General features: G+C 45.6%; 3 protein-coding genes, 11 non-coding genes and 1 pseudogene across 22 annotated transcripts; 1 reads left to right on the forward strand and 14 right to left on the reverse strand.

The window, feature by feature from the left end:
* Window positions 1-1,061: 1,061 nt before the first annotated feature.
* Window positions 1,062-29,920, reverse strand: SEPTIN4 (septin 4). Of its 5 annotated transcripts, XM_047757811.1 has the most exons (14): window positions 28,312-29,920; window positions 27,627-27,671; window positions 26,453-26,460; window positions 8,087-8,380; window positions 7,599-7,692; window positions 7,043-7,129; window positions 6,422-6,545; window positions 2,787-2,921; window positions 2,556-2,673; window positions 2,365-2,466; window positions 2,070-2,166; window positions 1,816-1,978; window positions 1,553-1,652; window positions 1,062-1,282 (listed from the first exon to the last, which is right to left on the reverse strand). In XM_047757811.1, the coding sequence occupies exons 1-14, from the start codon at window positions 29,903-29,905 to the stop codon at window positions 1,223-1,225; spliced, it is 3,021 nt and encodes a 1,006-aa protein (XP_047613767.1). In that variant the 5' UTR covers window positions 29,906-29,920; the 3' UTR covers window positions 1,062-1,222. The 5 variants fall into 5 exon arrangements, with proteins under 5 accessions (XP_047613767.1, XP_047613769.1, XP_047613768.1 ...); XM_047757813.1 differs by lacking the exons at window positions 26,453-26,460; window positions 27,627-27,671; window positions 28,312-29,920 and adding an exon at window positions 13,393-13,518; XM_047757812.1 differs by lacking the exons at window positions 26,453-26,460; window positions 27,627-27,671; window positions 28,312-29,920 and adding an exon at window positions 10,547-11,336.
* A 13,348-nt stretch (window positions 29,921-43,268) lies between these two features.
* Window positions 43,269-128,787, reverse strand: TEX14 (testis expressed 14, intercellular bridge forming factor). 4 transcript variants are annotated; one of them, XM_047757980.1, is made up of 32 exons: window positions 128,652-128,787; window positions 111,931-112,045; window positions 107,729-107,894; window positions 106,501-106,637; window positions 104,167-104,248; window positions 102,573-102,703; window positions 101,457-101,570; window positions 100,178-100,301; window positions 98,728-98,906; window positions 93,062-93,213; window positions 91,626-91,816; window positions 90,814-90,964; window positions 88,271-89,193; window positions 84,115-84,221; window positions 80,089-80,205; window positions 79,800-79,888; window positions 77,810-78,091; window positions 76,417-76,517; window positions 73,914-74,033; window positions 71,148-71,214; window positions 67,929-68,010; window positions 64,623-64,685; window positions 63,635-63,762; window positions 62,595-62,800; window positions 61,006-61,102; window positions 58,910-58,984; window positions 55,070-55,147; window positions 54,211-54,310; window positions 48,969-49,061; window positions 46,341-46,450; window positions 44,493-44,544; window positions 43,269-43,648 (listed from the first exon to the last, which is right to left on the reverse strand). In XM_047757980.1, exons 1-32 carry the CDS (start codon window positions 128,785-128,787, stop codon window positions 43,612-43,614), a joined length of 4,605 nt encoding a protein of 1,534 aa, XP_047613936.1. In that variant the 3' UTR covers window positions 43,269-43,611. The 4 variants fall into 4 exon arrangements, with proteins under 4 accessions (XP_047613936.1, XP_047613933.1, XP_047613935.1 ...); XM_047757977.1 differs by lacking the exons at window positions 111,931-112,045; window positions 128,652-128,787 and having other exon boundaries at window positions 44,493-44,541; window positions 107,729-107,847; XM_047757979.1 differs by lacking the exons at window positions 77,810-78,091; window positions 111,931-112,045; window positions 128,652-128,787 and having other exon boundaries at window positions 107,729-107,847.
* On the reverse strand, window positions 113,649-113,865 carry LOC125115369 (small nucleolar RNA U3). The gene has a single exon (XR_007132077.1). It is a non-coding gene; the product is annotated as a small nucleolar RNA U3 (small nucleolar RNA).
* On the reverse strand, window positions 116,122-116,336 carry LOC125115371 (small nucleolar RNA U3). The gene has a single exon (XR_007132079.1). It is a non-coding gene; the product is annotated as a small nucleolar RNA U3 (small nucleolar RNA).
* Window positions 118,288-118,502, reverse strand: LOC125115372 (small nucleolar RNA U3). Its single transcript, XR_007132080.1, has one exon. It is a non-coding gene; the product is annotated as a small nucleolar RNA U3 (small nucleolar RNA).
* Window positions 121,573-121,787, reverse strand: LOC125115370 (small nucleolar RNA U3). Its single transcript, XR_007132078.1, has one exon. It is a non-coding gene; the product is annotated as a small nucleolar RNA U3 (small nucleolar RNA).
* Window positions 128,788-131,933: 3,146 nt separating the features above from the next.
* Window positions 131,934-133,030, reverse strand: LOC125113862 (charged multivesicular body protein 5-like; annotated as a pseudogene).
* LOC125115322 (U1 spliceosomal RNA) lies at window positions 132,892-133,055 on the reverse strand. Its single transcript, XR_007132034.1, has one exon. It is a non-coding gene; the product is annotated as a U1 spliceosomal RNA (small nuclear RNA).
* A 2,998-nt stretch (window positions 133,056-136,053) lies between these two features.
* LOC125115333 (U1 spliceosomal RNA) lies at window positions 136,054-136,217 on the reverse strand. The gene has a single exon (XR_007132044.1). It is a non-coding gene; the product is annotated as a U1 spliceosomal RNA (small nuclear RNA).
* Window positions 136,218-137,088: 871 nt separating this feature from the next.
* On the reverse strand, window positions 137,089-137,252 carry LOC125115343 (U1 spliceosomal RNA). The gene has a single exon (XR_007132054.1). It is a non-coding gene; the product is annotated as a U1 spliceosomal RNA (small nuclear RNA).
* A 7,934-nt stretch (window positions 137,253-145,186) lies between these two features.
* Window positions 145,187-145,350, reverse strand: LOC125115359 (U1 spliceosomal RNA). Its single transcript, XR_007132070.1, has one exon. It is a non-coding gene; the product is annotated as a U1 spliceosomal RNA (small nuclear RNA).
* A 4,371-nt stretch (window positions 145,351-149,721) lies between these two features.
* Window positions 149,722-149,885, reverse strand: LOC125115360 (U1 spliceosomal RNA). Its single transcript, XR_007132071.1, has one exon. It is a non-coding gene; the product is annotated as a U1 spliceosomal RNA (small nuclear RNA).
* Window positions 149,886-153,079: 3,194 nt separating this feature from the next.
* On the reverse strand, window positions 153,080-153,243 carry LOC125115354 (U1 spliceosomal RNA). The gene has a single exon (XR_007132065.1). It is a non-coding gene; the product is annotated as a U1 spliceosomal RNA (small nuclear RNA).
* An 868-nt stretch (window positions 153,244-154,111) lies between these two features.
* On the reverse strand, window positions 154,112-154,275 carry LOC125115358 (U1 spliceosomal RNA). The gene has a single exon (XR_007132069.1). It is a non-coding gene; the product is annotated as a U1 spliceosomal RNA (small nuclear RNA).
* A 6,270-nt stretch (window positions 154,276-160,545) lies between these two features.
* On the forward strand, window positions 160,546-202,572 carry RAD51C (RAD51 paralog C). Of its 2 annotated transcripts, none has more exons than XM_047758451.1 (9): window positions 160,546-160,770; window positions 163,911-164,169; window positions 165,464-165,630; window positions 168,101-168,234; window positions 184,138-184,269; window positions 192,663-192,729; window positions 194,086-194,146; window positions 200,668-200,731; window positions 202,278-202,572. In XM_047758451.1, the coding sequence occupies exons 1-9, from the start codon at window positions 160,653-160,655 to the stop codon at window positions 202,392-202,394; spliced, it is 1,119 nt and encodes a 372-aa protein (XP_047614407.1). In that variant the 5' UTR covers window positions 160,546-160,652; the 3' UTR covers window positions 202,395-202,572. The 2 variants fall into 2 exon arrangements, with proteins under 2 accessions (XP_047614407.1, XP_047614408.1); XM_047758452.1 differs by having other exon boundaries at window positions 200,671-200,731.
* Window positions 202,573-216,252: the final 13,680 nt, after the last annotated feature.

Here is a 216,252-nt window from a genome sequence, read left to right on the forward strand (position 1 = left end):
CTTTCTCGGTCTTCGACTGGCTGGGGGAGGTTTTCCCTTCTTCCGGACACCTTGACGTGTTCCTCCAGGACCTCACTTTTCATCCGCGAACCGACCCTGGTGTCCGTGACCTGAATCACATGCCATCAGTTTTGAGTAAAAATCTCTCACTTGAGAGATGAGAATGAGACTGCCACTAGCTTAGCTGCGACCTTCTGGTCTGAAAAGGCTGTGGAGAATAGTTGGCTCCTCTCTCGCTTTTCTCTGGCTCCTCCCCTTGCTCTGGGAGACCCCGGGGAACCAGAACAGGCAGCAGGGCAGAGGGTGGCCGCTGGAGGTCGCCGTGTCCCAGCGATACTACCAACCCGACAGAAATGGTGAACAGTTGACTCAGATTCTCAACTAATAGCTTCAGTTCGGAAATGGGCCTGAATGCTTTAATACCAGGCCCTGGGGCCAAAATGTCTTCACGTGTCTTTTCATAGGACATTGGGACATTTACTACATTTAGTAACTTCCAGGAAAACTGGAACCTTGTGTGTGTTCACTGCTTTAACTCGAAGATTTAAAACAGTATCTGCAACCTAGCAGATAGATGCTTAATAAATATTTGGTAAATAAATACTGAATTATTCCAGGACAATGATTGTATTTTATCCATTCCTGGCACTTACTATAGTGTTTGGTGATTACAGGGGTTCCAACATTTTTCAATGTGCTGGCCTAGGCTTCCTAGAGTGCAGAGCTCAATTCTGAATATCCCATTCCCCAAATCAGGAAATACAAAGCTGGGAGGCTGTTAATACTGTGTTTTCTCAAGGTATCAAATCCAAAACTTCTGTGGAAGTACTGTATGTGGGAAAGATGAGCGGGGCCCCAGATAATAGATGCATGATAGATATGATCAGGAAGATGGTGGTGACTAAACCCTGTCTCTGGAGGGGAAGGTTCTCCCCACCCTCCCTTGGCTAGTAAAGGCCAAAACCAGCACCCTCCTCTGGCAGCCTTTCAAAACGGGTCCTAGGATCTTCTTGGCCTCCAGGAGATGGAAAGATATCGACAGAAACACCAGAAGCCACCTATAGATTTGTTAAACTTTATTTCTTCTGAGTCTCTGGGGAGGCAGCAGGGATGTAAGGTCAAGTGGCAGTAGCTGCAGAGGCCTGAGTAGAGCTGGTGCTGGGAGGGGCCGGCATAGCAGGAGGAAGAGGCGGTGATTTAAATATTCAAGGCTGAAAGCCAGCTAATGGGTCTCCTTCATCTGTCTTTGGATTTTGTGCAGCATCTCCTGCATCCGCCGCAGCTGGAACAGGCACATGCATCAAAATGGAACCTTTCAGAGAGTCCTATCATGTTAGGAAAGTGCCTGAAACCTCTGCTCCCTTGAGCCAGGGCCTTGGTGGCCCTGAGTATAATGAAGTCCCAGGGTGGAACCACTAATCCACCAATCCAGGATCCAGATATATACCAGGGCCAGGGATCATCCTGTTCCCAAACCAAGAGACACTGAGGTTTATGCTTAAGCAGGGGTCCTCTCGAGCTGGCCAGCCCTACCACCTCATACTACTCTCACCTCCTCATCTTTCTCTCGGATCAGCCTCTCCGTTTCTGGATCTGTCCCTGGTGGAACAGCAGGGATGGGGAAGTCGGTACCACTCTCTCGGGTCAGTTTGCTGAGGGAAAGGGAAAATGGGGGGTTGGTAAGGCGAGGGGGACCCCAGCACCTGTTTGAATTGCGCCCAGAGCTTATAGAAGAACAAAGGAAGGGCTTGGTCTCACCCAAGGCTGCCCTGGGGACCCCACCCTTGCCAACTCTGTCCTGGCCTCTGGCCATACTTGCGATTCCGTTCTTTCACCACCAGGCGGGTCATGCTCTGGATGCACTGTGCCCGGTAGTTCTCGTAATGTGTCTCCCGTGTCACATCCTTCAGGTCCTGCATGTGAGTACGCACCAGCATTGTCCTCAGCTTCACAAAGTCGCAGTGCCCTGGATTTTCCACTGTATAGCAAGGCTAGGGGTCAGCCAGGGGCATGGGTGGGGTGAACCACTGAGGGCAAGGAGACACCTGGTCACAAGCTCAGTGCTTTACCTTCCACGATGCCCCAGGGGTAGAGCCGGCCTCGAACTCGCCGCCCTCTGGCCTCTACCACGGTGTTGCTGCCAATGACGGCAAATGGGATGCTTTCCTGGAAGAAGTTAGTGGTGCCTGTCAACACCTCCCATTCTCACCCGTTCTCTTCCACCTGTATCTTCATCGTCTCTGCTTCATTCTAGGAAGCCAGGATCCGCTTCCACCCCAATAGCCTACCCTTTAGAGAATTCTACTTCCCTCTTCTGCCCAGAAGAAACAAGCTGGGAAAGGGATGGCCTGGGGGTGGCCCCACCTTTAGGGCTTGGTCCTGTAATTTGAAGTCCTCATCCTCATCAGAGTCACAGTCTGGGAACTGGTAGACCTTGATTCCAAAGTGCTCAATCTCCTCCCGGATCTGGCAAACACATGAGGGGGCCCACAGTTCTGGGGACCCCGTCCGTTCCAGAAGCCCACCTGCTCCCCTCCCCCACCAGCTTCCCTCACTTTGCGTTTCTTGTGCTCCACTTCAGGAGGTGTCAGTGTGTCCGCCTTTGCCAAGATAGGCACGATGTTGACCCGCTGATGCAGGGCCTTCATAAATTCAACATCCAGTGGCCGGAGCCTGGGGAACAGGAATCTGTGACCACCTGCTAGTGGCAGCCCTGCCCCTGGTGCTCTTGGCCTGTTCCCTTGGCAGCACCCGGTGGTGTCAGGAGCCTCAGGCTCGGACCATACCCGTGGCCGAAGGGCGAGATGAAGTACAGGCAGCAGTGCACCCTGTTGTCTTGGATGTTCTTGCGGTTCAGGCCACTTTCATCTCGGAAATACTGCTCAAACTGCTGGTCGATGTATTCTGCCACAGGCTTCCAGCTGGGGCAGGGACAGACAAGCAGAAAAACTGTGGGAGTGGGGGCTGCCTAGTGAGCTCTAGGATTGCAGAGGAGCCCACACCCTGAGCAGTCTTTTCGAGCCTTGGCTATTCCCGGACTTGCTTTACTACATCTTCAGGGAGGTACCTGGCTGGGACATGCATCCTCATAGAAAATCAGACTGAGCACACAGGCAGGGGGTCATCAAATACTAGTCTGATGAGAGGGAGAGAACCCAGGTGACCAAACAAAGCATTGAGACCAGCCAGGTGCCAGCAGGTAAACACCAACGGGAGGCCAGGGCAGGTTCAAAGTTCAGCCTCAGAGCCTTTGTTTGGGTGGTTCCATCCTCTCCTCCACCTCTCCCAACCCACTCCATCCTTCAGAGCCATATCCAAGAACCATCTCTTCCACAATGGCTCCTGTGACCACTCCAGTGGACACTGCTCCCCCTTCCCTTCACCACACACAGAGTTTATACACACACAATATAGGAGTTCCCTTTGTGGCTCAGTGGTAATAAACCCGATTAGTATCCACAAGGACACGGGTTTAATCCCTGACCTCGCCCAGTGGGTTAAGGATCCAGCGTTGCCATGAGCTGTGGTGTAGGTCTCAGACACGGCTCGAATCCCAAGCTGCTGTGGCTGTGGTGTAGGCCAGCAGCTGCAGCTCCAATTCAAGCCCTAGCCTGGGAACTTCCATATGCTGCCGGTGCAGCCCTAAAAAGCAAAAAATAATAACAATAATAATAGTAAGTTCCTGCTGGTTGACTAAATGAGTACATGTGGAGGTGCACTGCAAACCGTGAGGTGCCAGGCAAGTGAAAGCATTACTATTACAGGAGGTAAGAGCAGGTAAGTAGATTGATTCAAGGAGGGCATGATACTTGCTAAAGCAGGAACCAGGGGCTGGTCAGGGCTCAAGTTTCAGGGCAAGCCCAGCTTGCTGAGACATAGTCCTAGATCAGGAAAGGGGATGATGACACGGAGGCCACCTCAATCCAGCAGGAATATTTATGGAGACCATAATACTAGTACAGGACTGTGGCAAGAATGTAAGAAACGGATCTCCCCTCAAGGGTTTAGATCATGCAGTTGAAGATGAAGCAGTGTGCTGAGCCACAAGTCACACGTTGTAATGGTAAAGCATGTTAGGGGCGTGCAGAGCACAGAAAGGTCTGTAAGGGTATGACCAGTCTGTGAGGCCATCGTCCAGTACAGCGCGTGGGACCCGTGAAGTCACACAGGGGCCCCACTCTCAGAAGGGCCCACACCCGGTTTATTCTCTGCTGTGACCATCTTGAAATTCTTAATCATTTTGAACAAGGGTCCCACACTTTTATTTTGCACTCGTCTTGCAAATATCATCTTAAAGTTCATGAGTGTAGGAGTTCCCATTGCGACTCAGCGGTCATGAACCTTACTAGTATCCATAAGGACGCAGGTTTGATCCCTGGCCTGGCTCAGTGGGTTAAGGATCCGCCATTGCCGTGAGCTGCGGTGTAGGTCACAGATACGGCTCAGATCCTACGTTGCTGTGGCTGTGGTGTAGGCCAGCAGCTGCAGCTCTGATTTGACCCCTAGCCTGGGAACTTCCGTATGCCATGAGTGTGGCCCTAAAAAAGCAAAAAAAAAAAAAATTCATGGGTGTAATGTATGCAGCCCTTTACAGTTTCAGGAGGTTTTTTTTTTGTTTTTTGTTTTTTGTTTTTTTTGGCCACGTCTACAGCATATGGAAATTCCTAGGCCAGGGATCAAACCTGCACTACAGCAGCCACCTGAGCCACTGCAGTGACAATTCTGGATCCTTAACCAGCTACAACACAAGAGAGTTCTGCCTTTTACAGTTTTTTTGGTTTTTTGTTTTTGTTTTTTTTTTGTTTGTTTGTTTGTTTTTGGCTTTTTAAGGCCATGACCACGGCATGTGGAGATTCCCAGGCTAGGGGTTGAACTGGAGCTGCAGCTGCCAGCCTACGCCACAGCCACAGCCACACCAGATCCTTTAACCCACTGAGCCAGGCCAGAACCTGCATCCTCATGGATACTGGTCGGATTCTTAACCTGCTGAGCCACAATGGGAATCCCACTTTACAGTTTTCAGCGCACATTCACATGCATCTTTCTGGGTTGATTTTCAGATCAACTGGGTGAGGTGGTAAGGCCAGAATTTTTCAGTTGAAGAAATGGGACCGAGGTGATTTGCTCAAGATCAGGGGGTTACTAAATACCGAACCAAGATCTGAACTCTCAGTCTAGGACCCTTAGCACCACCCTGCCTAACTTCCTCATCAAAGGCACCACCTTTTCTCTAGTCTTTACATCCATTTGTGTCTTCATCTACTCACTCAGGTCTGACCACCATCTAAGCATCCTTCTGATTCCCGAAAAAAAGGGATGCTTGGGCAGCAGGTGGCAAAGCTACCTTTTCTATGAGCAGGTTGCTTCCAGGATGCCTGGAACAAACAAACTTCCATCTGTGCTTTCCCTTTGCCTCTTCTGCCCTTCACCACCCCCCATGCATTCTCACTCCTTTAATAACTTGCAATAGCACTTAAAATATTGCTGGTGAAAGGAACGAAGGAAGGAGGGTGACAATTATTGAGCACTTACTAAACATCATGCCCCGTGCTATATATTTTTTGGTTGTTTTTTGGTTTTGTTTTGTTTTTTGTTTTTTTTGTCTTTTTGCTATTTCTTTGGGCCGCTCCCGCGGCATATGGAGGTTCCCAGGATAGGGGTCAAATTGGAGCTGTAGCCGCCAGCCTACACCAGAGCCACAGCAACGCAGGATCCAAGCCGCGTCTGCAACCTACACCACAGCTCACGGCAACGCCGGATCGTCAACCCACTGAGCAAGGGCAGGGACCGAACCCGCAACCTCATGGTTCCTAGTCGGATTCATTAACCACTGTGCCACGACAGGAACTCCATATATGTTTTCACATATATTTGCTGTCCTTTTCTTTTTTCTTTTTCTTTTTTTTTTTTTTGCTTTTTGCTTTTTAGGGCTGCACCCAGGGCATACGGAAGTTCCCAGGCTAGGCTAGGTGTCACATTGGCACTACAGCTGCCAGCCTACGCCACAGCCACAGCAACGCCAGATCCAAGCCGCGTCTGCGACCTATACCACAGCTCTCGGCAACACTGGATCCTTAACCCAGTGAGTGAGACCAGGGATCAAACCCTCATCCTCATGGATCCTAGTGGGGTTCATTACCACTGAGCCACAACAGGAACGCCTGTGTTTACTTTTGTGAGGCTTCTCCTTCCTATCTGTGTCCCCATCCCCCTTCTGGAATTATAGGTTAAAGGAACATTAGAGAGCATCTCTTCCAATCCTCTCCCTCTCCCTTTACAGAGGAGCAGCTGTCCATAAGCGGCAGTGGCACGTTCAAGGTTGCAAACCCCTTCTTCCTGACAGTGGATGTGTCCGTGCCCCTGTGTGCATCTACGGGATGGGTGGGGGGTAGGGACAGGGGCTGGGCTTGGTCAGACATACCACTCTGTGTTGTTAACGGCATCCCCAAAACCTGGTGTGTCCACAATGGTGAGCCGCAGCTTCACGCCCTTCTCCTCTATGTCCACTGCATGCTTAGTGATCTCCACCGTTTGCATGATCCGCTCTGGAGAAGAACAAAACTGAGGCCAGGGAAGGGGCAAGGACCTGCCCAGCCAGGACACACCGCCCACTGCAGCCAGCTCTGCTACCCGGACTGTCTCACCCACACTGCCCCCTCCCCGCCCCCAGGCTGCCTGGGGGCCTGTTCTCTGGGAACCAACGAGGAGCACATTTCCCAACACAGGAAATGCCGGTGGCTGTTGGCTCTGGCCCCAGCCTCTTCTCTGCTCCCAGCTCTTTTCTTGGATTCCTGGAATCCTTTGGGGGTCAGAGACTCACTCAGAAAGCAGGATTCTGGTCCCTGCCCTGCTTCGGCACCCAAATCTTTAGGGAGCTGCCTGGTGGGCTGCCAGGCTAGGCAGGCCTACGGAGAGATGCTGTCAGTCTCCCTAGGAAGCCATGGTTTCCCGCATGCTGGGGAAGGCTCCAGCCCCCAGACTCTGGAGTGAGTTCCCAAGTCAGCTCTGCTTGCCTGTCTTCATGCTCCTCTCTTTTCCTCACCTTCAGCACTCAGGAGTTTCCGGTCCCGGTATAGATCAGTGAGGAAGAGGCTGTTGATGAGAGTGGATTTCCCCAGGCCAGACTCTCCTGACAGGAGAGAGAGGACAGAGGCACCAAATCAGATCTATAACCAAGAGGCAATCCCCCTGGACCAAGGTGTGCATGGCGGGGGCGGGGGGGGGGGGGGAGGGCTAGTTGCTTACATAATTGGGAAGAGAATAACCAAACCACAACAGAGCTGGGAGAAAACAGAGAGAAGAGCTTGTCCAGCCTTCTCATTTGAATGAGGCCCAGAGAGGATAAGAGACTGCCCAGGGTCACACAGAAAAAGGCAATACTAGAAAATACTAGAAAACTGACAAGTGTTCTTTACCCCGTCACCACCCCCTCCCTGCCAACGTTATACATACTTTTGGTCACCTGTGGCTCCAGGCGGTTTTGCAAAAAAGCACAGCCACCTGCTGCTCTCTCCTTCCCTGCCCACAAGCCCTCCCCACATGGAAACAATCCCTGCCTGAAACACCTGCTGCCCAGCCCTGCCCTGCCACTGCTCTACCTGCCACCATGAGGGTAAAGTCAAAGCCTTTCTTCACGGATTTTCGGTGGACTTGATTGGGGAGGGTCGCAAAGCCCACATACTCCTTGTCATCCTGGTGGACGGGAAGGCAGAACAACATCAGGGTAGAGGCAGGAATTAGCCCAGGACCCAACACCAGCCTTCCCCCCGCCTCTTGCCTCCCAGGTCTTTGCCCAGCCCTAAAGGAGCAGTGCCAGACTCCTTTGAGGCCCCCTCTGGGGCCACCAGCTGGGCTCCTGTCCCTGCTGATACCACCAGTTTCCAGTGCACCTAGGGGCCGACAGCACGGGGGAGGGGGGGCGCCAACCGCACAGAGAGAGGCTCCAACTCAGCATGCACACATGTGAGCACATGCATACACACACGTGCAGACACACACTCGAGCTCTCTCTGCTCCCTCCCTGGGTCTTCCTGCACCAGCCCGGTGAAAGGCAAAGGCAGGGCGGGGCGGAGTGGGGGGGCTCTACCTCAGAGGAGTCATAGGGATCGAGCTTTCCCCACGGGCTGCGGGGCCGGGCTGAGGGGCTGAGGGGGGCTGAGGCAGAGAAGAACTGCTGGCTGTCAGAGGGCTGGGGCCATGAAGGGGGTCTGAACTCCAGGTCATCCTGGCAGAGGTCCGAGGCCTGGGGCCTTGGCTCCAGGATTTGGGGCCTGGACACCCAGGTCTTGGCCTCTGGTTGGTGGTAGCTCTCGCTTCCTGGGAAATCCTTCACGAACTTGTTCAGTTCTGGGTTATCCGAGTCCTCCAGAAAGCGCTTGATCTGAGGGGTGGGGGATGGGTGATGAAGTGGGGCAGGTTGGCCGGAGAAGAGGAGGAGAAGGAAGGCAGGAGAAGGCGAGAGGGAGAGAGAGGAAAGCACCTGTGGTTAGAAGGCAACGAGACCAGCAGCCAAGCCAGGAGAAGCGCCCACCATTTTCTCCCCCGCATGCCACCCCATCCCAGGGTCCAAGACACCAGGAAAGGCCCCAGTGGGCCAAGAGCGGCCCAGGGCAGCCCCCAGCGCCCTAGCAACTGCTCTTGGGAACTGAGCAGCTCCAGTCCCAGTGCACCCTCTCAAGTGGTGCTTGTTGAGGCTGCCCTTCCAAGCCAGAACTGGGGGTGACCCCAAAAGCCAGGAAGTCAGGCTGAGGGGGTGCAGAGAGAAGCAGCAGAGCTGTGAAGAGACTGGCTCAGGACTCGAGGAGAGTGCAGAGTGACAGAATGGGGCAGAGGAAGGAAGGAAGGAGCGGGGGAGAAGGCAGCTGCCAGCCCCAGGTAAATCAAGGGCCAGCAGGGGGCTCCCCGCCTCCTGTCACTGTGGGTCACTGAGCTCTGGGAGGTGGTGCAGATTCTACCGGATGTGCTCGCCTCCCAGGGCTCACTGCCCAGAGCCCAGTAGAGCTGACCTGACCCCCCTCACCTTATTCCAGACCCTAAAGACACACCCCAGGCTGAACCGTGATGAGAAGGGTAAAACTGCCGGTGGGTGCTGAGTGGGGGGTGAAGAAGAGCTGGGAGGGACCAGGCGAGTGAGGAGGGGAGGACACTGCTGAGAGCCCCCAACTGTGAGGGGTGTACAGGAGAAGCACCCCCACCCCCCACCCCTGGCTGCCCCTTGCCCCCCTGTGCCTAGAGCTAGGCTTTATCAGGCAGCACAGGAGGGGGTCTGGCCTGAACTGTGAACCACACGGGTGATAGGCAGGGAGTGGCTTGCTCCTCTGGGGAGACCTGTTCCACCTCATCTCCAGCAAGGGAGGCCATGTCCCCCTCCTCTGGCCCCTCAGCTCTAAGCCCTAAAGCTTCCTCTCTCTCTCTCTCCTTTGGAGGCCAGCCCCCGTTTGTGGAGTGCCTGGTGGTGCTGGGCTCAGCTCTGCCTCACAATACCCACGTGCCACCCCAAGACAATGGACAAGGGCTGGCTTCACAGGCTGACTCACCCCCTGGAGACTGGCCCAGCCAGTGGGGGCTCCCCCAGACCCGAGTGGAGTCCCAGCCAGGGTGAGGGGAGATAAGATGGCCACAGACTTTCTGCAGGTCCTTCTCTGACAGAGGGAAGAGCTGAGGGATGAAGGCATGCGCCCTGCCTGGTGGAGGCTGAGGGCAAGGACTGAGATGGGCGGGCTGGAGGGAAGACCCACTTAAGAGCTACTTCCAGGCTGTCGTGCCTTTCGAGTCCCCACACCTGCTCATAGCCATAGTCTCCGAGGCTTGCCTGGACAGGAAAAGGGGCCCTTTAGCCTGAAGCTGGAACCAGGATATAGGGGCCAAGTGGCCAGAAGAGATGGCCCTGAAACAGGCTTTTCTCATCCCTGATATCTGTGGGGTCCAGTGGGGTGACCATACATCCCAGTTTATGTCTGTTGTCCCAGCAAAATTGCCCCCTTTTCGCTGTCAAAAGTGTCCCAGCTTGGATGATTAATTATATGGCAATAGGGAAGAGACAGGGCTGGGGGTGGGGAGTGGGGTGGGCGGCAGTTCTTGTTTTCTGGCAGCTAAAGAGTCTGGGGAATTCCAGGAAATCCCGCCCCTCTGCACAACTCCACAGTGACCCAGCAGTTGTCTGGGGGTCAGGCTGAGGGTGGGAGAGAGAGGACTGGGCTCCGCCTGGTTTCCCCAGGGCTACTGGGCAGAGGGGCAGTAGAAGGCACTGATGGAGACCCCCAGGGCTACTGGGCAGGGGAAGGCACCGATGGAGACCCCCAGTCCCCACCATCTTCCAGCAGAGCCGCCAGGAACGCAGCACCACTCTGCCTGCCAGCCAGATGGAGGGGCCCACAGGGGCTCTAGACAAGGAGTCGGGACACCAGGTCCTCACCTCTTGTCTGTCCTTCCCTGCCCCTCCCAGCTCCGCCAGTGACCAAATCATTTTCTGACTTTGAGCCCCAATCCCAGCCAATGCAGTGCGAAGACAGGGCAGGGCCACCCACCTCCCAGAGGAGCACCTTACCCCAGCTTCAGTCCTGTCCTCGGGGACAGAACTGCCTTGCCATCCCAGTGAACGGTCCATGTCCCACGCTTCAGACTCCCTGTCAGCAAGCTTTAGTCTAATTTTATCTCTTAGGCAAAGTTCCTTACACACAGAAACAGCCTGGTCTGGATGCTCTTGTAATCCGGCGTCCTGACTTGCTCTGTTCCCTTTCGTGTTGACCCCCCTCCTGTCTCTGTCAGGGGCCAAAAAAGCCTGTGGAATGTCCTTCCCCACCCCTTCCTCCCCCTTTCCCTTGGCTCCCACCCTCCAAGGACAGCTCAGCTGCAGCGGGAGCACTGGTTTTCTCCGCAGTCCCCTCCTCCTCTGATTGGCTGCCCCATGACGCCTGCCCGCGGCTACCCCAGTGGGCAAAGCACCAGCCTCCCAAGTCTATCTACAGCACAGGCTCTCAACCCGCTTGGCCTCTCCTGTTAACCCCCAAGGACACCAAGGCCTTGTCAGAGGGTTGAGACCTTGTCCCCAAGGTGACTGGTCCATCACTACATGGGCCAGCCACCGGGGAGACACCATTCCCAAAGGATCCCCATCTCTCCCTTTCACCTTAATTCAAGCAGTGTTAAAGCAAGGTGGGGTGTCCTATCATCCCCTGGGTATATGTTCTCACAGCAATAGCCCCACTTTTCTCCCCAGTGTCACTTTGTGTTCTCCCAGCACAGAACCCCACTGCCTTCCGAAATTTGCCCCTAGATTTCCCTGCAGAGAGCCCCAGCCACAGAGAGGCCTTTGCTACAACGACTCCTCCCATCCTCAGACACTTGACCTCTGACTCATGGGAACCTGTATCACTTCCAGAGGGTCAACAGGGGAGCTGCTAACACTTGGTCTCTAAGGATATAAGTTCAGGTCAATGAGAGGCTGGCATCCCAGAGACTTCAAAGTTGCCAATTAGGCAAGAGTCAAATGGAGGGACTTGACTGGCAGTGTGCAGATAACAGCACTTGACTAGGAGTCAGGAGGCCAGTGTTTCTGGTTTGGCTAGAAACACCCTTGGTGATTTTGGACAGTATCTTAATTCCAGGGCCTTAATATTCAATTGTGAATGGCCCTTCCTTGCCTCCCAGGAAGGCTGGGGAAAAAAGTGCTCCCGGATGACAAAAATCTAAGCTGCTTTGAACCTGGGGAAAGAAGGTACATTTCAAGTCACAGGATGGTTATTAACATGGGCCCGTCTTCCTTTTGCATGCCAATTAGAATCCCCTGGGGCTCCTGGACTGGGGAGATCTCCCCACTGATCTCTGAAGTGGCTGGGTCCCTGATCCCCTTTCATATAGAGGAGTCTGCATGAGCCAGTTAGCCTAAGGACTGGGCTGCCTTCAGCCTAAGTACTGGGCTGGCTTCAGGACAGGGGCCCGAGACTGAGGACTCTGGTGGTGAGAGGGTGTCTTTTATTACAAAGGAACAGGGTGGCCTCAGCCAAGCCGAGAGCACCAAGACCTCAGCTGAACCGAACTTAGTGTGTGGCAGAAAAAGCCCCTCTTGGCCCCTGTACCAAGGACACTTGGCACTAGGAATAATCAGGGCTCCCCCAGGCTTCCATCCCTGGGACAATCAGTCCGTCCATCCTCAGTGGGGAGAAGGATGGGGAAAGGGATAAAGGCAGGCACCACTTGGCCTCTCCCAGGAACCCCCCTTTGGGAATGGTCACAGTGTCACCAAGACTTCCTGGCCAAGACTTGGGCCTCAGCCTGGACACAGCTTGAGAGAGAAGAGCCCAGAAGGTTGGTCTATGCAAAACTGGAAGCTTCTGATTCCACAGGGCCCATGGAGTTCCCTTCTGGGGGCTGCCCACAGCCAAGATCCTGCCCCACAGGCTAGTCATGGGTCTGCTCCTGCTGTAAGCAGCCTATGTCTCCCAGTACAGAGGGCAAAGGCCAGGGGGGCTTCCAGACTGGGAGGAGAAACTGGCATAGGACCCGGAGGCCCTGACACCCAGCATAATGTGTTTGTGGCAGGCTCTGGCAATGATGGCAGGAAAAGAGCTGGCACCCTCACAGCCAAACATTGAAACTTCCTACCTGGGGGTCTCCAGGGAGGTTGGCTGGGGTTATTGTTTCTCCTCCCATCACAGGCAGGTGGCAGGAATGAGTTCCCTCCACCCTCCGTCACTGCAGAGGGACCTGGTTTTGGGGGAGGGGGGTGTAGGATGCAGCAGGAAGATTCCCCATGGTTCTTGCCTCAGAGGCAGAGGGAGATAGTTGATCCCATCGGGTAGTTTGGTGGCTGGGCTTCCCTCTGTCAGAGGTCCCTGGGCAGAGGGTGCTGTGGGAAGGGCCTAGGAGTGGCCCCTGGCCAGGCTATGGAAAGGTGGGCCCAAGCATCTCATCATTCTTCTTGGGGAGACAAGCAGTTGTTTGTGGGCCTCCTGTGTATGTTTTCCAAAGGAAGTTGGCGCTGGTCCCTAAGCCCAGGGTAGGTGGGTGAGGAAGGGTCATTCAGGTAACAGCTGGCCCTGGCAAGGGCGGGGACCCTCACCTCTTCTCCTGCCTGACGCGTCCTCCCCAGCCCAACCTGCGCGCATCTCGGCCGGCGCCTCCTCCCCACCCAGCATGGACCCACCCCTTCATCCAAGAACGCGGGCAGCACCCGGGGAGCGGGAGCCCACTCTGGGTCCGCTCAGATCAGAAGCAGAAACTTGGAAGCAGCGACGCAGCGCCGACCGCCAGCAGCGACAGCCTGTGCTTGCGGCGGGCGACAGCGCCTCCCGCCCCGCACAGCCAGGGCTGCGGCGCCGCGGGTCTCGGCGAAGCCGCCCGGGAACTGCGGGCCCCGCGCGCCCGGCTCAGCCCCGCGCCCGCCCGCCTTACCATGGCTGCAGCCCGGGCCGGGCCGGCTCCGCCTGGACAGCGCCCGAGCGACCCGCTGCGGGACCTGCGTACAGACCTCGCCACACCGCCTGCCCCCGCCCGCCGCCGGGAGAGCGGACCGGCCGGGGGCGGGGCCCGGCGGCAGGGGCGGGGCGGGGCGGGGCGGGGCCTGCATCTCCGCGGAGCTGGGCACAGGCTCAGGCCAAGCAGGGGTCGGCCGGCCTGAAGGTGGGCCTTGTGGCTCTCCACCCCCCGCGGCACGGTGCCGAGAGGCGCTCGGGACGGGGCTGCGTCCGTCACTTGGCTCTTCCCTACTCGAACCCTAAAGAGTGGCCTGAACCGGCAGCTCAGCACCTTGGGGGCTTGAGTCAGTCCCCCCCACCCCCTAAAAAAGAAGGGCCCACCTGGCAACCCCAGGAGAAGCCTTTGGAAGGAGAGGAGATTTTGCCCCACGGGTTGAAGTTGCCAGGGAGAGTCTACAAGGTTTGCAGGAACTGAACCCCGCTGATGTCCAAGTTACCGATTGTCTATTCACCTCCTAAAATGGAACGACAATCTCCACCTCCACCCAGGTGGTGAAGAACCGAGAGAGGAAGCTCCCTTCCTGCAGGACCCTAGATGGAAGAGGAACGAGGATTTGCTGCATAAATTATCCTGGGATCATCTGCTGGAAGAATGGAAAGGGAGAGGCTGAATGGCCTTTCCCGTGCAGTGGAGCCTGGCCTGGGACTGTGGAAGGTGGAAGGGCCTCAGGAGAGGCCATGCTGGGCAAGCAGGTGAGATGCTGTAGAGACAGATGCTCCAGCGGCTTTAGAGGCATTAGTGGCTCATAAAGGTCAGCAGCAGCTCGAAGGAAGTACGTACTTAGCGGGTGGGGATTTCCTGAGCTAATACAGGTCTGAGCTGGTCAAGCTTCAGTGGAAATTTCCAGAAGCATACTCCACATTGACTTCCAAGAGTCTTCTCCCAGCCCAGACTGACTGGCTTGAATATGCTTTGGACAAAACCGAGGCAACAGGCATGCCCCCTCTGTTGGTAGAAGTGCCAGAGGCCTGCCTATGTATTTCAGTCTGATCTAATGACCCAATAGTCTTGGTTGGGACCCATCAAAACTCAGCAGAAGGAGGGGGCCTGGGTCCAGCAGGTGAGATAAGGCTCAGAAAATATGGGGCTGCTATTGGCGATGTCATTGAATATCTGGCACTGATGGGCTAGAGGACAGAAGAATATCACTGCTTAAAGAAATCAGGGGCATTCATGAGCTTACAAGATGAGGAAAACATTCTAGCTGGGTGTCCTCACTTCACCTCTCTGGGCCTGCTTCCATACCTGAAAATGAGGGATTAAACTGTGCTAGGGATCAGCAGCTTGATTCCTATGAGAAGCGACCCCTGAAGATATAGGAGTTTCTTAAAAAAGGCCCAGGTTAGATCAGGAGATCTGACACAATATTCAGGAAAACAAAGACATAAAGGAGTTTCTTTAGAGAGAAACCAGTGGCTATTGGGAGTCTGCACAAACAGCAGGACTTGCTGCCATCAGACCCAAATGTCAGAAGGCTACAACAAAGCCCTACTGTTGGGAATTAGCTGCAGGCCACTTGTATCCATGTACACACACATAAGAATACCTCTGGGGTTCTTCTATCATCAGTCTGTGAGGCCTGGCCTGGGGGTGCTAGGCCCAGGGGAGAAAGTCTACAGCAAGGAAGACAGGCCCCATCACAAAGCCTTGTTTTCCACAGTCATAACATCCCTCCTCGGGGTTCCCCTCGTGGCGCAGTGGTTAACGAATCCGACTAGAAACCATGAGGTTGCAGGTTCGATCCCTGGCCTCGTTCAGTGGGTTAAGGATCTGGCGTTGCTGTGAGCTATGGTGTAGGTTGCAGACGCGGCTCGGATCCCATGTTGCTGTGGCTGTGGTGTAGGCCGGCGGCTACAGCTCTAATTAGACCCCTAGCCTGGGAACTTACATATGCCATGGGAAGTGGCCCTAGAAAAGGCAAAAAGACGAAACAAACAAACAAACAAAAATCCCTCTTCCTCCACTTCAGGCTGATGTCCAAGTGTGGACATAGATGCCTCTCAGCTAGCTCATCCTCAGCTGCACTTGCAGTCACAGCTCTGCTGTGGCACCTGCTGCCCAGGCTCCAGAGAGCACTGTGTTTCCTAAGACATGTTGGTGCCATCTTTGAAGCAAGTGAGGCCCCAAGAGAGGCTAAGGACCGTGGAACTCATCTCTAAGCCAAATATCTTAGGGTCTTGATGGTCTCAGGCCCAACACGAGGCATGAGCATGCTGGGCAAAATACAAGACACGTTGGGCCACTCTTTCTACACAACGCCACATGCTAATCCTACAGGAATTCAGGGGTCTCCAAAAGAACTTGGCCTGGGAATAAGCTCCCATGCCAGCTTTGGCAATTATCTCACTGCCTGAAAGTCTCTTCCTCTCCCTGTGTTTCTGTCTGCTCCCCACCCCACCCCAGTGAAAGAGGGGACCATTCTACCCTCAACTCCAGCTCTCGGTAGAGTCTGACACTTGGTCAGAAGCAGGGCTGAGACAGAGCAGCCCTCGGGTGAGTCACTGACCACTGAGCACTATCTCCACCTCCAGCCAGCAGGTGGCCTGGCCAATCTTGCCTCAGTGCCCCTCAGTACTTGAAGCTCTCTAGAAATTCAACATCCCACCAGGCACTGGGGTCCTTGACTAGAGTCCAATTTCCGGGGCACTGCTGAAGTGGGGTGTTCAAACCAAGTGTCTGGAGCATTGACACTTGGCTTGCACAGAGGGTGACTCTTCTGGAAACTCTTCTCAGCAGCCACAGCCCCAGCCTGCTGTCCTGGGTTCTCTCACAGGCCAACATGGTCTGTATGGAAAGCCTCCTGGCCCCCTCCACTGGATCTTCTCTGCCTACCCATAGGTGAAGGGTGTGCGGCACGGAGATGTCAAACAAGGATGATGCACTTGGGCCAAGCCAGGACTCAGGTTCAGAGTCAAGAATAAAGGGTGATTACCACAGGAAATCAGTATTTCAGATCTGCCTGACTAGCATGGCCACTTCTGCCTCTCGGTAGCAGACTTCCTTAAGTGGGACAAGAGCTAATAATACCCCCACCGGAGAGGTGATGAGTCAGTGATGATATAGTCAGAGAGCCCTGGTGGAGCCAAAGGGCTATCACTGGGTTGTGTCTTTCAAGGAAACCTTAGACAGTCTGTCCAGCAAGGTCTGTGCGGAGGCAAGAAACCTAAATACCCGAAGCCCCACTCCTTCCCTTATTGTTCTCCAGTGTCCCATGTTCCTGGGGCAGGCATGAGATGTGGGTGGCAAGGTCAGGGAACATGGTGTTTCCTGGCACCTGCTGAATGACTGCAGCAAGGGACAGTTCCAGAGCAGGCAGGGTGATAGAAGCCAGCCAGAGGGCCTGTCCAACATCTTTTCTGCATCAGGGCATGGCACAGGAGGCTCAGGGATGGAAGGGCTTACACATCACCTAATACCACTACTCTTGGCGTGTCTGACTCCCTACAGATCCCCTCCCTTGAATATCTCCTGTGGCCAAAAACTCACTGACCCTAACGCATGCCCTTCAGTCTTTGGGTGGTGAGTTACCAAGGTGTTCATCATGCTGAGTCAAAATTCTCCCCTTGGCCTTTACCCTCCGAGTGCCTCCATGCTAGAAGTTTTGCTGACTCATTGCACTGCACTTTGTTTGTCCTTTCAAGTGACCCATCTGTATACTTTGCTCTCCAAATTAACCACAAGCCCCTCAAGGACAGGGAGTATGTTTTCTATTTTAACCTCTACTCACTGCAGCTCAGCTCACATGTCATGTGATGTCTGCCTGGGTGACCTGGCCTCTGCCCCTAGGAGATGTCTGATCAATCTGAATTGACCGAAAGGGTTCATTGATCAGCTTCCACTCTGATTCTGGAGTACAGACAAGCCTTGAGGCTCTAGGCTTTGCTGACCCATAAAATGACCTTCATTCTGACCATTTACCAGCTCACACCTACCTCCCAGTCTCTTAGTTCAAATGCACACACACTGATGTTACCCACCACTAAAACCTTTCCTCTCACAATTCCTTTTCTTTTTTTTTCCTGTCTTTTTTAGGGCCACACCCATGGCATATGGAGGTTCCCAGGCTGGGGGTCGAACAGGAGCTCTAGCTGCTGACCTACACCACAGCCACAGCAACACCAGATCCAAACTACATCTGTGACCTACACTACAGTTCACAGCAATGCCAGATCCTTAACCCACTGAGTGAGGTGAGGGATCAAGCCTGTGTCTTCACAGATGCTAGTCAGATTCGTTTCTGCTGAGCCGTGACGGGAACTCCTCCTCTCACAATTCTTGATATCTAAAGGTGCTGATGAAATATTATGAAGCTATCTTCCAGGAATGTGTGACTACAGAAAAAAGATTTATATACCACATATGAACACCGGGGCAAGATGCTTCCAAAATGCTCCTAGCTTTGATGAGCAAGCTCTGGGCCTCAGTGTTTTCATCTGTGAAGTAGGAAGAAATCTATGAAGATTCACTAAGGCAACACACTTGGCATTGGTACAATCACTAAAATGAATGGTAGTTATTATCTCAGCTAATACCAAAACTGTCAACACCAAACCAGCAACTGTCAGCTGTGACTATGTCACATGCCTTCCCTCCAAAGAATAAGGCATATGTAATGGGTGTAGAGGGATAGGAGAAAAGCCTTAAAGTGACATTGGAAAGACTATTATAAGAGACAAAGGCAGATACTACATAATGATCAATCCAAGAAGAAGATATAAAAATTGTAAATATAGGAGTTCCTGCTGTGATACAGTAGGTTAAGAATTTGACTGCGGTAGCTTGGGTTGCTGTGGCAACACAGTTTCAATCAGCAACCCAGCACAGTAAGTTAAGGATCCAGCATTGCTGCAGCTGTGGTGTAGGCTGCAACTGTGGCTTGGATTTGATCCCTGCCCTGGGAACTTCCACATACTGTGGATGCAGGGGAAAAAAGTAAAGATATAAACACTCAATATAGAAGGCAAATGTTAACAGAAATAAAAGGAGAAATTGACAGTAACACAATAATAGTGGGGGACTTTAACACCCCACTCACATCAATGAAAAAATCATCCAGACAGAAAACCAATAAGGAAGCATAGGCCATACATGACACATTAGACCAAATGGACTTAACTGATACTTATAAAGTTTTCTATACAAAGCCACAGAATACACATTCTTTTCAAGTACACATGGAACATTCTCCAGGATAGATCACATCCTGGGCCACAAAGCAAGCCTTAGTAAATTTAAGAAAATTGAAATCACATCAAACATCTTTCCAACCACAACACTATAAGACTAGAAATAAACTACAAGAAAAAAACCCTGCAAAATCCACAAACATGTGGAGGCTAAAAAAAAATATGCTACTAAACAACCACTGGATGAATGGATCACTGAAGAAACCAAAGAGGAAATAAAAAAAAAAAAAGACAAATGAAAATGAAAGCATGTTGGTCCAAAGCCTATGGGACACAGCAAAAGCAGTTCTAGGCGTTCCCTGGTGGCTCAGTGGAATAAAGATCCAGGATTGTCACTGCTGTGGCTCGGGCTGCTGTGTGGTGCAGGTTCAGTCCCTGGCTCTGGAATGTCTATATGCCCTGAGTGTAGCCAAAAAAAAAAAAGTTCTAAAAGGGAAGTTTATAGCAACCTAAGTTTACCTTAGGAGGAGTTCCCGTGGTGGCACAATGGTAATGAACCCAGCTAGTATACATGAGGACATGGGTTCGATCTCTGGCCTTGCTCAGTGGGTTAAGGATCCAGCATTGCTGTGAGCTGTGGTATAGGCTGAAGACACGGTTCAGCTCTGGCACTGCTGTAGCTGTGGCGTAGGCCAGAAGCTACAACTCCAACTCGACCCCTAGCCTGCAAATTTCCATATGCCACAGGTGTGTCCCTAAAAAAAGATGAAATAATAACAATAATAATAATTACCTTGGGAAATAATCTCAAATAAACAACCTAATCTTACACCTAAAGCAACTAGGGAAAGAATAAACAAAACCCAAAGTTGGGAGAAGAAATCATAAAGATCAAAGCAGAAATAAATGAAATAGAGACTAAGAAAACAATAGGAAAGATCAAGTAAACTAAAACCTGGTTCTTTGAAAAGATAAACCTTTAGCCAGGAGTTCCTATTGTGGATCAGCAGTTAATGAACCTGACTAGCATCCATGAGGATGTGGGTTCAATTCCCAGCCTCACTCAGTGGGTTACGGATCCAGTGTTGCTGTCAGCTGTGGTGTAGGTCACAGACATGGCTTGAATTTAGCACTGCTGTGGCTGTGGTGTAGGCTGGCAGCTACAGCTCAGATTCGATGCTTAGCCTGCAAACTTCTATATGCCGAGGGTGTGACCCTAAAAAATAAATAAATAAATAAATAAATAAAAATTTACCCACACTCAAAAAAGTGGGGGAGGGGAGAGGACCCAAATCAGTAAAATTAGAAATGAAAAAGAAGTTACAGGAGTTCCCTTCATGGCTCAGTGGTTAGCAAACTCGACTAGCATCCATGAGGACACAGGTTCGATCCCTGGCCTTGCTCAGTGGGTTAAGGATCCGGCGTTGCTGTGAGCTGTGGTATAGGTTGCAGGTGCGGCTCAGATCTGATGTTGCTGTGGCTGTGGTGCAGGCTGGTGGTTACAGCTCCAAATCCACACCTAGCCTGGGAACCTCCATATGCTACAAGTGCGGCCCTAAAAAGCAAAAAAAGAAAATACAGTCTATTCAATAAACGGTTCTGGGAAAACTGAACGTGTAAAAGAATGAACATGTAAAAGAATGAAATTAGAACATTCTCTCACACCATACACAAAAATAAACTCAAAAATGGATTAAAGATCTAAATGTAAAACCTAAAACTCTAAGAGAAAAACAGGCAGAACACTTTTAGACATAAATCTCAGCAATATCTTTTTGGATCCATCTCCTAGAGCAATGGACATAAAAATAAAAATGAACAAATGGGACATAATTAAGCTTAAAAGGTTCTTGCATAGCAAAGGAAACCATAAACAAAATGAAAACCTATAGAATGGGAGAAAATATTTGCAAATGATGTGACCAACAAGGGTTTAATTTCCAAAATATACAAACAGCTCATATAGCTCAATATAAAAAAAAAAACCCAACTTAATAAAAAAAAAAGAAAACCTAAATAGACATTTCTTCACAGAAGATATATGGATGGCTAACAAGCACGTGGAAAATGCTAAACATTGCTAATAATTAGGGAAAGGCAATTCAAACCACAATGAAGTGACACCTCACATGTACCAGAAGAGCCATCATCAAAGTCTGCAAATAATAAATGCTGGAGAGATGGAGAAAAAGGAATCCTCCTACACTGTTTGTGGGAATGTAAAGTGTTACAGCCACTATGGAGAACAGTATGGAAATATACCTTAAAAAACTAAAAACAGAGTTACTATATGATCCAACAATCCCACTCCTGGGCATACATCCAGACAAAATCGTAATTTGAAAAGGTACATGCACCTCAATGTTGATTGCAGCATCAGTTGCAACAGCTACAATATGGAAGAAACCTAAATGTCACTGAGAGATGAATAGATAAAGACGTGGTGTGTGTGTCTACAGACATATATAATGGAATTATTACTCAGCCATGAAAAAGAATGAAATAATGCCATTTACAGCAACATGCATGGACCTAGAGATTATAATACTAGGTAAAGTCAGACAAAGACAAACATATCACTTACATGTGCAATCTAAAAAAAAAGGAGACAAATGAACTTATTTACAAAACAGAAATAGACACATAGACATAGAAAACAAACTTATGGTTACCGAGGTGGAAAGGGGGTGAGGGATAAATTAGGATGTTAGAATGAACATGTACACAGCACTGTATATAAAATAGATAGCCAACAAAGACCTACTGTGTAGCATATGGAACTCTACTCAATATTTTGTAACAACCTGTAAGGGGAAAGAATGTGAAAAAGAATATATATATATAACTGAATATGACATACGTATATGTGTGTAACTGAATCACTGTGCTGTATAACAAACTAACATGACATTATAAATCAACTATAGGTCAGGGACTTCCCATTGTGGCTCAGTGGGTTACAAACCTGACTAGTATCCATGAGGATGCAGTTTCGATCCCTGGCCTCACTCAGTGGGTTAAGTAAGGATTTGGCGTTGCTGTGAGCTGGCATAGGTCACAGACATGGCTCGGATCCCGCACTGCTGTGGCTGCAGCTCCAATTCGACCCCTAGCCTAGCCTGGGAACTTCCATATGCCACAAGTACGGCCCTAAAAGGAAAAAAATATCAACTATGCTTCAGTAAAAATTAATAGATAAGGATCTCCCATCCTGGCTCAGCAGTAACAAACCCGACTAGTACCCATGAGGATGCGGCTTCAATCCCTGGCCCCGGAGTTCCCGTCGTGGCGCAGTGGTTAACGAATCCGACTGGGAACCATGAGGTTGCGGGTTCAGTCCCTGCCCTTGCTCAGTGGGTTAATGATCCGGCGGTTGCCGTGAGCTGTGGTGTAGGTTGCAGACGCGGCTCGGATCCCGCGTTGCTGTGGCTCTGGTGTAGGCTAGTGGCTACAGCTTCGATTCGACCCCTAGCCTGGGAACCTCCACATGCCGAGGGAGCGGCCCAAGAAATAGCAAAAAGACAAAAAAAAATTAAAAAATATAATCCCTGGCCCCGCTCGGTGGGTTAAGGATCTGGCACTGGTGTGAGCCGTGGTGTAGGTTGCAGATGGCTCGCATCCCTCTTTGCGGTGTAGGCGAGATTCGAGCTGTGGCATAGACTACAGCTCCAACTCGACTCCTAGCCTGGGACTTCCCTATGCCGTGGGTGCAGCCCTTAAAAAAAAAAAAAAAAAAAAAAAAAAAAAAAAAAAAAAAAAGACAGAAAAATAAGTAAATAGACAGACAGACGGACAGAGTGACAGTGGAATGACCATGCTGCCACCAACTGTGCAGTCAGCTTCTCTAGCTAGACACCATTCTACCTCTACAGGTCTTGGTTTCAAACTTACTGAACCCAATTCCCCAAAATGGCCACTGCTGAGACCCCTGGAGCTGGATGACTCTGCCTGTGGTGATGCGCCAAGGAACTGACAGGCTGACCCAGTCCTCCCACCTCCAGGGTCAGAGTCTGCGCTTCCTTCAGGAACTGCCTCGCATTCTGTTCCCCTGCCAGGCTTTCTTCAGCCCCCAAGGTGCAGCTGTCTTCGCTTCTCCCCTCACAGCTGCCAGGCCAAAGGCAGCTGAGCAGAGGAGGGTGAAGGGACACGGTCATTTCTGTCACTCGGGACAGCCTCTCTCTGGCTGAACAGCTGTCAGGATGGCTTCTACATTACAGATTTGCTTCCTCATCCAAGTATACATCCTGCCCTCTGAAGCCAAGGCTCGCCAGTCCACTCCGGCCCGTCTCTCTTCTTACTTGAAAAACCCACCATTTCAAACACCACCAAATTACTCCGACAGAAATATGCAATGCTGGAGATGGTTTCAGGAAAGGAAACAAGTAGCTTCTGGAAATACCCTAGACAGTCCAAAATGGATGTGGCACATTCTTCCCTATTTGGGCAGAACAAAAAAAAACAACAACAACAACAAAGGGAATCTGGTCTCAGATCTGCCATTACGCCCAGAAGGAAGGCATCACCTTTTCCTGCCCTCATTTTATAGGCAGAAGGAGGAATCAGCTCAGGTCTCCTGGTGGAGGTAGGACATTGCCCCCCTGCCTTGTTCGTCCAGAGGCTCTAGTGGAGACACACCACACCACCTGGCCTACAGTGACCACCTGTCCCCGTTTGCTCAGGACTCAGGGAGTTCCCAGGACACAGGACCTCCAATTCTAAAGTCAGGAATGTCCTGGGCAAACCCTGATGAGTTGGTCAACCTAGCCTGTCTCCAAAATAGCAAGTCTGGGCCAGAGCTCATCTGCCTCCCATCCTGCTCTGGACTTGGCTGCCTAAGGTACCATCTGACAGGAAAAGCAGCGAGGTAGCTGCTATGAAAAACCTCCCAAGGTGCCCTGCCCTATTTTTAACAGCTCTGCTCCATCCTTTCAACAACCCCCTTTCCTCTCAACTATGAGACACTGTACAAAGCAAGAGAAAAGGAGGGGATGAAAAGATGGTTCTGGGGTTCCTTCCAGACAGCCCCTATCTTAGGGTTCGATTAACATCCCCAGGAATGCAGAGCATCCCTGCGCTGCTCTTCGGCTCTGGGTTCCTCTTTACTGAGTTAGTCCACCTGACAAAGCTTCCCTGTGGCTCAGGAGCCAACGCGGGTGGGGGGGCGCTGACTGTTCCACCCCCAGGGCCAAACAACATGTCGCCCTAAAGCTACTCAAGTCTGACTTAGGTATCACTGACACAGCCTCCTCTGGTTCCTGGCCTATTTTCCAGAGTTGGTTTCTTGCATAATTGATAGACAGAGCAGGGGGTAAACCACCTTGTCCCTTGACGACCTGAGGCATCAGAGCCATGGGCCAGTGGGTTGGGTGCCTTGAGGACACAGGATCTTGGAGGCAGGGCAGCCCCGCCTAACAAGAGCTGCTTTATTCCAGGGAATTCTCCAGGGCTGTGTGAGAAGCCAGCCCCCGCTGACCCCACAGGGCACCCGCAGGACCTTCCTGTTGAGCTTCTGCTAGTTCTGACACACACACACACACACACACACACACACACACACACCCCATCAGGAATGTTCCCTCAGTCCAGCTTAACCTCCTCCGGGAAGACTCTAGCCCCGAATGTCCCAATCCTAGGATGAGAAGCATCTTTCCATCCTGCTCCTTAGACAAAGGGTCTTGAGCGTCTGCCTGGGAGGAGACGAACACTCAGAGATGGTCTCAGTCACGCTCTGTCCCCACCTGTGGACCCAAAAGGGCCTGTGAAGCTCAACAACAAACATGCTGCCATCCACAAGCCAGGCGCCGTGGCTGGGCCACCAGAGAATTTCTGTTGGGAATGGAATCTGGAGCAGACTCCGCAGTCAACCATTCCTAGATGAAAGGAGCCAGAGGCCCTGGACACCAAGCACCACAGCGTCTCCACCCTGGGACCGCCTGTGCGCCGTGTAGCCTAGGGGACGGTCTGAGGAAGGCCTGGCTCTTGCACGCTCGGCGAGGACAGCACCAGGCCACCTCCATACCTCCATGCCACCTGCTTCCAGAGATCCAGAGAAGACCAGCAGGCCCCACTGCCTGGGAGTCTTCTCTTCCCCACTTCTAGGGAGCAGCTCTGCTGCTGAACAGCGCTGGAGAGCTGCAATTATCGAGACAGCATAAGAGCTATTTTGGGAAGGAACCGTCCCGCTGCCAAGGCTTTTGACTTCCTAGACTAAAACAAGATGCAAAAGGAAAGGGCATGAGGGTGGAGAAGAACAGGGAGGAAATTTCTCTGGCAAGAGCATCATCTCCTGAAAGAGAGGAAATACTAGCCCCTTCGCAAAGATATAGATTTGCATTAAAGGGTGAGCAAGAGGCTGGCTGTTAGGATGTCCCTGGCTTTGGGAAGGAGCGGGTGGCCTGACCACCTCCTCCCAGTCCCCTGCTGACTCTCTCTCTCTTAAGATCCTCCAAGAGCACTTCTTCAGTCTACTGTAGTTATTCGGACATTTGAGCACCGACTACTTCATATTGTTGTTTCAATGTTTCCTGTCCCTGTGTTATCTCCCCATCCAGATGGTAAGTTTCTCAAAGCCAAAGCATGTGTGTGGCTTCAGTGTTTCCTCCAACAGCGCCTCTCAGGGCGCTAAGCATCTGAACAGAAACTGTTTATGGAAGGAAGGGAGAAAAGGAGGAAGGACGGAAGGAAGAAGGAAAGGCAGGAGGGAGAGAAGGATTTACTGTCTCTCACCGAGATCATCTCTAAAAGTAGCTGCTCACACCCACAGCTGAGCTCAGGGCCCAGAACTAGATAAGCAGCCATGGCAGAGGGAGTGGCAGCTGCATTTCTGGCGCCTCCCCTGCAGCTGTCCCGTTATCCAAGCTCAGGCTGTTCTCCTCACACACAATGCCCCCCCCCACCCCCGCCACCTCATCTGTTTACCATCTGTAGTCAACTGTCCATCCAGAGCTCGTCTATGCATGGGACCCATCAGAGGCCATGCTGGAGAGATACGGCAAGAGAAATGATGAAGGCAGAAGAGCTTGGACTTTTATTTTTGTCTTTTGTCTTTTTAGGGCCGCACCCGAGGCATATGGAGGCTCCCAGGCCAGGGGTCAAATCGGAACTGAAGCTACCAGCCTACACCACAGCCACAGTAACCCTGGATCCGAGCCATGTCTGAGACCTATACCACAGCTCACAGCAACACTGGATCCTCAACCGAGTGAGGCCAGGGATCCAACCTATGTCCTCATGGATACTAGTCGGGTTTGTTAACCACTGAGCTACGACGGGAACTCCAAGCTTGGACTATCTTTAACAAACATAGGCCAAGAAGAATGAGAGTACTTATGGGAACAACGCATGGTGAAATCAGGACGCTCTTGGCCAAATTCAGGACACAGGGCTGCCGAGAGCAGGGTTCACCTTGTGCCTTTCCAAGCTGAGGACTCAAATAGTGTGTAACCCAGAAAAGCGTCCCCTTTCTGGAGTTCCTGAGGCTGGAGAGGGGCGAGCCAAGTGGGGATGGAGCCTACGGATCCCAGACCGCCTCCGACAGTGCACCTGGTAGGATTTGTTCGCCAAACATTTCTCTCCAGTGTTGCAACTAGCTCTCATACTTTTGTGCAAATGCCCCTCTAGGGAGATGCAGCCCCATAGGTGCACAGCTTGGCAAGTGGAACACAGGCTAGATTTCTATCCCTGCTTGCCCTCTCTGCCAGGTGCACTTGTGCAGTGAACCACCTGCCGAACCATGGGGAGCAGCTCCGTTCTGTCTCCTTTCACGTCTGCTTCCATTAAAGGGTAAGAGAGGGACTTGGATAAGGGGGAGCATAGGAAGACTGGAAGTAACTTCCCAGGGGCGTTCTTACCTCCTCATCTGTCATAATGGAGAAAGTAGAAGCCAGGCATTCCCAGGGGCGGCAAATGGAATTCAGAGAGTGCCAACAGGAGAGGAAAAAGAGAATTTTACTGAAGCTGTCCAGCGGTCTTGGGCATAACCTGGTCCAAATTCCTTCCTAATGCAAGTGGCCCAAATAACAACAGCTAGCATTTACGGAGTGCTCACTGTTGCCAGGCACCATGCTAAGAGCTTTACATGCAGTAGCTTGCTGAGTCCTCACCAGAACCTTAAGAGGAAGCCATTAACAGATGGGGAAACTAATGACTGGAGAGGTCAAATAGCTTACCCAAGGTCACAGTCAGAGAATAGCAGGCACAGGGCTCAAACCCAGTAATATAACTCCAGAGTCTATACTCTAAAAACCTCCTTTATGGAGCTTTGCTCCCCCTGAGGGGCAAGGCTGCTGGCAGGGATTGGATGGCATTCCCGGGGCTCTCTCCTCTCTAGAAACATCCTCTTCCCGAGCCCTGACCTCCCTTGTGCTCACAAGGTTGGAGCATGTTTGGACCCACAACACTTGAAGCAGGAATTCCTTGCTGCTAAGATGCTCTGTATTAGGACTGGTCCCCACCTTCCCTCCCAGTGGAGAGGTCAAGAGTACAAAGTGAGTAGAGGGGGTTACCAGGCTCTGGGGATTCTAGAGTTGGCTGCAGGACCCACTGATGTCCTCGAGGCATGTGCCTAGATATCCCTGGAGATCCTACTTGGGCAGCAGCCAGTAAGTACCTCCCAGGTCCTGGGATGGGGGCTGGAGGAGAGTTCTGAGGAAGCAGAGAAATACACAGGGAGATCTCTCAACCTGAATTAGTTCGGAGTCAGCCCTGAGTAGCACTGTGAAGCAGGTGGTTTGTTTTGGTGGGGCTTTTGTTTGCTTTTTATCACATGGTAGACAAGACCAGCTAATCGGAAAGGTCACGGGCTTAAATTGATCTCTATTCCAAAAGTGACTATTTCCCATTAAAAGGAGACTCTGGAGTATGAAAAAAAAAAAGGGCTCCGGGTCCCAAAGGAACAACTCTAATGACAGAATTTTAGACAAAACCCCAGCATGTACCATCCTGAAAGATGCAGAGGCTACCCTCCCGCTTGACCCCCTGCCTCCCGACCCCAGACCATGGACCCACAGGAGGGAAAACACAGACCTTTTAGCCACCAGATGACACGATTGTACATTTCCTCAGAGACATCTGAAAGTAACAGAGATTGTTGCTTTTTTTTGCCCCCGCTCTGTGGGATGCACCCCACCCCCCACCCCCACCACTTAACGTCTCCCGTTCTGGCTCCACATTTCTCCACCCAGAGGTGCCCTCAGCCCTTGAGGCTCTCCAAGAAGCGCCTCCAGCCGAGAGCTAAAGGTCACCTTCCCACTCTCCCTCTTGGCCCGCCCTGCCTTCGTACCACTGCTGATGCCTCTCCCTTCTTGGCGTCTAAGGCACAGGACACTTAGGTCCCACCTTCTTCACTTCGTTGCCGGAGTATTTACAGGCGGACTTTATTCGCTTTACTAGCCCTCACCAGCCTTCACCTCAGCTCAGTTCTTCATCTCCACTCTCCCACCCTGCGAACCACTCTCTACTACCTTCCACTGAAAGGTTAAGCAGCGTTGCCTGGAAGAGTCAGTGCCTGACGCTGGCCCAAGCATCGTCATCGATGTCACTAGCTCGGAGCTCAGAGAAGCTGGTGGGGAAGGAATGGGGCAATGGGCTCCAGGATGCGTCTAACTTTGGCACTGCAGGAGGGCAGCTCTGAGGGTGTCTTTCTTGCCCACCCCAATGCCCCACCTCACTAAATCAGGGCCGCACCTGGGCAGTCTGCTTCTTCACATACCCAAGAAGAAAGCACTAAACCTTTGAATGGGCTGTTTGGAGGCGTGCTTGGAGGCCTGTGGCACATCCCTTGATGGTGCCCGGCTTGGAGACTCCTTTGGCAGAGGCGGCGGTGGTGGTGGTGGTGATGGTGATGCTGCCGGTGCTGGTGGCGGTGATGGACTTGCCTTCCCTCTCTGGAACATCAGATCCTCACAGAAAGGGCTTGAGTCCATTTCAAAAAAGGGCAGTGAAGGGTCTAGGGGAGAAGGGGACTTAGGCTCGAAATCAGGTGTTGTTGACCAGCTTTGAGGCATTTCAATTTCAGGGTTGAGTAAGGCCCACCATGAACAGTCAGGCCCATACCTAGGTAAGGACCGAGGGGGTAAGGGCCGAGGGGTCAGTTCCAGTTCTGCATGGACAGAGGGCTTTCCGGAGGGCTCTGAACACCTGGATGTGGATCCTGGGGACCTAAAGACATTTCCTGAGGATTTTTTGGTGTGCTGCTTATAGGTGGGCTCCGGAGTGGCAGACACAGACGATCTGTGGGGGCTCTCAGACACTGCTCGAGACGTCACATGGGAAGGCAACTGCACTGTCTGTCTCCCAGAGGAAATGGTGACCTTGCGGCCAACCTCAGTGTCTCCTCGGATTGAGGACTTCATGTTGGCCTCCAGTTTTGATGACATTAAGACCTTTGGGGAGGGTTTGGTTTTGGGGTAGGCAGAATGCCTGTGGATAGACTCAGGCTCCGGGCGCGTAGAAACTCTGAACCCGGCATCGAAATCTTTAAGGACGGAGAGTGTGAGGGAGGATTCCAAGTTCCTATTTCTATGCAAGGCCTTGGGTTCTGTATAAATGGAGTTTTGACGGCTCATTTCCGACTCTTGGCAAGGGAATCTTCTCTGGGTTGTTCGATAGTCTGTACGGCCGCGGCTGCTGCTGTATTCTGGACTGGGGGGTCTCCTTGGATTTCTGGTACCAGCAGCAGTGGAACTCTTTTGAATGGGCTCGGTTTGGACTGCAGCATCCTTCGGGTAAACCAAACCCCTACGGGGACCTCTAACTCCTTGGGGACACTGGACCTTGGAGGGTGGGTCATCTTCTAAAATTGTCAAGTTATCCTTCTGGTCTACAAAACTCAACCGGCGAGACGATTTGGCATCTGAAAATACGGAGTAGCGATTGCTGGCATCACGCCCTGGCTTGCTCTCACCCCTTCTCCTAGTCGATTCCTCTCTGGATGGACTAACGTTCCGCGGCACCTGGACATCAAAGGGAGCTGACCCCTGGGCTTGCTGCATCTTTTGAGGAAGAGGGATGTGGTGGTATGCTTCAGATTTTGACCGGGTCTCCATCCGAGAGCTGGGTGCTCCAGAGAGGCCAGGCCCAGTTTGGGTAGAGCTAGATCGTGGGTGGTCTGGTGTTGAATAGAAGATGGTGGGATGCCCAGCTTCTGATCTTCGAGGGGGTGAAGTCTTGATGGAGGCTGCGCCACTCCGCGGGCTGGAGGGAGGAACATACCCGTGTCCCTGATGAGGGGTTTCGTTCGTAGTCTCAGCCCCTTTCTGTGCTGAAACTGCGACCTTGGACCCAACTTTATTTGTCTTGACCATATGATAGATGGTGCCTCTGTGGGTAGATCCCATATTTTACCGGCTGGCTTGTATTGAGGGTCCCAACGGAGCCTGAACATTTACCCTCGGTTTTAAAAGCTGCTGTTCTTGCATTCCCACAAAAGCAGCTGTTGTTCTCCAAGTGTCTCAAATAGTCCCCTTAGCTACCTGCCTGGTGATGTCACAAAGGAAGGAGCCTCCTGTCTAAAACCCTAGCCTACCGCCACAACTCATCAGAGAACCTCAAGCAGTAACTGCATGGAGGCTGTGGATTTGTCTTTGGGCACTGCCAAAGCTTTGACGGAGTTCTTAGCAAACCCAGGATTTCCCTGGTGTATAAGGAAGGCTCTAGATCCTCCCTTCCTCTCCCCAGATTCTAGGAATTCCCAGAGACACAACCAGAGAGAAGGAATCGGCCTGAATATCCTGCCAAGGCAAGGCTACTCAATCACACTGTGTGAGCCCCCCTTTTTAATAAGGTGTAAAGTTGTCCCAATTTGGTTTAGAACTGCCCTGTACACAAGCCAAAAGATAGAGCTCCAAAAGAAAAAAATATATAGAACTCTGGCTTTTTACAGGTTTCACACAGGGCTTGGTTGACCCTGGGGTGAAAATCTAGGTTGCTCAAAGCATAAATGCTCACATTCTTGGCCCAGGAGTGAGTGTAGGGTTACAGAAGAGATTTGGAGTTAGTCGTTGGTTTCAATCACAAATGGCTGTGTACTTTGGACAGTTTTCTTGACTTGCCTGAGACTTGGTTTCTTCACCTGGAAACCACTGCCTGGTAGGTGCATGTCCCACAGTAAATACTTGTGTTGTTTTTCACGATCCCTCCCCCTAGTTCTCCTCAACAGCTAGACTCCAGTTCTTTCTCGGTTTGAAGAGTGACTTTCCCACTTGGATTACCATTTTGGCTGAGAGAGAGACAAGGTCATCTTTCTCTCCCTTTCATGTGCTGGTTCTCTCTCCCACTGTCTGACACAGACCCTACCACATCCAAGATTCCACTGTTGACCCTGAAGGGTCATGGCAGTTAGAGGATGGTCAGATTCATTGTTTCTGAATCTTTATATTCAGCCTTATGGGCATGAAATTAAATTTTTTTAAAAACCGGAGTTCCCGTCGTGGCAAAGTGGAAATGAATCCGACTAGGAACCGTAGGTTTCGGGTTCAATCCCTGGCCTTGCTCAGTGGGTTAAGGATCCGGCATTGCTGTGAGCTGTGGTGTAGGCTGCAGATGCAGCTCAGATCTGGCGTGGCTGTGGCTGTGGTGTAGGCTGGCAGCTAGAGCTCCGATTTGACCCCTAGCTTGGGAACTTCCACATGCCATAGGTGAGGCTCTAAAAAGACCAAAAAAAAAAAAAAAAAGAATATAAAATACTGGCCCTTGGGCCTACCAGCCCCCTAGCAGAGGGGCCCCAAGGACCCGGTTAGCCTTCTCTTGCTCCCTGGGTGTCTTGGTGGGAACCAGCCCTTCTGCACCCTGCTCTCCCCCTACACCCTAGACTGGGGAAGGAGCTTCGAGGGGGCTTCTGGGCCACCAGCCGGTTCCCTGCTTCCACGGTTGAAGTGATGCCACCAAGCAGAAATGAAAAATGCAAACTTCCCATTTCACTTCAGAAGACAAGGTTGTTTATAATGGGGAAGGAAAACAGTAGGTGCTGAGCAAGATGATTGGCTCTGGAGGATTTGGCTTGATATATTTAGCTTTCCCCACAAATAAACCAGATATGAGACGTGAAATAAAAGTAGAGTATCAAGAAAATGTCTCATTTTCAGAGGTTAAATTTTATCAAAGAGCTGCACAAAAGAAAAAACTATTGAAAAGTAGGATAGAACTCAAACTACCTAATTATTTACAAATTCCTCTGAGAGTCCCCGTTGTGGTGCAGGGGAAACAAATCTGACTAGGAACCAAGAGGTTGCAGGTTTGATCCCTGGCCTCGCTCAGTGTTTGTTAAGGATCCGGCATTGCCATGAGCTGTGATGTAAGTCACAGACGCGGCTCGGATCCAGGGTTGCTGTGGCTGTGGCGTAGGCCAGCAGCTGTAGCTCCCATTAAACCCCTAGTGTAGTAGTAATAGCAAAAGTAAAAGAATGGGAGTTCCGAAGTTCCCGTCGTGGCTCAGTGGTTAACGAATCCGACTAGGAACCATGAGATTGCGGGTTCGATCCCTGGCCTTGCTCAGTGGGTTAATGATCCGGTGTTGCCGTGAGCTGTGGTGTAGGTTGCAGACGCGGCTCGGATCCTGCATTGCTGTGGCTCTGGCGTAGGCCAGTGGCTCCAACTCCGATTGGACCCCTAGCCTGGGAACCTCCACATGCCACGGGAGCGGCCCAAGAAATGGCAAAAAAACAAAAAACAAAAAAAAAGTAAAAGAAAGATGAAACCATAATAATTCACATCTGCCTTTGTCTCTTTTAATAAAAGAGTAAAGAGACAAAGGATGCTGCACCACAACAGGAACTCAAATAAAATCCTTTGATTAAAAAAAAATATATATATATATAGCATTTGGCTAACCATTATATCTTGTCTTATAGAAAAGGATAAAAGTGGAAGAGTAGTTACAGGTCAGCTATCTGGAGGACACTGAAGGCAAGCCAGGTTGAAGTGAAGATGGTTTATTGATTTATACTTATTCAATATCTTGTCATCATAAAATTGAGACTGGCTGATTTGAACAAAGCTTTCTTGTGAGACTGTACTTTAAATATGATGGTTTACTTAATTTGGTTGCCTAGGAGGTTCTATTTCTCTTTATAATTTGAAACATGTAACATTAAATATGCTCTCACTCTTCTGATCTTATTAAAATCAGCTCCATTGTTTGAACAATTTTTTTGTATCTTTTTTTTCCTTCATTTTAGGGCCATGCCTGCAGCATATGGAATTTACCGGGCTAGGGGTCGAACTGGAGCTGTAGCTTCGGGCCTACACCACAGCCATAGCAACATAGGATCCAAGGCACGTCTGCGACCTACACCACAGCTCATGGCAATGCTGGATCCTTTAATCCACTGAGCAAGGCCAGGAATTGAACCCTCATCCTCATGGATACTAGTCAGTTCTTAATCCCCTGAGCCACGACCAGAATGCCCTAATTTCTTAAATTTTCTTAATGTTGGAGAAATAAACATTTTCCTTTCAGTGTCTGACTTCAGTACACGTAAACATAAAGGGTGATTTTAGCAAAAATGTTGCAAAACACAACACAGAATCTGGACATTCTCCTCGTCATGAATAGTTTAACTCTGTTAGTCTGAGACACAGGTGGATTCTTGGAGGGTGACCCTCACTTTTCTTGCTCTCTCTGCTGGCAGGATTGTGCTGAAGATAAAAGGTGAAGACAGGAGATCCCCTCACGGCTCAGCAGAAACAAATCTGACTAGGATCCATGAAGATGCAGGTTCAATCCCTGTCCTCCCTCAGTGGGTTAAAGATCCAGCGTGGCTGTGAGCTGTGGTGTAGGTCGTGGACACAACTCCGATCTCATGTTGCTGTGGCTGTGGCGTAGTCTGGCAGCTGCAGCTCCAGTTTGACCCCTAGCCTGGGAACCTCCATATCCGTTGAGTGCAGCCCTTAAAAACAAACAAACCAAAAAAAAGTGATGACAAACATAAAAGCTATAGCATACTTTTATTTTGACTGAAAGGCATGTAGTGAGGTCAGGGATGGCCACTTGGTTTGTGGGCTCTGGAGCAGCCAGACTCCAAGAGGTCCCCAATGAGCCTCACTTTCTAGTATTCATGCTTTTATGTAGCCCCCTTCCTTCTGAATCAGAGCTTTCCCCATGTGACCAATAGAATGTAGCAGAAATGACGGTATGTGATTGCTGAGACTAGATCATCATGCCACTGTAACTTTTGCCTTGGTATCTTGGATTGCTCACTCTGGGGGAAACCAGCTGCCCTATGGTGAGGACACTCAATGGGAGACCCATGTGGAAAGGGGCTGAGATCCCTAGTCAACGGCCAGGACGAATTTGCTAGTCATGCGAGTGAACCAACATGAAATGCACCCTACTGCAACCTTGTGAGAGACCCTTAGCCACAGCTGCCTAGCTGAGCCAATTCCAAATTCCTGACACACAGAAACTGTTGGAGAGAATAAATGGCTATTGTTGTTTTAAGCTTTGTAGGTGATTTCTTATGCATCAAAAGATTATGTAGAAGCCATTTCTCTAGCATCGCATTTCTCATCAACCCAGCACAGAGCCCAATATGTAATAAGTCAGAATAGCAACTTACTATTGCAACGTACAAAGCATACTCTGAGATTCCCAACTGTTGAGCTGATTGGAAAGCCAGGTCATTCTCTCCCTACAGATCAACTTCAAGATGAACAAAAGTTGCTTGGTGAACACGGAATTGGATTAAGCAGTTATTTAGTATGATGATCCACAAAGGGCAACACCCACCACAGCGCACTGGGTGTACCTGCCAGGCAATTACCCACAATGCTTTAGGTGGGCATCCCCAGTGTCTAGCTCCTAAAACTTCATTATGCTTCCTTTCTGTTAAACAGTTTTTCTTCGAGTTACAATGAAATTAATTTAATGGTTAATTATAATGATATTCTGGTCTTCTTCCCATTGATTTTCTTTTTTTCTTTTTAGGGCCGCTCCTGCAACACACCTAAGTGCCTGGGCTAGCAGCTGAATCAGAGCTGCAGCTGCTGGCTTAGGCCACTGCCATAGCAACACGGGATCTGAGCCGCATCGTGACCTACACCGCAGTTTGCAGCAACACTGGATCCTTAGCCCACTGAGCAAGACCAGGGATCTAACCTGCATCTTTGCTCTAATCATTTTTTTATGGCCACACCCATGACATGGAAGTTCACAAGCCAGGGACTGAATCTTAGCTACAGCTGTGACCCAAGCTACAGGTGTGGCAATGTTGGATCCTTTAACCCACTGTCTCAGGCTGAAGATTGAACACGTGCTTCTGCAGCAACCTGAACTGCTGCAGTCAGATTTTTAACCCACTGCACCATGGTGGTAACTCCTCTTTAATCTTTATTATTTCCTTCCTTCTGCTATCGTTGGATTTAGTTTGTTCTTTTTCTAGTTCCATAAGTTATAAAGTTAGGTAGTTAACTTGAAGCTTTTTTTTCTTTTTATGGCCATACCTGTGGCACATGGAAGTTCCCGGGCTAGGGCTGAATCAGAGCTGCAGCTGTAGCCTATGCCACAGCCACACCAGATCCAAGCCACATCTGCAAACGACACCACAGCTTGTAGCGACGCTGTGGCAACCCTTAACCCACTGAGCAAGGCCGGGGTTCCAACCCGCATTATCAGAGACACTATGTCTGGTTTTTAACCCACTGAGCCACTATGGGACCTCCCTCTTTTTAAAATAGAAACATTCATAGCTATAAACTTCCCATTTAGCACAGTTTTTGCTGTGTCCCATAAGTTTTGGTATGTTGTGTTTTTGTTTTAATTCATCTCGTGATGTTTTCCAATGTCCCCTGTGATTGCATCTTTGGTCCATTGGTTGTTTAAAAGTGTGTTGCTGGGGAGTTCCTGTCATGGCTCAGTGGAAATCAATCTGGGTGGCATTCATGAGGATACAGGCTCGAAATCTGGCCTTACTTAGTGGACTAAGGATCCAGTGTTGCTGTAAGCTGTGGTACATCCCAGATGCAGTTCGGATCCTGCGTTGCTGTGGCTTTGGTGTAGGCCAGCAGCTATGGCTCCGATTCAGCCTCCATATCCCAAAGGTACAGCCCTAAGAAGACAAAATAAATAAATACATAAATAAACAAACACATAAAAGTGTGTTGTTTAAAAAGACAACATATGTAAAGGGAGAAAATAGTTTCAAACAATGCAATCAACAAAGGCTTAATCTCCAAAATATACAAACAACTCAGACAATTCAACAGCAAAAAAAAAAAAAAAAACCCAATTGAAAAAAAAAAAAAAACCTGAATAGACATTTCTCCAAAGGAGACGCATAGATGGCCAATAAGCACATGAAAAAATGTTCAACATCACTAATTATTAGAGAAATGCAAGTCAGAACTACAACAAGGTGCCACTTCACACCTGTCAGAATGGCCATCATTAATAAGTCAACAAATAACAAATGCTGGAAAGGGTGTGGAGAAAAGGGAACACTCCTGCACTGTTGGTAGGAATGGAAACTGGTACAACCACTATGGAAAACAGTATGAAGGTACCTCAGAAAACTAAATATACCATATGATCCAGCAATCCCACTCCTGGGCATATATCTGGACAAAATGTTCACTGAAAAAGATACATGCATCCCTATGCTCATTGCAGCACTATTCACAATAGCCAAGACATGGAAACAACCTAAATGTCTATTGACAGATGAATGGGTTAAGAAGATGTGATACATATACACAATGGAATACTATTCAGCCATTAAAAAGAACAAAATAATGCCATTTGCAGCAACATGGATGGAACTAAAAACTCTCATACTAAGTGAAGTAAGTCAGAGAGAGAAAGACAAATACCATACGATATCACTTATATCTGGAATCTAATATATGACACAAATGTACCTATCCATAGAAAAGAAACAAACTCATGGACATGGAAAAAAGACTTTTGGTTGCCAAGAGGGAAGGGGAGGTAGTGGGATGGACCCGGAGTTTGGGGTTCGTAGATGCAAACTATTGCATTTGGAGTGGATAAGCAATGAGATCCTGCTGTATAGCACAGGGACCTATATCTAATCACTTGTGATAGAACATGATGGAGAATGAGAAAAAGAATGTATACATAGGCATGACTGGGTCACTGTGCTATACAGCAGAAATTGACAGTACTTCGCAAATCAACTATAATTAAAAGAAGTGTTGTTTAATTTCCGTAATTTTGTGAATTTTCCAGTTTCCCTTTTGTTATTGATTTCTAACTCCATCCTGATGTGGTCAAAGAAGATACTTCGTATAATATCTATCTTTTAAAATCTATTTAGACTTAATTTGTTGCCTAACATAAGATCTACCCCATGTACACTTAAAAAGACTATATATTCTGGAGTTTCCATCGTGGTGCAGTGGAAAGGAATCCGACTGGGAACCATGGGGTTGCGGGTTTGATCCCTGGCCCTGCTCAGTGGCTTAAGGATCCATCGTTGCTATGAGCTGTGGTGTAGGCTGCAAACATGGTTGGCTCGGATCCCGTGTTGCTGTGGCTGTGGCGTAGGCCAGTGGTGACAGCTCCGATTAGACTATGTACTCTGTTGTTGTTGTTTTGGGTAGAGTGTTTTGTATATGTCTATGAAATCTAGTTGGCTCATTTAAGTCCTCTATTTTCTTACTAGTCTTCTTTCTGGTTTTTCTATCCACTGTTGTGAGCGGGTTTTTGAATCCAATTATTATTATAGAATTATCTACTTCTCCCTACAATTCTGTCAGTTTGTGCTTTATACATTTTGATAGTTGGTCATTGTTTATCATTGTTATATCTTCTTTCTGTATTGAATCTTTTACTAATATGTAATGTCCTTCATTGTCTCAAAGTCTGATACAAAGTCTACTTTGTCTGATGTTAGTATAGTGACCCCTGCTCTCTTTTGGTGACTATTTGCATGCAATATCATTTTCCACCCTTTCACTTTCAACCTGTATGTGTCTTTGTTCCTCAAATGAGTCTCTTGCAGATGACATACACTTGGATCATGTGTTAACCATTCTGTCACTCTCTTTTGATTGGAGAGTTTGATTTGTTTACATTTGAAACAATTACTGATAAGAAGGGTCTTCTATTGTTAAGCTGTTTTCTATAAACCTGACAGGTTTTTTTTTTTTGTCCCAAATTTCTTGCATTATACTGTCTTCTTTTGTGTCTAGTGGATTTTCTGTAGTGAAATGTTTAAATTTCTTTCTCATTCCCTTTTGTGTATTTTCTATAGCTTATTTTCTTTGTGGTAACCATGGGGATTACATTTAGCATCCCAAAGGTATATCACTCTAATGTGAATTTATACCACCTTAACTTCAGTAACATACAAAAACTCTGCTTCTTTGTAGCTCCATCACCACTCCTTTCAGTTGTTGATACCACAAAATTGTATCTCTATACATTGTGAGCCAAAAAACCCCCTAATAATTCTTTTAAAAGCATTAATCCCTAAAATTATGCAGAGATGTGGAATTACAAACCAAAGTTATAGTAATACTAGCATTTACACTAGTAACTGCTCTTTTTTTCCTTTAAACATTAGTCTCTTAAATCATGTAGAAAACAAAAAGTGGAGTTCCTGTCTTGGCGCGGTGGAAATGAATCCGACTAGGAACCATAAGGTTGCAGGTTCAATCCCTGGCCTCGCTCAGTGGGTTAAGGATCTGGCGTTGCCTTGAGCTGCGGTGTAGGTCCCAGACGTGGCTCAGATCTGGCGTTGCTGTGGCTGTGGTGTAGGCTGGCAGCTACAGCTCTGATTAGACCTCTAGTCAGGGAACCTACATATGCCGCAGGTGAGGCCCTAAAAAGACAAAAGACCAAAAAAAAAAAAAAAAGTCCATTCACAAACCATTGTAACAATAATTATAAATAACTGTAAAATTTCCTGGACGTTTACCCTCATTGAGATCTTTATCTCTCCATATAGCTTTGAGTTACTGTCCAGTATCCTTTCATTTCACCTCGAAGGACTCCCTTAAGCATTTCTTATAGGGCAGGTCTGGTGGTTACAAACTCTCTCAGCTTTTGTTTATCTGGGAATGTATTAATTTCTACCTCACTTTTGGAGGACGGTTTTGCTAGATACATAACTCCTGGTTGACAGTTTTACTCTTCCAGCACTTTTTTGTTCCCTTTTTTTTGACCACACCTGTGGCATATGGAATTCCCCGTCCAAGGATCAAATCTGAGCCACATCTGCAAGCTACACTACAGCTGCAGCAATGCCAGATCCTTAATCCACTGCACCGGTCACAGGATCAAACCAGCAACACCACAGAGATAGCCTGGATCATTAACCCACCACACCACAGTGGGAAAATCCTCTTCTAGCATGTTGAATATATGTATCATCCCACTGCCTTCTAAGCTGAACCTGTGGCATACGGAAGTTCCTAGGCTAGGGGTCAAAATGGAACTGCAGCTGCTGGCCTGGGCCACAGCCACAGCAACGCCAGACCCAAGCTGCATCTGCGACCTACAACACAAATCATGGCAATGCTGGATCCTTAATCCACTGAGCAAGGCCAGGGATCAAACCCGAATCCCCATGGATACTAGTGGGATTCTTAACCCACTGAGCCACAATGGGAACTCCTGAAACAAGTGTTAATGATTGATATTTTGATGCAAGGAGTAAAGGAATGGGAGGAGTCAAAGACGACTGACTGGAGTTTCCGTCGTGGCGCAGTGGTTAACGAATCCGACTAGGAACCATGAGGTTGCGGGTTCGGTCCCTGCCCTTGCTCAGTGGGTTAAGAATCCGTGAGCTGTGGTGTAGGTTGCAGACGAGGCTCGAATCCCGCGTTGCTGTGGCTCTGGCGTAGGCCGGTGGCTACAGCTCCGATTCAACCCCTAGCCTGGGAACCTCCATATGTCGAGGGAGCGGCCCAAGAAATAGCAACAACAACAAAAAGACAAAAAGACAAAAAAAAAAAGACGACTGACTGACTGAAATGACTGAGTCATGACTGAGTGGCTGAGTGAACATCATTAGTTGGAAGGGGAATGCTTGAGGATGAAGGAGGTATGTGATTAAGGAGTTCCCGTCGTGGCTCAGTGGTTAATGAATCTGACTAGGAACCATGACGTTGGGGGTTTGATCCCTGGCCTTGCTCAGTGGGTTAAGGATCCGGCGTTGCTGTGAGCTGTGGTGTGGGTCGCAGACGCAGCTCAGATCCCGAGTTGCTGTGGCTCTGGTGTAGGCTGGCGGCTACAGCTCTGATTAGACCCCTAGCCTGGGAACTTCCATATGCTGTGGGAGCAGCCCTAGAAAAGGCAAAAAGACAGAAAAAAAAAAAAGGAGATATGTGATTAAGACCATGGGTTTAGTTTTGGGTATTACCTATAAGACACCTAAAGGAAACCTAAATGAAGGCACTGAATATACAGGTAGATACATGAGCTCAGAGGAGAGGTTTGGTCCTAGACTTGCAATACAAATCTGGAAGCTGTAAGCACACAGAGGCTAAGTGAAGCAATGGGAGTGAGTAAAGTCTCTTAGGAGGAAAACTTGGAGTAAGAAAAAGTAGAGGTGGACCCCAAAGGAAGCTGACATGGAGTAGCCAAAAAGACAGAAGGAAAACCAAATTGTAACACCCGGGAGCCCAGGGAATAGTCTGAGAGAGCAAACTGGACAATGAGGCCAAAGAGTGGCCCTGGGATTTAGGAATGTGGGCGTCACTGGTCATCTTGGGACTGCTAGAGAAGGGAATGAGTAGAATTCAGATTATAGCAGGGAGTTCCTAGAGTTCCTATAATAGCTCAGTGGTAACGAACCTAAATAGTATCCATGAAGACGAGGGTTCAATCCATGGCCTCTCTCAGTGGGTTAAGGAACTGCTATTGCTGCGGCTGTGGTGTAGCCCAGAAGCTACAGCTCTAATTCAACCCCTAGCCTAGGAACTTCCATATGATGTGGGTGTGGCCTTACAAAGACAAAAAATAAAATACAATAAAATATAGTGGGGAGTTCCCGTTGTGGCTCAGTGGGTTAAGAACCCGACTAGTATCCACAAGGATGTGGGTTTGATCCCTGGCCTCCATCAGTGGGTTAAGGATCTGGTGTTGCCAAGAGTTGTGGTGTAGGTTGCTGATGTGCCTCTGATCCCATATTGCTGTGGCTGTGGTGCAGGCTGGCAGCTGCAGCTCTGACTTGACCCCTAACCTGAGAACTTCCATACGCCGTGGGTACGCCCTAAAAAGAAAAAAAAAAAAAAACTATAGTGGGTTGAAGAGTTGAGTGGGAGGTAAGGCATTAAGGACTGCAGGTGTAGACAATTCTTGTAAGAACTCTAACTGCAGTGGGAGGAAAGAAATGGGGAAGGGGCTGGAAAGTGACGTGGGGTCCAGGAAATGCTTTTAAGGGGTGGGAAAAATCCAAGTGTGTCAAGTGACAAAAAGAAGCTAACAAAGAAGGGGTTGAAGCTATTGAGAAGGGAGATGATAACCTGAAAAGGTACCTCAGCAGAAAGAAGACACTGGCCTTGAGAGACACCTCCTTCAGTGTAACTGGGAGGAAAGTAGAAAGAATACATTGAGAACAGGTCCACCTCTAATTTAGGGTAGACTGCTTTACCCACAATCATTCTAGTCACAGAGAGAGATGCAGTCTTGTTAGCAGTTTTGGTGGTGGGAAGTTAGCTCTCATCGGATGGCTTCTAATTTCTCTGTAAAGTTGGAGGTTAAGTCATCTGTTGCAGGAAGCGAAGAATAAAAGTTTGAAGTAGTAGCTGCTGAGAGGAGGAAAAGAAGCATACTAAAGAAATACAGTGACTGCCACGTGCATGAAAAGTACCTAGTATATACAGTATCTGGGACATAATAGGTGCTCCAGAACCAGTAAACAATATCTACCAATGTTATTATTGTTAATATTGGCCAATATTACATGGTCACTGGCCAGACAGAAGAGTTCTACTCTGTAAACAAAAACATTACAGGGAGTTCCCATCGTGGTTCAGCAGAAACAAACCCGATTAGTATCCATGAGGATGTGGGTTCACTCCTTGGCCTCACTCAGTGGGTTAAGAATCCAGTGTTGCAGTGAGCTGCGGTGTAGGTTGCAGATGTGGCTCGGATCCTGCATTGCTGTGGCTGTGGTGTAGGCCAGCAGCTGCAGCTCCAGTTTGACCCCTAGCCTGGGAACTTCATATGCCATGGGTGCAGCCCTAAAAAGCAAAAAATAAATAAATAAATAAATTATTACAAACCAGGAGCTCCCATTTTGGCTCAGCAGTAATGAACCTGCCTAGCATCCATGACGATGCAGGTTCAACCCCTGCCCTAGTTCAGTGGGTTAAGGATCCAGTGTTGCCATGAGCTGTGGTGTATGTAGGTCACAGATGAGGCTTGGACCTGGCATTGCTGTGGCTGTGGCATAGGCTGGCAGCTACAGCTCCAATTTGACCCCTAGCCTGGGATCCATATGCCTTGGGTGTGGCCCTAAAAAAAAAAATTACCAGTGCCAATTTGTGTAGGACTTGTAGCCTTTATGAATACCAATAGATAACACTGTAATATCATAACTTACAATTTATCATATGTCTATTAGTTCTTACATTTTTATGTATGTTTGTTTTGTCTCACCAAATAGAGTTGGGGTTTTTTTTTTTTGTTTTGGCCACATCCACAGCATGCAAAAGTTCCCAAGCCACGGCAGTGACAATGCTGGATCCTTAACCCACTGAGCCATCAGAGAACTCCCCAAATAAGAGTTTTTTGAGGAAGGTCCACGTGTTACTAGTCTCTGTATTCTTCAAAGTTTCTTACACATAGTATTATTTATAAAGTAATTTGTTGCAGTTTCCCTCTGGTTACAATGGCAAGCCCCTGCTTCCTTGCTTTAAAAGGGTCAAATAAACCTGTACCTTCCTGTTTTATTTGCGCAGGGTAAAATCTGAGGGAGCTGAGAACCGTATGAATATGATTATCTGCAACAGGAACTATTCCATTTCCACAAGCAAAAGACCTACTACTTACTTACAGATAAAATGTTAGCTGGCTGGCAGTGCGCAAGAAGCTACATTGGAGAAAATGCTGTGATCTTTCTTTTCGGACCAGTTTCATTCTTCTAAGACACTAAGGATATGAGGTGTACAAACTGAATATACTGAGATGTCTGTTCACCTTAAAGAGTTCAAAATATCTTGGTCTTTTATCCCTACCTGTACTTTCATCATGTACATCAGGTGTAGCGGGAATGGGAATATGGCAATCCTGGCAAAATAGGAGAGAAATATTTGTTTTTCTTTTTTTGGCCACCCCATGACATGGAGTTCCCCTGCCAGGGATCAGATCCAAGCTGCAACTGCAACCCAAGCCACAGCTGCAGCAATGCCAGATCCCTAACCCGCTGTGCCAGGCCTGGGATCGAACCTGTCCCCCAGCGTTACCAAGACACTGCCGATCCAGTTGCTGAACTCCCAGGAAGGCAATATTTCTGTTAAAAAACATGGTTCCCTGGTGGCCTAGGGTTAAGGATCTGACAGAGTCACCGGCCCATCAAGTTCTGCATGCCACAGGCACAGCTCAAAAAAAAGGCACAGGTGACTGGCATCAGCTGGTGTTGGGTGGTAGAAATAGCTGATTACTTGTCAAACCTTGTAACAGAAATTGAAACCTCTTGGTGGCGGCTGGTTCCTCTTCCAATAACTAAAACACCAAAATATATCTTACAGCTGAAACCTAACTGGTATTAAAAGGAAACGTTTTATTATATAACAGGAGTTAAAGCTTTTGAAAATCTTTATCGAAAAAAAAAGAAAGAAAACACCACCACCACCACCATTCTGGGCACAATGAGAAAGCTTTACAATCAAAAGTACCTTTTACTTTTCAGAAATCTGACTGGAAACAAATGGTTAAATGTGCTGCCAACAGCCGTTTCTGTCTATTGTGGCAGCTAAACAAAGTGTGAACCATGGAGCCTCCGCCCTAGGGTGACTGGATCAGATGAGGGAAGAAGGGAGTTCACGAGTTCACGACAGGGATGCTGGAACGCAGGCCAGGAGTCCATCTGTGGTCCACTCCCCATCAGTCCGACAAGTCACTCTGATCCAGCACGATTATCCTGAACAAAAAAGGGAGTTTTGAGTTGCTGTGTATGATTTTTGGGGGAGGGGGGGCAGTATCTGCGGCATATGGAAGTTCCCAGCCTAGGGGTTGAATCAGAGCTGGAGCTGCTAGCCTACACCACAGCCACAGCCACAGCCACTCGGGATCTGAGCCGTGTCCGTGACCTACACCACAGCTCACGGCAATATCGGATCCTTAACCCACTGAGCAAGACCAGGGATTGAACCTGCATCCTCATGGATACTAGTCAGGTTCATTACCACTGAGCATCACCTTATATTTAATTAACTATAATCATTAGCATTTTGGAATTCCTTAATGGGCTCAGCAGGTTAATGATCTGGTGTTTTCACTGCTCTGGCTCTGGTTATAGCTGTGGTGGGTTCAAACCTTGGCCTGGGCAGCAAAAACAAATAAAAACAACAAAAACATTAGCATTTTAAAAACTGAGCAACTCTGAATTCAAGTCTTTGTCATTGGTGTGTATTTAGATACTGGTAACTGTATAAAGTCTGCTTGTGTTGTCTATAAACAGTGGCCTGTCGGAGTTCCTGTTGTGGAGCAGTGGTTAACGAGGAACCATGAGGTTGTGGGTTTGATCCCTGGCCTTGCTCAGTGGGTTAAGCATCCGGCATTGCCGTGAGCTGTGGTGTAGGTCGAAGACGCGGCTCGGATCTCAAGTTGCTGTGGCTCTGGCGTAGGCCGGCGGCTACAGCTCTGATTAGACCCCTAGCCTGGGAACCTCCATATGCCGAGGAGCGGCCCTAGAAAAGGCAAAAAAAGACCAAAAAAAACCCAAACAGTGGCCTATGACTTACAAACATCTGATATCTCCTTACCTGGATGGTTCAGACCAACCCAGTCTCTTCCAAAAACAGGGTTTTAGTTCTTCTTGATGAAATATAGGAGGAAGAAAACAACTTGATTACTTTCTGGGTCAAAGGGGTGCCAGGATTCAGGAGTCACATTAGAACTTCTCTAGCTTAGGGCGGGCTGACTATTTTACCTCCATCAGTTGTTTTCCTCTGCAGAGACAGAATCTGAAAACACAGGTACTCGTAGTTCCCACTGTGGCTCAGCGGTAAGGAAACCAACTAGTATTCATGAGGATGCAGGTTCAATCCCTGGCCTCGCTCAGTGGCTTAAGGATCTGGCCTTCCCGCAAGCTGCAGTATAGGTCACAGATGCAGCTCAGATCTGTATTGTGGCTGTGGCGCAGGCCGGCAGCTGCAGCTCCAATTCAACCCCCAGCCCGGGAACTCCCATATGCCACAGGTGCGGCCCTAAAAAAGAAAGAAAATATATAAAACTAAAAACTAAAAACACAAGTATACTCCTAACACTCTGCAGCTCTCTGCCACAACAATGGACACTACTGATGCTGATTTCACAAAGCCCCTGTACTATGTTCTCAGTAAATTCAATACTAGCTAAATGCTACCAGTCAGGGTCTTGGAGGAAACAGAATGCACCCCCAGGCCCTTTAATGAAGTGACTACTTACAGAAGTGTGGTCAGAGCTAAGGGAGCAAAGGAGGGATGGCAAGGCATCCAGGGACTAGCAGCAGTGGGAAGCCATTATCACTCGTAAATCTGAAGGGGCTGGGGGGACAGAGGTGCAGCAGGACAGTTACTGGAGCCCAGTAAGAGCTAGAACTGGGAAGGACAGGCTGCCTGGTAGAGAGCCACCACTTCTACATAGAGACGAGATGCTGAGGTAGACAGTCACAGCAAGTAATACCCCAGCTGCTCCCCAGCACTCTGATCTTTTGCTGGGACCTCCCACTGGCCGAGAGGAAGCCAGCTGGCCAGGAAGCCCAGCAGATGCAGTTCACAAGGGTCACCAGCCTGGGCCACAAAGCAGGACACAGGGAAAAAGGAGGAAAATGAGAATGGACTGCGGAAGGGATGAAAGGGATCCCAGCTGATCCGAAAGAGTTAGTGTGTCTAACCTCCTGAGTAGGAGGAACTTACACACGGGAGGCCATCATTTGTGAATTGCTCCTTAAAGCTCTATCAGAGGAGTTCTGAGATTATGGTTAATTTATACCTTCCACATTACTTGTAAATTCCATTTAAATTCCACAATTTATGATGTCTTTGTGGATTCTGCAGCCTCTCTGTAAGCTAAATTTAGAACTCTCTTGAAGACACATTAGAAGCAAAACATCTCTCCAGACAATGTACAAAATAAGGATGATGAGACTACTGAAGGCCTACTTTAGAAACAGAATTGGATGTTGTTACTGTTTTCTGTGATGAAGACATAATTGGCAATTAACAGAAGCCTGGGCTGAACTACAGGGGAAAGTGTAGGAGGATTACGTATAGCATCTGGGAAACATTTCTAAACAAACTGTGATACAGAGTTCCCGCTGTGGCGGCTCAGTGGAAACGAACCTGCTTGGCATCCATGGGGACTCAGATTTGATCCCTGGCCTTGCTCAGTGGGTTACTGATTCGGTGTTGCCATAAGCTGTGGTGTAGGTCACAGATGCGGCTCAGACCTGGCGTGGCTGCGGCTGCGGCGTAGGCTGGTGGTTGCAGCTTCAATTCAACCCCGAGCCTGGGAACTTCCATATACCACAGGTGCAGCCGTTAATAATAATAATAATAATAATAATAATAATAACTGTGATGCTCGTCAAAGCCCCTCAGGCAACATTATAAACAATCATTCATTCATACCTTCTTCAGAAGTCCCTAAAAAGCTCCCGGATTTCCTTCTCTCTGGCTTGATGCCTTCTTCCCCTTTTTTCTTCTTTTCACCAACTTCTTGATCTTTGGTATTTGTCTCCCTTCAATGACAAGTATTTTGGTCATTAAACCACGTGCACAAGGGCAGAGGAACAGGACAGTACTCCCAAGGAAGTAAAATAATAGCTAGTAGCATTATTGGAGTGTCTGCTATGGAACAGGTCAAGTGCTGTAAAGTATCTTAACTCATTTAATTCTCACTACAACTATATAAGGTCGTTACCACTATCAACCCCATTAAGCGATGAGAAAACTGAGGCACAAAAAAGTTAAATTACATGCCTGGTAAGTCCTAGAGCTGGGATCGACCCAGGCCATCTGCTTTCAACCACTAGGCTATACTGTCCCAAAAGTAAAGAGCATTTCACTTATGTTGTAATTGATGTCCTTTCTACAATCATCTATTGATTTTTCCCTTTATCCTCATTTCTGTGAAGTGAAATATCTAAATTGAAGTATCCAGAGTTCCCGTCGTGGCACAGTGGAAACGAATCCGACTAGGAACCATGAGGTTTTGGGTTTGATCCCTGGCCTCACTGCTCAGTGGGTTAAGGATCCAGCATTGCCGTGAGCCGTGGTGTAGGTCACAGACACGGCTCGGATCCTGAGTTGCTGTGGCTCTGGCGTAGGCCGGTGGCTACAGCTCCGATTGGACCCCTAGCCTAGGAACCTCCATATGCTGCAGGGGCGGCCCTAAAAAAAACAAATGACAAAAAATAATACTAATAAAAAAATAAATTTAAGTATCCAACCATCTAAGACCACATTGGTCAAACTAATAAGCAAAAACCACCTCCCCCACTCAACCAGCAGCTCCTTAAGGACAGAGACACCCCTTCTGCCTGCTCCACTAGCCCCTAGCACAGTGCTCAGTTCACTGACGGTGCTCAGATGATGGCTGAACAAAGCTGACATGGTTTAGGGATTTTCCTTCTGTTTTCATTTGGTGGATATAGAAAACAATACGTAAAGTGAGAGAGAAAATAAAGCCAGCGCGGGTGGGAGGGATATCTTCCTCCTAACCTCTAATAGAATCACAGGCTCTAGAGTGGAAGGATGTTATTTCCCACCATCCAACTGCCTTGGACCAGGGAGTCGTCCAGCCTGAGCTTGGGTGGGAGGAGCTGTGGTTAAAGTAAGCGTAAAGGCAGCTGTTTTCTTTATCAGACTGCTGTGGCTATTAGAAAGCTTGTGAATAAAAATCTCTTACTCTGCAGTTCCTCGTCAGCAGCTCTGTCCTTTGGGGCAGAAGAGAGTAAGCTGACTCTCTTCACTTTACAGTATTTCAGGTATTTGGAGGCAGCTATCAAATTCTCTCCTCCATCTGCTCTTCTCAGACTGAGCCTCCCCAGTGCCTTCAGCTGTTCTCAGATGACAAGCTTTCCAGACTTCTGTCCTCCTAACTCTTCTCTTTGTGACTGTCCCTTTCAAAATGGGATGCCCCAGAAGGAGCCCCACAGTGAGTGCTAGGAGTCCTCTAACCAGCCTGAGGCATCACCTTGATCTGGACAGTACATTTCTGTCTGTTCAGCATTAGTGCTGCATTGAGCATTTTAGAAACTGCAACAAACTGAGCTCGCATGGAGGCGCTGTCCACGCCTTCTTGAAGCATTTCTTGGCGTTCCTGCTGCGGTGCAATGGGATTGCTGGCCGCATCTCTGAAGCACCAGAATGGGGGTTCAATTCCCCTATCCGACATGGTGGGTTAAAGGATTTGGCACTGCCACAGCTATGGCATAGGTTATAACTGCATCTGGGATCTGATCCCTGGGAACTCCATGTGCTGCAGGGAAGCCAAAGGGGAAAAAAAAAATTGCTGAATTCTTACCATCTCTCAAAATGCATGCTAAATCCTGGGTGTGTAAAAATAAGACATACATAGGGAGTTCCTTGATGGCTTAGGATTAAGGATTTGTTGTCACTGCTGTGGCTAGAGTTTGATCACCAGGCTGGGAACTTCTGCATGCTGAGGGTGTGGCCAAAAATAAATAAATAAATAAATAAATAAAAATAAGACATACTTTCCATCTTCAATTAAATTACAATGAGTAGGAGTTTCTGATCAAAACATTTTCCATTAGGTCAGATCTCTCACATTCTATGCTTGTGGATCTAACTGCTCACCTCTGTCATTTAGAGAAATCTAACATTTCCATTTCCACCTGTCAAGACCATTCTGCACCCACAGTCTATCACTCATCACAGTAGCATTCATCCCTAGATTTGTGTTATCTCAAAATTTGATAAGCATGCCTTTTCTGATTTAATTCAAATGAAGGATGAAAATATGGAAGGTGACAGGGCCGAGATGCAGCGATCTCTGGAGCCTCTCTCTGTCCTGATAGCAATCTGCCCGTCAGTATTATGAGCACTGTGGGTGGCTGGAGGAGGAGGGACAGACAGGAGTCAGGGCTGGCTTGTCTACAGCAATGTAATGCCATCACCAGGCGTTCCCCAAGGAGTGGATGCACTTTCTAAAAGACTGAAAGCTATTTTTAAAAAAACTAAACTAAACTAAAATCTAGTAAAGAAAATGATCCCCTGATGGAGAAGAAGAACCTTGCCGAGCCCTCGGGGAGATCCTGTGGCTCCGTGCCGTCCTCGGGTGGCTGCAGCCATCTTTCCAGGTCCTCATCAAGGGTAGAGTGGGCTCTGTCCAAGGGCAAAAGTGAAGACGGTGAGACAGCAGTCATGTCCCTTCCCCCTGACGAGGAGGCACAGCACCCTACACTGGCAAAGGGCCTTCAAACTGTGCTTTTATTGCACAGATGAGAGAACGAGCGCCCAGTGAGACTGTACCTGGAGATGTAGAGGTCACTGAGCTCCAATTTAAATGTGCACCAAGGAGTTCCTGTCGTGGCGCAGTGGTTAATGAATCTGACTAGGAACCATGAGGTTGCGGGTTCGATCCCTGGCCTTGCTCAGCGGGTTAAGGATCCAGCGTTGCCATGAGCTGTGACATAGGTCGCAGACGCAGCTCAGATGTGGCGTTCCTTAGCTCTGGCGTAGACCTGTGGCTACAGCTCCGATTAGACCCCTAGCTTGGGAACCTCCATATGCCGCAGGAGTGGCCCTAGAAAAGGCAAAGAGACCAAAAAAAAAAAAAAAAGAAAGAAAAAGAAAAAGAAAAAGAAATGTGCACCAAAACCCTCCTCTGGCCTCTTGACAAACAGCCTCAGCACCAATGATATCACCACCTCCCAAAGTGCGATGCGAGGCTCTGTCTCAACTCTCGGTTATTACATCAGTTTCCACCTGAGGCTAGAAATGCACACTCATTCTCACAAGTTTTTCAGATTAAGAACTGCCTCTGAGGCTATGGGATGCAGAAAATGTGTTTTTAGAAGGCCTGAAAAGTCCCAGCCATCTGAAAAACCATCTTCCGCTCTGGCTCGATGCTAAGAACTGAGACGACTGAGACTCTGTGGGCATCTATCTGTGTCCAGCACTGCCAGCCCTTTTGGAAAAGGAAGAGACAGTAACAGAGGCTAAACTTTTTTTTTTTTTTTTTTGGTTTTTAGGGCACGCCGGATGTGAGCCATGTCTGTGACCTACACCATAGCTCATGGCAACGGCAGATCCTTAACCCGTTGAGCAGGGCCAGGGATCAAACCTGCATCCTCACAGATACTATGTCAGGTTCTTAACCCCCTGAGCACCACAGGAAGTCCTAATTCGGCTTTCTTGAGCTACTCTTTTTTTTTTTTTTTTTCCCCTTGAAGGCCACACTCATGACATATGGAAGTTCCCAGGCTAAGGGTCCAATCGGAGCTACAGCTGCCTGCCTACACCACGGACACAGCAACATCAGATCCAAGCCTCATCTGCAACCTACACCACAGCTCATGCCAACGCCAGATCCTTGACCCACTGAGCGAGGCCAGGAATTGAACCTTTGTCCTCACAGATGCTAGTCAGACTTGTTTCTGCTGCATTACGATGGAACTCCTGAGCTACTCTTCTTTTGCCTTAAATAATGGCATAGATTTTTAACGAAGGTGTTTGGGGGAGATAGAATGAATGGAGTTACATCATACATTATAGACAAAAGGTTTCTAAAACTTTGAAAAGTTCATCTTCCTCTTCCTTTGCCTCTTTGTCTTTTCTTCTCCAACCTCCAAGAAAAAAAAAAAAAAAACTTCTTCCCGCTTCCTCTCAGGCACCAGAGCCCTAGTCTCCTCACTTCCTGGACCTTCCCTTCCAGGTCTCGCTCTCTTCTTTCCTTGTGGAGAACAGCTTGGCCCTTGAAGAATGTGATGACAGAAACTGGATTCACTACCTAAAGTCATTCATGACGCTGTCCCCCCTTACCTGTCTCTTCTCTATAGCAGCTGAAAGCTGAAAATTCCATTTCCAGTCTCCCTGGCAACCGAGGGTGGCCATACATCCCATCTGGCCAATGAGTTGTGTAAGCAGGCATCTGCTGAGAAGGGCTTCAAGGAAAGTTTTTGCTTTCCAGCTAAAAAGGCCCAGAGTCGGCTAGACTGCTGCTTTGCCCCCCCCCTTATTTCTGCTTAGTGTGTGGAGGAGGAGACAAGCCTCAAAACAAAGGCCACCATGCTATGGCTGGCAGAGCAGGAAGATCAAAAGCGCCTAAGCCCCTGGTGGCATCACTGAGCTGCTATAACAGCCAAGCCCTGCCAACCTGTGGGTTTCTTTTTTTGTCTTTTTAGGACAGCACCCGAGGCACATGGAGGTTCCCAGGCTAGGGGTCTAATCAGAGCCATAGCTGCTGGCCTACACCACAGCCACAGCAACTCAGGATCTGAGCTGTGTCTGCGACCTACACCACAGCTCAAGGCAACGCCGGATCCTTAACCCACTGATCGAGGCCAGGGATCGAACCCGCAACCTCATGGTTCCTAGTTAGGGTCGTTAACCACTGAGCCATGATGGGAACTCCCTCTGGGTTTCTTATTGTGAGGCAAACTCATTTAAACACAATAGTGGGCTTTTCTAACATTTGCAGCTGAAAATATTCTGCAGGGCTTCCCTAAGGATCTGCTGGGCCAGGATCAGGATGAGGCAGATGGTCCAAGTGCAGATTCAGACCCTCTCCTTCTTTAAATGTTTTTTTTTTTTTTTTTGGTCTTTTTAGGGCCACACCCACAACATAGTTTCCCAGGCTAAGAGCACAATTGGAGCTATAGCCGCTGGCCTATGCCACAGCCACAGCATCTTTCTTTAAAATTTAAATATTATGTTCATCATTAATTTTTTTTTGCATTAGTATTGATTTTTTTAAAATATTGCATCAAGGAAGTTTCCTGGTGGCCTAGTGGTTAAAGGAGCCACTGTTGTCACTGCTGTGGCGTAAGTTCAATCCCTGGCCCTGCAATTTCCACATGCCACAGGTAGAGCCAAAAATATATGTACCGCCATCAGAATAGTACTTATGACTTGACTTCTGAGTTTTTTTATTTCTCTCTCAATTTTGTGCCCAAGTAGTGTGTCTCCCTCACCTCCCCCCAGTCCTGGCCCTGAGTGACAGTTAGGACAAAGTAAGAGGAGTTAGGAGGTGAGCCAAGGTGGTCTACACCTTACAACACAGGTCAAAGGAGAATTCCACGGCAAGAACAGAATTAGGTTTCTTGAGGCAAACTTGTGTCGTTAAGACTGTTGTAAACTGAATTGTCTGGATGATTGTCCCCGTTTTCTCTTATTTGGCTGGAAACATCTAAAAATTCTCTTCCACGGCCTGTAACTAAAATGTTTTGAAAGAAACTGAAACCAGAGTTCCCGTTGTGGCTCAGCGGTTAACAAACCTGACCAGCATCCATGAGGATGTGGGTTTGATCCCTGGCCTCACTCGGTGGGTTAAGGACCCAGCACTGCCGTGAGCTGTGGTGTAGATCGCAGACTCAGCTCGGATCCCATGTTGCTGTGGCTGCGGTGTAAGCCGCAGCTATAGCTCCAATTAGACCCCTAGCCTGAGAACCGCCACACGCCACAGGTGCGGCCCTAAAAAGACAAAAAGACAAAAAAAAAAAAGAAAAGAAAGAAACTGAAACCTATGTCTGCCTCACAAAATTTGGTTTTGTAAAAACACACAAAAAAACAGCGACCTGATAAGAAAAAAAAACAAATAATCTTATTAAAAAAAATGGGCAGAGGACTTGGATATTTCTCTAAAGAAGATATACGACTGGCCATCAAGCTTATGAAAAGGAATAAACTACAATTAAAAAAAATTTTTTTAAGTTTATGAAAAGATGCTCAATATCACTAATCATTAGGGAAATGCAAATCAAAACCATAATGAGAAATCACCACACCTATTATGATAGCTACCATCAAAAAAAAAAAACCCAGAAAATAACAATTACTGGCAAGGATGTGGAGGAAATGGAACCCTTGGGCACTGTCCGTGGGAATGTAAAATGGTGCAGCTGCTGTGGAAAACGGGACGGTATTTTTCCCCCAAAATAAAAATAGATTTACCATATGATCAGCAATGCTACTTCTGGGTATAGATCCAAAAGAATTAAAAGCAGGGTGTCTTGAAGAGATATCTGTACACTCACATTCATGCAGCATTACTGACAAAAACCAAAAGGTAGAAGCAAGCTAGTGTCCACCAACAGAAGAATGGATAAACAAAACATCACACACACACACACAACATGGAATTCAGCTTTAAGACAAAAGGAAATTCTGACACATGCTATATGGATGAAGCTTGATGACATTATGCTAAGTGAAATGAGTCAGTGACAAAACAACAAACATGGCATGATTTCACTTACATGAGGTATCAAGAGTAGTCAGACTCAGAGTTCCCGCTGTGGCTCAGTGGTAACGAATCTGACTAGTATTCATGAGGACGTGGGTTCACTCCCTGGCCTCACTCAGCGGGTTAAGTATCCAGCGTTGCCGTGAGCTGAGGTGTAGGTTGCAGACGCGGCTTGGATCCTGAGTTGCTGTGGCTCTGGCGTAGGCCGGACGCTGCAGCTCCAATTCGACAGCTAGCCTGGGAACTTCCATATGCCTCAAGTGTGGCCCTAAAAAGCAAAAGCAAAAAAAAAAAAAACCAAACAGTTAAACTCAAAGAAACAGAGTAGAACTGTGGTTCCTGGGGACTGAGGGGAGGGGGATGTAGGGAGTTGTTTAATGGGCATATAGTTTCAGTCTTGCAAGATGAAAAAGTTCTGGAGATCAATTGTACAATAACGTGAATATACTTCACACTACTAAAGTGTACACTTAAAAAGTCTGTTATGTATATTTTATCACAATTAAAAGGTTTTTAAGGCATTCCCATTGTGGCTCAGTGGTAATGAACCCAACTAGTATCCACGAAAACTCGGGTTCAATCCTTGGCCCCACTCAGTGGGTTAAGGATCCGGCCTTTGCCATCAGCTGCGGTGTGGGTCACGGACTTGGCTCTAGGATATGGTATTGCTGTGGCTGTGGCTTGGGCCAGCAGCTGCAGCTTAGATTCGACCCCTAGCCTTGGAACTTTCATGTGTGCCATGGGTGTGGCCCTAAAAAAAAATTTTTTTTAATTCTTTTAGGGGAGTTCCTTGTGGCATAGCAGGGTAAGATTTCAGCATTGTCACTGGAGCAGCTCAGGTCACTGCTGTGGTGGCACAGGTTTGTTCCCTGGCCTGAGAACTTCCACATGCCATGAGTTCAGCCAAAAAAAAAACAAAAACAAAAAACCTTTTAGGAGTGAGGCTATAAGGACAGTATGAAAAAAGAACCATTTTTCCATCTTATTTGTCAATATCAGAAGAAAAACTAATACAAACTAATATAACAATTTTTTAAACTCTTTTTAAAAATCAGCTTTTTCTTTTACCTCTCTGTGTCCTCTTCTAGATGCTGAGTTTCTTTGGTCCAAAGCATACTGCTATCTTCTTTTTTACTGTTAGTTTCTTGTTCTTCTAGATGCCTTTGATCTAAAAACAGTTGAAAGACTTAACTTTATTAGAACACAACAACAAAAACTGAGAAAACCTGCCTTAAAATGGAGTGTAAAAATTAAGGTTCATCAGCGGAGCCGGAAGTCTGCAATGCAAGAGCTCCCCTTTTCCCAGAAGAGCAGGGCACCAGGTGGCAGCCTGCGGGGTGCCTGTATGCACAGCAGCTGCTTCTGGGGTCTCAGGAGCTCTCTGCCAGGCGAAGCTGCAGGAAACCTCGCCTGGGCCAAGGCTCAAGAGAGACAGAAGAAGCAGAGGGAAGAAAAGGCACATAAAAGAGGAAGAGGCAAGAGACCCTGAAAACAAATGGTTCAGATTTATTTTGGGTGAACCACCCTGTTCCCACTTGTTAAATGATTCCAGATTGGAGCCAGAGGAGGAATTCGGGTGGGGAAGGGTAGTACCCTTCAATGGATGCCAGGCATTTTACATTTGCTATCTCATTTCATCCTGCCAGCAGTCCTATGAATGGAAGGAGACTAACATTTGTTAAGTATGTTACAAGGTACCAGGCACTGTGCATGAACATTGTTAGCTAGAAGCTATCATCCCCAATTTCCAGATGAGGATAACTGAGGCTCAGGGACATTAAAGTGTGTCATGCCAAAGTAAGAAGTGGAGTCACAACTGAGGTAGAATGCGCCTGACCTCAAGGTCCTAACTCCCCCAGATGTAGCACTGTGCTGCCATGGGCCGTTCCAGCAAAACTGGATGAAAAAATCTAGGGATGTGGCTTACCATTTGCCATGATGCCTGGATGATGTGCTGTGCTCTCATCCATCACTGTGGATGAGGCCTGCTGCTGCTTCAAGAGCTCTGTCACAACATAAGCAGAAGGCAATTTATTTCTTCCCTCGCATGTCACATCATTCTCTAGGGCAGTGGTCAGACCAGCAGCCTGAGCATAACCTGAGAACTTGCCAGATGGGCAAACTCTCAGGCCTCATCTCAGACTTACTGAGTCTGAACCTCTGAGGGTGGGGACATGCTAACAAGCCCTCCAGGTGATTCTGATGCCTTAGACAGTTTGAGAACCAAGGCTTTAGGCATCCAATCCCATTTAACACTAAAAACAAAAATGATGATGATGATAGGTGACACTTGCAGAGCCCTAAGTGGCAGGTACTATTTCTAGTTTGCAAACTCAAGATTGACATGCAGAAGTTACTTTCACAACAATCCCATGAGATCTATCACATTATTGTCATTCCTGTCTCACGGAAGAGGAAATTACTTTAAAGAAAGTTAAGGAACTTGCCTAGGACCACACAGACAGTAAAAGGTGGAACTGGGATTTGAATTCGGGCAGTCTAGCTCTGAGGTTTTTTGCTCTTAATCTCTATTCTAGACAGTTTCTCTACAAGTTGGTAAATTCAGAACAGTCCAGATTTTTCTCTATCTCTTTGGGCCTAAATTTTACATTTTTTACCTGGTCTATGGGAAGACAGTAGGCAAAGAATATAATTTTCATTTCCTAGAGAACTGATCACCAAACCAAGATAAGGACCTGTTAAACTCAATACACTGCTTCATACATGTTAGGTGCTCAGTTTCCTCAAAATGCTCCCAGAGCAGAGCAGAGCAGACAGCTGGAAGGCAGCATAGATGGGAACCCCAGGCTGGCTGGCATGGCCCTATTGTCTGCAGGACAGGTTTCTCCCTTCTAGCAGGTCGGGAAGCAAGCCCTACCTGGTAGAGCCTGGCCATCAAGGGGCCCCATAGGATCATTTAATGTCACATGAAATTTAAAAATCCAATTTTTTGGAGATCCTGTTGTGGCTCATCACTAGCAAACACAACTAATAGCCATGAGGTTGCAGGTTTGATCCCTGGACCAGCTCAGTGGGTTAAGGATCCGGCATTGCCATGAGATTCAGTGTAGGTTGCAGATGCAGCTCGGATCTTGCGTTGCTATGGCTGTGGCTGGGCCAGCAGCTGAAGTTCCGATTCTACCCCTAGTCTGGAAACTTCCATATGCTGCCCTAAAACAAAACAAAATCCATTTTTATCCTTGTTAAAAGTAGTCTCTTGTTGATCTCAAAAGATGCTAAAGGACCCTCCCCTTTAGGCCCCTGGTCAGAAGCTTAAAGCTTTGGATGTGTGCCCTTCAAAAGAGCAGGTGTCAGCTACAGGTCACTCCTCAAAGCAGCCCTGAGAGGAGGTGGAGTGATGATGCACGATAATCGGGTGGGCGCATCCATTATTAGAAGAGACGACTCGGGTGCCCTCTGTCCTTTGTCTTTCTGGAAAATTACTGACCCATCTCAAAGTACAAGACATCACCTAGAAACCTGGCCCAGATAATTCCCACAGAGGGAGGGTTTCTGCAGAGCACACTGGAGTGAGCAGAGCCAAGAGGCCGGTGCCCAGGTAGAAGCCTGATGGCGACTGCTGAGACGGGGGAGTCCCGGTCAGGACAGCAGAGAGGAGGGTAGGATCCAGAGGAAAAGTATCACTACGGTCAAACTGCAAAGGAGCCCGTCAGCGCTGTCCATAAGCCGTGACCAAGAACCAAATGGCACTTAGAATCTACCTGAGCAGGACCCGTGGGGGTGACCTCTACTCTCAAAGGCAGCAGTTCTATCACCGTACTAAGGAGGGCAACTGGAGAGGCGGGATCTGCAAGGACTCCCTGGAGGTTCCGGAGGAGGAAAGCTGTTGTAGGGGTGGGAGCCCTGAGAGCCTGACCCAACAACCCTGCGACTCACACAACCCTGGGACTTCGGGGGAGGGGTATGGTCAGGCAAGAAGGGCCTATGACTACAGAAAAAGAATCCAAGGAAGGTTCTGGTAGCTCCGACTGGCTCCACTCAAGTCCGAAAGGCCAACAGCCAAGGGCTGGGGTTGGGTAGCCTAGCCTGCATCTGTCCGATGAGTCAGACCAGGTAAGGCCTCATTCACGTCCCTCTTCCTGGTAAGACAAAAAACCTCAGAGACCTTGAAAACCAAGATGTGCCCCTCAGGAAACTCCCTCGTGGCCCCATACCAAGAACTGGACCATCAGAGGTCTGAGGAGATGCGCCCTCTGAGAGGGAGGGGCTGGCCAGCCAAGGCTGTCGAGTTGAGAGCAGTCGGTCCTCCCTGGGGGAGCAAAGCACCTGCCCCAGAAGTTTCGACATCAGGCACCACTGACATCCCGCATCAGCTCAGCTGGGTGGGGCCAGCTGATCAGCTGCAACTAAAACTGGGTGGGTATCTCTCGGTCTCTGCGTGAAATGGAAAATTCTGCGCTCATTAGGTCCCGTGCCACGGACTTCCCGCCCTCAGGAAAGGGATTCGCCCATAATGTCAATACCTTTAAAAAGTCCTGCTAAGGGCAAAACAGAAAGCACAGGGTGTTTTGGCCCAAGTTGCCAGACTTCGGTGTGGCTCAAGTATGGCTACTTTGATTCAAAAAGGAGATCTGCACGGACAGAGAACAGATTTGGGGTTCTCAGGGGGAGAGGGAGTGGGTGGGGAAGCGGGACTGGGAGTTTGGGGTTAGTAGATGCAGACAGTTACATATGGAAGAGATAAACAAGGGCCTGTGGTAGAGCACAGGGAGCGAGCGTCGATATCCTGAGATAAATCATAATGGAAAAGAATATAAAAAGGATGTATAGGAGTTCCCATCGTGGCTCAGTGGATTAAGAACCTGACACGGTGTCCACGAGGATGTGGCCCCAGCCTCGCTCAGTGGGTTAAGGATCGAGCATTGCCACAAGCTGCGCTGGAGGTCACAGATGTGGCTTGGATCTGGAGTTGCTATGGCTGTGATGCAGGCTGGTAGTGGCAGCTCCAATTCGACCCCTAGCCCAGGAACTTCCATATGCCATGGGTGCGACCATAAAATAAAAGAAAAATAATAAATAATAACTTTAATAAAAAGTTTAAAAATAAAGAATAAAAAGGACAGATATATAACTCGATCACTTTGCTGTACAGCCGAAATTAACACAACATTATAAACCAACTATGCATCAATTAAAAAATAACTCTCGGAGTTCCCACTGTGGCTCAGCCATTAATGAACCCGACTGGTATCCATGAGGACCCAGGTTCGATCCCTGGCCTTGCTCAGTGGGTTAAGGATCCAGTGTTGCCATGAGCTGTGCTGTAGGTCACAGATGTGGCTCGGATCTGCTGTTCCTGTGGCTGTGGTATAGGCCGGCAGCTGTAGCTCCGGTTCAACCCCTAGCCTGAGAACCTCCATATGCTGCGGGTGCAGCCCTCATAACACCAAACAAACAAACAAAAGACAAAAACAAAAACAAAAAAACCCTCTCAAAAAAAGGATAAGAATTCCTTTAAGAAAAGAAATTCATCATAATAAACCACCTGAATGCTGTTATTTCCTCTTAGAATCATTACTGTAGACCCTGTAAGTAACAAAATAACAACAGACACAGGCTAATTATCCTGGCCATGCTTCAGTCGTAATCTGAGGCCCATTCACTGGAACCCTGAATTCTGTACATTTAATCAGACCTTCACGGGGCCTTGTGTACAAGTGATCACAGCTGAGACAAAGAACCCCAGGTGGTCAGAGACTGTGACCAGCAGGGCCATGGAGTATCTTCTGTGTTGAGCATCCCTTACCAATTTCATCCAGCAGCTCCTGAGACGGTGGTGGTAGCTCATCAATGTGATGCTGCGAGATGGCTTCTACGAGTTCTTAAAAAAGATAAAGGCAAAGTGACTTAACACCTTCCTGGACCTGAGCTAACGTGCTAGGCTGCCACATGGACTTGACTCAGGATTTCTCAATGATGAAACAAGCTAAGACAGGGAGAGAGCCTCGTACATCAACCGTGCTGAGACCTCATATGTGAATAGCGTTACTCTCCCCTTTACTCCGGACGCTTTCCTCCATCACACGTCACCCCAGTACTACGGGATCTGTGCCCCTCCCCAAGGATACCCTGGTGAGGTACAAATTCTTACTAAGATGCTGGGGGGTCCAATTTTGACCAAGGCTGCGGGAGGGACATGGAAGCACTAGACCCATCAAACAAAACCCGAAGTGGGAGGTCTTTCTCTAGAGATTATCAGTCCAGGGGATAGAGGGGAGAGACCATACTTTGGGCCTTCACCTAAGGGCTCAATTACAACATTAACCAAAACCCCTCAGCATGGTTCACAAAATCCCTACCTCCCCCAAGGGAAATTCTAAGAGCTGTACCAGACACAAGACAGTAAGACTAATGGAGCAAAGGCAATTATGCCTCAAGAGCTGTTAATACTCTCATACCCTTTTGATTTGGAAACTGTGTTTGGTTTTTTTTTTGTCTTTTTGCCTTTTCTAGGGCCGATTCCTGCAGCTTATGGAGGTTCCCAGGCTGTGGCCTACGCCACAGCCACAGCAACGCCAGATCCTTAACCCGCTGAGCAAGGCCAGGGATCGAACCCGCAACCTCGTGGTTCCTAGTCGGATTCATTAACCACTGCACCATGATAGGAACTCCTGGAAACTGTCTTCTAAGACTCTTTCCTAAGGAAAAAATAAGTGGTTCAGATAAAAAATTTTTGGACAAGGAGCAAAAACTGGAAAACAACATAAATCTTCAATGTAAGGGCAGGGTTAAGCAACATATGTAGAATGGACTATTATGCAGCCATCACTTTATTTACAAATAATTTTTACTGACAAGTGGAAATCCTGAAATATATCATCAAAGGAAAAAAGCAGGCTGGAGCTAATATACTATATGATCTCAACTATGTTTAAAAAACACATATTTTTTGGAGTTCCTGTCGTGGCGAAGCGGAAACGAATCTGACTGGGAACCATGAGGTTGAGGGTTCGATCCCTGGCCTCACTCAGTGGGTTAAAGATCTGGCATGGCTGTGAGCTGTGGTGTAGGTCGCAGATGCACTCAGGTCTGGTATTGCTGTGGCTGAGGCGCAGGCCGGCAGCTATAGCTCCGATTAGACCCCTAGCCTGGGAACCTCCATATGCCTCAGGTGTGGCCCTCAAAAAGACAAAAGACAAAAAAAAAACAAAAACAAAAACATATTTTTGGTGTATTTTTAGAAATATAAAAAAGATACGCACTGAAATACTATGAGAGCTGAAAGAATGGTGGTGGTTTCTTTTTTAAGCTCTTCTTTACTCTCCAAGTTTTCTATAATGAGTATGTTTCACTTCTACAGTCAGAGGGGAAATAGCATTTTTGTTTGAATCCACTATATCATCAAAGACGGGAAGTCTCCCTTAAACTGGCTTACCATTAGGAACTTGTATTTTTTTTTTTTTTGTCTTTTTGCCATTTCTTGGGCCGCTCCCACGGCATATGGAGATTCCCAGGCTAGGGGTCCAATCGGAGCCATAGCCACCAGCCTACACCAGAGCCACAGCAACGCAGGATCAGAGCCGAGTCTGCAACCTGCACCACAGCTCATGGCAACGTCAGATCGTTAACCCACTGAGCAAGGCCAATGATCGAACCCGCAACCTCATGGTTCCTAGTCGGATTTGTTAACACTGTGCCACTATGGGAACTCCAGGAACTTGTATTTTAAACTCAGGGTATCTTTCTGGAGTTCTCCTGTGGCTCAGCGGGTTAAGGATCTAGTGCTGTCACTGCACCAGTTCGAGTCACTGCTGTGATGCAAGCTAAATCCCTGGCCGGGGAAATTTGCACATGCCTCAGGTGTGGCCAAAAAACAAAACAAAACAAAACAACACGGGGTACCTTTTGGCAGGCTCCTTCTCTGGGTGGCATGAGATGATGTGTCAGGCTCCTTGGCAATGCTGGAGGAACCAGCCCAAGTAAATGCAGGCAATCTTTTCTACAAGGAAGACATAAACATGGTCACGGACACGTCCTGTTCTACAAAGGCCGTCCAGCTCCATCATTTCCAAGTCAGAGCTTGGGTGTCACTGATGGTGGAACCCATCTGGTTTGCTGATTGAGTCAAATTCATTCAAATGTTACCTCCTCTTGGAAGCCCTCCCCCTGCCTTTGCCTTCGAAGCACTCATTTCCTTTTCTGTGTTACATCCTGCCAGTCTTACTCACTAGGCGGTGAGCTCCTTCAGGGTAGGGACTTTCTTACTCATATTTGGACGCCTAGAAGAGGGCCTGGCATAGTGCCCAGCACTTAGAACCTGCCCCACTAACAGTGCGTTGAATAAGAGCATAACGATCTTTATTTCCCTACTTCAGAGGGAGACCTCTTGAGTGAAATGCCTGAAGAAGATGACAGGCAATTTTTCACTGAGGGGACAAAGCAAATAATCAATCTGCCTATAGAATGGTCAGGTTTTTAATGAATAATACCAACGAACTTTTTTTTTCTTTTGTTTTTTAGCTGTTGTTGTTGTTGTTGTTTTATGGCAGCACCTGTGGCACATGGAGGTTCCCAGGCTAGGGGTCCAATTGGAGCGATAGCTGCTGGCCTACACCACAGCCACAGCAACGCCAGATCTGAGCCACGTCTGTGACCTACACCACAGCTCACAGCCACTCTGGATTCTTAACCCACTGAGCGAGGCCAGGGATCGAACCTTCGTCCTCATGGTTACTAGTCAGATTCGTTTCCACTGAGCCATGACGAGAACTCCAGAACATGTTTTCTTGAAGAGACTACACGTATGAAATATGAGGGCATGAGAAGGAAAAAACAAACAAATAGCAGGAGTAGGGGAAGGAGGCAAGAAGATACATTAAAAGTTTTTACTGGCAGGTCCTGTTGTGGCGCAGCAGAAATGAATCCGACTAGTATCCATGAGGATGCGGGTTCAATCCCTAGCCTCGCTCAGTGGGTTAAGGATCTGGTGTTGCTGCAAGCTGTGGCGTAGGTCACAGACGCGACTCAGATCCCGTGTTGCTGCGACTGTGGCATAGGCTGGCAGCTGTAGCTCTGATTCAACCCCTAGCCAGGGAACCTCCATATGCCATGGGTGCGGCCCTAAAAAGTAAATGAAAGAAAGAAAGAGAGAGAGAGAAAGAGGAGAGGAAGGGAGGGAGGGAGGGAAAGAAGGAAGGAAGAAAGAAAGAGAGGAAGAGAACAATGAAGAAGAAAGTAGCATCATAAGCTATGGCAAAGGCCATTTCTCTCTGGCTGAAGTGAAACAGCCAAAAATGATCTTGGAGGAAAAAGCGGCACCGGGATACATTCTCCCATACAGACTCAGAGAGGAGTCCCAGGGAAGTCTGGAGCGGACCCAGCTGACTCCCTGCTTTCTTTGTAAAACGGATCTGGAGAAACCCTGGGCTTTTGGATCCCTTAGGCCTTTGGACCCACTCTGTGAGTGTGCAATGCAGAGTCGGTATACTCACGAGATTAGTCTGTCTTGACAGGAGAGCTTCAGGGGAAGTAAGAAGGGAATCTAGGCTCTTGGCTTTCTCTTGGACAGTTGTGAATTTATCAGGCAAAGTTTCAATAGATTCTTGACTGTTCCAGCACGAGGTAGACCCTGTTTTAACCTGAAATGTGATACTTTCAAGACAGTCCTTATACTGACTAGCAGCCGAAGAAATTGACCCTGTTGTGGTAAAGAGGGCAGTTAGTTTCTGAATCCTTTCTATCATTTATAAACAATAATAACCCTGCCAAAAAACTCTATACCTGTAGCAGGGATTCACCAAATTATCAGTAACTGAAATAACCACTGATCTGAGACACAGCCCCTCAAAAATGATAGTCCCTCAACTTGGCCATCAAAATAATGGGTGATTATTTGAACTACAAATATACTGGCAAGAGGGCACAAGAGAGGATTTTTTTTTTTTTGTCTTTTTAGTGCTGCACCCAAGGCATATGGAGGTTGCCAGGCTAGGGGTCAAATCGGAGCTGTAGCCGCTGGCCTACACCACAGCCACAGCAACTCAGGATCCGAGCCGGGTCTTCAACCTACACCACAGCTCATGGCAACAATGCCGGATCCTTAACCCACAGATTGAGGCCAGGGATCGAACCTCCATCCTCATGGATGCTAGTCAGATTCATTTCCGCTGAGCCATGATGGGAATTCTGAGAGAGAATATTTGATGCTGGCTGTATGCAGCTGTAGGACTCAGAACCATGTATGCTTAAGTACAAGGTACTGTTTTAAGTTACAAACGCTAGAGAATCCAATGCATCTGCACTAAAGTCAGTGGTGCTCGGAGTACAATGTAGACTCTGTATTTGTGTGTCTCCACTGCTAAAGTAAAAAATCTCCCAGAGCTGCTTCATCCCCACCACCACCGCTACGTGGCCCCTTCAGCTCCGGCCCTAAAGAAAGCCCTCTGCACCGGCAGAAAACACCCACGAGTCTGCTCCTGAAGCCTGGCTTCCCCTCGTCCTCTCACAGAACGTCCTCCCCGCAAGAGATTACCTGGGCTGAGCGGGGTGCTGACACTAGTGGGTGCGTGGTTTGTTTTGGGTGTTTTGCACGTGGCTTCCTTAAAAGAACCGTCTTGTTCACAGGAGATACTAGACAGGTCCTGAATGTCTGTCAATGATCTGAAGGATGAAAAGCACAGAGCAATTGGAAGGTGTTTAGGGAATTCAAACACTATTTTCCTAAGAGGTAGTTTTAAAGGATACCCCTGACAAAAATCTTGATTTGGCAAGAGGCCAAAATCAAAGACTATCTTAGAATATCCCTAAGATATCTATAATATATTTAAGATATCTTAAAGAGAATATTAGAGGATAGCTTTAAGAAAAGATACCAACTTTAAACATATCTTGGCAGCTAAAAATAAATTTCATAGCTGAAAAGTATATTCATGTAGGAAAACAGATTTATTCTACCTCAAGAATAAACTCATATATATATATTTTTCATTTTTGGTCGCTCCACAGCACATGGAGCTTGATCCATGGGCCAGGGATCAGATCTGAGCTGCAGTCTCAACCTAAGCTGAAGCTGCAGCAACACTGGATCCTCAACCCACTGTGCCCGGCCGGGGATCAAACCGGCATCCTAGTGCTCACATGACACCACCAATCCCGCTGTGCCATAGCGGGAACTCCTAAACCTGTATTATTGTTATCACTGTATTTCCTTGATTGTAACATGCTATTTATTTATTTATTTTATTGGCTGCGCCTGAAGCATGCAGAATTTCCCGGGGCCAGAGATCAAACCCACGCCACAGGAGTGAAAATGCCAGATCGTTAACTTGCTGAGCCACCAGGGAACTCCCAGATGCTGTTAATTTAGATCACATCATCACGACAGCCAACAGAAGAAACAGGCTCACATTAAATGTGCATGCAAAAATGGGAAAAACAGAGTCTCTTACAAACAAGGAAACCTTATTCCCCTAAAATTAAGACTTTGAACAGAACTCTTAGACAGTCTTTGGTGGCCATACATGTCTTTCTCTTTCATTTCCTTTGGTGACTCCTTTAATGTCTCCTCTTGTTTATCTTCAGTACTGCAAGAGAGAAAGTGAGAAACTTACATAAATCCCCCATCATCAGGGCGCAGTAACGTGATACAAGGGGCCAGGTATTGGCCCAGTGTGAGAAGCAGTGGGAAGGGTGCTAATAAGCTCAGAAGTGAAAAGTGAGGGTTCTGATCCTAGCTCTGCTACTGACTAGCAACATATTCTCAGGCGTGTCTGGGCCTCCGTTTCCTCTCCAGAGACTGAATACATACTCTCCAAGGTCACCCAATCTGAAATCAGCCAGTGATGCTACTGGCTGAGCAGGCTCCTGAGGAAATCAACAGAGCTCAGGAACTTTGCTGGGGATGGAGGCTGGAGCACCGGCACAGCCACGGGGCCTAACCAACCGTGAGATAGTTTCCTGGGATTGAGTATCAGGAGAGGTCAGGAGAGGCTTGTGCCAAAGAAATGTCCAGAAATGAACTCTGAAGATGGAGAGGAGCAGGGCAGCAGGACTGCCCTCAGCTGCTGGCCCAAAGGAGGCCCTGCTGGTCCTTGGTCCTTCCTGGAATCCTTCATCTGGACCCTCACTATCGTGTGTGCCTCCCTGGCCGTGGTCCTCTCCTTCCCCGCTGGCTCCACTGACGACCACTGGATCCTGGACGAGGACCTCCTTTTGGGCTGTGGCACGTCTGCACCGCATCCCGCCAGACTGGGCCCTACTGCCTCAGACACCTGAGTCAGGCCCACACGCCTGGGCTGGCCTGGGGCATGGCGCTGGCCTGCAGCATGGTCACCCTGGCTCTGGTGGTCGCTGTCCTGGCTTGGAGCTCCTCGTGGCGTCCCAGCTGTGTCCCTCCACTCATGGCACAAGTGGGCCACAGGCTGTGTCCTCTTCCTCATCTCTTTCATTCTCTCCTCCGGGTGCTCCTAAGCTTCACAGTCACGCTCACTGGCCTCGCCGTGATGCTCTGGAGCGTGTTCATTCCCCCTCCTGCTTCTGCCTGAACACCATCAGTGCCCCCACGTCAACAGCATCACCCACCCCTGGGGCCAGGCTATGAAGTTTCAGGCCCCCTTCCAAGGACACTGAATTCTACCAGAAAGTGTGGTCAAGATGGGACTCTTCCAACATGTAACCTTGAAACCAACACCTCTTAGCCTTTGAGTAAAAGGCTGAGTGGCGGGGGCCCAGGGGCCTTTGCACCAGGTGGGTGTCTCAGTGCCACCAGCTATATCAGCTTAGCTAAGTTATTAGGATACTGATTTTACAAGAAGAAATATATTTTTTAAAAAGGAGTTCCCACTCTGGTGTGGTAGGTTAAGGATCTCACTGTAGCAGCTCAGGTCACTGTGGAGGCGGGGGTTTGATTCCTGGTCTGGAGCTGTGGGTTAAGGATTCGGTGTTGCCACAACTGTGGCACAGGTCATAGTTGTGGCTCACATTCAAACCCAGGCCCAGGAACTTCCATATGTTGAGGGTGTGGACGAAAAGAAAAAGAATTCTGAAGACAAACTTGACCTGCTTCTAATTTAACCAATATTTAAAATTGAATATTGAGGAGTTCCTGTGGCTCAGCAGAACCAAATCTGACTAGCATCCATGAGGGCACAAGTTCAATCCCTGGCCTTGCTCAGTGGGTTAAAGATCTGGTGTTGCTGCGAGCTGTGGTGTTGGTCACAGACACGCCTCAGATGCTGAGTTGCTACGGCTGTGGTGCAGACCAGCGGCTACAGCTGTGATTCGACCTCTAGCCTGGGAACCTCCATATGCCGTGGATTCAGCCCTAAAAAGCAAAAAAAAAAAAAAAAATCAAAGGACTTCTCTTGTGGCACATTGGCTTATGGATCCATTGTTGACATTGGGGCAGCTTGGGTCACTGCTGTGGCATGGGTTCAAGCCCTGGCCCGGGAACTTCCATATACTGTGGTTGCAGCAAGGCAAACAAAACGAAACAAAGTTAAAAATCTGAAATTAAAAAGTAAATTAAAAAGGAAAGGAGGCACAAAGATGTAGTCTCCCTCAGCCTGGATTTCTGATAGACGGTTATAGCACAGAACATTCCTGACCAACACATGATGGACATGGAACATGAGTACAAGATAAATTTTTGTTGTTTTAAGTCACTAAAACCTGGGAGTTGTTTGTTACGTAGCATAATCTAGCCTATTGTGACTGGTATAAGTACTGTGCAACCTTAGGAAAAAATACTTTAACTTTACAAACTTTGCTTTTCATATTTGCATAATTAGAGAATTGTTATATAAATTATATCTGACAAAACAGAGTACCTGGCATATGGTAGCTACTTAGGAAAACTAGCTATAATTACTACAGAAAGGAAATTGAGGCCCAGAAAGGGGAAAGGAAAGTCAATGTTACTGTGCACCAGGCCCTCAGCATCTATTATTAGTTTTTTAATTAAACTTTTCATCTTGAGATAACTATGTATATTCAACATGCAGAGAGAGTGTGTGTATATGGGGGGGGGCAGGTGTTGGGTTGTACTCGGGGCATACAGAAGTTCCTAGGCCAGGGATTGAACCCTTGTCATGGCAGTGACAATGCCAGATCCTTAACCCACTGAGCCACCAGGGAATTCCAACATGCAATTTTAAGAAATACACTTTACCCAGTTTCCCTTGATGGTAACATCTTGCAAATCTATAGAACAATATCACAGCCAAGATATCGATATTGAAATGATCAAGATACAGAACATTTCCAACACAAGGACCCCTCACGTTGCCTTTTTTTTTTTTTTTTTTGCTTTCTAGGGCCACACCCGTGGCATGGAAGTTCCTAGGCTAGGAGTCAAATCAGAGCTACAGCTGCCAGCCTATGTCACAGCCACAGCAACTCAGGATCTCAGCCGATTCTGAGATATACACCACAGCCCATGGCAACGCCAGACTCCGACCCACTGAGCGAGGCCAGGGATTGAACCCTCGTCCTCAGGGATACTAGTCAGATTTGTTTCCGCTGCACCACTACAGGAACTCCTCTTATCGCTATTCTTTAATTGGGGAGCTAGAGGAGAAGGGTTGAGAAATCTGACCAAGGTCATGCAATTAGAAAAGCAGAGTCAGGATCTGAATACAGATAATGACTCCTTTTCACAACTCCTCATGCTTCTGCTGAACAAGTCCTGACAAAGCGAAGCTGCTCAAAGTTTATTGTTATAACATGGTGGCCATTATATACGAAGACGACAAACAAATACAGGGCATTATCACCATTTAACAATACTTCCAGGAATCCAAAACTGTGAATAAAATAATAGCATATACCTTTGTATAGGTTGGAATTGAGACCTGGTCAAAATTTCAGCATTCTTTCCAAGGCTTCTTCTCATTTGGAACATTTCTTCATCTAAAAGAACAAGGTAAATGCATTTTTAGTGACTTTTTGCCAACTCAGATTATAATTTTCATTCCCTAGAATTTTCCTTGGTCTGGTCCAGAATGAGAAATAATCTTCTGGACCAAACAAAGTGCTTCCTAACTGGGTTTGGATAGAGTACTGCGGAAGAGATTTCTGCTCTGAAAGTTTATTTTCCTTGCTCAGAGGGGAGAACTATATTCTGACACTCCGAATACAATCAAGCCATTTACTGGCCTTTCTGTTATAACTGCACGGTTATTTCTGGAGACAAATGTTGTTTTGTCTTTTCAGGAAGGCGAACTGACCTGGTTCCTGTCAACAGACACCAGGGGGCGTTGAAACCAAGAACCGTTTGTTCACGAAAGATTCCAAACAGAAAAGACCATTAGCTGGGCATTCCCCGAGTGCTAACTGTGTCTCTTGGCCACCAAACCCTCCTTCAACAGTGGGGGTGGGGTCGCGAGTGCTAAGGAGCGAATTCAACTGTCTCTGCTCTCGCTGGCATCAAGCATGGGCAATTCCTCCTCCCCTCTTCTCGGGAAGACACTTTCGCAGACTTCTGGCCACACAGGGCCGGTATCCCTTTTCTTTCCCACTGTTAAACTGCTCTGGTTTATAAAGAAGGAGGCAGAGACACCAGCCTGCCCTGTTGGCAAATGCCCATGATCCCCCTGCCACTCTTTAGGTCCAGAAGGGAGTCTGGTAGGCAGTGGGAGGCCCACCATGACAGTGCCGTCTTAAGCAGAAGCCAAGACACTTTGAACCCCCACTGGTGCAGAAGCAGTGAGGTTCTTCTTGCCATCCTCTTACAAAGGGCAAGGCCTTAGAAAGCATAAACAAATCCCCCCCCCTTTTTTTTTTTTGGTCTTTTTAGGGTTGCGCCCACAGCATATGGAAGTTCCCAGGCCAGGGGTTGAATCAGAGCTGTAGTCACTGGCCTATGCCCCAGCCACAGCAATGCCAGATCCGAGCCACATCTTCGACCTACACCATAGCTCATGGCAACACTGGATCCTTAGCCCACTGAGCAAGGCCAGGGATCGAACCTGTGTCCTCATGGATGCTAGTCAGATTCGTTTCCACTGAGTTACAACAGGAACTCCACAAATTCCTAACAAGATCAATTTAGAGCTGGAGGGGAACTTAGAGATTTTTAGAGTCTGTCCTTCTGCTTTATTTTATATGAGGGGAAAGTGGGGCACTGAGGGGAAGTGACCTGCCGCGGTCATGCAGGAAAAAAAAAGTGGCAGAACTGGGCTTGGAACCCAGCATGTATCCCCGTTACCGCTGTTGCACGGCCTGGTGTGGAGAGAGAGGATATATATCAGAACCCTAGTGGAAAAGGGGGAAGAAGGGCTGAAGGAGGAGACAAGCAGAAATCAGGTTTCTATATGTACTTCCGACGTCTGTATCCAACGAGCCCTGTTTTCCGACTTTCCTGCCCCATAACTGCTCTATCCTAGGCAACCCCCTTCCAGACACAAGTGAAGTGGTCATGCACAGGCCAGGCTCACACACAAAGTGATCATGGTTCAGGATCCACAGAGAGAATCAGCTGCCAGAGACCCAGGTCTGGAAACTTTAAATACATACTGTCCTGAGAATTTAAGTCTTCATATAAAAGCTTACAGCTTAAAATGCTTGCGACTATGGAGTTCCCATCGTGGCGCAACAGAAAACAAATCCGACTAGGAATCATGAGGTTGGGGGTTCGACCCCTGGCCTCGCTCAGTGGGTTAAGGATCCGGGGTTGCCATGAGCTGTGGTGTGTGTAACAGATGTGGCTCCGATCTGGCACTGCTGTGGCGTAGGCTGGCAGCTGTGGCTCCAATTCAACTCCCAGTCTGGGAACCTCCATATGCACTGCAGGTACAGCCCTAAAAAGGCAAACACACACACACACACACACACACACACACACACACACACACACACACACACACAATGCTTCTGAATGGAAGCTGGAGTGTGCAGCAGCAGGAAGCAGGGAGTAAGTTCAGAACCCAATCCTGCCCTGCCTGGGTTCAGACTGAGGCAAGACCATGGACCAAGCCACTTGCCTCAGCAGGTGTCTAACCCTGGTTTTAAAATAGGTGGTTATAGGAGTTCCAATTGTGGCTCAGTGGTTAAGGAATCCGACTAGGAACCATGAGGTTGCGGGTTTGATCCCTGGCCTCGCTCAGTGGGTTAAGGATCCGGTGTTGCCGTGAGCTGTGGTGTAGGTTGCAGACGCAGCTTGGATCCTGTGTTGCTGTGGCTCTGGAGTAGGCTGGTGGCTACAGCTCCGATTCGACCCCTAGCCTGGGAACCTCCGTATGCCGCGGGAAGCGGCCCTAGAAATGGCAAAAAGACAAAAATAAATAAAATAAAATAAAATAAAATAAAATAAAATAAAATAAAATAAAATAAAATAAAATAAAATAAAATAAAATAAAATAAAATAGGTGGTTGTATATTTTAAAAGACCAGAAGAGTACAATTTTGTAAATGTCTGTATCAGAACCCTGGGTACCCTTAGATCTTGTGCCACACACCGGCTACTGATCCAAGGTTAACTTCCCACGTAACAGGAAGCAGCTGCTAAGTCATATGGACCCCAAGGCCTCCCAAGGGAAGGATGTGTTGGCTATACTGTTGGTAATTATTAACTCTTTGCCAAGATGTCAAGCAGGCAAAGGAAAATGATAGTGAAACTGCCTTTTGGGAGGGGAGAAGGACATGGACTCTTAGTTCTGGTTGTCACTGTGTCAAATAACTAGCTGTGTGATTTGGGTAAATCTCTCAGGTCAGCTCAGCAAAGGTAACTGAACACCCGCTATATACCAAAAAAGAGGTTGGAATCTAGCAAGGACTACAAGGGGAAAAAAAGAAGCAACTACAATAACAAATGCTGTGAGAATGCAAGAGGAGGTATTAAGTAACAGGATGTGTGGATGTCATGAGGCTAGTGAGCGGCAGGCGATTCCTTCCAAGGAGGAGAAATCACTGAGCCTAGATTTTCTTACCTATAAACTGTAAGGCCTGGAAGGGTATCTCTAAGGACCTTTCCAGCTCTAAACAGGTGTAATCTGACAGAAAGTGAAGACAAGTGATTCTCAAAGGAATCTGCCCTGAGGGCTTATTACCAGAGGCTGGAGGTTGGGCACGAATGTCTTGAACTCCTTCCAAGTCGTCATCGATGGGACTTGAGGTCTGCAAGAGAATGAAAGAGCAGAGAAAAGAGGGTCTCTGAAGGCAGACATATCATCAAAGGGTTGAGAGAGGATTTCTGGAGGTCCTTACACCTTGAAAATCTTGGCGTTCCTGTCATGGCTCAGCAAAACCATGAAGTTGCGGGTTCGATCCCTGGCCTTGTTCAGTGGGTTAAGGATCCAGCGTTGCCATGAGCTGTGGCATAGGGTGAAGATGTGGCTTGGATTCCGTGTTGCTGTGGCTGTGGTGTAGGCCGGTACTACAGCTCCAAATCGACCCCTAGCCTGGAAAGCTCCATATGCTGTGGGCGTGGCCTTAGGCAAAAAAAAAAAAAAAAAAGGTGAAAATATTCATAAGGTTCCTGCACCTTTTGTAGAAAAAGAACAAACTTTCACAGACACTAAGAGCTTGTGTGCACTATATGCTCCTCCTCAATGACAAGCCCTTCCCCACCTCCCATTGCCAGGAGGAATGGGGTGACTTAGCCCTTCTTTCTATCACTATACCCGCTTCACCCTAACCTTCCGACAAAGACGTTTGGATTCCTGGAGCTTTATCAGAACAGCCAAAGAAGGATGGAAAAACGGCCTCGACTGCAAAGCTACTCTGTGGAGTGAAGAGTCAGAACACTGCTTCCTGTGAGGGGTGGCAGTGAGTGGGAGGGGGCACAGGAGGGCTTTTGGGGGATTAGGAACGTCCTGTTTCTTGATCTGGGTGCTGCTACATGAGCGAGTGCAGCATGTGCAAGTTCACAAGCTGTACATTAAACATGTGTCTACTTTATTCTGTGTTATACTTTTTATATACATGTACATATGACATGTATGGACACATATGTATGTGTACTCGATTTTTTTTTTTCTTTTTAGGGCCACAACTGCACTATCCATAAGTTCCAAGGCTAGGGGTTGAATCTGAGCTGCAGCTGCTGGCCTACACCACAGCCACAGCAACGCAGGATCTGAGCTGCATCTGCAACCTACACCACAACTCACGGCAACACCAAATCCTTAACCCACTGAGCAAGGCCAGGGATCGAACCCACATCCTCATAGATACTAGTTGGGTTCATTACCACTGAGCCACAATGGGAACTCCCTATTTGATATATTTTCATTTAATATTTTCTTTATGTCCCAATCCATGGTAAAATCAAGAATGTTGAAAGGATTAAGAATGGAAAATGGCTCTAATTGGAGTTCCCATCATGGGTCAGCGGTAATGAATCTGACTAGTATCCATGAGGACGCAAGTTCAGTACCTGGCCTCACTCAGTGGGTTAAGGATCCGACATTGCCATGAGCTGTGGTGTAGGTCAGAGCCAAGGCTCAGATCTCAAGTTGCTGTGGCCGTGGTGTAGGCCAGCAGCTGCAGCTCCCATTCTGCCCCTAGCCTGGGAACCTCCATATGCCACCCTAAAGATGCAGCCCTAAAAAGCCAAAAAAATTAAAAATTAAAACTAAAAAAAGAAAATGACTGTAATTGAGTTTTCAGAAGTGCAGACAAGGGAATGGTATGCTTTTTGATACATCACGAATTCTCCTTGTCAGTCAAATGTCGTGACTGACATGGACAATCCTCCCTTTCCTCCACCCCGCCTTCCGCCTTCCGTGTTAGTAAAAGCGCCCCCAAAGGGGCCCGGTTAGGGGAGAAGTTAGGTACATGTTATACAAGTAAGAGAATCCAATGAGTTTCATTTTATAAATGAAGATACTCTGTACAAATAGGTTCTTGCAAAAGCTAGGCAGATCCCAGAGAAAGCCCCGTGCCCTGGACAGCCTCATGTTCACTGCTGAGCCTGTGCCCCTATTCCTGGCTCTCCCACCACTGAAGCTTGGCGGCCAGGGCCAGTTCCCTACATCTGTGATCGCCAGTCCTTCACACAGAGGAATAACAGCAGGCGGCCTTCTCATCCGCCCAGGAAGGATGTGTGAATTAGGTAATGTGAAAGAAAGTGTTTTGAAAAAAAGCATGGGGACTTCCCACTGTGACTCAGTGGTAATGAACCTGACTAGTATCCATAAGGATGCAGGTTCGATCCCTGGCCTCGCTCAATGGGTTAAGGCTCTGGTGTTGCCATGAGCTGTGGTGTAGGTCACAGATGCAGCTCGGATCCCATGTTGCTGGTTGTGGCGTAGGCTGGCAGCTGCAGCTCCGATTGAGCCCTTAGCCTGGGAACTTCCACATGCCATGGCTGCAGCCCTAAAAAGCAAAAAGAAAAAGAGTACAAAGTGCTATATAAACGTAGCAATCACAATTTTAGGAAAAATTGCTTATGACCTTCATTACCAAAAACCTTATTTTCACATTTTTTTTTTTTTAGGGACACACTTGCAGCATATGGAGGTTCCCATGTTAGGGGTTCAATCGGAGCTATAGCCACTGGCCTACGCCACAGCAACACAGGATGCGAGAGGTATCTGTGACCCACACCACAGCCCACAGAAATGCCAGATCCCCAACCCACTGAGTGAGGCCAGGGATTGAACTCGCATCCTCATGGATCCTAGTCAGGTTTTGTTAACCACGGAGCTACGACAGGAACTCCCATGTGTGTTTTTTCACACACGTGAAAACAATAATAAATTGATATTATGTACTTCTATGTGTAAATATTTTTCTTAATAGAAATAATTGTAAAGGAATAAGGCAATGGAGAAAGCTGAAAATGTACTCTACTCTGAACTGTAAGTTTTTACCTCCAAGGTCAAGAGTTCTTGAGCAGTTGGGGAGTAAAAATATTCGTGGTCCGGAGTTAAAAATTCATCTGTTATCTCCTCAGAAGACTCTGATGAACAAGTTGATTGCACAGAGTGATCCTATAAATAATGCAGAAAATCACTTTTAAGTTGGTGTTCATTGTAAACAAATCCCTTTTTAGTTGGATGCAGAGCTAACTTCGGGGCATCTAAAATTACCCTGCAGTCAGGGTGACACTTTCTGAGCCCTCCCTGCCTGCTTGCACCTCTGCCTCTGTCCTTCTTCCCCACAGTGAGGCGTGTGTGACAAATGACAGTCCTAAATCTCAACATCTTCATCTGCACAATGACAGTGGGAGGGAGGCTGGGTGACGTTTTTGCTCTCAAATTCTCAGTAAGGGGAAAGGCCCTAGACAGCTCAAGCTGGGGACTGAATTTCAACACCCTGATCCTCATGGGCAGAGACAGAGTCCGTGTGTCAGCGGCGTCCTCCAGGCTGAGGCTGCTCAGAACTGGGACTCCCTCAGGTACTCCAGTTTATTGGCAAGAGAAGGAGTATAATGTTTATTTTTATTTATTTATTTATTTATTTAGTCTTTTTGCCTTTTCTGGGGCTGCTCCCTCAGCAAATGGAGGTTCCCAGGCTAGGGGTCCAATCAGAGCTACAGCTGCCGGCCTACACCACAGCCACAGCCACGCCAGATCTGAGCCACATCTTCGACCTACACCACAGCTCACAGCAACGCCGGATCCTTAACCCACTGAGCGATGCCAGGGATGGAACCCGAAACCTCATAGTTCCTGGTCGGATTCGTTAACCACTGAGCCACGATGGGAACTCCCAGAAGTATGATTTTTAAAACAGCAATGCAGTCTCAATAATAAAAATAAAATAGGTTCCCACGGTGGCTCAGCAGAAACAAATCCAACTAGTAACCATGAGGTCGTGGGTTCAATCCCTGTCCTCGCTCAGTGGGTTAAGAATCCAGAGTAGCCATGAGCTGTGGTGTAGGTTGCAGAAGCAGCTCAGATCTGGCGTTGCTGTGGCTGTGGTGTAGGCCGGCAGCTGTAGCTCTGATTAGATCCCTACCCTGGGAACGTCCATATGCCACAGATGTGGCCCTAAAAAGCAAAAAATAAGAATAAAAATTTAAAAAAATAAATCAAAACAAAATAAAGTCAGTGGTTTCTTCAGCATCTCCGCTCTACCCCTTCCTTTTCTGCTATTTCTCTGCATTCGGGCCCTCTCAGCACATGGCCAGACAACTGTTCCTTTCCTCACCCTCACACATCCCTTTGCAGAGGTTTTGTGGTTTAATCCTTGGACACTGCTTTCATCACTCTTCCTCTTTTGTGCACTTCACAGCTGCTTTCCTTTACCTCTCACATCAAATTGAAATTTCTCAGACAAGGCTGGCCTCTCCTACCTTCCCCATTTCCCCAACAGACCTGCTTCTCCAGCCAAGCCAGTAGGCCTACTGCAGCATGGCCTTCCAGCCCTCAAGTGAGAGAGAGAATGAATCATTCTGTGAGAGGTTTGCCTGCTATGATTAAATACAATAGTATATTCTTCGAAAGACCTCAACTGTTATCCACAACTGTATTTTTACATTGTCTCATTCTCAATTGCTGTTTATATTCCATGTCAGTGATGATTTAAAAAATTCTGGTTCCTTTGTCTTGCTGGACTATGGCCCAACTGCCTGCCTGAAGACCGCATTAAATCCCTGAAGCAAGGCTATAACCCCAGTGCAAATGCTAGGAAGTGACTGAATCCCAGAGATCGTGCTGAGACATAGTTTCCAGGCACGAACACATTCCTTGCACTGAGTTGAAAGGTGAATTTGGGTCTGAGATGAAATTCCAGGTGAAGGTGCTCTCATCACAACCCTTGCTTTTCCTCTCTTTTTTTAGGGCTGCACCCTTGGCATATGGAGGTTCCCAGGCTAGGGGTCGAATCAGAGCTACAGCTGCCGGCCTGCACCACAGCCACAGCCACAGCCACAGCAACACCAGATCCGAGCCTCGTCTGCAACCTACACCACAGCTCATGGCAACGCTGGATCCTTAACTCACTGAGTGAGGCCAAGGATCAAACCCGAATCCTCATGGACACTAGTCGGGTTTGTTACCGATGAGCCACAATGGGAACTCCCAGCTTTTCCTATTCCAATCTGGCCACAGTCACAAGCTCTGGTAACTAACCTCACACTGTGCTTTAGTAAGAATTGATCTAGACAGAAAGCTCAAGGGCCAGAGCTGAATCTTAACACTGTCTGTGTCTTCCCCTAGCTCTGACGTACACATGCTTTGAGCTGAACTAACTCAAAACGTTTCAGGCAGGGAGGAATGACTTCTTCATTCAGGGCAGAACCATGAGGGCACACGTTCCAACCCAAAAGAACTACTACAGATAGTATTTCAACGATACGATACATAACAACTCAGTTCTACTTCAGCAGGTCCTTGGGTTCAAGCTGGCTCTCCAGGCTGTATTACTTACGCTGTAAGACGTCTCAACAACCATAGATGCCTCAGTATTTGCTTGAAAGACTTCACTATGCTCTGACAGCTCATTTTTTCCGGAGAGCAGGTGGCTGATACCTAATGGTTATAACAGAACCATTGTCATTCAGCTAATAGCACAGAACGGGCAAAAAGCGACAGGAGAGAAAAGGTGCATGCGTTTTCTGCCATGGGTGACCGTGTTTCATGTGTCAGCTTCAGTCCAGACATGGAGACTGTTAGGTTAGCCTGGCCCTAGCGTGTAGCCCTGGATCATCCACCCTTTTCCCCATCCATTCAAGGGTGATGCATGGAGCTCCCTGGTGGCAGGGAAGGGATCCAGCCCTGTCACTGCTGTGCCTCAGGTTTACTCCCAGGACTGGGAACTTGCGCAAACTGCGGGTGCAGCCAAAAATAAAATAAAAATAAAATAAAAACAAAAAAAGAATGATGCTTGATAAGGAATAAATACAAAAAAATAAAATAAAATAAAAATAACTCCATCCCCCAAGCCAATAGATTTCCTACCTAAGATAAATGGTAACTTGAGATGTACCTTTCTTTGCCTTACAAACAACTGTGAAATGATATCCCATGCTCTGCTGCAAGCAAATTACCAGGTGGAAATACACAGCCCCCAGTCCTAACCTGCGAATTTATAAAAGTGAGGATAGTAAATGTCATTCGTCTCTGGGCTCCTCAGGCATAGATGCTCTAAGAGCCAGTGGAATTTTTCTGGCTTAACATGCAATGCAAAGAAGTGGGCAGTAGGGAGTGACCTTCTGCCAATACCCTCAGATAAAAGGCTCAATTCAGGGAGTTCCCATCATAGCTCAGCAGAAATGAATCTGACTAGCATCCATGAGGATGTGGGTTCGATCCCTGGCCTCACTCAGTGGGCTAAGGATCCGGTGTTCCTGTGAGCTGTGGTGTAGGTTGCAGACGTGGCTCGGATCCTTCGTTACCGTGGCTGTGGCGTAGGCCAGAGGCTATAGCTCCGACTGGACCTCTACCCTGGCAATCTCCATATGCCACGGGTGTGGCCCTAAAAAGACAAAAAAAAAGAAAAAAGAAAGAAAGAAAAATCTCAATTCCTTGCCAGCCTAGGCCCAGGACCAGGGTCAGTGCACGGAGATTATTTCACTCTCTTTGGACAAAGGACTCTGCTCCAGTGATAGAAGAACCTATGAATTTCTGGACTTTTTTTTTTTACCTTTGGGAAGGACAGTGGGATTAGAAGGCTATGCTGCTTTCTCCTGGAGTTCGGGATTCTCTGGCTGACAGGAAAGGAGAGAAGACCAAACAAGGGAAATATTCTAGGGGGTTTACTATTTTTGAGAGCTGCCCACTTGATAGAGCTCACCTACCCTGATTCCTCCAACTGAACTTACTGGCGAAACTTGGAGGCCCTGGCTGTCTGCTATGCTGGTCACTACTGTGGTCACGGTTGTCTGTTTTGTCACATTTGCCATTTCCTCCCGGCTCATCATTTTTCTTGGGATACTCTACAGCTCGCCACCAGCCCACATGCTCGAGGACCCTAGTGGGGGGCTGCAGCAGTGGACTGGGCTCATCTTCAGGCTCATTCTCCAAAGTGTCAGTACTCTGATGATGCCAAGGAGGTACCGCCAGCTGCCCAGTAGCTGCTTTCTCTGCCATGTCTTTCACCTCCGCTGGATATAAAAGAAAGCAGCATTTAGAACAGCACTGTGGGGTGTTCCCGTCACAGCTCAGTGGAAACGAATCTGACTAGTATCCATAAGGACACAGGTTTGATCCCTGGCCCCGCTCGGTGGGTTAAGGATCCGGTACTGCCGTGAGCTGTGGTGTGAGTCGCAGACGAGGCTCGGATTCTGTGTTGTTGTGGCTGTGGTATAGGCTGGCAGCTGCGGCTTCGATTTCACCCCTAGCCTGGAAACCTCCATATGCCAGTGGGTTAAGTGCAGCCTTAAAAAAAAAAAAAAACAGAAAAGTAAATAAATAAGTAAAACAGCACTGTGAGGGAGTTCCCTTTGTGGCTCAGTCGTTAAGAACCCGACTAGCATCCATGACGATACGGATTCAATCCCTGTCCTTGGTCAGTGGGTTAAAGGATCTGGTGTTGCTGTGGCTGTGGTGTAGGCTAGCAGCTGCAGCTCTGATTCCACTCCTAGCTGGGGAACTTCCATATGCCACAGGCGCAGCCCTAAAAAGGAAAAAGAAAAAAAAAATAGCACTGTGAACTCTGGAAACAAAAGCTTTAGACTCTGAAAGAGTTACATCATATTTTATAGCTCATACTGCCACAATGATTGCTTTATTAGAATTGCAGCATCCTTAGCTTGCCCTGTTTGGCTTGAAGCAGAGGAGATAACTGACGACAGGGGAGGGCAGAATCTCAGTTAGTAACAGCTCTTTTGCTGAATTCTAGAGCAGATGGCAGCAGAAAACTTGTAGATGGACCTTCTTGCTGTGACTATTTTACAAGAAAAGGACATCTGAAGTCCCTAGTCTGTAGAGACTAAAGGAAAGAATTCTATTTTAGTTTGTCTAGCTTTTCTAGACCATGCTGAGCTCATATTTTGGATGTATATATATATATATATATATATATATATATATATATACACTTACGTGTTTTCATTCACATTTTCCAGACTTTTGCAATGTCACTTAGAATTAGTATTTTTAAAAAAACATACTTTTTTCTCCACTGTACCCTTTTAGGCTTACAAAATAAAACTGATACAAAAGGGAGTTATCTTGTGGCTCAGCAGGTGAAGGATCTGATGTTGTCACTGCTATAGCTTGGGTCACACTGTGACATGGGTTCAATCCTTGGCCCAGGAACTTGTGCATGGGTATGTGTCCAAAAAAACCTCATACAAAAGGATAATGCCCACAGGATATGTGAAAGTGGCACGGCAAGCTCTCTATCTTAATCATGTTATACATTAAATATCTATATTATGCATTTTCACTACAATTGCTACAAAATAGAAATTTATATATATATATATTATATATATATATGGAAGTATTTCCTATATAGTCTGAAAATGAGAAAATCACTTATCTTCTGCAGTCTGTAAACAGAAAGGTCTTGATATTTTTGTTGTCTTTTGTCTTTTTAGGGCCACACCCACAGCATATGGAGGTCCTTAACCCACTGATCGAGGCCAGGGATCGAACCTGCGCCCTTATGGATACCAGTCAGATTCGTTTCCTCTGCGCCACGACGGGAACTCCAGAGAGGTCTTGATTTTAAAATCGAATGATATAACAGAAGGAGAGAAAGTGGGAGGACAGTGCAATAGAGGCTGTGTACTTAGAGATAACAACCAACTTAGAAAGGTACTTTAAGTTTCACTTTGTCCAACAAAACCGTGACTTTATACTCACTTTTCCATTTTAAGTGTATCTCTCCATCATCTTCATTATTTCTTGAATTTGCATTATGGATTCCAGAAGATACAGATTCCATACTGATCCTAAATTGTACAGATTTTGGAGTGAGGGAGTGAATAGACACAAACACATCAGTTTGCTCAAGCTACTGACACAACCCCCAGCCCAATAAGCCCACGAGGGGACTGTCCCCTATTCTGGGAGCCATTCCTGGGGTTGCAGTGACGCCTACCCACCACGAGAGGGCACCAAACCCCCCAACATTCAACCCACAAGGCTCTACCTGATAGAGCCCTGGCCAGGGCTGGCTGATGCGGGTGGTCCCTGTGCGCGGCTTGGCAGGGTAAGGAGTACCCTTCCGGGCCCTGTCAGTTTGGTCTGGGCACTGGACTCTCTAGGCCTTTCTCCGATAAGAAATGAAACGACTGGGTTAAGATCTCGAGGTAGAAGATGCAACTGAAATGCAGCTTCCCCAAACAGAATTCCGGCCCTCACACAATGCCACAGAACATGAGTGATGGTTCAGCAACTGTTGTTGCCCTCTGATCAGAATCCTCTGGTAACAGGTCCACCTGCATACCAGTAATTGCACAAGAGCTAACATTAGTAAAGATGGTCGGTCTTAAGGCACCAGGGATAGAGAAGAACATTCAGAGATCTTCAGCCTGGTTTCACTGAGCTCCAGACCATGACCTGACACTAGCTAGCTGTTTGACTTTGGAGAACTTAAGTCTCTCTGGGCCAAGGTTTCTTCATCTACACAACAAAGGAGTCTCTTGTCCCGCTAAATATTCTATGATCATACATATTTTATCATCTATTAAACTAACTCTTTAAAAATGTGTGATCTGTGGCATATATATGAATTCCCTTTCATCCAGAATATCCTACTCTCCTGCAGGACCAGAGTACAGAGAGTGCTGAATCAGAAAGGTCACATCTAATCAGTTTCTTTAAAGAGCAATTTGGCAACAGCTATCAAGAATCTTTATAATGAAATGTTCCTGGCCTCTGGTCCAGTAACTCTGCTTCTAGGAATCTATCAAGGACATTACAAAATGCAGAAAAAAATTTACTAACATGTCACTGTCGTCCTTTCCAGAAATGGAGGAAATCCAATAATTTCAAAGTAAGTTTCCAGGTTTTTTTTTTTTAAGGCCGCACCTGTGGCATATGGAAGTTCCCGGGCTAGGGGGTCGAATCGGAGCTACGCCATAGCCACAGCAATGCCAGAGCCAAGCGGCATTGTGGCAACGCAGCTTGTGGCAACGCTGGATCCTTAACCCAGAGAGCGAGGCCAGGGAGCGAACCCACATCCTCATGGATCTTAGCTGGGTTCTTAACCCACTGAGCCACAAAGGGAACTCCTCCAGGATGTTTTTAATAGCAAGGGATAACACCCATGTTCTCGTCTTTTTTTTTTTTTTTTTTTGGTCTTTTTAAGGCTGCACCCACAGCATATGGAGGTTCCCACATGAGGGGTCAAATCAGAGCTATAGCCACTGGTGTTCACCACATGCACAGCAACACCAGATCTGAGTCGCATCCATGGCCACACACTTTGCAGCTTACAGCAACACTGGATCATCTGACCCACTGAGCAAGGCTGGGGATCGAACCTGCATCCACATGGGTCCCAGTCATGTTTTTAATCCACTGAGCCACAACAGGCACTCTAACACTCATGTTCTAATGTAAAGTGAAAATTCAGGATATACAATTGCCTACATGTATATAATTACAATCTTTTTTTTTTTGTTTTTTGTTTTGGGGGTTTTTTGGGCTTTTTAGGGCCACACCTGCAGCACATGGAGGTTCCCAGACTAGAGGTCTAATCGGAGCCACAGCTGCTGGCCTACACCACAGCCACAGCAACGCGGGATCCGAGCTGCATCTGCGACCTACACCACAGCTCACAGCAACTCCAGATCCTTATTAACCCATTGAGCAAGGCCAGGGATCAAACCTGCAGTCTCAAGGTTCCCAGTCAGATTCGTTTCCACTGCACCACAAGAACTCCTAATTACCACCGTTTTGAAGCATACAAAAAGGCTAGATGGATTGGTGGCAGTGTTAAACTTATTTGGTCTGGTTGTGTTCCCCCAGGGGAAGAGGGTGGAGCTGGACAGGGGAGGCCACAACTACAGCTTTTGCTTTGTCATCCAGTGGCCGTCCTATCAGCCTGTCTGCTTCTATCAATGCCATGAGAGCTAAACTCTGATGCCACTTGGGTGGTTCTTCAATAATTTCCCTTGTTAAGGTGAAATACACTAATCTAAAACGTTCGGGCCTTTTCCTTGAGTCTTTCTTGATGTACATATTTAAACAAAATGAAAGGGACAGCCAACTCTTACCATTCATCTCGGCCACCACTGGGGGTAGGAACAAAATCGTTCTCCGGGAGAACTGACCTCAAAGTTGTGGATTAATGCTGCCATTTAATCACAGAAAAGGACACTAAACTGATACACTACTCTGTCCTGAAAAACACTTATTGCTCCTTTAATAATTCCCCCTATGCGAAATAAAATCTGTTTGACCTAAGTTCTTAAAAACCCACTGTAGGAGTTCCTGCTGTGGATCAGCAGTAATGAATCTGACTAGTATGCATCAAGACTCCGGTTTGATCCTGGCCTCCCTCAGTGGGTTAAGGATCCCGCGTGGCTACGGCTGTGGTGTAGGCTGGCAGCTGCAGCTGTGATTTGACCCCTAGCCTGGGAACCTCCATATGCCTTGGTACGGCCCCCGCCAAAAAAAAGAGACCCAAAAAACCCAGTGTACACATGTGCTCTCCTTCTGGTGATTTGTGCTGAAACCAATTCTTTCATTATTCTGGCTACAAATCAGAGGCCACAAGGTAACAATGATATTGTTCAATCTCCTCCTTCTGCCCTCCCCCCCCACCCCCGGGTCAGTAATGATTATTTTATTTACTTACTTTTTAGGGTCGAACCCACAGCTTATGCAAGTTCCCAGGCTAGGGGTCGAATTGACGCTTCGGCTGTTGGCCTACACCACAGCCACAGCAGGCAGGATCTGAGCTGAGTCTGCAAACTACACCACAGTTCACGGCAACGCTAGATCCCTGACCCACTGAGTGAGGCCAGGGATCAAACCCACATCCTCATGGATACTAGCTGGGTTCTTTACTGATGAGGCACAATGGGAGTGACTTTTTTTTTTTTTTTTCCTCTGTCTCTTAAGGCTCGCACCCGGGCATATGGAGGCTCCCAGGCTAAGGGTCAAATCAGAGCTGTAGCTGTCAGCCTACATCACAGCCACAGCAACTGGCTATCCAAGCTGCATCTGCAACCTACACCACAGCTCACCGCAATGCCAGATCCTTAACCCACTGAGTGAGGCCAAGAATCAAACCTGCGACCTCATGGATACTAGTCAGATTCATTTCTGTTGCACCACAAAAGGCACTCTCCCAGTAATGCTTATTTAAACAACACTAGTTTTCACAGAGTTTGGTTTCTGGAGCACTGGTAATAAATGAAATATTTGGCACTTTTTTTTTTTTTAAATGGCTGCACCCACAGCACATGGAAGTTCCTGGGCCGGGGGTTGAATCCAAACCACAATGCTGGGTCCTTTAACCCATTGCACTGGGCCAGAGAGTGAACCCACACCTCCACTGCAACCCAAGCTGCTACAGTCAGGTTTTTTTTTTTGTCTTTTTTTGTTGTTGTTGTTATTGTTGTTGTTGTTGTTGCTGCTATTTCTTGGGCCGCTCCCGCGGCATATGGATGTTCCCAGGCTAGGGGTTGAATCGGAGCTGTAGCCACCGGCCTACGCCAGAGCCACAGCAACGCGGGATCCGAGCCGCGTCTGCAACCTACACCACAGCTCACGGCAACGCCGGATCGTTAACCCACGGAGCAAGGGCAGGGACTGAACCCGCAACCTCATGGTTCCTAGTTGGATTTGTTAACCACTGCGCCACGACGGGAACTCCCTGCAGTCAGGTTCTTAACCCCCTGTGCCACAGTGGGAATGCCAACCTTTTTACAAGAAAAACAATCTGGGCAGCTTTGGAAAGGCAGGATGCTTTGCTTTTGACAACTGATGAACTCTGTCTGGTTAATCTGCCAGCCACTTCACCTCTCATGCCTCCTGCAACTTTCCAAGACACTGCTCTTCTCGCTCACTTAAGGGAGAGACCTGCCAAGATCTGCTTCCGTGTTACCATTCCTCATTGCTCACAATCTCTGTCACTAGACATATGAAGATCACGAAGTGGCCTCAGGGTCACATGAGAGTCTAAAGACATGGAGACACAAATAACAACAGACTGTTAACCCACCTGCTGGTATTTTGGCTCCCATTTCTTTCCAAACCATCCTTGGCTCCGTGAGTGGGCTGAAACTGTTCACCCGTGCTCTGCGTTCCAGGGCCACAAAGAGTCAGCAGCTTAAAAATCAATAGATGTGTTTCAGGGCTTTGATGAAAGAATTCCTCTTCCATTGACTCTCTCACATCGTTTTTCAAAACCATTCTTGCTAAATGTATAGAACTAACCAGACCTCCCAAGACAATTTTCTTTTGCATGTTTCATGTCTAGGAACTTATCCCTTAGCTGGAGGCCTTTACATAGAAATGTTGGCCCCCAGGACTTCAGTCCAGACGGGCTGCAAATGGAGAATGAGCAGGTAAAATAGACATCTAAAATCCAAAAAGATGGCGCAGTGGTTAAAAAATCCGACTAGGAACCATGAGGTTGTGGATTCGGTCCCTGCCCTTGCTCAGTGGGTTAACGATCCGGCGTTGCCGTGAGCTGTGGTGTAGATCGCAGAAGCGGCTTGGATCCCGTGTTGCTGTGGCTCTGGCACAGGCCGGTGGCTACAGCTCCAATTCGACCCCTAGCCTGGGAACCTCCATATGCCGCGGGAGCGCCCCAAAGAAATAGCAAAAAGACAAAAAAAAAACAAAAAGAAAGGAGTTCCCGTCGTGGCTCAGTGGTAATGAATCTGACTAGTATCCATGAGGACTTGGGTTCAATCCCTGGCCTTGCTCAGTGGGTTAAGGATTCCATGTTGCTGTGACTGTGGCATAGGGCTGCAGCTGTAGCTCCAATTCGACCCCTAGCCTGGGAACGTCCATATACTGCAGGTGCGGCCCTAAAAAACAGTAACAAAATTAAAGCCTATGCCCTTTCTCCAAAAGAAAATACATCAGGATCTGCCTATTCCAATTTTAACAAACTTTGCTAATTGTACTTCCTAAACTATAGCAAATTAAGGAAACAAATTTGAGATTTGGGGATGGTACCAAGATGCCTAAAAGTGGGAAGATGCATGAAAATGATCATAACCTCTGTGGAGTAGGAGCTCCAGAGGCCTTGGTAGGGGCAGCACTGTATCATGGGACGGCACAGTAACACGTTCAGAAACACGTTATGGTCACCGAGGGAAATGCTAGAACACACTCAAGAGGGTATTTAGAAGAACAGGAAGTTTGTAATGTTTTCATTTGGTATGATCAAAAATTTAATAACTGAGATGGTAAAAGAATGAATTTCAATTGTCTGAAAAATTCACTTAGGTGAAAATGTCTTATTCCTTGATTAAGCTAGAAGCCAAAATAGACTTTTTTTTTTGTCTTTTTGCCTTTTCTAGGGCCGCTCCCGCGGTATATGGAGATTCCCAGGCTAGGGGTCCAATTGGAGCTGTAGCCACTGGCCTACGCCAGAGCCACAGCAACTTGGGATCCGAGCCGTGTCTGTGACCTACACCAGAGCTCACGGCAACACCGGATCCTTAACCCAATGATCGAGGTCAGGGATCGAACCCGCAACCTCATGGTTCCTAGTTGGATTCGTTTCCGCTATGCCACGATGGGAACTCCCAGGACAGACTTTTTAAAGAAAAACTGGGATGTGGTATAACTGTTCTGTACCGAGTCATATGTATTAGTAGGTGGTCTCCAACAACGGCTGCCATCAGCGCCTTCCCTCCCTGTCCGCACTGCCATCTGAGAGCTGCAGTCTACTTCCCTCCCCTTAAATCTGTGCTGGCTTCGTGACTTTGATCAACAGAAAGCAGCAGAAGTGACACTGCCCTAGTTTTTCAGAGACCTGGCAGCTTCAGCTTCACTTGGGAAGCCAGCCGCCATGCTGCAGAGACGCCTGGGTGAGACTATTTAGTGAGTGATAAGGAGCCGAGAGCAGACAGAGGCCACCTGGGGGAGCCCAAGGCACCAGACAGGGAAGTGAAGCCTCCCTGGACCTTTGTGCCCAGCCCAGCCTCCAGCTGAATGCAGGTGATCCCAGCCGGTGCTACAGGGAAGGGAAGAAGCACTCAGGTAAAGCCCGTCATATTCCTCACCCACAAAATTGTGAGAAATAACAGAACGCTTATTTTAAGTCACTAAGTTTGGGGTTTCATTGCTGCTGTTACACAGCAATAGATCATTGAAGTATAGTACACAACAAAAGTTTTTTTTTTTTTTAAATGCTTTTTAGGGCTGCACCCATGGCATATGGAGATTCCCAGGCTAAGGGTCAAATGAGAGCTGCAGCTACTGGCCTACACCACAGCCAAAGCAACACAGGATCCGAGCTACATCTGTGACCTGTATCACAGCTCATGCCAACACCAGATCCTCAACCCACTGAGCTAGGCCAGGGATCGAACCCGCAACTTCATGGTTCCCAGTCGGATTCATTTCCACTGCACCACGATGGGAACTCCTGCAAGTGGTGGGTTTTAAAACAATAAGAAAACCCAAGGAGTTCCCATCGTGGCTAAGTGGTTAACGGGGCCAGGTGTCAACACCTGGCCCCGCTCAGTGGGTTAAGGATTCGGCCTTGCCGCAAGCTGCAGTGTAGGTCACTGACTTGGCTCGGATCCCAAGTTGCTGTGTGTGTGGTATAAGCCTGCAGCTACAGCTCTAATTCGACCCCTAGCCTGGGAACCTCCATACGCCATGTGTGTGACCCTAAAAAGACAAAAAAATGAAAAATAAAAAAATAAAATAAAATTCTGATTCAAGAGGCAGCCAGAGCTCTGTGTGTGAACCTGTTCAAATTCATTCATTTATTCATTTCCCCCAATGACCGACCACTATCGAGAACCTTCTATGTACTAGACCCCCTTCCAGGTGTGGGGACACAGAATGAATGACCTGTCCTCCAGAAGCCCATGGAGGGAGTGGGATGGACTGGGAATCTGGAGTTAGTAGATGCAAACTATTGCCTTTGGAATGGATAGGTGACTATATCTGGTCACTTATGATGGAGCATGATAATGTGAGAAAAAGAACAAATACTTTTATGTGTGACCGGGTCACCTTGCTGTACAGTAGGAAACCGACAGAACACTGTAAAATCAGCTACGATGGAAAAAACAAAAATCATTTAATGGAGTTCCCGTCGTGGCACGGTGGTTAACGAATCCGACTAGAAACCATGAGGTTGCAGGTTCAATCCCTGGCCTCGCTCAGTGGGTTAAGGATCTGGCATTGCCGTGAGCTGTGGTGCAGGTCGCAGACGCGGCTCAGATCCCATGTTGCTGTGGCTCTGGCGTAGGCTGGTGGCTCCAGCTCCGATTCGACCCCTAGCCTGGGAACCTCCATATGCCATTGGGAGCAGCTCTAGAAAAGGCCAAAAAAAAAAAATCATTAAAAAAAAAAAAAAACAGCCGCTCATGGAGGAAGCACTCTTCAACTCTTCAGCCCACATTTCTTACACCCTCTGAGGCATCTTCTTTAACCACCAAGTACCTCTGCCCTCGACGGGTGCCTGAGCTACTCATAGTAGAGCTTGTGGCTCATTCATCATTGTTTTCTGGGCTCTAATAAATGGCCCTGGCTCTATAAATGTTCAATGAATAAGTGAATGAGTGAATTAAAAAGCAGTTTAGGAGTTCCCGTCGTGGCTCAGTGGTTAACAAATCCGACTAGGAACCATGAGGTTGCGGGTTCGATCCCTGGCCTTGCTCAGTGGGTTAAGGATCCGGCGTTGCCGTGAGCTGTGGTGTGGGTTGCAGATTCTGGTGCAGGCCGGTGGCTGCAGCTCGATTGAACCCCAGCCTGGGAACCTCCATATGCCCTGGGTGGGGCCCTAAAAAGACAATAAATAAAAATTTTAAAAAAGAGAACTTTTTTTGTAAAAAAAAAAAAAGTAGTTTAGAACGGAGATTAATACCTTCCCAAGATAACATATTTGGTGAGCTGAACGATACAAAATTGTCCATGCTTGATTATTGTGACCTATAAAACAGCAGCTCAGCATGGTGCGCAGACCTCACAGAGAAGGACGTGGGCTGTGTGCTGGGTTTGGCATAGGGGGCGAAGAGCAACCAACTTGGAGTTCCAGCCTAGAGGACTTATTCCCCAAAGCCAAGAGAACCCCACCATGAGAGGGCTGGGGTGATGTCCGTCCTTGCACGCAGGTTAGGGGCGCTGCTGAACCCGGCTCCAGATCCTGCTCAGGCTGCCCTGCCCCCACGTCTCAGCCTTACCTGATGGCCCTTGTCTGACCGATCCCAAGTGCCTTTTTCAGTGACGAGGGGGGAAGGGGTGAAAGGGGTCCAGCCACAGCTGCTTCTTTTCTTGGACCTCTTGCCAAAATGTCCTCCTCGAAAGTCTCTCGCTGTTCTTGGAGACCTTGCCCGGGTCGGGCAGCTGCCCCCAGTGTCCGGCTGCTGGCCCCCTGGCAGCTGCACAAGGGGGGGAACATAGCTTGAAGCTGGGGGGCCCACCGCTAAAGGTAAGTCATGGACATTTACAAACTCTCTTGAAGCCCACAAAGACCAGCGCTCCTCCTGCTCCTTCTGTATCACCTCAATCTTACCCAGTTTCTGTTGGATCTTCCCCAACAGGTCGGTATTCTGGTGCATCAGGGTCTGTGAAATCTTTAGATTCAGCACACACTTACTGATGTGCTCCTCAGTCATGGACCTGCTGCTCGCGTTGCCCTTGGTGCCTCTGGCTGGCTCCGGCAGGGAGGGTGAATAAAGCGAACCCTTCTGGCCGTCCCAGTCCTCAAAGCAGAGCTCGGCGTCCGCTTCTGAAGAGTTTTCGTCCTCGTCACAAAAACAGCATGCCTCGCTCTCCATCTTTTCCAGCTCTTCCTCCAGGGACTTCAGTTCATCTATCTGCTTTGGTCTGGACCCCTCGGGAGAGGAGCTGGCTCCTGGGGGCTCTTCCTCTTTGTCCTCATCCGTGTCCAGGCAGCCCGAGTAGATTTCGTTGATTTCAAAGCTACAGAGGCTCATCTGATCTGGGCTGGGACTCCTGGACTCTTCCATCGCAGGGCAAGCAGGAGAGGCAGCGTCTTGGTTCTGGGTCCCCAGGGCCACCGGACCTGGATCTGGGACCTGAGGTTCTGGTGTTGCTTTCTTGGTGGGAGAAGAGTGACTCCTTGGTGAATGAAGCTGATTACCTGTTGGGAACAGCCAAACGCAGCTGACTAAGTGATGGCAGCCTCGGCTTGTTTTTTGAGTGGCACAAGCATCAGGAAGCAGCTTTTTATATTGCCGCTCCCTTTCCAGGGAGGGGGACTATCAGGGACACTCACGGAGGGTGAGAGGGTAACTATTTTGACATGGGTGGAGGGAGAAAGTCGGGGAGGGATCAGAGCCTGGAAGAAATGTTCTAAGCTTAAGTTAGAGTATGCTCAAAACAAGCATAACTGTCAGGACAGGCAAATTACAAGCCCTTGGATCTTAAGACAAAATTCATACTCTCTTTACACACAGAAGTGCTTGAATATTCACGTCAGTTAAAGTTATGCTATTTGTGAGCATCTGATAAAAGGAGCTGAGTCACTGCCCAAGAAGCCACTGCACCATGAAGAGATAATACCTCAACAAATAACGCCAGGTCTGACTACCCACCATCCCTGGTCGATGGTGCACAGCTCGAGAATGGGACGGAGGAGCCAAAGTAATGAGAGCTTGGAGGGCCATTCTGGAGACCTCCAGCCCTGTCCAGAGTCAGAGAATTGTCACTGGCCGGAATCCGAAGGCCTGGGTTCCAGCTGTGTGAAAAGCCTGGAATCCTGAGTAAGCCACAACCTCTCTGAAACTATCTGGAATATGACAGCGTTATGTCAGGTGACTGCAAGGTCCTTTCCAGCCCTGAGTTCCCAGGTATACTAAAATGCAGTAAGGCTCTGGAAAAAAGGTTGGAAGGAGGAGTTCCCGTTTTGGCTCAGAGGAAACGAATCTGACTAGTATCCATGAGGACACAGGTTTGATCCCTGGCCTCTCTTGGTGAGTTAAGGATCCGTCATTGCCATGAGCTGTGGTGTAGGTCACAGACAAAGCTCAGATAACATGTTGCTGCGGCTGTGGTGTAGGCTGGCAGTTACAGCTCCACGTTGACCCCTAGCCTGGGAACCTCCATATGCCATGGGTGAGGCCCTAAAAGGACAAGGGAAAAAAAAAAAAAGGAGAGAAAAGGTTGGAAGCAAACACCAAAATGTTAGCAAATTATTTCTGAGCAATTAAAATGTTAAGCAATTTCCTTCTTGGTATGGTTTCAATTTTTCTATAATGAGCAGATAATAGTTTTAAATTTTTTTTAAAAAATCACCATTTTCATTTGTGAAACAATTAGATATATTCCTAAATCATACTAGAATTGTTACTGCACAGTGTGGAATCCAATCAAGGTGTATATGAAGCCCAAAAAGTTTAACTTAATAATTTTAAGGACCTCGGAGTTCCCACTGTGGCTCAGTGTTGAGAACCCGACTAGTACCCATGAGGATTCGGGTTTGGATGATCCTTGGCCTCGCTCAGTGGGTTGAGGATCTGGTGTGGCTGTGGCTGCGGCATAGGGCGGCAGCTGCAGCTCCAATTCCACCCCTAGCTTGGGAACTTCCATATGCCACACGTGCAGCCCTAAAAAGAAAAAAAAAAAAATTAAGGACCTTGATTTTCTTCTAAGGCATCCACTTTCCCCGGGTAAGTTATGGGTTAGTTTGGAGGACTTGATTAGTCGCAGTTAGTGACTCTCAGAACACACTCGTTCCAAAATCTGTGGGTTCAGGCCATACCTGTTTCCTTCAGCTCTTTTATTTCCAAGTTGGGGGTCTCTTTTGGATGTTCTGCAGTCAGTCCTAGATAGACACTGACGTCAGGATGGAGTTCATATCTCTGTGCCCTGGGGCTCTCGGCTGGCTGAGCTCTCTGGCCGCCAATGATATCCTGTAACAAGGGGAAATGTTTTCAAGGACATGTTTGCAATCACCTGAATCTCACTGGAGTTTTAGAAACATATCTGGGGGTTCCCATCGTGGCTCAGCAGTTAATGAACCCGACTAGTATCCATGGGGACCAACAGGTTTGATCCCTGACCTTGCTCAGTGGGTTAATGCTCCGGTATTGCCGTGAGCTGTGGTGTAGGTCGGTGGCTACAGCTCCGATTAGACCCCTAGCCTGGGAACCTCCATATGCCATTGGGGGGCGGCCCTAAAAAAAGACAAAAAAAAAGAAAGAAGGAAACATATCTAGATATCAAATAAACTCCCTGTTACTCCTGTTGAGAAGACTGTGGTTCTAATAAATGAATGCATTGTAATTACCAATATTTAGAAAGTAGTAACAATAGCAGCGGTTCCTTGGATCATGCTGTGTGCCTACACAGTACCCCGTCTAAGTCCGGGCCTCCCCAGCTCCCCTCCGCAGTTCCTCGTGCCCTCACCAAGTCAGGCAGTTAGGCTTTTCTCGGGAACACAGAAAGGAGGGCATGAAATGAGGATTTCCAAAACTTCTTACGACTTGGTCTCCGGCTTCTTCCTGGCCTCTAGCTCCCTGCTCCCCTGAGAGCGCTGAGCAGAAATAAACTCCTAACACCTGGAGAGCTTACCTTTAGGTCATTCTTCAGAATATACTGGATATCTTGAAGGTTCATGGTTCGGTCTTTCTGCTTGACCTGGATGCCTGACTTAACAATATCGTAGTAAGGTTTCGGAAGCCTGACATCTGCTTCTAAACAACTTCCCAAGACAATGGTTTCTTTAATAACTGAGCCATCTAAGCCATCCCAGGGTATGCTGTCTGGAAGGAGAGACATTAAGAAATTGGATGAAACTGGCTAACCTTTCTCAAGCCACTCAACTTCTTTAAAATTCATCTCTCTGTAGAAAAACTACCTGATGCCCAATAACAAAGGAAAGGCCACTTGACCCATTTAACAGGGCAATCTCTGCCACCAAGACAGGAAAAAGCAGTGTCAGGCTCACGCAGGTATGGACTCCCTGCTGGCAGACCTGAGGACCACAAGGGGATGTTTCTTGGTGTCAGACTGACTTGCCCAATGCATTCATGTCATGGAAGGGTGGTTCTGGCTCTGAGACTGTAGCCACTGATAAGTGGGGGCCGATTCTCAGCCCCTCGGTGGGTGTGGGGGTGTGTGTGTGTGTGTGTGTGTGTGTGTGTGTGTGTGTGTGTGTGTGTGTGTGTGTGTGTGTGTGTGTGTGTGTGTGTGTGTGTGTGTGTCCTTCTCCTGAAGAAGTCCTTCTGTCTTCAGGGATGTGATCACTTCCTTCCCATTAGCGTCCTACATGTTTGGAGGGGCTTCTGCGTCTTTTAAGCGACACTGCTTATCCATACACTGGACCTTGGGTGTGTCTGATTTCATGGTTTATTTCTCAAAAGCCAGTCTCTCCCCCTCATTTACAAGTTCTTAAGCAGCAAAATCATATGGACCCCTAAGCACTGACGGCAATCTTCAGTTTAAAAATGTGGCTTGGGGAGTTCTCACCGTGGCTCAGTGGAAACAAATCCAACTAGCAACCATGAGGATGCAGATTCAATCCCTGGCCCTGCTCAGTGGGTTAAGGATCCGGCATTGCTGTGAGCTGTGGTGTAGGCTGCAGACGAGGTTCGGATCCTGTGTTGTTGTGGCTGTGGCGAAGGCCAGCGACTACAGCTCTGAAAGACCCCTAGCCTGGGAACCTCCATATACCATGGGAGCGACCCTAGAAATGACAAAAAATAAATAAAATAAAGTAAAATGAAATAAAATAAGAAATGTGGCCTGGATTAGATGCATAACCACTGACAAGCTGATAGGCAGGCTCTGCTGAGTCTTAAAGAACAGCTTAAAAGAGAAAAATTTCTGCGAGATCATCTTATATCTTCCATAAACACAAAGAGGTTTCCTTTAAAAAGCGTTTTTTTTCCCCTGGGTCCTGTATTTTCACCATACTAAGTAACCTTTGGCGGCGGGGCGGGGGTGGGGGGGGGTCCAGCCTAAGAACAGAACAGGGACTTGGTCACCGTCCGTGTGCTTTGACCCACCTGTTAAAACCTCCTGTATGATCACAGAAAAGCTGTAGATGTCCGACTTCACTGTAGCTGCCTTCTGTAAGATCACCTCCGGGGCAGCCCAGTTGTACAGCTGGGTGGGGAGGGGTATTCGAGTCAGGTCCCTGTGTACCCCTCTGTCCTGGCTGCAGAAGCAAACACAAGGAAGGGCTTGTGTTTTTGGTTTTTGTCTTTTTGTCTTTTGAAGGCCACACCCGTGGGGAATACGGAGGTTCACAGGCTAGGGGTCCAATTGGAGCTGTAGTTGCCGGCCTACACTACAGTCACAGCAGTGCCAGATCCTTAACCCAATGAGCGAGGCCAGGGATCGAACCCACAACCTCGTGGCTCCTAGTCGGATTCGCTTCCACTGCGCCATGACGGGAACTCTGAAGGGCTCGTTTCTTAAAGGACCATGGTGATCACCACACCACACGTGGCTGAAACATTGGCCTCTGAAGACTGACAGCCTTTCTGAGCTTCTAGAAACCCACACTGCCTGCTGTGCCAACTCCTGCAATGAGTTGGGCCCGCCCACCCCATCCCCACCCTAGTCCCACCTCATCTGGCCACTCTCGCCTGCTCACTCACTCCTCTAAAGCCACAAGGCCCTCTTTCAGTTTCTCCAACAGGCCAAGGACGTCACTACTTTAGGTCTCTGCACTGGTGGCTTCTTCTGTGTGGCGTGCTCTGCCCACAGATCCTCGAGTAACTGCACGCTTCTTATAACTAAAGTACCAGCTCGAAAATCACCTCCTCAGAGAGGCCTTTCCTGGCCACCTAATCTAAAGAAATGTCATTTAGGGAGTTCCCCCTGGTGGCACAGTGGGTTAAAGATCTGGTGTCCTTACTGCAGTGGCTCAGGTCACTGCTGTGGTGCGGGTTCACTTCTTGGCCCCAGAACTACTGCCTGCCATGGGCGAGGCCAAAAAATTAATTAATTAAAAATAAATAAATAAAGGAAATAGCCTCATTTTATTGGCTTCAGAGCACTTATCTGAATTTCTTGTTCTCTGATTTATTGTTTATAATTTGTCTCCCCTTCACCAAAGTCAGCTCCATGGGGGTAGGTCTCCTATATCACTATACCTCTAACCTTACACCAAGGCCTCAATGCTTACTTTTTTTTTTCTTTTTTGGACATGCCCGTGGCATGTGGAAGTTCCCAGGCCAGGGATGGAACCCACGCCATAGCAGTGACGATGCCAGATCCTTAACCTGCTGCACCACCAGGGAACTCCAATGCTTATTTTTGAATAAATGAACCTAGGACTCACTCTCTCAAGAGTCCCCTCAAAGCCCCACCTGCTTTATCAAAGCCTTCTGGGACTTCCAACTCCCCATGATTGCCTCTTTTCTGAGCTCTGCCCTCTTGGGAATAAGCCCTCTTAGTTTAGCACCCAAAGCGTTCACGAATTTGCTTGAATAACTCGACTTCCCAAGCAGGCTCCTTGAGAACTAAGTCAGAGTATTGTAAATGTCTCCTGGACCAAGGAGAGCCTTCAGGGTGAAATCAGCACTGACTCTGCCTACAGCTGTCACGAGCATCAAATGAGATCACGCCCATGGAAACACTCCACAAGCCATAAAGCACCAAGCGAGTGAGGAATAGATATGGACATCATGGTAGGTGTCTGCCAAAGATGGGGTGACTGCTGCTTGAATGAAGTTTTTAAAAAGCAGGATGGAGTTCCCGTTGTGGCACAGTGGTTAACACATCCGACTAGGAACCATGAGGTTGCAGGTTCAGTCCCTGGCCTTCCTCAGTGGGTTAACGATCCGGCTTTGCCGTGAGCTGTGGTGTAGGTTGCAGATGCAGCTCAGATCCCATGTTGCTGTGGCTGCGGTGTAGGCCGGCGGCTACAGCTCTGATTCGACCCCTAGCCTGGGAACCTCCATATGCCGCAGAAGTGGCCCAAGAAATGGCAAAAAGACAAAATAAATAAATAAAATAAAAAGCAGGTAACCAGAAGTTCTTGTTGCTGGCCAAGGAAAGCTTTTAGAGGATGGGATGGGCTCCTCAGACTTAGACCAAACTTGCCTAAGTAATATTTCTTGCAACAGAAATTTTGATAGATGGCAGTGAGTTCAGGAAGCCATGAAGATATGACAGCTGGTATTTTTACAACCTTTAGTTGTACTGCTAAACAGGCAGGTGTGGCTGGAGACATGTGAACAGTGTGGCTACACACGCAAACATCATATGAGTATCACAGGAAAAGCCACGGAGTGTTTTATTGTCAGAGACACATTCTGAGGACCTCGCCTACCTGTCTGTCTCTTCGCACTGCGGGGCGACTGTCCAAGGGAGACACTCGCCAACCTTCTCAGGCCTCGAAGGCTGCCTAAAGGGACAAGTCACTTAAAACCAGGATTTATATCCTTTCTCTTCTACTTTCATTCACCTTCTTCTCTTGCAAGCCCTCTTCCTTCTCTGTTAAAGCTAGTGGGGTGCAGGAAGGGGGCTTCTTTCCTGGCTGTGATTCCGGGGTAGTTTCTTTCTGGGCTTCAGGTTTGACATCCTTAAAATTACATTTGGCTACGGCTATGTGATACCACTTGCAAGGTCAATTCCAACTCTAAAGATTCCATTAAGAAGGAGCTGAGCAACAGGAGAAACAGCTGTACCATTTTTACACCAAGAGACTACCCTTGACGATGATATTAAACAACTGGACCTGTCCAAATCGAGTATGACCAAAAATAAATGTGGAATTGACAGCTCTTTTGGATTCTTGGATAATCGATTCATGTTGTCAGCTGTTAAATGTTGCTGATGAACGTTACTGCCCAAAGTTCCATTCTGAGGGCCACAAGCTCAAAATAACTCACACCTTCCAACCCAGTTACCTTGCAGCCCCTCACCTGGCCAGTGTGTGGACTCCAGTTCCTCGGGGCATCTCATATCTTTGCCTTCTATTTTGGTTCCTTGGTCACCACCAGGCCCTGCCCTGTGGCCTCCTGGCTGGACTTTCTACCTTCAATCTCCAATCCATCCTGCCTCTACAGCCAGGAGACATCCTCTACCACTTATTCCAGCCACACCTGGCTAACTTCAGACCATCTCTTCAACTCTCTGGGCCCCTGTTCCCTCATCTCCAGGGGACAGGTGTGGGCCTGGCCATCTCCACAGCGCCGTTTCACTCCAGGACTGACATTTCTATTGGAGAACTCAAGTCAAAGAGACTGTTATACCTCCAAGTCAACAACAGATGGCGCTGCATCACTGGTAAACAGCTTGGGCCTGTTGCCGCCCTTTTAAATGGCTAAACCCTTTAGCTTCCACTGCTCCTGAACCCATGGCCAAAATGACAAACCCTGTTCTGAGTCACTTCACGTTTTCCCTTCAGCTAGACTCATGCATTCACCTCGAATGCTCCCTGAGCACTTCCCGTGTGGCAGGCCCTGAGCTGGGGGCTGAAGGTGAACAAGCTCACCATCTGGTGGAGCAGACACACTGGAAGGCAGGGCAGTGAGATGTGCTTAGGGATGCAGGGAGGGGACTTCAGTGTAGGCTTCGTGGGGTGTGGTAGGAGGCTGTGTTGGGATTGAGTTTAAAAGGATAAACGGCAGTGGCGGCGGAGGGGGGAGGTATTCCAGACGCAAGGAGGAGCAGCAACAGGAAATGGCACGGACTGAGAGTGCCTTCAGGTGGCCAGGCAGACCAGGAGCCAAGAGGTTGACACTGTGGGCAAAGCCCACCCAGGAAAGCTTCCCACTCTGCAAAGTGCCAGGACTTAATCTTACAGGCGATGGGAGCCACTGGCATTGAGGAAGAACCAGACCTGAGGGCCCCCACAGCTCCCACGTGGAAAACTGCCCCGGTCACCCCCTAGCGGCTCCTCTGCTTCTCTCGTGTCCCAGCACAGCCCCTTCCCCATATGCAGGGGCGAGGGGGATCTTCTTAACCCGTAAGTAAGCCCGGACATCATTCTGCTCAAATGGTGTTCTTAGGATCAAATTCAAAGTCTTCCCCAAGGCCCACAAGGCCTGGCCCCTGCTCCCCTCTCCAGGCAGAGAGCAAGCGGCCCACAGGGCCGGGGACGTGAGTCTTTCCACTTCATTCACTTAAAAACCACGCGGCGCTCCTGCCGTGTGGAGACCTGTTCCAGGTGTCTGAGATACGGCAGCAGGCAAAACAGAAACGCCTGCCCTTGCAGGGCTTTTTCTGTAGTGAGAGAGGTAAATCCTGACCATGTAAGAAGCAAAGACCTGCTGAGAGGCTAAGAAACAAAGCTCCGGTGACGGTGACGGGTGGCGGGCGAGGACAAGGGGAAGCGGAGGTAAACAGATCTAAGCTGGAGTCTGCCTGTGGCTGCGGCCCCACAGCAGCTCAGGATCAGCCCTGGGCCTGAGGCTCAGCTCTGTGGACGACTGTGAGGAAGCACGAGGGGGCAGCCGGGAGGCAGGAGGCAGGGCCAGCCCTCAGCTGCCGGGAGGACTCGGACTCCTGCCAAATGGGAGATGAAGCCCGTCCACTGACACCTGAACCAGCCCAGCCCACAGAGGCAGGACCTAATGGTCAAAAAGGCTCACCAGCAGCCTTCACGTCCCTCTCCTTCCAGGGGACACAGCTATGGGGCCTTTCCCAGCCTCCCTGCAGAGAAGAAGTGACTGGGCTCTGGCCACTGCCAAGTGGGAAGCAGTGATACACCCACTTCAGGTGGTCCCTAAACCCCACCGTGGGTCCCTCCATGCCTTCTCTTGCTCGTTGACCAGCGATGCGGAAGACACAGTGAGGGGCTGAAGCCTGGGGGACGGTGGAGCCACAAAGCAGAGGAACGCAGTGAATGAACGTCCCCTCACCACCACCACACCCACACCCACACACACGAGTCAGAAACACCTCCGCTGCATGACGTCACTGAAAATTTTGAAAATTTACACATGCTGGCTAATATATGCTCATGCTTGTTAAATGTCTATTAAAATGAGAATGTCCAGGAGTTCCCGTCACGGCGCAATGGTTAAGGAATCCGACTAGGAACCATGAGGTTGCGGGTTCGGTCCCTGCACTTGCTCAGTGGGTTAATGATCCAGCGTTGCCGTGAGCTGTGGTGTAGGTCGCAGACGTGGCTTGGATCCCGCGTTGCTGTGGCTCTGGTGTAGGCCGGTGGCTACAGCTCCAATTGGACCCCTAGCCTGGGAACCTCCATATGCCGCGGGAGCGGCCCAAGAAATAGCAAAAAGACAAATAAATAAATAAATAATAAAATGAGAATGTCCAGAATTCCCATCGTGGCTCAGCGGAAACAAATCTGACTAGCATCCATGAGGATGCAGGTTTGATCCCTGCCCTCGCTCAGTGGGTTAAAGATCCAGCATTGCTGTGAGCTGTGGTGTAGGCCGGCAGCTGTAGTTCCCATCGACCCCTAGGCTGGGAACCTCCATGTGCCACGGGTGTGGCCCTAAAAAGACAAAAACAAAAAATTAAAAATAAATGAGTAAATAAATAAAATGAGAATGTCCTGAACAGAAACAACTTCCCCCAAAGTCCCTCTAACTTTGGCAGACAGGGCGAGGCATTTGGCAAACCTTCTGCTTCTCTGATAGACAGTCCAGCCCACCAGTGAGGGGTCCTGCCCAGACCAGACTCTCTCTCTCCAGCAAAGCGCCCCCAGGGAGACCCTGTTTGGAAGTCCTGATGGAGGTGCACCCACCTTTCCACCATGTACTCCAGGTTGGTCAGCCTCACTTCCCCTGTGGAGACGATGTGGATGGCGTAGGAGCTGAGGGAACGGTGGATAAAGCCCCGAGAATGCAGGTATCTCAGGGCGTCTGAGACCTGGAGCAGCAGGTGCACGATCACCTCCATGTGCAGCACAGGGAACTGGGATCGCTGCAAGCAAGGGGGCAAAGGTCAGAACAAAGGGGACCGGGCCCCACGCTGCAGAGGGCTTTTTGTTCCAGAGTCTTTTTCTTTTTTTTCTTGTCTTTTGTCTTTTGAGGGCTGCACCCGCAGCACATGAAGGTTCCCAGGCTAGGGGTCGAATCGGAACTACAGCTGCTGGCCTACACCACAGCCACAGCAACGCAGGGTCCGAGCCACCTCTGCGACCGACACCACAGCTCACGGCAAGGATGGATCCCCAACCCACTGACCAAGGCCAGGGATTGAAACCACATCCTCATGGATACTAGTTGGGTTCATTAGTGCTGAGCCACAACGGGAACTCCCAGAAGTGGCATTTTAAGTTAAGGCCCTCACCCAAGGAGAGGAAAGGGAACTACAGCACTAACGAGGGCACACGGTGCTCAGGCAGGAGGAGTGACCAGCCCCCAAGAAGGGCCCTTCCTGAAGGATCTCTTCTCACTCCTGCCCAGGGGCTTTAGAACAAAGTCATGGAGGAAGAAAAACGAATCTTTCAGGATGTCTCTGAAGCCACATCTCAGCCCAAAGCACATTTCCCAGGCTGTCCGTGGGCCAGGGACATCTCCCCAGGAAAACTGAAAAGTGAGAGCGGACGGATAAAGGCTTGCACATAAATAACCCTCCCTCTACAGCAAAGGCCCTGCAGGGCACCAGTGAAAATACAGGGAAATAAGGCCAGCGCCTGTTTGATTACAGGGAGCTAAAAGCGTGGCTGTGTTTTCCAGGTCTACTGAGCTCTTAGATGTCTAATAAAGAAGCAAGACTAACAATAATAAAATCACACTAGTTTCAACGTGCTTATCAGCCTTCAACGGGGTGTTACACAGCCCCCCCCCCCCGGTAAAGAATGAAGAGATTTCGGAGTTCCCGTCATGGCTTAGTGGTTAACGAATCCGACTGGAACCATGAGGTTGTGGGTTCGATCCCTGGCCTTGCTCAGTGGGTTGAGGATCTGGTGTTGCCGTGAGCTGTGGTGTAGGTTGCAGACACGGCTCAGATCCTGCGTTACTGTGGCTGTGGTGTAGGCCAGCAGCTACAGCTCCAATTGGACCCCTAGCCTGGGAACCTCCATATGCCGTGGGAGCGGCCCTAGAAAATACAAAAAGACAAAGAAAGAATGAAGAGATTTCTCTTCCATGCCTGCACAAATGGGAACTCTACTGCTGGGGGAGAAAGAAGAGGGAGGAAGGGAGGGCTGGGGAGGGCAGAGGGGAAAATCCACAGAAAGAGCCACGTACCCGCTCATGGAGGACCCCGAACAGCGTGCCGATGGTGATGCGCTCGTACACGAGGCGGGTCTTCTCTAGGTCCGGGGAAAGGCACACGGCCATCAGCTGCAGCAGATGTGGATGCCGCAACTTGCTGGAGAGGAAAAGAAGCTTCAGATGAGGCTGAGAGAAAGGGGCTCGGATGAAAATATGGGTGGTTTGCCTTTCTTCTCGGCCCCCTTGAACACATTCCAAACAAATACTATTTGCACACAGTGTTTTTCTGAGAAAGCAGGATGGGGTGGAACCCTTGGCCTTGCACTAATCAGCACCTGAGGGCTCAGGGTCATCCAGGCAACGGCACCAAGAGCTACGGAGCAAGGCAACTGGGATCCTAACAACCAGCAGCAAGAAAGGTATCACTACTCATCTTAAAGAAACCAAGGAGTTCCCGACGTAGCTCAGCGGTTTGCAAACCCGACGAGCATCCATGAGGACATGGGTTAGATCCTTGACCTTGCTCAGTGGGTTAAGGATCCGGTGTTGCTGTGACCTGTGATGTAGGCTGGTGGCTACCGTTCCGACCCCTAGCCTGGGAACCTCCATATGCTGGGGGTGCGGCCGTAAAAAGACCAAAAAAAAAAAACAAGACGATAAAACCAAAGTCGGGCAGGGAGATGTCAGGAACTCGCCCAGGGTCACACACCTGACTGTCTCCCATCAGAATCCAGGCCTTGGCTAAGAGCCCTTCCAGCCTCCTTGGGGCCCTTCAGGCTGATCTCCCCAGAAGGAAAGGTTTGGCCTTACAGGAGGTGACGGACCTCCTCAGGAGAGACCTCAGTGAGCCACAGTCCAGGCCAAGGCCTCAGCAGTACCGGCAGGAAACCGAGACTGCAGCTCCTGGCGCAGCAGCTGCGGGGAACGTGAGGGACCGAGACCCATGGGCGTGTCCTCCCAGGAGAGACACGGGTCTCAAGCAGAGCCACGCTCTACCCAAGACGTCCCGGGACGGCTGTCCTGATGGGCACAGGCCCCCAAAGGAGGCGGGCCACCAGGCCTGAAAGCTGGACCTCAGAGACGTGTTTTGGGGAGTCAATCAGCTGGCAGAATCGAGCCCCCCATCCCCCCCCACCCCTCAGGCTACTCATGAATCCTTTCCCTTTCTTGGCAGCCCGGGGAACTCAAATCCACCAATGATGAGGAAGCACTGAGGCTGCGGAGACAGCCCTGCGCAGCCCTGACCCTGGTCTGTAAAGAGACCAGGGCTTGGCGGGCTGGCGGGCGTGAAGGCCCTGGGTTTTCTGCTCACCTGCTGTGCTCTTGCTCCGCAATCACCAAGTCGGCCAGCCGCAGCCTGCTGCAGGGCAGGCGGGCGGGGAGCTGCAACTCCTTCACGGTGACCCGGCTCCCGTTCCACACCAGGCTGCAGAGGGGAGTGAGCAGCTGCTTCGTCGGCGAGGAGCGCTCCAGCCAGAGATCCGAGAAGCAGTGTCTACACAGATTCTGTAAAGCCCCACCTCCCTCCGTCCTCGCCCCAGGGAACTTAGTACAGGTGGCAGGACGTCACTAAAGGATTTACAGGAGGAAGTGATTTGATCAGGTTTGTATTTTACTTAGAAAGACAATGGTACCAGCAGTAAGGGGAAGGCAGGGCCAGGGGTCTGGAGAATGAGAGACCCGTTAGGCGGCCAGCCTTGGGGAGGGCCAGTGATGACACGGGTGAAGGCCACAGCAGTGGACAGAAGAAGAGGGGATCTGACGACAAATCTGTGGCATGGGCAGGAAAACACAAAGCCTATCTGCGGGGGACACAGAGCCTTGTGAGTCGGCAGAGGCCTTTTTGGAAAAAAGCGGGGAAGAAACAGCCAAGAGACCCCGGCCAGGACATCTCCCCGGACCCTGCAGGCGAAGCCAAGTCCTATTACAGCTGCCTCAGCTGCCTCGGGCTAGTGACAGCCATCAGCTGATGCCTGGGGGGCTTTGATACCCACTGACCTGTGTCAGAAGCCAGACAGTCAGGCCAGCAAGAGAGCAAAGAACTTGAAACTGTCAAGAGTCATCTTTCGGAGCAGTGGTTCACACCAGGGGCCCATCTGGCCATGTCTGTAGACATTTTACCACCAGGAAGGGTCACAGTCACACATGCAGGGGGCTGGCGGTGTGGGCGTCAGAGCTGCGGCTGGCATCCAGGGAGCAGAGACCGGGGAGCACTCCTAAACACCCCACGAGGCACGCGACTGCCCCCGCGACAAAGGATAACAAAAATGTCCATGTGTCTGAGTTTGAGAAACCCTGACTTAGACATCTGCTCTCCAGTATGCCCTTGTGTTTGCACAGAAATCCTTCACACACACAAGCAAGTCACACGAAGTCCATCTTTCCCGGGGGACTAAATCCGACCTCCCACTGGCCAGCTGCCACTTACTTGGTCATGACCATGTAGGGGCCACTGAAGAAAGAGAAAGTGGGCTCATCATCAGCTTGGATCACTTCCTTTTCTCCAATTACTGGAAGAGATCCTAGGTAGGCCAGCTGTGTGCCCCCTGTGAGATAAAACTGAAAGCAAAGCACAACTTCAAATGTGGGGGGGGGGAAAGCGAACAAGTTAAAAGCCCCTAGAATCTCATCAGCCAGCTAAAAATAAGTTGATAGCTGCTATTTACCAATTTGCTGAATACCCTTACGCACGGGACACAATTCTTTCCACTATCTTTAATCTTCCAAGAAACCCTGCGAGGTTGTAAATTCTTTCCCTTTTGCTAGTGAGGACGTCGCGGCTCACGGAGAGCGTTCAGATGGCTACCGGGAGCCCCAAGCTGGGGTTCGGGGACCTCTTGAGGCCCCCACAGAAGCCAGGCTTGTGTGCAGCCAAAGCCAACATTTCTCTCCCCGACCCGAGGCTGCCTCTGCACAACCGACAGACTCAGCAAACATCACCCAGCCCCCCAGCAACATTTCCCAGCCGTCCCTTTCTTTGAAGGAAGAACCAAAGACCCAAAAGATACAATTTTCCCTCAGAACATTTCTGAATGTAAAAATCTCAGGTTCGGGAGTTTTTGTTGTGGCTCAGCTGTAACGAACCCCACGAGTATCCAAGAGGACTTAGGTTCGATCCCTGGCCTCACTTGGTGGGTTAAGGATCCGGCATTGCTGTGAGCTGTGGTGTAGGTCGCAGACGCAGCTAAGATCCAGAGTGGCTGGGGCTGTGGCGTGGGCAGGCAGTTGCAGCTTTGATTCAACCCCTAGCCTGGGAACCTGCATATCCTGCATGTGTGGCCCTAAAAAAGACAAAAAATAATCATCATCATCATCATCTCAGTTTCTGGAGTTCCCGTCGTGGCTCAGTGGTTAGCGAATCCGACTAGGAACTATGAAGTTGCAGGTTCCATCCCTGGCCTTGCTCAGTGGGTTAAGGATCCGGCATTGCCGTGAGCTGTGGTGTAGGCCGCAGATGCGGCTTGGCTCCTGTGTTTCTGTGGCTGTGGTGTAGGCCAGCAGCTGTAGCTCCAATTCGAACCCTAGCCTGGGAACCTCCATATGCTGCGGGTGCAGCCCTAAAAAGACAGAAGACAGAAAAAAAAATTTGAAAAAGAAAATAAAAACTCAGGAAGAACCTTTAAAAAAAAAAAAAAAAAAACTCTGTTTCTGAAAGGCATTCCAACAATGCTCATCAACTGGTGAGAGGCGAGGTCAGTCACAGCTAAGACGCACGGGGTCTTAGCTCTCTTCAGGAGAACACGTTTGGGGCCTCTGCTGGGAATTAAAAGGTAATTTCCTAAATGCTCCAAATCTAGCCCAGAGTCATTCCAGGGAACTCTCCAGGGTTTTCGTCATTTTTCATTAAGGACAGGAACGCTAAGACGTGCTTGTCCTGCAGAAACAGGAAAGAGGACAAAAACACTGTGGAGAGGACAGGGAAGGAGGAGGAGCGGACAAAGTCGGGAGGCCTGGGGCGGAGCGAGTGCTGGGGGCCTCCCCCGTCAGTCCTGCAAACACTGGCTGTCATGGCAACCTCTTACCTTTCCAAAGCCAAAGCTGTAGATGTTTTGGGCAGAAACGACTCCAGCTTTAATCATTCGGTTAGGAGAGCCATTAGGGTTTCTAGAAACATTTAAAAGAAGAGGGAGAAAAGGAAGGATTAACCACTCATATCCAGAGGGACCACGCTGAACCAAGCTGTCAGAATGTGTAGTTGGTTTTGTCTTTACTACCTGACAGCAGAACTGCAGGTGATGTAACAGCCCGCCCGGAGGGGCCCCAGCATCCCATCTCCTGTTGTTCATGCCCTTGTGTGGCCACACACAGGTCAGAGGGGGCTGACCTGTTAACCCAACAGGACACTGCAGAAATGACCGAGTGGATTGAGTTCCGGGGCTTCTGCCCTGATGGCTGTTGGAACACGTGCTCTGGAGGAGGCCACCTGCCACGCTGTGAGGACACGCCAGCCGCCCAATGGGCAGGCCCGACACCCAGCACCAATTTGCCAGTGATGCGCAGGAACCGTCTTGGAACTGGATCCCCCAGCCCCAGATGACTGCAGCCCACGCTGCACCCTGACTGCATCTTCATGAGAAGTCCTGAGCCAGAACCACGCAGCTGGGCCAGTCCATCATTCCTGACCTCCAGAAATTGTGTGAGATACAAATATTTACTGCCGTTTGAAGCCACTAGGTTTGAGGAGATGGTTCATTATGCCCCAGTTGATAACGACTACAGATGCTTCACTTTGGAAAGAATCATAAAGCCCATCTGGTCCAACTTTCTCATTTGACAGATGGGAAAAATGGAATCAGAAAGGGGAAAACTGCAGGCCTGAGGTCACAAAACAGCAGCAGGGATGAGGCCTCAGCCCTGTTCCAAGGAACCTGGTCTGCCAAGATCCTAATGCTGGCGGGAAAGAACGCGTGAGAGACGGAAGAGCTGGACCAAGCAGGGGCTCCGAGGCCAAAAGAGGGATTTGGGAGTTTATCCTGACTGCCACAGGGAAGACCCTAACAAGGTCTTTAATGGTGAATCACACAAATTTTTTTTTTTTTTTTTTGCTTTTTAGGGCTGCACCTGAAGCACATGGAGGTTCCCAGGCTAGGGGTCAAATCTGAGCGACCATCACCGGCCAACACCACAGCCACAGCAACTCAAGATCCCAGCCATGCCTGCGACCTACACCACAGCTCATGGCAATGTCGGATCCTCAACCCACTGAGTGAGGCCAGGGATTGAACCTGAGTCCTCATGGATACCAGTCAGATTTGTTTCCTCTGAACCAAAATGGGAACGCCTGTGAGTGGCACAATTTGATTTCCATTTTTAGGAAAGGTCATTCTGGATGCTGAGTAAAGAACCCAAATGGGAATTCCCGTCATGGCTCAGTGGTTAACAAATCCAACTAGGAACCATGAGGTTTGGGGTTTGATCCCTGGCCTCACTCAGTGGGTTAAGGATCCAGCGTTGCCATGAGCTGTGGTGTAGGTCACAGATGAGGCTCCGTTCCCGCGTTGCTGTGGCTCTGGCGTAGGCTGGCAGCTACAGCTCTGATTAGACCCCTAGCCTGGGAACCTCCATATGCCACAGGTGTGGCCATGGAAAAGACAAAAAGACAAAAATAAAATAAAAAACCCAAATGGGCAAGAATGGCAGCAAGGAGAGCAGTTAACTCATCACCCATGAGAACCACCCAGGTCACGAGAGGAAAACCAGGACTCGATGTGCACAGATTGGGATGGGGGAGCCTGTGAAGAGAGTGACCAGTCTAGTCGCCCATGCCGTCAGAGAAAATCGAAGTGGGGAGAATTCTCCACGAAGCGACCCTAAGTCAACAAAGCCCAGGGGACTTATAATAAAGTAACTTCCCTAACACGGAGGGAGGTCTGGAGGGAGCCCGCCTCCTGCAGCTGCGATTCGGGCGGGGGAGGCGGCTCACCCAGGTGGCATCAAGTCTTACACCAGTTTGAAACAGCCCCAGAAACCTTACATTGAGCATCTGTGGTCTTATGCAACCTTAGTAATACAGGAATTTGCTCTCCATAGTTCAGAAATGACCTCCGCCCCCCCCCCAAAAAAAAAGCTGGCTGGCTGCTCTGCTGAGAAAGGGTTTCTGCTGGGTACTCGGACCTGAAGACGCCTTCCCTGTGAATCACAGGGTGCTTCCCACAGGAGCCCCGAGCTCATCTCCCCTAGACATCCCTGCGAGCAGGCAGACAACTGACAACCTCCAGTGGCCACTCTCTCTTCTCCAAGCTCACCCCTCTGGGTGCGCCAGATGCAGGAAGGGACCAATGTGGAGGGGGCCGAGGCAGCCCATGCCGTGGGGCTGCCCCCAGGAAGGCTGCAGTGAGGCAGAACACCCCACTCACCCCTGCATAAGGCCCCCGAACCGGGGCAGGCCGCAGATGAGCCGCTGAGGGGAGTCAACCTTCTTCAGGAGGTCGTGGGAGAAGCCCTGGATGAGGGCCTGCATGTGCCCGGCACAGCGCTGCATGAACTCCACCACCTGCAACACATGGCACAGATGGTCAGTGACGAACGGCCACCCTGGCCTCCTTCAGTGGGACTGCAACGGTCTGAGCTGAACCGTCTGAGGAGCCAGGAGCCCCCGGAAGAGAAGTCTCTGGAAAGGAAAGAGTCCAAGTGATTTCCTAAAGATGTGCAATGAGACGACTCCATTTTTAGGGAGATGATCTGGCACTAATTTCCTCCAACTCCCTCATTCAGCAGAGGAGAAACCCGAGGCAGAAGGAGTATTTCAACCTGTCCAAGGCCCAAATGGCTAACGAGCAGGAGAAGCGGAGGGAGGGGACTCTGCCCGTCCCTCTTCCCCCCACGCGCCCTGCGCTGCGCAGGCCCTTCATTCCTCACATTTGTTAGGTTACTAGCATTAAAACACATCACACGCTCTGCCATGGTGTGGCTGCAAACAAGCTACCTCCTGTCAGTGCACCTCAGTGTCCCCATCTGTCAAATGGGGACAATAACACGGCAGTTATTGTCCTGAGAGGGTTGTTGTAAAGATTAAATGAGTTAAGAGAGTTCCCATCGTGGCGCAGTGGTTAACGAATCCGACTAGGGACCATGAGGTTGCGAGTTCGATCCCTGCCCTTGCTCAGTGGGTTAAAGATCCGGTGTTGCCGTGAGCTGTGGTGCAGGTGGCAGACGCGGCTTGGATCCCACATCGCTGTGGCTGTGGTGTAGGCCTGTGGATACAGCTCCAATTGGACCCCTAGCCTGGGAACCTCCATGTGCTGCGGGATCGGCCCTAGAAATGGCAAAAAGACAAAAGAAAAAAAAGATTAAATGAGTTCATATTTAACTAAGAACGTCCGATGCATGATAAGCGCTAGTTAAGGGTCAGACAAACGACAACTGTTCTCCGTCCCCATCGAAGGGATGACCGGAAAAGTCCACTAGACCTGCCCGATGTTTTACGGCTGGTGAACGTGCCTCAACCCGGGTCTGTGTGTCCAGTGCCAAAGGCCAGGCCACTACAAGCCCAGAGCTGTCCCCAGGACCCGCCTCTGCCCTGGGCTTCCTGCCTCCCAGGCCTGTGCTCCACCTTGGGTGTGGCTGCAGAGGGGCCCCCCTTACCGCAGTGCTGTGCTCCTTCCCTGCTGCCAGAGCCCAGGTCTGGGGGTTTCGTCCCTTCTCATCGTGGAGTCGAAGATCGCCCCCTGCATCCAGCAGTTTGCTGAGGATCCACTGATTGCCTGAAAAGGCCGCGGCATGGACAGGGGTGCTCCCATCAAAGCACCGGCTGTGGGGGGGGGGGGGTTTACAGTGAACGTCCACGCCAAGAGTCCTCCCCTTCAACACGGGGCTCCTTTTCCACAAAGGCAGCCTCTGGCGACGAGGACTGTTAACAACACGTTTGGTGAGGCCGCTGTCTGGCCAACAGAAGTTTTATACACATCTTCGGCTCCACTCTTTGAGGCAGTGTTATTTCTCAATTTATAGATGAGGAAACAAAAGGGCAAAGCCAAGATTCACACCCACGTATGGATTTGGTTCAAAATCCAGGAGTTTCCGTCGTGGCGCAGCGGAAATGAAGCAACTAGGATCCATGAAGACAGGGGTTCGATCCCTGGCCTCGCTCAGTGGGTTAAGGACCCAGCGATGCCGGGAGCTGTGGTGTAGGCTGCAGACGAGGCTCGGATCTGGCATTGCTGTGGCTCTGGGGTAGGCCGGCAGCTGTAGCTCCAATGTGACCCCTGGCCTAGGAACCTCCATATGCTACAAGTGCGGCCCTAAAAAGCAAAAAAAAAAAAAAAAATACAGTGTTCTTCCCACTGCCCCCTGACACCGGCTGCCCTGAAACAAGTTCTTTTTTTTTCTCTTTTTTCTTTTTTTTTTTTTTTTGTCTTTTTGCTATTTCTTTGGGCCGCTCCCGCGGCATATGGAGGTTCCCAGGCTAGGGGTTGAATTGGAGCTGTAGCCACCAGTCTATGCCAGAGCCACAGCAACCTGGGATCTGAGCCGAGTCTGCAACCTACACCACAGCTCACGGCAATGCCGGATCCTTAACCCACTGAGCAAGGGCAGGGACCAAACCCACAACCTCATGGTTCCTAGTCGGATAGGTTAACCACTGCGCCACGAAGGGAACTCCTGAAACAAGTTCTTCATGTCTGTGGTGTCTGGTGGTCAGGCTGGTGAAACACAATCTAACTAGAGAGCATCTCCCAGTCCTATAGTAGAAGCCCACAAACCTTGGCATCAGCAGGCTGGTCAAGGATCTACAACTTAGAAAAATTCAACCATAGCCAATAAACTATCTAGAAACTCGAAGGGACAGCCTAAACGTACAGTAAGAGGTGACAGGTAGCTGTGGTAGCCTAATTCAGTTGCACGTCAGAATCTCCTGGAGAACTTGCTCTCTTTATTTGAAAAAGAAACACAAATGAGAAGAGGAAGGGGAAAGGGAAGGAGACAAAATAAAATAAAAACGGAGGACGAGGAAATGGAGGAGAAGATAAGAGTTTCCCAATCCCAGGCCCAGAATTCTCTTGCCAGAGGCACTACTGTTACTAATGTTTGTATCCTTCTAGAAGTGTTCTCTGCACATCCAAAAGTAGGAATAAGAACATGCTGGGAGTTCCCATTGTGGCGCAGTGGTTAACGAACCCGACTAGTAACCATGAGGTTGTGGGTTCCATCCCTGGCCTCGATCAGTGGGTTAAGGATCCAGCGTTGCCGTGAGCTGTGGTGTAGGCTGCAGACGAGGCTTGGATCTGGAGTTGCTGTGGCCCTGGCGCAGGCCAGCAGCTGTAGCTCCAATTAGACCCCTAGCCTGGGAACCTCCATATGCTGTGGGTGCAGCTCTCAAAAGACAAAAGACAAAAAAAAAATGCTATACTAGCTGTTATGCATTTAAATTTTTTTTTTCATTTAACAATATATCTTAGAGAAATTTCCATCTAAAAACATACAAGGAGTTCCCGTCGTGGCGCAGTGGTTAATGAATCCGACTAGGAACCATGAGGTTGCGGGTTCGGTCCCTGCCCTTGCTCAGTGGGTTAACGATCCGGCGTTGCCGTGAGCTGTGGTGTAGGTTGCAGACGCAGCTCGGATCCCACGTTGCTGTGGCTCTGGAGTAGGCCGTTGGCTGCAGCTCCGATTCGACCCCCTAGCCTGGGAACCTCCATATGCCGCGGGAGCGGCCCAAAGAAATAGCAAAAAGACAAAAAAATAATAATAATAAAAAAAAATAAAAACATACAAGCCACCTCAACTCTTTTTATTTTTATTTTATTTTATTTTTTACTTTTTAGGGTCCCTCCCAAGGCATATATAAGGTGTCAGGCTAGGGGCTGAATCAGAACTAGAGCTGCCGGGCTACACCCCAGCCACAGCAATGCAACATCTGAGCCTCACCTGCAACCTAAGCCCACTAAACCCACTAAGCAAGGCCAGGGATCGAACCTGCAACCTCATGGTCACCAGCTGGATTCGTTTCCACTGTGCCACAATAGGAACTCCATTCTCAACTCTTTTTAACAGCTGCATAGTATTCCAATGCATGGGTATACTATAATTTAGTTAATAAGTCAATAGGAATTTGTCAAAAATACAGAGTCTCAGACTACACAGCAGATTGAATCAGAATCTGCAAGAATGGGGCCCAAGAATGTGTACTTTATACAAAGTTCCCCAGGTGATGCCAATGGGGCTAGCCTGTGCCCAGGCATCTGGGAACCCCGGGATATCTCAATGTGAGCTCTCTCCTATTGCTGGGTCTGATGAGCAGTCCAGCACAGGGCACTATGGGAACAGTAATATCCTCCTTGCTTTAACAACAAATTTGCACGATGGAGTTCCATTGTGGCTCGATGGTAATGAAACTGACTAAATCCATGAGGACAAAGGTTCGAACCATTACCTCGATCAGTGCGTTAAGGATCTGGCATTGCTGTGAGCTGTCATCTAGGTCACAGATGTGGCTTGGGTCTGGCATTGCTGTGGCTGTGGCTGTGACGCAGGCCAGCAGCTGTAGCTCCAATTTGACCCCTAGCCTGGGAACTTCCATATGCCACAAGTTCGGCCCTGAAACGACAATAAATAAATAAATAATAAAAATAAATGTGTATAATACAGTTCCTGTTGTGCCTCAGTGGTAACAAACCTGACCAGAATTCATGAGGATGTGGGTTCAATCCCTGGCCTTTCTCAATGGGTTAAGGATCAAGCTGTGGTTGCTGTGAGCTGTGGTGTAGATCACAGACACGGCTCAGATCTGGCGTTGCTGTGGCTGTGGTGTAGGCCGGCAGCTGTAGCTCCAATCCAACCCCTAGCCTGGGAACTTCCATATGCTGCAGGTGTGGCCCTAAAAAAAAAGGCAAAAAAAAAATTGTGTAAGATTTTACAGCCTTCTAATCATTCTTCCCATAAATACTAAGAGAGCTGAGTAGGGAGAAAGAAGACATTATTTTTCATTTCTCATGAATGCTAAGGAAGAAAGGAATAATGTTTTCCATATGCTGCAGGCGTGGCCCTAAAAAGACAAAAAACATAAGTAAAAGTAATCCTGACAAAGTGATGCCTAGTATATTAATTGGTGAAGAACCTGGTTGAGAGGGTGCTTAAGTGAATCACAGAAATTATAATGTGAGGTGGAAATGTATACATGGTACTTGTTGGGAGTTCCCGTCGGGGCGCAGCAGAAACGAATCTGACTAGGAACCATGGGGTTTCGGGTCCGATCCCTGGCCTCACTCAGTGGGTTAAGGATCTGGCATCGCCATGAGCTGTGATGTAGGTCACAGACTGGGCTCAGATCACAAGCGGCTGTGGTGTAGGCCGGCAGCTATAGCTTGGATTAGACCCCTAGCCTGGGAACCTCCATATGCCGCTGGTGCAGCTCTAAAAAGCAAAAAATAAATAAATAAATAAATAGAAATGTATACATGGTACTTGTTAAATGATTAAATTAATGAGTAGTAATAAGTTTCATCTACTTCATAGGGCCTAGTAAAACTGCTTAGAAAACTTTTTATTAGCTGTTAAAAGCACATTTCAACCTAAGTATACATATCTATTTCTTTGAGGAAGTTCCCTTGTGGTGCAACAGGTTAAGAATCCGGTGTTGCCATAGCTGTGCCCAGGCCACGACTGAGGGGGTGAGTTTGATCCCTGGCCCAGAAACTTCCACATGCTACCCATGTGGCCAAAAAAAAGAAGTATTTTTGTTGACATAAAATAGTCAAGGTTCTTTTAATATCTTGTCAAATTAATTTCCAAATGCCCAAATTCATCTTAAGAGCATATTTTCTAGATAGCAAAGTTATTGTACTTACTGATTTGGATCTGATCCATAATCCACCAGGACATCAACTAATTTTGGAAGGCCTAATAATGCTGCAGTGAAAAGTGCTGTCTGGCCCAGGGAATTAACTGCATCAACATAAATTCCTGCAAAACAAATACAGGATCAGTGCAAATACAAAGAAATTTCTTTTTCTTTTAATTTTTTTCTTTTTGCAGCACCACCTGTGGTACATGTGAGATTGAACCCATCCTCATGGACACTGTTGGATTCTTAATCTGAACACAGAACTCCCAAGGAATTTTTTTTTTTTGTCTTTTTGCCATTTCTTGAGCCGCTTCTGCGGCACATGGAGATTCCCAGACTAGGGGTTGAATCGGAGCTGTAACCACCAGCCTACCCCAGAGCCACAGCAACGCAGGATCCGAGCTGCGTCTGCCACCTACACCACAGCTCACGGCAACGCCGGATTCTTACCCCACTGAGCAAGGCCAGTGATGGAACCCGCAACCTCATGGTTCTTAGTCGGATTCGTTAACCCCTGAGCCACGATGGAAACTTTTTTTTTTGTCTTTTTGCCATTTCTTGAGCCGCTTCTGCGGCACATGGAGGTTCCCAGGCTAGGGGTCTAATCGGAACTGTAGCCACCAGCCTACACCAAAGCCACAGCAAAGCGGGATCCGAGCCGCGTCTGCGAACTACACCACAGCTCAAAGCAATGCCGGATCCTTAACCCACTGAGCAAGGCCAGGGATCAAACCTGCAACCTCATGGTTCCTAGTTGGATGCATTAACCACTGCGCTACGACAGGAACTCCCCAAGGAAATTTCTTAAGATAAAACTAGGGAAATTCACATTAGGGCTAAAAAAATTGTAATTCCTTTATATAGTACTTAGAGTATTAAAACTGCAATTTTATTATTTATTTATTGTCTTTTGTCTTTTTAGGGCCACACCCGCGGCATATGGAAGTTCCCAGGCTAGGAGTCTAATCGGAGCTACAGCTGCCGGCCTACACTACAGCTGCAGCAATGCTGGATTGGAGCCGCTTCTGCAACCTACATCACAGCTCACAGCAACTGAGGTTGCACATTCGATCTCTGGCTTCGTTCAGCGGGTTAAGGATCTGGCATTGCTGTGAGCTGTGGTGTAGGTTGCAGACGCGACTCGGATCCAGCGTTGCTGTGGTGTAAACCAGCAGCTACAACTCCAATCTGACCCCCAGTGTGGGAACCTCCATGTCCCACAGGTGCATTCCTAAAACAAACAAAAAAAATCCATGAGAATGTGGATCGATTCTTGGCTTTATTCAGTGGGTTAAGGATCCAGTGTTGCCAGAGTTGCTATGGCTGATTCGACCCCTAGGCTAGTATATTCCATATGTCACAAGTGCAGCCATAGGGAGCCAAAAAGAAAAAGGTTTCCCCAAAGCATTCTACCACTCCGGGACATAAAAAAAAAAAAATGCTCTCAGTATTCAAAAAATGTGGAAAAGTTAATGAATGACAGTACAGGAGCTGAAATACACTAGACAAGCCTCCACCCTGATAAGAAAACAAAACACAAACCTAAAACTACTCAAAGCCTCCAAATACCTTTTAAACTTGGTGGTACAGCTAGGCAACTAACCACTAAATAACACATAACCAGTACGTTTCCACCACCCAAACTCTAAAGCAGAGCCTAAAAGCATAACACAAAGCAAAAACTGTCTATCGTTTCCAACAGCAAAAAAGTAAAAACCCGAAACCACTCAGACAGCGTTCTCTCCCTCTTATCCTTCCGAAAAGGAAGAACAAGAACGATCATCAATGGCAAATGGCAGCTGCAGAAGCAACACCAAGAGCCAGCTTCACGCTCAGGAGAGAACACTACGTCTCCTCCTCGTGGTTTCGGGTGCTCTACACGTTCAGAGAAACTTCTCTAGTCACAAACTATAGAAATGATCCCTGAAAGTATAGTCTTAGCGTTCAGGGGTCTATTTTTTCCAGCTGTACGAAACGCATACATATTATAGTGATGGTGAATTTTTCTCAGGGCACTATTCCCTCAAATTGTATACGGGCATATACTTCCTAAGGCACCCGTCCATTATCAAAGCTCAAGAAAGCATTTTAAATACTGTAGCGTTTTGGAAGACATTTCAAGTTGTCCTTCTAATTAACATACCGTTTTTTAAGCAGCCAATCACATGCCACCTTTTCCAACTCCGCCCCGTTTGGCGCGGCAGTCCCGCAGCGTCAGGCTAACGTGGAACGCTGAGAACTACAGCGTCCCGGTGTCAAGACTTTCCTCCACGTGGAAACCAAGAGGTCTTTCACGAGTAGAGTGTAGAAGACCAAAGCAAAGTGTAGAAGGTGAAAGCAACCACCCAAAACCAAAACCTATGATATTTGCAGAACGCGCTATTTATCCTGGTGAAGTACCAAACATACAAATATTGTTCGAAATTTTTTACCCAAGCCAAAGGATTTTTTTTTTTCCCAAAGAATTTTTATGTAAATAAAAATCGTGTTGGAATTCTCTTGTGCCTCAGCGGGTTAAGGATCAAGCATCGTCACTGCAGCGGCCTGGGTAGCTGTTGAGGCGCCGGTTCCATCCCTGGCCCAGGAACTTCTGTATGCCACTTGAGTGCGGCCAGAAAAAGAAAAAAAAGCATTGTTTCTAGCGACAAAAACTGCACAAAAAGAAACCCTAATCTCCATCAGTAGGGGCACCGATGAATAAATTATGTACATACAGATAAAAATATATTAACCAGTTATTGAAATAAATTAGATCTATAGCACTTAGATGTACTATTAAACAGGAGAAGCAAAAATCCCAAAGAGGCAACATTAGGGAATTCAATTAATTAATGAGTGGTATTAGCTAAAATGATGGATTTGAAGTATCTAACAGTTTAGCAAATTACTTTATAAATACTAAAAATTAAAAATCCCAACATTATTGAAAGCAATAATGGGATTTAAGCTTAAAAAATAATCATCTTATGGGTTAAAGTGTTGCCGCTGCTGCTCTGTAGGTGGAAACTGCGGCTGGGATCTGATCCTGTATTAACTCTGTATGCCCCTGGGCACTCAAAAAAGAAAAAAAAAACTGAACTATCTTGTGTAGGTAACACTGCTTTCAGGAATGCAAAGATCAGTGGCACTCCAGGTATTGCTATGTATATAGCAGAAGTTTTTATTTTTATTTATTTATTTATTTATTTATTTATTTATTTATTGTCTTTTTAGGGACACACCCAGGGCATATGCAGACTAGGGTCCGATAGGAGATACAGCTTCCGGCCTACACCACAACCACAGCAATGCCAGATGCGAGCCGAACGTGCAATCTACACCCAAGCTTGCTGCAATGCTGGATCCTTAACCCACTGAGCGAGGCCAGGGATCAAACCTGCATTCGCATGGATATTGGATTTCTTTCCACTTAGCCGCGATGGGAACTCCTATAAAGTAGAAACTCTTTAGTTTGGTGTTTACGGCACTGTATAGTCAGTTTGGTCCAATCTCCCTTTCAGTCTTTACTTCCTAAAATATCTCCTACATACCCTATACTTCAGACACAAACACTAAAATTTGCTATTTGTATACTCCTCTATCTGTTCCTTTGCTCCTGTATCAATTCCCTCTGCTCCATATTCATTGAGTGAACAACTGTATGAAAAATTATAAACTAACGGTATCAAATTATCCACTATTTTAAGCATTAAAAAAAAGTTATAGAGGCCTTGGTTAACTTCTGCTGACACACAAATTGATTCTGCACAAATTGATTTCTAATGACTTTGTTCTCTTCATGTTTTTTGAAATAAATATGTGAGTTTCAGAAAATAATGAAAAATGCAAGTTGCAGAATGTGTATGTACTTGAAACCATTTTCATAAAGATAGAACAGCAACTTTACCGAACACATCTTTGAAAGATAACTTCAGTGCATCAAGGATTACTTTAGAATATCCAAAACAAGACTTGAAAAATAACTTTTCTAAAAACTAAGGAGGGAAAAGAAAAAAAACCCTGACGAGCCTATATTTCAAAACAAAATACAGACCCACACAGAAAAAGTAACAGCAAGAGAACAAAGAGTACTACATAAAACTACAACGCTGACATGGCTAGTTTTAAGATAACACCATATAAAACAAACACCACCAAGGCCTGAAAACAAGGAAAGAAAATTCACTTTCATTGCCAACACGAAAAACATCACAAAACCACTCAGACGGTGTTCTCTCCCTCTATCCTCTCTCAACGAGAGAAAAGAACGATCATCAAGGGCAAGTGGCTGCTGCACAGGCAACACCAAACGCCAGCTTCACGCTCAGGAGAGAACACTGCGTCTCCTCCTCGTGGTTTCGGGTGCTCTACACGTTCAGAGAAACTTCTCTAGTCACAAACTATAGAAATGATCCCTGAAAGTATAGTCTTAGCCACACAGCCCCTAGCCGAGGCCGGGTCCGGGGCAGCCCTCCACTTTTCACTGAGGGCAAGACACTCCCTCCCCCCCCCCCCCCCGTTACTGCCTCTGCTGGGAAAACAAGAAATCGCTTATGCGATACAATCCCTCAAACGCTAGCACTTGCCCACTCCTTTCAACATTCAACCAGAACTGAAGATAGCAGTTTTGAAAACAACCACACCTAATTACCATATTACCGCCTGACAGCCAATGACAACCTGCCTCTTTCAACTTCCGGAAGCATTCAGGCCACTGATCTGGTAAATCCGGCTTCCCAGTAGTAGTAGTTACTGCTTTGGTGTAGTAGGTTAAGAATCTGACTGCAGTAGCTTGGGTTGCTGTGGAGATGCAGGTTTGATCCCCAGTCAGCCTAGTGGATTAAAAACATCTGGCTGGGATTCACTCCATGGCCAGGGAACTTCCGTATGCCTCTGGTGCAGCCATAAAAAGCAACCAAAAAATCAAAACAATTTCTACAGTACTACCATTTCTACAGTACTTTAACACATCCCAGGCCATCTACCAAACTGGTTTTTGTTTGGTTTTTGTGGTTTTTTTCTTTTTTTTTTTTTTCTTTTGCTTCTTTTCGTCAGAAGTTCTCAGGCCAGGGACCAAACCCACACCACAGCAGTGACATGTAAGAACAACCGGATCCATAACCCACCAAGCCACCAGGGAACTCCTATCTATTAAACCTTTTACATGGATCGCCTGGGTTTTTTTTGTGTGTTTGTTTTTTCACTTTTGGCCGTCCCATGGCACATGGAGCTCCCCAGCCAGGGATCAGATCCGAGACATGGTCAAGACCTAAGCCTAAACTGTGGCTCCACTGACGATCCTGTTGCACCACAGTGGGAGCCCTGGAATCCCCTGTTTTAATCTTGGGACCTACGTTTCCTTTTTCTTTTTCGGGCTGCACCTGCTGCATGTGGAGGTGCCCGGGCTAGGGGTGGAATACGAGCTGCAGCCACAGCAACGCCACATAAAACAGGAAATAACCGTAAGAGATGGAGGAGATGGAAGCATAACATACACTCTAGAAACCTAAAGTATGCATAACCCGAATTCCCTGACAGCACAGTGGGTTCAGGATTCAGGATAATTAGGAATATGACAAAAAAAGGAATTCTGGTAGTGGCTCCGTGGTAACAAACCCGACCAGGATCTATGAACCCGAATTCCCTGACAGCACTGTGGGTTCAGGATCCAGGATAATTAGAAATATGATGAAAAAAGGAATTGTGGTAGTGGCTCCGTGGTAACAAACCCGACCAGGATCCATGAAGACGTGGGTTTGTTTCCAGGCCTCCATCACAGGCCGGCAGCTACAGCTCCGATTCTACCCCTAGCCTGGGAACTTCCATGTCCGCAGGCGCGACCCTAAGAATACAAACAAAAATATGGCAAAAACAAAATAAAAATAAAGTCTATATTCTACCGTAATAAAAACTGATGGAGGTACCCGTCATGGCTCAGCAGCAACAAATCTGACAGGCAACAGTGAGGACACGGGCTTGATCACCAGGCTCGGATCCAACGTGGCTGTGGCGTAGCAAGCCAGCAGCTACAGCTCAGCCTTGACCCCTAGCCTGAGAACCTCCATATGCTGAGGTTCCTGCCCTAAAAGACACAAAAATAAAACTCAGGTGAACCAAGGAATATTTTAGGAAATCCAAAAAGAGACATGAAAAATACTCATTTTTCCTAAGTATTAAGAGAAAAGGGGAAAAAACCCCAAGCCCAAAAGGCTAGAAACTCCTTGTCTTAAAGCTCAAAATAAAATACTGGCTGAAAACAAAAGAGAAACAGCAAAGACATTAAAAGAGCTTTGCACAAGCCTAGAGTGCCAAGAGGATTAACCTTGAGCATGACACAGACGGAGAATAACACCACTACGGATGACACAAAATACATCACAAAACCACTCAGACGGTGTTCTCTCCCTCTATCCTCTCTCAACGAGAGAAAAGAACGATCATCAAGGGCAAGTGGCTGCTGCACAGGCAACACCAAACGCCAGCTTCACGCTCAGGAGAGAACACTGCGTCTCCTCCTCGTGGTTTCGGGTGCTCTACACGTTCAGAGAAACTTCTCTAGTCACAAACTATAGAAATGATCCCTGAAAGTATAGTCTTAGCCACACAGCCCCAGCCGAGGCCGGGTCCGGGGCAGCCCTCCACTTTTCACTGAGGGCAAGACACTCCCTCCCCCCCCCCCCCCCCCCCCCGCCCCCCCCCCCGTTACTGCCTCTGCTGGGAAAACAAGAAATCGCTTATGCGATACAATCCCTCAAACGCTAGCACTTGCCCACTCCTTTCAACATTCAACCAGAACTGAAGATAGCAGTTTTGAAAACAACCACACCTAATTACCATATTACCGCCTGACAGCCAATGACAACCTGCCTCTTTCAACTTCCGGAAGCATTCAGGCCACTGATCTGGTAAATCCCGCCTGGCCCCTGCCAGCTCTAAAGGAAAGGGCGGGCCTTGGTCTTTGCTAGTGACTATCTTGCTGATTCCAGGGATTAGTACATTTTAGAGGTTACATTCAAGGCTGTCCTTTTCAAACTCTGGGAAGAGGTCACCGGGACTGCGGCAAGGAGGGGGACTGGGTGGCTTAGAACCAGCCCTGGAAAACAGCCCCTTTTGGTTCTGTACCATGACTGGACTACCTGCTCACACGTTCTGACTTTTTTTTTTTTTTTGGCTTTCTAGCTTTTTAAGGGCGGAAGGTGTGGCACATGCAAGTTCCCAGGCCAGGAGTCAAATCGAAGGTACAGCTGCCGGGCTACACCACAGCCACAGCAAGACCAGACAGAGCCACATCTGGGACCTACACCACAGTTCATGGCAACGCTGGATCCTTAACCCACTGAGTGAGGCCAGGGATTGAATCCTCATCCTCAAGGATACTAGTTGGGTTCTTAACCCGCTGAGCCACAAAGGGAATTCCTCAAAGTTCACTCTTGAATGACTGATCTTCCTGGCTTCTCTGTTTCAAAGGAAGCCTACCCATTTACTTCTGGCAAAAGTTAGTCCCAGCTTCTCCTCAAAGAGCACACTTTATACCTAAGGGAAACGTAACTGTTTAAGTCACTTAACTTTCTGTTGTCAAAATGCTTCTGCTCGGAGTTCTCCTTGTGGCTCAGGAGGTTAAGAACCTGACTAGTATCCATGACGATGTGGGTTCAACCCGTGGCCTCGCTCAGTGGGTTAAGGATCTGGTGTTCCCACAAGCTGTGGTGCAGTTCACACCTGCAGCTTGGATCTGGCATTGCTGTGGCTGTGATGTAGGCCGCCAGCTACAGCTCTGATCTGATCCCTAGCCTGAGAACTTCCATATGCCAAGGGTGCGGCTGTAAAAAGGCAAAATATAAATTTTTTTAAAAAGACACCAAAAAAATGCTTCTGCCCTACATCTTCCTGGATGCCAGAAAGCACAGTGCTATGGGGACATACACCTGGGTTTCTGAATCATCCACATTTTTTAATTGCATCACTGTAACATGACTAATATGCCTATCAGGTCCATCTCATCAAACCACTTCCAATAGAATCTCTTAGTGCTCGGAATTAAATTCCCTCAGAGAAAAGGACAGTGTTGGGGCAATCTGGCCAAGTCCGAGAACAGCTCGTGATGTCTTGCAGTTATAAGGTGCCTTCCAGGCACCTTCATCCAAGGGCCCCTTGTCTCTGGTCTGAGTCCTTGTTATTTAAGACCTTTCCATTCTCTGTTCCTCCAACCTTCCTGAGGACTCCCACCTCACCATCCATGCCATCCCTTGGCCTCCTAGAAAATGAGCAGATTCTCAGCTCCTTTCACTTCTTCAGAATCCATGTGTACTGGGGTGGAAGTGGGGGTGGGGGGAGCAAAACAGAGAAGGGAGTCAAAAGGTACAAAGTTCAGTTATAAATGTCACAGGAAAGTACAGCATGGCAACTATAATGAATAACACTGTGCTGCACTTCAAAAGATAACAAGAGAGTAATCTTAAAAGTTCCAACAACAAGAAAAAAATTGGAGTTCCCATCGTGGCTCAGCGGTTAACGAACCCAACTATCATCCTTGAAGACAGGGGTTCGATCCCCAGCGTCGCTCGGTGGGTTAAGGATCCGGCGTTGCTGTGAGTTGTGGTGCAGGTCGCAGATGCGGCTCAGATCCAGCGTTGCTGTGGCTGTGGCATAGAGTGCAGCTACAGTTTTGATTGGACCCCTAGGGTGGGAACCTCCATATACCGTGGGTGCGTCCCCCACCAAAAAAAAAGAAAAAAAATTTGTGTAACTATGTAAAGTGATAAATGTAAACTAGACTTGGTGTGGTGATCATTTTTCAAGAGGTATGAATATGGACTCATTGTGTGTACAACTGAAAGATTGTCTTTTTGCCTTTTCTAGGACCGTTCCCACGGCATATGGAGGTTCCCAGGCTAGGGGTCCAATCGGAGCTGTTGCTGCCGGCCTACACCACAGCCACAACAGCTGGGATCTGAGCCGGGCCTGTGATCTATACCACAGCTCACGGCAATGCCGAATCCTTAACCCACTGAGCGAGGCCAGGGATCAAACCCGAAACCCCATGGCTCCTAGTCGGATTCCTTAACCACTGCGTCATGATGGGAACTCCTCAAATGCTCTTACAATCTAAAACATTCATAACCAAAAGCTTAAAATAATTAGCACCAAGAAAAGTAAATATCCTTCATGAGATGAATAAAAAAGTTGGGGAGTTCCTGCTGTGGTCAAGGATCTTTAGATCACAGCTGTGGCTGGGATTGGACCCCTGGCCTGAGAAATTTCCATATGCTAGGGGTTCAGCCAGGAAAAAATAACAAGTTGTAAAACCTAAAGTCAAATAAATATCCTAGAGTAGTATAAAATGATGGAAGAAAAGGTGAGATTAACACAGATGACTTCACGGATTAATGCAGGAGATTCAAAATTTGACTAACAGAACCTATGAGCCTAAGAGTTAATGCAGGAAATTCAAGACAACTAAACAGAACCTAGGAGTGTAAAGTAAAGACTGAAAGAGAAACTACCCCCATAAAGTAAAACTAAAAAAAACAAAAAAACAAAGAATCAGAAACCCCATATCAAAAACAACCTTCCAAAAAACTAAAACTCTTAACAATTGAAGAAAGCAGTATTACCAAGGTTTATTATTCCCATAGACTACCTTTAAACGCATCAAGTTGTAAATGAAACCACTCAGACGGTGTTCTCTCCCTCTATCCTCTCTCAACGAGAGAAAAGAACGATCATCAAGGGCAAGTGGCAGCTGCACAGGCAACACCAAACGCCAGCTTCACGCTCAGGAGAGAACACTGCGTCTCCTCCTCGTGGTTTCGGGTGCTCTACACATTCAGAGAAACTTCTCTAGTCACAAACTATAGAAATGATCCCTGAAAGTATAGTCTTAGCCACACAGTCCCAGCCGAGGCTGCGTCTGGGACAGCCGTGCACTTTTTACTCATGGTCACATTTTTGTCAGCTTGCTTGCCTTTCCAGAAACTTTTTTTGTTTCATATACCAAACTATTCGGTGAAATGACAAAGTTCAAAACCAGTTTCGCTTTTTGCCCCTAACTCTTTCAGAAACTCTTCAAAGCAGTAGCAGACCTCGTTAACATATGGCTTCCAGGCAGCTAATCACACACTGCGAGCAGAGGACTCTTCCCCCGACGCTACTATTACCCCGCCCACCGCGCCCGGGGACAGCTGGGTCCAGATCCGGCGACCTCGACCCGCAGTAGGCTGAGGAAACGCTCTGCTGGCTGTGGGTCCGTGTGGATAGCCTCTGGCCTGTAGAAACTTGGAGGAATACGGTTTCCTTTGCCTTGAACCAGAGAGGCCAGGCGAAGAGGAAGAGAGACAAAAGAACCGGTCTACTCTGGCTTAATAATAAAGGTACCCACAGTGGTTACGAGTGCCTTCTCCACGATTGGCATTTTAACCCCCTGTCTCACTTTATCTTCTAAACAACTGGAGGAGAAGGGTGTGATTCCCTGTTCTCACAGACGTTCCTCAGGGAACCACAGGTGGTCCTGGGTGCAGCCTGCGTTGGATTGAGGTGGGGTTCCTTCTGGAAAACCAGTGTGGCTCTTCCACTGGAGGCCTATGTGCCGCCGCTGCAGCGCCGCAGCCATGTCTCTAGTAATCCCTGAGAAGTTCCAGCACATTTTGCGAGCTCTCAACACCAACATCGATGGGCGGCGGAAAAAATGCCTTTGCTATATCACTGCAATTAAGGTAAAGGAAACTTGGGTTCTTAACACCTGAGCTGTAAGCAGAAGTCCCAACCATATCACCTGGGCTACTGGGTAAAAACAATGGTCAGGGTCCACTTAATCCCTTGCCACGTTTACCACAAAAGGTAAGTAGTAAAAGCTAAAGAACAGTCTTAGAGGAAGCAAAGCTGTTTTCACCCAGGGGTTGGGGAAAGGGTTTGATTGTCTACCAGCATTCCTTCACTGAACGGGCCTGTACCATCAGCCATCAACGTGTAAGGTCCCTTCTAGATTGGTTTTTGCCCCTTCTCCCAGGGCATCAGAAGAGCAAGCCTTCTTGTGAAATGTGTGTGTCCTGGAGATGGGATAACGGTACACTCTGAAGGGAGAGTAGAAATGCCAAGAGATTCCGAGTATGAAGAAACCAGGAGATGAGAGGGGTGTCTCTGTACCATAACAGGGGCAGTGAGCACAGGCCTAACTCACATAAGGAATTGGCCTTACAAGTATGTTTATGTTCTGTGGTGCCAGGACTAAGCCTTTCTTGCTCACAATCCCCAAAGAACACCACGTTAAGTATTTTATGGATAGGTTGTTAATTTAAAATGGTAAATCATAAGCTTTGCTTTATAAGAGCCATTACGTTTACTTTGAATTCTTTTCATTCTGTAATTCAGGGAGCACAACTTTCGGTCTTAAGTGGTACATGAGGAGACTGCTTCCTTCTATTGTGAAACTGGTAAGGCAGTGTACAGTACAGGCTTATTTTATTGCACTTTGCAGATAACATCTTTTTGGGGGCAACCCTGTCTTGAGCAAGTCATTTTTCCAACAGCATTTGTTCACTTGGTGTCTTCTGTCACATTTTGGTAATTCTCACAATATTTCAGACATTTTCATTGTTGTATTCGTTACGGCAATCCGTTATCATTGACTTTTGTTACTATTGCACGAAGGCTCGGATGATGGTTATTAGTATCTTTTCATTAAAAAAAAAAAAGAAAGAAAACCAGAGTGTCTCCCTCTGGAGGTCTAGTCTCCAATCAAATTCATTTCTGGGGCGTTCCCATCGTGACTCAGTGGTTAACGAATCCGACTAGGAACCATGAGGTTGCGGGTTCGAGCCCTGCCCTTGCTCAGTGGGTTAAGGATCCAGCGTTGCCGTGAGCTGTGGTGCAGGTTGCAGATGTGGCTCAGATCACGCGTTGCTGTGGCTCTGGCATAGGCTGGCGGCTACAGCTCCGATTAGACCCCTAGCCTGGGAAACTCCATATTCGAGGGAGTGGCCCAAGAAAAGGCAAAAAGACACACACATGCACACACAAAAAATTCATTTCCAGAGGAAAGAACTAAATATGCCATCCCTCAAAGTTCAGTCTTAAATGACTCATCTTCCTGGGTTCCAAGTCTTAGAGGAAGCCTACCTATTTACTTATGGCAAAAGTTGGTCCCGGCTTCTCAAAGAACACACCTTGGAGTTCCCTTGAGGCTTACTGGGTCAAGGATCTGGTGTTGACACTGCAGTGACTAGGGTTCGATCCCTGGACTAGGAACTTCCACATACCACAGATGCGACAAAAAAAAGAAAACACCTTACACATGAGGGTGTGTAACTGTTTTTAGTCACTTTGACAGGGGTAGAGTAAGATAATCAAACAGTTCACTAAGAAATCCCACTAAGGGACTGAAGATAAAGAGGGAAACTGAGGGGGCTTTGGGAGATCACGGTATGTTAACGGTCACTCAAGAATGCAATGGGAAAATCCTAAAATATGTGGGCTTGCTTCACCGGTGAAACAAAGCAAAGCTGCTTAATGGCAAAGCCAGACAGGTTTGCCTAACAGCCAAAGCAAGCAACTCATGCAACGAAATCATGCAATGAACACACGAGTCATGCCTCAAGACAATAAAACAATAGTGAGAAAAATAAGGCCATCCTGCCCCATGATGTCAACAAGTTAATGACCCCTAAGATATACTCTGCACACAGGAAAATATAATAATTTAGGGAAAGGTGACATTTCAAAGTGAAAGGCCCCAATATTCTGAAGCCTGAATTAATTTCTCCATGGTGCCATGACAGTCCTGGATGGGCCATGTAGGGTCAAAACTGCCCCCTGCTCAACATCCATGAGGAATTAATGAGGGAAGGCTTGAAGAAGGAGGAATAAGGTGATTTTCTCCCTCTCCCCTTTCTCTTTTACCATCACCGTTATTATAATTTTTGGCTACATCCACGGCAAGTGGAAATTCCTAGGCCAGAAATCCAACCTGCGCCACAGCAGTGACACCTTAATTGGCTGTGCCACAGACCTTGGCCCCCTTTCTCTTGATCATCCCTGTTTTTATAACATGTATCTGCAGTCAGACCTCTTCTGAGCTGCTGGCTTATATATCCAGCTTCTATGTGACATTCCACTTAGCTGAATTACAGATGTCTCAAACTCAGGTGACCCAAACTGACTTAAAATAGTGTAAGAAATATTAATGTTTAACGGTCCATTTTCAAGAGTAAATGCTAACTTAAGAATGGGGAACTACCACCAGCTAGCTTGCATGCATAGCCTGCATAATGACTTGTTGCTGACTGACAACTGTAAGGCTCACAAATCTGAAAAGTCCTTGATAATGTCTACGTAAACCAGGAATTTGGAAAAGTCCTTAGCAAACAACCCTGGGGCCACACAGAGAAGTCCTGGGTAGGAAGGGTGGAGTGACTAGGGTTTCGCACAGGCTCACTCTACTGGTGAATTCAAAACACAAGAGAGGGAATTAATGAGCGAGAAGGGAGAAGCAAAAGGCCGCCCCAGAACTGACACCTAAACTGGGAAGAAAAGAGAAAATGACAACCGGGAAGACTCTGCACCCCAAAGTTCTCAGCCAATGAGGAACCGGGGGAGGGACCTGCGGGCAGGGGAATGTGATTGCTTGTTGTAGGGGCACCGGGTGTACCTGCCCACCAGACACCGATCTGGTGAGACCTCCACTAAGTCTCGCTTGGGCTGCGCTCCGTGTCTCTGAGTCCATTCTTGGAGTCTGGGCAGGTGAGTTATTTCTCACAATAGCTTCCTTCCCAAACCTATTCCTCTTTCAAAGACACCACATTCAACCCATTTGTTCAAGTTTAAAACAAGTCATCCTACCTACTCTTTTCTCCCTCCTCTCATACCTCACAGCCTTCTGCAGCCAGAGCAACCATTTCGAAATAAAAATCTAGGCGTTCCCTTCGTGGCTCAGTGGAAACAGAGGAGGCCAGGTTTGATCCCTGGCCTCCTTCAGTGGGTTAAGGATCTGGCATTGCCATGAGCTGTGGTATGGGTCGCAGATGTGGCTTGGATCTGGTGTTGCTATGGTGTAGGCCAGAGGCTACAGCTCCCATTGGACCCCTAGCCTGGGAACCTCCATATGCCATGGGAAGCAGCCCTAGAAATGGCAAAAAGACAAAAAGAAAAAAGAAAAAAATTTATTTTCAGAAGATCTACAGTACAAGAAATGTTAAAGGTAATTCTTCAGACTGAAGAAGGAAACTAAAGCCTTCCTGAAAGAATGAAGAGCACCAGAAATGGTAAATACATAGGTAAATGCTAAAGATTAGTTTTTCCTCTTAATTTCTTTAAAGTATATTGTCTGTTTTAAGTAAAAATTATACAATTATATTATGGGATTCATAACTCATGCAGATGTAAAACTGATGACATCTTTAATATAAAGGACAGGGGAAGGAGAGAAATGAGTTTACATGGTTGTATATATTATAAGGTTTAATTTATTCGAAGTGATACAATATTAACTTTTTTCCCCCATTTTTGGCCACCCCTCAGCATATGGAGCTCCCCGGCCAGGAATCAGATCCGCACCAAAGTCTCAACCTAAGCAGCAGCTGTGTAAATGCCAGATCTTTAACCCACTGTGCTGGGCAGGGATCGAAGCCACATCCCAGTGCTCCCAAGATGCCACCAATGCTTTTCACCAGAGTGGGAGCTCTGATACAATATTAACTCTTAGTAGACTGAAAAAGTAAAGATATATATATATATATATATATAATCACTAGAGCAACCATTAAAAAATTTAGAGAGTATAGCTAAAAAACAATAGCTAAATTAAATTAAAATTGAATTCTAAAAAATATTTGGTTAAGTCAAAAGAAGACAGAAAAGAGAATAGAAAGAACAAAAAACAGAGAACAAACAGAAAGCAAATAACCTAATAAAATGTTAATGCTAAATCCAACCATATCATTATTTACATTAAATGTTACTGGATTAAACACTCCAATTAAAAGGCAGAGTATCAGTTTGGATTTTGTGTGTATGTGTGTGTGAGAGAACTCCTGCCTTTTTAAATGATGGTTTTCTCTGGATATATGCCCAGGAGTGGGACTGCTGGGTGATATGGCAATTCTTCATTTAGTTTCTTAAGGAACCTCCATGGTGTTCTCCACAGTAGTTGTACTAAGTGAATGCCTTTTAAAGAATCTTTTCCACTGACACTCCCATCACTACCCCATCACCTCTCTTGGACAGGCCTGAGGTGAATGATGGAGTTGAAGGTCCAAGGATCATTTTGGCCATCTCCCAAGAAGCTCTGCTTTAGACTGTGGGGGAATTTATTACCCCTTGATCTTCACCCTGAGGCTTTAGACAAAATTTCCAGACACAGGGAGTTCCCATTGTGGCTCAGTGGTAACGAACCTGACTGGAATCCATGAGGATGTGGGTTCAATCCCTGACCTCGCTCAGTGGGTTAAGGATCTGGCGCTGCCATGAGCTGTGGTGCAGGTCACAGACATGACTTGGATCTGGTGCTGCTGTGGCTGTGGTGTAGGTTGACAGCTACAGTTCAAATTCCACTCCTAGCCTGGGAACTTCCATATGCTGCAGCGTGGCCCTAAAAAGACCAAAAAAAAAAAAAAAAATCCAGATACAAAGTCCTATTCATATCCAGTTTTACCCATCAACTCCCTCCTCTGCTCTAGCTTAGTGCCAAAAATTTAAGATGCATTAGGTCAAACAGAGACAGATAAGTATTGTATGATAAAACTTACACGTGGAATCAAAAAATAAAACAAGGAGCTCCCTGGTTGCCGAGCACTGTCTAGCACCATCAATGCTGGGGCACAGGTTCGATCCTTGGCCCAGGCACTTCTGCATGATGTATGTGTGGCCAAATATAAAAAACAACAACAACAACAAAAAACAAGCTAATGAACCTAATAAAAAAGAAACAGACTCACAGACTTATATAACAAACTAGTGGTTACCAGTAGAGAGAGGGAAAGGGGGAGGGACAGAAGAGGAGTGGGGATTAAGAGGTACAAACTACAATGTATAAAATAAATAAGCTACGGGAGTTCCTGTCATGACTCAGCAGAAATGAATCTGACTAGTATCCATAAGGATGTAGTTTTGATCCCTTGAAAAACCAAAAGATAAAATAAAATGAAATAAAAAAATAAATAAGCTACAAGGGTATATTACACAACAAAAGTAGTATAGCCAATAGTTTATAAGAACTATAAAAGGAGTATAACTTTTTTTTCACATTTTAGGCTGCCCCCACAGCACATGGAAGTTCCCAGTTTAGGGGCTGAATCAGAGCTGCAGCTGCTGACCTAGAAAAACAAAAAAACCAAAACAAACAAAACAAGAAGCAAAAAACCCTGAAAACAAAAGCACCAAGTGAGTCTAAGGAGCAAAGAAGAGGAGAGCTGTGAAATCTGACCTTCTCACTCCATGACAGGCCTCAGAATACTCAGTGGGTGGAAGAGATTTGAAGGAAAAGGGAATCAGGCAGAAGCGGAGGAGGGTGGCTGGGGTCCCATGAGAAACCTTTAGGAGCCTAACAGCTGGAAGGCCTTAAGGAGGTAAGCCAGCGTCCAGTGATTTAAGACCTCTATTGAACAACATGACTGCACTGGCGGAGGTATCTTATCTCTAAGGTTAAACCTCCAATTTCCCCAAGAACTCATAGTTTTATGATGTACCTGGTTTGTCTTCCAACGCTACTCAGTAATGCGAATCAGGGTGCATCTGCCATTTCAGTACAGGGCCTACCTTTCTTAAGGATCTTCTTCACTTTCACGTAGTTCCCTTGTTTGACATACTCATGAAGCTGTGCTTCCAACGAGTCATTTCTTAACGAACCAAGCTGAACCGGACATGGGACTGGAAGATGAACAGCCCGAGACATCCTGTTTCAAAAGGAGGCATTACATTTATTCCAATTGAATCAGAAATGCAAAGAAACAACTTAGATTCTTTCATCTTTTTTTTTTTTTTGCTTTTTAGGGCTGCACATGGCAGCACGTGGAAGTTCCCAGTCTAGGGGTCCAATAGGAGCTACAGTGGCCAGCCTACACCACAACCACAGCAACACTGGATCCTTAACCCTCTGAGCGACACTAGGGATCAATCAAACCCACATCCTCATGGTTCCCAGTCAGGTTCGTAAACCTCTGAGCCATGAAGGGAACTCCCTCTTTCACTTCTTGTGCACTTTCATTTATAAGGAACAGGATTAGGGGTACAATTACTGAAATGCTACAAAATTAAAGTTTATTCTTAATGTTACTGGTGAAATTGAAGAGCTCAATACACATACATATATATTGTCTTTTTGTCTTTTTAGGGCCGCACCTGCAACATATGGAGGTTCCTGGGTTAGGGATCTAACCGGAGCTGTATCCACCAGCCTACACAACAGCCACGGCAACACCAGCACCAGATCTTAACCCCCTGATCGAGGCCAGGGATTGAACCTGCATCCTCATGGTTCCTAGTCAGATTCGTTTCCTCTGAGCCACCATGGGAACTCCCTTATAAGAAGAGGAAGAGACCCAAGGGGCACTTGCATAGAGCATAAACCATGTGAATAAGCAGCAAGAAGGTGACCATCTGCACACCAAGGAAAGAAGCTTCAGAAGAACCTGACCCTGTTGGCATCCTGATGTTGCACTTCTGGCATCCAGAATCTTGAGAAAATTAATTTCTGTAGTATAATCCATCCCATCTGTGGTATTTTGTTACGGCAGTCCTAGCAAACTAATACACTAATAATAGCTAGTTATGGCATATAAATATGCATATGGTTTTGGTTTTATTAATTATAAAAAAGAAAACAGGAGTTCCCATCGTGGCGCAGTGGTTAACGAATCCGACTAGGAACCATGAGGTTGCGGGTTCGGTCCCTGCCCTTGCTCAGTGGGTTCATGATCCGGTGTTGCCGTGAGCTGTGGTGTAGGTTGCAGACGCGGCTCGGATCCTGCGTTGCTGTGGCTCTGGTGTAGGCCGGTGGCTATAGCTCCAATTGGACCCCTAGCCTGGGAACCTCCATATGCCGCGGGAGTGGCCCAAGAAATAGCAAAAAAAGAAAAAGAAAAAAAAAAAGAAAGAAAGCAGAAAACATTCTTGAAAAAGGAGTCTACACTTACTGTCTCTACTTCACTCATCCATTCGGCTAGACTGGCTGCACTGAGGACCTGCTAATGTGTTCTTCTCCCACATACCCCAGACAGTGGGCTGCTGGCCGAAGCCCCCAGTACCTTCTGACACCTGGACAAATCCAGTGTGCGTTTGCAGACCCTGTCATTCTGGAATGTTCACCTTTGTGTGCCATTGCCTTTATTCCTTCTTTATTTTATTGTGGTAAAATATACATAGATAACATTTACCCCTTTAAGCAAATGTTAAGTGTGACGTTCAGTGGCACTGAGGACATTCACACTGTTGTATGACCATCACCACCCTCCAATCTCCACTTCTTTCTTCCTTTTTTTTTTTTTTGGTTGTACCCACGGCATATGGAAGTTCCTGGGCCAGGGATTAAACTCACACCACAGCAGCAACCAGAGTCACAGCAGTGACAATGTCGGACCCTTCACCTACTGCGTCCCAAGGGAATCCCTACCTTAAGGATTTTTTTCATCTTTCCAAACTGGATATCAACTCTGCATTTTCTCCTCCTCCCGGGCCCTGGCAACCAGCATTTTACTTTCTATGTCTCTGAAGACTACTCTAGGTGCTTCATGTAGGTGGAAACATACAGTATTTGTCTTTTTGTCACTTGCTTATTTCAGTATGCTCTCAAGGTTCATCCATGTTGCAGCATATGTCAGAATTTCTTTCCTTTTTAAGGCGGAATAATTTTCCATTGTGTATATGTACTCCATTTTGTTTATCCATTCCTCCACTGATAGACATGGGTTGATTTCACCATTGGCTATTGTGAATAATGCTGCTATGAATCCCTGTTTTCAATTCTCGTGGGTTTTTTTGGTTGCTGTCTTTTACCGCCACAGCCATGGCATGTGGAGGTTCCCAGGCTAGGGGTCCACTTGGAGCTACAGCTGCTGGCCTGCGCCACAGCCACAGCAACGAGGGGTTTGAGCCACTTCTGTGACCTATACCAAAGCTCTTGGCAATGCCGGATCATTAACCCACTGAGTGAGGCTAGGGATCAAACCTACATCCTCATGGAGGCTAGTCAGATTCGTTTCCAGGGAACTCCTAGATTGCTTAATTTTTTGAGGAACAGCCATATTATATTCTAGCATCCATCTTACATTACCATTAGCACTGCAAAAGGGTTTCAATTTTTCCAGGCCTTCTACCAATATGAAATTTTTGGTTTTGTTTTTGGCCATGCCCACTGCATGCAGAAGTTCCTGAGCTAGAGACTGAAACCATGCCACAGCAGTGACATGAGCCAGATCAGTGACAACAGTGGATACCTTAACCCGCTAAGCCAAGAGAGGGGACTTCCTAATATTTGTCTTAAAAAAATAAAATAAAAATAAAATAATAGCCATCCTAATGTCTTTTGATCTCTTTAAATTTTTTATTTAATTGCATTTACACAAACACATGATGATTATGTTTTGACATAAAATGTTCAAGTAATATAAATAAATTAAAAACCCCAGGAGTTCCCTGGTGGCCTAGCGGTTAAGGATCCAGCATTCTCACAGCAATCCTGGGGAACTTCCACATACTGTGGTCACAGCAAAAAAAAAAAAAAAAAATTTATCTTCAAAAATTCCAAACTCAGGGAGTAGCCTTCGTGCCCCAGCAGAAACAAATCCAACTAGTATTTATGAGGATGCAGGTTCAATCCCTGGCCTCACTCAGTGGGTTAAGGATCCGGCATTGCTGTGAGTTGTGGTATAGATCGCAGACTCAGACTGTAGACTCGGCTCGGATCTGATGTTGCAGCAGCTACAGCTCTGATTCGACCTCTAGCCTGGGAACCTCCATATGCCGTGTGTGTGGCCCTAAAGAGACCAAAAAAAAAAAAAAAATTAGTGTGAAGAAACCTTCCTCCAAGCAATGAGTCTCTTAATGGAAAACAAAACAAAACAATAAAACCAATGTAATTAACTCTTCCTTCCCTTCAAAGATAGGAAGGAAATATAAATCTGTTATGGCAAATTGCGAAAGATAAATACTTCCTAGCCCCAGAATATGTGTTTATTTCACACGAAGTACTTGAATGATGCAAGTCTATGAAGCAGGGATCTGTGTCGATCCTAATTCATCCACCATGACTCCATCCTTATTCTTTCTATCAATGGGAACAGCTTCTGGAATTGCAGGTGCAGCTGCTGCTTCATCCAAGTAAGAACTGTCTTCATCAAACCAGTGCATCCAACTCTGCTTCTAGGTCATCTTCATCTAATTCTGGGTTGCCATAACTACAACTCCATGCTTCTTGGATTTCATTTGTATCTTCCATCATATTCTTTAGCTGGTCTTCTAGATCCTCAATCTGGTCACTTTTCACTTGCTTGTATATGCTTTCTTCATCTCATTTACTCCCACTTTCATATCATCAACCGGGGTCTTGGTGTCCTTCAGTGACTGGATGGTGTAACTGGCTGATTCCACGTTGAATGACTTGGACGAGATTATCTAGCTGACTTTTATACTTCACTACCTCAGCATCAAAGTGAAGAACCCTGCTGTCCACCTTACCTAAGGAATCAATCAAATCGGGTAGCAGAGCTGTGGCTGTCCCTAAGAGTTAGCTCACAGCAGAAAGTTACAAAAAACCCTACTTTAACTTTTAAACTGTTAAATCACGGTATTGGTACGGGGAAGTTTCCAGGGCAGACACGAGACAAACCCCCCCCAGAAGCAAAAAAAAAAAAAAGAAGGAACACCCCAATTACAAGCCAATTTACAACGACGAATACCACGTTAAGGATACAGCTCACACTAAAGATTAATCACATAACTTAAACATGCAAAAATATAAAAACCTCGACGGAATATATCTACCTGTAAAACCACAAAATAACAGGGGAAAGCGCGAACGCAGTCCCCCACTACCACAAATTATGCAGTCGAGTTTCCCACATTTGGGGAAATCGCAGGGGTCAGCACATCCGGAGTGCAATGGATAAGCCTCGCCCTGGGAAAACCACCTTCGTGATCATGGTATCTCCCCTGCCAGGTAAGTATGAGTTGCCGCCCTCGCCTGCCTCCTCACCCTCCCACCCCAAACACTTCGCACAGACGGTCACTCCAGGCACCGACCCGCCACACCGCCGCCTGCACCCACACCACGCCGCAAAACCACAAAAGCCTGGCAAAAACTCGCTGGACGCTGCAACTCCTGCCAAGAGTAAGCAAGGTATGCAGAAAGGGAACAGGACCAGCAGCCACTGCGCTCATCTACATACTCCAAGCATCGAACAGTGACATCACTCTGCAGCGCCCGACGACTCCATCCCCGGCCTTGCTTGATGCGGTAGCTGACTAACAACCCACCAACATGTCCGCGCCCCAATCCCTGGAACCTGTGACTGTTACCTCCCTTTGTGGCAAAACGATTTTATGGAGTTCCCTGGTGATCTACTGGTTAGGACTTAGCACCTTCACCAGTGCAGCCTGGGTTCGGTCCCATCCGGAGAGATCCCAGGGGTCAGCACATCTGGGAACTGAGATCCCACGTCAAGCCCCTGCACACCACGGGCAAAGAGTTAAAAAAGCATAAAAGCACACTAAATAATTTCTCTTTTGTCTTTTTCAGGGCCACACCCATGGCATATGCAAATTCCCAGGTCTGCGGGCTGAACTGGAGCTGCAGCTGCTGGCCTGCCACGCAGCTACAGCCAAGCCAGGTCCCAGCTGAGACTGACACCACAGCTTACCACTGCACCACCACCAGATCCTTAACCCACTGAGCGGGGCCAGGGATCCAACCCGAGTCCTCATGGATACTAGTTGGGTTCGTTACTGCTGACCCACAACAGGAACTCCAAAAAGACATTAAATTAATGTATTTTTACAACTCCTTTTTATATTTCTAAATGATTTTTATTTTTTCCATTGTAGTTGGTTTCCAGTGTTCTGTCCATTTCTGCTGTAAGCAAAGTGACCCAGTCTCTCTCTCTCTGTCACACACACACACACACAGGTTTTTTGTTTTGTTTTTTTTGTCTTTTTGCCATTTCTTGGGCTGCTCCTGCGGCATATGGAGGTTCCCGGGCTAGGGGTTGAATCGGAGCTGTAGCTGCCAGCCTACGCCAGAGACACAGCAACGCAGGATCCGAGCCGCGTCTGCAACCTACACCACAGCTCACGGCAACGCCAGAACCTTGACCCACTGAGCAAGGGCAGGGATCGAACCCGCAACCTCATGGTTCCTAGTCGGATTCGTTAACCACTGAGCCACGACGGGAACCACTCCACACACACAGTTTATTTTTGTGCGTGCTGTGAGGACGTGTTCCAGTTTCACTAATTAACATTCAGACATTACTTGCAGTCCTGTATATTTACAATGAAATATTAGAAAAGGAATACAAAAATACAATACCTCTTATAAAATCGTACCCCAAAAAACGAAATACTTAGGAATAAACCTGACCAAGGAGGGGAAAGACTTAAATGCTGAGAACTATAAATCATTACTCAAGGAAATTAAAGAGGATTCAAAGAAACGGAAAGATATTCCATGGAGTTCCCGTCATGGCGCTGCAGAAACGAATCTGACTAGGAACCATGAGGTTGTGGGTTCAATCCCTGGCCTTGCTCAGTGGGTTAAGGATCCGGCGTTGCCATGAGCTGTGGTGTAGGTCGCAGATGGGGCTTAGATCCTGCGATGCTGTGGCTGAGGCGTAGGCTGACCCCTAGCCTGGGAACCTCCACATGCTATGGGTGCAGCACCAAAAAGCAAAAAAAAAAAAAAGATATTTCATGCTCCTGGGTTAGAAGTATTAATCTCGTAAAAATGGCCATACTGCCCAAAGCAATCTACAGATTCAATGCAATCCCCATTAAATTACCCATGACATTTTTCACAGAACTACAACAAACAATCCAAAAATTTATATGGAACCATAAAGACCAAAAATTGCCAAAGCAATTCTGAGGAACAAAAACCAAGCAGGGGGAGTTCCCGTCATGGCGCAGTGGTTAATGAATCCGACTAGGAAGCATGAGGTTGCGGGTTCGATCCCTGCCCTTGCTCAGTGGGTTAACGATCCGGCATTGCCGTGAGCTGTGGTGTAGGTTGCAGACGCGGCTCGGATACCGCGTTGCTGTGGCATTGGCGTAGGCCAGGGGCTACAGCTCCGATTCGACCCCTGGCCTGGGAACCTCCATGTGCCACGGGAGTGGCCCAAGAAATAGCAAAAATAGACAAAAAAAAACCAAAAAACAAAAACCAAGCAGGAACTCTGATATTGACTGAAGTTGACTTCAGGCAATATTACAAAGCTACAGTAATCAAGACAGTGTGGTACTGGTACCAAAACAGACATACACAGAGAACCCAGAAATGAACCTATGGTCAACTAATCTTCGACAAAGGGGGCAAATGGGGGAAAAGATAGTCTGTTCAGCAAGTAGTGCTGGGGAAACTGGACAGCCGCATGTAAATCAATAAAACTGGAATATTAAACTCAAAAAAACTCCAAAACCTTGGAGTTCCCATCGGCAGGTGGTAGAAACGAATCTGACTAGGAACCATGAAGTTGTGGACTGATCCCTGGCCTTGTTCAGTGGGTTAAGGATGTGGCGTTGCCGTGAGCTATGTTGTAGGTTGCAGGCGTGGCTCTGGCGTATACCCCTAGCCTGGGAACCTCCATGTGCTGCTGGTGCAGCCCTAAAAAAAGACCAAAAAAAAAGGGGGCAGGGGGGACTAAGGCCATAAACAGACTCTTCTCCAGAAGATTGGTAGCAAAACCGCAAAAAAACTGCTACCCAGAATAAAAAAGCCGTTATATTCTTCCTAAAACCCGTGGTGACTCGTTAGTAGCAATAATGATGAATCAGTGCAATACTTCGGGAAGACTAGTTAAACTTTGAAAAACCTTCCAAGGATTAAAGGGCAACATCATTAGCACATTTCAGAACACAAACCAACAAAGTTCCACACACAGCCTTTCACCTACCAAAAGCAAAGGAGTTAAGGACAGCCTACTGATTTCACCTTTTCTTGAACGAGCCACACCAGGGGAAAGCGCGAACGCAGTCCCCCACTACCACAAATTATGCAGTCGAGTTTCCCACATTTGGGGAAATCGCAGGGGTCAGCACATCCGGAGTGCAATGGATAAGCCTCGCCCTGGGAAAACCACCTTCGTGATCATGGTATCTCCCCTGCCAGGTAAGTATGAGTTGCCGCCCTCGCCTGCCTCCTCACCCTCCCACCCCAAACACTTCGCACAGACGGTCACTCCAGGCACCGACCCGCCACACCGCCGCCTGCACCCACACCACGCCGCAAAACCACAAAAGCCTGGCAAAAACTCGCTGGACGCTGCAACTCCTGCCAAGAGTAAGCAAGGTATGCAGAAAGGGAACAGGACCAGCAGCCACTGCGCTCATCTACATACTCCAAGCATCGAACAGTGACATCACTCTGCAGCGCCCGACGACTCCATCCCCGGCCTTGCTTGATGCGGTAGCTGACTAACAACCCACCATGTCCCCGCCCCAATTCCTGGAATTTACCTCCCTGTATGGCAGACAGATTTTACAAATGTGATTAAGATTTTGCGACTGGGTGGGCAAGGGGTGGGGGCATCCTGAACTACCCAAGTGCGTTTAATGTAATCACAGGTCCCTTATAAGGAAGAAGCAGATATTACAAAACAAATTATGTTTTGCTTTAACGGCTGCATGTGCAGTTCACCATAGTTCCCCGGCTACGGGTCAAATCCATCAGCTGCAGCACCCCAGCCTGCACTACAGCCAATCAGGATCAAAGATGCGATTACTACCTACACCACAAGTCTGGAACGGAAGGATCTCCTACCCAACTAACGAGACCAGAGGTAGACAATGCAATCCGTAACCTGATGCGCCACAGGAGAAATCATCAAAACCGTTAGCAAGGACTTCTCCCACAACCTCAAAAAAAAAAAAAAAAAAACTCTTGTTGTAACACATTTATTACACTCACACATAAAAAGCACACTTAAACCTACCAGGAAAAAAAAAAAACACAAAGCAAACCACAGACTTTTTTTCGCACAAGCCACACCAGGGGAAAGCGCGAACGCAGTCCCCCACTACCACAAATTATGCAGTCGAGTTTCCCACATTTGGGGAAATCGCAGGGGTCAGCACATCCGGAGTGCAATGGATAAGCCTCGCCCTGGGAAAACCACCTTCGTGATCATGGTATCTCCCCTGCCAGGTAAGTATGAGTTGCTGCCCTCGCCTGCCTCCTCACCCTCACCCTCAGCACACTATATACGTATGGCCAATTATATTCCGAGTTCTTTAAGCATACAGTTCGAAACTGCAGGATTATTCATAGGACACTGACCAGGATACATCGTTTCGGACATTTTGGGAAAGTTCTGTCCCGAAAAGAATGAGCTCGAACAGGCATGCGCTGCACTCCTCATCTACATATCCCCACCTCTTGTCGCTCGTCACAGCTTTTAGAGAAGAGGTAAATTTGCTCTAGCTATGCCTGATGAATACCCAAAAGACAATCTATGGCAGGTGTAGCTAGGAAGATTTTTAAATTCCCTGACTTTGCCGGCACGCACAAAAATTCCAGCATACATTTGTTACCACGAGTCCTGCAGGGCAGGGCAGCTGAAGGCAGCAGTAGCACGAGGCCCTAGGGGACATGGGTTTAAGTCACTGCTCCACTCTGGGTCTAGGTCATACTGGCAAGTCTCTCCCAGTTTCCCAAAAGAGTAAAGTGGGAAGAATACTGCCTGCCTACCTCACAAAGTTCTTGTGAGAGCTAACAGGAGACTGCATGTAAAAGGCAGCCTTTAGCCCCTCCATTCTACCCAGGCCACTCTGCTCCTGGACAGATTGCCCGTGTAGTTAGGGACCCAAATTCAACTTCAACAAGATTCACATCTCTGCAGTTCCAGAAGCAAAAGGAAGCAGCATCTGGCTTGGATTTAGCAACAAACGGAGGGCTCCTCTCTTCTTTCTGTCTAAAATGGAAAACAGGTGACACATTGTATTTTCCTTCCTGCACTTGCTGCCTAGGCACTCTGGGCAAAACAACTTTTGCAGAAACTAAAGTCAAGTGCTTGGTGGTGTGTGGAAAGCAAAACTCTACCTCTACTCTGCTAGGGTCTCTAGGCTGGCCTAAAAATTAAATTGGCATAGGCAGTTTAACAAGATAAAAGCATATACATTTTAGAGTTCCCTTCGTGGCTCAGCGGTTATTGAACTGGGCTAGGATCCATGAGAACATGGGTTCAATCCCTGGCCTCGCTCAGTGGGTTAAGGATCCAACGTTGCCGTGAGCTGTGGTGTAGGTTGCAGGTGCAGCTCAGATCTGGTGTTGCTGTGGCTCTGGCATAGGCTGGCAGCTACAGCTCCGACTGCACCCCTAGCCTGGGAACCTCCATATGCCGTGAGTGCTACCGTAAAAAGATTGAAAAAAAAAAAGAAAAAAAAATACACATTTTCTTTTAATAGCAATATATCTGACACAGGAGTCTTTCCAAGGAAATGAAGACCCAAAGAAGTGGAAACTTAGATGTTTTTATATTAGGTTGAACAAAGAAATACAATTGTGGAAAAGTAACATACAGAGAGGCCAAATGAAAGTAATTATTTTAGCAAGACCTGTTTGTACAGAAATCTCTTGACTTTGTCTCCCCTTCTCTGGCAATGTTTTTCCCCTGGGTTAGAGAAATATCTTTCATTTGGGAGATTTATCTCCTGCTTTCAGAAAGACAAAGGGAGGTGAGACTACTTATTTCCTTGTGGTTTTTCAAGTGCTTTTAGCTCAAAATAATCCTTACACCACAGCCAAAAACAAAAACAAAAAAAACAGGGAAAAAATAATATGAAATAGTATGTATACCATAACTGCAATTTTGTGAAAATGTATATCCTTAAGGAAAATTACTGGAAGGAAATGCACCGAAATGGTCAGTGTTACTGGTTGTGAGGTACAGGTTACAGACTTTCGGTATTTGTAGACTTTTTTTTTTTTTTTTTTGCTTTTTAGGGCTGTACCTGTGGCATATGGCTACCCCACAGCTGCCGGCCTATGCCACAGCCACAGCAGTGCTGGATCCCATCCACATCTGGGACCTACATCACAGGTCAGGGCGATGCCAGATCCTTAACCCACTGAGCGAGGCCAGGGATCCAACCCGAATCCTCATGGACACTAGGTGGATTCGTTAACCACTGAGCCACGACGGGAACTCCCATAGGCAGATTCTTAACCTGCTGAGCCACAATGGGAAGTAACTCCCTAGACTGTTTTTTCTTCATAATGTAAAATCCAAATCCTAGTGAAACAACCACAAAAAGTAATTTGGCACAGTCTGTAGTTTTGAAAATAGGCTTTAGCATCAGATAGACTTAGGTTTGAGTTGTGATTTTACCATACTTTAGTTATTTGTGCTTGAATTTACCCTCTAGGAACAATGACAATTATAGTAATAGTTACATACATACATGTACGTAGTAATTATATACATACACAGAATAAAACAACTCAGTGACCAACTAACTCGAAGGCCCCACATGAGCAGAGGTTGAGAGGCAGAGCCCTCCCCCAGCACATACCTGGGGAAGGGCAGCACTGGCACACCTACCAATCTCTTTTCACGGCCCCTGCCAACTAAGATGTTCTGTCCCCACAGGCATGCCCCTCAGTCTGTGGGTCTCACCTCAACTCTGAACTTCCACCCATTTCTTAGCCTCAAGGGAGTCAAGGAAATGTTGATGTTCGGAAATATAAAGGGGGTGGCAGTATTTTTTTTTTTTTTGTCTTTTTAGGGCCGCACTCACGGCATAGTCCCAGGCCTGGAGTCTAACCAGAGCTGTAGCTGACAGCTTATACCACAGCTCACGGCAATGCCAGATCCTTAGCCCACTGATGGAGGCCAGAGATCAAACCTGCTTCCTCATGGATGCTAATCAGATTCGTTTCCACTGAGCCATGACAGGAACTCTGGTCAGTAATATTTAAAAGCCAACTTTTGGAGTTCCCGTCGTGGCGCAGTGGTTAGCGAATACGACTAGGAACCATGAGGTTGCGGGTTTGACCGCTGGCCTTGCTCAGTGGGTTGGGGATCCGGCGTTGCTGTGAGCTGTGGTGTAGGTTGCAGACTCGGCTCGGATCCCGCTTTGCTGTGGCTGTGGTGTAGGCCGGTGGCTATAGCTCTGATTTGACCCTTAGCCTGGGAACCTTCATATGCTGCGGGAGTGGCCCTAGAAAAGGCAAAAAATAAAATAAAATAAGCCAACTTTTGTTATAAAAGTTTATAGAGCAAGTACGACTGTCAAGAGATCCACAGCACTGGCACAACTGAATCTAAATGCCTACTATCAAGAACTCTATAGACACTCCACACAGACACGCTGCCTTTCAGTAATCCCAACCCGCTCGCTTCTGGCACATACTGGTCCTGGCTCTGCCATTTCCCACCCACAGGGCTCTGCAATATAAACCACGGTCACTCTACTTAGACATTTGCTAGACAACCACTTCCACAAAGTGTTATCCAGCCCACCTCAGTTATAGAATATCATTTCATTATTGAATTACCTTCCTAATTTCATTCCAGGTGGCTTGCTGTTTCCATGGCATCCATGAATGCTGGGCTGGTCACAGCTGAGTCCTCTAGGACTATATGCAAAGGCACTTTTTGCTTTGCTGAGGGAACTCTACCTCTGATGACCATACTGCCAACTCCAGTATTTTCAATATTTTCAGAGTATCTTTGACTTGCTATGAGTCCTTGTAATGATGAAAAAACAAAACAAAACAAAAACCTGTTCTAAAGTTGTTACTCATATGTATGCAGTAACTTACAGCCACTTAAAGTTAAGGGGTGACAACACTGTAAATTAACCATACTTTAATAATAATAAAAAAAAAACTTAAGGTTCGGGCAACTAGTCTCAGCACTGGAGATACTGAAAGTAATTAGTCTGCCTGCAATAAATGAGATCACAATCTGGAGGAGAAACAGACCTGCCGGAATTATAGTACAAGAGTAATGACCACTATTAAAGGGTTAAGGACCACATTATGACTTTGAAGGATCCTACATACTTTTACCTTTGCAGACACTTCCTACGTGAAAAATATATGAAAAAATGACATTATTATATATAACATTTTTTTTTTCCATCTAAAAATTCCCGTCATGGCACAGCGCAAACAAATCTGACCAGGAACCATGAGGTTGCAGGTTCGATCCCTGGCCTCGCTCAGTGGGTTAAGGATCCGGTGTTGCCATGTGAGCTGTGGTGTAGGTCACAGACAAGGTTCGGATCTGATGCTGCTGTGGCTGTGGTGCAGGCTGGCAGTTGTAGCCCTGATTGGACCCCAGCCTGGGACCCTCCATACGCTGTGGGTGTGGCCCTAAAAAGCAAAATAAATAAATACATAAAAAGTAAATAAAATAAAAATTCATCTTTTTTCTTCTGATTTGCAATGAAGGACCTTATGAGCACCATACCTATAGGACCTAGTAATCTTTAAGTCCATCCCAGGTTCAGTGGCAGTTTGGATGGAAACGAGCGAGACAGGTTTATAAGAGAGAAGGTATATGCATTTTCAAGGTTGATGAGGGGAGGCAGGGCATTCACATTGCAGAAGTAACACAGCAAGACCCCCTGGAAACTTTTTCAAAATAAGGGAGAAATTTTGTCCAGTAGAATATAATATGAACGACATTTAATTTTAAAAGTTTTGGTAGCCATATATAAAAGGGTAAAAAGAAGCAGCTGAAGATAGGTGTGGGGTTTTTGTTTGTTTTTGGCTTTTTAGGGCTGCACCTATGGCACATGGAGGTTCCCAAGCTAAGGGTCAAATTAGAGCTGTAGCCGCTGGCCTATGCCACAGCCACAGCAACGTCAGACGCTAGCCACGTCTGTGACCTACACCACAGCTCAAGGCAACGCCAGATCCTTAACCCACTGAGCGAGGCCAGGGATCTAACTTGCAACCTCATGGTTTCTAGTCGGATTCGTTTCCGCTGCACCACGATGGGAACTCCACCCAGTCCTTGACTGTTGTATTTCTTAGCTCTTTACCTGAAAAACTGATCTCACCTACTTTTTTTAAAATTTAATATTTTTTTATCTTTTTAGGGCCTCACCTGCAGGAGGTGGAAGTTCCCAGGCTAGGGGTCGAATTGGAGCTGCAGCTGCCGGTCTATGTCATAGCCACAGCAACACAGAATCTGAGTTGCATCTCTGAGGCAACGCTGGATCCTTAACCCACTGAGCAAGGCCAGGATCGAACTCCAAGTCCTCATGTATCCTAGTCGGGTTCATTACCGCTGAACCACGATGGGAACTACTCCAAGAATATTAATTTTTAACCCCTTCAAAATTATAACACCGTATGACGTTTCCTGGTGGCTCAGCGGAGTGGCCAAAAATAGTTTAAAAAATTAACATTATAAAACGCAGAATTTGAGATGACTTTTTTCCTTTGTACTCTTCAGTTTTCCCAAAGGCTATAAGTTACTTTTATTTTATGTCTTTTTGGGGCTGCACCCAAGACACATGAAGGTTCCTGGGCTATGGGCTGAATCGGAGCTATAGCCACTGGTCTATGCCACAGCCATAGCCATGCCAGATCCAAGCGGTGTATGTGAGCCGCATATGTGCCACAGCTCATGGCAATGCCTCATGGCAACGCCAGATCCTTAATCCACTGATTGAGGCCAGCGATTGATCCTTCGCCCTCCTGGATGTTAGACAGATTCCTTTCTGCTGAGCCACAATGGGAACTCCTGAACTTTTCAAACTAGAACTTCTTGGAGTTCCCATCTTGGCACAGGGGAAATGAATCCGACTAGGAACCATGGGGTGGCGGGTTCAATTCCTGGATTTGATCAGTGAGTTAAGGATCCCGTGTTGCTGTGACTGTGGTGTAGGCTGGCAGCTGTAGCTTTGATTCGATCTCTAGCCTGGGAACCTCCATATGCTGCGGGTATGGCCCTAAAAAAGCCAAAAAATAAAAGTAAAACTAGAACTTCTTTCCCAACACATGTGTTTTTGTTACAATTTTTTGATTTCCTATCCCTGGAAGTTTCCATATGCCACATGTGCCGCCCTAAAAAAATATAATAATAATAGTCTAAAATTGATAGCCTAAACACAAACATTTAAGATATACTTTTAACTTTTTTTTTTTTTGCTTTTTTAGGGCCACACCTGCAGCATATGCAAGCTCCCAGACTAGGAGTCGAATCGGAGCTACAGCTGCCGGGCTACACCACAGCTCATGGCAATTCTGGATCCCCAACCCACTGAGTGAGGCCAGGGATTGAACCCACATCCTCATGGATCCTAGCTGGGTTTGTTAACCGCTGAGCCACGAAGGGAACTCTGATATACTTTTTAACTTAAAGGAAAAAGTGAGACCAGGCTACACATCCTACGATATTATCACAGTACCTCTTATTGAGCCTTCACTATGTGTGGAGCTGGGGAATCCACCAATGAACAAAAAGACAAAACGAGAAAATCCCTGCCCCCTTGAAGACTATTGTAACAGAGGTGGGGAATACAAAAAAACTCAAGAGAAAGAAATGGTAAAAATAGAAAGGCAGATCTTTTCAGTTTCGAAAGACTAGCCACAAAAACATACTGGGTCAACTACTTTTATTTATTTTTATTTATTTATTTTTTTTTTGTCTTTTTGCCTTTTCTAGGGCCGCTCCCGAAGCATATGGAGGTTCCCAGGCTAGGGGTCAAATCGGAGCTGCAGCTCCCGGTGCACGCCAGAGCCAGAGCAGCTCGGGATCCGAGCCGCGTCTGCAACCTACACCACAGCTCACGGCAACGATCCTTAACCCACTGAGCAAGGGCAGGGATCAAACCTGCAACCTCATGGTTCCTAGTCAGGTTCATTAACCACTGAGCCACGATGGGAACTCCCCTCAACTACTTTTTAAGACACAAATTATTAGGAGAGAGCCTGAATGTAGTCCCCCACTACCCCACTACCGCTGATAAGTAGGCTGGAAGAAATGGTGGAGTAGAATTTGGGAGGTGGCTGTTAAATGGTTTCTTTTTAGGATAATGAAAATGTTCTAAAATTCAGTGTGATGATGGCAAAACTTTGTGGATATACTAAAAACCATTGAATTGTACACTTTAAGTGCGTGGATTGTATATACATGAATTATAACTCAATAAAGCCGTTACAAAAAGAAGGAAGGGGGGAGGAAAGAAGAAAGAAAGGTAGGCAAACCATATCAATCTTTGCATTTTAAGAAGTCAGCAGTCACCACTAGCTAGTGATAAGAACCAGCTGAGCCTTTATCTTTTACCAGCTAAAGGAGAAGGGTCATTTCCCTGTCCCTTGCTTCTTTTGGTCTTCATCCTTCTACTCATATTCTGGTAACTTTGCCCACAAAGTGCCAACTAGTTTTTCTCCACTTCAGCTAAAGAAATTTAATTCAATAAAACAGAGACCAGCAACTGCATTCCATAAAACTGCACATTGAGAGATAAGAGAGAGCCCTCAGGTCCTACAAGAGTAGATGCCTTTATTCTCAAATTGCGCTACTCCAAGGATCAAACTGCCCACAGGTCCCCTAAGAGCTGGCTTATGCAGGGAACTGATGTGTGTGGTAAGAAAGGACTGATTATAAGGAGTAGAGGCTGGTTTCTATTCAAATATGTATATCATAATCTGCCCTTCCCAATGAGTGCTATTCCCTTCCAGCTTTTCAGGCTGTCTTGCTCCCAAGATTTTGGAGTTTCTCTATAAGGAGCACTCAAAATACTTAGTCGTCCCGCTTTTAATAGTAACATTTCAGCTTTATAACTCTTGAGATTGGGCTCAACCAAACTCTGGTTCTTTCCAAAAAAATCGAATCTCCCTTTAAGTGAACTCGGGAACTGCAGGGAGTTCTGCGGAATGTGAATCATGCCTCACTAAAACTAAAGCTACTTTAAGTTCAACAGAAGAATCTGAGAAATGCCACAAGAATAAGCACTACATAAGATGGCCTATACTGAAGATTTGAAAACAATAGACTTAAAAACATACGCCAAAGAGTACATTTCGGTCGCAAAGACATTACACAACAGAAAAGACCGCAAAACAAGAACATGCGACTACAACTAACAAGAGAAATTCAAACTTTCTTTTCAAAAGACAAGATTGTCAGGGGAGAGCGCGAACGCAGTCCCCCACTACCACAAATTATGCAGTCGAGTTTCCCACATTTGGGGAAATCGCAGGGGTCAGCACATCCGGAGTGCAATGGATAAGCCTCGCCCTGGGAAAACCACCTTCGTGATCATGGTATCTCCCCTGCCAGGTAAGTATGAGTTGCCGCCCTCGCCTGCCTCCTCACCCTCCCACCCCAAACACTTCGCACAGACGGTCACTCCAGGCACCGACCCGCCACACCGCCGCCTGCACCCACACCACGCCGCAAAACCACAAAAGCCTGGCAAAAACTCGCTGGACGCTGCAACTCCTGCCAAGAGTAAGCAAGGTATGCAGAAAGGGAACAGGACCAGCAGCCACTGCGCTCATCTACATACTCCAAGCATCGAACAGTGACATCACTCTGCAGCGCCCGACGACTCCATCCCCGGCCTTGCTTGATGCGGTAGCTGACTAACAACCCACCAACATGTCCGCGCCCCAATTCCTGGAACCTGTGACTGTTACCTCCCTTTGTGGCAAAACGATTTTATGGAGTTCCCTGGTGATCTACTGGTTAGGACTTAGCACCTTCACCAGTGCAGCCTGGGTTCGGTCCCATCCGGAGAGATCCCAGGGGTCAGCACATCTGGGAACTGAGATCCCACGTCAAGCCCCTGCACACCACGGGCAAAGAGTTAAAAAAGCATAAAAGCACACTAAATAATTTCTCTTGTCTTTTTCAGGGCCACACCCATGGCACATGCGAATTCCCAGGTCTGGGGGCTGAACTGGAGCTGCAGCTGCTGGCCTGCCACGCAGCTACAGCCAAGCCAGGTCCCAGCTGAGACTGACACCACAGCTCACCACTGCACCACCACCAGATCCTTAACCCACTGAGCGGGGCCAGGGATCCAACCCGAGTCCTCATGGATACTAGTTGGGTTCGTTACTGCTGACCCACGACAGGAACTCCAAAAAGACATTGAATTAATGTATTTTTACAACTCCTTTTTTATATTTCTAAATGATTTTTATTTTTTCCATTGTAGTTGGTTTCCAGTGTTCTGTCCATTTCTGCTGTAAGCAAAGTGACCCAGTCTCTCTCTCTCTCTCTCTGTCTCACACACACACACACACACACACACACACACACACACACACATTCTTTTTCTCACATTACCCTCCATCGTTTTCCATCACAGGTGACCAGGTAGAGTTCCGTGTGCTATACAGCAGGATCTCACTGCTTATTCACTCTAAATGCAATAGTTTGCATCCACTAACCCCAGATTCCCAGTCCATCCCACTCCCTCCTTCCCCCCTTTACAACCGCAAGTCTGTTCTCCAAGACCACGAGTTTCTTTTCTGTGGAAAGGTTCATTTGCGCCGTATATTAGGTTCCAGATACAAGTGATATCGTGTGGTATTTGCCTTTCTCTGTCTGACTTACTTCACTTAGCATGAGAGTCTCTAGTTCCATCCATGTGGCTACAAATGACATTATTTTGGGTTTTTTAGGATGAGAGTCTTCCATTGTGCATATGTACCACATCTTCTTAATCCATTCATTGGTTGATGGACACTTAGGTTGTTTCCATGTCGTGGCTATTGAGAATGCTGCTGCAATGAACATACGGGTGCTTGTATCTTTCTTTCTCTTTTTTTTTTTTTTGGCTTTTTAGGAATGCACTCTTGGCATATGGAGGTTCCCAGGCCAGGGGTTGAATTGGAACTACAGCTGCCAGCCTACACCACAGCCACAGCAACGCTGGATCCGAGCCTCATAGGCGACCTACACCACAGCTCACGGCAATGACAGATCCTATTAACCCACTGAGCAAAGCCAGGGATTAAACCTGCGTCCTCATGGGTACTAGCCGGATTTCTTTCCGCTGCACCACGCTGGGAACTCCAGGGTGCATCTATCTTTTTCAAGGAAAGCTTCGTCCGCATATATGCCCAAGCATGAGACTGCTGGTATGGTAGTTCTACATGTAGTTTTCTGAGGTCTCACCAAACTGTTTTCCATAGTGGTTGTACCAATTCACATTCCCACCAACAGTATAGGGGGACATCCTTTTCTCCACACCCTTTGTTATCTGCTGACTCACTTGTTAATTTTTGATGGCCATTCTGACAGGTGTGAAGTGGTACCTCCACAGTTTTGATTTGCATTTCTCTAATAGTTAGTGCTGTTGAGGATTTTTTTCATGTGCCTGTTGGCCATCTGTAGATCTTCTTTTATTTTTTTTTTTTTGTCTTTTTGCCATTTCTTTGGGCTGATCCCACGGCATATGGAGGTTCCCAGGCTAGGGGTCGAATCGGAGCTGTAGCCACCAGCCTACACCAGAGCAACAGCAACGTGGGATCCGAGCCATGTCTGCGAACTACACCACAGCTCACGGCAACACCAGATCCTTAACCCACTGAGCAAGGGCAGGGACCGAACCCGCAACCTCATGGTTCCTAGTCGGATTCGTTAACCACTGCGCCACGACGGGAACTCCTGTAGATCATCTTTGGAGCAATGCCTATTCAGGCCTTTTGCCCATTTTTCAATTGGGTTGTTAGTTTTTTTGCTGTGGGGTTGTGTACGCTGTTTGTGTATTTTAAAGATTAAGCCCTTGTCAGTTGCATTGTTTGAAACTATATCCTCCCATTCTACAGGTTGCCTTTTTTTTTCTTTTTTTGGTTTCCTTGGCAGTGGAAAATCTTGTCAATTTGATCAGGTCCCATTGGTTTATTTTTGCTTTTACTTTTGTTGCCTTGGGAGACCTAAGAAAACATGCGCACGGTTGATGTCAGAGAATGTTTTGCCTATGTTCTCTTCTAGGAGTGTGATGGTGTCCTGTCTTATGTTTACGTCTTTAAGCCATTTTGAGTTTATTTTTGTGCATGGTGGAGGTTGTGTTCCAGTTTCACTGATCAACATTCAGACATTACTTGCAGTCCTGTATATTTACAATGAAATATTAGAACAGGAATACAAAAATACAATACCTCTTATAAAATCGTACCCCAAAAAACAAAATACTTAGGAATAAACCTGACCAAGGAGGGGAAAGACTTAAATGCTGAGAACTATAAATCATTACTCAAGGAAATTAAAGAGGATTCAAAGAAACGGAAAGATATTCCATGGAGTTCCCATCATGGCGCTGCAGAAACGAATCTGACTAGGAACCATAAGGTTGCGGGTTCAATCCCTGGCCTTGCTCAGTGGGTTAAGGATCCGGCGTTGCCATGAGCTGTGGTGTAGGTCACAGACGGGACTTAGATCCTGGGATGCTTTGGCTGAGGCGTAGGTTGACCCCTAGCCTGGGAACCTTCATATGCTATGGGTGCAGCACTAAAAAGCAAAAAAAAAAAAAGGATATTCATGCTCCTGGGTTGGAAGAATTAATCTTGTAAAAATGGCCATACTGCCCACAGCAACCTACAAATTCAATGAAATCCTCATTAAATTACCCATGATATTTTGCACAGAACTACAACAAACAATCCAAAAATTTATGCGGAACCATAAAGACCAGGAATTGCCAAAGCAATTCTGAGGAACAAAAACCAAGCAGGAACTCTGATGTTGACTGAAGCTGACTTCAGGCAATATTACAAAGCTACAGTAATCAAGACAGTGTGGTACTGGTACCAAAACAGACATACACAGAGAACCCAGAAATGAACCTATGGTCAACTAAGCTTCGATTTGGAAAAAGATAGTCTGTTCAGCAAGTGGTGCTTGGAAAACTGGACAGCCGCATGTAAATCATTAAAACTGGAACATTAAATAAAATTCAAAACAAAAACAACTCTGGAATTCCCGTCGTGGCGTAGCAGAAACGAATCGGACTAGGAACCATGAGGTTCTGAGATCAATCCCTGGCCTGGCCTCGCTCAGTGGGTTGAGGATCCAGTGTTGCCGTGAGCTGTGGTGTAGGTCACAGACGTGGCTTGGATCTGGCGCTGCTGTGGCTCTGGCATAGGCTGGCAGCAACAGCTCCGATTAGACCCCTAGCCTGGGAACCTCTATGGGGCATGGGTGGGGCCCTTTTAAAAAGACAAAAGACAAAAATAAGATAAAAAAACCTCTTACGGATGTGACAAACTTTGAAATTGGGTGGGCCAGGAATAAGGACTTGGTATTCCAGAATTATCCAGATGGGCCTAGCATACTCACAGGGTCCTTATAAGGAAGATGCAGATTATCAGCAAACTGATAACTTGCTGGCTTCTGAAAACTGAGAAACAGACCACAGACAAGAAACACAGAGAGGCAACCTCTGTAAAGGGGGGACTAAGGCTGGAAACAGACTCTCCTCTAGAAGAAAGTGAACAAAACAGCACACAAAGTAAAAAAGGAACTTAAATTTCATCTACTGATAGGAGCAGTAAACAGCCAGTACTTCAAGCGAAAATTTGAAAAGCAAAGCGAATTTTCGCCGTCCAAGAAAAAAACAAACAACTAGAAGAACCACCACAGTTATCTCCTATCATAAAAAGACGGAACCAAAAAAGAACCTCAGCTACTTTTTGAAACTGCTTCATCAGTGGAAAGCGCGAACGCAGTCCCCCACTACCACAAATTATGCAGTCGAGTTTCCCACATTTGGGGAAATCGCAGGGGTCAGCACATCCGGAGTGCAATGGATAAGCCTCGCCCTGGGAAAACCACCTTCGTGATCATGGTATCTCCCCTGCCAGGTAAGTATGAGTTGCCGCCCTCGCCTGCCTCCTCACCCTCCCACCCCAAACACTTCGCACAGACGGTCACTCCAGGCACCGACCCGCCACACCACCGCCTGCACCCACACCACGCCGCAAAACCACAAAAGCCTGGCAAAAACTCGCTGGACGCTGCAACTCCTGCCAAGAGTAAGCAGGGTATGCAGAAAGGGAACAGGACCAGCAGCCACTGCGCTCATCTACATACTCCAAGCATCGAACAGTGACATCACTCTGCAGCGCCCGACGACTCCATCCCCGGCCTTGCTTGATGCGGTAGCTGACTAACAACCCACCAACATGTCCGCGCCCCAATCCCTGGAACCTGTGACTGTTACCTCCCTTTGTGGCAAAACGATTTTATGGAGTTCCCTGGTGATCTACTGGTTAGGACTTAGCACCTTCACCAGTGCAGCCTGGGTTCGGTCCCATCTGGAGAGATCCCAGGGGTCAGCACATCTGGGAACTGAGATCCCACGTCAAGCCCCTGCACACCACGGGCAAAGAGTTAAAAAAGCATAAAAGCACACTAAATAATTTCTCTTGTCTTTTTCAGGGCCACACCCATGGCACATGCGAATTCCCAGGTCTGGGGGCTGAACTGGAGCTGCAGCTGCTGGCCTGCCACGCAGCTACAGCCAAGCCAGGTCCCAGCTGAGACTGACACCACAGCTCACCACTGCACCACCACCAGATCCTTAACCCACTGAGCGGGGCCAGGGATCCAACCCGAGTCCTCATGGATACTAGTTGGGTTCGTTACTGCTGACCCACGACAGGAACTCCAAAAAGACATTGAATTAATGTATTTTTACAACTCCTTTTTTATATTTCTAAATGATTTTTATTTTTTCCATTGTAGTTGGTTTCCAGTGTTCTGTCCATTTCTGCTGTAAGCAAAGTAACCCAGTCTCTCTCTCTGTCACACACACACACTTTATTTTTGTGCGTGGTGTGAGGGTGTGTTCCAGTTTCACTGATCAACATTCAGACATTACTTGCAGTCCTGTATATTTACAATGAAATATTAGAACAGGAATACAAAAATACAATACCTCTTATAAAATCGTACCCCAAAAAACAAAATACTTAGGAATAAACCTGACCAAGGAGGGGAAAGACTTAAATGCTGAGAACTATAAATCATTACTCAAGGAAATTAAAGAGGATTCAAAGAAACGGAAAGATATTCCATGGAGTTCCCATCATGGCGCTGCAGAAACGAATCCGACTAGGAACCACGAGATTGCGGGTTCGATCCCTGGCCTTGCTCAGTAGGTTAAGGATCCAGCGTTGCCATGAGCTGTGGTGTAGGTCGCAGACGGGGCTCAGATCCTGCGATGCTGTGGCTGAGGTGTAGGCTGACCCCTAGCCTGGGAACCTCCACATGCTATGGGTGCAGCACTAAAAAGCAAAAAAAAAAAAAAAAGATATTCCATGCTCCTGGGTTAGAAGAATTAATCTCGTAAAAATGGCCAATCTACAGATTCAATGCAGTCCCCATTAAATTACCCATGACATTTTTCACAGAACTACAACAATCCAAAAATTTATGCGGAACCATAAAGACCAGGAATTGCCAAAGCAATTCTGAGGAACAAAAACCAAGCAGGAACTCTGATGTTGACTGAAGCTGACTTCAGGCAATATTACAAAGCTACAGTAATCAAGACAGTGTGGTACTGGTACCAAAACAGACATACACAGAGAACCCAGAAATGAACCTATGGTCAACTAAGCTTCGACAAAGGGGGCAAATGGGGGAAAAGATAGTCTGTTCAGCAAGTGGTGCTGGGAAAACTGGACAGCCGCATTTAAATCAATAAAACTGGAATATTTGGAGTTCCCGTCGTGGCGCAGTGGATAACGAATCCGACTAGGAACCATGAGGTTGCGGGTTCGGTCCCTGGCCTTGCTCAGTGGGTTAAGGATCCGGCGTTGCTGTGAGCTGTGTAGGTCGCAGACGAGGCTCGGATCCCGCGTTGCTGTGGCTCTGGCGTAGGCCAGTGGCTACAGCTCCAATTCAACCCCTAGCCTGGGAACCTCCATATGCTGTGGGAGCGGCCCAAAGAAATAGCAAAAAGACAAATAAAAAAAAAAAAATCCCCAAAAAACTGGAATATGAAATAAAACTCAAAGCAAAAAAAAAAACAACCCTGGAGTTCCCATCGTGGCGTAGCGGAAATGAACCCGACTAGAAACCATGAGGTTGCGGGTTCAATCCTTGGCCTGGCTCAGTGGGTTAAGGATCCAGTGTTGCCGTGAGCTATGGTGTAGGCCGCAGATGCGGCTTGCACCTGGCGTTGCTGTGGCTCTGGCATAGGCTGGCAGCAACAGATCCGATTATACCCCTAGCCTGGGAACCTCTATATGTCGTGAGTGTGGCCCCTTAAAAAAGACAAACGACCAAAATAATAACAAAATAAAAAACCTTTTATGCATGTGACCAAAGCTTTGAGATCGGGCGGGCAAGAGATGAGGGTTGGGTATCCCAGAATTATCCTGGTGGGCCTAACATATTTACAGGGTCCGCTATAAGGAGGAGGCTGACTATCAGCAAACTGATAACTTGCTGGCTTTGAACACTGAGAAATGGACCCCAGACAGGAAATATATAGAGAGACAACCTCTGACAAGGCAACTAAGGGCAGAAACAGATTCTCCTCCAGAAGAAAGTGAACAAACCACAAGAAACCGTCATCCGGAATAAAAAAGTTACTTAGTTTTTTCTTTTTTCTTTCCTAGGGTTGCTTCCCGAGGCATATGGAGGTTCCCAGGCTGAGTCTAATCGGAGCTGTAGGCCCCGGCCTATGCCAGAGTCACAGCAATGTGGGATCTGAGCCACGTCTGCGACCTACATCAAAACTCTGGGCAGTACTGGATCCTTAACCCACTGAGCAAGGCCAGGGATCGAACCTGCAACCTCATGGTTCCTAGTCGGGTTCATTAACCACTGTGCCACAATGGGAACTCGAAAAGTTAGTTTTTTCTAGAGCACTTGGTTATTCATTAACAGCAGCAAGGAAAAATCAGTACCTTTGAAGAATATCTAACCTTTAAAAAGCTAGCTTTTTACAGTTTATAAGAAAAGGAACAAATTGTGAAATATAAAACAAAAACCAACTATGCAAGGGAATGAGCACAGATACGACACAAAATCTCTCCTTGAAACCAGCCACACCAGGGGAAAGCGCGAACGCAGTCCCCCACTACCACAAATTATGCAGTCGAGTTTCCCACATTTGGGGAAATCGCAGGGGTCAGCACATCCGGAGTGCAATGGATAAGCCTCGCCCTGGGAAAACCACCTTCGTGATCATGGTATCTCCCCTGCCAGGTAAGTATGAGTTGCCGCCCTCGCCTGCCTCCTCACCCTCCCACCCCAAACACTTCGCACAGACGGTCACTCCAGGCACCGACCCGCCACACCACCGCCTGCACCCACACCACGCCGCAAAACCACAAAAGCCTGGCAAAAACTCGCTGGACGCTGCAACTCCTGCCAAGAGTAAGCAGGGTATGCAGAAAGGGAACAGGACCAGCAGCCACTGCGCTCATCTACATACTCCAAGCATCGCATAGTGACATCACTCTGCAGCGCCCGGACGACTTTATCCCGGGCCTTGCTTGATGCGGTAGCTGACTAACAACCCACCATGTCCCCGCCTCAATTCCTGGAATTTACCTCCCTGTATGGCAGACAGATTTTACAAATGTGATTAAGATTTTGCGACTGGGTGGGCAAGGGGTGGGGGCATCTTGAACTACCCAAGTGCGTTTAATGTAATCACAGGTCCCTTATAAGGAAGAAGCAGATATTACAAAACAAATTATGTTTTGCTTTAACGGCTGCATGTGCAGTTCACCATAGTTCCCGGGCTGCGGGTCAAATCCATCAGCTGCAGCACCCCAGCCTGCACTACAGCCAATCGGGATCGAAGATGCGATTACTACCTACACCACAGGTCTGGACACGGCAGGACCTCCTACCCAACTAACGAGACCAGAGGTAGACAATGCAATCCGTAATCTGATGCGCCACAGGAGAAATCATCAAATCCGTTAGCGAGGACTTCTCTCACAACCTCAAAAAAAAAAAAGAGTTCTTATTCTAACGCATTTATTACACTCACACACAGAAAGCACACTTAAACCTACTAGAAAAAAAAAAAAACCAGAGCAAACCACAGACTTTTTTTCGGACAAGCCACACCAGGGGAAAGCGCGAACGCAGTCCCCCACTACCACAAATTATGCAGTCGAGTTTCCCACATTTGGGGAAATCGCAGGGGTCAGCACATCCGGAGTGCAATGGATAAGCCTCGCCCTGGGAAAACCACCTTCGTGATCATGGTATCTCCCCTGCCAGGTAAGTATGAGTTGCTACTGCTTCCTGGCACCTTACCTACAGGCTCAAATCACTTTGAAGATAGGATCACTTTCCTGAAGCATCTTATAGACCCCCCTACTTTTGTAAAAGAAGTCTACAGTCTAGAATTACCATGCGTCAATATTTTATACATCTAGGTATTGCCAAAATATTAGGAAATAGTTGCATAATATAAGCATGACCAGCAGTCATTGCGCTCATCTACATGTTCCACACCCCTTTTGCTGATCTCATTCAGCACGTCCTTTTCCTGGCATAGTTAAATGAATCTTAAAGACAAAGACACTCTATGGATATAAAGATATATAAATTCCTTTCTTCAAGGGCTTGAAGCTAATTACATCACTGTGATTCTAGCGCAGTTCATTAAGCCGGAAATCCAAGTAACTGAAAGAGCAAGTCTGAAAAGATGAAATTTGGCTAAACTACATTTGAAAATCCAGTCCAGGGTTCTCCTGTGGCCACAGCGGGTTAAGGATCTGGCTTTATCACTGCAGCGGCTTGGGTCGATGCTGTGGCAGGGGGTTCAATTCCTTGGCCCAGGAATTTCTGAAGGTCGGGGAAAGGCCAAAAAGAAAAAGTAAATCCAGCCCAGGTACTGCTAAATTTCTTGTCAGTTCAAAGCTTCAAGCACAAAATATGCTCCCTTTCAAATATATGGCCAATGATCACCCTCACTTCCAAGATAAGTTGCACAAACACTAATTCTAATATTTGTTTATTTACTGGTTTTTGGCCAGACTCGTGGCATATGTAAGTTCCCAGGCCAGGGAGCTATGACCTAAGCCACAGCTGTGGCAAAGGAGGATCCTTAACCCACTGCTCCGGGCCAGGGACTGAACTGGCAATGAATGCCACAGAGACAAGCCAGATCATTAACCCACTGCACCACAGCGGGAACTCCTAATTTTCTTTATTTTTATTTTAATTAATTAATTTTTATTTATGGCTGAACCTGTGGCATATAGGAGTTTCCAGGCTAGGGGCTGAATCCAAGCTGTAGCTGCCAGTCTAGCCATAGCAATGCTGGATCAGAGCTGCATCTTAGACCTACGCCAGCAGCTTTTGTCAACTCAGGATCCTTAACCCACTGAGAGAGGACAGGGATCAAACCTGCATCCTCATGGCTACTAGTTGGGTTCTTACCCCACTGAGCCACAAGGGGAACTCCTTAGAACTACTAATTGTTTATTTAAAAAAATTTTTTTTTAATTTTGTTAAGGGCCACACCTGTAGCATATGAAAGTTCCCAGGTTAGGGGTTGAATTGGAGCTGCAGCTGCCTGCCTACACCACAGCCACAGCAACACAGATCCAGGCTGCAGCCTGGGACCCACACCACAGTTCATGCCAACGCCAGATCCTTAACACACTGAGTGGGACCAGGGATCAAACCCGAGTCCTCATGGATACTAGTTGGGTTAGTTACCACTGAGCCACAATGGGAACTCCAAGGAACTCCTAATCCAAAAAAAATTTTTTAAATAATAAAATAAAATGAAAAAGAAAAGATCTTTTATAATCTATATTTTCACTATTTTGTTTTCTACAAGTATGTACTTTCCACCACATTTAAGATCACAAAACAGAAAAAAATAGGGAGAAGCAAGTCAATTACCTAATCATCCATTCTTTTAGCAAATATACATTGAAAACCTCCTGTAAGACATACACTGGGCTAGGGAAAACAATAGTGAGTAAAATCCACATGGTCCCTGCTCTACTTTCATTCTGGTTGGGGGGAAATATGTTAGATAAACGATCACACAAAGACATCTAGTGCTATGAGAGCCTTAAAAGGGGAGATTTGATCAGGTTTTGAGGGAGTGTGTTGGAGGTAAACGGATCAATGAATGCGGAGATTTGAAGGATGAATAGTAGTTAACTGGGTGAAGCAGAGAGGCATGTACAAAGCCTCTGTTGCGGGATGAGGTCTGGCACACAAAAGAAATTAAAGCTGGAACGTAAAGAGTAAGGGGAGAGAGGTAAAGGATGAAGCTCAAGATGTAAACAGGAGTCTGAAAATACATGGCTTTTTGTAGGTCTTATTAAGAAATATGGTCTTTAACCTAAAAGAGAAATAGAGAGTTACATGAGCTGAAATATACTCTAGAAAGAACACCCTGTCTGCAGCATGGGAGAAAGGACTAGACAGGAGGGGAAGACAAGATGCAGAGAGACAAGCTAAAGGCTCCTGGAGTACCAAAAAGAGAAAGGGTAATGGCTTGTCCTAGAAAAGGAGACATGAACATAATCCAGATATTTAGAGATCATTGCAGTTGCCGTTGTGGCGCAGTGGTTAACGAATCTGACTAGGAACCATGAGGTTGCGGGTTCGATCCCTGGCCTTGCTCAGTGGGTTAACGATCCGGCGTTGCCATGAGCTGTGGTGTAGGTCGAAGACGTGGCTCGGATCCCGAGTTGCTGTGGCTCTGGCGTAGGCTGGTGGCTCCAGCTCTGATTCGACCCCCAGCCTGGGAACCTCCACATGCCAGGGGAGTGGTCCTAGAAAAGGCGAAAAGACAAAAAAAAGAAAAAGATATTTAGAGATCAAATTGATAGGGCTTGTGGATATATTGAACATGGAGAGTTAAAGAGGAGGAGGTATGGAAGATTCCTAGCTTTCCAGTTTGGGCAGATGCAAGAATGGATATTCAGTTCACAGAGGGAGGGAATGCAGGAAGAGGACAATGGTTTTTGAGATGGGCAGAAGATAATGAGTTAGTTAAGATAGGCTGAGGTGGAGATTTAGTATCGTTCTGTATGCTATTAGATACTTGCATTTGGAAGTCAAAGAACAGGTCAGAGGTGGAAAAATAAATTTACAAATCATTAGCACATAAATAGTCAGTGAACTGTGAATATTAATAAAATAGCAGAGAGACAAAGAGAATGAGAGAAGCCCAGAGGAGAGAACAGAACAGGGTAGTCAGTGAAAACCAGCTATGGGACCTTAAAAGAACTATAACATTTCATGCCCAGGTTATGGAGGATAAAGTTGTGAGGGAGAAAGAAAAGCATACGAAGGAAATAGGAAGGATATCAGGATCACAGAATTCAAGGGAGAACAATCTTTCAAGAACTATGGACAACAAATATTTTGAGTTCCCATTATGTACAAGGCCTTATGCAATTGATATTGCTATTCCAATGTACATGTTCGAGGCCTTCAGCTTTATCACAACCATCTCTAAAGCTAAGCCTTGATTCAGAGTTTTTTTCATAGTCCAAACAGCACGCATCTATCTTTCCTATTCCCAAATTCACCTGAACACGCAAGGTCATCGTTTTTTAAAGTTCTATGTTCTCAGGCTAAAAGAAAGTAAACTTCTCAGCTATAACAGAAATACTCACATTATTTCTCTCCCACATGTCTAGAAAATAGCCCAGTCAGCATGGAAATGTCTCCTTATTTGAATAGTTAATTATAGGTATTGATGTCAGATTGGTAGCTCATTCCTACCCTTATTTTATCTAGATAACAATAAGTCAGAAATGCAATACAAATCAGAAATACTAAATAATAATCTTGTTTGATCATAGGCTCCACAAAGGTATAGACTCTGTTTTGTTTACCCTGTCATCCTGCACAAAACTAGTGGTTAAATATTTAATCTTGCTTAAGTAATCCAATCTTCAACATGCTGATTTGTTTATTTATCTAATTTTATTATTTCTTTGGCCATACCTACAGCATGTGGAAGTCCCCAGGCCAGGGAATGATCCCATGCCAAAGCAGTGACCCAAGTCACTGCAGTGACAACACTGGATCCTTGACTGCTGAGTCAGGAGGGCTCTCCTTCAATAAGCTAATTTTATTTTAGCGGGTTTTTTTTTATTATGCTTTTTGTTTCATAAGTAACTCAAAATTTGGGACAATGTGCTAATTTTCAATGGAGCCCCCCTACCCCAAGCTTTACCATAAGGATCAAGTTAAATAAAATAAAATAGGAACCCCTGCTGTGGTCTGGGTTCAAGCTTTGGTTCAGGAACTTCCACATTCCGTGGGTATGGCAAAAAAATAAGTAAAATAAAATAACGTGAAAGAACTTTTCTTTGGCATTTTACTACCAAAGGGTAGTAAAATGGTAAAGGGTTTTTTCCTTAAAGGCTCACAGCATTAGCACTCTGCTGAGCATTTGAACTCTGCAGAGCTAGGTGCTCCACAAATTTTTTTTTCTTTTTTTGCTTTTTAGGGCTGCACCCTCGGCATATGTAGGTTCCCAGGCTAGGGGTCTAATCGGAGCTGTAGCCACCGGCCTACCCCAGAGCCACAGCAACGCCAAATCGGAGCCGCATCTGCGACCTACACCACAGCTCACGGCAACGCTGGATCCCTTAACCCACTGAGTGAGGCTAGGGATTGGACACGCAACCTTATGGCTCCTAAGTGGATTCAGTTCCGCTGGGCCCCGACGAGAACTCCTTAAAATCTTATTTTTATATTTGTGTTTTACTCTATATTAATGCTTGTTTAATAGAAAACGTTTTAAATGGCTCAGCACTTATATCATTCCATTTTTCCCTTTCTTAAGAAGTATTTGAGAAAAAACCTGACAGTATAGGAAGGTACACCTTTCATAAAAATCCCGTAACTTTGTTTAGATCCTGGCGCCTGGCCTCAGAAAACTGTATCTCAGTTTGAAAGCCTGAGATAGGGCAAACTGCATTAAAGAAATTTTAAGAACAATGAAAGAATTACTACAGCAACTCAAGGGTCAGAATGAGATATTAAAAATATGTAACAGAATAGCCACAGATAGAACAGATTAGTTTCTCAACTCTCCACTGTCAATGAAGCAAAATCAGATTAGTTTCTCAACTCTCCACTGTCAATGAAGCAAAATCCTAAACACGACTGATTCCATTGAGTTTGACCAGAGTACCTGAAGAATTACCTTCTGAATATGTTAACACCATCTTTTTCCCATCCAAACCCCTGGTCACTTATTAAGCATGAATTTTCCCAGTGGACATTTATGTAATGCCCTCTCTGTATGTCCAGATGAGGGTCAATACCAGAAGATAAGCAATGACAGAGTGCCAAATAAACCATATTTTGACTAGTCCTACCAGACTCTCCTTGCCCTAACAAGTGAGGAACAAATACTTCTCGAATTTTTCCCCTCAGTCCCATCCCAAGAGCTACCTCACAATTTGTAGCTAGCTTGGAGTAAAAAAGTCATCCTCCAGACTCCACTCGCCCATAGTAGGTTTTAATCCGGACTTCAAGAAAACTGTGCTCTGAGCTTCCATGTCCTTATTTCCCTCGTGGCATGGCTGTGAGCTTTGGAAATGTGTACGGTTTGCAAAAGTGGTCAACACTTTTCCTTCCTTAGATCTTCTGTGCTTAAAAGGGCTCTAATTTGCAATATTTGGGGAGTTTCTTTAAGCTAGGAAGAAAAGACAAGAATTGTCGCCAAAATGTAGGGAAGTTACTCCCTTAAATAAATTACATTCTCCTAGGCAAGGAAAGACTTTGCAAGCCACCTTCCAAACCGTTTCTCAATTCCCTCAAAATCCTGTATTTTAGAAGCGGTCCCTTCCCAACCAGAACAGGAGTTCTTGTGTAGCCCAACTCCTCCCGCTCAGGACCTGGGGAGCCCATGCTAAGCCCACTATGGGGCCATTACTTGCTTACTTTTCCAGCTACTTCTAGGCAGGTCGTGAAGAAATAACGGCCTCAGAAACCGTCACGCTCCAGACTCGATTCCGGAGAAGACGTGGGTGGGTGCAGGGATTTGGCGCCGAGCGCGCCCCCGCGGCTGTGGGGGGTCTGGCCCACAATCCCTCGCGAGGGCGAGGGAGGGCGTGAAAGGCGAGGGGGGCTGGCAAGGGGGGCAGACGGCCAGAAAAGCGAAGACACTGGATGCAATGGGGATGGAGATGAATCTTTATACGACTGTTCCATACCCCAAATTGGTAACATGCCAGTATGTGCTTAACTCTCATTTGGGGAGATCATTCCAACTACAAACCCTGAGGCCTCCACCCAAAGGGTCAGGGCAGAGGTGAGGAAATGCAAAACCCACTGGGCCTGGCTTTGTATCCTGCGATCTCCGTCCATCTTTTTACTGTTTTTACTGTCAGGATGTACGTTTGGTGTGCAAACTTTAATTGGGATTTGGAAGAAGCACGATAGAAACCGTACCGACGTGTGAAAACGTACTACTTTCCCGCAGTGCTGCAAAGCCCAAGGCCGCGTGCAGCCAGGCCGCGAACCCCGCCCCTTCCGCCTTACGTCTGACGTCACATGGCGCGGCCGGCGCGAGTGCGCGGGCTTTGCTGGCTCTGGGCTTGCGCTGCCTCTGGGTTTGCGCTCCCCCTGAGCCTGCGCAACTCGCACGTAGGTGTTGAGCTTTGAAATGCAGCGGGATTTATTGAGTTTCCCTCTGTCCCCAGCGGTGCGGGTGAAACTGGTGTCTGCAGGTTTCCAGACTGCTGAGGAACTCCTAGAGGTGAAACCCTCCGAGCTCAGCAAAGGTAAAGACTCCCAACAACAAGCTAAGGCAGTCTGGCTGCCGTCGGTACCGCCTCCCATCTCCGTTCTGTCTAGGCTTCAGCTCTGTCTCGGCCAGATGCTGCCGCCGCCCACCGCCGCGTTTACTATGAAGCAGCTCCTTGACTCCACTTAAGTGTGGTTTGAATGGATAGAACTTGAAAACGTGCACTAATTGCTTTCTCTGCCAGTGCTTGCTGAAAGCTCTAAGGATTCTCTCATACTGAAAAGAACCCTCTTAGCGTGGGCTGTTATGTCCATTGTATAGAAAATGAACTGATGCTTCTAGAGGCTAAGAAATCAGAGGGCTAGGAAGTTATGGAGCCAGGTTTGGAATTCAGACAGGCTGTCTAATATTCACTGTTCCAGAATCCAAAGAGCAGGATTAAATTCAAGAAAGGTAGGATTCGTGATAGAATTAGAAAAATTAAGAGTGAGAAAGGGAGTAGGATCCTCAGAGCTTGAGAAAGCATAAGTAAGAAGATAATCGCTTCTCAGTGTAATTCATTGGAAAAAACCTAAACCTCACATTCCAAAACACTGTAGATTATGTGTTGGTGGGAACCGCTGCCTCCTGAGGTAAACAAAAATGAAGGAGTCTGCAGGCACCTTACACTACAGTGTGCTCAGAACTGTGTTATTAAGGTAGAACAGAATTTTAAGTCATTGCCCTTAACAGTGGAAAATAAGGAGGTTTCAGCTCTTCACTTAAGAACAAATGTTGTAGACCCAATATTAATTATCTGTCTTAAGTCTTACTCCAAAAACTGTATCCCCCAAAGTTTGATTGGCTCATTTTCTTTCGACAGCTTGATTTTACAAAAAAGAGATGAGAGAATATGAATAAATGCTAACAATTATTGAGCAATTTGATGATTTCGATGTTCTACCGAGGTTTTTTTTTTTTTTCATCTTTTTGCCTTTTCTGGGGCCCCTTCCCACGGCATATGGAGGTACCCAGGCTAGAGGTCTAATCAGAGCTGTTGCTGCCGGCCTACACCACAGCCACAGCCACAGCCACATGGGATCACAGCCACATGGGATCCTAGCCGCGTCTGCGACCTACACCACAGTTCATGGCAACGCCAGATCCTTAACCCACTGAGTGAGGCCAGGGATCGAAACCATGTCCTCATGGATACTAGTTGGGTTCGTTAACCACTGAGCCATGACGGGAACTCCTTTATCAAGGTTTTTAATGCATTCTGTTTAATTCCCACTTTGTAGAAGAAAAGTCTGGGGCATAAAAAAGTGACTTGCTCACACATAATGAATGCATAGTAAGTGTTACTATGGAATGACAAACCTAAGTAATCTGACGCAAGAGTAAGGCTCTTGGAGTTTCCGTTGTTGCACAGAAGAAACGAATCCAACTAGGTACCAAGAGGTTGCCTGCTAGATCCCTGGCCTCGCTCAGTGGGTTAAGGATCTGGCCTTGCTGTGAACTGTGGTGTAGGTCACAGACATGGCTTGGATCTGGCGTTGCTGTGGCGTAGGCCGGCGTATAGACCCCTAGCCTGGGAACTTCCATATGCCGCTGTGTGGCCCTAAAATGACAAAAAGAGAAGAAAAAAAAAAGAGTTAAGACTCTTAAATTGGATGGAATTTTAATTTCCTTAGTAGCATATGGAGGTTCCCAGACTAGGGGAACCTATAGCACCACCAGATCCGAGCCAAGTCTGTGACCTATACCACAGCTCATGGCAACACTGGATCCTTTTTTTTTTGTCTTTTTTTAGCTATTTCTTGGGCCGCTCCCGCGGCATATGGAGGTTCCCAGGCTAGGGGTCTAATCGGAGCTGTAGCCACCGGCCTACGCCAGAGCCACAGCAACTCGGGATCTGAGCCACGTCTGCAGCCTACACCACAGCTCACGGCAATGCCAGATCGTTAACCCACTGAGCAAGCGTAGGGACCGAACCCGCAACCTCATGGTTCCTAGTCGGATTCATTAACCACTGCGCCACAACGGGAACTCCCAACACTGGATCCTTAGCCCACTGAGCAAGGCCAGGGATCAAATCCTCATCCTCATGGATACTAGTTGGGTTCATTACCACTGAGCCACGATGGGAACTCCCATAAGCAGCTTGTTTTATAACTTCCAATTTCACTTCTCAGGCTATGTTGTTAGAAAGGAATGAAATTGTGTAGTCGAAGAAGCAAAAGCATATTGTTTAAAGTATTTGTGCATCTCTTCTTTTTTGTGTATGTTTTTAGGGCTATATCCACAGCATTTAGAAGTTACCAGGCTAGGGGTCAAATCAGAGCTTCAGCTACTGGCCTATGCTACAGCCACAGCAACTCCAGATCTAAGCCACATCTGCAACCTGCACTGCAGCTCCAGGCAATGCCGGATCCTTAACGCACTGAGTGAGGCCAGGAATCAAACCCCCATCCTAATGGATACTAGTCGGGTTCCTAACCCACCGAGCCACAACTGGAACTTCCCAAATAATTATTTTTATTAAATAGTTTGGAGTGATCCATTATTCCAGTGTTTTCATAAAAATTTTTCAGTATGAGTAATACACACACACATGCACTTGTAAAATTTGTATCTTGTTTTAGGCAACTACAGGGGCCATATATTCATTCTTTCCTAAGGAATACTTTGTATACCTTATGAGAGCAAGTTATATATGGCTTCATAAGACCATAAAGGTAGTAAAAGGACCAAAAGGAAAAAAAAGTACATTTTTATTTCTGAGATTCTCTTATATGTACTCAAAAATGCTTTAGAGGTTTAGGTCTCTGAATTCTGTTTCTGAGGTAATAGAGAAATCTTCTAAGTATGTGAAGACTAAGAAAACATAAATGCCTTTATTAACTTGAAAAATTAAATAGTTAATTGAATGTTATATTTGTATGTTTCTCTACTTTTGGCATCATTCTTGTTACTTAAAAGTTAAAATTAATGAAGACAACCCAGTAGCCTGTTAGACTTTTTTTTAAGACTGTCTTTTTTTTCATTAAAAAAAATTTTCATCTGTAGTTGTATAATGATCATCACAATCCAGTTTCACAGGATTTCTATCCCACAACCCAAGCACATCCCCCCACCCCCCAAGACTGTCTTAAATTTCTAAAATCAGGTGTTTTTGTTTCTGTTTCTTACTTTCAGAAGTTGGGATATCTAAAGAGGAAGCCTTAGAAACTCTGCAGATTGTAAGAAGAGAATGTATCACAAATAAAACAAGATATTCTGGTACAGCTGAGTCTGGCAAGAAGTATACAGCACTGGAACTTCTTGAGCAAGAACATACCCAGAGCTTCATAATTACCTTCTGTTCAGCACTAGATAATATTCTCGGGGGTGGAGTACCCTTAACCAAAATAACAGAAATTTGTGGTGCACCAGGTGTTGGAAAAACACAATTATGGTAAAACAAAATGGTCCCTTTTTCAGGGTGGGCTTAATAACATTTTATGGGAGTTCCCGTCATGGCTCAGTGGTTAACAAACCCAATTAGTATCCATGAAGAAGCGGGTTCAATCCCTGGCCTCACTGAGTGGGTTGAGGGTCCATGAGCTGTGGTGTAGGTGGCAGACGTGGCTCGGATCCCATGTGCTCTGGCTGTGGTGTAGGCTGGCATCTACAGCTCCAATTCAACCCCTAGCCTGGGGACTTCCATGTGCTGTGGTGTGGCCCTAAAAATAAAAAATTAAATAAGTAAATACTATTTTATATAAGTAACAGAGTATTGTGTTGTGGGTTTATAGTTAGGAGACCAAAAAAGGTGTATGTGTGCTCCTGATTTTGTGTATGTGGATGGGTGCATCAAACAAATCAACATTTGCTTTACTTCAGCACCCTATCTTGTTAAATTGATACAATTATTTTCTATTAAAAATGTAAATAAAAAGTTTTAATGTATCTTCTTTATTTAACCAGATAATCCAGGCTACGTAACTTGTATTTATACTTTCCCAAGTACTTTCAAATATAGATGTTCTGAAAATACTTGAACATTGAAATCCATTGAAAATGGACTAAGGGAATGTTTACTTATTTATTCTGTGGCTGTTGAATCGTCCTTTGACTGTCATTAAATTATTTACATCCTGATGAAAACAATGTTTCTCTTGCAGCAGTATAGTATGGTCAGTAGGGTAAATAGGCAATCTTGTACTTTATGATAGAATTAATTCCTGAGGATGTATTTGAAAGCCAGATGTTTGGAAGCAGATTTATGTATAATAAAAATGGGTTGCAGAAGTTCCCACTGTAGCACGGTGGGTTGAAAATCCAGCTGCAGTGGCTCTGGTCAGTGGAGGTGAGGCTTTGATCCCTGGCCCCATGAAGTGGGTTAAAGGACCCAGTGTTGGTATAGCTGCGACTAGGTCATAGCTGTGCCTTAGATTCAGTTCGAGGCCCTGGAACTTCCATATTTTAATGATGTGGCCATTAAAACAAACAAAAGCAGATTCCATTCCCAGAAGCCTCCAAACCACTAAAAGTCCTTAATTGTGGTTTTATAGGTACACCCTTTCCCTAATCCAAGCATTAATTGACTTACATGTGTCTGGAGCCATGAGGAGTCAACTGTTTCCTTTAGAGGGTATTGGCACCTATAAAATATTTAGTGATAACTAATGGGTGGTGATCTGGACTTTGAAAAACACTGTCTTAGATGATCATGATAACACTTTGGTCATTTCACTTTTTCTTGACAGTATGCAATTGGCAGTAGATGTGCAGATACCAGAATGTTTTGGAGGTGTAGAAGGTGAAGCAGTTTTTATTGATACAGAGGGGAGTTTTATGGTTGATAGAGTAGTAGACCTTGCAACTGCCTGCATTCAGCACCTACACCTTATAGCAGGAAGACATATGGGAGAAGGTAAGTTAGCAAGTGCTCTTTTTTCTGTATAATAAAAGTAATTTGCATTTGTATCCATCATATCAAGAGAGCGTTTGGAACATGAAGCTTAATGACTTGACAGTGTACTAGTATTAAACTGTTATACTTCTCTTACAAAATGAGAAATGTCACAACCTGGGCTGGCCTTTTCTTCCCCTTTTTTGGCCCTCACTTCTTAACTGCAGGAGCTTTGGGGCAAAACCTGTGTATACTTCAATGAATGACTTCAAGTCGTCATGCTCTGGCCTGCCAGGCATAAACTAATGTTGTTGGACCCCTTAATATAAATAAATGTCATGTCAGTGCATTCAATGCACTCAATACATTCAGTGCATATTTTCTTTCACACTGGTTTTTCCAAAAACCAATGGTGGCTTTGAAAAATTATGTCTAGGGAGTTCCTGTTGTGGGTCACTGATTAACGAACCAGACTAGTATCCATGAGGACACAGGTTTGATCCCTGGCCTTGCTCAGTGGGTTAAGGATCTGGTGTTGCAGTGAGCTGTGGTGTAGGTTGCAGACTTGGCTCAGATCCCGCATTGCTGTGGCTGTAGCCTAGGTCAGCAGCTACAGCTCTGATTCGACCCCTAGCCTGAGAACCTCAATATGTCTCAAGTGGGCCCTAAAAAGACAAAAGGAAAAAAATTATGTCTAGAAATGTTTGGAACATTAGGCTGATTGACGTTATGGGGCTCTCAGTAGTATGGAATGTACTTCATAACTGTGTTGATTGTATTGTTAGTGTTGGGAAATTTTTTTACTCTTGTTACGTGGAAATAAAGTGATGAAAAAATTTTTATTTTAAGGTAGTTTGTATTCAAGTTCCTTCCCCCCCCACACACCTGTGGCATATGGAAGTTCCCAGGCTAGAGGTCAAATCAGAGCTGCAGCTGCACCAGATCCAAGCTGAATTTTTGGCCTTTGCCATAGCTTCTGGCACCGCTGGATCCTTTAACCCACTGAGTGAGGACAGGGATTGAACTTACATCCTCATGGATGTTAGTCAGATTCTTAACCTGATGAGCCACAATGGGAACTCCCTCAAGTTCTTGTCCTTTCAATTACTCATAAAATTGAACAGTTTCTAGTTTGACTGTTTTATTTTGCTTTATTGTATTTTATTTTTCAGATGTTTAGTTTTTATTTTTTCTCTAGAAATTTTAAAAAACAAGGCTTTTCATAAGTTGTATTCCTTTTTTTTTTGTTTTTTTTGTTTTTTGCTTTTCAGGGCTGCATCTGGGGCATATGGAAGTTCCCAGGCTAGGGGCTGAATCAAAGCTGTAGCTGCAGGCCTGTGCCACAGTCACAGCAACACGGGATCCAAGCTGCATCTGCAACCTACACCACAGCTCACAACAATGCCAAAATCCTTAACCCCTTGAGCGAGGCCAGGGATCAAACCTGCATCCTCAAGGAAACTAGTCAAATTTGTTTCCACTGTGCCATGATAGAAACTACTGTATTCCCTTTAATGAATATGATCATTATTGGATTTTTTTTTTTTCTTTTTAGGGCCACACCCAGAGCATATGGAAGTTCCCAGGCTAGGGGTCATCAAATTAGAGCTACAGCTTCTGGCACGCTAAGTACATGTTTCAGTGCAATGATTTTTCACTGATTTCTCTCTGAAATATGTATAAAACCAATCTGTTTTTTTTTTTTTTTAAATTCAGTCTAAGGAGGGAATTTAATTTTATATCTTTGTTTCTACTCAGTTATCAAATTATGCTATAGCATTTAAGGGAAAGTATGATCTTTAGATCGGTTTTCCTTTTAATTCTTAATTTTGAGTCATAAATATGAAAGAAATTCCGTTATGTTATTTCTATTTAGTTAAAGCCAATAACTAGAAATGTGAAAAGTCAGACATTGAAAAAACTAATATAGGTATATAAACAATTTCTAGCTAGCTTAGTATGTAAGGAAACAGTGGAAAAGGTGAAAATGAGAGGTTGGGAATTAGAGTTCCCACTGTGGTGCAGGGGGTTAAAAATCTGAATGAAGCAGCTTTGGTAGATGTTGAGGCATGGGTTTGATCCCCAGCCTGGCGCAGCAGGATAATGGATCCAGCGTTGGAAGTTCCCATTGTGGCTTAACGGTAACAAGCCCAAGTAGTATCCATGAGGATGCAGGTTCAATCCCTAGCCTTGCTTAGTGGGTTAAGGATCAGGCGGTGCTGTGAGCTGTGGCATAGCCCGGCAGCTGTAGCTCTGATTCTACCCCTAGCCAGGGAACTTCCATATGCCTCAAGAACGGCCCTAAAAAGCAAAAAAAAAAAAAAAAGGTGTTGCTGAAGCTGTGACTGGGATTCAGTCCCTGGCCTGGGACCCTCCATGTGCCATGGGTGTGGCCATTAAAAAAAAAAGAGGTCAGGAATTATGAAATGATCGTTTTATGAAATGACAGGTAAAACTAATAATTTTAAGATTGTTTTGTTGTTTATTTCAGAGCAGCCGAAAGCTTTGCAGGATTTCACTCTTGAGAATATTCTCTCCCATATTTACTATTTTCGTTGTCGTGACTACACAGAGCTACTGGCACAAGTTTATCTCCTTCCAGACTTCCTTTCAGAACATTCAAAGGTATGGTTCAAACAACTGAAATATTACTAACCAAACATGTTTGGACATGTTTGATTAGCATGAAAAATAGTACAGTGGTATAAGCCAATTAAGAAAATATCTTTTCTTATCCTATGATTTATTTATATTTACATATATTTTGTATATATGTGTGTTATGACCAAAGTAAGAAATTGAAATAATATTGAAAGCGGTTCTATCTCTAGTAATGGTGGAATAACTCCTATCAAATAAACTGTATAGAAATGTATAAAATGAAAAATAGAGAGTTCTGTGGTTGGCCTAGTGTGGTTAAGGATTTGTTCTTGTCATTGCTGTGGTTCAGATTCAGTCCCTAGCCTGGGAACGTTTTTTTTTGTTTTTTGGTCTTTTTAGGGCCACACCTGTGGCATTGGAAGTTCCCAGCCTAGGGGTCAAATCAGAGCTGCAGCTACCAGCCTCTGCCACAGCCACAGCAACACCAGATCTGGGCTGCATCTGCAACCTATACCACAACTCATGGTAATGTCGGGTCCTTAACCCATTAAGCAAGGACAGGTATTGAACCGCATCCTCATGGATACTAGTAGGGTTTGTTACTGCTGAGCTACAGTGAACTCCCGTGAGCTGGGAACTCCTGCATGCCAGAAGAGAGAGAGGGAGAGAAAGAAAGGAAAGAAGGAGGGAGGAAGGAAGGAAGAAAAAACTTATGCTACTGCTTCTTCTCATAGTTGATCTCTGTCACTATTAAGAGTTTGTGTGTGTGTGTTCCCCCCCCCAATTTTTAAGCATATATCAGTATCTTCCCCACTTTTAATATGTTTAATGGAATTATACTGTAATATTTTGCACTTTTCATTTTGGCTTAGTGTTTTGTGTATCTATTTGTATCAGCAAATATGGATAGACCTTATTCTTTTTCCAGCTGCATATTATTATTATCATTATTATTATTTTTTGTCTTTTTGTCTTTTCTGGGGCCGCTCCCACGGCATATGGAGGTTCCCACGCTAGGGGTTTCATTGGAGCCGTAGCTGCTGGCCTACACCACAGCCACAGCAACGCAGGACCCGAGCCAAGTCTGCAACCTACACTACAGCTCACGGCAACGCCGGATCCTTAACCCACTGAGCAAGGCCAGGGATCGAACCTGTAACCTCATGGTTCCTAGTTGGATTCGTTAACCACTGAGCCACGACGGGAACTCCAAGCTGCATATTATTTTAAGAAGGTACTGGGAATGTAAAATGGTACAGTTGCTGTAGAAAGCAGTATGGCAGCACCTCAGAAAATTAGAAACTGAATTACTGTATGATCCAGCAATTCTACTTCTGGGTTTATAATCAAAAGAATCGAAGGCAGGGTGTTAAGATATTTGCACACTCGTGTTCATAGGAGCATTGTACTCTGTAGCTGAAACATGGAAGTAACCCAGGTGTTCATTGATGGATGAATAGATAAGCAAATTTGATATGTATATACCATAGAATATTATTCAGCCTTAAAAAGAAATTCTGGGAGTTCCCGTCGTGGCGCAGTGGTTAATGAATCCGACTAGGAACCATGAGGTTGTGGGTTCGGTCCCTGCCCTTGCTCAGTGGGTTAACGATCCGGCGTTGCCGTGAGCTGTGGGGTAGGTTGCAGACGCGGCTCGGATCCCGAGTTGCTGTGGCTCTGGCGTAGGCCGGTGGCTACAGCTCCGATTCGACCCCTAGCCTGGGAACCTCCATATGCCGTGGGAGCGGCCCAAGAAATAGCAACAACAACAACAAAAAGACAAAAGAAAAGAAATTCTGACACAAATGCTGCAACATGGACGAATCTTGAGGACATTATGCTAAGTAAGCCAGCCCTGGGAGTTCCCTGGTAGTCTAGTGGTTAGAATTTGGTGCTTTCCCTATTGCAGCTCAGGTTCAGTCCCTGGTCTGAGATCCCCCTAAAATCAAGCCACTGCACACCATAGCTAAAAAAAAAGAGCCAGTCACCAAAAAAGACATACTGTATTATTCTATTTATATAAGGTATCAAGAGTAGTCAAACTCATTAGAGACAGAAAGTAGCATTAAGCAGTGGTTGCCAAGACCTGGGAGGAAGAGGAGAACGGGAGTTATTGTTTAATGAGTATAGAGTTCTAGCTTTATAAGATGAAATATTGTTCTGGAGATGGTAACACAACATTATGAACATATTTATTTATTTCTTTATTTTTAATTTTTTTTTTTGTCTTTTTGCTATTTCTTTGGGCCGCTTCCGCGGCATATGGAGGTTCCCAGGCTAGGGGTCTAATCGGAGCTGTAGCCGCCGGCCTATGCCAGAGCCACAGCAACGCAGGATCCGAGCCATGTCTGCAACCTACACCACAGCTCACGGCAACGCCGGATCGTGAACCCACTGAGCAAGGGCAGAGATCGAACCCGCAACCTCATGGTTCCTAGTCGGATTAGTTAACCACTGCGCCATGACGGGAACTCCAAAACCAATTTTATTTTATTTATTTATTTTTTTGGTCTTTTTGCTATTTCTTTGGGCCACTCCTCTGGCATATGGAGATTCCCAGGCTAGGGGTCTAATCGGAGCTGTAGCCGCTGGCCTACGCCAGAGCCACAGCAACACGGGATCCCAGCGGCATCTGCAACCTACACCACAGCTCACGGCAACGCCGGATCGTGAACCCACTGAGCAGGGGCAGGGATCGAACCCGAAACCTCATGGTTCCTAGTCGGATTTGTTAACCGCTGCGCCACGACGGGAACTCCTGAAGCCGTACACTTAAAAATGATTAAGATGGTAAATTTTATGTTATGTGTATTTTACCACAATAAAAAAAATTGAGGGGAAAAGTAGGTACCTGTAACCAATCCTCTATTGGTGGACTTTGAGATGCTACTGTATTATTCTACTTATATAAGGTATCAAGAGTAGTCAGACTCATTGGAGACGGAAAGTAACAGTAAGTGGTGGTTGCCAGGACTGCTTCACCCAGCGACAGCAGAATACACGTTCTCCTCAAGTTCACATGGAACTTTTCGCCAAGGTAGACATTGTCACAAAACTATCAAATCTCTTGTCTGTTCTCCTAAGGGCCCATGTGTCTTTACGAAAGTCCTTTGTTTTCCTAGAAATACCTTTTCTCCATTCTGTGAATTTTCTTTTCTGCTGCACCCACAGCACAAAGAAGTTCCCAGGCCAGGGATCAAACCAAGCGGGGACCAAGCCACAGCAGTGACCACACCAGATCTTTAATCTGCTAGTGTCCTCTTTTCTCTTTCTTGATAGTGTCCTTTGATGCACAAAAGTTTTAAGTTTTGATAAAGTCCAATTTATCTATTGATTGTTACTCGTATTTTTGGTATCACATGTAAGAATCCATTGCCAAATGCATGATCAGGAGTTTATAGGGAAGGGAGTTCCCTGGTGGCAGAGGTTAAGGATTGGGCATTGTCACTCCTATAGCTTGGGTTGACTCCCTGCCCCAGGAACTTTTGCATGCTGTGGGCATGGTCAAAAAAAAAAAAAAAAAAGTTTATAGGGAGGAAAAAGTTTTCCTCAACTCTCTTAGGATCTCTGGTTGGGTTTGAAAATTAAACTGTCAAAGAGCATAACAGGAGAAAAGCACATAAATTTCATTGAATTTTTACATGTACATGGGAGCCATGCACAAGAAAGCAAAGAGCCAAAGAAGTGACCAGTACAGAAAGCTGTTAGACAAAGCTTTTAGACCTTTTAGACAAAGGAACAGTAAGTTTGTAAAGAATTGACAAGACTAAGAGGTTTGGGCTGGAGAAGGAAAATTGTGAAGAAGTATGGTAACTTGAAAGATAGGGATTTGTTTAACAAGGTTTGTTTATACAGCTTTCTCAGCCCTAAATTCCCTCTCTCTGTTGATAAGGAAATCTTCCTTCCATCTGGTACAGGGAGAGTACCTTTCATACCAGCAATTTATCTCCTTTTATGGAAGAAGAACAGGGATGGGATAGTCAAATGACCTTCTTGCTTCAGCCGTTTTCTCAAACTCCTTCAGCTTAAGGTACCCAGTATATGAAGGTGCCATATTTGGGGGTAACATGTCCTGAACCCCATCAAGTGTATAGCTTTAGCTCTTTTATTTGGGACTTGGATCCATTTTGAGGGTTTTGTTTGTTTGTTTGTTTTTCCCTGCACTGTAGCATATGGAAGTTTTGGGCCAGGGATTGAATCAGAGCCACAGCTACGACCTAATGCTACAGTTACAGCAACACCAGATCCTTAATCCACTGTGCCAGGCCAAGGATCAAGCCCACTGTGCCATAGCAACAACTCTGTTTTGAGTTAATTTTTATATGTAGTGTGAGGTAGGTGTCCAACTTCATTCTTCAGCATGTAGATACCTGTCCCAGCATCATTTGTTGAAAAGACTGTCTTTCCCCATTGAATGGGCTTGGCATCTTTGTTGGAAATCAGTTGAGCACAGATATGTGGGTTAATTTCTGGACTGTATTCTGTTGATGGATATGTCTATTTTTATGCCAGTATCACACTATCTTGATTACTGCAGCTCCTTAATGTTTTAAAATTGGGACACGTGAGTCCTCAAACTTGGTTGTTTCTTTTCAAGACTGTTTTGTCTCTTCAGGACTCCTTGCAATTCCATATGAATTTGATCCATGTGAATGGAGGCTGTCCATTCTGGAGAAATACAGTTGGGATTGTGATAGAAATTACATTGAATCTGTAGATTGAGTATGTTGCATTCTTAACAATATTAAGTCTTCTAATCTGTGAACACAGGCTATCCTTTATTCATTAGGTCTTTAACTTCTTTCATCAGTGTTTTGTAGGTGTTAGTGTAAAAGTATTCCTAAGTATTTTATTCTTTTTGATTCTTTTGATTTTTTTTAAAATTTCATCTTTGGATTATTGCTAGGAATAGAAATAGAACTGATTTTATTTATTTATTTATTTATTTTGCTTTTTCAGCCACACTTACGGCATATGGAAGTTCCCAGGCCAGGAATAGAATCCAAGCCACTGCAGTGACCCAAGCTATTGTAGAGATGCCAGATCCTTAATCTGCTGTGCTGCAGGAGAACTCCACAACTGATTTTTTTTTTTTTTCCCTTTTTAGGGCCACACCTGCAGCATATGGAGGTTCCCAGGCTAGGGGTCTAATTGAAGCTGTAGCCACCAGACTGTGCCACAGCCACAGCAACGCCAGATCCTTAACCCACTGAGCGAGGCCAGGGATCAAACCCGCATCCTCATGGTTCTTAGTTGGATTCATTTCCGCTGCGCCACAATGGAAACTCCCACGCATGATTTTTGTAAGTTGATTTTGAGCATTTCAACTTTTCTCAATTGTTTTATTAGGTGTAGTAGTTTTTGGTGGATTCTTTAGAATTTTTTTATATGTAAGATGTGCCATCTGTTAATAGAGATTTTACATCTTACTTTCCAATTTGAATGCCTTTTTTTTTCTTTTTATGGCTGAACCTACAGCATACAGAAGTTCTCTGGCTGGGGGTTGAATTGGAACCACAGCCACAGGCCTATGCCATGGCCGCAGCAACATCGGATCCTAGCCACATCTGTCACCTATGCTGCAGCTTGGGGCAGCACTAGATCCTTAACCCACTGAGTGAGGCCAGGGACCAAACCCACATCCTCATGGATACTCGTCAGGTTCTTAACCCACTGAGCCACAATGGGAACTCCCAATAGTGGGATGTTTAATTTTCACTTTCTTTTTTTTTGTCTTTTTGCCTTTTTCTAGAGCCGTACCTATGGCATATGGAGGTTCTAAGGCTAGGGGTCTAATTGGAGCTACAGCTGCCAGCCTATGCCAGAGCCACAGCAATGCGGGATCTGAGCCACGTCTGCGACCTACACCACAGCTCACAGCAATGCCGGATTCCCAGCCTGCTGAGTGAGACCAGGGATCAAACCTGCAACCTTTTGGTTTCTAGTCAGATTCGTTAACCACTGAGCCACGATGGAAACTCCTAATTTCCACATATTTGTGAATTCTTCAAATGTCCTTTTCCTGTTGGTTTCTAAGTTTATTACATTCTGGTTGGAGAAGATACTTTATGTGATTCCATCTTTATAGATTTATTGAGACTTATTTTGTGACCTGACATCTGGTCTATCCAAGAGAATGTTCCATGTGCACTTGAGAAGAATGTGTATTTTACTATTGCTGAGTGGAGTTTTCTATGTATATATAATCTGCTAGTTCTAGTTGGTTTAGTGTTAAGCCTTCTCTTTTCTTGTTTGTCTTTTGGCCAGTTATATCCATCATTGAATATTGGTTGTTGAAATTGCCAATTATTACTGTAAAACTGTCTTGTTTCTTTAATTTTATCAGTTTTTGCTTTATATAATTTACAGCTCTATTGTTAGGTCTGTGTATATTTATACTTATTATATCTTCTTTTTTAATTTTTTATTACTCAAATGAATTTATCACATCTGTAGTTGTATAATGATCTTAATCTGATTTCACAGGACTTCCATCCCACAGCCCAGGCACATCCCCCCACCCCCCAAACTGTCTCCTCTGGAGACCGTAAGTTTTTCAATGTCTGTGAGTCAGCATCTGTTCTGCAAAGAAGTTCAGTCTGTCCTTTTTTCAGATTCCACATGTCAGTGAAAGCATTGGATGTTGGTGTCTCATTGTACGGCTGACTTCACTTAGCATGGTAGTTTCTAGGTCTATCCATGTTGCAAAAAATGCTGGTATTTCGTTCTTTTTAGTGGCTGAGTAATATTCCTTTGTGTATATGTACCACGTCTTCTTGATCCACTCCTCTGTCGATGGACATTTAGGTTGTTTCCATGTCTTGGCTATTGTAAATAGTGCTGCAGTGAACATCGGAGTACATGTGTCTTTGCGAGTCGTGGTTTTCTCTGGGTAGATGCCCAGGAGTGGGATTGCTGGATCAAATGGTAGTTCTATGTTTAGTTTTCTGAAGCATCTCCATACTGCTTTCCACAGTGGTTGCACCCATTTACAATCCCACCAACAGTGTACTAGTGTTCCTTTTTCTCCACCCCCTCTCCAGCACTTCTTGTTTGTAGACTTTTGGATGATGGCCATTGTGGCTGGTGTAAGATGGTACCTCAGAGTGGTTTTGATGTGCATCTCTCTAATAATGAGTGATGTTGAACATCTTTTCATGTGTTTCTTGGCCATCTGTATGTCTTCTTTGGAGAACTGTCTGTTTAGATCTTCTGCCCATTTTTTGATAGGCTTGTTTGTTTTTTTGGTATGGAGCTGCAGAAGGTGTTTATAAATTTTGGAGAGTAATCCCTTGTCAGTCGATTCACTTGCAAAGATTTTCTCCCATTCTGTGGGTTGTCTTTTTGTGTTGTTTAGGGTTTCCTTTGCTGTGCAGAAACTTTGACGTTTGAGTAGGTCCCATTTGTTTATTTTTGTTTTTGTTGTCAATACTCTGAGAGGTGGATCTGAGAAGATGTTGCCGTCGTTTATGTCAGAGAGTGTCTGGCCCTATGTTTTCCTCTAGGAGTTTGATAGTGTCTGGTCTTATATCTAGGTCTTTAATCCATTTGGAGTTTATTCTTGTGCATGGTGTTAGGGAGTGTTCTAATTTCATTCTTTTCCATGTGGCTGTCCGGTTTTCCCAGCACCACGTATTGAACAAGCTGTCCTTTCTCCATTGTGTAGCCTTGTCTCCTTTGTCGTAGATGAGTTGGCTGTAGGTGCGTGGGCTGAATTCTGGGCTTTCTCTCCTGTTCCGCTGATCTATATGTCTGTCTTTGTGCCAGTACCATGTGGTTTTGATGACTGTTGCTTTGTGGTATAGTCTGAAGTCCGGGAGCCTGATTCCTCCAGCTCCGTTTTCCTTTTTCAGGATGTCTTTGGCTATTCTGGGTCTTTTGTGCTTCCAAACAAACTTTAAAATATTTTGTTCAAGTTCTGTGAAAAATGTCCTTGGTGATGTGATAGGGATTGCATTGAATCTGTAGATTGTCTTAGGTAGTATAGTCATTTTGATAATATGAACTCTTCCAATCCACGAGCATGGTATATCTTTCCATCTGTTTGTGTCATCTTTGATTTCTTTCATCAGTGGCTTGTCGTTTTCAGAGTACAGGTCTTTTGTTTCTTTAGGTAGGTTTACTCCTAGGTATTTTATTCTTTTGGATGCGATGGTAAACAGGGTTGCTTCCCTAATTTCCTTTTCTGCTCTTTCATTGTTAGTATATAGAAATGCCGTCAATTTCTGTGTATTGATTTTGTATCCTGCCACTTTGCCACATTTGTGGATGAGCTCTAACAGTTTTCTGGTAGAGTCTTTAGGATTCTCTAGCTATAGTATCATGTCATCTGCAAATAGAGATAGTTTTACTTCTTCCTTTCCAATTTGGATTCCGTTAATTTCCTTTACTTCTCTGATTGCTGTGGCTAGGACTTCCAGAACTCTGTTGAAGAGTAGTGGCGAGAGCGGACATCCTTGTCTTGTTCCAGATCTCAGCAGGAATTCTTTCAGCTTTTCACCATTGAGAATGATGTTCGCTGTGGGTTTGTCGTATATGGCCTTTATCATGTTGAGGTTGGTTCCCGTTATGCCCACTTCCTGAAGGGTTTTTATCAGAAATGGGTGTTGGATTTTGACAAAGGCTTTTTCCACGTCTAATGAGAGGGTCATATGGTTTCTATTGTTCAGTTTGTTAATGTGGTGTATCACACTGATGGATTTGTGGATATTGAAGAACCCTTGCATCCCTGGGATAAATCCCACTTGATCGTGATGTACAATCCTTTTAATGTATTGTTGGATGCGGTTTGCTAGTATTTTGTTGAGGATTTTTTGCATCAATGTTCATCAGTGAGATTGGCCACTGAGTTTTCTTTGTTTGTGGAATCTCTGTCTGGTTTTGGTACCAGGGTGATGGTGGCCTCAGAGAATGAGTTTGGGAGTATCCCTTCCTCTGCAACTTTTTGAAATAGTTTCAGAAGGAGAGGTGTTAGCTCTTCTCTAAATGTTTGATAGAATTCGCCTGTGAAGCCATCTGGTCCTGGACTTTTGTTTGTTGGAAGTTTTTTAATCACAGTTTCAATTTCAGTTCTTGTGACGGGTCCATTCATCTTTTCTATTTCATCTTGGTTTAGTCTAGGAAGATGGTACTTTTCTAAGAATTTGTCCATTTCTTCTAGGTTTTCCATTTTATTGGCATATAGTTGCATATAGTAGTCTCTTATGGTCCTTTGTATTTCTGTGATGTCCGTTGTTACTTCTCCTTTTTCATTTCTAATTTTATTGATTTGAGTCTTCTCTCTTTTTTGCTTGATAAGTCTGATAATTATTATATCTTCTGATAGACTAACCCTTTTATTACACACTGTCCTCTATCTTGTAGCAATTTCTGTCTTTAAGTCTCTTTTTCTGGTATTGGTTTGGCCACTCCAATTCTCTTTGGTTACTGTTCACAGGAAATAGCTTTTTCCGTCCTCTAACTTATATGTATCTTTGGGACCTAAAGTGAGTTTCTTTTTTTCTTTTTTTTTTTTTTGTTTTTAGGGCCGCACCTGCCCTATGGAAGTTCCCAGGCTAGGGGTCAAATCAGAGCCACAGCTGCTGGCCTACGCCAAAGCCACAGCAATTTGGGATCTGAGCCTTGTCTGCGACCTACATTGCAGCTCATGGCAGTGCCAGATTCTTAACCCACTGAGCGAGGCCAGGGATCAAACCCTCATGAATCCTAGCCCAGTTCAATAACTGCTGAGCCACAAAGAGAACTCCCTAAAGTGAGTTTCTTGTAAAAAGCCCAATTGGATCATTTTAAAAATACATGCTGCCAATCTCTGGCTTTTAATTGGAGAGTTTAATTCATATGCATTTACTGTGCTTGCTGATAAGAAGGCATTTCCGCCATTTTGCTATTTTTTTTCCCTCCATGGCTTATACCTAGATCCTCAGTTTTCTATTGCCACCTTCTTTTTATTAGATATTTTCTTTTTCTTTTTTTGCTTTTTAGGGCCACATCTGCTGCATATGGAAGTTCCCAGGCTAGGGGTCAAATTGGAGCTGCAGCTGCTAGCCCATGCCACAGCTACAGCAACGTGAGATCCAAGCAACATCTGTGATCTACATTGCGGCTCACAGCAGTGCCTAATCTCCGACCTGCTTAGCCCAGGGATTGAACCTGCATCCTGAATATGGGTACTGGTCATATTTATTTCAACTGAACCATAGCAGGAACGCCTATGAGATATTTTCTAGTGTACCATTTGGATCCCTTCTTGTTTCTTTTACTTTAAATTTTTTAGTTATTTTCCTAGTTGCCCTGGGGAATTATAATTAACATCTTAATTCATAACAATGTAGTTTGAACTAATTAATATATGTGAACTAATATACAAAAACCTTGCTGCTGTATTGCTGTTTTTATCCCCCTTTATGTTATTGTCACATATTACATCTTTATACATTTTGTGCCCATTACCATAGGTTTATATTATTCTTTTAGGAGTTCCTGTTGGGGCTCAGCAGTAACCCGGATAGTATCCATGAGGACTCGGGTTTGATCCCTGGCCTTGCTCAGTGGGTTAAGGATCTGGCATTCCCATGGGCTGTGGTATAGGTCCAAGGTAAGGCTCTGGTCTGGCATGGCTGTGGCTGTGGTGTAGGCTAGCAGCTGTAGCTCCAATTTGATCCCTAGCCTGGGAACTTTCATATGCTGCAGGTGTGGCCATAAAAAGACAAAAAAAAATATTGTTTTATATAATTGTCTTTTAAATCATATAAGAAAATAAGGGGTTACAGACTGAAAATACATTAATGACTTTTTAGGTTTACCTATGTAGTTACATTTATTGCTGTACATTCTTTGTGTGGATTTGTGTATTATCTAGTGTCTTATTTCAGCCGAAGGGCTCTTTTTTTGTTTGTTTTGTTTTTGTTTTTGTTTTGTTTTTTTGCTATTTCTTTGGGCCGCTCCCATGGCATATGGAGGTTCCCAGGCGAATCGGAGCTGTAGCTGCCAGCCTACGCCAGAGCCACAGCAACGCAGGATCTGAGCCGTGTCTGCGACCTACACCACAGCTCACGGCAACGCCGGATCATTAACCCACTGAGCAAGGGCAGGGACCGAACCTGCAACCTCATGGTTCCTAGTCAGATTCGTTAACCACTGCGCCACGACGGGAACTCCCGAAGGGCTCTTTTTAGCATTTCTTGTATGATAGGTCTATTAGTGATTAACTTTGCTATTGTTTATCTAGGAGTGTCTTAATTTCTGCTGCATAATTTTTTTTACATTTATTTATTTATTTATTTTTGCTTTTTTGGGCTGAACCTGCAGCATATGGAAGTTCCCAGGCTAGGGGTCAAATCAGAGTTGCAGCTTGCTGTAGCTGCCAGCCTGTGCCACAGCCCCAGCAACTTAGGATCCAAGCCATGTCTGTGACCTACACCATAGCTTGCAGTAACACTAGATTCTTAACTCACTGAATGGGGCCAGGGATGGAACCTACATCCTCATGGATACTATTGGGGTTCATAACCCACTGAGCCACAATGGGATCTCCTGCTGCTTCATATTTGAAGAATGCTTTTGTTAGATATACAATTCTGGCTTCACCTTGACAATTTTTTTTCTTTTAGCAATTTGAATATATCATTCTACCACCTCTGGCCTTTGAGGACCACTCAATAAATTTATCTATGATCTGTTTCTTACCTCTTCATTGCTGTGTTGGTAAATGTTTAATGACTGGCTTTCCAGGGAAAAAAAATGCGCATATATATATATAAGTTTATTATAAAGTTGCTTATGTAAAGGGTGTATAGCACACAATTTACAAGTAATGAAATGTACTTTTTTTTTTTTTTTTTGGTCTTCTTGCCATTTCTAGGGCTGCTGCTGTGGCACACGGAGGTTCCCAGGCTAGGGGGCGAATAGGAGCTGTAGCCGCCAGCCTACACCAGAGCCACAGCAACGTGGAATCCGAGCCACGTCTGCAACCTATACCAAGCTCACGGCAACACCGGGTCCTTAACCCACTGAGCAAGGCCAGGGATTGAACCCGCAACCTCATGGTTCCTAGTCGGATTCATTAACCACTGCTCCACGACAGGAACTCCCAAAATGTACTTCTGTATTGCGAATTCTGTATAGCCTGTTGAGTCTTATAGAAAACTTCCATTTATTTGATTTTTTTAATTGAGGTTAAATTCACATAATAAAATTCACCATTTTGAAGTAAACAATTCAGTGCAGTTAGTGCTTTTACAATGTTGTACGACCCCATTACCTGTATCTAGTTCCAAAATGTTTTTGTCACTCTGAGAGGAAACTTGTACCCATTAAGGAGTTGCTCCTTCTTCTTCCCTACCTACAAAGCCCTTAGAAACTACCAATTTAGGAGTTCCCGTCGCGCCGCAGTGGTTAATGAATCCGACTAGGAACCATGAGGTTGCGGGTTCGATCCCTGCTCTTGCTCAGTGGGTTCACGATCCGGCGTTGCCGTGTGCTGTGGTGTAGGTTGCAGACACGGCTCGGATCCTGCGTTGCTGTGGCTCCGGCGTGGGCTGGCGGCTACAGCTCCGATTCGACCCCTAGCCTGGGAACCTCCATATGCCGCAGGAGCGGCCCAAAGAAATAGCAAAAAGACAAAAAAAATAAAAATAAAAAAAAAAATAAAAGAAACTACCAATTTGTTTTTTTTCTCTGTGGTTTTATCTACTCTGGTTATTGCATATAAATGGAATCATATGACATGTAACCTTTTTGGTCTATTTTTTTCACTTACAGTGTGATCAATGTTCATTCACTTTTTAGCATTTGTCCTTCAGACCTTTCTATGGCTAACATTCTATTGATGGACATTCAGACTGATTCCGTCTTTTTTTTTTGTCCACGGTGTGCAAAAGCTTGATATGGAATCTCCATTCCTAGACCAGGGATTGAACACAGGCTGCAGAGGTGAAAGCACTGAACCCTAACAACTACCAGGGAACTCCCTGATTCCATCTTTTTTTTTTTGTCTTTTTTTTTTAGGGCCGCACCCACGGCATATGGAGGTTCCCAGGCTAGGGGTTGAAACGGAGCTACAGCTGCCGACCTACACCACAGCCATAGCAACGCCAGATCTGAGCCGACTCTGTGACCTATACCACAGCTCACGACAGCACTAGATCCTTAACCCACTGAGTGAGGCCAGGGGTCGAACTTGCAACCTCTGGGTTCCTAGTCAGATTCGTTTCCACTGCTTCAAAACAGGAATGCCACGATTTCATCTTTTGACTGTTGTGATTTGTGCTGCTCTGAGTATGTGTGTGCACGTATTTGTTTTAGTACCAGTTTTTAATGCTGGGAAATATACCTAGGAGTAAAATTGCTGGATCATAAGGTAATTCTATGTTTAACTTTTTACATTACAGTATCTTGATCCATCCTCACTTTTTTCATTTTTATACACATTTTATACAGTTGCTAAACCATCTTACATTCCTACCACAAATGTATGAAGTTTTCATTGATTTGAGTTTTGATAAACCTATATATCCATATCTGACCTGTGCCATTAGTTTGCAAAATAAAGCTACTAGTTAAGCACTTAATAGCTGTCAGCAAAGTTGCTCCCTTCACTGATGAACAGGTGCTTTTTTTTTTTTTTTTTTGCTGCTCCTAGGTCAGCAAAGTTGCTCCCATCACTGCTGAACAAGTACTATTTTTTTTTTTTTCTTTTCTTTTTGGGACCAAACCTGCAGCATATGGAGGTTCTCAGGCAAGGGATTGAATTGGAGCTGCAGCTGCTGGCCAATGCCATAGCAACATCAGATCCGAGCTCCATCTGTGACTTATACCACAAGTCATAGCAACACCAGATCCTTAACCCACTGAGTGAGACCAGGAATCGAACCCACATCCTCATGGATACTTAGTTGGGTTCTTTACCACTTAGCCACAGTGAGAATTCCACAAGTATTGGTTTTTTTTGTTCATTTTGTTTTGCTTTTTAGGGCCATACATACAGCATATGGAACTTCCCAGGATAAAGGTCAAATTGGAGCTGCAGCTGCTGGGCCTATACCACAGCCACAGCAGCATGGGATCTGAGCCAAATCTGCAGCCTGCATCACAGCTCATGGTAACACCGGATCCTTAACCCACTGAGAAAGGCCAGGGATCAAACCTGCATCCTCATGGATACTAGTTGGGTTTGTTTCCACTGAGCCACAATGGGAACTCCCACAAGTACTGTTTTAATATTAATGCTTGTTGATATTTTTGCTTATGTTAACAAGTATGGTGAAAATGAAACAACAGAACTGTGTTTTCTTGCTGATTTGATTGTTTTTGTTGTGGAATTTAATGAATGTTTCACTATTTCTGGTTATAAATTATTCTCTGTGTTTTTCTGAAAATGTAGACTATAAGGTTGACTATTACAGAATTTTGTTGTATTTTGTTTACTTCAAGATTTCACCCTAAGAGATGAAAGAGACTTCCTGTGACTGATTGTGACAGGAAGTATGTTCTTAAATGCTTCTCAAAAATTTTATGTTCTTTTTTTCTTCATGGGGTCTTTATTGACCCTTATTCTATGAAAATTGAGAATATGGTTATTTTGCTGATTACAGTATTTTGATACATCCTCACTTTTTTCATTTTTCTACACAAGGACAACTTATCTGTGATCTTTAATATGGGAAAGATCTCACATCTCTTATAAATTACTCTTAGTCAGCAAATAGTAAGAATACAAGGAATGTCAAATGGTGCTATCCCATGGTCCATATACCCAAAATTTCTTCTTTAATAATTGCACAAAGGAGAGAGTTTCTGGGAAGAAGGTAATTTATACTACACAAAATATTTCTGGAACATAAAGAGTTTAACCCTCTCTTGGGTTCCAAATTTTTATTAAAAAAAAATCACATTTGGGAATTCCCATTGTGAATCACTTTACTGCATACCTGTAACTTATGTAATATTGTACATCAACTATATTTAAATTTAAAAAATAAGAGTTATTGAAGGGATTGTCTTTTTTTTTTTCGCTATTTCTTTGGGCCATTCCCACGGCATATGGAGGTTCCCAGGCTAGGGGTCTAATCGGAGCTGTAGCCGCCAGCCTACGCCAGAGCCATAGCAACGCAGGATCCGAGCCGTGTCTGCAACCTACACCACAGCTCACGGCAACGCTGGATCGTTAACCCACTGAGCGAGGGCAGGGACCGAACCTGCAACCTCATGGTTCCTAGTCGGATTCGTTAACCACTGTGCCACGACGGGAACTCCTGAAGGGATTATATGAAATGTTACGTATGGGGTACCCAGTTAAATACCTAGCACAAGCAAGCACTCATTAAAATGATAGTATGGAATATAGGAAAAACTTTATAGAACAGTAGGTTTTTGGAAGTTCTCTTCGTGGCACAGCAGAAACGAACTCAACTAATATCCATGATGATGCGGGTTCCATCCCTGGCCTTGCTCAGTGGGTTAGGTGTTGCCATGAGCTGTGGTGTAGGTCACAGAGGTGGCTTGGATCTGGTATTGCTGGGTAGGACGGCAGCTGTAGCTCCAATTCAGTCCCTAGCCTGGGAACCTCCATATGCCACAGGTGTGGCCCTAAAGCCAAAAAAAAAAAGTGCTTTTCATTAGTGCACCTCTGTAAAGCCCGTGCATAGTGGTAGATGACAAGAAAATTGTAACTACTCCTTTTTCTTTTTGTGAATTACTTTTTTAGGGTGATAAATTACCAAACCGGAATACATTTTAACTTTTGGTGATTAGTGTAGAAAGCATTGAACATATTTATAACTCTCCAATATAAAGCCTTTGGAGAGCTGGAATGAGAACCCTGGATTTTGGGGTTGAGTTTTTTTCTGTAATGGATTCTGCTTTTTTGGTTGCCATTTATTATTTTATTTTAAATACCAAACTTAATATCATTCTCTCTTTTGGATTTAGGTTCGATTGGTGATAGTGGATGGTATTGCGTTTCCTTTTCGTCATGAGCTAGATGACCTATCCCTTCGTACTCGATTGCTAAATGGCCTAGCCCAGCAGATGATCAGCCTTGCAAATAATCACAGATTAGCTGTAAGTATTATTAGTTAATGGAGTTTTATTATAAAGTGAAGATTATATAAAATGTTAATTCTAGAAATAGCAAAAATAGAATTTGCCTGACTTAAGACAAATAATATAGATACACAGTTCTGAATGTAGTTTTGGTTTCTATCAAAAAATTAAACTCAGTTATAATTGTTGTATCTCAGTTTTCCTGAAAAATAAAAAACATAATCAAGATGTCATATTATAAAAATGGACTTTGATAAAGAAATGTCACCTTTGGTAATTGCAGTATTTTCTTTTAATATGCTTGATGTGTTTTAGGTAAGATCTTCCAAAATCCTCACTTTTATTTTACTCTTGAGTCTTTGATTATTACATAGTGCGTAATCACAGACTCAGATGGACAGAAAAATTACACAGTATAAACAACTTGTTCAGAGGTCAGGCTATCATCTAGATTTGTAATGTGAGGAGAGAGGTAAGCTCAAAAGTAAAAGAGATAAAAAAAAGCTGATGTAAAAACTTTTTTTGCTGCCTGTTTTCATTGCTTCTACTCTGTAATTACATTTCACCGCTGACATATGTACACTTGGGGAGGGATGTGGGAGAAGGTCAAACTGCTTACCTTGGTTTTCTTGTCTTTACCCTGATCAGAGTCCTTAGTATCACCAGTAAATAAAGAACCCCTCAAGGAGTTCTCATGGTGGCACAGCAGTCACGAACCTGGCTAGTATCCATGAGTGTGCAGGTTGGATCCTTGGCCTAGCTCAGTGGCTTAAGGATCTGTCGTTGCCATGGGCTGTGGTGTAGGTCTCAGACTCTGATCACTAGTTGATGTGGTGTAGGCTGGTGGCTACAGCTCTGATCCCACCCCTAGCCTAGGAACTTCCATATGCCGTGGGTGATGCCCTAGAAAGCACAAAAAAAGGAAAAAGAATTCCTCAATAAAATAATTTTAAAACATACATTTTTTTTCAGTTTTTAGTTTTTTGTTTTTTGCCATATCTTGAAAAGCATAGTGTCCTGTCTCTGAAGTACTTGTCATTAATTTGTAATTTAGCATGCTGTTAATAACAGTGAAGAGCCCCCAGTAGGGGGCACTCAAGACTAATGGGTTGCATGGTCCTTAAGTTTTTGTTTTTTAACAGGAGCAGCTTCATCTTTTCTGATTAAAAAAGTATTCTAAACAGCAACAGGGAATATTATGCAGTGTTTAAGAAGAATAATGTAAATGTACATGTACTAACATGGAACAAGAGGTATACAGATGTATGATTAAGTGAAAAAATTCAAGTTATGTAATAGATTTATTGTGATCCCACTTTTTTTTTTTCTTTTTTTGTCTTTTTAGGGCCGTACCTGTGGCTTATGGAGGTTCCCAGGCTAGGGGTCCAGTTGGAGCTGTAGCTGCCGGCCTACCAACAGCAACTTGGGATCCGAGCAACATCTGTGACCTACACCACAGCTCACAGCAACACTGGATCCTTAACCCACTGAGTGAGGTCAGGGATCATACCTGTGTCCTCATGGATACTAGTCGGGTTCGTTAACCACTGAGCCATGACGGGAACTCCACTGTGATCCCACTTTTGAGGAAAATAAAAATTATATATGTGCATTTATATTTTTATATATGAAGAAAAACGTATGAAAGGACCAAAACATTTATAGTGACTCCTGGAGATATGACTTTATGGGTTGAGGACATACTTCCTCTCCTTATTTATTATTATTTTTTTTTAATCTTTTTTTTTTTTTGCTATTTCTTGGGCCGCTCCCGTGGCGTATGGAGGTTCCCAGGCTAGGGGTCTAATCGGAGCTGCAGCCACTGGCCTGCGCCAGAGCCACAGCAACGCGGGATCCGAGCCGCATCTGCAACCTACCCCACAGCTCACGGCAACGCCGGATCGTTAACCCACTGAGCAAGGACAGGGATCGAACCCGTAACCTCATGGTTCCTAGTCGGGTTGGTTAACCACTGCGCCACAACAGGAACTCCCGTCTCCTTACTTTATAAATTCTTCTTTGCTTGGTTTTTGTGTGTGTGTGTGTGTGTCTTTTTGCCTTTTCTAGGGCCACTCCTGCAGCATATGGAGGTTCCCAGGCTAGGGGTCTAATTGGAGCTGTAGCCGCTGGCCTATGCCAGAGCCACAGCAACGCAGGATCCGAGCCACGTCTGCGACCTACACCACAGCTCATGGCAGTGACGGATCCTTAACCCACTGAGAGAGGCCAGGGATCAAACCCGAAACCTCACGGTTCCTAGCCAGATTCGTTAACCACTGAGCCACGACAGGAACTCCTTTGCTTGATTTTTAATTTCCCAGTTAGCATCTTTAGAAGCATATATGACCTTTGCTAATAAGTACATTTTACAATTTTAAGTTATATGAGCTTGCTGTAATAAAAGTTCTAAGCAGGCAAAAATATGGAAAGTAAGCAGTTATATTATCTATTATCCAGAGATGATGATTGTTGAGTTTGGAGTATATATTTTTCCATACTTATGCTATACATACATAAACATATTTTTAAGTTATAACACGTTTATGCTGTTGCACAAAGCATTTTTTGTTTTGCACTTAGTATATTGTGAACATCTTCTGATACATACTGCTTTTTAAGTATGCTTTACCTTAACAGCTGCAGAGTATTCTATTGTATGATTATAGCATTGTTTTTTATTAAAAAACTTTTTTTTTTACTTTTTTATTTGGCCATACCCATGGCATGTGCAAGTTCACAGGCCAGGGATCAAACCCAAGCCACAGCAGTGACAATGTCAAGTCCTTAACCACTAGGCCACCAGGGAACTCCTATAGCCTGTTAACCACTGCTATTGATTGGCTTTAAAGTTGGCTTTGCTTTTTCACTGTGTGAAACAGTGGCATCAACAACTTTATATGTGCTTCTTTGTCCATATGTCCGGTTATTTCTGAAAGTGTTAAGCCAAAGGGATATCTATTTTTTTATTTTTATTTTTAAAATTTCTTTATTTTTTGGCTTTTTTTTTTTTTTGGTCTTTTCAGGGCCACACCCACAGCATATGGAGGGTCACAGCCTATGGGTCCAATCGGGGCGGTAGCCACCGGCCTATGCCACAGCCACAGCAACTCTGAATCCGAGTCTATACCATAAGCAAGGACAGGTTGAACGCGCCACCTCATATATTATCAAGTTATCTTTTTTTTTTGGCCTTTTCTTGGGCTGCTCCCTTGGCATATGGAGGTTCCCAGGTTAGGGGTCTAATTGAAGCTATAGCTGCTGGCTTACGCTAGAGCCATAGCAACGTGGGATCTGAGCTTCGTCTGTGACCTACACCACAGCTCACAGCAATACCGGATCCTTAACCTACTGAGCAAGGCCAGGGATCGAACCCATAACCTCATGGTTCCTAGTCAGATTCATTAACCACTGAGTCATGACAGGAACTCCTCAAATTATCTTTAGAAATCTTATTCCAAAGTGTGTTCTCTCCCCCAATGAATGGGAATCTTTTTTTTTTAATTTCAGTGGGGAAAAGATAAAATTTTATTTATTTTGTTAATTTGAATAGTATAAAGAACACCCATATAACCTTTCCCAAGATTTAATGTATCATTCTCATCCCCCTCCCCACACTCTTTCTGCATACTAGAGTGTGCACAACTAGTTTATGTATTTTCCTCAACTGTTTGAAGAGAGTTGTACACATCATATCCTTTAATCTGATATTTCAGTGTATATTTCCTAAGAACAAGAATGTTCTCATATGTATCCACAGTATAGTTATCAGATTTAGGACATTTTATTTGATACAACACTTTGGTATATATTCCAGTTCTGTCAGTTATCCCAATAATGTCCTTTACAGCAAATATTTCCCCAGTACATTTTGCCAACTGGAATCACATGTTGCTTTTAGTTGTAGTATCTCTTTAGTTGCCTTTCTTTGTTTTCTTGCCATTGCTGTATTTTGAAGAATACACTTCAGTAATTTTAGAGAACATCCCTTAATTTGAGGTGTCTATGATGTTTCCTTTTTTTTAATCTTTTTAGGGCCACACCTGTGATATATGGAGGTTCCCAGGCTGGGGCTCCAATTGAAGCTGTAGCCGAAGGCCTACACCTCAGCCACGGCAACACAGGATCTGAGCTGCATCTGCAACTTACACCACAGCTCACGGCAGTGCCAAATCCTTAACCCACTGAGCAAGGCCAGAGATCAAACCTGCATCCTCATGGATACTAGTCAGGTTCATTAACCACTGAGCCACAGTGCGAACTCCTGTTTCCTCTTGATTAGATTCCAATTATACCCTTTTTTTTGGCTGTAATAGAAGATAGACTTTTTTTTGAGATACAGTTGATTTATAATTGTATAGTTTTGGAGTTCCCGTCGTGGCGCAGTGGTTAACGAATCCGACTAGGAACCATGAGGTTGTGGGTTCTCTCCCTGCCCTTGCTCAGTGGGTTTAAGTATCCAGCGTTGCCGTGGGCTGTGGTGTAGGTTGCAGACGCGGCTCGGATCCCACATTGCTGTGGCTCTGGTGTAGGCTGGCGGCTACAGCTCCTATTGGACCCCTAGCCTGGGAACCTCCATATGCCGCGGGAGCGGCCCAAGAAATAGCAAAAAAAAGACCAAAAAAAAAAAATTGTATAGTTTCATGTGTATAATGTGAGTGAGAATTCTTGTTTCCCCACATCTTTACAAACTCTGAATCTTTTAAACTTTTTAATTTAAAAGGAGAGAGTCCTTTTAGTGATGCATTTATTTGATTATTAGCAGAAAATATTTTAATAGTTTTATTAGGTATAATTAACATAATCATGAAATTCATGATTATAAATTCATGAATTTACTGCTTTTTAGTATATTCACAGAGTTTTGCAATCATCATTACTATCCAATTTTAGGACATTTTCATCATCCCAAAAAGAAATCCTTTACCCATTAACCATCATTCCCCATTACACCCTCCCTTTAGCCCCTAAAAACCACTAGTCTGCTTTCTGTTTCTATAGATTTATCACTTTTGGATATTTTATATAAATGGAATTATACAGTATGTGGTCTTTTATGTCTGGTTTCTTTCACTTAGCATACTGTTTTCAAGATTCATCCATGTTGTAGCATAGATCCATTTCTTTCTTTCTTTTTTTTTTTTTTTTTGTCTTTTAAGGCTGCACCCGTGGCATATGGAGGTTCCCAGGCTAGGGGTCCAATCAGAGCTGTAGCCGCCGGCCTGCACCACAGCCACTGCAACATTAGGTCCGAGCTGCCTCTGTGACCTACATCACATCTCACAGCAATGCCGGATCCCTAACCCACTGAGCGAGGCCAGGGATCAAACCTCCATCCTCATGGATGCTAGTTTGCTAACCACTGAGCCACGATGGGAACTCCATAGATCCGTTTCTTTTTATGACTAAATAATTTTGCATGTTATTGATATACCACATTTTGTTTATCTATTCATCCACTGAAGGACATTTGGGTAGCAGAAGTATTTTTAAAGCCATGAAGTTCGTAATTTCAAAGTGATTATTACTTCATTATTTTAAGACTCATTCTTAAATCATTATAAAAAATTGACTCATTCTTTTATTCCTTTATATCATGGTAAAACCAAGATTTTTGCACAAGTAGTGTTAATATTTTATAAATATTTGCTAACGATAAAAATTATCATTTTGGGATATTGAACAGCTGGTAAGCCAGTTCGTTCATTTATGATTTCCTGTAGATGTGTAATGGATAAACTAAATATTCTGTAATCCAATGCTGTCTGATAGAACTTTCTACAAAGATGAAAATTCTCAGTCTGATAGGGTAGTTGCATGGCTGTTGACCGCTTGAAATGTAGCCAGTGCTGTGCTGCAGAGGAACTGAATTTCTAGTTTTTTGGAGTTTTTTTGGCCATGCCCACCGCATAGGAAGTTCCTGGGCCAAGGATTGAAGCTTTGCCACAGCAGTGACCTGAGCCATCCCAGTGACAACACTAGATTCTCAACTGCTGAGCCATCAGGGATCTCCCTGAATTTTTAGTTTTAATTAATTATTTTTTTTAATTCTACATATGGCTAATGGCTGCAGAATTGGATAGTCACCTTTAACCAAAAAGTGTTGGTGTAAGTAAATATTCTAGTTTCTTGAGATTATTAAGCACTTGGCAGTATGTGTAGTAAAGAGTATTATTCAACATGCTGCGGATCCAAGGTACACATATATTTCAATTAATAACCAATTTAAATTCCTGCTTAGCTTGTTCTAAGATGGCTGGAGTAAGGTAACCCATGGGAAAACCACTATGGCACTTAAGGGGAGAAGAACTAGAAGAAAGTTGTGTCATCCAGTTTGTGTCAAATTGAGATCCAAATGGATCACAGATTTCATAGTTTCTCCTCTGTAGACAAACAAAAATTTTAGACTTTAACCACTGTGGTAGGAACAGCCAAACAGCCTTTTCTTTTTTGGTTTTCTTAAGAAATTGATGACTTTTTCCCTTTTACTTATTTATTTATTTTTGCTTTTTTGGGGGTCACACTGGTGACATGTGGAGGTTCCTAGGCCAGGGGTCAAATAGGAGCTGTAGCCGCTGGCCTATGCCACAGCAATGCAAGATCTGAGCAGGCATCAGTGACCTACACCATAGCTCCAGCAACTCCGGAACCTTAACCCACTGAGCAAGGCCAGGGATCAAACCTGCAACCTCATGGTTCCTAGTCGCATTCCTTAACCACTGCGCCATGACGGGAACTCCTAAAATTACTGTCTTTCTAAATAATGGAATCTTTGTAGGCCACTATTTAATTCAAAAAATTAGCAATATTTTTAGTCTTGAGGGCCATCTGTAAGGCAACTTATATCTTTGTTACCAGCAGACTAGGATAGTCATAATTTGAGGTCATTGAGCTGTTAATGGGTTTTATTTTTTCCTAGTTCTTTTACTTATACTGTGCTCTCTTTATGATTTTAGGTCTCTTATAATTCTTTGCCTCAATTTCTTTTTTTTTTTCTTATAAAATCATAAATGGTAATACTGTATTTGTCTCTTTCCTAAAAATGTAAACATTTGTTTATTTATTAAGGATTTTATATTCCTTTGAATAAATATATTCTAGAGAGGCAATAATGGTAAAGACACAGACTGCCATGTTTCTGATGGTTGCATTTATGAAGTTTTGTTTTGTTTTGTTTTTTGTTCTTTTTAGGGCTGCACTTGCAGAATATGGAAGTTCCTAGACCAGGGATCAAATCTGAGCTGCATCTGCAACCTACACCACAGCTTAAAGCAACACTGGACCCTTAACCCACTGAGTGAGGCCAGGGATTTAATCTGCATCCTTGTGGATACTAGTCGGGTTCGTAACCTGCCCAGCCACAGTGGGAAATTACCATTTATGAAGTTTTTACATGTGGCCTCTTTATAGACTTTTATCTATTATCTACTATATATAATTAAAAAATTTTTAAATGATTTTTTTTCCATTATAGTTGATATATATTATATATATAAAATACATAGAAAAATTATGTATATTTTTTGGCCATGCCTGTGGTATGTGGAAGTGCCCAGGCCAAGGATCCATCCCATGCCGTAGCCCCAACCTGAACAGCTGCAATGGCAACGCTGGATCCTTAACGCTGGATCCTTAACTTGCTGCAATGGCAACACTGGATCCACAAGGGAATGCCTACCGTATTTTTATTCTTCCATTTTCACAATAAGTTCTTTTTTCTTGCCTGTTAAAAAAATGTTAACAGGAGTTCCTGTTGTGTCTCAGCCATTAACGAACCCAACTAGGATCCGTGAGGATGTTCAGTCCCTGGCCTCACTCATTGGGTTAAGGATCCAGCATTGCCATGAGCTATAGTGTAGGTTGTAGATGCGGCTCAGATCCTACATTGCTGTGGCTGTGGTGTAGGCCGGCAGCTGTAGCTCTGATTTGATCCCTAGCCTGGGAACCTCCATGTGCTGAGGGTGCAGCCCTAAAAAGCAAAACAAACAAAAAAAGTTATACATTTGATAGATATCATGTTTCCAGATAATTTTAGTCTTTTCTTTTTTTTCTGTTTTTGGCCGCACCCACATATGCATATGGAAGTTCCAGGGCTAGGGATTGAATCCGAGCTGAATCTGTGACCTGTGCCACAGCAGTGCCAACACCGCATCCTTAACCCACTGCACTGGGCTAGGGAATCCCACTGGTGCCTTCACAGAGACAAGCTGGATCATTAACTCACTGTGCCACAGCAGGAACTCCTAATTTTACTCATTTTTATGGGTAAATCAAAAAAAAGTATCAGAAAAGTTTTCATTACCCAAGTTTGTCTTTCTTTAAATTAGATTATATTCAAAATACTAAAATCACAAAGCTGCTTGATAATTTTGGGGGGAATACTCATCTCATTTTTCCACATTTTGTTTTTGTAGGTAATTTTAACCAATCAGATGACAACAAAGATTGATAAAAATGAGGCCTTGCTGGTTCCTGCATTGGGTAGGCAATTTATCAGAGAAACATTTTCAGTTAAATACATTTTTTTCTACTTCTTTTATTTGATGTTTGCTGAGTACTGTGAGCTCCATGAAAGCAGAGACTGTATCTGTCTTATTCACTGATAAATCTTAGTGTAGAGTATTGTGCTCTTAGATACTGACTCAAACTTAGTTATTTGACATTGATTGAGCAGCTACTCTCCGGCATCTCTTGTGTTAGCATATAAATATTCATAAGATGACTCTTGCCCTCAGAAAGCACAGTCAGAGGAGGAAAGGTGAATCTTTTTTTTTTTTGTCTTTTCTATGGCCGCATTCACGGCATATGGAGGTTCCCAAGCTAGGGGCCTAATCGGAGCTGTAGACGCCGGCCTACGCCAGAGCCACAGCAACACAGGATCCGAGCCGCATCTGCGACCTACACCACAGCTCACAGCAACGCCAGATCCTTAACAACTGAGCAAGGCCAGGGATCAAACCCGCCACCTCATGGTTCCCTAGTCAGATTCGTTAACCACTGTGCCACGATGCAAACTCCAGTAAATCCTTTTAAAAACGAATCATGGAGTTCCCACTGTGGCTCAACAGGTTAAGAACCCAACTAATATTCATGAGAACATGGGTTTGATCCCTGGCCTCACTTAGTGGGTTAAGGATCTGGCCTTGCTGCAAGCTGCAACAGAGGTTGCAGATGTGGCCCAGATCTGGTGTTGCCGTCTGTGGTGTAGGCTAGCAGCGGCAGTTCTGATTCAACCCCAGCCTGGGAATTTCCGTATGCCGAAGATGTGGCCCTAAAAATAAACAAATAAATACCACACTATATGACTGTTCCTAACCTTACTTATGGTTTTGTTAAAAAGTGCTTGAGGAGTTTCCTTGTGGCTCAGCAGATTAAGGATCCAGCATTGTCACTGTTGAGGCTCGGGTCCCTGCTGTGGCATGGGTTTCATCCCTGGTCCAGGAACTTACACGCACTGTGGGTGCAGCAGAAAAGAAACAAAAAACAAAAACACAATGTTTCAAGATTGATTTCTACTGAAATCTTTAAGAATATTCTGTCAGAGTTTTTGCTTTTCTTCTGGTAGTCAGATATACGTTAAAAAGTCTGATGATAAGGAGGGTTAGCAAATAGGTTGGCTCACACTATAAAGTTTCTAAAAGCAAATAGAGGCTAATGATAATGATCCACAGGTAAGTAAAGTAAAAATGTATTAATCTTAGGATGTTACCCATGTACTAGGTTTTTTGAAATCGAGTATACTTTCCTTACGTTAAATTAAGTAGAGTAAAACTATTTGGTCAGAGGCATTCTGAGAGACTTTCAACCTAGTCAATTATCACGTTCTTTTTCCCTCAGGGGAAAGTTGGGGACATGCTGCTACAATACGGCTTATCTTTCATTGGGACCAAAGGCAAAGGTTAGTATAGAAACAAGTTATTAACTCGGAATATTGGGTTAATATGCTGAACACATCTCAGTTTCTTAGAGCTAGGCCAGTGGATGAGTTCTACAGTGCCCCAGGAACTAAAGCTTTTGTTGCCTTCATCATCCCCTAAAGCAAACATAGAAACATGTTGTTATACTGCACATTTATCTACATAGGAAATTCTTTGGAATATTTAAATGATGGGGTGCACCTGAAATGAGTAGGCAGCCAAAGAATGCTACCTTCTAAAAGCTCTTTGAAATCAAGTACCATTTATTAGCCATGCAGAGGGAGGTGAGTACTCTGTGTTCCTGGAAGGGATTGAAAGAAGGGTAAAATCGGGACAAAAGGAGAACTTTTGAGGTTACCTTTAGGACTAATTTATGTGGAAAATAGAATGGTTTTCTTAGTTAATATGTTTCTTGTATAAAATTGTGTCTATTTTTGTTTTCTTTTATGTTTTCCTACCTTTTATTATCCAGTTACTTACTTGCCTTTCACAAGTATTGTTCTTGAAAATAAAACTATGACAGTAAGAAACCTTTGTATTTGGTTGTTTTTTTTTTTTTCCTTTGTATTTGTCTTTAAAGCTGCTGAGCAAGTGAACAAACTAGCTTTCATTTTCTTTAAAATAGGCAATTGAAAGCTGTAGAGTCTTTTATTCTGCACTTCTAGAAAAGTCAGGTTTATGCTGGCCTCTTTTGAAATTAATTGGTATATCCTAGAGAACTTGGTTTGGAAATGCTCCAGTAAAGTAGGGAAATTGAGACAGCCTGTGGACAAAAGATGGAAAAAAGAATTGCTTAAATACCTGTTGGGTCTGGTCAGAAATATTGTCTATTTCTTTATCCCATTTGTTCATTCTTGTACAAACTGAAAAATATCATTCCTGACCAAGTTAGATTTTATTGACCCTGATCTTATAGCAGAACCAATTACAATTATATACCTCTTTTGTAACTAGTTCACCCACTTTGTTTCTCTCTTAAAGATGGCATTTCCAAAGACCTCAGGTAATTATTTCCCCAATAATACATAGTGCTTTACAATTGACTCCCATCCCCCCAATTCTATAAATAAGTCATTGTATACTGGATTCACAAAGCAGTTCTTTTCCCAGCAACAAACCCTATTGTAAAGACTTGGCAACAATTCTCCAGATGAGTCTTTTGAACAAATTCTTATATTTTTGGAGATTTAGGTTTCTGTAAAGTGCTTCCCATTATATAAATGTTCTTAGAAATTACCCTTTGAGCTAGTATATAATAGTAGTCTTCCACTATTATTCTAGAATTAAATACTAATAGAATACAACTAAGAAGTAAGAAAAAAATAATAGCACAGGAAGATGTTTCTTTCGGCGTTCCCATCGTGGCTCAGTGGTTAATGAATCCGACTAGGAATCATGAGGTTTCGGGTTCGATCCCTGGCCTTGCTCAGTGGGTTAAGGATCCGTCATTGCCGTGAGCTGTGGTGTAGGTCGCAGACTCGGTTTGGATCCTGCGTTGCTGTGGCTGTGGCGTAGGCCAGCAGCTATAGCTCCGATTAGACCCCTAGCCTGGGAACCTCCATATGCCACAGGAAGTGGCCCTAGAAAAGGCAAAAAGACCAAAAAAAAAAAAATGAGAAAGATGTTTCTTTCATCTTTTTATGTACTCATCAGAAGGAGAAGTTTGCCTTCTTTGTTAAATCCTAGAAGTTAGCATTGGTTAGGTAGCCGTGCGATCAGAAAATCATACCTTTTTTTTTTAAGAGTTAGCTATTTTGTGACTTCAGCTTCTTACTAATCCTGCCCAAGAAATTAGAGAGTGGTATAGAGCACTGACATTGAATAGACAGATCTAGAGAAAATCTACTGTTCTGTTCTGTTCTTTTCTTTTCTTTTTTGCCTTTTCTAGGCTGCACCCAAGGCATATGGAGGTTCCTAGGCTAGGGGTCTAATCAGAGCTGTAGCCGCCGGCCTATGCCAGAGCCACAGCAACGTCATATCCAAGCTGAGTCTGCAGCCTACACCACAGCTCACGGCAACACTGGATCCTTAACCCACTGAGCGAGGCCAAGGATGGAACCTGCATACTCGTGTTGTTTCCCCTGAGCCACAACGGGAACTCTAGAAAATCTACTGTTATATGAACTTTTTCCTATATCCCATACTATCATTTTAGTTCGTGCTTACTTTGCTAGTGTTTTATTGGGCACCTTATATATAATGTTTCATATAATCCCTTCAATGGCTCTTTTTAAACTTTAAATATAGTTATGTATAATATTATGTTATAGGTGTGTAGTATAGTGATTCACAATTTTTAAAGGTTATGCATTGATAATAATTATAAAATATCAGCTATGTTCACTGTTGTACGGTATATCCTTATAGCTTATTTTATACGTAATATTTTGTACCTTTAATCCCCTGCTCCAATATTGCCCCCCCTTCCCCACTGGTAACCACTAATGTGTTCTCTATATCTGAGTCCTTTGATAACTCTTTGAAGAATCTATACTTATTATCATTAACAATGAGAAGACCGAGACCCAGAAAGATTAACTTAAGTAGCAAATGATAGCTATCTTTTTTTTTTAGAGAAAAATAGAAAATATCTTTTTATTTTTATTTAGGTATGGTTGATTTACAGTGTCATGCCAATTCTGCTATACAGCAAAGTGACCCAGGCATACATATATATGTATATATATGCATTTGTTTTCTCATATCATCCCCCATTATATTCTGTTATAGCTACCATTTTTTGAATATTTATTAACTGGTCTTTATTGTGCTAAGTGCTATGTATGTGTGTGTGTGTATATATATTCATTTTACTTTACAAATAACTATGAAATAGGTAGTAATATGCACATTTTATAAGTTGACTTTATCATAGAATCCATTCATTTTCTCCTACAATTGCTGTTTCTAGAATGTAATTACGTTATTGCATTGACTGCCCACAAATCTAAAGGTATAGCTCTTATCCTCCTTTTCAGGTAAAAATCTTCTCCAAGCTGCTTTTTTTTTTTCTTTTTTGCTTTTTAGGGCCACAACTGAGGCATATGGAGGTTCCCTGGCTAGGGGTCGAATTGGAGCTACAGCTGCTGTCCTATACCACAGCCACAGCAATGCAGGATCTGAGCTGCATCTGTGACCTACACTACAGCTCACAGCAACACCAGATTCTTAACCCACTGAGCAAGGCCAGGGATTGAATCGGCAACCTCATGGTTCCTAGTCGGACTCGTTTTTGCTGCACCATGATGGGAACTCCCAAATTGTTTTTTTTTTCTAGGCTATGGATACATGATAAGTAATGTGCATACTTTATTAGAATAAGTTGGCCTCACATAATAGAATCAACATAGTTTTCTTCCTCATTGTTCGAAATAGATATCTTTAAGTTATGGAAGTTGCCTGAAATCTTGTATGCGTTTTAAAATTTAGTTTATCTTGAAAGGATGGAAATAGAAATTCATGCTGGGTGAAAATAATTATAAAAATGAACACTTCTAGTTTGAACAGAAAACTAAGAACCTTGACTAGCCAAATTTATATTGAGAATTAAATTTAAGTGTCCCATCTCATGCCCAGTCGCCATTCTTCACCAGAAGCACCTGATTTTTACCCTTTGACTAATAATGGAATAACATTCCAGCAGTTTTTAAAAGAAATACTTTTCCCTCTGTCCTGTATGTTGTGTGAGTTTTCCTGTAATTTGCATATTCATTAAAATGAGGCCAAGATTGTTCAGAATTATACCACTCTTTGCCAAGAAGATCTGGTGGTAGAGTGGAGTAATATATCAACACCCCCACACAGTGTTTCGTATGTGTCTCAGCTTTAGAGCACAAATTGTGCTTCTGTCTTGTTTCTTCCTGACCTAAACTATGTAGTTCAGCCATATGTTAGGCTTCATCTCAGCTGGGGCCATGAGCCAAGTGATTCTTTGGTTTAGTTTGTTGTTTAAAAAGATCTCTTGAGATGTAGACATGAAATAAAAAATTTTATCTTTATCTAGCAATTTGAGGAAGATTTTCAACCTGAATACTTAATGCCCATTTGACTTTAGGGTTCTTTTTTTTTTTTTTTTTGTCTTTTCTAGGGCTGCACCCGCCAGGCTAGGGGTCTAATCAGAGCTATAGCTGCCAGCCTACGCCAGAGCCACAGCAACTTGGGATCCGAGCCGTGTCTGTGACCTACACCACAGCTCATGGCAATGCCGGATCCCCAACCCACTGAGCGAGGCCAGGGATCGAACCCGAAACCTCATGGTTCCTAGTTGGATTTGTTAACTACTGAGCCATGACAGGGACTCTTGACTTTAGGATTCTTAATAAACATGTAAATGCTGTTGCTTCTTTTTTTTTTTTTTTTTTAGGACTGAACCCGAGGCATGTGGAAGTTCCCAGGCTAGGGGTCAAATTGGAGCTGCAGCTTCCAGCCTATGCTACAGCAACACGGGTTCCAAGCTGTGTCATTGACCTACACCACAGCTCACGGCAACGTGGAATCCCTAACCCACTGAGCGAGGCCAGGAATTGAACCCACGTCCTCATGGATACTAGTAGGGTTCATTAGTGGTGAGCCATGATGGGAACTCCCTGTAAATGCTTCTTAAAAGCTTATTTACTTTTTAATAATTTTCTCAGAGAAATTGGTTGTACTGAGTACTTTTTTGAGCCTATCGTGATACAAGTTGATTTAAATACTAATTTTTTATAAGGTTACCTAATTTTGTTTTATTGAACCAAAAAGTATATTTTTTTCTTAAATAAGGTGGGAGAAATACACCATGCCTCTATTTTTTATTTTATTTTGCATTAAAAAGATAGACTATCAACCCTAAAGCATTGTAAAAATTTATTTATTTATTTATTTGCTTTTTTTAGGGCCACACCCAAGGACATATGGAGGTCCCAAGCTAGGGGTCCAATTGGAGCTGCAGCCACTGGCCTATGCCACAGCCACAGCAACGTTGGATCTGAGCCATGTCTGTGACCTACACCACAGCTTACAGCAACGCCGGATCTTTAACCCACTGAGCAAGGCAAGGGATCGAACCTGCATCCTCATGGATGCTAGTCGGGCTCGTCAACCACTGAGCAACTCGGGAACTCACAGTGTGGGGAAATTTTTTGCATCCAATTAGAGATCACAATATGTGGAATTAAAAGAACTAAGGTTTTGAGTCCTGATTCTACCCAAACTGTTTCAGCTTCCTGCCTTTTGGAATTTATCAGTTCCTTTGTTTGTTAGGCAGAGTATTCAGATTTTGAACTGCACAGGGTTCAGTGCCTCTAACCCCCACATTGTTCAAGGATCTGCTGTATTTGTTGCTGTTGTGGTATTTGAGTGTAGTTAATAAGTGCTTAGAATTTTGTTTCTCAACTACTTTCACCTTTCAAGGTTTTTGGTTGTTTTTTGGCCACGGTGTAAAGCAGCTTTATGTGGGAATCTTCGTTCCTAGACCAGGCATTGAACATGGGCCACAGTGGTGAAAGCATCAAATCCTAACCATTAGGCCACTAGGGAGCTCCCCAGCTTTCCATTTCATATTATTTACTTTGTGGAGTATATAATAAAATCCTACCTAAGCAGGCCTTGTCCTTTTATGATAGTGATTTTTCTGAACATAGTTATTTTGAAAGGATGTGTCTACCTAGATTATTTATGTTAGTGTGAGTATGTGTTCCTCAGTTATATATCAAGAAATTTTCTTAGTACTTCTGTTATAACACACAAAAAATACACAATTACTAAGGAAAATTTGAAAAATATAGATAACTGAATTAAAAACAACATCTTGTAACCTTTACAACTTAACTTTTTTATTATGGTCTTCTAGTAATTTTTGTATATACTATATACATACAAACTTACTCATAAATGTGGGGTCATGCGATATAACTTACGCTTCATATGTTATTAGTATTTTCTTATTAAATATTTTCCTCTATTAAGTGTAAATAGTATCTTGTCATGTATAAAATTATTTGAATCAGTCATTGGACTTTTAGGTTTTAAAATTTCATCTATGCAAACAATTCTGTTGTCATATGTAATAGTTAATTACATGTATACAAATAGATATTGTTTAAAGGGAGTTTTTGTTGTTTTTTTGCTTTTTAGGGCCGCACCTACAGCATGTGGAGGTTCCCAGGCTAGGGGTCGAATTGGAGCTACAGCTGCCAGCCTGTGCCACAGCCACAGCCAACGCCAGATCTGAGCCACGTCTGTGACCTACACCGTAACTCATGGCAATGCTGGATCCTTAACCCAGGCCAGGGATTGAACCCACAACCTCATGGTTCCTAGTCGAGTTTGCTTCCACTGCGCCACAACAGGAACTAAAGGGAGTATTTTTTTTTTAAAGGGAGTATTTCTTACATTTCTTTGCTTTCTGTGTTCTCAGAGAACAAAATTATAGAATTAGTAGACTATAAATTTAAATTATGAAATCAGTCATCTGAACTAATTAAGGTAATATAATTGTGTATATTTATTCTTTTTCTCTAAGCAGGTTGGCAACATTATACAAATCACCAAGCCAGAAGGAATCTACAGTACTATTTCAAATCACAGTCAGTATCATTTGATTGGAGTGGGATTTTGGTGTTAGTGGGCAGTGATTATCTGAAGATAACATTTACAGATTGGTTCTGTTAACTTCAGTAGGCAGCAAGCATATTTGAGGACAGCTTATGATGCTTAGAACATTATCCCCCAGATAGTAGTGTATATACAGAATACTTTAGTAACAATTGAACTGAAATTTATTCTCAAAGATGGAGGAAATACTTATTTGTAGGGTACTGTGTTCCATGCCATGTGTAATGTCAAGTTGGTAAAGATTTTTAAGGTGAAAGTTGTTAAAGATTTCCAGAAAAGAAAAAATACCAACATTACTCATTTTGATCTATATAAATTATAAATCTATCATAACCACCAAATACATTGCACTTTTTTTTTTAAAAAATTGATGTGTAGTTGATGTATAATATTATGTAAGTTACAAGTGTACCGTATAGTGATTCACAATTTTTGAAGGTTATACTCCATTTAAATAATTATAAAATATTGGCCATATTACTGCTGTTGTGCACCATATCCTTGTAGCTTATTTTGTACATAATAGTTTGTACATCTTAATCCCTTCCATTATTACTGCCCCCTCCCCCTCCCCACTGGTGATCACTAATTTGCTCTCTGTATCTATGAGTCTGCTTCCTTTTTGTTTTATTCACTAGTTTGTTGTTCGTTTTTGTTTTGTTTGCTTTTTTAGGGCTGCACTTGTGGCATACGGAAGTCCCAGGCTAGGGGTTGAATTGGAGTTGCAGCTGGCGCCTACAGCACAGCCACAACAATGCAAGATCTGAGCCGCGTCTGCAACCTATACCACAGCTCCAGCAACACTAGATCCTTAGCCCACTGAGTGAGGCCAGGGATTGAAACTACATCCTCATGGATACTTGTTGGGTTCATTACTGCTGAGACACAATGGAAACTCCCTTATTTTTTAAATTCCACGTGTAAGTGAAATATATCCCACTTTAAAATGTTCATTATCCAGTACTTTTATATCACAGAACATATATTTTTGGCTAAAATAATGTTTTTATCAATAGTGTTGAATCAGATATATTCTTGGTGTTTCATTTTTTAAGAACAAAAATAGAAATAAAGTTTCTGAAACTGAATAATCTACTTAGTCTGTGCACTGCTCAGGTGCATTTAAAGTATCCTAATTAGAGAACTTTATTTTAGAGGATTTAATTGTGAAAGTTTTTCTAAAGTACTTAAGTAATTAGTGCATACTATTCCCTTTCACCTCTTGCAGTAGAGTCACCATGAAGTTTGTTAGGACTGACTTTTAGAGAAAATGTTTTTATTATGCAGCATTATTTCTGTGTATGTATAAGTAAATATGTAAAATACTCTAGATTGAAAAATAGTATAGTTCTGACTTGGACACCTCTCTATAAGGTTTATCCTCTTCATTCACAGTGGCTGATAGCTTTTATCCCAAGAATAAAGTAGCCCTTTTATCAATTACTTTAGAATATTTGGAAGACCAGTTTTTAATTTAGATGTTCTTAAAACATACTTGTATATTTTTTCATCTTGCAGCCTCAGGGATTTAGAGATGCTGTTGTTGCTCCTGCATGTTCATTACAAACAGAAGGTTCATTGAATTCCCGGAAACGGTCACGGGACTCAGAGGAAGAACAGGAATCCAAAGACTAGCCTCAAAGTATACACATGTATTGATGCTGTGAGAGATGCAATGTATACAAGTAGTAGGTAGACTCATTACTTTGAAATATAAATACATTATGATGTGACTGAATTTGGTCTATATTAAGTGAATGGTGAGTGAATGAAGCAGGTCTGTATTAAGTAAAAATAAAATCAATTCTCTGAGCTTTTTTCTAAAGCAGTATTCTACAGTTATATTTAACCCTGTTTTCATTTTTAGTAACATTCAGTAGAGATGATACAGGTATTGCATTTTGCAGATAAGGTAAGCTGATCTCATGTGGCCAACCTGAATACACTATTCAGATTGTTTTTTCCTCCTTCCTTTGCCAGTTGCCTAGACATTTCTGGGAAGAAAAGACTTTTTTCACATTCTTTTAAATGTAGCTTTGGTAATTCTTAGAAAATGACCTCATTCTATTATAAAGAAAAGTCAGCACCATGAGTCAGCATATCATTATATTCGCTTTATGGATATGATACAAATTTTAGATGACCAATCTGATTTTAGTGACCCCAATTCTCAAATCTAAGTCATTTGTTTATTTATTTATTTATTTTTGTTATTTTATAATGTCAAAGGAAGGACTTTGGAATTGTTATCCCATCTATAGCATTGACTGAAACATCTATCTTCCAGAATATCAAATTGATAAACCCACGGTCATTTATTTCTATATTTTTGAAGCATGGTGTGATCCAGTTCTAGGTATATTGACATTTTCCTTTGAGTAATCTTAACATTGCTTGAATAAATTAAAAATCTGGATTCTTGAGTGGTTTCAGAATCATCTAAAAATGTTTTGGTACCTGGTTCTTCTTAGTACTTCTTAATTCATTTACAAACTTACTTCGGCTCCCAGTGGGAGAAAATCATTTAAGTAATTGAATATTATATACTGTGACAACTGTATTTTCCAGATTTTAGTGACAGTTGGTATTTCCTATCCCAAATTGAACACTAAATTCATACAGTTTTAAAAATATAATAATTCTGTGTTTGATTGTATTTGGCTAACCATAGTTTGCTAGGACTCTTCTTTTTTCCCTTTTTTGGTTACCCCATGGCATATGGAATTCCTGGGCCAGGGATAAGATCCCAGATCCTGGGCCACTAATCAGATCCCAGGTCCTAAGCCAGAGATCAGTTGTGGCAACACTGGATCCTTAACACACTATGTCAGGCCAGGAATCCAACCTGTGTCCCAGCACTCCCAGAATGCTGTCAGTCCCATTGAGCTACAGCAGGAACTCCTCTTAGGACTTTTTAAGAGTTAAAACAGGTATTGCTACTATTTATACCAGGACAGTAGACGTAAATCAGGACTGTCTCAGGCAAATCAGGCATATGGTCATCCTAATTATATAAGACTAATTTCAAGTGACTACTTTAGTGTAGGATGACCAATTGTAAATACTTATTTTTGAGGGCTTTAAGGCATATGTTTTTATTATAATTATTGCAGTCATTGTGAAAAATTACCTATAATTAAAAAAAAAATTTCCTTCCCCTCTTTTGGCCACACCCACAGCATATGGACGTTCCTGGGCCAGGGATTGAATCTGAACTGCGTCTGCTGCACAACACCAGATCCTTAACCCTCTGCGCTGATCCAGGGATCTGTCCTGCAATGCCACAGAGACAAATTTGGATCATTGACCCACGCACCACAGTGGGAACTCCTACCCATCATTTTATATTCTATCCAAATCATAACATTGAGAGGGAGTTGTTAAGTGATAAATATCAGTGTTACCAGCCATAAGATACTGTAGGATCTCATTTTATAAAGCATTATATCACGTTAAAAGAACTATAGGACCATAAATACAGACAAAGCCAAGTGTATTTCTTTTTATTTCTTTTTGTTTGCAACTCTTTTTAAATAAAAAGTTCAACATTGTTGCTTTCACTGAAAGGTATTTTTAAAATTATAAACATAATGTACACTTAAACCAATCTACTTGGGTTGCAATAACAAAATACCATAGACTTATACAACAGAATTTTCTCATGGAATTATAAGTTAGAAGTCTGAAATCAGTGTCCCAGCACGGACTAGTTCAGGTGAGGGCTATCTTCCCTGCTTATGGACAGCCACCTTCTCGCTGTGTGCTCACAAGGACTTGCCTAGGTAAATATACATAGAGATCTGTCTTCCATGTCTTGTAAGGCCACCAGTCCTATGAGAAGTCCACCATTATAACGTCATTTAACATTTAATTACCTTCTAAAAGCCCTGTCTCCAAATATAGTCATATTGGAGGTAGGGCTTCAAAATATAAATATTGAGAGGACACAGTTCAGTCCATAGCATACTGTCCTTGGTTGCCCAAAATTCATGTCCTTCTCACATGCAAAGTACATTAATTCCATCCCAACAGCCCCCAAAGTCTTAACTCATTCCAGCATCACTCTGAAATACAAAGTCTCGTTTAAATATCCTCTAAATCAGATACAGGTGAGATTCCAGGTACAGCTCTTTCCAAGGCAATTTTTTTCTCCACCTGTGAAACCAGACAAGTTAAAAGTTTCCAAAGTACATTGGTGGGATAATGGTAGGATAGACGTTCTCATTCTAAAAGGGAGAAATCGGAAGAAAGCAATGATGAGTCCCAAGCCAGTACAAAATTTAGCAAAGCAAATTCCACTTGATCTGAAGGTTTGACATGAATCCTTTTTGGTTTGATACTCTGCCTTCCAGGTCCACTGGGATGGCAGCATCACCTCACAGCTCTCAAGGTTCTGCCCTTGAGGCTCTGCTGGGAAGTCTCACACCCAAGATTCTGGCAGAGGCAACTCTGATTGAAAATGAAGCAGGATCCCTGATGGTGTCTGATAAGCTTTCAGGGTCATTTTTCCCTCTTGAAGAATAGCCTGTGTCTGTAGCAAAAGAGCCTTATCCAGGCCTGTCGTATCCAAGAAGTCTATCAGCCTTCTTTCATTTTGTCCTGTCTCTGTCCCCTTCATTCAAATTGGCACCATTTCTGCTCTTATATAATCCCATAAGCATTTTTGAAGAGTCATGATCTAGCCACACCCTTGATGTCCTCTTCAGAACATGATGTCTTAATTTTTTGCAATTTGGTAAGCTGATAATTTTCCAAATCTTTAAATTCTGATTCCTTTTTGCTTAATTTCTTCAATTAATATCTCTCATTTTACATTTTCTCATAAGCAGTCAGGAGGAACCAAGCCACTCTTTCAATGCTTTGCTTAGAAACCTCAGCTAGGAGTTCCCGTCGTGGCGCAGTGGTTAACGAATCCGACTAGGAACCATGAGGTTGCGGGTTCGGTCCCGGCCCTTGCTCAGTGGGTTAACGATCCGGCGTTGCCATGAGCTGTGGTGTAGGTTGCAGACATGGCTCGGATCCCGCTTTGCTGTGGCTCTGGCGTAGGCCGGGGGCTACAGCTCCAATTCAACCCCTAGCCTGGGAATCTCCATATGCCTCGGGAGCGGCCCAAAGAAATAGAAAAGACAAAAAAAAAATAAAAAAGAAAGAAAGAAACTTCAGCTAAATAGCCAGTTTTCATTACCTGAAAGTTCTGTCCTCCATAAAACACCAAGTTCAGCCAGATTCTTTGCTACTTTATAATAAGGATTACCTTTTCTCCAGTTTCCAGTAACAAGTTCTTCATTTCCATTTGAGATCTCACCAGAATCACCTTTAATATCAGTATTTTGGAGTTCCCGTCATGGCTCAGTGGTTAGTTGACAAATCCGACTAGGAACCATGAGGTTGCGGGTTCGATCCCTGGCCTTGCTCAGTGGGTTAAGGATCTGGCGTTGCCATGAGTGTCGCAGACCGTGGCTCGGATCCCGCATTGCTGTGGCTCTGGCGTAGGCTGGCGGCTACAGCTCTGATTAGACCCCCAGCCTGGGAACCTCTATATGCTGCAGGAACGGCCCTAGAGAAGGCAAAATACACACATACACACACTTCTGTATTCCTAGCATAAGCTCAGATTCTTCCAGCCTCTACCCATTGCCCAGTTGCAAACTTCTTCCACATTTTTAGGTACTCCCTAAAGCAACACCTCATTTCTCAATACTAAAATCTGTAGTAGCTCATGTTGCCATAACAAAATACCATAGATTGAGTAGCTTAAAATAAGTTTATTTTTCTCACAATTCTAGAGGCTAGAAGTCCAAGATCATGGTGCTAGCATGGGTTTTTTTGTTTTGTTTTGTTTTTGCTGTGTGAGAGATCTCTTCCACAGCCTCTTCTCATGATGGTGAGAGATTTGAGAGCATGAGTGAACAAGCTTTCAGGTGTCTGTTCTTATAAGGGTGCTAATCCTATTACGAGGACTCTGCTCTTATGACCTGATTTAACCTTAATTACTTCCTGAAAGCACTGTCTCCAAATTTAGTCACATTGGAAATTAGAGCTTCAACATAAGAATTTTGGGAAGACATAATTCAGTCTGTAGCACTATAGGAAACAAAATATGTACACATTAATTAAGAATTATATTTTAACCTGCTTCTTAAAAATCCTAATATGCGCTCATGTTCCATATTGTTAAATTTTTCTATGAGAGTTATTAGTGGTAGTGCATACTTCTAAAATTTCTTTTTAGAGTTTTAGTTATTTTTATTTATTTTTTGGGAGGCATGTGAAAATTCCTAGGCCAGGGATCAAACCTATGCCACAGCAGTGACCTGAGCCACAGCAGTGACAACGTTGGAACCTTAATCTGCTGAACCACAGAGGAATTCCTAGTTACTACTGTATTTTTGTTATAAAAAACACTTCTAGGGAGTTCCCGTCGTGGCGCAGTGGTTAACGAATCTGACTAGGAACCATGAGGTTGCAGGTTCGGTCCCTGCCCTTGCTCAGTGGGTTAATGATCTGTCGTTGCCGTGAGCTGTGGTGTAGGCTGCAGACGCGGCTTGGATCCTGCGTTGCTGTGGCTCTGGCGTAGGCTGGTGGCTACAGCTCCAATTAGACCCCTAGCCTGGGAACCTCCATATGCCGCGGGAGCGGCCCAAAGAAATAGCAAAAAGACAAAAAACAAAACAAAACAAAAAAAACACTTCTAATAAGCATGTTTCTTTTTATTATTTATGTATTAATTTTTTATGGCTGCACCCATGGCATATGAAATTTCCTGGACCACGAATTGAATCTGAGCCATAGCTGTGACCTATACAGAAACTGTGGTAACTTGGGATCCTTTTCAATCCACTGCACTGGGCTGGGATTGAACTTGCATCTCTACAATGACCTGAGCCTCTGCAGTCAGATTCTTTTTTTTTTTTTCTTTTGCCTTTTCAGGGCCAAACTCTCAGCACATGGATGTTCCCAGGCTAGGGGTCGAATCAGAGCTGTAGCTGCCGGCCTATAGCTGCTGGCCTACAACACAGCCACAGCAACACCAGATCCAAGCCAAGTCTGCGACCGACATCAGCTCACAGCAATACCAGATCCTTAACCCACTGAGCGAGGCCAGGGATCGAACCTGCCTTCTCGGTAATACTAGTCAGATTTGTTTCCGATGAGCCACGACAGGAACTCCTGCATTCGGATTTTTTTTTTTCCTTTTTGCCTTTTCTAGGGCCACAGGGGTCTAATCAGAGCTGTAGCCACCGGCCTACGCCAGAGCCACAGCAATGCGGGATCCTAGCCATGTCTGTGACCTACACCACAGCTCATGGTAATGCCGGATCCTTAACCCACTGAGCAAAGCCAGGGATGGAACCCGCAACCTCATGGTTCCTAGTGGGATTCGTTAACCATTGCACCACGACGGGAACTAATACATTCGGATTCTTAACCCACTGTGCCACAGCAGGAACTCTTAGTTCCTTTTTAAAGAAATTGAAATTATGATTTGAATTAATTTCCTATTTCTGTGGTAATAAATTACTACAGATTTAGTAGCTTAACAAAACCCAAGTCTGAAATCAGTTTCAAAGGGCTAAAATCAAGGTGTTAGCAGGCCTGCATTCCTTCTGGGGGATCTATGAGAAATCTGTTTCCTTGCTTTTGCTGGCTTCTAGAGGCTCCCTGTATTCCTTGGCTCATAGCCCATCTTCAAAGGCAGCAGTGTAGCATCTTCTAGTCTCTTCCTTTTCTTTGTGTTTCCATCGCTTATTTCTCACTCTGTCTCCTCCTGCCTCCCTTTTATAAGGATACTTGTGATGACTTTTAGGACCCAGACGGATAATCCAAGAAAATCTCCCCATCTCCACATATTTAATTTAATCACATCTACAGAAGTCCCTTTGGCATGTTAGCATTCAAAGATTAGATTATAAACATTTCGAGGAAGCCTCTATTCACCCCCGCCAATCGTGTAGCAATATGATTCAAGAAATAATAATCCTTGGGTAATTCAGGTACATATTAAAGTTTGAAAAGCACTGAGAAGTTCCCGTCGTGGCTCAGTGGTTAACAAATCCGACTAGGAACCATGAGGTTTCAGGTTTGATCCCTGGCCTTGCTCAGTGGGTTAAGGATCCGGCATTGCCATGAGTTGTGGTGTAGGTTGCAGACGCGGCTCGGATCCCGCATTGCTGTGGCTCTGGAGTAGGCGGGTGGCTACAGCTCCAATTGACCCCTAGCCTGGGAACCTTCATATGCCATGGGAGCGACCCTAGAAATGGCAAAAAACAAAAAAAACACAGCACTGGGACAGATTTGTTGCCATTTAAAAATTTTCGTTGGGAGTTCCCGTCATGGCGCAGTGGTTAACGAATCCGACTAGGAACCATGAGGTTGCGGGTTCGGTCCCTGCCCTTGCTCAGTGGGTTAATGATCCGGCATTGCCGTGAGCTGTGGTGTAGGTTGCAGACACGGCTCGGATCCCGCGTTGCTGTGGCTCTGGTGTAGGCTGGTGGCTACAGCTCCGATTGGACCCCTAGCCTGGGAACCTCCATATGCCGAGGGAGCGGCCCAAGAAATGGTAAAAAGACAAAAAAAAATAAATTAAAAAAAAATAAAAATTTTCATTGATGGTCATTCCCACTTATGAAACTGAAAGAAAAGAAAGGATAGTTCCTTAGCCTGTTGAAAGCTTTAATTTTTTTTAAATTTTTTTGTCTTTTTAGGGCCATCCCTGCAGCATATGGAGGTTACCAGATTAGGGGTTGAATCAGAGCTGCAGCTGGAGTCTACACCACAGCCACAGCAATGCTGGATCCGAGCCACATCTGAGACCTACACTGCAGTTCTTGGCAATGCTGTATCCTCAACTCACTGAGCAGGGCCAGGGATGGAAACCGAGTCCTTATGGACACTAGTAGGGTTTGTTAGCCCTGAGCCACAATGGGAACTCCTTGAAAGCTTTATTTTTTAAGGAATATTATTCTTAGGCGTACTTCATAAATAGTGCAAGTTTGGTACCAGACCACTGCAACAAAGCAAATATCAAAATAAAGTGAGTCACATAAATTTTTTTGGTTTCCCAGTACATAGAGAAGTTTTATTTATACTATACTATAGTTTATTAAGTGTGGAATAGCATTATGTCTAAGAAAGCAATGTGCATACCAGGAGTTCCTGTTGTGGCTCAGTGGTAATGAACCCGACTAGAATCCATGAGGATTCGGGTTTGATTCCTGGCCTTACTCAGTGGGTTAAGGATCCAGCATTGCCATGAGCTATCATGTAGGTTGCAGAGGTGGCTTGGATCTGGTGTTGCTGTGTCTGTGATATAGCCTGCCAGCTGTAGCTCCAGTTCAACCCCTAGCCTGGGAACGTCCATATGCTTTAAGTACGGCCCTTAGAAAAAAAAAAAAAGCAGGGCACATACCTTAATTAAAAATACTTTATTGTTAAAAACTGGAAGCTTTCAATAGGTCATAATATTTTTGCAATAGTAGCAACAAGGATCACCAATCACAGATCAATATAACAAATATAACAATAATGAAGTTTGAAATATTCTGAGAATTTCCAAAATGTCACATAGAAACAGTGTGAGCATATGCTGTTGGGAAAGAGCACAATAAAATTGCTCAATGAAGAGTTGTCAAGAACCTAAAGTTTATTTAAAAAAAAATGTCTGCAAAGCAAAATAAAATGTTTGTGATTTTTCAAGCATGCACTTTTAAAAAACATTATTTATTGGTTTTACAAACACTTTATCCCTTATTGAAGTGTTTTCCCCAGAGTATTATGACTTTTAGCTTCAATTTGGGGGATATAAAACTTAAAACGTACTTATATTTATATAGTACCTTATGATTCTGAAACACTTTTACATCATTTAATTGGATCTAACAGCTCTGTAAAATACATGTGATAGGCTGGCCTGTGTGCTTTTCTCCTTTCATCCAGCAATCCATCTATTCATCCATCCACCATCCATCCAATGCCTAATATGTATACACTTAACAACTACTTGTTGCATGAATAAACATTTCAAATAAGATTTAGAATAAATTTTTTCAAATGGTCAGATAAAAATACTGTTCTGGGAGTTCCTGTCGTGCCACAGCGAAAGCAAATCCGACTAGGAACCATGAGGTGGTGGGTTGGATCCTTGGCTTTGCTCAGTGGGTTAAGAATCTGGCATTGCTGTGAGCTGTGGTGTAGGTCGCAGACGCAGCTCGGATCCTGCATTGCTGTGGCTGTGGTGTAGGCCAGCAGCTACAGCTCCGATTGGACCACTAGCATGGTGGGAACCTCCATATGCCATTGGTGTGGCCCTGAAAAGACCAAAAAAAAAAAAAAAAGCAAACCCACAAAAACTGTTCAGTCATGCATAGGATGGTAGGATGGTGTTTCTGAACTTTCCTTTTTTTTTTTTTTGGACTTGCCCCCAGCCTGTGGAATTTCCCAGGCCAGGGACTGAACCTGCACTAGAGTACTGACCTGAGCCACTGTAGTGACAATGCCGGATCCTTAACCCACTGTGCCACAAGAGAATTCCAATAGTGGTCTTTTATTTTGTTGCTTTTAAAAATTGGGATAAAATGCATAGTACTTAAAATTTGTCGTTTTAATCATTTTAAAGTACAATTCAGTGGCATTTTTGTGTTGTATGACCATCACCACTATTTTTAAAACTTTTCGTCACCCCAGGAATTCCCGTTGTGGCACAGTGGAAACAAATCCAACTAGGAACCATGAGGTTTCGGACTTGATCCCTGGCCTTGCTCAGTGTGTTAAGGATCTGGTATTGCCGTGGGCTGTGGTGTAGGTCAAAGACAAGGCTCGGATCCAGCGTTGCTGTGGCTCTGGTGTAGGCTGGCAGCTGTAGCTCCGATTCGACCCCTAGCCTGGGAAACTTCTTATGCCATGGGTGCTGCCCTAAAAAGCTAACCAAAAAAAAAAAAAAAAACCCCCAAACTTTTCATCACCCCAAACAGAAACTCTATACCCATTAAGCAATAATTCTTCATTGTTTCTTCCCCTCCTCCACCTGGCTTCTGGTAATCTCTAATCTATATCTGTTTCTGTGAATTTGCTTATTATATATATTTCATATAAGTGGAATCACACAATGTTTTCCCTTTTGTATTTGACTCTTTTAGCTTAGCATACATAATGTTTTCAAGGTTCATCTATGTTGTAGCATGTATAAGAACTTCAGTCCTTTATTAAAGTTTTTTTTTGTTTGTTTTTGTTTTTTTTAAATTGTGTACTTGGAGTTCCCACTGTGATGCAGTGGGATTGGTGGCATCTTGGGATTAGTAGATGCAAACTATTGATTTGCAGCCCGGCACAGTGGGTTAAGGATCTGGCGTTGCTGCAGCTGCAGCTTAGGTGACAACTGCAGCTCAGATCTGATCCTTGCCCTGGGAACTCCGTATGCCTTGGGGCAACTAAAAATGAAAAAAAAAAATTTTTTTAATTTATTTACTTTTAAATTAAAGGATAGTTGATTTACAATGTTGTGCTAACTTCTGCTGCACAGCAAAATGACCTAATCATACACACATTCCCTTTCTTATTATCTTCCATCATGATCTGTCCTAGGAGACTGGATATAGTTCCCTGTGCTATACAGTAGGACCTCATTGCTTATCCATTCTAAATATAATAGATTCATTTACTAACCCCAAACTCTCAGTCTATCCTGCTCCCTTCCCACTTCCATTTGGCAACCACAAGTCTGTTCTCTATATCTGTGAGTCTGTTTCTGTTTTGTAGCTAGATTATTTGGGCCATATTTTAGATTCCTCATATAAGCGATATGGTATTTTTCTTTTTCTTTCTGACTTCACTTAGTATGATAATCTCTAGTTCCATCTATGTTGCTGCAGGTGGCATTATTTCATTCATTTTTATGGCTGAGTATATTCTGTTTATATAGGTACCACATCTTTTTTTTTCTTTTATTTTTAAAATTATAGTTGAATTGACTTACAGTGTTGTGTCAATTTCTGCTGTATAGCATAGTGACCCAGTCATACATATTTATACATTCTTTTTCTCATATTATCTTCTATCATGTTCTGTCCCAAGAGATTGGATATAATTACCTGTGCTATACAGTAGGACCTCATTGCTCATCCATTCTCAATGCAATAGTTTGCATCTACTAATCCCAAACTCCCAGTCAATTCTATTCCTCCCCACTACCCCTTGGCAATCACAAGTCTGTTCTCTATATTTGTGAGTCTGTTTCTGCTTTGTGGCTAGGCTATTTGTGCCATATTTTAGATACCACACGTAAGTGATAGCATGTGGTATTTGTCTTTCTCTTTCTGACTTCACTTAGTATGATAATCACTAGTTGAATCTATGTTGCTGCAAATGACATTATTTCATTCCTTTTAATGGCTAAGTAGTGTTCCATTGTATGTATGTATCACATCTTCTTAATCCATTTCATCTGTTGATGGACATTTAGGTTGTTTCCATGTCTTGGCTATTGTGAATATTGTGAGGTGGTACCTCACTGTGGTTTTGATTTGCAATTCTCTAATAGTTAGTGATATTGAACATTTTTTCATGTGTCTTTTGGCCACTGTATGTCTTCTTTGGAGAAATGGCTTCTTAGGTTATTGTTAGTGCTGCAATGAATATAGGGGTGCATGTATTTTTTTTTAGGGCCCCACCTTTGGCATATGGAGGTTCCCAGGCTCAGGGTTGAATCGGAGCTGCAGTCGCTGGCCTAAGCCACAGCCACAGCAACACCAGATCCGAGCCACATCTATGACCTACACCAAAGCTCATGGCAATGCTGAATCCTTAACCCACTGAGTGAGGCCAGGGATCGAACCTTCGTGCTCATGGATACTAGTTAGATTCATTTCTACTGAGCCATGGTGGGAACTCTTGCATGTATCTTTTTGAATTATAAGTTTTGTCCAGATATATACCCAGGAGTGGGATTGCTGGGTCATATGGTAGTTCTATATTTAGTTTTCTGAGGTACCTCTATACTGTTTTCCATAGTGATTGTACCAATTTAAATTCACACCAACAGTATAGGAGGGTTTCCTTTTCCTCACACTCTCTCCAGCATTTGTTATTTGCAGATTTATTAATGCTGGCCAGTCTGACTGGTGTGAGATGGTACCTCACCATAGTTTTGATTTGTAATTCTCTAGTAATTGGTAATGTTGAACATTTGTTCATGTGTCTGTTGGCCATCTGTATGTCTTCTTTGGAGAAATGGCTGCTTAGGTCTTCTGCCCATTTTTTCAATTGGGTTTTTGTTGTTGTTGTTGAGTTGTATGAATTGTTTGTATATTTTGGAGATTGAGCTCTTGTCGGTTACATTGTTTGCCATTATTTTCTCCCATGCCACAGGTTGTCTTTTTTTTTTTTTTTTTTTATGGTTTCCTTTGCTGTGCAAAAGCCTGTTAAGTTTGATTAGGCCCCATTTGTTTATTTTTGTTTTTATTTCTGTTGCCTTGGGAGACTGACCTAATATAACATTTGTACGATTGTGTGTGTGTGTGTGTGTGTGTGTTTAGGGCCGCACCTATAGCATATGGAAGTCCCAGACTAGGGGTCGAATTGGAGCTGCAGCTGCTGACCTATGCCACAGCCATAGCAACGCAGGATCTGAGCCTCGTCTTTGTCCCACTCCACAGCTCACGGCAGCACCAGATCCTTAAGCCGCTGAGCAAGGCCAGGGATTGAACCCACATCCTCATGGATACTAGTTAGTTTATTACCGCTGAGCCACAGCAGGAACTCCACATTTGTACGATTTGTATCAGAGAATGTTTTGCCTGTGTTCTCTTCTAGGAGTTCTATGGTGTTGTGTCTTATATTTAATTTTTTAAGCCCTTTTTTTTTCTTTTTTTCTTTTCGCCTTTTCTAGGGCCGCTCCCACGGCATATGGAGGTTCACAGGCTAGGGGTCTATCGTAGCGGTAGCCGCTGGCCCACATCAGAGCCACAGCAACTCAGGATCCGAGCCACGTCTACAATCTACACCACAGCTCACGGCAACGCCGGATCCTTAACCCACTGAGCAAGGCCAGGGATCGAACCTGCAACCTCATGGTTCCTAGTTGGATTCGCCTAGTTGGATTCACCCGCAGCTGTCCAGTTTTGCTAGCACCACTTACCAAAGAGACTGTTATTCTTCCTTTCTCTTCTTTCTGCCACACCTGCAGCATATGCAGCTCCATAGCCACAGCAATGCCAGATTCAAACCACATCTGTGACCTGCAGTGCAGCAGCTTGCAGCAATACCGGATCCTTAACCCACTGAGGGAGTCCAAGAATTGAACCCACATCTTTATGGACACTCCCATGTTGTTAACCTGCTGAGCCACAGTGGGAACTCTAAGACTGTCTTTTTTCCATTTGGTATTCTTGCCTCCTTTGTTGAAGATTGACTGTAGGTGTCTGGGTTTATTTTTGGGCTCTCTATTCTGTTCCATTGATCAGTATATCTGTTTTTGTGCCAATAGCATACTGTTTTGATTATTATAGCTTTGTAATATTGTCTGAAGTCTGGGAGAGTTTTGTCTCCTACTTTGTTTTTTTCCATTAGGATTGCTTTGGCAATTCTGGGTCTTCTATGGTTCCATGTAAAATTTTTGATTATTTGTTATTGTTCTGTGAAAAATGTCATAGATAATTTGATGGGGATCACATTAAATCTGCAGATTGCTTTGGTTATTATGGCCATTTTTAACAATATTAATTCTTCCAATCTAAGAGCAAGGGATATCTTTCCATTTCTTTGAATCATCTTTAATTTCCTATATTAATGTTTTATAAGGACTTCAGTCTTTTTATGGCTGAGTAATATCCCATAGTATGAATATACCACATTTTGCTTAGTCATTCATCTGTTGATGGACTTTTGGGGGGGGGGCTTTTTGTCTTTTTAGGGCTGCACCTGCTGCATATGGAGGTTCCCAGGCTAGGGGTCTAACCAGAGCTATAGCCGCTGGCCTATGCCACAGCCACAGCAAGGTGGGATCCAAGCCTCATCTTCACCCTACACCATAGCTCACGGCAATGTCAGATCCTTAACCCACTGAGCAAGGCCAGTGATCAAACCCAAGTCCACATGGATGCTGGTCGGGTTCGTTAACTGTTGAGCCACGACAGGAACTTCCTGGGTTTTTTTTTTTGTAAGATTTTAATGTTTTCTATTATAGTTGATTTGGGTTGTTTCTAATAATGTTTTTTTTTTGTTTGTTTGTTTGTTTTGTTTGCTTTTTTTTATGGCCAAACCTGTGGCATATGGAAGTTCCTGGGCTAGGGGTCTAATTGGAGCTGCAGCTGCTAGCCTACAGCACAGTTCACAGCAATGCCAGATCCTTAACCCTCTGATTGAGGCCCGGGGATTGAACCCACATACTCATGGACACTAGTCAGGTTTGTTACCACTGAGCCACAACAGGAACTCCTCTCATAGTGTTTTAATGGTTTCTGAATGTATATGAGTAACATTGTCTGTTTCTTGAATCACT

Source organism: Phacochoerus africanus, chromosome 14 (assembly GCF_016906955.1).
Source record: "Phacochoerus africanus isolate WHEZ1 chromosome 14, ROS_Pafr_v1, whole genome shotgun sequence".
NCBI classification, from domain to species: Eukaryota; Metazoa; Chordata; class Mammalia; order Artiodactyla; family Suidae; genus Phacochoerus; species Phacochoerus africanus.

Excerpts from the sequence above, each read along its gene's own strand:
- SEPTIN4 (XM_047757811.1), bottom strand. The coding sequence starts at position 29,905 with ATGGTCAAGACAAATAAAGTTGGGTCCAAGGTCGCAGTTTCAGCACAG. Across the intron at positions 7,693-8,086 it reads ATCCCTATGACTCCTCTGAG|GATGACAAGGAGTATGTGGG; the intron begins GTAGAGCCCCCC and ends CCCGTCCACCAG. Across the intron at positions 1,979-2,069 it reads CCCCTGGGGCATCGTGGAAG|TGGAAAATCCAGGGCACTGC; the intron begins GTAAAGCACTGA and ends CTTGCTATACAG.
- TEX14 (XM_047757980.1), bottom strand. The coding sequence starts at position 128,787 with ATGTCTCGGGCTGTTCATCTTCCAGTCCCATGTCCGGTTCAGCTTGGT. Across the intron at positions 106,638-107,728 it reads GGAAGGAGCACAGCACTGCG|GTGGTGGAGTTCATGCAGCG; the intron begins GTAAGGGGGGCC and ends CATGTGTTGCAG. Across the intron at positions 49,062-54,210 it reads CTAGAAGAGGACACAGAGAG|AGCCCACTCTACCCTTGATG; the intron begins GTAAAAGAAAAA and ends GCCCTTGGACAG.
- RAD51C (XM_047758451.1), top strand. The coding sequence starts at position 160,653 with ATGCAGCGGGATTTATTGAGTTTCCCTCTGTCCCCAGCGGTGCGGGTG. Across the intron at positions 165,631-168,100 it reads AGGAAGACATATGGGAGAAG|AGCAGCCGAAAGCTTTGCAG; the intron begins GTAAGTTAGCAA and ends TGTTTATTTCAG. Across the intron at positions 184,270-192,662 it reads CAAATAATCACAGATTAGCT|GTAATTTTAACCAATCAGAT; the intron begins GTAAGTATTATT and ends TTGTTTTTGTAG.